This window comes from Augochlora pura, chromosome 7 (genome assembly GCF_028453695.1).
Source record: "Augochlora pura isolate Apur16 chromosome 7, APUR_v2.2.1, whole genome shotgun sequence".
Classification (NCBI taxonomy): domain Eukaryota; kingdom Metazoa; phylum Arthropoda; class Insecta; order Hymenoptera; family Halictidae; genus Augochlora; species Augochlora pura.
Genome location: NC_135778.1, coordinates 32,465,598 through 32,743,477, shown reverse-complemented (window position 1 = coordinate 32,743,477; position 277,880 = coordinate 32,465,598). Strand labels below are relative to the sequence as shown.

General features: G+C 43.8%; 29 protein-coding genes and 1 long non-coding RNA gene across 59 annotated transcripts in view; 15 read left to right on the top strand and 15 right to left on the bottom strand.

Moving 5' to 3' along the window:
- LOC144472230 (uncharacterized) overlaps positions 1-3,789 on the bottom strand; it is a 14,856-nt gene extending 11,067 nt beyond the window's left edge. The window contains exon 1 of the mRNA XM_078185144.1: positions 3,225-3,789. Coding sequence (XP_078041270.1) covers positions 3,225-3,321 — 97 coding nt within the window. The 5' untranslated portion in view covers positions 3,322-3,789. The remainder of the gene's footprint in view (positions 1-3,224) is intronic.
- Positions 3,790-40,320: 36,531 nt separating this feature from the next.
- LOC144472401 (uncharacterized) lies at positions 40,321-77,557 on the top strand. Its single transcript, XM_078185451.1, has 6 exons — positions 40,321-40,754; positions 71,985-72,190; positions 73,459-73,594; positions 74,067-74,206; positions 74,597-74,864; positions 75,408-77,557. The coding sequence occupies exons 1-6, from the start codon at positions 40,709-40,711 to the stop codon at positions 75,473-75,475; spliced, it is 864 nt and encodes a 287-aa protein (XP_078041577.1). The 5' UTR covers positions 40,321-40,708; the 3' UTR covers positions 75,476-77,557.
- On the bottom strand, positions 77,552-78,932 carry LOC144472400 (ribonuclease H2 subunit A). The gene is made up of 2 exons (XM_078185450.1): positions 78,524-78,932; positions 77,552-78,447 (listed from the first exon to the last, which is right to left on the bottom strand). Exons 1-2 carry the CDS (start codon positions 78,671-78,673, stop codon positions 77,602-77,604), a joined length of 996 nt encoding a protein of 331 aa, XP_078041576.1. The 5' UTR covers positions 78,674-78,932; the 3' UTR covers positions 77,552-77,601.
- Positions 78,933-79,228: 296 nt separating this feature from the next.
- Positions 79,229-81,041, top strand: LOC144472403 (ubiquitin-like protein 4A). Of its 3 annotated transcripts, none has more exons than XM_078185454.1 (4): positions 79,229-79,397; positions 79,591-79,779; positions 79,955-80,060; positions 80,199-81,041. In XM_078185454.1, the coding sequence occupies exons 2-4, from the start codon at positions 79,732-79,734 to the stop codon at positions 80,492-80,494; spliced, it is 450 nt and encodes a 149-aa protein (XP_078041580.1). In that variant the 5' UTR covers positions 79,229-79,397; positions 79,591-79,731; the 3' UTR covers positions 80,495-81,041. The 3 variants fall into 3 exon arrangements, with proteins under 3 accessions (XP_078041580.1, XP_078041581.1, XP_078041579.1); XM_078185455.1 differs by having other exon boundaries at positions 79,229-79,590; positions 79,674-79,779; XM_078185453.1 differs by having other exon boundaries at positions 79,229-79,779.
- Positions 80,655-82,444, bottom strand: Gem2 (Gemin 2). The gene is made up of 5 exons (XM_078185452.1): positions 81,919-82,444; positions 81,772-81,856; positions 81,422-81,580; positions 81,065-81,352; positions 80,655-80,815 (listed from the first exon to the last, which is right to left on the bottom strand). The coding sequence occupies exons 1-5, from the start codon at positions 82,023-82,025 to the stop codon at positions 80,723-80,725; spliced, it is 732 nt and encodes a 243-aa protein (XP_078041578.1). The 5' UTR covers positions 82,026-82,444; the 3' UTR covers positions 80,655-80,722.
- Positions 82,445-83,892: 1,448 nt separating this feature from the next.
- Positions 83,893-85,890, top strand: Ost48 (dolichyl-diphosphooligosaccharide--protein glycosyltransferase non-catalytic subunit Ost48). Its single transcript, XM_078186655.1, has 3 exons — positions 83,893-84,130; positions 84,290-84,916; positions 84,988-85,890. Exons 1-3 carry the CDS (start codon positions 83,998-84,000, stop codon positions 85,530-85,532), a joined length of 1,305 nt encoding a protein of 434 aa, XP_078042781.1. The 5' UTR covers positions 83,893-83,997; the 3' UTR covers positions 85,533-85,890.
- Positions 85,891-86,160: 270 nt separating this feature from the next.
- On the top strand, positions 86,161-102,195 carry Vps13d (vacuolar protein sorting 13D). Of its 4 annotated transcripts, none has more exons than XM_078188170.1 (22): positions 86,161-86,681; positions 86,758-86,882; positions 87,015-87,205; positions 87,428-87,662; positions 87,725-87,921; positions 88,002-88,169; positions 88,230-88,467; positions 88,563-95,528; positions 95,587-95,815; positions 95,880-96,123; positions 96,196-96,564; positions 96,619-96,807; positions 96,875-97,198; positions 97,317-97,509; positions 97,588-97,770; positions 97,837-98,067; positions 98,385-98,411; positions 98,797-98,957; positions 99,032-100,201; positions 100,262-100,374; positions 100,436-100,865; positions 100,963-102,195. In XM_078188170.1, exons 2-22 carry the CDS (start codon positions 86,786-86,788, stop codon positions 101,062-101,064), a joined length of 12,057 nt encoding a protein of 4,018 aa, XP_078044296.1. In that variant the 5' UTR covers positions 86,161-86,681; positions 86,758-86,785; the 3' UTR covers positions 101,065-102,195. The 4 variants fall into 4 exon arrangements, with proteins under 4 accessions (XP_078044296.1, XP_078044297.1, XP_078044299.1 ...); XM_078188171.1 differs by having other exon boundaries at positions 86,161-86,882; positions 88,563-95,317; positions 95,378-95,528; XM_078188173.1 differs by lacking the exon at positions 98,385-98,411 and having other exon boundaries at positions 86,161-86,882; positions 88,563-95,317; positions 95,378-95,528; positions 100,963-102,194.
- A 119-nt stretch (positions 102,196-102,314) lies between these two features.
- LOC144473861 (tumor protein p63-regulated gene 1-like protein) lies at positions 102,315-105,018 on the top strand. Of its 4 annotated transcripts, XM_078188177.1 has the most exons (7): positions 102,315-102,637; positions 102,814-103,033; positions 103,104-103,280; positions 103,954-104,061; positions 104,385-104,518; positions 104,587-104,622; positions 104,710-105,018. In XM_078188177.1, the coding sequence occupies exons 1-7, from the start codon at positions 102,523-102,525 to the stop codon at positions 104,772-104,774; spliced, it is 855 nt and encodes a 284-aa protein (XP_078044303.1). In that variant the 5' UTR covers positions 102,315-102,522; the 3' UTR covers positions 104,775-105,018. The 4 variants fall into 4 exon arrangements, with proteins under 4 accessions (XP_078044303.1, XP_078044302.1, XP_078044301.1 ...); XM_078188176.1 differs by having other exon boundaries at positions 102,817-103,033; positions 104,587-105,018; XM_078188175.1 differs by having other exon boundaries at positions 102,318-102,637; positions 104,587-105,018.
- Positions 105,019-105,315: 297 nt separating this feature from the next.
- LOC144473862 (ARL14 effector protein-like) lies at positions 105,316-106,369 on the top strand. 4 transcript variants are annotated; one of them, XM_078188183.1, is made up of 4 exons: positions 105,316-105,677; positions 105,804-105,897; positions 105,976-106,069; positions 106,136-106,369. In XM_078188183.1, the coding sequence occupies exons 1-4, from the start codon at positions 105,594-105,596 to the stop codon at positions 106,218-106,220; spliced, it is 357 nt and encodes a 118-aa protein (XP_078044309.1). In that variant the 5' UTR covers positions 105,316-105,593; the 3' UTR covers positions 106,221-106,369. The 4 variants fall into 4 exon arrangements, with proteins under 4 accessions (XP_078044309.1, XP_078044307.1, XP_078044305.1 ...); XM_078188181.1 differs by having other exon boundaries at positions 105,325-105,451; positions 105,565-105,677; positions 105,804-106,069; XM_078188180.1 differs by having other exon boundaries at positions 105,351-105,409; positions 105,482-105,677; positions 105,804-106,069.
- A 449-nt stretch (positions 106,370-106,818) lies between these two features.
- Positions 106,819-116,821, top strand: LOC144473055 (GTP-binding protein Di-Ras2). Its single transcript, XM_078186603.1, has 4 exons — positions 106,819-107,460; positions 108,939-109,169; positions 110,598-110,816; positions 111,345-116,821. Exons 2-4 carry the CDS (start codon positions 109,032-109,034, stop codon positions 111,576-111,578), a joined length of 591 nt encoding a protein of 196 aa, XP_078042729.1. The 5' UTR covers positions 106,819-107,460; positions 108,939-109,031; the 3' UTR covers positions 111,579-116,821.
- Positions 116,822-117,491: 670 nt separating this feature from the next.
- On the top strand, positions 117,492-120,033 carry LOC144473054 (doublesex- and mab-3-related transcription factor A2). The gene is made up of 3 exons (XM_078186602.1): positions 117,492-117,698; positions 118,779-119,021; positions 119,383-120,033. Exons 1-3 carry the CDS (start codon positions 117,492-117,494, stop codon positions 120,031-120,033), a joined length of 1,101 nt encoding a protein of 366 aa, XP_078042728.1.
- Positions 120,034-121,685: 1,652 nt separating this feature from the next.
- On the bottom strand, positions 121,686-124,243 carry Hyx (cell division cycle 73 hyrax). The gene is made up of 4 exons (XM_078186843.1): positions 124,066-124,243; positions 122,403-123,670; positions 122,190-122,331; positions 121,686-122,119 (listed from the first exon to the last, which is right to left on the bottom strand). Exons 1-4 carry the CDS (start codon positions 124,194-124,196, stop codon positions 122,083-122,085), a joined length of 1,578 nt encoding a protein of 525 aa, XP_078042969.1. The 5' UTR covers positions 124,197-124,243; the 3' UTR covers positions 121,686-122,082.
- A 1,295-nt stretch (positions 124,244-125,538) lies between these two features.
- Positions 125,539-128,760, top strand: Plap (phospholipase A2 activator protein). Its single transcript, XM_078185326.1, has 6 exons — positions 125,539-125,960; positions 126,041-126,910; positions 127,041-127,371; positions 127,469-127,697; positions 127,754-128,172; positions 128,249-128,760. Exons 1-6 carry the CDS (start codon positions 125,824-125,826, stop codon positions 128,564-128,566), a joined length of 2,304 nt encoding a protein of 767 aa, XP_078041452.1. The 5' UTR covers positions 125,539-125,823; the 3' UTR covers positions 128,567-128,760.
- A 164-nt stretch (positions 128,761-128,924) lies between these two features.
- On the bottom strand, positions 128,925-134,845 carry Mkp3 (Mitogen-activated protein kinase phosphatase 3). Its single transcript, XM_078185327.1, has 4 exons — positions 132,620-134,845; positions 132,227-132,412; positions 131,900-132,142; positions 128,925-131,786 (listed from the first exon to the last, which is right to left on the bottom strand). The coding sequence occupies exons 1-4, from the start codon at positions 133,011-133,013 to the stop codon at positions 131,410-131,412; spliced, it is 1,200 nt and encodes a 399-aa protein (XP_078041453.1). The 5' UTR covers positions 133,014-134,845; the 3' UTR covers positions 128,925-131,409.
- Positions 134,846-144,051: 9,206 nt separating this feature from the next.
- On the bottom strand, positions 144,052-152,274 carry LOC144472244 (ATP-binding cassette sub-family G member 8). Its single transcript, XM_078185164.1, has 7 exons — positions 152,029-152,274; positions 147,143-147,267; positions 146,565-147,061; positions 146,195-146,477; positions 145,604-146,109; positions 145,079-145,545; positions 144,052-145,021 (listed from the first exon to the last, which is right to left on the bottom strand). Exons 2-7 carry the CDS (start codon positions 147,253-147,255, stop codon positions 144,425-144,427), a joined length of 2,463 nt encoding a protein of 820 aa, XP_078041290.1. The 5' UTR covers positions 147,256-147,267; positions 152,029-152,274; the 3' UTR covers positions 144,052-144,424.
- Positions 152,275-152,994: 720 nt separating this feature from the next.
- On the top strand, positions 152,995-155,157 carry LOC144472036 (ATP-binding cassette sub-family G member 5). The gene is made up of 5 exons (XM_078184686.1): positions 152,995-153,224; positions 153,284-153,859; positions 153,923-154,145; positions 154,215-154,429; positions 154,487-155,157. Exons 1-5 carry the CDS (start codon positions 153,029-153,031, stop codon positions 155,152-155,154), a joined length of 1,878 nt encoding a protein of 625 aa, XP_078040812.1. The 5' UTR covers positions 152,995-153,028; the 3' UTR covers positions 155,155-155,157.
- On the bottom strand, positions 155,143-157,651 carry Scot (Succinyl-CoA:3-ketoacid CoA transferase). Its single transcript, XM_078184693.1, has 7 exons — positions 157,490-157,651; positions 156,841-157,218; positions 156,341-156,766; positions 156,165-156,273; positions 155,882-156,098; positions 155,611-155,822; positions 155,143-155,514 (listed from the first exon to the last, which is right to left on the bottom strand). Exons 1-7 carry the CDS (start codon positions 157,577-157,579, stop codon positions 155,324-155,326), a joined length of 1,623 nt encoding a protein of 540 aa, XP_078040819.1. The 5' UTR covers positions 157,580-157,651; the 3' UTR covers positions 155,143-155,323.
- Positions 157,652-157,758: 107 nt separating this feature from the next.
- Positions 157,759-160,971, bottom strand: Kermit (PDZ domain-containing protein GIPC-like protein kermit). 5 transcript variants are annotated; one of them, XM_078184696.1, is made up of 6 exons: positions 160,641-160,770; positions 160,540-160,568; positions 159,699-160,035; positions 158,967-159,063; positions 158,524-158,906; positions 157,759-158,446 (listed from the first exon to the last, which is right to left on the bottom strand). In XM_078184696.1, the coding sequence occupies exons 3-6, from the start codon at positions 160,029-160,031 to the stop codon at positions 158,207-158,209; spliced, it is 1,053 nt and encodes a 350-aa protein (XP_078040822.1). In that variant the 5' UTR covers positions 160,032-160,035; positions 160,540-160,568; positions 160,641-160,770; the 3' UTR covers positions 157,759-158,206. The 5 variants fall into 5 exon arrangements, with proteins under 5 accessions (XP_078040822.1, XP_078040820.1, XP_078040821.1 ...); XM_078184694.1 differs by lacking the exon at positions 160,540-160,568 and having other exon boundaries at positions 160,641-160,971; XM_078184695.1 differs by having other exon boundaries at positions 160,540-160,965.
- Arp8 (Actin-related protein 8) lies at positions 159,999-164,007 on the top strand. 5 transcript variants are annotated; one of them, XM_078184689.1, is made up of 6 exons: positions 159,999-160,088; positions 161,990-162,157; positions 162,218-162,709; positions 162,778-163,489; positions 163,557-163,685; positions 163,751-164,007. In XM_078184689.1, the coding sequence occupies exons 2-6, from the start codon at positions 162,032-162,034 to the stop codon at positions 163,921-163,923; spliced, it is 1,632 nt and encodes a 543-aa protein (XP_078040815.1). In that variant the 5' UTR covers positions 159,999-160,088; positions 161,990-162,031; the 3' UTR covers positions 163,924-164,007. The 5 variants fall into 5 exon arrangements, with proteins under 5 accessions (XP_078040815.1, XP_078040816.1, XP_078040813.1 ...); XM_078184690.1 differs by lacking the exon at positions 159,999-160,088 and adding an exon at positions 161,059-161,929 and having other exon boundaries at positions 162,043-162,157; XM_078184687.1 differs by lacking the exon at positions 159,999-160,088 and adding an exon at positions 161,059-161,929.
- LOC144472040 (uncharacterized) lies at positions 163,990-165,421 on the bottom strand. Its single transcript, XM_078184699.1, has 4 exons — positions 164,691-165,421; positions 164,322-164,457; positions 164,206-164,262; positions 163,990-164,142 (listed from the first exon to the last, which is right to left on the bottom strand). Exons 1-4 carry the CDS (start codon positions 165,026-165,028, stop codon positions 163,990-163,992), a joined length of 684 nt encoding a protein of 227 aa, XP_078040825.1. The 5' UTR covers positions 165,029-165,421.
- Positions 165,422-166,150: 729 nt separating this feature from the next.
- On the bottom strand, positions 166,151-188,781 carry Jumu (Forkhead box protein N4 jumeau). Its single transcript, XM_078187520.1, has 4 exons — positions 187,915-188,781; positions 172,553-172,856; positions 171,697-172,389; positions 166,151-170,975 (listed from the first exon to the last, which is right to left on the bottom strand). Exons 2-4 carry the CDS (start codon positions 172,846-172,848, stop codon positions 170,306-170,308), a joined length of 1,659 nt encoding a protein of 552 aa, XP_078043646.1. The 5' UTR covers positions 172,849-172,856; positions 187,915-188,781; the 3' UTR covers positions 166,151-170,305.
- Positions 188,782-188,877: 96 nt separating this feature from the next.
- Positions 188,878-192,427, bottom strand: LOC144473559 (aminoacylase-1). The gene is made up of 5 exons (XM_078187521.1): positions 192,249-192,427; positions 191,309-191,478; positions 190,615-191,118; positions 190,134-190,424; positions 188,878-189,568 (listed from the first exon to the last, which is right to left on the bottom strand). Exons 1-5 carry the CDS (start codon positions 192,343-192,345, stop codon positions 189,425-189,427), a joined length of 1,206 nt encoding a protein of 401 aa, XP_078043647.1. The 5' UTR covers positions 192,346-192,427; the 3' UTR covers positions 188,878-189,424.
- Positions 192,428-193,268: 841 nt separating this feature from the next.
- On the bottom strand, positions 193,269-220,017 carry Upset (SET domain-containing protein upSET). Of its 7 annotated transcripts, none has more exons than XM_078187515.1 (13): positions 219,795-220,017; positions 204,186-206,747; positions 203,749-203,848; positions 203,517-203,670; positions 203,300-203,444; positions 203,176-203,223; positions 201,768-202,431; positions 201,201-201,679; positions 199,651-201,133; positions 198,031-199,536; positions 197,701-197,956; positions 197,491-197,628; positions 193,269-197,433 (listed from the first exon to the last, which is right to left on the bottom strand). In XM_078187515.1, exons 2-13 carry the CDS (start codon positions 206,432-206,434, stop codon positions 196,973-196,975), a joined length of 7,683 nt encoding a protein of 2,560 aa, XP_078043641.1. In that variant the 5' UTR covers positions 206,435-206,747; positions 219,795-220,017; the 3' UTR covers positions 193,269-196,972. The 7 variants fall into 7 exon arrangements, 5 of the variants coding, with proteins under 5 accessions (XP_078043641.1, XP_078043642.1, XP_078043643.1 ...); XM_078187516.1 differs by having other exon boundaries at positions 197,707-197,956; XM_078187517.1 differs by having other exon boundaries at positions 203,758-203,848.
- On the top strand, positions 213,801-216,404 carry LOC144472529 (uncharacterized). The gene is made up of 3 exons (XR_013494430.1): positions 213,801-214,584; positions 214,635-214,805; positions 216,050-216,404. It is a non-coding gene; the product is annotated as an uncharacterized LOC144472529 (long non-coding RNA).
- A 398-nt stretch (positions 220,018-220,415) lies between the features above and the next one.
- On the top strand, positions 220,416-221,606 carry LOC144472389 (protein MANBAL). Of its 3 annotated transcripts, none has more exons than XM_078185432.1 (3): positions 220,416-220,756; positions 221,029-221,201; positions 221,261-221,606. In XM_078185432.1, exons 2-3 carry the CDS (start codon positions 221,031-221,033, stop codon positions 221,357-221,359), a joined length of 270 nt encoding a protein of 89 aa, XP_078041558.1. In that variant the 5' UTR covers positions 220,416-220,756; positions 221,029-221,030; the 3' UTR covers positions 221,360-221,606. The 3 variants fall into 3 exon arrangements, with proteins under 3 accessions (XP_078041558.1, XP_078041556.1, XP_078041557.1); XM_078185431.1 differs by having other exon boundaries at positions 220,418-220,756; positions 220,988-221,201; XM_078185430.1 differs by having other exon boundaries at positions 220,417-221,201.
- Positions 221,607-221,877: 271 nt separating this feature from the next.
- On the top strand, positions 221,878-225,821 carry Omd (integrator complex subunit 5 omd). Of its 2 annotated transcripts, XM_078184776.1 has the most exons (10): positions 221,878-221,922; positions 222,049-222,423; positions 222,482-222,611; positions 222,671-223,886; positions 223,955-224,202; positions 224,265-224,470; positions 224,533-224,679; positions 224,807-224,947; positions 225,009-225,269; positions 225,342-225,821. In XM_078184776.1, the coding sequence occupies exons 2-10, from the start codon at positions 222,202-222,204 to the stop codon at positions 225,561-225,563; spliced, it is 2,793 nt and encodes a 930-aa protein (XP_078040902.1). In that variant the 5' UTR covers positions 221,878-221,922; positions 222,049-222,201; the 3' UTR covers positions 225,564-225,821. The 2 variants fall into 2 exon arrangements, with proteins under 2 accessions (XP_078040902.1, XP_078040901.1); XM_078184775.1 differs by having other exon boundaries at positions 221,892-222,423.
- A 636-nt stretch (positions 225,822-226,457) lies between these two features.
- Positions 226,458-229,386, bottom strand: Sec61alpha (SEC61 translocon subunit alpha). Its single transcript, XM_078184778.1, has 8 exons — positions 229,227-229,386; positions 228,951-229,018; positions 228,793-228,858; positions 228,503-228,713; positions 228,053-228,310; positions 227,812-227,978; positions 227,344-227,733; positions 226,458-227,243 (listed from the first exon to the last, which is right to left on the bottom strand). The coding sequence occupies exons 1-8, from the start codon at positions 229,231-229,233 to the stop codon at positions 226,980-226,982; spliced, it is 1,431 nt and encodes a 476-aa protein (XP_078040904.1). The 5' UTR covers positions 229,234-229,386; the 3' UTR covers positions 226,458-226,979.
- Positions 229,387-231,196: 1,810 nt separating this feature from the next.
- On the top strand, positions 231,197-234,613 carry LOC144472078 (protein obstructor-E). The gene is made up of 5 exons (XM_078184779.1): positions 231,197-231,305; positions 233,184-233,444; positions 233,523-233,717; positions 233,999-234,194; positions 234,272-234,613. The coding sequence occupies exons 1-5, from the start codon at positions 231,245-231,247 to the stop codon at positions 234,324-234,326; spliced, it is 768 nt and encodes a 255-aa protein (XP_078040905.1). The 5' UTR covers positions 231,197-231,244; the 3' UTR covers positions 234,327-234,613.
- Positions 234,577-264,227, bottom strand: LOC144472076 (secretin receptor). Its single transcript, XM_078184777.1, has 13 exons — positions 262,990-264,227; positions 248,786-248,841; positions 245,497-245,599; positions 240,266-240,372; positions 239,568-239,726; positions 238,436-238,530; positions 237,872-238,203; positions 237,678-237,808; positions 237,525-237,610; positions 237,322-237,460; positions 236,993-237,254; positions 236,534-236,697; positions 234,577-236,474 (listed from the first exon to the last, which is right to left on the bottom strand). Exons 2-13 carry the CDS (start codon positions 248,795-248,797, stop codon positions 236,349-236,351), a joined length of 1,716 nt encoding a protein of 571 aa, XP_078040903.1. The 5' UTR covers positions 248,798-248,841; positions 262,990-264,227; the 3' UTR covers positions 234,577-236,348.
- A 3,728-nt stretch (positions 264,228-267,955) lies between these two features.
- LOC144473003 (uncharacterized) lies at positions 267,956-275,035 on the bottom strand. Of its 2 annotated transcripts, XM_078186519.1 has the most exons (6): positions 274,800-275,035; positions 272,531-272,596; positions 270,400-270,465; positions 270,168-270,330; positions 269,523-269,874; positions 267,956-269,220 (listed from the first exon to the last, which is right to left on the bottom strand). In XM_078186519.1, the coding sequence occupies exons 1-6, from the start codon at positions 274,921-274,923 to the stop codon at positions 269,038-269,040; spliced, it is 954 nt and encodes a 317-aa protein (XP_078042645.1). In that variant the 5' UTR covers positions 274,924-275,035; the 3' UTR covers positions 267,956-269,037. The 2 variants fall into 2 exon arrangements, with proteins under 2 accessions (XP_078042645.1, XP_078042647.1); XM_078186521.1 differs by lacking the exon at positions 272,531-272,596.
- Positions 275,036-277,880: the final 2,845 nt, after the last annotated feature.

The following is a 277,880-nucleotide window of genomic DNA, read 5'->3' as shown; positions in this document are numbered from 1 at the left end:
AAAACGATAACTCGTTAACGCAAGTACCGTAATTGGTACAACTTCCCAATAGAGTCTCTTCGCGACTCTGCACAAATCAGTCTGCCGGACTAGATCGCAATGACTTCGTGGCCGAGCATAAGAGGTTTTCCTTCCGCTCGCAGGCTATAATCTTCGTGCTAATCACCTGATGGCAAGCCGGCTGTTTGTTCGTCGTGTTTATCTCAGACATAATTGTCCGATTCGGATGTAGGTCAGACCTAATCTAGCGCTGATCATTCAATCTCGGCGTAATATTAGCCCTAGGATCACTTGCGGCCAGCAGTTGTTTAAGTTAAAAGGGCTCCGGATGACTTGGCAGACCTAGCGTTGGGAGATAAGCACTTAGGGGAGCGGGAACTGTGACCCCAGCGTTAATGTAGATACCAGATTCTAAAAACTATTAGAGATGCTATGTGGTTGCTCGGAACAAGGTCTTCCAAAGCCTAGATCAGGAAAGACCCAGCTTCGATGGGGGTCGTCATCGGTGCGGCTAATAGCAATGATATTCGCGGTAGCAGGTCCAGGACCAATAATCCTCGCGACGGACACTGTTCTAATAATCCTAGAGGTGTCAGCCCTAGGTCTACAACATGTACAGCCTATCTCAGACATTGTCACCGTCTCAAAACCAAGCGAACCTCCATAATTCACCCTCGATTTGTAACCCACGCAGACATCTAGCGCTTCAACAGCAGCGCGATCGGGATCCAAGCAAAGGGTTTCGAATTCGAGCAGGATCGAACCCCGGCTCGCAGGATTGCTTTCAGACCCAGCGCTGATCATCTAGCCGTGGCCCAACAGTGTAATCGTGAGCTACTCGGAAAAATTGATGGAATCGTTGGAACGGTTGAGGCCGTGGAGAGCTTTATTCACGGCTCGTAATCGATCTACTTTCACGGTGGGATCCTCGAGAACTTCCGCGTCCCGGGAATCCTATTTCTGTCCCCCCAACGGAGGTCGGGTCCTATCTAAATGTCCGTTGGTTACCGCACTACCCGGCGTCCTCGAAGCCAGACGGGAACTTTCGTCGACCTTCCGCCTCTTTTCGACGAGCCGACCGCTCGCCGAGCGCGATATCCTGATATTTTAATTTCCTTCGCGTCCCTCGGGCGACCGGCTCGCCCCTTGTTGAACGCCGGCCGATGAAAGCGGCCTGACAGCGAGAACGTCCCGGCAAAAACCGACGGAAATCGTTTTCCCTTTGTCCTGACGGCTGGCCCCGTCCTCGACGATCGTATCGTCGACACGATAGCGATCCTTATTATCGGGGGACCGGCTCTTCAGCAGTCCGGAGACGCGTCCTCTTGCTGGCAGGAGTTCTCAGGACTTGTCCCGGAATAGGTCGAATCATTTCTCCAAGGTGGAAAAGGTATTGCGACTGTTTCGAAACCGAGCTTCGACGTAACTCCGAACTACGGTCGATTGCGCGGTCGAACTTTGACCGTGTCCCTTAATGCGGACCGAACTTAAGATCCATGCCTTAACCCTCTGACAGGGATCCGGAATTAGAAACATTCCATCTAAACTTTAATTTCATCGTATATGGCAATTAACTATTCATAATAAAGCTATTGAAAGGATCGATTTTAATGTCGATGAAGAGGGTTTTGATGATATAGAAAATGAAAGTGAATCGTAAGGACTTGAACGGATCTTAGCCGCGGCTGCCATAAATGCTGAAAAAAGACCGCCGCGCAATGATTGAACCCCTAACTTAGAGCTCTAGTCTTTAACGCAGACTTAACTTTCTATTTCTACCTGGTGACTGAGACCCAGGGGATCGCGTCTAGTTCGACCCGCGAGCATGCAATCCGAACTGCGATTCTGTGCGCTCGGACTTGTTTCAGGTATAGGTCGGAGCGCCAGGTGTACCAGGAAGAGAGCAGGTGTATTGTCGACGGTAATATCGATCGGACGTGTTCGATGGATAGACAAGAGTCCGGAGATCAGATACGCGGAACAAACGACCGGCTGTCAGGTCGGGCCCGAGGTGGATTGCATCAGTCTTCGAACTAATTTCCTCGTGGAAGAAGGAGTATGGCGGCTGTGTGTACCCCGATGTCTCGGGGCCCGCGGAGAGATTAAGCAAATTACACGGGACCTGGACAGAGATCGATGACGGTGAAATGCCACGACGGGGGCCATTGTCGAACGGGCCGGTCGGCCGCGTAGATCGTGATCGAGCAAACATCCAAACAATACGGGCGACGACGCGCCAAGTCAAGCCGAGCCGCGTGGACGTGCGCGTATATCGTCTCTCTCCCCCCCCCCCCCCCCCCCCCCCCCCCCCTCTGTACATCGGCGCCGGAATATCGCCGAGCGATCGGCACGGCTGCCGTTTCCACGATTATCGCAACAGTGGCCCGTTAATTGTTTATTTGTTGCGTGGCGAGCGCTCAATCGACCGAACAGCCAATACCGATAGAGAGCAGAACTATTGCTCCGGCTATACGAAGTCTCGAAGGAGGGATACCTTGGGGAATGTTCGGGATAAAGCCCGAGATTCGGTTGGAATTTAAGGTGGAACTTGGAATTAAGATCCTTGGCGCCTGAGATCAGAGCGAGCTAAGCTAGAGGCTCAGATGGAGGCTAAGATAGAGCCTGACTTAGTGTCTCGGCTGGAGCATGCTCCGAGACCTCTAGCAGCGCGAGTTAGTGAGCGAGATGGAAACCGAGGAACTGTTTAAACCGGGGCTTTCCTGGCGCCTTGGTTAAGTCTTGATTTGGGGACTCGACCAGTTAGAACGTGCTCTAAGACATCGACAAGTGCCTCGGCTGAATTAACCAATGCTGATACCAGAATCTGGTCATCGACTACAAATTGGACTGGAACGTGAGAGCTTGCACTTAACCTAGAGTCCAAGGGTTGTACCTTAATACAGATACTAGACCAAGGTCGAAACCTTGGTTTCATCGAACTCGAGTCTAATCGAGACCTAGACCAAGCAGCCTAGTCCTCGACGGATTCCTAGAATGCGTCGGTTCGCCAGGACTGGCAGCGTCAAAGGAAGCGAGGTGCAATCACCGAGGCCTGGAATTCGCGAGCACCATCTACCAGGAGGTCGGAGGATCGAGGAACAACTGGCGAAAGAGGACGTTCGCGCACCACTCGCGGGCCGCCGTCAGTCGAAACTGTTTACGATTCTCTAAATGCTGGACCTTCGAGCACCGAAGGCGGCCTGTAAATCGGTTGGTAGACCCACCTGAGTGCAGCATGAGCACGTAGAGTGCCGCCAGCCTGGACAACAGGGTCCTGTGTATCGTCCGGAGCTGCGTCATCCTCGCTGATCCTTCGGCCATCCACCATGGACGACGGGTGACGGAGTATCTCTCCCACGGGGGTATCCTGTTCGCAGCGTTGAACGGTGTCACTGGTCAACCATGGTGTGTTCTGACGAGCTAGCGGAGCTACGGTAGCACACTGTTCACGCACACGATGAGGAACGTGGGATCGATCTATCTATCTCTCTCTCTCTCTCTCTCTCGCTCGCTCTCTCTCTTTCTCTCTCTTTATGTCCGTCTGTGTTCCCGAGGACCCCTCCCCCGCGGAGACAAGGGCAGTGTGACGGACTGCGAAAACTGCGAGGGTGGTTCGGACGCACTGACAACCGAGGAAAGGACGACCCGCGCGGACGGCGACCTTCGAGGTGGTCAGCAGGTGTCGTCACCACGGCACATCGTTATCCACGTTCCTTCGGGTTGCACTAATTGAAAATCTATACCGGGCCAGGGAAGCGGTGGCCGCTACTGCGGCACACACCAGCCGGAACAAGAGGCGCCGGTGTGTTGCTGCTGATAGTGTAGTTGCTGGTGTAGCTAGTGCTGCTGCTGCTGCTGCCGCGGCTGCTGCTGCTGCTACCACTGATGCTACGTTGTTCGTCGTGGTGGTAGAGCACCGATGGTGGTGGTAGCCTGCGGTAGAGGGGAATGGCAACGGCGGGAGAAGGGTGGAGGAGCAGCCGGGAGCATAGTGGCAGCGACGAGGACCGCGCCACCAAGGGAAACCGGAGGTCCGAGCAGGACGGAACGATTTCGAGTCGGTTCCTGGGCGACTGCGCCGTTCTCCAAGTCGATGATCGCTGCAAAATTCTCCATCTCGCTCCCTGCCCCTGCGCGGCGAACCTCTTTTCGATGCGTTGCCTGACTGCCGGCTTGCTACTTCGCTCGCTCGTTCCCTCGCTGCCCCCTCTCCACCCCCCACACCTCCCCCACCCCCCTCCCCAGAACCCCTATTGTACGTGTGGCCCTATGCGCGTGTAGGCGCTAACGAAATTGGGGGAAATACGCTACGCTCCCGCCACGACCTCCTACTCTTAGGATACCGGGAAGAGACGCTCTTCCGCCAGGAATTATGCGGATTTTTCCGACGAGACCGCCGTGTTTCCTTTCGGTTTCGACCGGCATCAACCCTCCCTGCATAACAATCCTGGAACGTGCTGCTTGTTCCTAGCTTTGTCTGCTCCCTGCTTCGCGAGAGCTGGCACTTACAGGCGCCAATTGCAAACAGCCTTATGCCGCTTTATTGCTTGACTTGGCCGATGTCGGCATTACTTCGCGCCCGGACGTAGCCTCGGCTATAACTACGAAAACGAGCCAGCCTAGCCTCGGAATTATCTCAGGACCCAATTTTGGATTTAGATCTAATTTGGGGCTCTGGTCTAGTTTCGATGCAAACCTAATTTTGACAATATGTCCCGGCTTGCACCCAGAGCTAGTTTAATTTTAATTTTGACCTCGAACCTAGCTGAGACCCTAACTTTAAATGCAGCTTTGACCTTGACTGCTGACATAACATAGAAGCACACCTAATACTAGATTCTCTCCTTTTTATTACGCTACTGATCTCCCGGCTGGCTTATTAGCATACAAATAACATACAAATATTTACATAGAATTGCATGCAAATAAGATGCGGAGAAAATGAAGAAGAAAGAAAGGAAAAAAGAAAAAGAAGAATAAGAATGGGGATTTAACTTTGAATTCAGATATTGCTTAGACTAAAATCTAACTGTCAATGGTGTCCTAACTTGGACCGAAACCCATCTGGCAATAATGACCTGGTTAGCCGTATCCCCTAAGTTAACCCTAATCACTACCAAGTTTGTTAGTCCCAGAGGTAATTCTGGCCCCCGTAAGTGAGATTGTGGGCCAGGCGAGGCTCAGGTTAAGTCCATAATCTGGCCTATACCAATCAGTCGAATTGGAGCGTATTTGATTTCAGTAATATTTGAGATCCTATCATGCAGCGGGTAATCCTATTTTCCGAGCTTTCAAGTTTGCTGGCGAGTCGATCGATAGATCGAGCCGGCCGAAATCGCTGGGGAATATTGGTGGGAATGGTGTCACCGAGTCGCTACGGAATCCCAAGTTCTTCCGAAACCGTCGCGGATAAGCGCGTTACGCGATAGGCCGGGAGAACCGGCTGTCTACGGAATCCGTGGACCGGCGAATCCCGGATAAGTGCCGACATTATAACCAGGCGCATAACAGATATTCGATCATGCTGCGCAGAAACTGCCACATCCCGACCCCGATTCGTCATACCACCAAAAAGTCGTCTGTTACAGTCTCTGCGGCTGAGAACTGATCTATCCTTAAATTTATTCCGATAAAACGGGTCGAACTGCAGATCCGAGTCGTCGCACAGTGTTTAACACGTTGACGCCGACGTGCATCACCGGTGGGTCACACGTGTCAGACCCGTGGGCTGCGTACATTTGTTTATTTTGTTTGCATTTCACAAAATAGATACTACAAAATAGGTTAATGTTATTTTATCTGAACATTATAAACAGATACTCAATAGTAAAAACATAGAAATTCAATATTATAAACTTAACATAAATATTTAATTTTTGTAAATTTCGGGCGCCGACTCGCAGAGAAAATCGTGAATATCGGCGTCGGCGTCAACGTGTTAAGGGCATGGTGAACTATACTCGTGAGATTTTGCAATTTATGAATACACGATAGTGGTAATTATTTTTTTTAATCTTTTAATTATCTGTTGAACGTTCTTCGTTTCCAAATCTTTACTTTTACGAGTTTCGGTGGAAAATAAACTGGATTTTACCGAGCAAGGATGACGCTTGTGAGATCTAGAAAAGGTAGAACGTTTGACTGGCTGGTTTCCTCAGGGTCGACGATCGTATCGACTGGTTGTCGAAGGGAATGGGATTCCCGCAGGTCCGAGAGTAGAAAAAGGATTTCCCGAAGGTTTCTAATCCTAGCTGCCGCTTCCTGGATCGCGGGCAAGCTTCCCAAGCTCCCTTCTAATTGCTGACTGTCCAACGTCGATTCTCAATAAACTCTGCACCCCGCCTTTCGCCTTCGCCGCCGCGTTGATGTTCTTCGATTTTCGAAAAAAAAGTCCGCCGCATCCGACTCTGGTTGGAAATCTCGAGAAATAGCCGATACGGAAATACGGTACTCGTTCATCAGTCGTCCACATGGCGTGCGATTATAATCGTCGATGGCTCGTCAAGGTGACATTGCTGCGGCCAACTATAGTTGACCGTCGTATCGAGGGGGTTCACTTTATTCCCGAGGAATTCTTCTCGCGCTAATGAATTTATCGATCCTACCTAGCCGTCCGGCACACCGGCACGCACACACACACACACACGCAAAAGCCGGACGCAGACGGGGACGTAGCACGGCACCAAAATTCGCGACGATTAATCGATACACGCGACCCGACCACGTGGAGCGTCGGATTCCCACACGTGAAACGTTACTTGTCCCTACCGAATGGTTATCCGAGACACGTGACTTCGTGCCGACATTTACAGACCGGGTCCACAGGTTGTGCAACAGTGCATCTCGGAACCGCAGTGTGTCCCGTCGCCGTTAACCGATTCCGCATCGCGTTTCTTGCGCTTACGATCGTCCCCGTGCAAGACGATTCATGGTTCACCGCGGGACATTGCTTTGGGAATTTTTCTCGGCAAGACCGGAGAGGCGAAACAATCGAATGAAATTTTCGCCAGTTGTTCTTCCATGTATATACCATCTCCCGATAATTTTTTCACGTCGCCACTATGTGATTCCTCGTCGTCGTTGTTGCATAGAGAACCGTCCCCGTACTAAGCGTATTTTCGGTTCAATACGCAAGTACGTGATACGGAATTTTTCTTGACAAAATCAGAAATGATATCTCGATGGCACTATGCAGTCGGAATCCGAAATGTCGGATTTTTAAGCGAGTACATAAAACTGCATATCTTTTTTCAAAAGCTATTGATTTAATCAAAATGTGCCCCATTTGTTTCAATACACTTTTCCCAACGCGAGTTTAATTCATAGATGTCTGTCTTCAAGAAATTCTGATTTTTCCGATCAATAAACTATAGTATGGAATTTTTCAGACTGTCTCCATTTACATACTGTTTAGCCCATAAAAACTACGCATACGTCGTACAAAACAATTGCGAAATTAAATGAAGTAAAATATACAATTTTATAAAATATAGATCTTACGCCAACCGTCTTTCACTATTTTAAACATTCAGGACAGTTTTTACGGGCTAAATAGTATATAGTATTCATACAGGCTCAATAGTATTTAGTATTCATATGCACCAACCTAACAAAATGCACTTTATCGCATAAGATAGAAATACTATAAGCCAGAAGATTTATTTCAGATTTCCAGTGGAAGTGGCTTCGAGCGCAAAGGGTTAATAGTCCCTAACGTCCGAGAGGTAAAGGGGAAGTTACGAAAATGCGGTAAAATGCAAGCGCGTGATTATGGTTGTAACTAGTCTCAATTTGGAATCATACAAGGCAGAGCTGCTCAACATGCTTCGCGGTGGGCAATGGGACAGCCACGCGCCGAGGGCGAAGCTACTGGCAACGTCTTATCGGAGAGCAGACGTCAGAGAAGAAAAACTCAAATGTTTACGTTTTTCATGCTAGTGTTCATTCTATTTCTCTTAATCCCGATATTATTTATGACAGTTCGCTGTCACTTTCTTCAGTCGGACAACGTGTAGTTACTAGCGAAGAGTTCCGCGAATACTTGAGGGACGTTGCTCGCGAAAGAAATTGGCAACACTGTCCTAAAACTGCTCAAAATCTGCCCGAGTTTTTGCGGGCTAAATAGTATATAAATAAAGACACTCTGAAATATTCCATATCAGAGTTTATTAATTCTACCGATCAAAATTTGTTTAAGACAGGTATTTCTGTATTGATATCTTGTTGAAAAGGGTGTAGTAAAGCAAACGGGGTATATTTTGTTGAAATCAACAGCTTTTGAAAAAATATATACAGTTTTATATCTTTACGTAAACATCCGACATTTTATATGCACCAACCTAATATGTACTGCGTTCAGTAGATTATTTACGTCGATACCACCAAAATTGCTATTATGGGTGAAATACGTGTCCGCGAGTCGCTAGAATCTCGTGAGGACAAGCCGTTTTTTTTTTCATTCAAAGGAAACGAAGGAAGCGTAATTTTAGGGTGCGCCCAGCGGGGTTGACACCCCTCGGAACGCGTGACATTTGATCTTCCGACGGTCCTGAATGTCGGGAAAAAATTCATTTACCGCTCGAAAATAATCCCTCTCTCGGTTTCCGCAAGCGTTTGATAATTGCACTCGAATTTTTAATTAGCCCGGTTATCAGCTTAATTACGGGGATCGGATAATCCGGGAAGAACTTTCATCCCCGATCTCTCCAGCCCTTTGCGACCTCCCTGCGACGACCATGGCGAGATGGAGGTCGAAATAGAACCGCCGAAGCAGCGGTTTGTGGCTCGACGAATTCGAGCCTGCGGGATTCGGGTCGACTTCCGATGCGGATCGACCGGAAACGAACTCAAAACAATTCTGACTATCGTGGCATGACCCTTTTTAATTTTGCTGGACATCGTTTATCGATTCCTGGCCTCACCTGTGCAGGCTGGCTGCACTGGGTGGATGAATGGTTTTTCCACTCGGAGCCGTGAATGCAATTGTCTCTAAAAAATATTAATAAACGAACGGACGAGGTTATGCTATTTCGTTCGCAATTCGAACACCGTAACCCATGAAAATCTACAGATTCCTTGGGTATTCCCTCGTAAACCCCATAAAGGGGATGAAACGGCCCCCCGAAAATAACAGCCAGACCTCAGGAAGCAACGATGAATCTACAACACGCGACAGGATAATCGTAAAGATCCGTGGAAATGGTTCCAGGTCCCACAACCCCCACATTTAACCGTCCCACCCCCTGCAGCACCATTTGGAAAATCGTCGGAGTGATTTCAAGAGGTGGTGGCGGTAGTTCCCACCGTGCCACTTGTTGCAAAAATGATAACGGCCCGGAAGTCGTTTCAGTAATCGTTAAGGAGGAGGCGACCTTTCCAAAATTCTACCTCGAAAAAATCTCTCTCCTTGCTCCAATCAATAGCTATACGCGTCAACGTTACACCCCAAAATCTTCGCCGCAATCCGTTTCGCATTATCCCCCCAAAAATTGCCAAAGTTCACCCCCCTCGAGGCTGGCACCCCTTCGAGCCTGGAATCGGTTCTTCGTCGGAATTGACCGGATAAAAAATCGAGTCTACGGTAATGGAATTCGCGAAACGGCTCGCGGAATTCCCCAGCATCCCCTGGGCAGGTTTGCCGTCTTCTACCCTTCCCGCCCCACGGTATCGAACTCTCGAATCGCTGCCTCGATTATCGTCTCTGTTCATTGAATCGTTTATCGATGCACTCCTCTAGCCGACAAAATGTTCTGGAAGCCATTCTGTCAATGGATGACGCCTATTTAGATCCCGACCTTACCTGTGTCCCTCCGACTACCCCCGTTTTCCTGCCCACCACCTTTGAAAACGCCCTATCGCGATCGGTATCGCGTCTGTCCCCGCGGGCAGCTATCAAAATTATTCTCGCAAGATGCCCTATCTGCCGCTGGATATTACACGTTAAGGGCTCTTATCGGACAGATTCATGCTCCGGATGATGCATGCGACGCACATGGACAATAAACTGCCGGAGGGGGGGAAGGGGTTGTTCCATTGTTCAATTATAAATGGGTTTTCCAAAATTTTCTGCGGTTATCGCGCCATTCCTAGTTTTAGTTTATATAAATTTTCTTTAATCTCATGATATTGCTAGATCTCGCTGTACAGGTAATTTAACGATCGTCGTCGATCCTCATTGATTTTTATCGACCGATCTGCGTAGACTGATCATCATCGACCCCACTTTTCCCGACGCTATTTTACCGACTACCCGTCTCTATCGACTGATCTTTACCGACCCATAATTATCGAATGATTTTTATCGATTGATCTACATCGAGCGACATTTACCGACTGATCCAGATCGATTTAGTGCAGAGACGCTACCGCTACCGTCCTTAGACTCCAGGGTGCAGACTCCTCGACCGGCAAGCTGGCAAAAGTAAAATCGTGCATAATTCCGTGGAAACAAAAACACTCGCCGGCGAAAAAGTCGTTAGCGCGCGACTCGTGTAGAGGCAGGAGCCACCGGCGTTGGGGAAGGCTTGTGATAAATAAGGGAGAGATCCGTGGTTGGAGAAAGCAGCACGTTCCATGGGGTAAAAGCTCGCTGTACAGTCGGGCCACGTACGGTGTCGCGACTCGCTGCGAATAAGCGGCCACCAGACGCAGAATGGTGTTCGAGGCTGTGGAAAATCATGCAACTGGTTCCCCAAAAAATAATTACATTGGCGCCCGCTGGTTCCTCATTTTTGCGATAGGCCACCGATAAAGGGGTCCCTTTTCTCGACGCGTTCTGGGTGTATAGGGGATTACCGAGGCGTCCAAGAAGCGACGGCGGAGCACAAAGCAATCGTGTCCCAGTATTTCCCCGGAGCGTAGGGTCTCCGAAGCGTCTCGGGGCGTACGGGGCGCTAAACTACGATGTCCCAATTCGTCGGCGACAATGGCCGTCACTCATAACGTCGTTTAGGTAACGCGAAAGGGGCCCGAAAGTGGCTACGTGTTCCGAAAACAAGGAGACAGAGAGGGATAGACGGGAACGGGTCGCTGCTGGCCGTCGATGCGCGAATAAATTAGGAAGTGGCTCTAATCCTTCCCGCGGGGATAGGGGGGGGGGGGGGGGACGGCTGTGTTGTCTAGGAGGACCGGACCGCGCAGGGCTTGGGTGTAAAGGGAGCATTCCGGACGGTAAAAGGCGTGAAGAATCCAGTGGAAGAGCCGCGGCGGTATTCCTCTCGACCAGGCTGAATAAACGCCGGCACCAAGACGCATGCGCTTATTTATTAGCGCGACCGAAAATCGATATTCGACCTCCCGCTTCGCGCTCTCCCCCGTTTAATATTTCTTTCGACTCGCTGGTTTTCCTGCGAAAACGCGGCGATACGGCCTCGCTCTCGCCGCGACCGAGATACAGCCTCGGCGACGACCCGCGGTTGCCACGGTCCGGAAGGCTTGTCTCTCCCCCCCCCCCCCCTTTTGTCCGGCCATGGGGACCCCCTCGATTCCCCGCAGGTGGCCAGATCAATCGCCGGAGCGCCTCAAAAGACTCAATAAGGCGCCGTAAGTCTGCCCCGCAAGAGGATCTTCGCTACCGAGCTTGAAATCACTCCAAATCCTGCACAGAATATTCTAGAATTTTCATTTCTTGTTTGTCAAAGGAAATGTTCCATAGAGAGCTCGAGAACGAGCGTGGATCTTGAACGGGCGGCTCTTTCAGGAGCTCCGTAATCGGTAAGAGGACAAGACATCATCCCCCTATCACCGGCCCATTTTTATATCTAATTTTATGTGTAGCCTGGAGCGATAACCCCATTGGTCGGTCGGCCATAAAAAAGGTCTAGCGGTCGGATTTGTGTCGGGGGTGGTGGGAACAGTGATTCGATTTTTTATTTCAGCCTCGTCGGCCAGCCGTCTTCCGGAAGGGAATCAATCCCAGCCACCGTTCCCTTTGCCCGTGATTCATCGAACTTTAATTTCCATCGGTTTCCTCCCCGCGACTCCATTCTTCGTCTTCTCGGCCCAGGGCTCTCGGATAAATACGATCGACGTAAAAATTCTTCCGTCCTCGGAAACATCGGGGAGATATTGATTTATCACGAGTCACTGTTTCGCGGCTGCGATACCGTTATCGGCCGCATCGAGCTGCAAATAGACGTCGGGATATTGATAATTTCGGTGATTTTCAGCGGTTTTGGAAACGACCGGGAAATTGTCCTCCCGTTAATTTGAAGAATTGCCCTGCGTGCACGGACGTGTCGCGATCGCTCGGACAATTCGAATCGATAGCCGGCGACCCCATGATATTCAGGGCTCGCGATTCCCTAAATCCTCCAGCAGCCGGAGACGTGTCATCGTGCCCGGACAAACGGAAAAAACCGTCGATCTGGCGTATGAATTTTTTTCCATAAATATTTATCGGCTCTTATCTGTCCCCCTATTGTCCTTCCGCGGCCTGTAATAAATTAAGGGATAATAAATCGGGGAAACGCTCGGTGCCATCTCGAATTGGGAATGCGAACGATGACAGGGGTCGATACCGGACTTTTCCGTTGTATTTTTTCCCTCGTTTGTTTTTTTATCTTGCCACCAAATCCACCACGTCACCTTGTATATCGAGTTCATGCCCTTACCCGTGCCGAACCCACCACCCCTTCCCTCGCCCTCGGAGTCTCCCGCCGTCCATCACCCGCACGCCCCCCCCCCCCCCCCCCCCACGACTATTTTCTCCCGAGAGTCGTTCCATGAATTCGATCGACGTCGTTCAGAAGATACGCGGCACCCGCGGATAGCGCTGTTCGTATTTTTCCCGGGACACTCTCTTTCTCTCTCTCTCTCTCTCTCTCTCTCTTCCTCTCTCTTTCTGCCGTCGACCTCTTTCGTGGATAGTATCCGACGCGTTCACAGCGAATATCGAGTCCTCTCGACGGGAAGCAATTATCGGATAGCGGCCCGAGGTAACCTGTTCAGACCTGGATTATTTAAGCCTGCAGGAAGCCCCTTCTTTTCTTCGGATTTAGTCTTACAGTGGAGGCTGGCTCGTCCGTCGAAAATTATCGGCCGATAACGGTCTGTGACGGTAGATAACGATCTATAACGGACGGTAAAATCGCTGCTGATGGGTCCGCAATTTTCTGTAATGGTCGATAACGATCTATACTCGGTCGGTAAAGTAAATCCTTTTAGTACTAATACCTTACGGTTTTAATATAGATAATAATATACATAATATGAATGTGGGTAATGATATAGTAAATAGATAATAAAACTGACAATGATTTCTATCGGTCGATAATGATTTCTATCGATGGATCACGATCTCTGGCTGTAGATAACGATTTCTCGCTATTAATGACGATTTCTATCGATCGATAACGATTTCTCACTGTCGATAACGATTTTTTCCTGTTGGCAAAGATTTGTATCGGTCGATAACGATTTCGATCGGTCGCTGGCGACCTGTAGAGTGTGAGCTGGTATTCCCAAGTGAACCAAGCATACCAAGAGATCCGATACAATGGATCTACGCTATCGACCAATCAATATCAGGTTCACACGGGGAAATATCAGGATACAACCGTGTTCCGTGTGTGCATAATGAGTCTCGTCGCGGCCGCGGGCGGTATATTGTTGCAAAGCGATTTTATTCGTTAACGATTCCAGTTTTCACAGTGAATTCTGGTCCTGCCGAGTAGCGGGGATCGATTTATTTCGCGCGGGAGTGGGCTGGAAACGATAAACAGGCGTGCCTGCGACGAAATATGGGAAACCGCGGAATCCGTCGACGATTCGACGCAATTGGCCGTAAATGAAGGGACGGAACGTTGTTCTAATCGCAACGAATCGGCTCCGGCTACATTAACGCCGCATTATCAGCGTCCCGTTACGCCGTTAATGGCGTTCCCCGGCTGCCGAGCAACGCGCCCGTCGCAAAATTTATCCGTCCGCTTTAGTTTTTACTTGACATAATTAAAACATCATTGAATCTTTTATTATTCGTCTCACTTTACCGTCCTCTAACAACCAACGAATTTTAAATTAACGCCGGATAAAAGACCGTAATGCAACGGACGATTCTCGAACACCGTCCACTGCTACAAAATTTCTGCGGCGCTAACAGTTTACTTCGACGAGTTCCGGCGTGCGGCGCTAATGTTTCCATCGGCATTTGCCTGTACATTACTTTTTAAAATGATATTCCTAGAAGTGTGCGCTACTATTACGGTAACGACACTGTAGAGGATACCGCGCGTACGCTGTGGAAAATCTCATCGATGGTGCGAAGGTTTTACAGCGCATCTAGCTAATTAACAATTTTAATACAATAAACGTGAATGATAAATCTTTAATTTATTTTATAACCGTTGATAGAAATGAAAGTTTAAGACCGCCTCTCTATCTTACACTGTGCACGGCGGGCACAGTTATTAAGTCCTATACAGAATAAATGAATATTGTCGAATATATTGCAAGGAAGGATCAACAATTGAAGGATCAATAATTGAGCAGCTAGTGAAGCACTACCGTAAAACCGCCTAAATCACGGCGAATCATTTCCCCGGCAACGTTAAACGAAGGGAAATCGAGCGAGACAGCGGCAAGCGCAGGATTCGGAGGACCGCTGGAGTGCTTCCCTCGATGATCGCCGAGATGCAAGATCGCCGTAGCTCGGCGGAGATTAAAGACGAGGCGGACCGTGAGCATTCTAATTACCGATTTGGCGACCGATCCAGATCGAGCCAGGTCGTCGAGCGGACGGGTTTCCAAGGCTCCGACCGGCAAAGGCGGTCGATAGGCCGCGAACGAATCGCTTAATCCTCGTCGAAAACAGCGACGCGCGTAATTACTCTCGGAGCGGACACAACAACGACAAAGGAGCAGAGCGACGCTTAACTCGGTTAATTACTTCGGAAAAGAGCGGACACCGACCGTGGAGGGGGACCTCGGGAGCAGGGACGTAGGAGGACAGCATAGAAGGCCGAAGGGGGCCGACGGGGGCCGACGGGTGGGGCCGGTCGCAGGGGGGGCAGAGGCCGGTCGAAAATTGCGCTGGAAAAGGGTGTGCGCGAGCGCGAGCGCGATATCTCGTTACGCGCGCCTAATTGCGACGGGTGGGGATCATAAACCTTTCAAGGTTCGCTTTTTTCTTGTCTCCTAAACGAGCGCTGCCCCTGGGCCGTGTTTTTACGCGCGTCAAAACGCGGCCGGCGTCGTTTCAGCCCAGAGGAACACGCGCCTCCGCTTCAACGCCGGTTTTGTGCGCGACGCGCAGCTCGCCGGACACTTTGCACGAGGGCCGAGCTGCAAATTGAATATGTACATAAGCCCGGTGATGAGACGTGTCCACTAGCCTCGTCCTTTGCTCCAGGGATCCGAAATGGTTTTCAGATTTTTTGGGTCTTGTCCAACAACCTCTAAACTGTGACACTTTCGTGGGAGGTTGCCCGCATTGGTTTTGAATAGCTGACGATTAGAAGATATTTCGATTCGTCCGGGAAGTTGTCCAGATCTTTAAAAATATTTCGTTCACTAAGGACGTTAAAAAAATACTTGATTCGATATTTTACTAATACTAATATTAATACTTATCTTACATGAGTGTCATTCCTCTAGCGAAAAAATGGTATGTGCGAAATTCTGAATCAATCAGATAACGACGACGAGCTCCGCAATGCTCGTTAAAGATTAAAAATGTTAATGATTACCTTTCGTTATTAAATATAAGTAAATAGAAATAAATATAAATAGTAAATATGAATAATGTTGAAGGTCTTGGACTAACAATCAACGTCGCAAAGATCTTGAAATTCCGCCACCCCAGAGCGCATTTAGCAAACTAAGCTCGGAGATAGCCCAACGCTCGTGAATAATTTCAAGCGAAACGAGATCGTTAAAATGTTTGAAATTTAAAGAGAGCTCCAAATGTAAGACCGAACGAATTTGTTCTCAATATTTGATCCGAATAGCTAAGGACCACCCCGGTGTCCATGCAAGACCGACCTAACTCGATCCAAAATCCGGTTCTGCGGTATGAACTCGAATTAGTCAGAACAGCTCATCTCTATTGAATCCTCGTGCTAAGAGGTTCAGAAAAATTTCCACCTAAACCGCGACGTAATGCACATTGAATATTTAACCTAACCCAGTTTGCAGCCATCCTTTCCGATTCATAATGGTCACGGCTTTCGAGAAGCTGAACACGTTTAGTATTTTAGAGGCTGTATGTTCACCTGACCCAGACCTAACATACATACCGTATTTTACTTATCGATTGCGTCCACCGCTGTTTCCACGTGCAATTTTTCCTGATAATAACAATAATTATGTGGAGCCTGAATGGGCGTCCGGGTTCGATGAAAATTCTGACCCGGGAGAAAAGGGAAAGTTTCATGGATCGAGGAGAGATCTGATGGCAAACAAGCGCCGATTCGAGTTTACCCTCGAAACGCCGGCGAACAATGGGCCCCTCGGATCGTCGAACAGACCGACAATCGTTCCCTAATTTCGCCGACGGTACAATGCCCGATGTTGGCGAACAAACGTCGTGTCCCGGAACGATTCTTCTAGCGGTTCTGTTAATGAGATCTACGGAATCCCGGACAACGTTAATTGGGGAGGAGAGCCCCGGTGACCCCCATGCCAATTGACTTTCCACGTACCGGAGAGGCCTCCTCTTCTACTTGTGTCCTTATGCTTCGGAATTGGCCAGCTGCCGCCTCTGTCCGGTCCCGGCTCGCTCACAAAAATTCGGCAGATGTTCGCGTTTAGATAATTGACGGCTCGCTGTTCCGTCGGACTCGCCATTACCTTGCTTTTCCTACCGAGAAACAACTAAATTATTCGGTGGACGAATAGCAACGCCGCCAGCTCGGACTGCACCCCCGCCGCGGACGACTTCGCCTTAGTCAGGCTGACCCCCAATCTCTCTCACTCTCTCCCCTCTCTCTCTCTCTCTCTCTCTCTCTCTATCTGATAACTAACCCAGAACTAACCATAGTTAACTGTACTTAAGGTCAAACGTAGAACCGAGACTGATTCGAGAACCTTGCATTTCAAAAGGGTGATGAGTTTGCGAAGTCATCATTCTTTCAGACTTCCCAAATTCATTAGCCTGGAAGAAGTTTGACAAATTTTCTTCGAGAGTAAAAGTAAGGCAACTTTTGTAAAGTGTAATATCCCCTTTCCAAAAGAATCAAAAACTTTGGTCTACGATTTTTTTTAACAAAGTTATCGTAGTTTGTATTGGAAGTGTGACATTGCCATTTTTTACCACTAAATGTTGAGGATAGAGTTGACGATGTTTAAAGCTGTGTAACTTTTCGAGAAAAAATAGTAAGTTAATGAACCTTGAGTTATTTTAACGGTTGAACATTCCTTTTTGACACGAGTACAAAAGCGTTGACACACGACTTGTTATTACCATTCTGCGATATTTTGAATCAATGGCAGGAATTGGTCACTTTTTAACTTGCACCTCGAATGTTTAACAAAGGTTAACGATGTTCAAAGCTCTGCACAATCTTGAAGAAAAATCGTGAGATAATGATTCTTATGCTATTTTAAAGGAGATTACTCCTAACAATGCAATTAAGAATATCGATCCACGATTTTTCGTCACCATTTCACGGAACTTTAAATAAACAATGAAATTGAGCCAATTTTATTCGCTAACCACGACGATATTAAAACTGCAGCAATGCCTTGGAGAAAGATCGCGGCACAATGCACCGGCGCTCATTTTAAAGGGCGGATACCCCTTTTCATAACATCTGCGTTATTTTGTCGTAGGGTTGTCATATCGGTAACACTCGGACGGTAGAAACGGAGCTTCCTCTTTTCAACGGAGTTTCGAGCCGGAAACAATTGCTGTACCATTTTTCTACGGCAAATCCAACTTCGGAAATGAAAAAGCCAAATCGTTCGGCCGGTTTAGATTCTTCGCGGACAGAATACGAAACACGACGAGGAACGGCCGCTAAATAGAGAAAAAAAGTACGCGCCGTTCCCGTTGATCCTGATGAATTTTCAATATTTTTTTCCGCGATGGACAATGCGAAAAAAATCATTTTTTGAACTCGGCAAAGGGCCGGCGTTAAGGGGGAGGGGAGCGGAACGCGTCGGCAGGCTCTGGTAATTACTCAACGCTGGAAGACAAACGAGCGTGGATTTCAATAACGACAGATGCACGGGCCGGACCGGACTAAGCGGATGATGATCGATAGCTCGAAAATCAACCGAGCGAAAAACAGATCCGCGTGACCGTCCGGTTGTTGTTGTTGTTAGCGCTATTCCTACGACAGTCTCTTTCTCGCCACCTCTCTTTCTCTCTCTCTCTCTCTCTCCCTCTCCCTCCCTCTCTGTCTCTTTTTCTCGCCCGGAGAGGGAGGAAACTTTATGCAAATCATCTCGAAGTATACATCAGCACCGTCTCCGCCTGCACACCCCCGCAGCCACCCCGCTATCCGGTGTACTCCACCCCCGCCTCCTGCTCGTTTTACTTTTGCATTTTACGCTTTTACGAACTTCTCCCCGAGATGACCCACTTCGTGTCTTCCTGACGGAAAATGCAGCCGCCTCGACCGGACCTGGACCACCCTCGCGCACCCCCGCCTCCCATCCCCTTGTCTGTCTCTCTGTCTCTCTTCGTCCCTTCCTTTCCACGCTTTATTCTTTATTCTCCTGACTTCATTGTTCAACCAGGTCTCGTTCTCTCTTCCACTTCACCCGGACGTTCCATCGCGGTGTTATCTTGTTGTTGTTGCTATTGTTAATTTGTCAGCGGGGCTCGCTGTGACCGTATGGCTCACTCTTGGGAAGAGCTGAAAGCAGGGCGCGAAAGGAGAACGAATATTTCGTACTGTCAATTCATTATTTCCTGATTTTATTAACGGTGCTTTGAGGTCATCCCTTAATATTTGATCAGGTTATGTATGATTGGAAACGTAGTTGACTACGTTTCTTCCTTAAGGAAGAAAGAGTTGATTATACGATTCAAAAAAGTGATCATGTTATTGTTAAAAAGACCAGATGTCTTGTCTCGTTTTATTATCCTACAACTTTGACGCTACCCTCTTTCTTCTCAACGCAATAAATATTGTGCTTCCTTCTACACGATTAAAAAAGCAACTGAGGAAGAAAGATCTGATTATGTGACGGTAAATTTACTTCTCAATGAACGCATACTTTTAGCGATCATTTCACCGCGAAATTATATGCTAAATAAAAATATTTCAACACTGATACAAATTTAAGCATAAACACAATAAAGATGAATTATTTCTTCCAGTAATATCGATAAGTCGAAAACAGTAATAATATCATTAAATCCTTAATTTTTAAATGCATCGCGATCATACAAAATCTCAGTTCCTGGTCGCAGAGTAGTATGCAGAAGATTAAAGTTAGGTCGGACAACGAAGTCTCGAAGTCGCGGTGAAAAGCGTGGTAGTCGCGTGCGGCTTGGTAACGCTAATAATGATCGTTACGATTCGCGATCGAAATATTTATGCGGGTCAGTGTTGGCCGGCGACGGAAGCCATTGCCGGCGCCCTAAGGGGAGGAGGGGGGGGGGGGGGGGGGGGGGCGGGTAAGGGGGGGGGGGGGGGGGGGGGGGGGGGGGGGGCGGCTCGACGTGAAATGGAGACAGGAGCCGCGGCGCGCGGCGTTTTGTGATTCTATGAGCGCTTTAAAGATCCTTTTAACTGCGGCGCAGTACTTTATACTTCTATTGCCCGTATATGGGCGCAGGTCGATTGAAAACGGTTTCCCCCTTTTTCCTGGCCCCCAGGCACCGCCGGCGCCCCTCGCTTCCCGACGAGCCACGGCCCTCTCAGCCGACACGCTGCTTTTATTTCGTAACCCTCGCTCAGACGTGCATCTCTCGTCGGAGCCCGCATTTCGTACAATTACCCTTGAGGTCCGGTCGTTCCATTTGAAGGACTGGTGTTTCCCGAGTGGTCACCGATGCCAGGGTCGAGGGCGACCCCTCTCTCAGCAAAACGTCAACGATCCGGCGAAAGGAATCGAGGAATCGCGCGTCTTTCTGCGTGGCTTAGGTTGTAATTTTCCTGCAATTTTTTTAATTGTGATTTTTATTATCGACATGTTAATTATCGACGATATTTCTTCCAGATTATGAAAAATCTTCTTGGATAAATGACGCAGTAATATGGATTCCCTTTCATATTAATATAGATATGAAAGCTAAAGACGACAGAAGCGTTAATTCGATAATGTAGTACCGACTTATCTCTTAATGCAAGACTCATCTTGAGAAGAGAATTAAAGATCCCCGAGGCAAGGAATGGAAAGCCGAGACTCGACTGCTAGTAACTCAAGACACTTTATTCGCGGACAACTCGTTAGACTCCTTACCAGGAGACATGACCAAGTACATTATTAAAAAACAAAGTAGGACACGCAAAACTCACGCAACAGTACTTATTTAACATTGAAGAACATCCAGCATGCGACTTATACCAAACTACATTGACTGTGTACCATTTTCAAAATGCTATAAATATTCATCAATCGGGTTTTAATACAACTTGAAACCAACCCTGAAAGATAACATAAAGGATGCATCTTCAACATGGAGTTTCCTACAATATTTGAAACATACGGGATTTTATAACAAACTTTAGACTGTTCAACTATTTAGTTACAGTCGTTGATAACCCTATTATTAATTGATGCGAAATTAAATGGAAAATTAAACAGAAATAAAATTTCTTCTGTCACCTCTAAGTACGATAGAAATAACCATAACGATTATCGTTTGCTATTCCTTCTAGCTTCGGAGCAATGAAGAATGTCACCCCGGATCCAAATGTTCCACACGCTATCTTCTTTCGGGAAAGCGATGCTGTCATGCGAAAATGAGATTAACAATTCCTTCGACATGCTTGGTTAGAGAGATATCGATTTCTAATAGAAGATTCGATGTTCTGAAACGGTCAAATTATATTCCGGAATTTTCTGGCTCTTAATAGTATCGCTGGTTTTCGAGCGACGGTCGTTCGAGAGCCAACCGGATCTGAGAATCGAGGATGAATTATTTTTACATCCTCGGTTAATATTAAACAACTCTAATAATTCTTGTAACATCGCTCTTCCTCGTTTATTCTCGAAGAAAGGAGGTTTCCCTGTTGAAATGACGGAAACGAAATGAATAAATCAATCAATGAAAAATAGAAGTAACTGAAATTTAAAATATTCCGTGGGGTTAACGCAGAGGGAGAGAAACACGTTTCTGGGATTGGTGAATTATTTTCAGCGGCACGTATGCGCGGATGAATATTTTTGAGCATAAGAAGAAGGGGTGAACGATCTGCGAGCGATACGGAAGGCAGCGGGGGAGGTACAGGATCGTGCGCCATTAAAGAGGAACAAAGCGCGCGGCGGCCGATCGATACCGCGATCCTCCGATTGGATCCGAACAACAGGCCCGGTGACATCGCAGTTTTTTCTTCCCCTTTGCGCGCAACACCGTCGCCGTGAAAAAGGAGATCGTACCGAGCCCTCCGCCATCCCCGGACAACCCCTTGCCGCCGGTTCAGTCAGCTCTCTCTCCGGATCGCCTGTTCTCGCGAAGATAGATTTCCTCTTCTTCCGGGCCGTCTCAAACGTAATTACTACTCCTCGGGACTCTATCTTTCTCTCTTTCCGGTTCGCTCATCGGCCAACAGAAATCTTATCCCGCTAACGAGCAAAGCGAAACTCCGGTCGTGCCCCCCCCCCCCCCCCCCCCTTCCCGTTCTCGCCCCGCCACGCGAAACAAAAGGAAACGTTAACAAAAGTTGACGCGAAAGGAGAGCGCGGGAAAAAACGAGGAGGAGGAGGAGCAGAAAGGAAAATGGAAGAAACGGAGGAAGATAAGCACGGTGGCCGGTAGTCGGTCGAGGAATCGAGGGAACCTTCCCAGACGGCTGTGGGAAGCAGTGCAGACGCAAAGCGGGGAGCTGCTGCGATTTTTTGGAATTCTTTTTTTCAGGCGGAACTTTCGGAAATACACTCTTCGGCTACGGGAGAAGAATCGACGATGTTCGGGTTACTCTAACTACGCGAAAAAAATCGGGGGGATCACTTGTCTGGTCTCGTTCCAAAGTTCGAATCCTTCACTTCTGAAATCTCAAAGGGATTTCCCTTCGGGAATTTTTCTACTATTGGCATTCGCGTGTTTTTTCTAAGAACAGTCACCGTTCAGAATTTTTCAATTTTATGGATCTGCAATGGGTTCGAAAAATTTTTCTATCGCATGGAACGATCGTGTTTTCACAGATTGAACCGTCCCCTATCTAACGAGACAAAAAGAATTGCTCCACGATTTTTTGTTGCCATTCTATGGTACTCCGAAGCGTAGGTGTGAAATTGGCATTTCGTAATTGGGTCACTAAACGCTAGGCGAAAAGCTGGCCGCGTTCGAAGCACTGTAACTTCTCGCGAGAAAATCGTAGGACAATGTACCTTAGCTCATTTTAAAGGGTGAGATCTCAGCTTTTAATCTACCTCTGATATTTTATTCCCGCTTCGCTATATCGTTAATTGCAGTATTCACAGTGATTATATCTATATTTTCATTTCTTATATCCAAGGACCTGTGGGAGTGCAAAAAAATTTTTTTATCAACCGAAGTCATAATAATCTTGAACTGTGAAGTTTTCTATTTCCAACTAATTCAAAAACGTCTACCTACGATTCTTTCTTGACTGGGTTGTGGTCATTTTAAACAAAAGTGTACCACCAGCACTGTAAATCGATGCTCAACTAATTCGAATTTCCAAACCCTCTGCTAAGATAAAATCTTGAAAAATTTGGAGCTCCGTAGAAAAAAAATTATACCAAAACGAACCATAGCTCATTATAAAGGGCATGAATTTGCGCTCTCAAGTGGCATAAGTTATTTTACAATAAAACCGTCGTGTCGTTGAATGCCACGATTTTAGTAACGAGGTCCATCTTTTTCCAGCATATTTCAGCTTGACGACCCTCCGGAGAGTGCAACAAATTTTTTTGTCAACCGAAACTACTGCGACTCCAAAGAATTAAGTCTCCTCTTTCCAACGAGCTCCGAAAAACGAACGTACGATATTTCGTTACCGTTTTACCGAAAATTTCAACGAAACTTTTAATTTTCCCGAAAATTTTCATAAACCATAAAACCAAATTTTCATAAAATTTTCATATCCACGTCAATCAAATATTATACATATAACAGCGTATTATCTTTGTGTTCATAGTAGGTTAAGCTGGATCAGAATAATTATAATAATAATAATGAATAGGCTCCCGTCCCGTTCCCCGGTTGCCTCAATCCACAGCGTTTCCGTTTCTCCGGCGTCTCAGGACTTCTTTTTTTCCGAGGGGCTGAGGAAGAACCCTTTTTATGGTGAAGCGGGAAGAGGCTGGGTGATGGCGAGTTTGCCAACACCAGCTTTCTATCATTGATTGATATCGCCGGGAGAGTTTTCTGTGGTTTCTTCAGGGACATTGTTGAATCCTGGGTACGGGGATCGTGGAGCCGGCACGGCAGAGGTGCAGAAGAATTCTTTTGCGACGGTTCTTCGAAACCAGAGGGGTTGAAGGCTGGATTGCTAATGGAGCCGGGATACTTGGATCATCTCGATTCCTTAGATACTGTTTTCTCAAGGGTGAAAACAATGTGGATTTGAACAGTGCGGTCTCCCCTTTCCAACGTGACCAAAAACTGTTGTCTGCGATTTTTTTGTACAACTTGATAACCTTTCAATCATTAATATAAAATGAGTACTTTCTCTGATTATTCGTAAGGCAATTCAAGGCTTCGTCATTCTGTAAAAAACATTCACACGACAATGCAACGAAGCTTGTTTTAAAGAGCGAAGCATCCTCTTTAAAACAGCACCAAGAACACTGTTCTGCGACTTTTTAATATCATTTTATCACTCTTTCAATCACCGATAGATTTATATCACAATTCCTATGCAATGGTAGGAAAGTTATCTGTGTTTAACGTACAAAAAAATATCGTACGGCAATGAACCTGAGCTCATTCTAAAGGACGTAAACTGCCTTTTTAGACACCTGAGTTACTTTTCGAAGAAAAAATTATTCTCATCGGTATTTCGTAAAATTGCATCACGTTGATATTCACTGAACCTTGGCTTCCTGGATCTTGTAGAAAAAATTGCAGAGCGTTAGAAACAATCTTTATACCGCCTTTAATTCTTAACGGTTTAAACCAATTTTTAGCGATAAACGTTTAATTTGATAGACAGGTGCCAGATCATGTTCATCCGAGGAGCTGTATAGCATAATAACTTTTTGGAAACCATCCCTAATTCGGCGAACACTCCGTCAGACACACTCGCCGCAAGTTCACGAATTCAATAACGTTTTAGGACCGCGCGCGGGGCTTGGGGCAGGGCGAAGGGTAGCTCGGGATATTCGATAAAATATTTGTACGAATATCGGAAAGTGTGCGCGCGGGGGTGGTACACCGCGACGATATTTTTCTGCGAGCAGTGGGGGGGGGGGGGGGGGGGGGGGGATAGAGAGGCCAGGGAATCCTGCAGAAGTAGAAGGCAGAAAGTTTTTCGGCTTCGAAAACGAGCGGACGAGAGAGAGAGGTAGAGAGAGAGAGAGAAAGAGAGAGAAAGAAAGAGAGAGAGAGAGAGAGAGTTAGAGAGAGGAAGAGAGAGGAAGCAGTTTCCATCCCCGAAGCGTTCCTCCGCCGAGTTACGGTAAAAATAAGCCACGATACCATCACGTGTTTATTCTGCGGGGGTGGATTATTATCGTGGAATCGCGCCCCGTTTAATTCCGAGCCCCGGAGAAATGTCTACGAGCTTGATCGAGCGGATTAAGCGAGCGGAATTTCAGAAATTTATACATTCGTTCGAACATTTCGCAAAAACCGGCCCCCATCGTTCCGCCGCGACGAACGAAATAAGCCCTCCATTCCCCTCGGTTTATTTAATTCATTAAACGTAATTAGTTAGCCTGATATTTATATGCCGTCGAAATAATCCCGTGAAACTTCCCGCGGATGGACGAATATTTTCGAAAACCGAGGCAGCGATCGAATCGACATATTATCCAGCAGTTATCTCTGATGGAAATTTGAAAACTTTACTAATTTTGAGGCGCTCGGGGGTCGGCCGGTGCTCCTCCCCGCAAGGGCTCGCTTTACCGCGGGTCGGTCACGTAGACAGAAATTTAGAGCGGTTTTGATAGCGGACTCTCGACGCAAGTCTAACTAAGCGGGTCGAAGGGCCACGAGGGGCACGGCCGCACGTGCGACACGTGTAACGTGCAAGGTATTTAAACGCATATGGCCGGCCGCCGGCATAAATATGGAGTTCCGTTAGCGGCCGGAATGCGCGACATACGGCCCTGCCCGCCCGCCGGGATAATGAGCACGCGATCGTTACCGTATCGATGCACGACACGTCCCGCCAGCTGGCCGATACCGTGTTCGCGAATAATCCCCACCGCCGTGCACAATCTCTCGGGGAGACGACATTCGAACCGGTCATTAAGGAGGACAAGGGGTCGCTGGACAGTTGCGATTCTTCGATGCTTGCGCCCCTTTTGATCAGGGGTCAGTTTGGGGCGGCTTAGGGGTTGCTGGTCCTGACCACTTGGTTTCTGCCGTTGAGTCGCATTCTAATCAATTTGATCTGATTTATTTGTTTACTTGCTTATTTGGACGAATTCGACAGGAATCCTTTAATTAAATAAAGAAGTGGAAAGTTTTGAAAGAATCAGTGGACTTGGACTAAGAACAAGTACCGAATAGGGAGACGGATGAATGATTGGAGAAGACTAGTGTGCCGTAAACAAAGTCACAGTTTATTGTTCAGCGATTTATGCAATTAGAGCGACCGTAGATCGCAATGACCGTAGTACGTTGGGGTTCAGGAAGAAAATGATTTCTAAATCGCCGAACACATGTGTGAAAGCGTAGCAGATGCGGAACATCAGGATTGGCAATAAGGTTTGGAACAACTTCAATATTAACATTCTAATTCTGAAAATTTTTAATTTTAGCGATCCGCGATCTTTTACGAGAACCTACCGAGTTTTTGTGCCTTATCACCGGATCGCGGATTTCGCAGATATTCCAATTAAATTTTAATTAATAAATATTTTCGACGAAGTTGTCCCCGCAATCGCAGGGGGTTGGTTTTTAATGTTGGCACAGGTAGCTCGGGCTTTCTCAAGAAACGGTCGCTGTCGGTCGTGATTAGTTGGAGATTGATTCGACAAATGTTTATCGAGCAAACGAGCGAGCTCGATTAATTAGCACGTACGAGCCGGGGGTGGCATTGTTGTCGATGGCGACGTCCACGTGTTGCGCGACGCCACGGCACGCCGGCCCGACGATGCCTCAAGTCGCGCGGAATAAAACGCTAATTATTGCTTAACAATTAGCCGGCAATTAATGCGGTAGCGAAACCGGCCGATTAATTTGCCGAAAGTTCGATAAACAACCCAGCCGGCGCGGCATTTCCGGCGGCTGGCGCGACGTTGATTTTATACAACCACGGCCGCCGCCGCCGCCGCCGCCGCGGCCATCACCGCCGCTGTTCCGTCGATGCCGCCCCTGCTGACACTGTCGCCGGTCTGCCATCCTCCCGAAACGCTCGGTCAGTTCGCCCGGAACGATTCGAACCCGTCCGCCGACAGTTTCCGAGCGACGGGTAATTAGTTTACCGGCAGGCTGAAAAATTCATGGAAATCCCACCGAAATAAACTCCCGAAGCTACCCGGCACCGGCCCCGGCTCCGGATCAGTCTGTGCCGGCTCGCTGAAAATTTTATGGATCACCCCAGTCGGCGAACTTGCAAGCAGTTAACGGGAAGACCAACCACGCTCGACCTACCGTAGCCGAGAGGCCCCCTCGACCCCTGGAAACTCGAGAAGTTCTCGGCTGTGACGAACCGAGACCAAATTACGATTAGCTGGTGTTGAAGGCGTCCAATTGGGGACAATAGAGTCTGCGACTTAATATCCAGGGACTTCTCCCGATATAGGGCATCTCGGTGCGTCGCCCCTTTTCGTTGACAACCGTTTTGATTTATCCGTCGGATAGAACTTTTGGACTCGATTCAATGACTCAGGTAGCTATCGAATTACAGATCTGCTTGTCGGTTACTACGATCTTCTTGTTGAAAACGTATTGACTTTATTTATATTTATTTTTATTTAAATATAAATCATTTTATAATATGTTATAATTATATATTATATTTAATATACAATATCTATTATATTATAATTATAATATTTTAATATATGTGAAATATATTTATATTAATATTAATTAATTGTATTAGTTAAATGATACTATAATCTGTCCGTTGATAAAACATTGATTTTATTCATGCTTATGTTTGCATTTATTCGATAGAAGAAGTTTTGAATACCTGCAGAGAGTTGTGAAGTCAAAAATGCCCATTGAAGGGACAGTGACACTAAAACGGAAGTTACAAGCGACGCCGAAATGCTATGGGAAAATAACTTATACGTTTCGAAAGAGTATTTTTCACCCTTTAAAATTAGGTACGATTGATTCTCGTACGACTTTTTGTCACGAAGTTACAGAATTTTGAATATCATCCTTCAACGATAGACTTAAAAACTGGTCCTTCCGCGTCATGATTTGCGTCGCTGGTGGCACTTTCTTAATTCAAATCATCATAATTTGGTAAAAAAAATTGTAAGACGATGTTTCTGGGCTTGTTAGAAAGAAGAGATTCCACGATTTACAACTACCTTAATTTTGGTCGCCAAAAAAATTTTTTGGTTAGTTCACGCATCTGTTTTGAGAAATGGTAGCAAACGGCTGTGTTCACTAAAAATGCTGCTATTAATGATACAGCATCGTTACAAGAAAACAATTAAGATGTATTAAAAGCTTAGATCTTGCCCTTTAAAATGAGCTATAGTACATAGTCCTACGATTTTTTTCTTACGATGCAACTAATATTTGAATATCATCCTTGGATGATGGATACTCGAAATCCGGCTACTCCGTCGATCTACTTATTGACTTATCAATTCATTGCATTTCTTTTGACCAATTGCCTAATCGATCTCCTTATCGACCCATTGATATATCGATCAATTTATCGATCTATCGATCTACTAATCCACCGAATGATAATTTCGCCGACAATTCCATCGAACGATCATCCAATGGGTCCTAAAAGTCGAGTCTGCCGCCCCGAAGGAGCCGAGCACGGGGGTTCGATTAAAATTTCTCGCAACTCGCAAGGACCGGAGCGAACACCGTCGGGCCGTGACTCAATTAACCGTCCACGAGGAAATTAATCGTCCATTAAGGAAACAAACACCGTCGCACAGGGCCCCGTTACACACACACGGACAGTCTTGTAGGGTAGGTGGGCTACCAATTTCGGTGAGTTTGATCGCGGCCAACGTGTCCGGGCGATCGATCGATTAACGTTACTTCCCCGGTAAGTTTTTTCGAGTTAACCAAGCGCGCGCGCACCCTCGCCGGCCTGACCCACCCCCTGCGTTCTCCACCGGGGTTCTCCACCCCCTCTCACTCTCCCACTCTCACTCTGCTCTCTCCTTGGATCGCCTCGAGTCCGCTTTTCGGCACGAACTTTTCCGCTTAAAATAACTCGCCTTAACTCAATTATCTCTCATTAAGTCCGCCACACGGGTTGGACCCGCTTCTTTCTTTTCATCCGTGCTAACTTCTCGCTGGAAAACCGGACGATAGGTGCACCGAGGGACGGGGGCGGGTGGGGGGGGGGGGGGGGGGCAGCTGCGGCAGAGGGGAGGCTCCACCCACGCCGGGGGTTGCCGTTAAATTAATTCTCCTACGTGGAACCGTGCGCCCGGACGTTTGGCGAAGACCTTTGCCGGCGCGACCAGGAAAATTCGTCCGTTGATCGCATCCAGGCCGACCGGTTAAACACCCCTAGCCTATAGGAAATTCAGTGACGGGGGGGGGGGTGTCTTGAGAAACGACCGGAGCATATGATGTTTGGACCCGCAACTTATGCGGAACTGTTCCGGAAATGGCATCGTTGACTATTTACGAGAGAGAGCCAGGAAGCTGGACGGTCGAACGGTTTGAGAGTCGCTGATCGTGAATTGATTGCCACGCTGGCTGATTTTTTGGACCGCCAGACGGTCGACGCGTGAATGATTCGCCCGCCGTAAAATTTCACGTCGATCACATTTCGGATTTATTCCGGCCGACGCAGCCCGGTTTGAGAACCGCTGCGCCGGGCAAACGCGAACGCAAGATTCGCGAAATTGGCGGATTCGGGGCCCTCTATCAATTCCTGCGGCGGCGAACGGCTATTAATGTTGTCATTCTACGAATCGATACCCGATAAATATTGCATCCGCGTTGTGGACGGTTCGACGAAATAAGAAGGGTGGAAAATGGCGGCGGAGCTCGACGGACAGAGTGACAGGCCCGGGGTTGTTTCAGTTGCTCGATTATGCCCGGGACGGCTGGTAATCACGGTAATAATTAATCTGTCGTTGAATAATTTGTTTAATACGGTCGTGGGGAACTGTTCGCCGTGTGCTGACGTCATACCAATTAATTCCGGCGTTATTCGATTGCCGGCCGGTATTACTGCGAAATGAAACTAATCGGTTGTCCCTTTTTGTTTCGCGCGGGGAGCTAATTTTGCGGGAGTCGCCGTGCAAACGGACTCCGGCTATCGATTTAAACCCGTTCCGGCGGTGGGGGCGATGACCGTGAACGATCATTTCAATTTTTAACCGGTTACAGACTATAGTCGCGGTAGATCCCTGGAGTCTGAATTTTTCTGGTACAGGCTATAGGTATTCCGCTGTCTTCTCGTTGTTACTTAAAGTGTTGCTGTTAACGACACAGCGATGCTACTGCAATAAAACTTTGCTGACTGGAAAGCGCACTCACCCCCCTTTAAAATAAGCTCAGGGCCAACGTTCGACAATTTTATTTACGATGTTATGAATATTTGAAAATCATCCTCCAGCGGTGAACTTGAAAACTGTACCACTGAGTCCGGATGTCATGTATTGGCAGCACGCTTTTCACTTCAAAGACTATAACTCGATAACGAAAAATCGTAGGACGATGATTTGGGGCTCGTTGAAAAGGGGAGACTTTAAACTTTAAAATCGCTTATGTTTAAAGTGATACAAAAATTGCTTGAACTCTCCAGATGACCGTGAAATTAAGGACTGGTAAAAAAAATGACCACTAAAAATGTTGCTGTTAATGATGCAGAAAAGCTAGAATAAAATACCTAAAAATTATTAAAAGCTGAGATTTTGTTGTTCAAAATGAACTGAGATGCATTAACTTGCCACTTTTTTTCAAGAAGTTATAGGATTACGAAGATTACCCTTTAATGACATGCTCGAAACTTTAATCTCTAGACTTTAAATACTAACGGCACACTCCTGATTCAAAGGACCATAACTTGCTTTAAAAAATTCGTGCGACGATGTGTTTGGGCTCATTGGAAAGAGAAAACTCCATTCCATAGAATGTCTGTGAGTACGGTCGTTAAACAAATTTTTGAATCCTGCAGAGAGTCATGAGTTCACGAAATTACCAAAAAATGGCCAGTGTTGGAAAAATCGCGACCGCGAGCGGAACAGCGATGATGTCGCGAAGGAACTTATACAAACGTAAAGTAAATTCTCCACCCTTTGAAACGAGCCAAGGTACACACTCCTACGGTCTCTTTTGCCAATAGCACAAAACCCGGAATCTCAAACACAGGACGTTATGCTCACGTAGTCGCATAAAAATTTACATTACCATTAAAGTCACCGAAATTCAATTTTGCCTGGACCCTAACGGACGCTAACGGTCCATTCGCAGCTTGAAGTACGAGAAACGACCTTGAACCGGCCACACAATTCTGCCCCCAAGCTATAGATCCACGGTGGCCGCATCGAGCCGATTAATTCTCGTCCTCGCGAAGGACAGTGTCCCGAAAGCAGCCCAAGCAGAAGTATCGCGTTATTAAATCCTGAAACAACGCGCGGAGTACACGCGCGTGCACAAGCTCGTCACCATAACAAACATTTATGCGCGATAAAAGGATTAATGCTGTGTGCACACCGGGTCCCGTCGTTTCTTTTCCCCGAGTCCCCTTATTCCTGTTTTCATTTTTATTTTACTCTTGCCCCCGCAGCCCGGCAAAATTCGCTGGGGCTGCGCGTGCACGGCGGGGCGAGAGGGTGGCCCGCGGGGGTGGAAATGGAACGGGTATGCGTGTAAAAGGGTCGCGCGTGCGTCCTTCGTCCTTCGTTCCTTCGTTCCATCGCCCAGCGTAGAACCATCGTCCAAGATTTATCGTATATTATTCCCCGCGATTCCTACCCCCGTTATTTGTCCGGCACTCCGCGGGACGGCCGAATCGGCCACCCTCGATCTTCCCCCGGGAAGTTTATGGGCCACTTAGATCGAAATATTCGCCTCAAAATATTTTTTTCTCCGACTGCCGCGTGGGAGGGGTGACCCGTTCGATTCGAGAAATGAAATAAGGGACGACGGGGGCGGCGAGCCTGATTTGTGCTCCGGATGAAGCCTGCCGCCCTTGCGCCATTTCGACGGACCTGACAGCGGGCGCGGTTACTTTATAATATTGTCGTACATGTAATATTGCTATGTCATTTATAACCGGGAAGGGGGTGATCCTTCCGCTAATTTGACGTGATCGCTTTCGTAGCGAAAATGTTCTCCGCGGCTTCGTTACCGAGTTATTAACGGGGAACGAGGGCCGACTAATTTCCGGTCCAAGATCCTATTACCTTTTCAAATACCGTACAAACACCTATAAATTTTTATTTAATATACCACTTAACATTATTTAAGCTTCATCTAACAAAATTGTATTTACTTTCAGTCAATTGCTGTTTAAAAAAGTGTTAGAGGTCCTATATAAAAAATAACGTAATTTAAGATTTATTAATTTTTCCCTAAATTTCTCTGTATAGAGTCTGCCATGCTCGCACTTCAATTGGTCCTAGTTTTTCGTTAATAACTCTTAACTTAATTGAAATCGTCTCAGAAATTACCATGTGCAATAAAATTTCTGAATTATGTAAATACTGACAGCAGAAAATGTTGAATTGCTACGAAAGGTGTCAGCAGGGTTCAGTCACTGGGCCCTGACCTCGTTGGAAGCTGCGTAGATATTTAAAAAATTCTTCCTAGCACAATTACATCGAGTATCCTTGCGCGGGACACTATCAAACCGGACACGGGCGTTAATTGCCCGCGGGGGCGGCGGGCGGAACCAGCGGAATGGTAATTGCGAAACGCAAACACTTACGTGTCCCGTGAGAAGGGGGCGGTCGGGGGTGGATGTGCCGCATGGCGATTCTTTCGAGGTAATTAGATCGTTGTTCCCCTTTTTTTTCTTCGTGTTTTTCTTCCTGCCTCTAATTCAGCCGCAGGATCTCCGCCCCCCCCCCCCCCCCCATCACCGGCTACGCCGTTATGTTCTCACGTGCATGCGGGCATAAATAATATAACTGCATGGAATGCACTTTACGCGTCGGTTATTTTTCCAGACGGTGGGGGGGGGGGGGGGGGGGCGTAAGAAGGCCCTCCCGGTCCTCTCTGGAAAAGCAAGCCGGCTAATTTCTCTCCCGGATAAATATGCTTCCGCCCGGGCGCAGAATTACGGTAAGTCACCCCCGGATTACGGCCCCGAGCCCCCCCCCCCCAACCCCTCTTACGAATAAGTACAACAGATCTCCCGGCTTTATATTTCCCTCTCCACCCGATTTTATCAGCTGGAGAAAGGGTATAAATGCATAAGATGGACGAATCTGTCCGCCGTCCTAATTGAATTTTCTCGTAAAATAACAAAACGTTTCTAAGTAGCATTGAAGTACGAATCACATTCTAATTAGTTAACCAGCATCACAAAACACATTGAAATAAATTAGTCGCAACGATTAAGTACATGCAAATAAATTAAATAAGAATAATTAAGATTAAATAGATTGAGATTAATTAATATATTTAAATATGATACATTTAAATATAAACGCATAAAAATATAAATGTAGACGTATGATAATTTGAAAAAAAAAATCAGGCCCCTTACTTTTCGGATTTTAAAAAAAAAAAATTGTGAACGAAAGGCTTTGAGAAATATCAAAGCGTTGTGCTCCATTAAATAGACGACTTATACATTTTTGCATAATTTTTCTGCCACGCAGAACAGAAGAAACAGTTCCATCTGTTAATCCGATTTTACCCTGTAACTACCCTAGCGGCGGAGATAGCGACTTGAAACTTGGATGAGATGGTTTCCATTCAGTGGTCTATCGAACGGCACGAATTCTAAGTAAAAATCAATTCGATCATAAATTTCCTTTCCAGCAGCCGGGGACGGGTATGTGGTTCGTCGCAATTCCAATATAAAATCGATACGGAATCGTTGCATCTGTTGTCAGAATTGCTGGCAGTTCTTTCGTCAGAATTTGATACAGCTGGTGCCGGTGTAAAGATCGCCGGAAAACTACCCCCCGGGAGCTAATCAATTCCGGGATCCGTAGAAAAGCGGTGAAGGAGTATCGATGGCGGGTGGCGGGGGTGTACCAGGGGTGGTTAAATCGAGCGGTTAAATAATATTCGCCGCTAATGGAACTTTCTTTCCGTCGGATCGCGACGCGGGGGGATGGGAACTGGTATCCTGGCGCGCAGGCGCGTGTACTACGGAGATCCTGCCACGTTCCACGAGCCCCTAACCGAGACAGAGAGGCATCGGCCGAAGGGGGTGAGGGAAGGACAGAGGGAGCGGGCTACATATCCGACCGAGATTTATCGCGTCAATTCCTCGGTCGCTTTTCAAGCCAAAACAGCGACACATTGTTCCGGCGCGCGTCTCGGCGAGCCGCTGAAAAATCGCTCGCCCCTCGATTCCTGGCTCTAATCAATTTCCAACCCCTTTGAAATCACGCGCCCCACCGCGGTGACAGAATCCCGAATGACAAAAATGTTGGAGATAGACGTCTCCTTCCTTAATAATTCGTGTCGAAATGGATCCCCCAATCTTCATTTTCGGACTGGGGATAACTGTGAGCAAATTTTATTGGCTTTCTCCGTGTGTGTCACTTAAGCGATCGATAAATTACAAGTCAAATTTAGAATGAATGTTATAGGTGACGTTCGAATACAATTAATAATCGCAGAACTAGGCCATACCTGATTTAAAATACTTAATACATTTTTAAAGAACGTGTAAAGATATAATAATTGATGGATAGAAACAGAAACGTTTACTTAACAGAGATAATAACAGAAACATAAAGCAAGATGTTTAATAAATAACGAAACCGTCGTCGGAATAGATAAAAATATTACACAGATTATGAAATGAACCGAATTAATTCAATAATAAAAATATGTTGTCACGTTCGCAAAGTTATTAACTCGTTTTGAAAGTTTTACAGTGCTGAAGTCAAGGGTTTTTCGATTTTACACCACGAATTTTTTAGCTTCCCCCAGTTAATTCGATTCGGCAGACAAATTGGCTGGGAAAATTGTTAGTCATTGATTTTTGGTTAGGCATTGTTTTTTCTGTGGGCTAAGAGGCTCAGGTGGCAAATTCATTTGTTTTCCAGCTTTTTTTCTTCCCCGTTTTCCTCCGACCGCTCCGTTTTTTATTACGCCCGTGAATTTCGGAACGGCCGAATGCCTGCAGCGAGATTTACAGGGAGGTTTACACTTTTATTTTTATTTGCCGATCGTTCACCGACGGCCCGCTACTCTCTATCGCCATATTTAGGGGTCGCACGGTGGGGTTAATTGGATCATGCACCCCCGTCTCGTCGACTTGCTCGGTCATTCTTGCCCGCCGCGAGCGGATAAACGTATTCCTGTCCTTTTAAATGATTTGTGTCGTTGGGAAGCACCGTAATGGATTGTCATTTCGTCCGTTTCTTGCGAAAACAGTCGCGTGTCTCTTTCTTACCCCTTAATCATAAAATGCGTTAATTTAGCGAGACGGATAAATTGGAGTTGCGGCCTTTGTGACTCGATTTTGAACAATAGCGGCGCATTTGTCATTCAAGAGACCGCAACGTTGTGACAAAAAATCGTAGGATTATTTTTCGAGCTCGTTGCAAAGAGGAGACTGCATTCTGTAAAATCGCGTCGATTTTATTCAGTAGAAAAATTTTTTGAACCCTCCGGAGGGACGTGGATTTGGGAAATGGTAAAAAAAATGGACCCTCTTCGTGAAATCTCTACAACAAACGACATATTGATTCTAATATAAAATAAATTATTTGTCTAGAAAGCGCGTTTTCCAACCTTTAAAACGAGCCATTAGTGAATACCCTACGATGACCATTACAGGGATGAAAATAAAATCCCGAACGTCTCAAACCTGAGAAATTACAAAAGTGAAAAACGTTCTCTATTTTCTAGGGAATGAAGTGATCGTTTAAGAGGAAATTCGTGCTCCGGTTATCGTTTCGAGACCTTTCAGCCGAGAAATATTGTTTAATTGATACCCGCGCATGACTAATGCCTGATAATGACACAGGGGGCGGCGGCTCGTTTGCATTTAAAGCGACCGGTATGCGTCAACAGTCGTCGAGGTGTTAAAACCGCGTCAAAAATAAATTCTCGCGACACATAAAAGCCCGGTTGAAAATTGTCTGACCGGTAGAGAACCCTTTCCTCGTCCCCTTACCGAAGGGATGAAAAACGCCGGGAATTACCTGCCCCGTATCTGGCAGAGCAAAATAAAATATTTCCTCTGCGCACGTACGCTGAAACGTACACTGGACAGAGAAGCTATTATTTATCAAACAAACATTAGGGGACCCGTTTTTCAACCGTGCCGGCCCGTTTCTTGCGATTTTCGTTCGAATACCTTTATCTGCGTCCCTGTATTTTTATTTTTTCCAGGCACAGTTGCAACTGTCGGTCATTAAAATCGACAGCCACCCCTTTTACCTTTCTGCATGCCCTCTGTTATTTCAGATTTATTTTTTTATCCTTGCCAATGTTTCTCGTTTGACAGTAATCTCGCGACACTAATTTTTCACTGCGTTTTGAAATTGATTGTTACCACGATATATCGAACGAACTGGACGTTTAGAATACAAGTGAGTTAAACGGATATTTCTATGTGGTAAATTTATAACTATATTACTTAAAACTTTGAAACAGGCTTGAAAATTAATTTTGACACTGATATGTTATATCTGATCGGGTTCCACAGAACGTATAAATGTTTGGAAAAGTAATTAATGTTTAAGTCAAGTACCACGATCGACCGAAATTTTTGAGACCGCGGGCCTGAGTAATCGTGTTAGCATAACCTGTGCAACGGGGATACCATTATTATTATTATTGCTGTTTGCTAACTGACCGGGCCAGATCCGGCAATTTTCAAAGGGGCCATCGGTTAAATAACCATGTCCCCGCGAACGGTAAAGCCGGGGACACGACGGAGTGTTTATCGGCGGTATTTGTGAACGCAGAGCGTTCTGTGATTTCGACGGCGGGTTCGCGACGGGTCCCCGTGTTTTTTCTGCAAACAACCGACTTCTTCGCGTGCACGCCGAGGCGAACACCGGCCGATAGTGCAATCGCGGACCGGTACAACCGGAGCGCAACCCCCCGGCGCGGTCATAATTGCATGCACACGCGACGATAACCACTGCAGCAGCACCAGCACCAGCAACCGGCAGCTTGTTATTGCGGCTCCACGGTTCGACGCTGTTGTTCCGTTTGTTTACGCGCTCGGCTCGGCCCGACCCGGCCCGCACCGGCGCGTCCTTATTTCTGTCGAAACAAAAGTTAACCATTATGCAATAAGCTTGCTATTGTTGACGACACCATCGCGCTATGGTAAAAATTAACAAGGTCGCTGGAAAGCACATCTTTTGCACTTTAAAATGAGCCAAAGTTCATTCCCCTGCGATGTTTTTTAACGAAGTTACAGGACTTCGAAGATCGACAAATATGGCGTTCTGAAATCGGACTACCGATTTCAACCACCATCGACACACTTTCGATTGAACCGGTTGATGATTGGTAGGAAAAATCGTTCAGCAATCGTTTTGTGCTCCTTGTAAAGAGAGGACTTTGCACTTTAAGGTCAGCAGAGCTTTGGTCGTGAATAAAATTTTTTTATCACCGCGCTTTAGCTAGAAGTCGAAAAATGGTCAAAATTAAATATAGTCGTTAAAAGTGCTGTTGTTAACAAAAATGGAATGCTACCAGAGAATATTTTTGATGAATTTAAAGCTGAGATTTCGCTCTTCAAAATAACCTATCGTCCATTTAGCTACGATTTTTTTTTGGCGGGCTTACAATACCTTGACCATGATCGACTTTTCGCCCAGCATTTAGTGACCCCCATTAAAAAAAAGTCGATATCACACTTTCGATTCGTATTGCTACAAAGTGGCAACAAAAAATCGTAGAGCAATGCTTTTGGGCTCGTTGGAAAGGAAATGCTCCGTTCTATGAAAGCAAGGTAATTGCAATAGGTTAAAAAAACGTTCGAACACGCCACAGTTCCTTGAAATCTAACAATGGTCGAAGAAAGCAATTCTTACTAAAAATGCGGCTATAAGCGATACATCCGCGCAATAATAAAATGCTTCAACTGTCTGAAAAGTGCATTTTCCAGCCTTTAAAATGAACCTAGGCTCATATCCCTCCGATTTTTTTCGGCCGTGTTCTATCAGTTCGAATATCAATGTTTTGTTCCGCCGTCGCCCCCACCACACTCTCCACCACATCACCAGCTATTCCCAATAACGTTTGTTTCCATTCCGCCGTAACTGAAATTCCGGAATTTATTTACAAACGCGGCTCGCTCGATTGTCAACATTTCCACGTTCCTTACGGCGTTGCCAGTATTTTTTCGCCGGGAACCCGGATCGTCCGAGATCTATCTCTAAACCAGAATTCCAAACAGCGGAGCATCACGATAGAACGCGAACAATTTCCACGGGGTTGTTTCTCGCATTTCCGACTCCGCGTTTCGAAGAGAGCAAGGCTGCAGAAGGGAGATGGGGGGGGGCGGGCAGAAAAAAGGAAACGGCGAGCAGCAGCAGTCCCGCGAATTAAAATAAGGGAGAGGCACGCGAGGGAGAGACTGTTAACGGTTGGAAACTCGCTAATTTCCTCGTTTTAATTTTTTCCCCGCGCAACGGGAATCTAATTAACTTGCTCGAGTGGCTTTCGCGGGGGCGGCACGGCAGCGTCGCGCGGGCCCGGGGCCCGGGGTGGGTAAACAAAAGGCGGTCACAAATTTTCGTCTCCCGGGACGACGGGACATTCTTGTTTTGCCGCCGCCCCCCGCCCCCTCCGCGAGCCTCGGATGGAGCCGTTCTAAATGCAGAACGGAACGCGATAGTCCCGGAATTGTTCTCCGACGAAAGAAACGTCAACAATTACGACGACGCCAAAGCGGTTCCCAAATTCCCGCGGTCCATTCTGCGGGGAGCACCTGGGATTTCCCGCGACTGAAAAAAAGAAGAACGATAAAATCATTGTGCAGTATCCTCTTTGCAACTGTCGAAAAAGATCTCCGCCGTAACTGACGTAATTCTTTCGCCAACACTGGGAGAATCCCCCTTGGAACCAGCGAAGCGTTATCATTTTGACTGTCGCCTCGTCAATAACCTTAATAATTATCACCGAATTAAAGCATTTCTTTAATCGTTGACTGATTTTTCCACAGCCTCACATATTTTGTACTTTTACACGTTCTATGAATAACACGATACACGATATAATTTTATTATAATCATCATACAATTACCGCGGTAAACGTTTAACTTTATATCTTTGGTCCTTCGTGAGAGGACACCACCGTATTCCTTTCGCTTTTCCGGCGAAAAGGAAACTTAGCAGACGAAATGCTACATAGAAAATTGTGATAGGTTGATTACCGTAACTGTCGCTCGGCAAGAATTGGTCTAGGCTATACATATAGAGAACGCCATATACGGTGTCCCAGTTCCGGGACAAAATTGAGGAGACACGAAAATCTTCAACAATTCACATTTCATTCAGGAACATCCCGAAGAATTCTTACGAAACCAAAAAGAGAATGCGGTACTCACCCCTAACGACACGAGAGATGATTGTTTCCGCGAAGAGGTTGCCGGAAACGGCCAACGGTGCACCCTCTCTTACGGGACACCCTGTAGACCGTCGAAGTGGTCGATTACGGTACCGCCGTTAATTGGCAGCGCTTCTTTATTTACCGCTTTCCCTTTCGATCCTGCGAGAGAGCTGCGAAGAACCCGCTCGACTCGAGTGAATAAACTTCGACCGCTTTGAAGAAATTGCAACGGGAACGCGTGGCAGATTATTGCGCGAAGGAACGGCGAGGGTAGGAGGGAGGGGGGGGGGGGGGAGGGTTGTCCGTTGAGGGGCTATTTTATTCGGTGGGGGGGGGGGGAGGGGGGGGGGGGGGGGGGGGGGGGGGGGGGGGGGGGGGGGGGGGGGCGACGCATTAGTAACGCGTCAAGTGGCACTTGGTCGTAAACGAAGCGGCCGGGGAGACGTCCCCGAGTGTTCATTTAATTCGTCCCGTTTCCGCGGTAATGGCGAAAGCATGCTGGAGAGTAACAGTTCCCAGGCGGGTGTACATCTCTCGACTTACAGGAGCCACTTGGCAACCCCTGGACGGGAACCAGTGTGAATGGTCGTTTATAAGGGGGAGGGGTGTCGGTCACTTAATTCCCGGTCGCGAGCAAAACAAACGAGAAAACCAGCGGCGGGTATCGCTTCCGCGGGAAGCGCGCGGAAGCAGGTAAGCAAACGGCGTCCTCGACCGTTTAATTTAGCTGGGATTAGGGCAGCATTCACCGACACGGGAAACGACACAATACATGCGGTGACCCGCCACCTCGACGTTTGATTCATCCCTGCCGAGCATCATCACGATAAGGGTTGTCCGACCGAATATCCGGCCGGCCCGAGACCCTCTCGCGTGGCCTCCTGTCGCGCCGGACGGCGAAGCTCGCCAATTTTCCGGGCGAATTTCAGTCCGCGGCGGGAGGAGGGGGTTCTGACTCGCGACTACCGCCCCTGGAGCCCCCTCCAGGCAGTCGCCAGCGTCCCCCACACCTCGCGAGCCGAGCTGATCGCGTGGGAAGCCTGCGCGGACGCGGGGTAGCGTCCCGCAGCGTTCGGGCGGCTTCGGGCATCCTCGGCGTATCTCGCAGTGTCTGGTGAGCGGGCGTAGGGGAACGGGGGATCAGAGTGGGAGACCATCGAACGCGGAAGGGGTTGGGGTGCCATGGTGGGGGGCAGAGCCGTGTCGAGCAGGCTGCATTAGCTGGCGTCAGGGCAGCACTCGTACACGCGACCGCTGCGCGGCAAACACGGTTCTGCCAAATGCCTAACCGGCTGAGGTTGTCCCGAAGCGACGCGTGCCTGTCGCGCGATCGTCACGCGTTTCGCAGCTCCTCATGAGAGGGAGAGAGAGAGAGAGGGAGGTCAAGGGGAGTCCCGTAGACGAAACTCGTGCAACCCCGTGAAGGTTGACCGTGTCCTCCGACACCGCAGTCGACGTAGACGAGACGGCCACGTTTTCTTCTGTGACGTGACGATATAGAGAGAAACAGAGAGGGAACGATCAGTGACACCGCTGTCAGTGCACCCCAACCTGTGACAGTGACTCGAATTGTGCGAACTCGGTTCTCAGTTTCCTTTTCCGTTTTTCTGCGTCGTGTGTGACCAATAAGGAGGAACACCATGGATTGGCGACTCGGATTCCTGCTGCTCTGCTTCGTCGTCGAGGGTGAGTCTCCCCGCGACGAATCGGGGCTCGCGTGATCGGGGGAATCGTGGCTTTTTCAACGATGCGACGCGGTGCTGTGTCACTCTATGCGGCAGCACCGATAGGGGAGTAGCGTGCGTCCGGATCTATTAAAAATTCCGCTGCTGCTGCTGCCGCGGTCGCCGCCGCTCACGACGCGGATTCGGCCCGCCCCAACGTTTGTTCGATAACCCAACAGTGCCTCCTCGGACTTTCTTGGACTTCCAGCGGGGCACGTCCTGGAACCGACTCGGTTGCAAATCCAAAAATTGGCGGGTCGGAATTTTATTCGCTGAACAAAACATTTCGGGGATCGGTGGGTGGTGGAGGCGACTTTTCGAAGGGTACCTAACAATGGATAGGCTGATGGTTCTTGAATAAAGGGGTTTCGCGAAGATGATGTTGGTAGGGCACGAGATCTTTAATGATGGATAACGTGACTGATTGATGATTTTCGAAAGGGTAAAGGTGATGGAATTGGTAGGAAAACAAATATTTGATGATGGATTAGGTGGTAAAGGATGGTGAGCTGGTTATAATTTTCTGAAGACTGGTTGAGGATGATGACATTTGAAGGGATGGTTCGGTAAAGGTGATGCTGTTGAAAGGGAAACATATAATTGATGGTGGATAAGGTGGATAAGGGTGACGACGCGGGAACAGTTTTTTGGATGGTCGTTCACGACGGATAGGACGATGAATGTTCTATGGGATGGTTTCGCGAAGACGACTGAAGATTTACGGCCGTGTCGGAGGACAAAATCACTAATGCATAAGATGGTTAAGGATAGTTGGGAATTGTATAAATCCTTGATGGATATACACGGCAGTTTGTGGCCAGTATACTAGACGTTTGACGATGGCTGGCTATTGTAGCCAGTTAAAACGTAATAAAGTTGTTCTGGATGAGTTGCGCGGTTGAGAGTGGTAAAAAATGTATAAAGCGGTTAGGGTTTATTGAAATGGTTAATAATGAACGCGATAGTCATCGACGAGCAAAATAATACATCATAAACGGGGCGAACGAAGGCGGTTAAAAATTAACAAAGCTGTCAAAGATCGTTTCGCGATCTAAATTTGTGGCCACAGCCGGCGTTATCTATCATTAATCATTTCATTTAATAGACAGGATGGCTGCTGGTGGTTAAAAATTTACAGTGCGATCAACCACGATCTGAACATTTAATGCCTAATAACGCGGTCGTGGATGGATAATCGTTAAAAATTGGCAGAATGTCCGCGGCCGATAATCCGTATCTACTGTAGCAGAACCATACAAACAATGCACTATCATAATCACGGCATTCGCAGCTCCATCGTTCGTCATCGGATCGTAAAAATCTCGTTTCCCGCTCGTTCCGCGCACGATGAAACGTTCGAACCGCGGCGTCTCTTATTTTTCTCCAGCCACCTGGAGAAAATCTCTCATCGTATCTCTCTCACCTGTAACTCAAGTGTCCCCGATAAGCCGTTCGGACGCCGACGACTCCAAGCCGCTTTCCACGATCGCACCCCCGCGTTTTCTAGGCGATTTTTAACCGCAAACGCTGGCGATTCGACGCCGAGCAAAATCGAGAACGCAGCGGATTGGCCCCGGGTAGCCGAGCATGTCCGCTCGATCGCTCGAATCCTTTCTCCGGCGTATTCCTTCCGCGTAGCCCGTTCCAGAACTCATTTCGCGATACGGGATAAACAGAGGCCGCCCGTCGGAACGCGAAAGCAGCTCCGAGAGCCCCGGGCTTGCCCCCACCCACCCCCACGTTCGATCCAATTATCGGCGCGCCTCGAGGCGAAAATTCATTTTCTGCTTCTTGATAAAACGTTCGATTATCCGTCACTTGATGAGTCCCGTTTCGGACCGAGTCCCGTGTGTCGTTGCGTAGAATGTCTTCCAATTTTTGGGGAATTTTCAGACCAGCAAAACTGAAGGTATACAGTTCGATGCTTACCCCTGAGCCTTGTTAAGGCGAGTACTCGTTGATTTGCCTATATCAACTTGAGACAATAATTATTTTCAGAATCAATGGCGCAAAAACTCTGAAAGAATTCAGAGTCGTGTGTCTCATCGAGTAATACGTTCTTGAATTCTTTTTAAATTTTCCGCCAAGCCGAACAAAGGATACACAGCTCGATCGGTAATTAGCCCCGTAACTTATCACAATGGTTACTCGTTGAGAGTCCAGCCAATTTGCTCTAATTATTCCCGTAAAGTCTGATGTCACCGTTGAAAGTCATTCCGACTGCATGAAGCACAAAATATAAATTATCGCAGGATCTTTTGTTCGATCCGATCAGCGACGGAGGGCTAGATCGATAGGGGCGAGGGGAGACAACGGCGTGTGCCGAGGCGAACCGCGCTCGTAGAGTCGACCGGAGCTCCCAACGAGCTTCAATTTCCTGATGGAAGTGGATTAATATAATTTGATGGCGCCCTCCTATCCTCCCCGCGCCTCGCCCCCACCCCCCGACAGAGAATTATGCATCTCGCAGCGCGATCTCGTCGCGAAACGCTGCGCCAGCGATGCCCTACGGCTGCCCTGAGCTCGTTGGAAATGTTTGCTCGCGCGATGCAATACTCCGATGACCGGCATGCACCGCGTGACTGCGAGATCTTCTATAATGACCTGTAGATCCGAAACAAGATTTCTCAATTTTCAGTTGTTCTGCCACGTTAATTCGACGCTTGAAAATGTTGTTAAATCGTGATCACAATCTTAGCTGGTCTGCTGAATGGTTTGAACTCCGTTCTTCTAAATTTCTTCTAAGCGTAAATTACTCTTTCTTTCATTCTATCTTGAATTTTAAAACATTCTGCACCTTGGCGAATCTTTGAAACAACTTGTGCAACCGAGATCATTCTACAGGACTCGTGGTCTTTTAAAAAAAATGATGGTTTCCTTCTTCTCTCATTATTTACCCTTTGCCGTACTTTAACAAGTCATCATGGCGGAGATCTCTAACAATAAGCTCTTTGGGTCTGAATATTGTTCCATTCCTTTAAATCAAAATTAAATTCTATTCTCATGTCACCAATATTTAAAGATCAAAGTAGATGCAAATACACAATAAATATAAAGATCTTTTTCTTCTAAGAAATTATTGCGATCGAAAATTGTAATTGTAAAGAAAATAGCGCGGCAAGTGGTGAACCTCGTGCATTACGATTTATTTCACAGCTACGTTGGCTATCCTTCGTTTGTTATCAATAAATTCCTGTGCAAGACAATAATTTTATATTGATGATGGAATAATCTTTACTTCACTTTTTAAATATTAATGGTAGATGGGTAGAATTTAACTTCGGTATGATAGATTAGAACAACGTACGTATTTAATAGGTCACATCCCAAATCTTCATAACGAGTCTGACACGATATTATAGGGCAAAGGGTCAACTATAATTACTAGACTGAGGGTTTTATGCACTTATGACAAAATTTCGTGGATGAAATTTAAAACAATGAACTGATTAAAAATAGAAAATTTTAATTAATTTAATTCGCGTTTATTACAATTGATGAAGGTAATCGAGCTGATTACAGGTAACAAGTATTTAAATAACAGAGAATTCCAATATCGAAAGACCGAATAATCTAGGTTTTACTGTATCTTAGAGCACCCTTTGTTCAAAGGCAATACTTTTGGTACAATCTTAACAATCAATAGGTCCACAACCCCTTCAGGGTAGATCGGCGGGAAATTCAAAGGGACCGAAAAGTTCGTAAACGTCGGTGCAGGTTACAAACCGGTCTTGTCTTCGGACAGTAAGACAGGTGTGCCGGCACGCGCGCCCGATCTATCGAGAGTAAAATAGGGGTGACGGAGAGAGAGGAAGAGGAAGAGGAAGAGGGAGAGGTAGCACGGTGCCATGCCGGTCGACGATAACGATCATAATAATTTAATTTAACACTCGGCGGGAGAAGGAGGTCACAGTCGCATCGATCTTCCCCGGAGAGTCCGCGAGATGCAGCAAGCAAATATTAAAGAGGCGCCCGGCCGCCCCGGACCGCCCCCTTAAACCTTTCCGGCCGCGCGCCCTTCTCGCGGGAGAACGAGGGGTTGTTTCACCGGCAGTTTTTCTCCGTTCGCTTGTGTCCGCAAGCGCCGCGAAACATTGTTCATTAGCGAGGAGGCGTTTCTATTTCTTCTTTTTTTGTCAATATTTTAGGGTCTCATTAAGCAGCGAAAGAGAAGTTTCCACATTATAATTTAAAACTGCGCCGCTTTCAGCCTTTTCTACATTCAGTTTTCGCGTGTCCTATACACCGACCCGTAAAACGAAGAAAACCGCCGGCGTAAAGGGCGCGAATGAAATAATTATGTAAAACGAGGAAAAAAATCGTGTTTATCCACACGGGAGCCGGGAGCTCGCAGACTAGCGAAAGGGGGGAAAAAAAAAGAAAACGAAGAAGAGAATGCGGTCCAATTAACCCCTCCGCGGGACTGCCGGCAAACAGGGGATTTTTGTCACGCTGTAAGAATAGGCGCCGATTTCTCCTCGGGCACCCGGTATACAACGTAAGTACTAGGAACGTTTATCAGCGTCGCGTTTCTCTTTATCTCTTCGCGGCTGGCTCGTTTTACGTAATGCCGGGCGGCTCGGCATAATTCAGTTCGGACGCGGTCAAACGTTTAGTTGCGTTTCATTTATTTATACAATTAACGTGGTTCATTGGTCCGGTCCAGAAGTGCTTCCGGCTGCCCGGCCTCTGTTGCAACGCCGCGAACTCTCCGTACGTATTTTGCAACGGCGCGGTAATATTTGCAGCGACACGATAATAATGATTACACCGCGCAACAACTTTGTACGTATGGAAATGGTCCGGTTTGTTGCCCATCCGGATGAGATATTTTCGATCGAAGGTTGGTGAACGGGGCCCCAGCCCGGTGACACCGATCCGAATGGGCTTTATTCGAGTGTTGGGCCAGCATGCGTTTGTCCCGTGGATATACGTCGATTCGAGAGATGGGGGATATCGATAGGCGACCACTCGTTACCCGACATTATCGTTAATGCGATGCGTGGGAGGGGGTGGGAGGGGGGGGGGGGGGGGGACCGTTGCTCGCGGCTGATGATGGCAGCGAGCCCGTGCACGCTTAATAACCGGTACCGTTGGTTTCATGGATTTTAATGGAATTGCCGCGAGAATAGGATGTATCGTTCCGCTGGATATCTACGGCCGCTTGAACCAGTCGGTTTGATTCGATCCGACGCGATTTGATCCGCAGGGGGGGGGGGGGGGGGAGCATTAAAATGCGTAACACAAGCGTGCACGTATGTACGTGTCAACAATCGTCCGAGTCATTAAGCCATTCAGGCTAAGTGGCCCCCGGCCCTTTTTTCCCTTAATCGAAACGTGTGTCTGCCGCCGTTGCGACAGCGTTTCGCGCCCATCACAATCCCGAGCGGTTTTCGATCAATTGCAAGTAGATTAAGGAACGTTTTTTCGAACGTCGGCTGTCTCGACAATTGTTCACATACACAGGCTTCCGGCGAACACGACAAATTTTTTTATCAGACGGAATTAATTCTTATTTGGAACCGTAGAGTCTCTTCTTTGCAACGTGCTAAGAAACAATGTGATACGATTTCTTCTTACGATTCTGTCGCTTTTCGTATCAGCCATGTTTAACGCGATGAATAAATTCACGATACGCTCTGCGATCAGTTGACGATATTCAAGTTCCCGTAACTTTGTAAAAACTAATTGCAAACGAATCAACCTGAACTCGTTTTAAAGGATTGAAATTTTTGCAAACAAAGCCGAGAGCAATGATTTATGATTTTTTGTTGCTTTTCGTGTGTTTTTTTTCCATATGTCATACGTATTAAATGTTGGGGAAAAAGTTGACGATGTTCAGAATTGAAATCTTACTGAAAAAAAATCGTAGAAATATGTGCTTTAGGTTATTTTAAAGGCCGATGATTTCTCTTTCTAACACGATAAAGAAACCTGATCTGTGATTTTTTTATTGCCATTTTAAAGAATTCTGAATCGTCAAGACGAAAGCCTTCATTTCAAACCCATAATGGGGAACAAGTTGTCGACGTTCAAAGTACTGTAATTTCAACAACAAAAAAGTGGTGGGGGAGAAGCCTGAGCTGATTTTAAAAGGTGTGAAATACTCTATACACGCGCCTAATTTAATTCCCAATCGAAAAATTATTCTTGCCGGTATTTCGAGAAAGGTATGGCTTGGGGAGATTTGTTTGAATAAGAATAGCGTGATTTTTGTTGAATCTCGGGTTCCACAGCGTGAGATGGGGAACGAGAGGGTGAAGGAAGATACAGACGACTTCCAATCAGTGCGCTCGAGTTGCGGGGGACAGATCCCCGAGCAGGATAAACGGGAAACACGCCGGTGTTTCGCGTGCGGTGGAATTAACCGCGCCACGTCGGTCTACACACTCCGCCACCCCCGTCCGCCCCCGCCGATGAACAATTATCTTACGAAGCTCGTGGCTGCGAGAGCTTGTCGGTGCTCGTGAACCTCGTATCGGGAAATGGGTCGCTGGTAATGGCCACGTAAAGTCCTCGTGAAAGTTGCACGCTTGTTTACGGCCACGCCGCACGCATCGTCCCATCAGTTTCGTCCTCGGCCTGCCCGGAGGGGGTGGCGGTGGATCGTCGATGGGAAGCTGGTATCGAAAATCCGTGCCATCAGCCACCGACACAGCTGACAGGAAACCCGATTTCATACGCGCCGCCAATCAATATTTTCAAAGTGTTCATAGAAATCGCGGCTAAAACTAATAATTCTATAAAATCAATTTCGTAGATTGTAAATTTCCGGCTTCAATTTTTCAAGCGGCGAGGGTCGCGTTCACTGTGCCGCAAGGCTTTCCACGATGGGGCTGCAGTCGCTGCAAGGGGTTGGAAACTATGATGGAGGTCCGTCGAAAACCACCCCTGTGAACGGTTACGTAGAGTTTCCGGGTTCATGCTCGGCGTTACAGAATTAGACGTTTGCCGCGTCGGCCGCGATCAGAGGTTCGGGAATTCATTGTTCCGCAATGTACAGGCTGTTCCAAAATGCAAACGAGGGCGCCGTTGGCCGTAGAATTCGTTGCCGGGATGAAATTTTGATGGTTGACAAATGGACGTGACCCACCGGCCATTATTAATAACCCATCACGATTTTTTCCATATGGCGTGACATCTCCTCCCTCACCTGGTGCCTCTATCTAAACACATCGGGTGACGTTTAAAACGATTCTGCCCACGCGTGATCCACTGCACGGGATGGACCAGGGGTTCTCAACCTTCCATCTTGGACGTACCTTTCTGTTAAAAAATCCAAATTTAAATTAATATTAGAAACATCCGATTAATTGTTTAAAAAGTGCGCGTTGATAATATCTCAGTTGAAAAATGTTGAGGAAAGGTTCCCAACAACGAAATAAATCTTTCGAGAGATTAATTGCAACGTGGTTTGAGAGCCACTGGTTTAACGCGAGCCAGGGAACACGTGAAATTTTTCCAGGCCGTCACGGTAGACCGCGGCGGCTGAAACGCACCACCGGCAGATGGTACTCGTCATACATGGGCGTGCCACGCCGCTGGCGGGCCCGCTTTAATCGCCCGAAATCGCCGTTAATTGAAAATGAGTCAATTCACGAGACACCGCGGCCGGCGGATGACGTCGGGACGCCGAAACGATGATGCTCGCCCTTCGACCAAAACGATCGTGCAACATCCGGCGCGTCCCTGCAGGCGGGTCACTTTTTTGTCACGGCTCGCTGTTTCCTAAATTACGGCGGACCAACTATTCTACAGGTTGTTCCATTAATCGCGCGTCTCATAAACGAAGAGGAATGAACACGCTGCTTCTGTAGATAAATTTACCGATATCGAAATTACTCGATAAAAATGGCCAACCGAACCGGTCCTACAGGGCAGTTCATCTTCTCGCGGTCGGGGGGCGACCGAAATAACGACAGCAGACCGGAGAGATAAAAATTTGCCGGTTCGATCCGGCCGCTGAAATATTAGCAATTTTGTTTAATTCACCGGGAATGCGGCGCGCCCGATAAACTCGACAATGTTTTTCAGTATTTTAATTAAGAAAAAATTGCGTTCGGAAGAGTAGAACCGACTGGGTTGCCCGAGAGGTTTTGTTATTACGTGCTGACTAATGGAACTCGTATTTCCCGCCTTCACGCTGACCACCCCCTCCGCCCCTCACCGATCCCCGCAGAGTCACGTTTCGCCGCCACCTCGCAGTTCGGTTTCCTTTTTTATTTAGTTCTGTTTTTACTTTTTAATGAAAATTCATACGCGTCTGGCAGCCCGTGTTCCAGCAATCTGTCCGACGGTTTCCCGCGGATCAATAACCTACTTCTCTGATTAATATATACAGGTGCGCGATCATTCGAATGTTCGTTCCATCGTGGGGCCAACGTCGGCTTGTATACCGGGTGTTCGTTCATCGAAACTTGTTTGCGATTGTTTTCTTTCTTTCTTTTTTTTTTTTTTTAATGGGCAGACGGCTGCGCAGGGTGCATCAAACATATTTAGGTTGACGCGTGGCACGCGCCCGTTTCTCGTCCCGAGTGCATGTTTTCTAAACACTCGGGGGTGGTTTGTGAGCCGTGCGACGATTGAAAAAGACCGTGAACCTTGGACACGTGACGTATGGCAGTAACGGCGGAAATAGAGTCACTTTTTTTCTAGAACCAGCCCCGTATAATTAGATCTGATAACTGCGTGAGTCATATGTGCATATTATGTGAATCACTGGATCTCTGATGTATATTGTCTGATCGTTCGCTTCCTGTAATTACGTCGGGCATAGTAGACGTAAGGACTCGCATCACTGTTAGCTGCAGGTACAGGTGAAACGGTCGACTTTGACATTCAAATTTTACTGAAATTGTAGTGGTTTCGCAGAACAATGTCGCGTCTTTAAAACAAGACCAAGTACACTGATATATCTTTTCATTTTATTATTTTACAGCACTCGGAATGAAAAGTATGAAATAAGGGTTTCGCATCGTCAATCGTCGTTAAATAGTTGATGCAATATTAACGATGTTCAAAGCATTGTAACTTCGTCAAAAAAAAAAATCGGAGGAAAGTCAGCTTGATGTAATTTTATAGTGCAAGGCTTCCTCTTCCCAGCGTGGACAAGAACATTAATCTACGATATTTTGTTACCATTCCGCGACACCTTGAATTAAAAGTGTGAAATCCACATTTTGTTACGAGATTCATGTGCTCGCTAATTGTAAGTAACACTGGAAAAGTTGACAATTTTCAAAATACTGCAACTTCGTCAAAAAGAATCGCGGAACAGCGAATTTTATCTTATTTTCCAAGAGCGAAGTTTTTTCTTTGAAACGAAACCAAGGACGTTAACCTGTAATTCTTTTTATTATTCTATGACACTTTTAATGAAGACCATGTGCACGCTAAATGTTGAGGGAATAATTAACGATATTCACGTTTTCATACATTCTTGAAAAATATCGTAGGATGATGTACCATAGATCAATTTAAAGGGCGAAGATTCTTCTTTTTAACGCAATAAAGAAAATTGACATGCGATTTTTGTTACCATCTTAAGACACTTGAATATGGATAAAATGAATAAAACCATATCTTCGCTATAACCACGCTAATGAGAAAGCTGCTGTCACTCTTTGAAAAAAGGCATCTATTTGTAATCTACAGAGGCAATAATTCTCGATTTCCACATACACCGATCATTCTTCAATTTGAATAATCAGCGAACGGTTGACGATCTCGGCGATTTTGAAGCTGCCGGTTCACCGAGGACAGAGAACTGACAGGCGAAATACAGCCCCGACCTACTTCCCCTTTTCTCGCGGTCGAAGGGGGTCGTTGCCGGAAAGTTTGATTGCGTCTGTTCTTCCGTGAAAGAATTAACGCGAACGACCGGTGTTTTGACGGAGCACGACGGACAGAAACCCGACGCGGACGGGGGATAGAATGGGAATCGTGTTCCTCGGGGTAATATTCCATGATTAGGTCCGCGTGGGAGACAACCCGAATCCCCTGGACTAGCCGCTCTATTATAGAAGATTTCCCCTAGCTCGTTGTTACCGAGTTATTATTTCGTCTAGGGAAACCGCCGCTAATTGGACGGCCCTGGAGACTTCCCCTAGGATCCGCAGCCTCCGGACCACGCGACCTCAGAATCGAACTTGTGTCCTTGTCGGTTTCGTTCCACCGTGGCCGTTCGTTGCTGTCGCGAATTAGCACCGGCACAGAAAATACAACCGGAACGTCTGTTCCGTTCGAACGCGTCGGTAAAATAAATATCGAGTTCTTTCGAAACATTATCCGGTCGAAATATCCGACGAAAAAACCGTCCAATATTCCGAGAGTAATTTAAACAATTTCGCCGAGTATTTAAACGATAAATCTTATTCGTAACTCCCCCGGATAAACGATCGAGGATTATCTTTCATGCGCTGTCGCGAACGAATTTTATTTAGATAAAGAATTTCTGCGACTCGGAACGGGAACGACCAGGGGGTGGTGGGGCTGAGCCGAGAGGGACGAGGGATGGGGGAACGGATCGTGTGTACATAACGCCCGCCCACCGCCCCCCCCCCCCCCCCCCCCCCCCCCCCCCCTCGAGTCCCACCACCTTTCGATCATCGTTTTTGCAGCGTCGACGGGGTTTTAATTATTTTCCCGGATTTAGGAAACGTTCGTTGCGGACGAGAACGCGCGCGCCGCTATTATTTCGCTGGAACAATGACTCCGGCCTGGGCCGTCATCGACGGATCGACTACGATATTATTTTTTGTTTTTACATCCACTCCTCCTACCAACCCTTCGAGGATCGCTCCGGAGAATTATACGCAGTGCGCGCGGAACAATTGGGCCGGATTGGATCGCAGGAAAATCGAGATCGACCGTGGAACCGCTTGCGATTAAAATCGTCTGGGTGTGGGCGGTGATGCTGGAGGGTAGTTCACCGCTTGCACCGCAATTTTCTTTTCCATTTTCGCAGTTTTGTTTCGCCGGAAATCGAATAAACTTCGAGCATTTAAATAATTCAGACGTTTTTGGTTTTTGTCACTGGGGCGGGGACGATAGAGGGCAGTTTACACCTCCGGATTGATTTCGTACAGTGAGAATTATCGTATTAGTGTCTTCATTCGGTTGCCTGACAAAGTCAGAATTCGAACAATTTCCCCGTTTGTCGTTCAAACGATGCGAGGGCAACAGGGCTGTTGATAACAATATTTTATCATTTTATTAAATACAGAAGTAAAACGTTGACGCAAATCTCTGTAGCATATATCACGTAGAATGTTTTAACACGTAACGATTTGAATAGCCTCTCACTTCTCGCGGATCATTCGGCTGTCCGATTGTGTCATCTGAACAAAAATAAACCGACGGGTGGAATTTTCCTTTCAATTTCCGAATTTTCCAAAGAATTTCACGAACTGAGGATACAAACAATTTGAAAATAATCGTACGGGTTTCATTCAGCCCTGCGGACCGGTCCCTTGCGCCGGAATTTCGCTTTCAGCTTCTCAATATCACACGAATCGGCGGCGATTCGAATAATTCCGAAATCGTTTCGGGAAATATTTAACAATTACTGGAATTTCGATGGCGGTGCGAGGGATGAATCAGGGGCGCAGTCGTGCAGAAACGGACAGCGAATATCCGGCGCGCAAATATTTGTCCCGCATATAAAACGTCCGTCCGTTTTAACGCTAATGAGAAAAAGTATATCGCGACGATACGCATCGTCATTGCCGGTCGCGATAACGTCGGCCATTATTCAGGTATTACCGGCGGGAACGTATATCGCCGTGATCCCGACAGGACGTGCTTTTTACACCCGAAACGTATTAAATAAATCAAGGGCCACGCGGAATATCAGTGTTTTTTAATTTAATATTTAGAGCGTCGTCGCGTCCGCGCAATAATGCGAATTTACATCCGACGACGTTGTAACAAAATGGCCGCCACGCTGCTGGGACAGAAGGCAACAAAAGCTGGTGCAGAGTCCCGCTTTACAATTACCGAAATTTTCAGAAATTATGCAAATAGTTAATTGAATAATTGGGTCACAATTTGTATTGATTATTTACACAATATATTAATTAGTATTTACTGCGTTATTAATTTTCTAGGTTATCAATATCGGGCACGTATTCGAATTATACACAATTTCGTTTTGTTTTCGTATCTCATTTAATATTATTATTTTAATCTTGTATATCTAATATTTGTAATTTATAATTATACATGCCATTTATAAATATTAGGTTGATGCATATGAAATGTCGGATGTTTAAGTAAATATACATATAAAACTGTATATCTTTTTTCAAAAGCTGTTGATTTAATCAAAATATACCCCGTTTGCTTTCCTACACCTTTTTCAACGAGATTTCAATACAGAAATACCTGTCTTAAACAAGTTTTGATCGGTAGAATTAATAAACTCTGATATGGAATATTTCAGAGTGTCTTTATTTATATACTATTTATCCCGCAAAAACTCGGGCAGATTTTGAGCAGTTTTAGGACAGTGTTGCCAATTTCTTTCGCGAGCAACGTCCCTCAAGTATTCGCGGAACTCTTCGCTAGTAACTACACGTTGTCCGACTGAAGAAAGTGACAGCGAACTGTCATAAATAATATCGGGATTAAGAGAAATAGAATGAACACTAGCATGAAAAACGTAAACACTTGAGTTTTTCTTCTCTGACGTCAGCTCTCGGATAAGACGTTGCCAGTAGCTTCGCCCTCGGCGCGTGGCTGTCCCATTAGCCACCGCGAAGCATGTTGAGCAGCTCTGCCTTGTATGATTCCAAATTGAGACTAGTCACAACGATAATCACGCGCTTGCATTTTACCGCATTTTCGTAACTTCCCCTCTACCTCTCGGACGTTAGAGACTATTAACCCTTTGCGCTCGAAGCCACTTCCACTGGATATCTGAAATAAATCTTCTGGCTTATAGTATTTCTATCTTATGCGATAAAGTGCATTTTATTAGGTTGGTGCATATGAATACTATATACTATTTAGCCTGTATGAATACTATATACTATTTAACCCGTAAAAACTGCCTGAATGTTTAAAATAGTGAAAATCAGTTGGCGTAAGATCTATATTTTATAAAATTTTATATTTTACTTCATTTAATTTCGCAATTGTTTTGTACGACGTATGCGTAGTTTTTATGGGCTAAACAGTATGTAAATAGAGACAGTCTGAAAAATTCCATACTATAGTTTACTAATGCGAAAAATCAGAATTTCTTGAAGTCAGACATCTATGAATTAAACTCGCGTTGGGAAAAGTGTATTGAAACAAATGGGGCACATTTTGATTAAATCAATAGCTTTTGAAAAAAGATATGCAGTTTTATATACTCGCTTAAAAATCCGATATTTCATATACACCAACCTGATATTACTGAAGAGATAATTTTATTCAATGTCCTGATTTAGAAAATTTAGAAATTTGGCACAGACGGATGTGATCCGAGTCGGAAAAATATGTTTCACCGTTTTCGGGAGCTTCCAGTGCGCGCAGAACAAAATGGTGAGTGTCAGACGTTAAAATTAGTGGCTCGAAGTGCCGGAAATAGCTGGGCACAGTCTGAATCCGGAACATCCTCATCGAAATTCAATGTTGCACCGGAGTCGATGCGGCCAAGGAGGAAAATACGAGTTCGCACGAGAGTCTACGGACGTCGGTTATTAATATTAATGGCGGTCGGGCTGCGAAACGAGACCGCAGTACATAGAAAAACGGGGTTCGCCGAGACCGGCATTCAAATTTGGCGCGTTAAGATCGGCGGATGGAAAGGGCGCTTCCTCCGAGCAGCGATTCCCGAAACAACAATGCCGTACAGCCTGGAGATAAGTTGGCCTAATAGCCGTGGACGTCTTCATTAGAAATTCGCGACTGTTATTAGAGGAATTTATTAACTGGCGGTTTCCATAAACGCGCTATCGGCCCTCGGGGATCTGCAATTACCGGCATTTGCATCGCGGTGGAGCCGGCAGCTGGTCCCGCGAGCCCCGGACCTAATCGCGATCGAACGAGCACGCACGTGCAACGTGCCTTCTCCGCGCCGAAAGACCTCTCTTCTTGTTTCTCTTGTTTCTTTGGTTTCTAAAGTCGACACCCGCGAACGTCACGCACCCGATTTCCGGCCCCGGCGGAAACGGCAACTCCACCGGCCACCGATAACAGGCCCTTGACACGTTGAAAGACATTGTTTTCGTCGTGGTAGGACTGCCGATCGCCCGTTCACACGCATCGATAGCGATGCTAACACGCCACGCGTGTACCGACTCCTCTTTGACATACATTGTGTGCGTCACGGAAAAATTCCTCTGCGTTTCCATTGTCTCTCTGCTGTTCGCTTCTGCACAGAAGCTCCTATGAGAACGCACTTTTTGTTCTATATGACAATTACAGGCAAATTCTGCGCCCTGGGAAATCCTCGCTGATTTACAAATGACCCGTGCTGGGTCTCTCATGACCCCCCGCTGAAAATAGAAATGCAAAGTTTCTCGTTTGCTCGCGTTATTGTGCAACGTCCTTTCGATGTTCGATGCACGGTAGCTCCGGGAAAACAAATCGCACTGCGATGTATGTACTACAGCTCATTCTAAAAGGCGGAGCTTTCGCTTCAAACATGTATAAGTTGTTTTCGCTTGAAACAACCGTTTTTGCTTGTATCCCGAATACTCGCGGGATAAACAGAAATAGACCCCTTACTATCATTTTTCGATTTTACGCATCCGTGACTAGAACAACAAATTTTTCCAGCGAGTAAAACCAACGTGATGTTATAAAATGTAGTTTCCCGCTTCCAACGAGACCAAAAACTATGGTCTGTGATTTTTGTTGGCATTCTATAGCGCTTTGTAGAAAAATTCAGAAATTGGCATTTTTTAACGTGACTAGGCGGTACAATGAACGTTAGTTCAAAAGTTGACTCTGTTCAATGAACTGTAACCTTTCGAGAAAAAAAATCGTGGGACAATATACCTTAACCCATTTTAAAGCTCGAAATCTCAGCTATTAAATTACCTTGGTTAATTTGACGCGAAACTGCTGCATCGTTAACGACCGCTAATTAAGTAAAAACGGTAATTGTGTACCATTTCTCAAATTCGCGGACCTCTGAGATGTTCTAAAAATTTTTCTACGACTAAAACCACCGCGATTTTTAAAAACAAAGCATTCTCTTTCCAACGGGACCTAAACCATCGCGCTACGATTTTTTCTTACCATTTTGTGACACTTCGGAAGAAAACTGTATCGTCAGCGTTCCAACCCATCTCCTGCTACCACAAACACATCTTCCCGGTATGCAAGGGCTGAGCGCTGATAAAGTATTTTCATCCCCTGTTTCAAGGAACGATTGAAGGATGATGGAGGACGGAACGATTAATTTCACCATCACCAGGAACCCCGACGTGGGTACAGTTCTCGTGACTCCGGGTGGAGGGTTATATCGAAATTAATAATCAGATGGTCGAACCGTCTCGTAAATCCCTCGACTCTCTCATTGTCCCTTATTTCGTGCGTCCTCGCGACAATGGCCCGCCCCCGCGGAAAGTTTCGCCGAAGAGAAGATTTAGGAGAGCACACCCGGTACATTCCCCTCGCTTATCATCGCGGAGGCGGCCGTCCCCCGGTCTTCCCCCCCCCCCTTCCCCCCCGACCGCTATATATTTCCCGAACATTTACCTTCAATACTTCCGCTACTTATCGGAAAATATTACGCGACAAAAGGTGAACGCGCGGAGATCGTCTCTTTATCCTTTAATTTCCTCCTGTCGGCCGTCGCCGAGCACTATCGGCCCCGCTCCGCCTCGTTTCCACCGGTTATTATGCCGCGTTTCCACGAGAGACGCCTTTCGAACGCGAAAGCCGCCCAGGGAGCAAGAAGATGGCACGATAAACAGTAATAAACGGCGAAATAAAAATGGCAAGAAAGTCTGACGCTCGGGCGCGTCTCGAAGCGGCGCTACAATCACGGCACTGATGCAGTGCCAATAAGCCCTGGAAACCTTCTTCTCTTCCCTTAAATATTTCTGAAACGGGGCCATTTTTTCCAGCACGTCGCAAACCTTTTTTTCGACATCTAGAATCTTATAAGATAAATTACCGTCATACATCGTTCACATAATCACTTTGAAACCTTTGTTGCGCTCTTGAATATTTTCCGAAAGGGTACCAATTTTTCCTGAACACCGCAATTATTTGTCCTCGCTTCTAATAATTTTTTAAACGAGTTACCAACATTCAACTGTGACCTCCTTTGAACTCTAAAATATTTTTCTAAAGGAGTGCCATTTTTTCCATGGACCTTAAAATTACTTTTCTTGAGCCTTGTCATTTTTAAAATAAATTATAACAATTTCATGTCGATACAGTTGTTCTACGATCAATGAGACATAATCGAATGACCTCGATCGTACGAGTTGTTGCCGAAAGGTCAAATGGTAGAAAAAAATAGTCGCAGAACTGCACTGACCGGAGACCATCCTTAATGTATCGTCAAAAGTCGTTACCGTACTTAGGAAATCGCAGGCCATCATTCTCCATTCGTTGCGGTTAGGCTCGACGGCGTTAATGTGCGACTGAGTGCAGGATGGCAATCAATAGGCCTAATGAACCTGCAGAGGGGCCGGTAATTAACGTCTAACCACCGGATATCTCCTTTCTACTATCGGTATATCAACCCCCTTCTCCTTCCCATTGGCAGTCACAATGATTCCGGCTGATCGAAAACGGTCTTAGATCGATGTTACCATAAACTGACGATCGCTTAGAAAAAGTAAGGCCTCTTTGAGGGCTCCAATAGCCGTGACAAAGAAAACAAGATGGCGGAGACTTGGGAAAAGGGAGCGAAGGCAATTGGTTTTGTACCAGCTGCGCACTTTGCATTCAAAGTGCCGTAAAACGACTACGACAGGTCGTACTCCAAATTTTGTGGGCTCGTTGGAAAGAGGAGACTTCATTCTATAAGATAGGGATGGCTTCATCCCAGAACAAAATTTTTTCGACTCATCGGAAGTCTGCGAAGCTGAGGAATGATAGCAAAATGGACATTTCTCGCCTTTAGGACGATATTTAAGAACACGAAAATTTTTTAAGAGATAATATCTCATACGTCTCCGAAGAGGACTCTTTGCTCTTTGAAATGAGCTGCGATACATCGTCGCGCGATTTTTTTTCGGGAAGTTACAGTACTTTGAACATGACCTACTTTTCGCTTCGAATTTGTAGTTACTCCAGCAAGAAGACCCGATTTCACATATTTTATTCAAACAGCCATAGAACGGCAACGAAAAATCGTAGACGGTTGCTTTTGGTCTCGTTCGAAAGAGAAAACTCTACTCTGTGAAACTAGATTAATTTCATTGGAGAAAGAAATTTTTTGAGCTCTCCATGCAAACTTAAAAAAAATGATAAAGAACCGGATATTTTTAATGATAATCATGGTAACAAGGATACAACAATTTTTTTTCAAGAAAATAACTGCCAAATACTGAAAGAGGAAGCTTTACTCTTTAAAACGGGACTACGTGCGATTTTTTTCCCCGGAAGTTACAACACTTTGGAACGCGATCTACTTTTCGCTTAGCATTTTGTCACTTCATTAAAAAGTACCGATTTCACGCTATCGATTCAAACTACCATGGAACGGTAAGAAAAAATCGCACGTCAAACTTTAAAGGGTCGTTGAAAAGGGTGGCAAGGTCCACCCTTTCAAGCGAGCTGATACAGATTCAGGTGTGATTGTATTTTGTAGAGTTACAGCAGCTCGAATATCGAGACAGTTTTACAGTTCGCAATTCGTGCTGCCCGGACAATAAATTCGAATTGGAACTAGTTCGGGCTAGTTCGGGCCTGGATTTTTACGATGGCGGTCCGGGTCGGAGAGACAGGGTGCTCGTCGCCGGCGACGTCGTCCGCACGCACATTTACACGGGAGCCAATATTTGCACGACAGAGTTGGCATCGGTTTCCTTTGGTCAGAGACCTATCCCGACGCGCGGCGTCGTATTTATCGTGCAAACGAACCACGATCCCGCCGGAACTTCGGTATCAGAGGGCACACGCTATCAGACTGCCAGGTAAACGGGAAGAGGAACTACTTGAACCGGATAAACAAAGCCGAGATAGCCGAGAAAGATACACCTGCGGCTCCGCCGATTGATCGACCGGCAATTTCGCCAGTCCGATCGCTGACCGTTGTTGCCGAGCCCGTAATGGGAAGCTTTGCTTAAAACCCAGCCCCGGACAGGTCTAGTTGATAGATTTTCTTCGTTCAGCGCGACCCCGAAACATCGTTGAAACATCCATCAACAGTGTCCAAAACATCTCGACACCAATTCCTTCGATTACCATATGATTCTGATCTTTTTCTTTTCTATATTTCCGATAATTTGTTATACTTGGCGATAAGCTGCAAGAGGAAAAATCGTTGGCGTAATTCCTAGCGCGTCCATGATGAATGGAACGGTCTGTAGAGGTGGAGGGAGCGACTCCTATCGTAAATAAGTAAACGAGCAAGTTTCAGTCGCGACAGATAACCCCCCCCCCCACCCCCCACCCCCCGCCGCCGCCGCCTTAAATAATCTGGAACGGCGGTACGCTCTGGGAAGCTCGGGAACAAAAGTTCCGGAAGTTGGCCAGTTTAAGGAACTAGTATACCTCAAAAATTTTCCCGTCGGTTTAATTCGATAACGATCCGGCAGCCACGTCGATTCGAGAAATTTGTATATTCCCGACGGAAGATGGTCAAACCCCTCCGAGGCCGTGGAAAATAGACAGAGAGAAAAAAAAGGGGAACGCGATGAACACTCTAGGGAAATTTTTCTAAAACGCCTCGCCTGCCAACAGCAGTTCCTCCTCCTCCTTATCCACCACCCCCCCCCCCCCCCCCCCCCCCCACCACCCCGCTCGGTTCCCTACGAACGATGATCGCAAAAAAAGCGGAGATGTTCGTCTTCTGTGTCTGAAAGATACTCGAACCACCTTTCATCGAGTCCGATGTGAAATATTCTCAGGAACGTTGCGCTGGCCAACTTAATACCCAAAAATCACTGTCGTGGAATTCCCTAATCTCAAGCGAATTTCTCTCGTGGAACACGTCGCTTGAAATAGTAATTTTGCCTGTTGAAAAATTGTGTGAAAAAATAATTTGTCCGGCCGCCATCGGAATATAGATTCAGTGTTGCTAAAAGTCAGCGCGATGCAGTTTTAAAAATTGCTAGTCTCGTACAAAAATTATTACAGGTAGAAATAACATTGTAGTACTTCTATAAATATACTACATTTTATTAAAAAATTCTAGATTCCCTGGACAAATTGTTGGACCAGTTTGCTACAAATTTCCAACCGCGCGGTCCGCAGTATAGAATTTCGGTATCGAATTTGCTGTTATTTCAATTGGCAGGTAGTCGCAAATTGTTTTCCAGGTTGATTGCTCGGTCGTTGGGGTTATGTTGTAAGTCTGCAAACACAGCGAGAGGTTATGAACCCTGGGGATTCCAGCGACTGTGGCGATACGATTGGCGCGAGGGTTCGATCGAGACATGAAATCGATTTCTCGAAGCTTCGAAGATGGGTGGTCTCACCGTCGTCGCCTTTCAGGTATTTAGATCCGGCATGTTCGATAGCTGATGGCTCTTCCATCGAGTTTGCTTTCGCTCGGCAAACAAGGAAATGTTAGCGGTGCTGGCCGATAGGGGGTGGCAGTTCGGGGGGCGGGGAAAAGCGAGGGCAGTCCCTCTCCGGTTCCTTTTTCGTCCACTCGAGCTGAAAAATTTCGTGTTTGCGATTGACAAAAAATTCAGAGAAATAATTATTATCGTTAAAAGTTGCTGGACTCCCGATTCGGGACCTCGTTTTAGTTCGAAACGAATTTTTTTCGATTTCATCGCATCGCCGTGTCGAACTAGTTCCAGCAATTATTTAACAAAATCTCGATTTTAAAAATCTGATTCCTGAATTTCTATCTTTTAATACAATTATCAAATTTTGATTCTTAAATTCCATTTCTAAATTCAATTATTTCATTCTACTTTCAAATTTGTATTTCACACATTCATTTTCTATAATTCAATTTATAAATTGCACATGGAATTCTTTACTTGAGTCATTTGCTCTCCGACGCTTTGTTTAAACAGATGCAGTTTTCTAGGGTGAATTTACACCACGGCAGAGTCAGCGAGGAAAAGCACACGTCGAATATTTTTTCGGGGACCATTTGCCGCGGTACGTAAAAATCGCGGTGACTTCGGCCCCGCCCCCTGGGTCAAGTGTTGATGTGACGGCGTTGCGAAACACAGGCGACGTGGATCGATCGGAAATCGATCGAGACAACGACAGAACGCCGGCGTTACGCGTCCGTTCTGGCCGCGTGCATCCATTCACCAGCAACAATGCCAAATCGCCGGATACGACGCATCCGCAAAACTTATCGCTCGTTCCCCGGAATTTCCTCTCTCTCCTCTCCGTGTCCCGCAGAATTAGGAGGAGGGGGAAGAAGCTATGGAGGTTCCGGCGAGCGGTCGACGAACCTTGTTGCCTGAAAACGCAAGAATTCACGACGAAAATGATCAGACACCGTTCGCCTTACAATTTCTCACTGGATTTGCAGGGAAAATTTCGCTGGGTAAATTCTGACTACGTTATTTGATACAGAACCTCTTCTACGCACAAGCTCGTCTCAGCACTCTGCAGAAGAGTCGATTTCCCGTCGATAGAATAAAACAACAGAGCGTGTAGCTCCCGGTGCACGTATCTATTTACAGTGGCTCCTGCCCGCCCTGGCCCGCCCTCGGCCCGCCCACCATGGCCGGCCGGTTCCGTTTAATCCGGCCGACATCGCTCCATCTCGACTTTTTTTCGACGGCGACGTCGGCACGTCGCAACACCGACCGAAGTGGAGACCCACCGTGGTGCCCGCAATCGGATCGGTAATTAAACCAGGCTCCGTCGGTTTTCCCGGGAACAGAAAGAGAGCGGGAGGGCGGGGGCAGGAGGGACGAGGAGGAGGTAGAGGACCGGGTAGGGAGAGATTTTCCGGCTCGACGCCCGCGAACGGACCGAGGGAAAACAAAAGCCGACGAGAGAGAGACTATTCCATTACACCGTCTGTTTGATCCTGGCCCGGGTCCGTCCGCGCGCTATATCGATCCTTCCTTCCTGCCTCCTCCGACGTCTCGTCCGGATGGATCGTTTTAGTGGCCCGTCACCAACACCTTCCTCCCAGCCGAGATTCCTTCCACAACCCCCGCAACCCTCGTCAACCGTCCCCCGATATCGGACTTCTTTCTTCTTCTTCTCAAGCAGACGATCGTACGTCCAGCTTTTTAAATTTCCCGCGCTTCACGATTTATTGGTCATTCCCCGGAAAGCCAATCCCGACGTTGAAGGAACGATTGGCTGGCTGCAAAGTAGTCGCATAAAACAGGTGCGATACGTCTGGAATGTCCGATCAAATATCGAGCGAACGGTATGCGTTACCGAATTAAAAAGCAAACATATTTAGTATATAATCATATTTATAAATATACATTTAAGGCTTGCACGACTTTATTGTTACAGCAGTTGACGTGTCTTTATTAATATAATATTTTTTCTTTACGAAGAGGTTTGGTCTTGTTCCCTCTATATGGATTATCTTCGGAAGCGTGGTCCCGCTGCTCGTGTTATTCTACAAAGCATGTAAACGATATAAAAATTTGCTTTCGAAAAATAGATCTCGTACATTGGAAAATGAGAACTCTGGTTAACCGAACGGCCGATACGAGCTGATTGAAAGTTGGGTTCAAGCCGCGTTTCCATGCAATTACGTTGCAATTAATTCAGCAAGATCGGCGGGATTGTTTCGAGTTTTAAGCGACAAAGGCACGATTCCACCCGATAAAGGCTCGAAACTATATGGGTCGAGATCAGCCCCCAACCCCCTGGTAACGGGGTGGTTCGATTCGGTCCGATTTAAATGTCAAATTAAACTCGACTCGCGAAACCGTCTTATCGGCTGATCCCTTAAGCAGCCAGTTAAATCTCCTGCATTTCGTATCCGGGCTGCTGGAATTGTTCGTTTGGCAGCCGTTGTTAGCTCTCAATCGTAGCAGTTCGATACGCCCCGCTGTCGCCCTCGCCAGTCGTTCGACTGCTGGCCGAACGGTGAATTAAACCGCGGCGTTCCTCCCCTCGTTCGATTAATCCGCCGGAAATTCCTTCGAACGTGAATAATCATCGCGACGGGTCCGTCTGTCGGCTGTTTTTCCCGTAGCTGTCCAAACGTCAAATTCAAAAGTCCCGCAGTTTCCGCGGACCGTTCCGATTGGCCTTTGTCAACGTGGTTGAACAGCGGGCAAGCAACAGTAGCAATTTAAATTTAAATCCGCGTAATTGGGATTTATTTTGGTGTCACGATAAATAAATAGACCAACATTTTCAAACAGCTCGTTTATTTATCGTTACGGCGGTTGATTTATTAATGCGCCACCATAATCGCAGAACGAAATTTCGCTGTCTTACCGAGATGGGATTAAAAGCCCATTATAACACGTACCTATATGTCTGTATATTTCGCTTCCCTCTCGGGAACTAATTACTCAGTTAAAGAGTTAATTATTACGGCCGAACAGTGCTGCAGCATGCGAAATCGCTGTACGTGGTCTGCTCGTTCTGCAACTCACTTTTCCACCCCGTAAACCAGGTCACCCGTTTCTTTTTATTAATGGAATCATTATCGCGCCATTCGGCCGAACTATCGACTAAAACCTACCGACGTTTCCTTATTTTACCCGATCCGTTGTTGACCCTCGGTGGCTGGTAATTTAAGAATTCTTCCCGCAGCAACCCCCAATTATCCACGGAGAGGGAAGTTTGTAAGGAGAGCAACCCGACGGCTGGTCAATGCAGAGCGCAGCGAACAGGGAGCGGAAACATCGAAATCCCACAGGAGCACGTCTCGCGTGTCAACGACCCTCCACATGTTACGTGTCACCCCGCAACACCCTTTATTACGCGTCACCGTTTAAACGCTCGAAAGCACGCGACGTCTACCCGTTATTACCGCGAAGCGTCTCGGGAACTTTGGGACGTGCCACGGATGAGAAATTGTATCGTCCCTGTCGTCGGCTACGCTCCACGGAAAAATAACCATTCCCCGTCGTCGTGGTTGCTCTTCAACCCCCCCACGAAATTAACTCGGAGTAGCCGCCCGTCCTTAAATTGTTCGTAAACAATTAATTAACCGCTGTCAGACTTTTTTTATCGACTAACTAAGCGCTCCGGGACGTATCCCTACCGCCGAGGCAGGACATCGCTGTTCAGACTGCCTTAAGAGGCGTGGCGTCACTGTACCATCCAACTAGATTTTCCGTGGGCGTGGTATCTCATGGCTGGATAGCCTCGGTGGGCGTTGCTTCGTTGCTCCCAACGTGGATAGACCCAGAAACAAGCTCCGCATGGCACTTTATAGCACCTAGGACTGACCACGGTTGAAATTTTCGCCGAGACCGGGAACCTAATTTACAACGGCCGCTATTAAGTGCTATAATTTGAAAGCAGTCGCACCCGTGCCACCGGCCGAGTAATTTCGATCGTCCGGCTGCTGGAATATTAAGCCCTCCCGGAGCGTTTATTATTCCATGATTTTTATCGCGTTCGAAATGACTCACACGATACTTCCCGCATGGGAAACGAAAAAGAACGTGACTCAGCCTTCGCCGCGCTCGTTTTCTCCGCCCCGGCAATTCGGCTGGAACGATAATGTCGAACGAAAAGCGCCGCTTCCGACGCCTCCGCTGTCATATTAGATTTCTTCCGGATGTCCCCGTCTCCTACGGAGAAATTCTGATCCGCGCTAATTTTCCGAATATGTACACGTTCAACGCCTTGCGAGCTGTTTCCGGGCACCCTCGGTATCGCCGGCTGAAAGAAATATGCGCACAGATACTTTCATGGAAACCGGTTCCATCGGTGTCCGGTAATTGACATTCGGATATGTTCCACGGCGAGGGGTTTATTCGCTGGTGTTGAAGGGATGACGGAGAACCGACGGGGGTGGAGTATCGCGGCAGATTGCATGGTTACTCGACCACGTATAAATATGGAGAACAGTCTTAAGTCGAGCAAAGCCGGGCCGTTCATTCAGTGTGTCCCACTCCAGGACCACCCCCGGTTTTCCGGCGCGGATTTTATATTCCCTTTACGGGGGGTCGATATCGAATCACGTCGCCTATAAATCTACCGGGTATTATTTAATTAAAGCCACGCCTGTGGCTCGCAGTATTTATGCTGCTCTCCCCGGAAAGCACACTTGAACCCTTGGAGGCCTTTTAACCAGTTTTAACCGGGCTTTCAGCTAACGAGAGGGATGATGTGGTTCGATCGAAGCCGGGCTCTATGTCATTCGGATCTCGATGACGTGGAAACGTTGGCGTTGAATTTTTCAAGATCTCGCCATAAACTTTTGAAAATTCTTCTGCGTCGGTAATGTCGAAGATCCGCAGCACGCTAATAATAAATAGACTGCGGATGCTCGTGCGTTCACCTAACCCGCGGAACCCCATGCAATCGTAAAGATGTTGACAAACTTCGTCAAACTTCCTGAGCCCCGTTTTATCTCGCTCGTCGACTCTCTTATTTACGGAGGGGAGCCTAATCCTGCACGGCGTAAAAAGAATAAATTCCGATTCAAATGACCCCGATAATTTTCCTCGAGGGAAGATCATGGTCCCCCATAGGCGGCTGCCAGCTAAAAAGGTCCGGCGCGGCGTCGATTTATAACCCAATTAACGGTCTCTAATTGCGCCGACGAGGAGATCCAACCGGCCCCGGTTGAGCGTCACTGGGACACGGATAGGGGTCGAACGTTATCGATGGGGGAAACCATAAGTCGGATGGAGAAAACGAGAAGCTCCACCGGGACCTTTTTGCCCCCTCGCGTTCGCTTCACGCGCGCCCGAAAAAGAGACGTTTTAATAATGGTGGTAAACGAGTGGGGTCGGAGGTGGGAGGTGTCAGCTTTCCTTCCCGGGCAGCCTCGGTGCTTCTTCTTCCTGCTTCCTGTTCAAGGGACATGCCGTGATTTATGGCTGTTCACGGGGGACCCGTGTCGACCACTTTTCGCGACACTAAATAAACAGGCGGTCGGAGCCGCGATCGTTGCCGCGATCGTGTTGTCGACACTGTTATAAATAATATTTCAACGTCTCGACGACGACGTGACGTGTCGATTCTGACCCAAGCTGAGGCTCGAGGACCAGTAAAAATGATCGGACAATGGTTCCAGAAGCATCGCACGGGACCCGGGAATTTTTTTAGTATTATTCAAAGTCCGAACACCTGAAGAGAAAATTTTTAGAAGCACCGTTGCTTTCTCATGGCATACATTGAACAATATTTCCGAAGCGTGAAAGAATTTCTGGGTATTCTTTGAAGAAACCTAAAGTAAAACCGCAAGGACTACCGTCTGGCAAGTAATTTTTTCCGGCAGACACATGGCACGCAACGTTGACGTAAGTCACAGGTGGAGATCGAATGCTCGCGTTTCACGATGAGCAGAGAGGGGAGACGTCGGTAGGTCTGGTCTGGTTGTCTCTTTGTCATCGGGGTCGGCAGTGTCGCGACCCCTGCCCGGAACCCGACACTCGACACCGTTTGCCCTTTCCAGGGCGGTTCGGTAGCTGATCGCAGATACCGGGCTTCGTTTTATGGTGTACGATTTCCGTAAAGCAACACCGTTCCTTGCCGGAGCCAAATTAACCGAGTGTCCGGAGCGCAGGGAGACGCAAGAAGGGTGGTTTGGCCGGCGCTCACACCTGCGAGATTCCCTTCCTCTCTGTCGTCTCTTTTTCCCGCTGCGGATCTCGGTTTCAAGAGCCCGTCGCGCCTCTACCGCTCTCGCGCCGCCCCCACCGCTCCGGCCCCGCCCATCGGGCCGATCATACCGTTTCCCTTCGGTGGAAAGGGCTTCCCCGATCAGCCAGGGCCGATATCCAATTGTCCACGTGGATCTCCTCGTCCACACGGCTCTCGTTTTCCGCTCGTCTCGATACCCGATGTCTAATCGCTTTAAACGACCCCTACCCGCCCCCCACCGGATTAGCATCTCCTGTCTCGGTATTATCGGTTTAACGGAATTTTCCCTGCAACTGGAAACCGCCGGCGAATTTGTTCGCCGACGGATACACGCGGATATACTCGGGGACGACCGAGCTGGATTACGATTTCACGCGGATCGCGTTGCGAACGGGAAGTTAGACGGCGATTAGGGGCTGGCTTGGTTCGTGCTCTCTCAGTTACGTCCGAATACGTACACTCCGCCGAATTCGGCTGTTCGGTGGCCGCGGTTCTATGGTTTTATCAGCACGCGTTCCGGGTTAGTTTGCGGACGCGGCGCGGGGCAATTTTTGCTGGGGGCCGGGACTGCCGAAGCGTCGCCCACACGTGTACCTCCAGCTGCAGTTATTCCTACCATTATCCTGTTGCCTCTATTAGTTTCAGAACCGGGCCGGCTCCGGAGCTAAATCAACCGAAAGTACGGAGTTCCCTGGGAAAGATAAACAGCGGCAACAAACCGGTTAATAAATCGTGGCGGATTTATTTTCAAACCCGGATTGCGTTTCCGGTTATATTTAACCCCCTGTAACTTCGTGTATTTTCTTGGCGGTGGTGCCGGCGAGTTACGGCAACGGTTTCGTGAACTTTCCGCGGGAATCAAAGCAGACCGCCCTTTGTTTCGCAGTTGAACAGTCGGCCGATTAACAAACGATTCCGCGTCTCATTAACCAATAAACAATCGTCCGGGAACGGAGCACGGCCCGGCTCCTCGCCCCGCCCGTTGGCGCGGTCGCTCCTCCCCCCGGAGGCCACGGAGACGTCGACCGAGCAGGCCGGCCCGACGAGCAACCACAACAACAACAGAACGCTCGATCGGGTCGAGAAGAACGTCATTATTGAAGACGGGAACCGGTGAAAAGTCTCCGACGGTTTATATTCGGGCGCGATCGATAGCCGCGGGGCGGGGACAATGCAAGATCACGGGATCGATCGCGCGGCTGTGCTCGAGGAGCACAATCGCGGCCCCGGTTAAACGGTTAATTAGGAGGAATTCGGGTTTACCAAATCGAGATATCGGGTCCGCGTCTTCTCGTCCCAGCCTGGGAGTATATCGGGGACGGTCGGCGTCGTCGACCTAATTAACAAGCGTTGTCGGGGCTCCTCGGGCGCCGATTCTCCGCGCGGAAAGTTTAAGTACACCCGGCATCGACGATAATAGCGAGCCTCCCCGCTCGACGTTTGCCTCTGTGTATACGTGCTTATTCATCGCCGCGCGGCTGCCAACGACCAACACCGGGACAACCGACGACGACGCCTCGTCTCGTCGTCGAGACGCGTGCACTGACTCACAGAACAAATCACGGAGCAGGGAGTGCGAGAGAGAGGCCCCCTGCGGTGTTCAATATGCATGAGTTATCATTCGTAACGCAACGGGAATGAATCATATATTCGCGATGTTCTCGGGAACGCTCGTTAGCCCACGCCCCGCCCCGCCCCGCGGCTACCAAGCCATGGGCGCGCCCCTACACGCCGCGAACGCACCCATACACGCGCCTGCCGACTTACCGACACCGCGATCGACTTCTTCGGGGCACCGAGGGTCGCTCTTTCACTCAACCCCCGTTCTACCGCCGCGAGACAACCACTTTGCACCCCCGACTACGCGAACAGACTATTTTCTGCTGGTTCTGTGCTCACGGGTTTATATGCGAGCTGATTTCGAAGCGGAAAATGAGGTCTTCTCGATGAAATCCTTGTATATTCGCAAGGGTGGGCGGTCTTTGTTCAGGAGGGGGTGCAGAAAATTGTTGGACGTGCCAGAAAAATTATTTTCTGGATATTCGATGATTCTGGAGGCTCTGGAAGCGTGGGCCAAGGTTTAATACGGTGTATGGACCGCATCTACGTGGTGGACCTCGACTTTCGGAATCAATATTTTTCTCGACTCAACCCTTTTCCGTCTGTACACAGCCGCGACACGTTATCGAGCCCCCTTATCTCCCTTTCATTCTCTCTCGTTCCGTCGTGTCTTGACACTTATCACCGTTTTCCCCACCCCGGCCCTCTCGTCTTCGCATTTTCCCTTTTCACGGGGCCCTCGGCCGGCGCCATTTACATCGGCCATTCAAGCTGGGCCGCGTGCCCCTCTTTCTTATCGTTCACTCCCGGTTTTCTGTGTTCCCTTTAATAACCGGGTGGCTGCGCTATCTTCCTCGGACAACACGAGATTCCTTTTCTTCGACCGCCTTCCTTCGCTCCTCTCGGCCCCGCCCCCCCAACAGCAGACGCTTTCTCGAGCGACAAGCAACCCCTTCGTCGCACCAAAGAACCCACCCCCGTAACAAGCGATTCCCAGGCCGATGGAAAAATATTTGCACGATCCCCGGGGAACGTCCCTAGGGAATTTCGAGGAGGAGGGGCGTGGCTGTAGAAAAATAAATTTTTCTTTTCGACGGGTGATTACTAAATAAAAAATTATGATCTTCTGACGTTATAACGAAGGTACCGTCTGCTGTCGATTAAAATTTGTTTCGAATCGGAATTTCACGACACGGCGGAGCACTTCTTTCCAAAACTTCGCTTTGAATTTCAGAATTGTCAAAAATACTGATCTTGCTATTTTGCTTTTTGCTGCGTATTCTCTATTTTTGTTAGGAGGACAATTTACGGGGGCCGAAAGCAGGGTATTCACTCTTTAAAATGAGCTTGGCTTGACCGTTATATAATTTTTCTTCCAGAAGTTTTGCCGCTTTGAATGTGATCAAATTTTCGTTTAATATGACATGTCGTCGATGTCATACTTCCGATTTGAAATATTGCGAAGGAGCGCTAAAAAATCGGAGATCAATGCTTTTGGTCTCGTTGAAAAGAGGACACTTTACTTTATATGATCGCTATAGTTTCCTGTGAAACAAAAATATTTTGTCTTTTCCAAAGGACATTACATTTCTACAACGATCAAAAATACTGATTTCTAGATTCCGCTTTTTGCCAAACGTGCGAAATTGTTTTTCACAGAATCAAATTAAGTAAATCGAAAGCAGAGTTTTCACCCTTTCAAACGAGCTAAGATAAATCGTCTCATGATATCTTTTCGTAAAGTTACAGTACTTTGAACTTAGTCAAGTTTTCGTCTAACATTAAGTGACATCACCAAGAATACCAGTTTCACATTTCCAAATCAAAGTGCCATAAAATGGTAAAGAAAAATTATAGAACGTCGTTCTTGAGCTCAGTGAAAAGAGGAGATCTCATACTGTAGTTTCAATTGAGAACAAAATTCTTTTATTTTCTCAGAAGTCCACAAAGTTAGACAAATATCCGGAAAGGGCCATTTCTAAAAAATGCCGATTTTATTCATTTTGAAACTTCTCTTTCTGGAGCATCGATTGACGCTCGCCATTATAGCAAAGTACCAGATCACCTGAAGCGAAAAATCGCAACCGATATGCCAGCAGCAACGAATCGTTTAAAACGTGCTCGAAATATTTGCAACACTATCAGTTGTTATAAAAATAGCGAAAAAATTAGGAAGCCTTCTACAAGCGATCTCAAAAGTTTTTCGGAAGCGCGAGAACAAGAGAAGAAGATGGACACGCTAAAGAAAAATCCCCTTCGTCGCACGGATGCACTGGAGGAAGGGTTGTTGCATCGGTCGATGCGGCAGAAGCGGCCGTGCGCCGATAAAAGCGACGCCGGGCGTCCACCCCCATCCAGCCACCCCCTACCCCCCGACCGTTCGCGGAATAATTGGATCAGTTTTTACAGCTGTGAATCACGAGTCACGACAATCGGAGGAACAAGGCTTTTTCTTCTCCCCAGAGGGTTTCCGGGCCACATATCGCGGCCCGGCTGCTCCTGGTGCTTCGTTTCGCTCCCTTATCTTCGAGGAGTGGCATTTTTTCTCCGTTCCGTCGCTCGGCCCTCCTCAGCCCCTTTTTGAATGCGAAAGAGACGGTCACCTATTCTCACACCTCCAGGCGTCCCCCGATGAATCCGTAAACCGAAAATATCGAATTCGAACAGCATTGATAAATTCTGGCATCTCGAGAAAATGGCAGCTTACAGTCTCGCGTGCAAGGATCGATTTACCTAGGTGGCATTGCTCTAAATTAATTATACATATCATGACCATGGTTTTTTCCAGCCGTGCGATTCAGCATGCTTTTAATTACTGCGACATGCTGCGATCTTGTCATTAATCTCACGCGATGATTGCACCTGAAAAGCAGTAAGAATGCAGCGTCGCAAGGTTAAAAGCCGCACAATTCAATAGAATTGTCGCCGAGATGAGCAAACACGCGTGAGAACGGCTTCCGAATGGTATCCGAGCGATTCATCGGCGGGGCGCGATTATCGCTGTCACGGTTCGATTGTTCGTCGCCTGAGAAGGAAAAATAGAAAGAGAGAGAGAGAGAAGGGGTGAGCTTTCCTTCGGAACTCCGAAGTTCTGAGCTGTCTTAACGCGCGCGGAACTGAACTGCATTTCCGGTGGCTGCGCTCGCCGGGAAAAGTATTCTTCGATAACTCTTCCGGCGAGACAGATCCATCCATCATCCCCCTTTCTCGCGATAAGACGAAAGTCTCGTCGATCGTCCCCGCTCGACGTCGATAGTCCCTCGGAAAAGAGTAACAGAAAAGTCCCGTAATAGCCCGCGACCCACCTGGGAATCGATCCTTCCGAAATCTTCCGCCGAAGATGGAGAACGTTAACGGAAACTGCGGAGTTTCTCGGTCTTCAGACGCATACGGCCACTTTACAATTCTCTTTTTTTTTTCGAGAAACGAGGCACTGCGAACCAAAAAACGAGTGGGCATCGTTAAAGTGAATATACTGGTCTATCGGAAAACATTTTTTCTCGTATTTGTACTGATAACGGTGCGATAGAACGCCGAAGTCAATAAACGATGCCAAAGAGCCTCCCGGTATTGAGGTGCATACAGCCACGTCACATTTTTTTCCGAAAAATGGGACAATATGAATAAAAGATCAAGTGTCTGTAGTTAAATTGCATACATTGGACTGTTAAACGACAGTTTTTTCGTTTCCGAATTCGTAGTGAGGGCGACGGAGCGTGAGGTTGAAGTTGATGGTATACGACAGATGATTGACTTGGGGATTTTGTTTGTTTTGGTGATGAAGACATGGACGCGCTGAGGATGCTGGATCTGGTGGTTCCTCAGCACGTGGTCCGTGGCCAAACTATTCGGCTGGAGTGCAACTTCAACCTGGACGGTGAAGTCCTGTACTCGGTGAAGTGGTACAAAGATGGGAACGAGTTCTACCGATTCGTGCCGCAGGACAAGCCGCCAGTACTCGTCTTTCAGCTGCCTGGTGTCACGGCGAACGTAAGAATTACTTCCTATTGATTTTTCTCTCGCCCCCGTGGCCAATGCACTGCAGTCCCTGTCTCCATTTTCTATTTAAAGCTTCTCTCCTTTTATACGCTGACGATCAAAATTAAAGGATCATCGCTGAATCTCGGGTGCACAAATTATTCGGACTAAAACCGTCGTAACTTTGTGAAAAATAAGCTGACAACGATCTAACCGGACTCATTTTAACGGGAAAAATATCTGCTTTTAGCAGCAGCACGATATTGTCCCTTTAAAGGGATTACTTTTTCATTGGGTACCTTTTCGTTAGGAGATTTACCTTCAGCGACAGTGTTCTTATTCAATATGAGATAAAGTAACCAAAAGAAATTGGAGATCAGAACAAATAGGAGAAATTAAAAGGGAGAACACCATTCTTTAAAATGAGACGAGATGTATTATAATACGATCATTTTGCGAGAAGTTATACCACTTTGAATGTGGTCAAGTTTACGGGTAGCGTTCAGTGACCCCCACTAAAAATACCAATTTCACAGTTCCAATTCAAAGTGCCATAAAATGGTAATAAAAAATTGTAGATCGATGTTTTTGAACTCGTTGGACAACAGTGACTTCGCACTACGAAACCACGCTGATTTCATTCGAGAACGAAATTTTTCGATTCGCCCACAGGTCCGCAAATTTGACAAATTTTCGAGAAAGTACAATTGTCGGTTATCGCGCTGATACCAAAAATAAGAAAAAAGAAGCCAGGGGTCGTTCACCTACAATTATTTTTAACGAAGTTAGAGAAGCTCGAATATCGCCAACTATTCAGCCAAGGTTCCATGATCCTCATAAAAAATTTAGTGTTGAAATTGTTGCCGGTCCCAGCGATAGGGATTTTGAGGCAGAAGGGTCAACCTTTCTTTTTCTACTAACTCCGCGCCTTGAACTTTATCGATTCCGGAGAAGGTCCGCTACAAATAGATGAGGTTCTTCGCGTTTTGTTAAATATCGATTAAAATAATAAAGGATTTATGGCGTAGGAGCGGTTTTGTTGAACGGATTCGCTGGTCTGGTTCCCTCATCAAAGAGATGTACAACTTCCATTTAACGGTCACGTTTTCCACCCTAACCACGCCGCAAGTCTCCCAGCCCTCCCCCCTCCCGGCCCCTCTGAGCAGCCACCAATCGACGATGTTCCACGAATCCTCGGGCTCGAACGATTCGGAGAACACCGGCCGGGTTAATTGCTCGGTTAATTGGCCAGGACACGCCTGTTCTTCTTCTTCTTTCAGATTCACAATTCCACCGACAGCTCGGTCGTTCTCTATTCCGTAAACCTAATGAGCACCGGGAGATACAGATGCGAGGTGTCCGCCGAGGCGCCATCTTTCCAAACGGTCTCCGATCACTCGGACATGCTAGTTGTTGGTAAGAACATCGTTATTCCAACATGCCAACTTTTATGTAGCTGTTGCAATTTCTTTAAAAAGTCTTTAAATTACAATAATTATAATGTATGTGTTTCATATTTCTTTATGTTTTATTTAAGCGCAACACTTCTATAAACTATATAATCTAATAAATATCAAACTATATATACTTGTTAACCAATTAGCAACATTTTGTATCGCGACGAGTACACTGGTCAGAAACGTTCAACTGGATTAAATAATAATAAGAAATCTAGATCATTGCCTCTCCCCTCCCTCGTTTTAGACTCCCGTAAGTATGATGAAAATGCTGATAGAGATTCCACGAGTGAAATAATGTCGAAATTTGATAAGGAGTCCAGCGTCGAGAAGTATGACAAAGTATAGATTCGTTTTGAATAGAGAGGCCGGGGGTTAGTACAGGCTCCGGGGCATTTGAAAGGTGCTAACGAGCCTCTGAAAACTTTCAGCCCTGCCGGAAGACGGGCCCGTTATCACCGGAAGACCGGGCAGGCATCGTTATCAGGTCGGCGACGTGGTGCGGTTCAATTGCACTTCGGCGAAGTCCAAACCAGCCGCCATGCTCAGCTGGTTCATCAACGGTGAACCGGTAAGTCATTTACGGGGAATCCCCTATGACTGCGCCCCATTAGAATGCGTGAGAACGACGCCCACAATGACATCACCGTGGAGAACAATCTTATCAACTGAGTTAGATCTACGTAAACACCACCTTGAACCCTGACCTTAACAAGATACCTTTGCTAGCTTTACAAGGAAGAATCTTACTGATTTAACCGCACAAGTTGTCCTTTGGCCCCGAAGGAATTTTATTTCGCTGAAATCGTTGGGCGAAGATTAAATCTTCGAGCACCCCTTCGTGTATTGAAAAGTTCTAATTAAAGTGCTAGGCTATTGACTGGTGTAGCAACCCTCCCCAGCATGAAAACTCCCAGACGATCATGAGAGATGTACAAGGCCGGTTTTTTGGTTGCGTCAGGTCGACCCGCAGTACTTGAAGGGGCCCCACATCACGGAGGTGGATCGCGATGGTCTGGAGACGGCGGTGCTCGGCCTGGAGTTCCGTCTGCGTACGAAGCACTTCAAAAGGGGAGACTTGAAGATCAAATGTCTGGCGACGATAGCGACCGTGTATTGGAAATCGAACGAGCTCAGCATAGAGGGTGAAAGGCCCCTCAAGATGCCGGTAATGGAGAGCAGGGAGACAAGAGCGCAAGGGCACACGCACGCCGAACATATCTTGGGAGGTGGGTGGCCAATTTTCTTCGGGGCGTGCCAAGAAATTTCGCAGCGTTATTCCCCTAATTCCGATTTCTTTTTAAACTTTGCAACATTTCGCATCTGCCTAAGGAGGGGAAAGTTCTTTGATCTAAAGTCTCAAGCGTATTTTGGGAAAAACAGTCGGGGAACTTTTGAACCACCCTGTGTGAGGGCTCAATGGAACCTCTATTACGCCACCCTGTGATCAATGAATCGCGAGGAAGCCGCTCAAACGACTCGTATCAGCGAAATGTCCCTGAAAAAAGCCATGAATTACGTCGCCGGCGATGTCAGGTGCACCCTCAAGGTGCAACCCCTTCCTGACTGCATCGATCCAGCCCCAGAATTTTTTGCCAGCCGGTGCAATCGAATTTCCAAGCCAGCCAATTTTCTTAATAATCTAAACCATACTTAATCCAGAATTCTTTGCCAACCAATTTTACCATCCCCAGGTTCCATTCATATTTATTTTATTTTTTTTTCCTGCAAAAATGATTTTTTAAAATTTCTTTCTTGTTTTGTTTCTTCAGGAAGTGGAAGCAGCACGTTAGCACCCTGTATCCTGACGATGATCGTCAGCCTGTTCGTGCTGCGATAAGGAAAGGAAGCCTGGTGTTGTCACTCGTGCTCATCCCTGATCCTCCACCCCCGCTCCCCAGTCAGGCCTCCGAAGGAAGCTGTACGAAGATCGCTGTGTACTAAATTAACCGTGTTGTTTCTATTTTTTATAAAGAAGCAGTTAGTGGAGTTCGCGGGACGTAAACCAAAGTATATGAGTCTATATACTTAAGTACACACTTAACGTTAGGATGTTAGAACGAAGGGTTGCGTGCAACCGTCGAACCAGGAGTCTGCCACTGTTGCTATTTATGGAAAATTTTTACAGATTGATGTGCACAGATTTTGATAGGGATTTCATAGATTTTTTTAAAATTCATGACAAATTTAACGAAAATGAATTATAAAGAATCTGGTAGCAGCTTTAATTGTAAATTGATTTGTCGACAATTGACTGTTCAGTTTTGTCTCCATTGTTTTCAAAGATTTCGATGAACAGATTTCTGGTACGACTTGAAAAAAAAAATGATTGAGCATGGTTGTTTAAGAGTTTTTATTCAGTCGTTGACACGATGCAGTGGACAGAGTTTAATCACAACCAAAATTTATAAAAATCTATCGTCGTCTGTGTGTCCCCGGGCATGGGAGAGCGTGCGAATTTCACCCTAGTATTTCTTCCACCCTCTTCTTTGTTACTTGCGAAATCAGAATACAGTGAGAGGGGGGAGGAATGAGACTCCGAACGAGTGTGAACGATCCAGCCTCAGTCAGCGAACTTCGAGTCCATTCTGATTGAAATTGCATACTGTTGTCGTTCACGAGAGAATTTTCTATCATTTATTAATGAAAGATCTCTGTTGTTAATATCCAAGCTAAAACCAAATGTTTTATAAAAATGGAAACTTGAAAATATTAAATTATGCTAAAGCTTTTGTTGATGTAACATTGACAAACTTTTAAGATAACGCAAATAAGCTGCATGGGTCAAAATGGACACGACATTCAACATGGGGTATTAATGCTGTCCAACAGACTATGACTTCTTTCGGATTTCTAACTTACAGTAACTATTTCGTAAACCTTTTTTATCTCCCGTTCCAAAAAGATAGGTTTAATTAACTAATCATGCATGATTTTCTGATATTTTTCTATTTATCTCTAAAACCATAGACACAATGGAAAATTTAACTACACTAAGTGATGAAGCGAACAATTTCCTTACAAAATACATTAACGGGATTTACAAGTCTTTTCTTGTTTTCGATACGGAAACGAAATAGCATGGAAAATCGTGCAATGATTAAACGTCGCACGTTTCCTCCAAACAGATTCGTTGTTATTTCTTGAACAAAAAAAAATTTGTATCTTTTATTGACGTTTGCCATAGAAAAATTGTCTACTCTTTCGCACAGTATAGTCAGATTCTTCCCTCACCATCTTACTTTACGAGAAAAATGGAATAGCATGTGGAAACCAACGCATTTTTGGCATTCTTTTCACTTCAATAATTCTTTAGGACTTATCTGGTAACATTAAACTATATCAATCCGTTCAGCCTAGTCCAGAAAAGAATTCCGATTAAAACTTTGCAAGTTAGAAATCCGAGAAGCGTTGAACAGTGCAATCACCACACGTCAGTGTGACTGCGAGGGCGCGCGTGCCCGAATTATTTATAAACATAATTGTACACGAGTGTTTCAATCGTCCGGTCGCCAGAGAACGAAAGCAGACTCAGCCCGGTGAGAATTAAAACAGTTTCTCACGTCGTAGCTTTTATCAATCTAGTCGCTATTAATCGGCAGCAATGATACGTTATATCCTAGAGTTATCTTGAGCCGTATATGAGATAGTATGCATGTGTGTATGTACGAATGTGAGCGATCGTGTAGGCGTGTGTTTCACCAAAGAACATCCGCGCTATAACATTCCTAATTGTTACTTAACTGCCAGCACACATAGGGTGTGTAGAGTTGACGTCGTACTGCCTCGTACTGCCACACTTTGTGTACGGTTTAAGCGTAAGGACGTGCAGTCTGTACATATGTACATAAATCGGATCGACTTTTATCTTTAACTTAACGTTCTGATAATAAACCCGACGAATTCACGTCGACGAACAAGCGACAGTGTGTATTTTCATTTATAATAACCGATCAAAACGTGCCATCAGAACTCGGAGGTCCTGAACAGACACCTCTCGGAGAAAAAGGCATGCCTTTTTCTCTGAGGCTGGCAGGACCTTGCTGGGGATTTTGTAAAGAAGCTAGAGATCTTCTGCTCCCCAGGTGTTGGTGTATCCTCCACTTCCTCCCATTCCACAGACAGAGCTTGAGATTCTAAAATCTTTTCTGCAGTGGACCAGCTGAACCTGACTAAAAGTGGGAACCCAAATACAGGGTCCACATTCTGAGTAAGCCACTTCTTAGTCTCTGGGTCATTCGGGTACCCACTTCCATACTCTGAACTAATATCTCCCTCAAGGAACTGCCATGCTCTGATGGCATGGTCGCGAGAAACCTTGGCACAAATACTGGCTGCACTTACAATAGGGTAGGTGGAGTCAGCCTTCTTTGCTACCACTATCTTCAGACCTGGGAAGATCTGCTCCAATCTGGCCTGGTACTTCTCTGGCTTGCCCACTGTGTCCACATAAATCTCTGTGATCCTAGCTCCTTCCTCTATCACTTTCTTAGCTAATTCAATAGCAGAGACCATGGACACCTCGTTCAGGGAGATTTTACTTCTACGATACATACTGTTGGATATGATGTTAGGTGATATCGTATCCACAGCCCAACCCATGGTCTCCCCATGTTTACAAATTTTGTCGAAAATATCATCCCTCGCCTCTTCCGTCAAACTTTTCGAATCGGCGCATCCTAGGTCTACCAGAAGCTTTTTCTCGGACAGTGGAGCGTAGGCAACCCCGTAAACCATGGGGCCGAGGACCGGTCCGCGACCAGCCTCGTCAATTCCCAACTGGCATGGCTCGTCTTTACAAATTTGCGGGACCTAGGTGGGGGTCATAGTTTAAAGTTTCATATGATAATGGTTAATAGACAATTGTTTACATTGTTTTGATGCATACCTTTGACAAGTGAACCTTGTTGATTCTGTGATCCCAGGCTTTGAAATACGGAGTTAAGTCTCCCCTATTAGTAATTTGATTGTTGTTCAAGGAATCAGCACCATTCTCCTCCGATTTCATTTCGTCCTTATTCTCTTTCGTATCTTCCATGATATTGTCAGTTAACTCACAACAAGAAACGCGAATTGTTGAACACTTAACCTAAAAATGTTTAGACTAACCGCCAAAAATGATGATGCTATCGATAAGTCGTATCGAAGTAAAATGGCACATTTGTCCAAAATAACCGCATATGTTTGGTTTATTTATTTTAAAATTTTATATGTGTTATCGTAATTATATGCAAACTAAAATTAGCATGTTTTATAGTGCAAGTTTTCACATTTAATTGGAGCAAACGTACGTTACATTTCCTGTATTAACAGGGAAGCAATGAAAAATTGTTTATTTGAAAAATAATTATTCATGCAATAGTAGTTCTGTTAGGAAAATTTTAAAGTGCGGCAAGGATATTTATATAGTACAGAAGCAGTTGAAGACGCCCAATATTATCTAATATTAGACATGTAGAAGGAATTAGTAAATTTTATCATAAGCTGAGGAATTGTTGAAATTGAAGACAAAATAAAAAATAAGTTAAAGCTCTATGCTGTGTGAAGTGGCAACATTGTCTGCATGTACGTTCATTTTGTCCAGAATTTCAGACAATTTCGCCACTGTGTGGCGCTGGAAATCGAGCATTAAATATCATAACATGAAAATTAGATTGCATTTTCATTAACTACGAATAGTCGCAGCAGGATTAAATAATCGTCCTAATTGCCATTCGAAAATTTAAAATTGGAACATCGTTTGAAGACTGTTCATCCGAAACGTAATTGAACAATCGATTGGTATAGAAGGGGGGAATCGGGGGACACTTCAATAGCGCTTTACGTATCGATAAACCATCCTCTGTAGACAGACCATCGCGTTTCGACAGCTTTTCTTTGACTGTAGATCTGAGAATGCGTTAGCGTGTGTCCTCCATAGACAGTACATACAGTTGATGACACCGTGTTATACAGGTACTGTGGAAAACTTGGACATAACCTAGAAATAAAATGCTTGGACTGTTAGTCACCTCGTTTACTTGCCGATTCTCTACAAGAATTTGATTCCCACGTTCTCGTGTCGATTACTGCTCGTCATCGCGAGCACATGGCATCATGAAAATTACCGTGAAGAAACTCCACGGAAAAGAATGCGTTGTTGACGTGAGTAACAAACATTTCGATTCGCTTTTATTTACTTCAGTTCGCGGGCGAATTTTTTGTTGTGGTGGTTGTCATTGTTCTATCATTACTTTCTACGATGTTACAAATTTTTCATTATTTTTTATCGATAACGTCACAGGTTTCGTAGTTACCTGCAATTTCATTTAATTTTCAGATTATGCCCTCAGATACAGTGCTCCAGCTGAAACAAAAGATCAGCGATCTCTTGCACATAGAGGTACCGCAACAAAAATTATTGCACACTGGCAAAACCCTAGCTGGTAAGCTAATCTAAACTTAAATCGCAGTACTCGGTCGTCTGAATTTAAATCCGTGCAAGAAGGGCGATCGAACTTGAGTCCTAGAACCCAAATTTATCTCTAAGGACACTAAAATAGTATTTTATACACTCTTTTCAGACACGAATCCTCTGAGCTTTTACCCAGACATTAAAGATGGCAGTAAACTGAACTTATTGGTCATTAAGGCCGAGGAAGGACCTAGCAAAGGGAAGACACCAGCTGGAAAAACAGGCAGGAAAGATTTGAGAGATGAGATCTCCAGAGTACTGAGGCTTTATTACTCGGAGCACGAGACGGAATCTATAGTCAATGAATTAATGAAAGACCTGGAGAACAAAGTGAATAACCTTAGCTACGATGACTTAGAACGATTAGCAACTGCGCTGCTCCAGGACCAAGACATCATAGATTAAGGATACTTCGATTTTCCAACTTTGCTTATTATTTGATTACTGTAATACACTTTATTTAATTAAAACGTTGCATGGTTGTACTCAAAACGAAATAACATTCGATAGCACGATCTTGAGATAGATCGCAGAAATGGTGCACAAGAAGAAACACAATGCTGGATGTATGAAAAAATCGATTTTATTACAACAGACAAGTAGAATCGTAACTGCACTTCAGGAAATGGACTCCTATGGGTCCGCCATATCCAACTGACGAAAATACCTTGCGACTAGGCATATGAATAAATTCAGTGCTCCAATTTCGTGTACTTCCAAGTTTATCTAGAAAAACAAAAACAAAAAAGTAGCAGAAACACATGGAGTTCACGAACAGATCGAGAATTTGCTCGAAGTTCAACGAATCATTTTATACCTTCTTTCAATATCGATTATAAGTTCCACTTAACTTTTATTTGAATTATTTCCCGTGATTATTCGAACGATTACGTAAATGGCAAATTTTATATACTACTATGCAATAAAATTGATTTATTAAAAAATGGAAAAACTGACTGGTCAATTATGTTTTACCGAGTTCGCGCGGATGACCGAACATGTTCTGGCCAGATTACGCAAGCAGGAACACATTTCGGGAGTTAACGGCATCTCCAGAATAGCCAGTAGTGCGTACAACCACTGGCCTAATTTATGGATTATTTCTTTCTTCACTTCCACATAATCTACCAAATACTCCAGGATTTGTTCCACCATTGGTTGATTAAAAGAAAATATTGTATTCAGGGTAGGATCAGTTTCTTTGTGCGCCTCGTAAGTGCCCAAACAAAATTGAATCCAACCTTTTTCATCATCTATACCTGGCTGTAAAAGTAAACACCAAACAGTAACAAAATTGATGGAAAGAAAATTTGATGAACCATTTGTATATACCAAATTAATAGAAGGGGGTTTCCATTTCCGTTTGGACGATTGAATTTCATCTTTCAGTTGACTAATGTATAGCCTCACATTAGAGAAGTCTGAGAATTGATACTGCTGCCAATCTAGAGTTGGTCCTAGGCATGATGGTGCTTCCATACATCCTGATAACTTTTTGTGCTTGTATTATTATCGCACAGATTACTCCTTTAATGTTTGGTACAACTTTACTCTTTGTCTGTATGTTGCTTGCTAAGATCTGTTCGAGTAAAGTGATACCAAACATTCTAGGTATACAATTTATATATTCCACTGATTTGTTGTTAAAACGGAATTTTGAAAAATGGTATCTGTACACTTACAGGTTGAACATTGATAGTTGGCTGTACAAAATGACTTCGATCGATGTTTGCTACCACAACATCCGCACATTGTTGTGCTTCAATTCTATAATGTAAACCAGTGATATCTGATAAATAATCCTACGGTAAAACGACGTAATTACTTACACCACTCTTTTTATATATTCTTCTCCAGAAGCTGGTGGTAGGGATAGATTTATGTCCCCGTCGATGTTGCCAATAAGGAAAGCTGGCTCTTGTAAACAATCAGTCATTTTGCTTTCTTTTTATTCTCGGTTAACCTTATGGCAGAGAACTTGCAAGAAATTTTTCGAAGGATAGGGTAAAATGTAGAATATAACAAAATTTTTCAAATTCGATAACTCGTCAATACTTCAGGGGCAAATATATGTATATGTATACATCGATTAATTATTTATTATTCACCTAAAATTTACTAAAGAAACATTTATTAAAATATCGCACAAATAATAGTAAGTAGAGTCGCTAACTATTTTTAAATTTTGTTGTTTGTTTATACACTCTCAATTAGCTTATCATAAAGTGCGATGTTCCAGTTTTAATTTGAGCTATCGAAAGTTAAAAAATATTAACGTAAAAACATTAAAATATCGTTTTATTATTGTAAACGATGAAGATAATAGTAACGCCTCTCGTGAGAAGATCTTAAAGCTTCCAAGAGGATCCTGTACAGCGCCAAAATCTGCAGTGGTAAAACGCCCAAACTGTTGGGCAACGTGACCGACGCAGGCAACTAATGTCATCGTCGCCACCTGGTACGTATTTTCAGAACTCTTTAGAGGAGACAAGTGCTGATGTCGCCATATAGTATGTTACGTTATCACGTTTCATGAGCGACGCGAACATAGTCACTAGTTTATATTACGACCGCGCTATTAGACTATACGCTTTCAATTAATGACGACAAGAGGGAAGTTCGAATGTAAATACAAATTTATATCGTATATTTATATAGAGATACAGTATCGGCCGAGAGGAATAACTGAGAATATGTAAGGAGATAATGAGAGAGTTCCCACGAAATTCTTCGTTGAGCCTTTTTTTTATCTAGTGAGACTAATCGAGGAATGTAGAGAAAGTCACGTAGCCTCTCGTAAGACCCTCTCCGATTTCACATGAACTAGACGAGTCACAATAGCAAACCCGGATCTCTCAACTACAGGACGTCGTAAATCTTTAGAGAAGGACTTCTCGGAACCCTCTCTGACCTCTCTCTCTCTTACTCAGTCCTCGAGCCGAAATCTTCGCGCGCGGCACACCTCCACAATGTTCGTTTCGGCGGGCTTTTCATCCCTGCGCGCTCGACTCCCGCGCACTCCCACCCGCATGCGCACCGTCGAACCACCAACCATCTTCGAGCTGCACCCGAAAGACGGACCGGCCGACAAATCAACGTCCAGCAAATTCACCAGCGCCCAGCTAATTTTCCTATTGGCTAAAGAAGAAGGGAAGGAAAAGAAGCTGGAAGAAAATGCAGAACTCCACAGAGAACCTCAGATTTAATTCGACAGTCAAAGAAAGTACACCTTAGAGCTCTATAAATAAAGTACCTTTTGCTAAAAGTATTCAAAGTTTGTACCTCTCTCAACAACCTTTCACGAGCAGAGCGGTTCAGCGCTCCACGGGCATCCAAACCATACCGAATTCCCTACATTGAATTAAGACCGTAACAAGTACAAAGTTTTGGAAACTAGTTGAGAATAAACATGGTCATTTTGCCACGGGTGGCGTAGGAGTCATATGTTGACTTTTTATATCTAGTACCATCTAAGAGAACGAAGTAAAAATAACATTGGCGAGAAGTTTGAGAAGGTTGAAAGTAGTTTCCCAAACTTCCTATAAGATGCGCTATTGTCAGTTCCAATAATGGTTAACTAAAAATCAAATTGACATTTTTCAACGTTTGATAGCTCAAATCTAAATTTGAATCTAATTATGTATTTGTATTTGAATTGATTGCGTATTTGACTACTTAGATAAATAGTAAAAAGGGACCTGTAACCAAACTTAACAAACAGAAAATTTCTTCCCCTGTCTTAGTAAGAATTATCTGGTGTTTAAGGCAGATCTATTCTAGGAAGTTTTACTGAAATGTCACTTCCGCCCATAGGCTTTTCCGTTTGGTTACGTGTTTGATATGGTGCCACAACTCTAGAATCGAATAAGCCGGTGTGTCTCGTGGCAAGCGACGAGTACATATGCACGATGAGACTTCTGGATAAATTTTTCTACTTATTCGCGATTGTTGGCCTCGCCAATGCTGGCGGACCAACTCTCGTTCTACTCGATAATTTAGCCATTAAGGAAACACATTCGATATTTTTCAAGACGTTACAGGGTACGTAAACATTCCGGTATTTTCGTTGACAGTCTGTATCGCCATCCCTTTTTCGTTTAAGAATTACAAAAGACATTTTTTTCATTGATGCATAAATATTTTCCCTGTTCTTCATCACATATTCTTAATTCATGAATTAATAGGCAACTTAATTTTCAGATAGTGGATACACGCTGACGTTCAAATTAGCGGACGATGCTAATTTGCAGCTTTCCAAGTACCGAGAGTTCTTGTATGAACACTTAATTATATTTGCTCCAACTGTGGAGGAATTTGGTGGTGCCTTAAGTGTGGAAACCATCACTGACTTCATTGATGGAGGTGGAAATGTTTTGGTTGCGGGTTCCTCCCAATCAGGGGATGCGCTACATGAACTAGCATCAGAGTGTGGTTTTGAGATAGACGAGGAAGGCTCCGCAGTCATAGACCATCTGAACTATGATGTATCAGACAATGGCCACCATACCAAAATAATCGCAGAGCCATCCAACCTGATAGATGCTCCTGTAATTGTTGGAAGCAAGAAAGTGCAACCATTGCTGTATCAGGGCACAGGTCTGATAGCAGACACAGACAACCCCTTAATCCTTCGTTTGCTGACTGCATCCAGTTCAGCCTACTCTTACAACCCACAGAATCCAATAAAGGATTATCCTCATGCAGTTGGCAAAAATACATTGTTAATAGCAGCCCTACAGGCTAGAAATAACGCGCGTGTTGTATTTTCCGGCTCGCTGTATTTCTTCAGCGACGAAGCTTTCACTAGTCCAATTCAGAAAGTTCAAGGTAAGAATAAACTCACACAAACCTTTGGATTAACTATTACAACATTATTTATATACTTATTATGTATGCAGATGGGCAGAAACACGAGAAGTCCAGCAACGAAGCCGTGGCGACCGCTATTGCCAAATGGGTATTCAAGGAAAATGGCGTCATTCGCGTTTCTACAGTACACCATCACAGAGCTGGCGAGGTCCAACCGCCAGCAGCCTATACGATTATGGACGACGTTGTTTATTCCATCGAGGTCCAAAAATTGGCTGCGGACAAATGGGTGCCCTATGAAGCGAACGATTTGCAGTTGGAATTCGTTCGAATCGATCCCTTTGTCCGCATGACGATGAAACCCGTCGGCAATGGGCGCTACGAAGCCAGATTCAAGATCCCCGACGTCTATGGGGTCTACCAATTCAAAGTAGACTATACCCGAATTGGTTTGACCCACTTGTACAGCACTACACAAGTGTCCGTTCGACCTTTGCAACATACACAATACGAACGTTTCATACCTAGCGCATATCCTTACTATGTTAGCGCTTTCTCGATGATGGGAGGTGTATTTTTATTCTCTTTGTTATTCCTACATTACAAGGAGGATACGAAGCCGAAGTCTGAATGAGTACATAAGTCTGCTGTACACAGTGAGAACAGCAAAGTGTTTATTGAGACATTAAAGAAGTGGCGATTGTTTGCACTACATAAGCAAACGCATTCATCTTGGAACTGGTTTCTCTACCAATATTATATTTTGTTACATTGTTAGAAGATTTTTTTAACGATTTGAATACAGAATAAATGAATTTTTCTAAATAATTTCCGCACGGTTTATACGAACGTTCGTAAAGGTCGGATCAAATGTGACCCGGCGAACGATGTTAAATTTAACAGTGTGAAAAAGAATAATGCAGCGTGAGAGCAATGTTTACACATTTGAAAAACCTGTACAGAAAGTTAGGTAACTTTGAATAAATACAATACAGAAATTATGATATTTTGTTTTGTCCCTATCCGTCGGATAATCGACCGCCTAATGATGAGCATAAAAGGCGAATAATCCAAGTTATTTACGATCCATGAAAACGTCGACCATCTGCTGATAAATAAAAATGATATTTAGTTTTAATTTGTTAATCAACTGAAAATTCGAATTCACGTGCATTTGGTGTGCTTAAACTTAAATCACTGAATAATGTATTGTATGTTGTCACAGAGACGTTTCTCATTGGCCGGTAAAAGTACATCATGGTTGCACTTTGTACGAGTTTGTGTCGAACGAGTGCGAAGAAAGAAAAAATAACCACAAATTGTTTCTACGATTGGGCAAATAAGCGAAAGAAATAAATGCTTATTTAACGGTAAAACCGATGATTTTGTGTGCTCATGGGTGTCCCAGAAATCACAAAATTCCTAACGGTTGATCGTCAACGTGGGATTACCTCAACAGTCTAATAATAATACATCGTGTAACTACATAGAATGCAGTTAAATTAAAATTATACGCTGTACAGAAATTAAACAAGAAATAACACTCGGTGATATGAAGTGTCGTGGGTTGAAAAAGTTCCACAGCAATGTCGAAATCGTACGACGAAACTGTCGGTACACGATCGATTGTTTAACATGACTCCCAGTGATACACAAGAAGCTTCGAAGTTTTTTATTTGATGGGAATAGAATTTGGATATGAGAGATGTTACTTTCGCTCCAGGAAAGTTGTATCTGTTCGTCAGTATGATCCATGGGTGCTGTTATTTCGTGAATCGCAAATGTTTGAACGAAATTCGGATCGGATAACCTAAACAGTTTATTTATGCCTATTATTGTATATACGTTCTATTTTGTAGCTGTTAAGGGACGCCCCGAACGTTCAAAATGTTGGAAGGACTCGTTGCGTGGGTGTTGAACAATTACCTCGGGAAATATGTTGAAAACTTGAACACAGATCAACTTAGCATAGCTTTACTGTCGGGTAAGGTTATAATTCCTGGTCTAGCAATAGATCACCCTGGTTGATGTTGATTATTAGTTCATAATTGGCGACACTTTGTTGACAATTAAAAAAATAATAATGTAGCTAACTAAATGCGTATGAATTTTACAGGAGAAGTGGAATTAGAGAATCTTCCCTTGAAAAAGGAAGCTTTGAGACACATTGGGCTACCGATTGAGATAAAAGCAGGTTTCATAGGGAAGGTCAGGGTGCAAGTGCCTGTTCGACAGATCAGGACAGCATCTTGGGTTATAGTTATAGAGCAACTGTACTTAGTGGCTGGACCAATAAGTTTAAATGAGGTAGGTATATAGGGTTTCGAGCTTATGATACACAGATTATCATAATTTTAGATTTATTAAGATTACCTTAATTTAAATTATCATTAGCATTGTTAATTTAAGTACTGACACAATGATAAAAATCATTGAAATAAGATGATTTCAATTTTTATTTAATTTAAGTTCAAATAGTTAACGAATTTTTTATGTTTGGCTAACAAGAGTTCGAATTAAAATTTATAGTTCGATAATGAGGCCGAAGAACAAGCAATTTTAGAGTACAAATTAAGTCGGTTGGATTCGTTGGAAGCAAGATGGAGGGCAGACTCAGACTCTCGCGATCCCGGTTACTATGCTACCAGTTACAGTTCTTGGGTGAATTATGGAACGTCGTTGGTGACAAGTATTATCGAGAATTTACAATTTCACATTAAAGATGTACATATAAGATATGAGGACGGGGTGACGTTGTCAAATGGTAATGACTCTGCTTCGATCTGTCCGAACTTACGTGATCAGTAAAATGGTTTTTGTTTGAAGGTGGCGGAATTGCGCTCGGTATAACGATAGGATCGCTGACTGCACAAAGCTGTGATGCCAGTTGGATACCAGCATCAACTTCATGGAACCTGACCGATGCCTCCTTGAAACTGATGGAGCTCGACAGACTCGCTGTTTATTGGAATCAGTTAAAAACAGACGAGTTTTTCGGCTCCCTCAATCTCGGTGATTTAGCTGTATATATTTATTTTTCTATGAATTGTATAATCGACGAATCGATCAATGGTCTTTTGAGTAATATTTTTCCGCCCGGTAGATTGCTATGAGCGAGTCAAAGAACATAATAAAAAAGTACATATTCTCGCCCGTTAATGCAAAAGCGTATATTAAAAGGGACAGATCAGAACGACCACTGAGATCCACAAACAAGCCAAGAATAGTGGTAGATCTTCATCTTGATGAAGTGCCATTATGTCTCACAGATGTAGGTAATCGAATCCGAGTTCCTATGATTTCAAAGTACAAAGAATTACTCTCATCTTAGGTACAGTACAACCAGGCAGTGAAGTGCATAAGGGGCCTGGAAGACATAGAGCGTCAGAAACAGCAAAGACGCTGTCGTCCATCGGTTAGTATATCTAAAGCGCCTAAGGAATGGTGGAAGTACGCTGCGCGCTGTCATCTTGGCAGAGAAGCTCTCAAACCTAAGCCAACTTGGGAAGATATGCTTCGCAGAGGCAAAGAGAATATTTTATACATCGAGAGCTATACCAAACTATTAGGTAATCGACCGAAAGTAATATAGTTACGAGTTATTTTCGTGGAATAGCATACAAGTCTCTTAGAGCATATTTTTTAAATTATTATTGTCCTTTAGGAACTCCAACAAGTATTTTACCAATGGACATAAAGCAGGTCAAAGAGAAGGTGGAACAAGAGCGCAACTTCGACGAGCTTAGGGTGCTGCGGGAAATAGCAATGTATAGGGTCAGGCCGCCGAAGCCTGCTCAGAGCGTAAAGGAAAACGTGCCTCAAGGTCGTGGCATGCTGGAGCAGTGGTTCCCGCAATGGTGGGGTTGGTACTCGAAAGCGCCTAACACGAACACCCAAACTACGTCCTCAACCTTTGATGGGGAACTTCTGGATGTGCTAGCAGACACCATAGACGACGATACCTTGCTGCGTCGCGACATGGTATTCGGCCAGTTTAATTTTACACTGTCCAAAGGGGCGATATCTCTCTGTACGGTCAAGGCCGAACAAGTGAAAACTGTGATAGAATTGCAATTTGAGCGAGTAAATCTGAACTACGAGTCCAGACCTAGGTCAGGATCTCACAAGTTCACCATCAGCTTGGGGGCACTATACCTGCACGATTATCTCACGGAAAACTCGACTTTCCCTATCCTTGTGCAACCCCAGGTGGTGTCCAGCATAGTCTCCCGTGCGCGTAGCTCCTCAGAGAAACTGACAAATCAATTGCCACAGCATTTGTTTGAGATGACTTATGAGAAACATCCACTGCACATAACCGCCGATCATTCGTTACACGTAAATTCGAGGTCGTTGGATGTTGTGTACAATCCTGCAGTGATTTCTTGGCTTATCGACTTCATGTTCGAGCCTCACAGATCTTCCACGACGCAGAGGATACAGGCGATGAAGCGTAGAACGCACAGACAGCTGATTAAAAACTGGGAGCAGATTCTGGAAGGGGATTTTGTTTATCGATCATCTTGGGACTTGCAGTTTAATATATCTGCGCCCCAGATCCTGCTGGTGGAGAATTTCACAGATTCAAACGCTGCGGTTGTGGTTGTTGACTTTGGCAAGCTTCACTTGACGAACAGTGTGCAGAACGATGAGGTGATCATCAAACCAGGCTCTGGGACCAACAGCGACGATGAGGACGAGAGATTTGAGACACCTTGTTCTACCCCACCTGGTAGTCAGGAGAACGGTTCTGTCCAGGATTTTCAGACTATATCAGAAACAGCTTTACACCAAAAGTTATACGACCATTACTCGATCAACCTAGTCGACTTGCAGATCTTAGTGGGAAAGGTGAAGGACAACTGGAAACATGGTCGCACAAGAGGCATGTCCAGTCTGCACGTTCTAGAGCGTTTCAACATATCCCTGCAAATCGAGAGACGCGTGTTCAACACATCAGATCCTAATTTCCCTTCCGTGACAGTGTCTGGGAATCTGCCGAGATTGGTGGTGCACGTTAACGAACAGAAGGTAGAGGCGATTAGGCTGATGTACAATTTGCTTTCGAACTTCTCAAAATCAACAGGCATTACTCAAACTGGCGTGGTTAACGAGGAGCCTGAGAGTCCCAAAAAGGAGGAGTCAACAGACAAGTCCCTAAGTCACGCGGTGATGGTTCAGTTCATTATCGATCAGATGACCTTCGAGCTGCAGTCAAGAGGTCGCAGTGTCGCGGAATTGCAGGTCTCCGGAGTTAGGGCAGCGTTCAGTAAAAGGACTGCGGATGTTTGTGTTTCTTTATCTGTTCATGGTTTACTTTTGGTTGATGCTCTTCAAGAATTTGGCCCTGACTTCGAGTTGTTAGTTGCCAGCCACAAACACGTCGGGATGGACAGTGTCTCCGGGAGTCTGAGGGATTCTGAACCCACCTCACCAGTTTCACCGGTGTCACCTGGCTCCCCTGACCCTAACGTACCTAGACGCCTAACTTCTCCAATTGCTTTGACCAATGCCCTGTCCAATCTAGCAACTAGATCGAAGAATATGCAGTCCCCAAGGAATAACTCGTTCATCGACTTGGATAAGATGGATTCTGAAGCCTTAATAGTCATAGAACTGACCTTAGTTTACGACGCCTTAGAAAACCTGAGGGTGGCTAACATACAGTTTAACAATCTGGATATCATCGCCAATCAGGAGACGATAGTAGAGTTGATGGGCTTTTTCAGGAGGATATTTCCGTCACAGAAAATGAGGACGGGACACATAGAGAGACAGGAGTCCATGTCGAGTCAGACTATAGACTCCAAAGTGTCCACTAGAACCGAGATAACTTTCGACTTTCATAGGTTAAATGTTCTACTCTTGAGAGCCGTGATGCACGACAACCACCTGGTGGGTCAGAAGATCGCTACAGCAACAATGTGCGATGCCAGGATACAAGCTACTTTGGCAGTGAACGCTTCGATCTCTGGATCCCTTGGGGGTCTGCAGGTCCTGGATCAAACGTCAACTGGCAAACTGCACCAGCGTATAATCAGCGTTGGAAGAGACCCCATCGCAGATCCTCTTCAGCAATCATTAGAACACTTTACCAATCTGTCTGATCAGCCTGAAGCGTTGAGATTCTCAGCAAACCGGTGTACCACACATAACGGACAACAACAGGATGGACCGGTGACGTTAATAGATCTGACGATTCGCGTAGGCAGCGTCTGGTACACTCATGCTCCCCACCTTCTCTCTGAACTACGCTCATGTGCCGATGACTTTAAACAGTATTTGAAAAATTTAGCCCGTCAAATCAGCGCAGCAGCTACAGACATGGCCATCGGCTTGGTCAACGCGGAGGACTGGTCCATTCCGCCACGTAGACGCTTGCCAAGTCTTTCGGTAGACCTAGAACCCTCTGGCAGCGTATCTTTGAAACTGGATATTCTCTTGGACAGTCCTGTGCTAGTAATACCTCGGTCATCCCACAGTTGTCAAGTCTTCGTTGCTCATCTTGGCACAATGTCCATGCAACACGAGCCTCATCTTGATTCTATGGCGAAGCATAAGCTAACTTTAGAGGTGCGGGACATGAACATATACTCCCTTGAAGTGTCGCCGCAGGTCGGCAAAGGCCCTAACAATTTGCCCCAAAGGGCCGAAGAGATATATTCTTGCAAAGAATCCGGGAAGCCAATCTTGCACGACACAGTATTAAAAGTAGTAGTAGAGATAGAGAACACATTAGCACAGACTCCCAGTTTTTTTCTGGACAATGAATTCTCCAATAACCCAGTGGTTCAGGTCCATGGAGTTGTGACTAAGCCTTTAAAGGTCTCCTTATCTAGGGGACAATACGAGCAACTGCTGGACACTATTAACAGGATGTTCTCGATGCCAGTGGCAGTGCCCGTCGTCCAAAAGTCCCATGTGACGAACAAATTGCCAAATTATTCCGACAAGCTGGTGGTATCCATGAAAGTCCTGTTTGAACTGCCTACATTGAGTGTGGAGTTGAAACAAGGCCTTTTGGAACAGCCACTAGTCGAGCTATCGATGAGGGACTTTGTGGCGAAGTATGAGAAGCTACAGAGAAACGAATCCACTATTCAAGTCGCCCTGCGATCGTTGCTCATGGAGGATCTACTGTGTCCTGTTGGCTCCAGACACAGGTGCATGATGCAGTCCTCTGCCCCAACACGTGCTAAGCTTCCAGCAGGTGTCTCGAAATCTTGTCCAGACTTGGCGTTGATCCAACAGTTTAGATGCGAGTTTGGACGGGGTAGCTTACCCGACAGATTAGAAACTGACACCCTGTATGGTGCTATCCCAGCCCATTGGCGCAGAAAACCCGTCTCCTTAGTTGGCACACCTAATACTCCACCTCCCTCACCCGGTGCCGCCACAAGCGAAGAGAATCTCGTCTTGATGAGCATCACTATAACTGAGCCAGACCCTGAACAAGAAGAAAAAGACCAGTTTCAACAGAAAAACATAACCGTGGACTTCAACTGCCTGGATCTCGTGATCAGCGTGGAGTCGTGGATGGTAGTTTTCGACTTCTTCGGATTCGCGGGACCGTCCGTGATAAACCCCAAAGTCACCATGCAAACATCCATAGATGTGGACCAGCTGGAGAAGGCAGGCAGCTTTCCCATACGTTCGGAAACTGATATAGAAGTCAGGTCATTGACTTTGGTGCTCATACAAACTGAAAGGGAAATTGCCAAAGCCAATGTATCCAATGCCAATATGCATATTGTGAAGGTGAATGGGAAGACAATGGTGTTAGGATCTTTGGGTTCCATGTCGCTGCTAGACCTCACGCCTCATGGAAGATTTTACAGGGAAAGGTTCCTGTCTTCTGGTAAAAAGGCTTTGAACTTCCAGTATTCCAGTTACGTGGACTCGGAAAAGCGACCTTATGATGCTCAATTGAAATTAGAAATGTCCGCTGTTCACTATGTACATACACAGAGATTTGTAGCAGAGCTGCAAGCGTTCTTCGCGCACTTTTCTCAGCTCTGGACCATTATGGCGAACCTAAAAGCTGGATTAGGAGCTATCATAGACACCAGCAAACGAAGCATGAGACTCTCTTTGGAGCTTCATGCAGGAGCTCCTGTCATTTTGTTACCAGTAAGTTCCAGGTCTGATGAATTGATACTGTTGGATTTAGGAGAACTCACTGCTCACAATAAGTTCGCGGCTTCTGAGGTGATAGACAAGTGTATGCTGGACATAATGCTGCTGGAGCTAGTTAACATGGATGTTTACGCTGCCAGAAGGATGCCCTGCGATGACCAAAGCGAGAACATGGACAGTTTGGTCGTGGGTGGTTTTCTCATCAAGAAATTGGGTTCGTCGTTACTCACAGAGATGTGCCACTTGAAATTGAGAATAGAAAGAAATCTGGACACTTATATTAGCAGAGATATACCTGATTTAAGTATACATGGAACTCTGTCGACGATGGACTGTGCTTTGGACCCTGCTCAATATATGCTCATTCGAGGACTCTTGTCATACAATATTGGGGAGAATTTGGAGGACTTGAGACAGTTTATGCATGATCTGGACCAGACAGTCAAGTACTCTATGGTTAGCGTGGATAATCGTGAGAAGATTTGGAAGAAGTCCTGCATCACGCTGGAACTGGTCAACGTGACCGTGAAACTACATCCTAATCACAATATCGCCGCTCTAGCCTGCATCAATTTTATAAAATCCCGACTGACCTTGGATTCCCTCAGCGATGGGTCGCAGGATATAGACTTAGTGTCTCAGGAGATCTTGATCACAGACACACGATTCCAGGACGAGCCTTCGAGTATGCAGTCGAACGTCTTCACAGGAATTCTTCAACCCCTGAGGAACGCCAACAACGAGAATCGTGTGCAAGCTGAAGTACATCACAGGAGACGCAAGGCGAACGCAGCGACCACTATTTTAGTGCACAGCATGCGGCTGACGGCTATCTTGGACTGGTGGGAAACCGTGAAGGACTTCCTGATATTGAACTCTCCAGAACCTGCGCCAATCGTTGGCATGGCGCAGTTTTACGCGGAGAACAATCAGGACAATGATAATAACGCTTTAACTACCATACCTCTAGAACTAAAGATCAATATCACGGATTCTGAGCTGGTGATTGTGGAGGATACGTCGGTGGCTGACACCAACGCAGTCATCCTGAAAAGTACAGCAGTTTTATCGTACAGATCAGTGCCGCAAGAAGGAGAGAAGCCTTTGTCCTGCAATCTGTCTCACTGTGAATTGTTCTCTTGCATTCCTGGTCTAGAAGAGGAAACTGCCTTGTCAATCATCGACCCTGTGGGAGCTAGCTTGGACCTGACGCAGGATAAGTGTCTTGAGATACAGCTGCAACCGTTATGCGTCAGGCTGAGCTATCACGACGTAACGATGTTCTCCAGAATGCTCAGTTCTCTACCAAAGCAGACTCTAGTAGCCAAGCAACGCTCAAACGAGGTGCTGACGCCCACAGAGAAACAAGTGCAGAAATTGGCAGGTCTTGGATTTACCGACACAGATTGCAGAGCAGCCTTGGATCTTTGCAACGGGCAACTGGACGATGCAGCCTTATGGCTGACACAAAACGCAATGCCTAATTCCGACATGAATACGAAACAAGAGTTTATTTTTCATACTATCGAGTTGCAGATCTCCTGCGCGAGGATCTGCATTATAGACGACTGCAGGGACGCTGATGTCCCTCTTCTGGAAATGACCTTATCAGATTTCAGTCTGAAGCAAGTCTGCCAAGGGCCTGGTTTAGTGTCCGCTATGTTCAGCATTGATTATTATAACAGAGTCCTCAGCGGATGGGAGCCGTTTGTAGAACCTTGGCAGGCTACTATACAGTGGGAGCAGACCTTGACCAACTCGCTCAGCTCAAAGAGGCTGCAGATGTTCGTGGATTCTCAGAACTCCGTAGACGTTAATGTGACCTCGACGTTGATTGAGCTGATAGAGCTGGTTAAGAATAACTGGATGCAGGACTTCTACTCGACCTCGCTTAAGGACGTCAATCTGAACAAGCTGGTAGTGAACGGGCAAGCTTATCGACGCAGGCAACCCTTTATTCCCTTTGCTTTGAAGAACGAGACAGGCTGTAATCTGTGGTTCAAGACCATCATTGCTACCACGAACGACACCAAGGATGTGGGACCGAATTTTAAACAGAAAAATGTATTCCAAAAGGACGACACTTGGATTGAAGTTGTGCCAGGAGGCACCGTGCCATTTACGTTCGAAGGGAGAGGCAAATTGAGACATCATGCTACACATAGTGTTAGGAGACACCAAATCACAGTGCTTGTAGATGGGTGGACAGCTGTGGAGCCTGTGACGGTTGATCGCGTTGGCATATATTTCAGGCACGCCTATGATAGCAGTACTAATTTACAGGTGAGAGAACGTTTGTCAGGAGAATTTTGTCAGTATGTTAATTACTATAATCACTTTCAGGTACTAATACCTAAAGCTAGAATAGTGTTTGCTGTTGAATTAGAAGGGTCGGCTCGTAAGTTAGTGACAGTTAGATCAGCCTTGCAGATATCAAATAAGTTAGCACACACGGTGGAGATCAAGATGGATAAACAGTTGCACCAGTTTGAATGTATGTCTGCATAATTTTATAAAATCAGTATCAAGTATTAAGATCTGTCTTCTTTCAGATCTATCTCTGATCACACCAGTCACCGATAAAATTTTCCAAGTACCCGCACAGTCTACCATATCGGTGCCGTTGACGCATACCGGTGTGCAAGTGTGTCTGAAACCCCTAAACATGAATAATTTATTCCAGTATTGTACGGAAACGATAGACTGGACAACAGTAAGGAAACCACTGGAAGTTATAGAAAATCGTATTACATGTAGAGCTAATCATAATAATATATTTAGGTAGGTGTCGCTGACGTTGAGGTAGAATGATCTACTGCATTTGTAAATTCATTTGTTCTTGCAGAATGTGTGTGGCTGTTATGCGTAACAATTATCCGCCAGACGTTGGTCATATGCTGCCAGCACACACTATAACTATCATGGCTCCAGTCACACTGAACAATCTATTGCCACACGAAATTTTGTTCAAAGTTGGTGCAGAAAGTAACAGAATACCAGCTGGTAGTAGTGCTGATCTTCACACGGTGAACATTGAAGAACAGTTAGAAATTACGATACAGATTGATGGGTATCCTGGATCAGGAACGGTGGGAAATTTGTCTTTGGTATTATGATATTATCAAAATATTAATAATTCAAGGAAAATATGATTTTTATAGATGATATTGCCACCGAACGCTAATTCCTTCAATGCTCGCCTCAAGCTTGCCGATTTCTCTGGCAGAATACTCTTTTTATACGCAGCTATTAATGTAGAGAAAGGCTCTGCAATACAAATCAGCATAACTTCGCCATATTGGATCCTAAATAAGACTGGCCTGCCCCTAGTGTTTAGACAAGAAGGGGTTGGTGTCGAGGCAGCCGGACAATTCGAGGAGCATGAGAAAGCTAGGATGGTGGCGCCACTGTTGTTCTCCTTCAGCGATGAAGAAGCTAGCAGGACATTGTCAGTTAGGGTTGGCACATCGGTACACCCTCATGGTATACCTCAGTGGTCCCAGCATTTTCATCTGCAACCTGGAATACAGGTTTGTTCAAATCATCAACCAACATGAGACGGTGTGTGATCTTGAATCTTCTAGGTACACAGACTTAGGATATCTTTGCGCGATGGTCGACCGGATATAGTTTACTTAATCAGTGTCGCTACGAGGACTGCAAGAGGAAAATACAGAGCAACGACAGTGGTCACATTGTCACCTAGATACCAGTTGCATAATAAATCGAGCTTCACGTTAGAGTTGGCACAGAAATGCTTTACTACAACAATTGTAGGTCGATTTCTCAACTATCGGTTGCCGTTTGCGCATCTTGAGACTACAGTTTTTTCCCCTTTAGAGTCATCCAGATGCTGAAGCAACCTACATCAGAACTATGCCTGACTGTCACATGCCCTTTCATTGGCCAAGACTCGACAAAGACTTATTGCTATGTGTCCGCATCATAAATGTCAAGGATTGCATGTGGTCTGGTGGTATTAGGCTGGATGATAACTATTCCTTGACGATCAATATCAGAGATATAGCTGGAAGAATGCACTTCCTTCGGGTGGACGTGGTGTTACAAGAGAGCACGTATTTCGTAGTGTTCACCGATGCGGACACCATGCCGCCGCCCATTAGGGTGGACAACTTCTCGGAGGTTCCTTTGGTGGTTAATCAGGTGATTAACGATAATGAATACGCTTCTCACAAATGCATTCCGACATGATTCCTAGGTCCCATTCGCTAAGCCATGTCATCGAATTAATTAGAAATTATTTTCAAGAGTCTTCTTATAGGTCACCGTGCATGACAATCTCCAGTGGACCGTACGACCCCATTCGTCAGTCCCATATGCATTGGATGAACCAATACAATCCGCCGGTTTGGTGTTGACTGCGCCAGGGGGTGTGACTGCCACCTACGATTTGAACATACTTGCTGAAGGGAGGGGATTGACTTACGAGAATTTCATTTACATCGCTTTCACTGGTAATTTTTATTTATTTAGTACAGAAAGTTATAGCGAACGCAGCGGATGGTTATAACTATTATGGCTGTTAACACCAGGAACTTTTAAACCTGACTGTGACCTGGGGACAGGAGAATGTGGGCTGGATCCATTAGATGTGGAGACTCAAAGACTGGTTTTAGAAGCTGGTCCTGGAGGCTGGGTGGCCTTGAGAAGAAAGCAATATGGCGCCAGGTCGCAGTTGTGGAGGATGACCGGCGACGGCCAGTTGCAACATGAAGGTTTGTTATAATTTACGATTGTTAGTGCGTTGCTTTATTATCTCAATTTGATGTTGTATGATTTAGGGTCCAGTCCACCTAGAGACAAACACTCAAAGACACCTGAGACAGTGTTAGTGCTGGACATAGCAGGCACTGCACCACAACCATTCACCTACTGCGCGCTGGCCTTGAGGAAACCAGATTCCAGAAGAAGATCTACGCAGACGTGGCGGTTCACTGACGATGGGAGGCTGTGCTGCGCACACAAAAATATGTGTGTCCAATCGAAAGATGGATTTATGGGACTGCATGAAGGTTTGACACAAGAATTATTCTCTCCTAGACACATTTTCTTAGTGAAGCTTACTCTTACCCCTTCGTCATTACATTGACATGTAAATCTTTCGTCCACGTTCATCGCCATTTGGTTTGGCATCGTTTGATTAAGCTTTCGTGTGTCTTTGTTACATCACCGAGCATTATTACTGCCAAGCAGATTCATTTTCTTTGAGAATACATTGTTGCAAAGGCAACTATTTCAGGATTATGATTTTACGTCCCGTTTTACCCGAGAAAGTATAATTATCCTTCCTCTTAATTGGTAAGGTTTACATTGATAACGAATGTTGCAGGCGGCAGTGTCGCCCGTTGGCAAATGTGTACGTATAGTTTCGGGGTACACTCAGAGTACCGTCAATTTACGTATTATTATATTCAGCTTCAAATTCTGGCTTGCTTCTTTTTTTTATTTCATTAGCGCTACGCGCTCTCATTACTGTTGTCTCTATGCATGAATAATATTTTCTGGAATATCTGGTTTTTCCTCCGTAACGTCGCACAATTTAGAGGTAGGTGAAATGCTTGGGAATAATACCAGCGTTTATATTCCAGCTTTCGTTAGTTGCTAAGCGAGTGTTTGAAATAGAGACGTAACACTATGGAGGGAAAGCTATATTTTAACACTTTGATGTCTTTTAATCAGACATCTAACACCTTCGATTAATTGTTATGCATCTAATTCATAGTGCGTTATTATATTTCTAGGGAGTGAGGCAGTGTTGGGTCCACAAACGCACATTAGCCCTCCGCCGATCGAACAGCGTGTTGGAAGGCAAAAGTTGCGCCCAGGATCTGGTTTCTTGTCCATCAGAGTGACAACTGATGGACCAACGAGGGTGTTGCAAGTACTAGACATCAAGGAAAGGGTACGCGAGTCCTCCAATCTTGGAACGACGAACGACGTCAACTATAAATTATTAAACAAATAAATTTGTTACAGAAGAAGACCTTCGCTTTGTTAGAAGAACGCGACTGGTCGCACATTGCTGTCAGCCACCGGCCCACTCAAATAAATACAAACGCTGAGAACTCGAACTCTAAAGAGTTGGAATTGAAAGTAAACCTCACAGCTGGAATAGGATTGTCAATCGTGTCTAGAAGGCCAGCTGAAGAACTGCTGTTTGCCCGACTGGCTGGCATTACCTGGGAATTTGTGCGAACTCCTGCAAACACCACTCTGGACTTGAGCATAGAGGATATCCAAATAGACAATCAGCTGTTCGAAGCACAATGCACCTCTGTCTTGTATGTTACTCGAGCAGCGCGTGTAGAAAGCGAACACCGTCCAGCGATCCACCTCGTAACCGAGAAGCTGAGGTCCAAAAACCAGAATGCTGAGATCTACAAGCATGTGATTGTCAGCATCAAGCCTCTCTGTATCCACTTAGAAGAGAAACTGATTCTGAAGTTGGCTGCCTTCATAGGAGCAGGACGGTCCGAACTAGAGGTACCAGTAGACGAGAACGACTTCAAGGCACAGAGGTTTATCTCTGAGGTCTCTGCAGCTCATGCGAAACGGTACTACTTTGGTGCGTTGAAGATTGTCCCTAGTCAGGTGAAACTCAGCGTGCTGACTACTACAAAGCTGCCACGTCACCTCCAGGCGATCAAAAGACAGTTGGGCCTGACCTTGATCAAGTTCGAGGACGCTACCATCGAGCTGGAACCCTTCATCAAAAAACACCCGTTTGAGAGCTCACAGTTTTTGGTACATTCCATTGTGAAACACTACAAGGACGATCTGAAGTGGCAGGCTGCGGTGATACTAGGTTCTGTAGACTTCTTAGGCAACCCTCTTGGCTTTGTCAACGACGTCACGGAGGGAGTCTCCGGTCTGATATACGAGGGCAGCGTGAAGACTCTGGTGAAGAACGTGACTCACGGCATCTCCAACTCGGCCGCAAAAGTCACCGAATCCTTGTCCGATGGATTGGGTCGAGTTATCATGGACGAGAGACACGAAGAAGCTAGGCAGAGAATCAGAGCTAATACTGTTGGGAGCAGTGACCATTTGGTAGCAGGATTGAAAGGGTTTGGATTTGGGTTGCTAGGAGGTGTAACTAGCATCTTCAAGCAGACATATGATGGTGCTGCTAATGAAGGATTTCCGGTATGTGGGAATAATTATATCTTAGCGAAGATGTAGTTGAACAATGATAAGTGTTTACAGGGCTTTTTCGCTGGCTTTGGCAAAGGGGTCGTCGGAACCATCACGAAGCCGGTTGTGGGGATGTTGGATCTTGCGACGGAAACTGCAACTGCCGTACGGGAAACCAGTAGAAGGTAAAGACGCAAGGCGTTATTATTAGGTAACATCTGCAACCTTAATTTTTGGTGTTCCCAGTGCTCACCGTACAATACCAACAAGGGACAGACCTCCTCGAGTGTCAAGTGGTCCAGCAGGTTTACTGCCACCCTACAATCGCCAGCAGGCAGAGGGGCAGGAGTTCCTCTACATCATTAACGACCGTGATCACTCCGAACTATTCGTCTCGTACGAGTGTCTACGCAGTGGAACGGAGAACTTGAGAGTGTTGGTCTCCAACGAAAGAGTTCGCGTTATTTCCGGTGGAACTAAGGGAGTAGTGACCGAAGTTAGCTTGGTAGACCTATTGTACTGTCAGCCAACGCAGAAAGTCGAAAGTAATGGCACAACGTTGCACTACATAGAACTTATATCCAGATCAGACTCGACGATAACGATGAACATCGATGGTCCTGAGCCTTTGAGGAGACCAAAAGTACGGTGTGACAATGAGGATGTTGCCAAACGGGTGGGTAGACGTTGATTTTCTTTGGATACAACATGGTATCCAAGACGGTCGAAATTTTTAGAAGGATAGCTACTGAAGCTGAACATTGTTGTTCCAGGTGTCACAGCAAATCAACTACGCTAAGGGGATGCACGAGGAACGCAACCTGACCCTGTCCTCGTCTGATAACATGCTCGACGACGTTCAGTACTACAAGTAATAGCAGACGCTGTTCCTGCGTGCTGTCGTTCATGCATATTTCGCATACTAGTCAGGGTTTGGATTTTGTTTATTATTTCTCTCTTCTTAAATCTCTTTTTCGTTGTGTAACAGTGCATATAATGATGCCTTACTACGCTTAAAACTAAGTTAACAAGACTGATGCAAGGCACCATCGAAATTGCGGTGACGTGTAAAATTTTCGGCAGCGTAATTCGTTTATATTTGTATATATACATATATACATATATCACTCTGGTAAGACGTCACGAAGAAAGGGCGTGAAAACGTTCCATTGTCGCACAGGTAGCACACGTTATACTTTTGATACTATGATAGCAGGATAGAGGAGAGTGAAAGAGATTTTTTTTAATTGATTCAGCGTGTGTACACGTGTACACTTGTATTTTGGTCACATGTGTGGGTACGCGTGTGCACGCGCGCGCGCGCGCGTGTGTGTGTGTGCATAGATAAATACAACTTGTAAAATATAGATGATTAAGGTACACGTATCCACTAAAGTAATCTACTTAAGATGATGTTGCATAAAAAGAGAATTAACGAAAAACCAAAGTTTTTATATAGAATAGGTATTTATTTTCTAATTAACATGTTCGATATTTTGCATACTTTTGGTTCAAACAGATCGTATTTTTTAACGGTGATGAGGGTAGCTGAACAATGTCACTAACACATTAAAAATGTACATTCTATTTCTAACTATGCGTGTAAATCTACTTAAACACTTGTACAAACACGTTAATAGGAACGATCGGATCAGCATTAAGACTTGTTACAAGTTTAATGCATTGTACAGCTTAAACGTAGTATGGTCAGTGGGCGGCAAAAGTGTTTGTCCATTGCAATAACGAAATGTCAACAATCATCTTAATATTGTATTGAAAATGGCGAGCAAACATTTTTCCCACCCCCTGTGTTATATATTTCTAATAACATTGAAATGAATAGTAACCGGTGAACAATATCGCATATAAAATAGTAAGCGTGTTGAAGAAGTGTATAATAATCTATTATTGTATACAACGATTGTCTAGATTTGTTAAATCCCGACCATTTTCACACTGTCAATATAATTTAATAAAGAAATCCTTCTATTTTGTTCGATAAACAAGTGTTTTCTTTTTATTATTCCATACCGTAAATTATCGATGCTTTTGTGCACGTAGTTTTCCCACCTAGAATCGCCGAAGCCCCGCGTTATCAGTCGATAACACGTTATCGCGGGCGTTTTGGTGCGGAGATCATGGCGCCTTGCATGATCACCTGAAATGTCAAGCCGCTGATCGGAGTTCGTCGCGAAACCGCTCTTTATTGTTACGACAAGGTTTGTTGGGAAACAAAACATATCAGCTGTGACGCATCACAGCGGTGACAGCAACGTCACGCGTGGAGTAATTAGCCTGACAAGGTGTACCAGGGAAAATAATAACCTCCAGCGATGGATGAAACATATTTCGACGAAGGGCCAGCGGGAAATTTTGAAACGACCACCCTAGAGATCTCGAAGCATCCAGAGGGAAACGAGCAAAATCATTCAAGTTTGGAAACTAATGGTGAGCGTCTACTTAATTTGCATATTCGATTATCGTAGATGCGGCGCTATATATGTATGTCATTAATGCACTGCGGAGATTCGCGCGTACCTCATTCTATACGAAACAGTTTCATAAAATTTGTTCCGATCATTCCTCAGTTTGTAATTATGAAGTGCATTTTATTTAATCTTTAGAAGATATTAACACTGCAAGGAGAAACTTGGAGAACCAGGGAAATTCTTATAATCAGGTTCCAATAATTAAGGATGTCTCTAACATACCCTTCAAACACATAGACATCCACTCGTTTTTCTCTGATAGAAACGAAGTGGTGGAGAAAGCTCTTAAAGATTGTCAGGATAGCTTGATCAACGAGGAAGAAAAGGATCTAGCTGGTAGTTGGCTCCTTACAGAGTAAGAAACTTTTGCTATGAATTTCGTTGGAGTACTGAGACAATTGTTTAGGAACAACAATTGCTTGCAGAATAAGTTTGTGGGACATTGAGAAGGAAAGACTGGTACTACTCACTAAGAAAGCAATCTATTCAGTAAAATATGATTTTATTTCGTTAAAAATACTAGAATACAATCGAATACCACTGTCACAAATTGATACCCTAGTCTCTGGAGAACTAATCTATCCACCTACATCCCTAGCCCCGTAAGTATCATACGATTTCTCAAGAAAAACGCAGCTTTACAATTCTACAGAGTGTCATAGTGCCCCAAATATCATTGTATCAAACAATTTTTCCGGCTATAGTTGTGCTATTTTAATAGGCACGTGCAATCATAGAAAGAATTTTTCCATACAGTCATCCTGTTTCGAAATTTCAAAGACATCGATATTTTCTAAAATAGGATCTCGCATTTTTTCGTCGATATCATAAAAGATATTTTTTCTATATATTTGTATATCATAAAGAAACAAATTCTACGCTCTCGATAACCATACGATTCTAATCAATTGTTCTCGAGATACTCGTGTATAAAAGCTTGTATTATCCTATCTTTTAGACACGAGTATTTTGAGATAAATTGATCAGAATATGGTTATCGAGTTCGTTGGATCCATCTCTTCATGTTCTATAAAGATATCGAAAAAGTATATGAAATAGCATTACAAAAGAATTCCGATAATATTGAGATTTCGCGAAAGGATGACACTGAAAAAAAATTCATCTCGCGGCCACACGCGCCAATTGAAACAGTGTACTTTGGGCTGCTGAAGATTTTTATTCTTTAATAACAAATTTCTATTCCTTAATAACAAATGAGGCACATATTCAGGTGATATTATGTAATACATTTACCAATAATTTGACGATTTCTAGACGATTAAGTGGATTGGCAGAGGGTGTGTCTTCGATATTTCATTATGCAGTCCGTCAAGAGTGGTCGACACTTACCTCTTGCACCGGTCTTGCACATTTCGAGTCTAGGTATTTGTTACAGGAAGTCGAGAGCCCCTCTTCTTTTAATCAGCAGCTTATTTTTCGCATTATTTACTTTTCTGTTTTGTAGTATTATTAATTTCCTTTATAAAGCACACACATTCCTATTTTGCACTAAACCCGCCTCTCCGTTGCAGCAATTGGTGTTTAACTACGTGTAACTCCTTAAAGAAACATTTACGTTTATGCTTAATTCGGACTAATGCATCAACAAATAATGTAGCACACATTTTTATGTGATTCGGTGTGAGTAGTCGATGACGTAAAATAAACTGCATCTTCGTTTACATCGCTTTAAATTAATTGTCTAGGAATAGGTCAATGTATGGAGTAAGACTGATGTGGAACAAGGGTGATCCGTTGCCATTAACCAAAAAATGGAATCCGTTTGCGAAAAACATACCGTGGCTCACGTATTCTAGTCATCCATTATTTTGGTACAAAGGTAAAGTATTTCGTTCACTACTGATTCGATCAATTTTGTAAAAATTGTGTTGATTCGCTTTTTCGCAGGATCCGAAGCAGAGAAAGCAAAGTTCGACGTCGAAGGTTTGCACTCAACGATACTATCTTTGTTGCCAGTTGAAGCCAAAGTTAAAACTGGCTCCATCATCATAGAAAATTACTTTGGTCTAGGTGCTCTGGTACACAACAGAAACGGATTAGGCTTCTTCAAGATCCGGGGCAAAGTTAGCTTTTAATGGTTACGTTTACCAGAATTCCATATTTTTCTCTTCAAATTTTCCTAAAGACTTCTATTTCGATTCTCAAAGTATATAAATTTCGTCAGTCCACAGTATTCGTACGAGGGAATATTAAATCTCCTTGATGGTATCGTGGTATGTAAACGTAATTTAATTTACCAGTCTATTTCATATTGTTGCAAGACTTCCAAATGATTAAAAAATAAAAAAAGGAACAGTGTATGTTCTTTATTAACGGTGATATTGTAAATCTTCTCTACGTATACATGCGAAATCTAGATGTATATGTATTTTTACTGTACCTGGCTGATAGAAAACTTACGATAAGACTACACATCGTTTTAGAATAATTACTATATCTTCTACGTATCATACCAAATTTTATAGTTCTACACTATAAAAATTGTGATTAATCTTGCTTATATAATAATAAAGCAGAAAGTTCTACCAAAGAAACACAGTTGTTAACTTCCGTCTGTAAGTCCAAAGAAGTTTAGTCTACTTCGATTTAAGTCCAAACTTTAGTTGCTGCTTCCACGCACAGATGGGGATACCAGTGATATAAAGGGTTTGTGGTGGTGGTGGATCCAATCCGAACCCGTTCCATATCATTTCGCGGGATAAAAACAGAGGTTAACTCAACGCAGTTCTGATCTACTTTTTATTGAGATTAGGTGAGAAATTAAATTTTGTTCAATTTAAAGTGACTGCATCAAGTCAACATTCAGCTGGTGACTGCACAATTGGAGATTATGTTTCGCGTCCTTAAGTTTAGAACTTAATTAAGGTTGCACGAAGGATCATCTTGCCAAATAAATGGCTGTGATGGATAGTGGAAATTCCACTTCCGGTGACCACACCTTTGCTAAAAATGTAGATTCAACCTCGAGAGCCGAACGAGTAAGTACCCTCTATGTTCCAGCTTTCATGCATGTTCTATTACTATTGGTAATCATATGAAATAAGAAGACAACTCTTAGTTTAGCCAAACAAAAAAAGCTTTTTCTCCCTTGCACACTATTGCAGAGGATCACCAGAGGATCCAGACAGAGAGCAGTGGACAGTGTGACCAAGAAATTTCTCAGGAACTTTGACCCAGAGCATAGCGAAAGGGAGAAGCGTAAGCTCCATAGAAGACTATACCAGGGTCACAAGAGACATGTATTATATGACGATAATGGGATCTATATTCAAACAGGAGATGATCTTTGTGACTGTATGAACCTGAACTGTGCGGGCTGCCACTTTCCTTGCAGCAAGTGCTCTTCCACCAAGTGTGGTCATGACTGCAGGTCTGTATCACACAACTGCCCCATGGTTAACTGATTTATGTTATTCATTGTTAATAAACTTGCTAGGATCAACCGTAAGTGGACCTATGATTCCATTGAGAATGAAGGCAGTGACATAGTGATAAAGAACCCCCTATTGAAAGAAGCCTGATAGGCTCAAGCAATTTTTAGACTGGCTGTGTGGTTTGAGGACTCTGTTCTTTCAACAACAAACTATATCTCTTAAGTTAAGATCTCTATTAGGCTAGACACGACAGAATGTTGATGCAGCGTGTAAAAAGTAATAAAGTTATACAAGCATTTCTTAGCATTGTTTCCTCGCCGGTCCCCGGAACTCTCTGAAGCACCTCGAGGACCGCTCGAGGGGCCATTGAACTTGCTAATCGGTAGAAGGTAGACGGGTAGGCCGAAGGACGAGTAATTGGAAGAGGTTACTGAAGGGGTCAGGAGGAATCGTCGCGGGCAGAGAAGAAACAACGAAAACCTTTGGAGTCCGTGTGCACCGGCACACACCTAACCGCCTATTGATTTTCCCCGGCACTTTTGCCGTAGTGCGCACCCATCTATCGCGCATACAGGTACACACCCACACGCCGGCCTGTGGGGAGAGCACACGGACACTCGCCACCCTCGGATCGAGTGGGGTGAGCCCCGGTGCGGAGGGCGTGCGCCTCGTTTCCCTTCGAAATCATCGTCAAAGTTCACGCAACCGAGTGCACGGCCAGCGAGTGGTAGGCAGCACCGAGTATGCTGATCCTGTGGTCGGTGAAAATCGAGCGCAACCTCCGTCGATCGATCCGTTAATTAACCATAGTGCGCGCCGATACGTTTAACGACCCACCGGTCTCTGCCTGCCTGCTTGCCTGACAGCGTGTCGTCCACGTTTCCACCGAGAGGCGACCAGGTGTTGTCGTTATCCTGACCGCCCGGCTCGCCGTCGTCCTGCTGACCTGTGAACCCTGGCCAGTGACTCTTGCGCCACGAGATCCAATTGCTTCTGCAAACGGGGTTGTGAACCTTCTGAAGACCTGCCAGGTTTATAGTACACCTGGTGATCAAAGGCTCGAGGAGGACCGGGCACTATGCCAACCTGAAAATAGATCCTGTGTCTTCGACCTCGTGAGCAGCTCGAGAGGACACTTTCCAAGAGACACATACACGCGCATACTTCCGCAGCTGGTGACTGTTAAGAATCATCCTGGGGTCATAGCAGCTTACTGTTTCATTGAGACAAGAGGACCTACAGTCGGCGATTGCTTCGGGACTTTCGCTAATATTTTTCATTGCTGTTGGTGTACGTCGTGGACCAGCTGCTGGTGACGTTCCGGGTAGAGTACCCTTTGTTCCAAGGAGGTGCCGTTGGACGCAAAAAGCAAGGACACAAAGAACAGGTTCGGATACACGCTTTATCGTTCGCAGAGCCTCCGCATCATCGCGGGTCAACGCGATCGTGATCTTATCGCTTGACGAGACTCGTGACGCGTCTACCTTTAACCGTGGTCGTGGTTCCGAATTTCTTGTCAGTGCTGTCTCTCTCTCTCCCTCTTTCTCGCTCCGTCCCTTTCTATCACTGTTATCCTGGTTGTATCTCTTTCGCGCTCTCTCTTTCTCTCGCTGCCGACTATACTGCCTCCACCCATCAGTTTTTTACTTTTCAATGAGCCGTGTCGTTAACCGCGATCTGGTCACCACGTGAAATCTTGCCCTCGGTACCGGTCACCGGGTCAACTCTGACCCCTATCTATAACGAAACGATTTGATGGTAACTTTTTCCGGATCTGCACCGGATGCATTCAAATTACAGAGTGGTTGAAACATCTGCGCTGAAATTGGAAATATTTCTAATGAAATTCTGAAACCGTGTCCGTTTGTCAAACAGTTTCAACGTTATGATTGTTTCCAATTGTTTGCGATAACGGTCGATTTTATTTTTCTTCGGTGATTTTGGCGGTCCGACTCGTCGTGTTAGGCATTGTATCTCGATTCGATGATTTCGGTTGGCATTACAATTGCCACGTGGTTGCCGGCCTCCGCGTCAATACGTTCCATTGAGAAAAGCCCAGAGTACACGCTGATCCGCATCCTCTGTCGAGTACTCGATAATAGCAGTTACTCGAATCTGTATTGCTTCCTCGTTTTGTTTGTTTGCACGCTTTACCCGTCCCTCGCGCCACCCCCTCTATTTCGCCCCTCGCTTTTTCAGTCGGGTTTCCGATCATTTTCGCCTTTGCATCGGCACAGTCACTCCCCTTCTCTCTCTTTCTCTCGCGAGCGTGGGCGATCCGTTGTTCGACTATAACAAGGGGCACTCTTTCTAATATCACTTGTTGAATTTCGGTGTACAGGCCGCTCCACAAGATTTACACAGAACCCAGTTCCGAGATGCTCGCGGAGCTCTCGAAGAAAATTCTTAAACGGTATGAAAATCCAAGAACAAAGTAAACTATTTCAACAACATCTAAACAATTTGAAATCATGTTCCTCAAAGCAGGATGCCGCTCTAGGATCATAATCAAGCAATTTAACTTATTCACAATTTTATTTCGCGAAACCGTCGCTGACGGTACCCGGGTCTACTTCGACCCAACTAATATTTACGATCAGGTGTGCAAGTGATCAAACGAGACGTTAGAGAAATACGTCATGAGGATTAAAAAATCACATGTTTTGTTGAGGAATGAAAAAGGTGATTCATTTTGGAGACTCGAGAATTTTGTTTTTTTTTTTTATAGAAATTCGTGAAATGCCGGGATATGTAATGAGAAGTAAATCAACACCTCTTAGCGGCAACCTTTCGCCTCGTGGCCGCCCACGAGCTGAGCGCGTTATTTGCACGCGTGGTCAGTGTGGGATTGTGTATATGCCGTAGGGGTAGTCCCGCAGTGGTCCGGAGGATCTCGCAGAAGGTGGCCCGAGCAACGGGGGTGCGTTTAGGATCGTGGTGACGACGGCAGATGTCAGGATGCCGGAGCAGAGCAACGATTACCGCGTGGTGGTTTTCGGTGCGGGCGGCGTCGGCAAGAGCTCCCTCGTCCTCCGTTTCGTGAGAGGAACCTTCCGCGAGTCCTACATACCCACCATCGAGGACACTTACAGACAGGTGAGCGAGCCTTCTTTCAACTTTGCTGCAACAAACTATCGTTTCGATGGAACCTCCTCGTGGACCATTCTAGACGCTCTCGGTACGACGTAAAATACAAAGAGGCACTTCCGCAATTTTTTGTAACGTAATATGCGTTGGCGGATACTTTAAATTTGTTACCACGTTGATACTAGAGAATGAACCAGGTGTACTTCAAATGTCAGCTCGGTAGGATTCATTTTAAAAGAGTTATTAAAAATTTGACGAAGTACATACTAATTTCCGGCGTTCGTCCCACGCCAGATATACGGATCCACTATTGGACTTTTTTTTTGCGATGTAACGGCTTCACAGATTATTTTTATTTTTTTACCGTGTTGGCAGGATAGTATGGACCAGTTGTGTGCCAAATTTCAGCTCGGCCGGATTCTATTTTTAGAAGTTACCAACGAATTTGTGCGAAGGCACCGATTTCGTTACATCGAATTCCCACCGAATATGATCTGTAACGTTCGATGTTCGAACGACGATTCTGAGAGGCATTTTCGGCGGGGGGGGGGGGGGGATCGTGTCGGGACGATAATTAACGGAACAAGTAGCGTGGAATTGGATCGGACAGGCGGCGCAAGTAGCACACGATATGTATACAACACCGGTAATAGATTCCGTGGATCAGATAAGCGAGGCTAGCGTGACGCAAACCGTTCTGACATTTCATCGATGATTCACGCATGATGCAAAATGATCGGAGTATTTTCCGCCCGGTGCCTCCCCCTGTTAATCGCCGATCCGTTCATTATCGCGAGCGCGACGAAGGCCGGCCGGATCTTGGCGCACGACATTTTCAGTTTCTTCTAATCCCTCTGTTTGCGGTCGAGATTGTGTGTGCCGGTTCTCGATAAGGAGGGGTCGAACAGTCGATATCGGAGTCATTTAAATACATTTCGCTTGCAAATTGCCCCTCCCCCGCAGGCTTGCATCGATTAAGTCGAGACCCGAGCGGAGATTCGAGTTCGTTGACGGGAAAGAATGTCGATACGCGTTTTACAACGTTGCCACCGAATCGCCGAACTCGAAATCGACCGCTCTCCAGATACGAACATTATTATCATTTCAGTTTGAGGAGTGTTTCGGTTTGTTTGGCTGATCGTATCCTAGAGAAGAAGACTATTTCTGTCTCACTGTTCGACTATATCTAAAAAGATGAAGACTGTTTCTGTTTGTTTGATCGACGTGGGGCGAAGAGTGTGTCTGTCTAGGTGTATCCAACGATGAGAAAGTTTGCACGTTCGATCCTGTATGTAAGAGAAAATTACGAGAGCAGCGTAGAACGATGCTGATCATGTTGCTAATAGATCTATTTGAGTGTCTGACACTGTTCGATGAAGTTTGAGGGACAGGAAAAGGTACCTACCAGGTCACCGTTTCTATGCGGGCTGGTTTCAGGTGATCAGCTGCAACAAGAACATTTGCACGCTTCAAATTACGGACACGACTGGGTCCCACCAGTTCCCAGCGATGCAACGGCTCTCCATAAGCAAGGGTGACGCGTTCATCCTGGTGTACTCGGTCTGCTCGCGGCAAAGCCTCGAAGAGCTACGGCCCATCTGGTCCATCATCAGAGAGCTCAAGGGACAGGATGTGTCGCAAATACCTATAATGTTGGTAAGACCGCCGATATTTTTTCGCCAATACCCGTCTCTGCTATCTCTACGGGCTTTCCTTGACCGAGGCGCATGGCCTTCGTCCTCTAAACCGACCTTTTCCCTACCAATGCCTTTCGACAAACCCGATATCGCAATATCGTGGAATATAATAGGGTTACGGATCCATTTGTATTGCTGTAACTTCGTAAAGAAAAATCGCAAGATGGTCTACCTTACAGCGTTTCGAACAGGAAATTACCCTCCATAAATTTATTCAAACATAATTTGCAAAGAAAATTATGTGGATTCCATAGAATTTGTTGAATTTTCAAAATTTGTCGAAAGAGATCACTTTCGATTTTTGTATCCCGTTTCGTAGTATAACAATTTTCTTTTTAAACTTCGATTAGTGGACGCGAAAGAGTAAGTTTTACAATTTAAAACGAGTCTACGTAGATTGAATTATGATTTTTGTCGCACAGTTGCAGGAGTTTGACTATGGACGATGTGTCGAACATTGACTTCCTTTTCTTGGTTCTGTCGTCAGGTGGGGAACAAATGTGACGAGAGCCCGACGGTGCGCGAGGTGTCGATGAGCGAGGGTGCGGCGGAAGCTGCAAATTGGGGCTGCGGGTTCCTCGAGACCTCCGCAAAGACGAACCACAACGTGAACGCCCTGTTCCGGGACCTGCTGATGCTCGAGAAGAACCGGGCGGTCTCGTTGCAGCCGGTGCAGAGCAACAACGCGATCAGCCTTAAGGAGAAATGCACCGTGATGTAATCGAGCTCGAGGATCATCCTCCTACCCCCCTTTTCAACCCTTCTGCTCCGTCGCGTCGCACAAATATCGAATGTTCCTTCTCTTATTTCATCGACTTCATTTCTCCGATCTTTTCACGCCCCTTGTATTCGATGCATTTTTTCTACGAAGCGTAATCAGTTCGTCAAACAATCCGAGAATCAACTGAAATATTTGTTGGGACCACCCGGTATATAATATCCCGCGGCGATTTCTCTTTCTTTTCCCAGCGGATCTCCCGAATTTTCTCTGCGCGACGGAAGCTCGACGCGGGAGAGCAGAAGAATCGATGACACGGACACAACACATGCACCGTCACATTTACACATATCTATACACAAAAACACACACAAACACGGAGAGACGCGCGCGCGTGAAACGAGAAACGAAGAAAAATTAGAGAAAAAGTTGTTACGAGATTGGTTTTTGTTGAATAGTTGTAAGGTTTTTGTAACGATGCTAATTAGAGTTTATTAATCGTGGATTACACTGGCGCACACCTATGCATACACAGCCCGAGAGGAGGCGTACACACATACGCAACACGGACGGTATACACGCACACGATTAATTTGCTATGTACACGAGTTCATTAGGCACTCGCGTTGACCCAGATTTTTTAGTGCTTTCTCTTTTTTACCCCTAGTTTCTTTTTTCCTCTCCCACCCCTCTTATACTCCACTGTGTCATGCACACGTAGACCGCAAGCGTGTTTTAGTGTTCACGTGGAGATGCTAATTAGAGGAACTCTCTCTTTCTCTCTCTCTCAAAGCTCTCCATGTTTTTCCCAGCGGCGCGGGAAATCTCCCGCTTTGCGTCTCGAGCGCGTCGAGATCGGCCCCGAACAAAGTACAAACGATTCCACGCACGGGATCCAGATCGTTAACGATCGTATTCGCTGAGATTGCACCGACCCGAACGCGCTCGAGACAGTATAGATCACGCCCGGGCACTGTCCCGACTCTATCGGAAGCGAGAGCAACGAAACTGCGCCTATTATGGGCCACATATCGAAGCTCCGCCCACTGGGACAGTTGCCCGTGCCTGAGCCGTAGTGGTACTTGCGGGCCACTTTAAACCGCTGTAACTTCATGAGAAAAAATCGTACGATAGTCTTACCTGGAGTCATTTTATAGAGAAGACTTCCCTCTATAAATCTATCGTGAAAGAAACCTTCGTAGAAATTTATCAGATTCTAGAGCTGTTTGAATTTGTAGAATAAAATTTGAAAAAACAAGCTGAAGTATTTAACTCTGTTTTGTAACATAAATAGGTCTCAGGAACAGATCAATTGGGGGCTGTGAATTCGAAGACTTGATGATTAAAATGGTCCCTAGATTGATTGTTGTACGACACTTTTCACAGAGTTACGGTTGTTCAAAGATCAACGATATTTTGATTCATTAATTTTATGTGGAGAAAAATAAGATTGTATTTGGATTCGTATAACGCACAAGTGCACCCGCATGTGCCATTTTTACGGTCGACCGTCAGCTTGAAGCTTTTCCCGCCACCGGAAGCACGTCGCAAGACAGGTTTCTTGGCATCCGAGCCGCAATTGGCCAGATGCTGCGATACTGGCAGCGACCTCTGCGTAGCGGTTCTCAGCTGAGTTTTAATTGCGAACTTGCCCCCACGGTATTTTAAACGATCGATCGGAGCCCCGAGAGCTAATTTTAACCGCGACACCCTTTCCTTAGCCAGCTCCGGCGAGTTGAGAACGGCGGGCATTTTAATGGACACGCGTGCTGCTTGCACCGTCACGTATCCGCGATCGGATAGCATTTAAGGGACGAATTTTAAATGTCGGACGCGTTCACCGATCGAACACACAAACTCGTACCGTCGATATTAAACTATTCGATTAGAGATCACGCGCCTCACCGTGAAATACGCCACTGTTACTACGATTGTTAACCGTTGTTAACGAACCATCGGACGCGCCGCGGAGCGCCGGTTCGGACAGAGGACACACGGGACATGCGTGTGCTGTTCCGCGCAACGTTGTTGATAACACGAAGGCAGATCGTTCACTATAGCGAATAGATTACGTGCGTGCGTGCGTCGCCGCCGATTCGAGGGCCGGTTTCATCGTCTAGGTCCCCGCCCGGTTCGCTGAATCAGTATAGTAGCCCCTCGTTCGATGCGCCACAAGAAGTGTACAACGGGGAAGCACCGCATTCATGCTACCAGTCGAACCTACTTCACATGGAATTGTATTAGATAGTACAATGAATGAGTTGATCAGTAGCGAGAGATTGTACATAAGGTTTTTGTACGTTCAGCGTTTGTTCGAACCGCTTGTTTGTTTTTGTGTCGAAATCGGTGGGGGAGCTCCCCTCCCTGGACGAGTCAATTTCCCGACAACCTGATGCATGCGAATACACACACGGCACACGTGTACGCTCGCTTGCCAGTGTATGATTGCATGTACATATACGGTGCTCACTGTTACACGTATATTTAGTCGCAAGGTTAAACGGTGAGCCTAGTCAAAGGGACGCCGGAGATCCGACCTTATGAAATCGACCCTCGACAAGCGTGAAAAGAAAGGCCGGCCGAGAAAAAGAGGCGAAGCGATACGAAGTTACTTACTTACACGAAAACACACACACACATACACACGCGTGCAGCATCGATGGAACAGACAGAGCGTCGTCGATCTTGGTAATGTCCTCGTGCTTACGTCTGGAATCGCGGCGCAACTGGACCACGCGATGAACAAATTTTATTCTCCAGTTGCACACCGACTTCCAGACCGAGCAACCGGTAGATCTGTTCCACCGACGCAACGCATCGCACACGCACAGGGTGTGAGTGAGTGAGAGCGTGAGAATGCGAGAGATATTTATCAGTACTCGGACGAGTGAGAAAATTTACCAAAAGAACAAAACAAACAAAAAAAAAGAAGAATTGTATCCTCTGATTTTTTCGGGGCCAATCAGTGTGTGACCAACACATGTGAATCGCGAGCTTCTTCTTCCGCGCGACGGTAGGTCGACTTCCGTTCCTTTCGCGTGTTTTTTCTGCGGGCCTCCGCAATCATTTGTTTACAGACTCGATCCTCGACCAATCGCGCGACACTCGATGCGACACCGCCGCCCCTCGCCCCTCGTTCTCGTAATTTTCGACGATTCTATCCCGACTTTGGTACCCACGCAACTGACAGAAAGGCCGGATGCAAGTGACGGAGAAACAAGAAACCCATCTGCACGCACAAACGATGCATTTCTTTTTTACTCCGCCCGAAATTCTAGCGAAAAAGGGCATGCCTATCTACAACACGCTGTCCGGGACCTTCAACGCGTGCCTAGAAAGGCGAACGCGAGTCCCAAAGCCGTCTCATTAGTCCTCCACTTCCCCCACTTCTAGTCACCCGCTGGTTAACACGCCCAGAGTCGAGGCGCGCTCGGGCGGTAAAGTGAATCTGGAGCTCGACCAGCATCCCAAAACTCGGACTTTCTGTCGATTGCGTGTTTTTAGATACGATTTTCGTGCGTCTCTCTAACCGCTGAGAGATCAGCTTTGTTTCCCCGCGTTCCGGGTGTCGCGGTCCTCGAGCGGTCGATTCGTTCGCGCGAAAACACCGCCGATATCGAAGATATTTGTTCCGTTGCGTGATTGACCGCGCGCATGCGCGGTGGATCGGCGACCGGCAAGCGTGTTTACATCGAGAGCACATTTTTTAATCGCGTTGTGGATAGCCACGGCACGCACGACCACCACGATGGATCTCGATCGACATTACGCCCCCCCCCCCCTCCTCCCTCGACCCTTGTCACCCCCCGCAACCCTAATCATTTGTCCCGCAGCGAATGAACACCGTCCGGTGTCCACAATTTGATATTTCGACGATCGATCGGGGCGACTGGTGCTCGAGGATGAAGCCCGGAGACATTAAAGAAACCAGGAACAAAAACGCTAAAATAGTCGTAGGATCGGTTTTTCGTCGAGGAAATCGACCGGCAAGGAATTCCCATGTACGCGGAATTTCGTTTCTGTAGCGTAGCCACTCTAAAAGAACATTCATGTATTAATCGTCGCTTGACTCTAGCGTCTCGAATAGCCGAGGGATGATCCAGAAAAGCGTGCGGAATCGGTTGGCGTCGGTGGTAGAGATCGATCCAGGATCGAATCACACCGGGAGCAGCCAAGGTCTTTTCTCGAAATTCTACTTATCTGGCGGTAGCGTAGACCCTCCGTATATCGTCCTAGGGAAGAAAATTAGATTTGTCTGTTCTAGAGAATGGAGGAGGAACAACCGGTGATCGATCTCGTCCTCGAGCAGGCAGGTTTCCGGTCGAAAATATACGAAGGTCGTCCGTGCCAAAAATTCCGTTGTCCGTTATATTTATGGAGTTTACTTAGGCTTAAGCTTGTTGTTAAGTGATTGATCGATTTTCGGAAACACCACCAACCATATTAACATCACCACCATTCCTCTGAGCAACGGTCTCGCGAGGGAAAGGGTTTGCGAAACGAACGATCACGAGAGAGAAGAAGAACAAGAAAAAATACAAGATGGAGGAGAGAGAAGCATGCTTTGTTGTCGCACCTCGCGCTTCCTGCGGAAAATCGATGTGTAAAGGGATCTTTTAAGGATTATAGGGACTTTGAAATGCGAGCGTGTCCAGACGCGGGGGTGGGGAAACGAAGAAAGGAGGAGACGCGAGGTGGAGAGCCCTTCGAAGGACCGAGTTCGCCGAATATAATGTAGCGTCGTAGGAAATTTGTAACGTATCTCGAACTTATCAACGAAAAGTACCATATCAGTAACTATATCATACTATCTGCGCGCACACCACCATCCATTGACTCTCAGGTGTCTCTCTCGAACGTGTAAAAAAAAAGAAAGCTCGACTCGGAACTCGGTCAACGAAGGGGTGCGCTCTCGGATCTCTTCCTCCCCCGCTTTTGATCACGATCGTCCACGTAGAGAAACGAAGTGAATCACATATCATGGCTGCTGGTTGGCGCGCGTTCTCCGACGTGCGTTTCTCGTTCGCGCCGCAGCGCGTGCAGAAAACGGCGCCGGAAGTGAACGCGCGCGTTGTTCGAATTATAAACGACGACGGATAGAGCGGAGAACACGAGAATCGAATGACGACCGATTTATTGTTACGACGGCTCGTTCATTATTATCCACTCAGAACAAATCGTTAACCGGCTACGAATCTGTACTCGTGAAAGATAAAACTGCGAAATTATACAATCTTGATTCTTGACCACTGCGGCTGACTTTAATCGTTCACCCACCTTCCGCATCCCACCTGCGAAATAACAATCATCTTTATCGAAATTCGTACATTCGTGGAAAGTCGCGATTTAAAATTCCGCTCGCAACAATATCGATCGGCTCGCGGGAACTGTCGAGACCGGAATCCTTCGACGGAGGAGGCCTAGCGGCGTCCTCCTGGAGGAGTGGCGGGAACCGAAGGCAAACATCGGCGAACCAATGGACGGGAAAGGGTGGTCCGGTGGATGTTTGTCTTGTTGCCGGTCCGGGGGGATGCTGGAGGCACGTAGCTCGAGCCACGGAGCCAATCGTCGAGAAGAATGTTCGAATCACTGTCGGATGGAGACCGAGGAGATTTCTTTCGCCGAGGGAAGAAAGGCTGCCGCTCAGTCGGCCGTCGAGGATCGCGAAAACGATAATCCTCCTTGTCCTCGGCTTAGGGGATCGCGACTCTAATTATTAGCCATCCTAAATCTGATCTTTGTCAAGCTACCGAATAAATTTCGCGAGGTCTAATCCCATCCTACGCGGATGGTGGGCGCAGAGACCTTACTATAGCTATCTAAGTCTGTACCAAAAATTGTCGGAATCCCGTTAGGAAATTGTGGCGATGGCTCCGGAAGTAGCATAAATCGCTGGTACCCAGTTTTCGGAGGAGGATGCTGCGAGGCAAAAGTAGAGGCAAGCCGGAGAACGAGGACGAAGAGGACGGACAAACGAAGCAGAGAAGGCCTAAGTGCGCCAGGTGTCGGAACCACGGGTTGATCTCGTGGCTCAGGGGGCATAAAAGGGAATGCCGGTACCGGGACTGTCTGTGCCCCAAGTGTTCCTTGATCGCGGAGAGACAAAGGGTGATGGCGGCTCAGGTAAGCTCTTTTTTTCTCTTCCGGTTCAATTCTCTCTTTTGGTTCACTTCTCGCTTCCGGTTCATTTCTCCTATCCAATCCCAAGGGCATTCTTACAATCTGTCCCGGTCGATTGTTTACGTTCAGTAACATTTAGGTGAGTTAACGGGAATCAAGCGGCAAGAGGAAGGTCAGCTGAAAGGTCCCCCTCCGATATTTAATCACCCGGCGTTGAATTCATTAACCGGTGAATCGCGTCGATGATTTTTCCATCATCCCTCCCGACGGCTACATCAGCGGCGGGAGGGGAGGTACCGATCCGGTTTCATTCGACGTACTTGTGCCACTCGATCTTGTTTTCTTCCGCGTACCACCGCGACGGGTGCGGGGGAATTAAATCCATTAACGCGCGGTGTTGCGTTTCATTTCTGTTTGCGCGGGCATTATGACACCCGATACCTTGCCCACACTGCTTCCGTCACGGTCGATGAAAACGCTGCGGTTCCCCGCGATCGGAGAACCTCTTGGGTGCAGCGGGTCCTCCGTATAGTCAAAATATTTTGGAGTAACATTTGTGGTTAGCTCTTAAAAGAGTATCTGACATCTCCGTATAGGAGAATCCGTTGAATCATCGTTAAAAGTCCTCTTAACTGGGCTCTGAAAGAGTATTTAGTACCCCCGCGACAAGAACCCACTGAATCCTCTTTCGAAGTCCCCTTGGTAATGTCCTAGAAAGCGAAAAGTGAATCCCAAGTGTCCCTGTCGATACTTCAGCTTTTTTAGACTGTCCTCCCCTCTTGACGATCAAAGCCCAGTCGATCTTCGTCCATTATTCGGTCATAAAATCTAAAAGTGGTCGGACAGGGTCAAGATCGATGATCGCCCCCCCCCCCCCCCCCCCGACAAAGTGAAACGATTCCGTGGGTGGTCCGGCCGGGAATAACGTGCCAAATGGTCCCATATGTATCTCTATTGACGTTTCCCGCTGGGCAAGCACGTGTACATTCAGCGGGATACACGTTTCTAAATCAGAACCGAAACGATGGTGATCGATTTGTTCATATTCCGCTCGAATTGAGTTCTCGTTATTTGCGGGACAAGGTGGCACTGAAGAGGCAACAGGCCGCCGAGGATGCCATTGCCCTGAAAATGGCCAAGGTGGCGACCGGTCAGAAGCTGAACCGGCTGCCGCCGGGCAAGATCTTCGGCATGGCGGTCACCGAGCCTAAGTCGTCGACGGACACCGAGAAACAAGGCCAAGTGTCTCCTAAAGAGGCTCAACAGACACCCGACGAACCGAAGAAGGAAGATTCCCCTAAGGTCCAGGATCAGGAACTTCCCCCGGTAGGTACCACGTTCTTCGGGCACCCATAACGTAAAAAGTTGCATCCGTATTTTAGCTATGACATTTGCATCTACAACTGAAATATTAACGCCGGCACTTCCCTAGTACAGTAAATTCTCTGAAATTATCCCCCAGTTTAGAAACAAAATTTGGAAGAAGAGATACGATTATTCGAGCCTCGGTACTCCTTTTTATAGTCTTGACAATCTCAACAACTGTCAAAGTTAAATAGAAGAATTTACTGTAAAACACCACCCTGGTGTCAACGGGTGCACGGGGTGTCGTTGGCGACTGCAACGTAACGTTTTCTACCAACTTTCTTTACTTGTCCAAAATGTTTCTGCATTACTTGGTCTCCAGCCTGCTGGTGAGAACCTGGCGAAGCTGAAGAGCCTGGTTTTCAGCGGCGGCAAACAAGAAGAGGCGAAAGAGGGTGGTGTTTCGCAGACCTCGGTGGACACATTGGCCCGACTCTTTCCCAACACGAAGCTCTCCGTGCTGCAACTGGTGTTGCAGAGGTGCGGCCAGGACCTGTTGAAGGCGATAGAGTACTTCGCCAGCGACAGCCTTGGCATCGGTTCAACTGCCTATGCTTCAGCTTTCCGACCGCCGAGTCAAAATATCAGTGAAACCCGTCCAGGCGATCCACTGGCCGGTTCCATGTTGGCGCCTATTTATTCGAACCTCTCTAGGAGCCTTTACAGCGACAGTTATTGCGTGCTGAACATCATTCCGGACCAGTTCCCGAAGAGTATCATGGCGGACGCAGCCACCTGCGCCTCGCTGCCCATCAAAGCCGGACAGCACGATCAGGACAGCGTGGCTTTGAACGTCCAGTACAACAGCTACTTCAACGCCGGCCTGCAGCAACAGATCAGGGATCACGTTTATGCCCAGGTCACCGAGCACCTTCCGTCCAGGCCTGGCTTCCTGCATCTACCGCCTATAATGCCCGGCATGCCCGCCTGCGTGCAACCCAACTGCACCCAGTGCACTTACAAGTTTCCGTGAAGCGGACACGAACAGAAATACATGTAACGACCGATATCTATAGACTACGCTAGCGTCATCCGCGGATCTTGAAAATTTCGTTTACGGCTTCTCGTTCTTTGTGAAAACATCGTCGTTCTTTTATTCTTCAACGTTGCTTCGGGGGGGGGGGGGGACTTTTATCCTCTAAATACGACGACGACCAGTCGGTGAAGACTACTCTGTGATTCTTGTTGTAGACAAAACCACCTGAATTATATCTGGAACGACCGCGCACACCTGTTAAGAACTTAACTGTCGGATCGCGGCAGAGACTGGCCGGTAAAATTAGATCTGAACGTAAACAGCGATGGCGCGGACAAATTTCGAGGGAAGAAATCAGTCGGCAGTTTCCCGGTTTACGGCGGATCGATCGTAATGTTCAGCTGTTATTGGCGTTATCATGTGTGAAATATCCACGTGCGCCTAACGAGCATCGCCGCTGATCGAGCGAGCCTATCAACGAGGGGATTTCCGTGATCGGCAGACCTTAATCTTCAAAGTTCAGCGCGCGACCGAGCCGGGACAAGCGGAGCGTGCTCCCGACGCGCATCACTTGCTCCACTGGCGGCCTTCCACTCTCTATCGATTGACCTTTGATCGTCGAGCGTGAAATAAAACCTGTTAGAATAAATCCCGGTGACCGTCAAACTCATGACGACCATCGACGATTTTTATTGCGGCTCAAACTTTGAGCGACCGCCCACGGGAATTATCGATCATCGCGTTACAAAAAAATGCTCTTTCGGACGAATATGTAGAGGGTCGATGGTCAATGGAGTCTTGGTTGACCCCTTCTGCGTATACAAAATATTCGACGGTGTGTGATTGATGGTTTCTTAACAATTTCTGAAAGCAAAAAGAAAATTGGAATGAACAATGTGACAACGCAATTAATATTAATGACTTTCAATTAATGAATTTCTCGACCTCAGAACTTCATATAAAGAGATCTTATAACAGTTTTTAAATAGATTTGAAAGAATTCGAGGATCAACAGCAGTTCGTTTCTTGCCAACTACCCAGTATGTCAGATACTGGGTTGTTCTTGAACTTACAGCTCGTGGCTACAGAAATAGTTTAGTTATATTTGTCCGTAAAAGCTTATGCATTCGAATTTCGAAAAGCGATTCCATTGTTTGTGGAGAGTGATTTAGTAATTTCTGAATGATTTCCCTACCATTAAAAGGGTCAGTGAAAACGTGTAAACATCCGTGGTCTATTTATACGTTATTTACCGATAAATAACGCCGATCTCAAGGATACAGCTTCTTCTTTGCGAGAGCTATATCTCTTTCCTTGGAAAAGCAGCGGGAAAGTTTCGCGGCTATTGCAGTCGCTGAGCTAATAGGGCGGCAGTAATCGAGTTAGGAAGATTCAATTGTCTGTATAAACAGCGAGTGGATATCGCCGAGCAACTGTCGATGCCCGGAAGCGGTATTCCATGGCCAGGAAAAACACGGTCTACCTTGCTTCCCCCCTTGGGAATGCCGCCAATCTGTCGTGTCCGGAATCGCGAGGATCCTGACGCCGTGCCGTGAAATCTAATTCTCTACTAGAACCTGGGGAAATATTTATGTTGATCTTTATTTAGTCGGAAGGTATAAAATGGAAAAACACATCGGATTACACGAATTAGTTGTTCTTTTTTATTTGGTTCTTTCATAAAGGTTCTCAAGTAAGAACTTTTGGTACGTATGCAATATGAATGTACCAAAAATCATTGTAGCTCTCTCCCGTCTCTGTTTCTACGTTATAATTTCAACAATATAACTAGTTCGCTGAACAATAGGCACGTCAGTTCCGCGCTAAAACAAACAATTGTAAATGTGGCGTCACTACGTCGGATAATTAATCTTCGCATACTGTCGATATGCGGCTACACGGGAAGTAGTTTCGTCTTTCTTTCCTTCTTGTTGCGAAAGGGTTATGTACACAGATTCCGATCATTCGTATGTACACATATCGGTTGTTACGAAACGAAAATATTGCGCCTGGAAGTCCTCGTCGTTGCTCACGACGTAATTTAGTTCAGAATCGTAGGTGCGGCTTATTCTTGATCATATGTCTGTAACGATTTATTAAAAGATTTAGAAGGTACTTAATAGATAATAGAGACATCACCAGTTTATACGCACTTGTCCAGATGCTCCCAGAATACCATCAATGCAGCCCTGTCCAAATGCCTTTTCGTTCTACTCAGTTCGATTACAGTCACAGCCCATCTAGCCACGTTTGCATCCAGCCTCATCTCATCGTATTTCAAATGAAACGCGCAGACTATAACAGAAAAAGAAATGTTATTCTACATATCCTGTGCTATAAATCTTGTACTGGTTATGTTAGCATACTTTTTGAGAATATTTCGACAGGATTGCCATCGAAAGGCCAACCCTTGAATTGCCAAGCTGGACCCATTACGAAGACGGCTACCACCCTTTCCCAGTCGGCGTTGGTAAGCTTTTGCGGGTTGTCGACAACCCTGTATGGCACGGTGAGTCCTCCTTCCTTGCGACGTTGCAGAAGAACCTCGTTTTCCCTCTTGGAGCCCTGAGCACGTTTTTCCTCGTTGCTAACGTATTTCAGATCTTGGAGTATATCCTTCGAGTTGTACATTGTTATCAGCGACGTATTCGCGCTAGGAATGATGATGATAGGCGTCCTGCTAGGTCGTTTGTTCTGGGCTGCTTGCTGAGGAGTTAACTTAGCAGCGGAAGTGGGTAGCAAACCGGAACTGGGAGCGGTGGAAGGATTCACAGGTGGTTTTCTGACTGCTGGATTTGTGCCCTCTGTCACGGATTTCAAGGTCATACCGTGGTAAGTACCCATTGTGTCAATTTTAAAACCTTCGGTTTCCTCCTTCTGCCTAATGAATCTTTCCTGATCGTACCGATTGTATACAGCTGGCTGAGGCAGAGGACGCATTGGGGTCGACCTCGGGGTAACCATAGGCGTAGGAGCTGCAGGACCTTTCTGTCTGCCTTCTTCCCGAGCTTTGATGCTCTGGAGTATCGCGAATATATTTTTTGCGAATATCTTCCCGCTGCTCTGCAAGATGGTCGCGCGTGTCCTCCACTGCCTCTCCCTGGAGACTATGTCTTTTGTATCATCTACATCCATCAAAATTACGCGCAAGTCAGACCCCATTCCAATGTCATCATTCTCTTTTATGGTTGTACGTTTTTTGGCTAGACGTTTAGCTTTGATGGCCGCAATCTTTTCGACGGACATCGCCTCTGACAGAGACTTGATGTTATCCACTGTTACAGAGGCTTCCTTCGGAGCATCCAACCTAGCTGCAAGCTGCTCCTTAACTTTCTGTACATGAGTCTCCTCAAAACGTGGCTTTTTCGAGCAACCACTGTCAAGTCCATCTTCTGCTGCTCTTTTCACCTGTGTAGGAATCTCCAAGGGTGCAGATTTATCTATGGCGGCTGATGTAGCTGTTTCTCCATTAAGATAAGCCAGTAAATCTTTTCTGTCAGGTCTGCGCACCACAGGGATGTTCTCTGCAGCTGCCTGACGTACATACACAGGATGTGTGAGTTGTACATGTTTCAATAAAAATAGCAGGCACTCTAGGGTATAATATTCCTTTGGAGTTCCTTCCTTGCCCGATCTGAAAGAAAATGCATGATACAACGTCTGTTTACCTAAATACGTAAATATTTAATTTTAGTTAATCAAGGTCTCATATCCCATAGTTGAAAAAGAAAATATTGCACTGTGCAGGAATGTCACACTGTAATGTTGTTTCCTTCCTATTTGAATTATCAATATATTAATAGTTAACAATATCATGACAGAAATATAATCGCAAACAGATTCATTGAAAAATATTCTCTGAACATCGATAATGGTGTACAGTATGCTAGTAACAGTGATAACTTACCTGCATTTTGTTTATTATGTTTGGTGGCAGAGAAACATCGACGCAAAAGACAGGCCAATGGTAGAACTATGTTAGGTTACACCTGTCTAGATAAGGATTTAATTAATTTCAAGATAACTCACCCGTATGTCAAATAGTTGGTCTTCACATTTTTCGGCCAGGAAAACTCTCCAAAAATAATCTGATTCTCACGTTCTATAATTTCCTTCTTGTTCACGTTATACTGCCTCAATAAACTCAATGGATCCGCCATGATTACACGCTACAGTGCTTCACCATACTGAGCCATTGAGCCAGGGAAGGTAGAAAATATTTTTTTTTACGTTAATAATTCTGAATGCAATAGTGCAACCTCTTGTGGGAAGATTTTGAATCTTCCAAGAATATTCGTACAGCGACGAAGCGCGTAGTGGCAAAACGCCTAAACTGTTGGGCAACGTGACCGACGTAAACGACTAATGTAAATGTTGCCACTTGGTGAGAACATTCGGAACTTTTTGAAACAGGCCAATGTTGGTATCGCCATCTATTTTTAATTCTTGGAAACTAGTTGGTAACAAGCTTGACGATTTTGTCACGGATGGCACCATAGCTACATATCGATTTTCCTCATCTGGTATCATGTAGCAGAGTTGGCGCTGCCCTGAAGTATCCGCAAGGGGCGCTACTGTCAATTACAATGATAATTAACTAAAAATCAAATTTAAATATTTTCCCATTAACATTCTTCAACTTTCGATACCTCAAATTAAAATTGAAAAATTGCACTTCATAATAGGGTAATTGTGACTTCATAATAATTACGATAACATACTGGAAATCTAATAATAACAAACAAGTGTTCTTTACAAAAAATAGTAAAGTTGAAGGATTTTGAAGAATTAATTTCCCAATCATTGACGTATTTTAATGTTTAATAGTTCAATTTAAGGCTGCGCTTTATAATAAAATAATTGTCGTTAGAAAATAATTAAGGTAAAATAGTATAAATTTTAAAATAAGTTGGATTTTCACTCATACTCTGTGGAATTAATTGGCAAAAACGGCAACACTGCATGGACGTAAACCAACACCTTGGAGTCACATCAAACGTTCCGACATGTTTTCGCTTCTGTATGATCCAATGAAATCGTTTAAATAAAATTTACTAGATAAATTTTTGTCCACGATGTGAGGTGAATAATTTTTACACCATGATTTCATAATTGATACCATAATTTTCATAATGACACCATAATTTTTTGATGATATAAGAAATTACTGGACTAGGAAAATTGACATTTTCTTTTTATTTCTTAGTAATGAATAAGTGAAGTTGACCAATGGCAACATCCAAACTAGCTTGCTATCTCTGTCTGTCATATGCTACACCATTGTCTGCCCCTCTTTTGATCTGGCTTAGACTCACCAGCATTGGCTGATTTGGACAATTTTTAACCGCTAATTACTTGAAAGCAAAGATGAAATATCGATTTCTTAATTCATTATTTTCCTTTTATATACCCTGACGATTCATTCCCCAAGTTTTCTTCGTGTTAGAAACACCCTGTATACATGTACCTAGAGGTATTGCCATTACCAACGACGTTTCCCTCCTAATTTTCCATGGAAAATACCATGGTAAATTCGCCCGTTGCAACCTCGGTAGTCGACGTGTTTCTATCGTATGTTTCTTTGAAAATTCTTTCGATTATAGATAAAAATTTGCTTCAAGTTCTATGAACGCTGCCAACAAGTGTCACGCATGCTCGAACGCGTTTTAAATGTCAAAACCAATTGCCATTTGTCTCTCTGCGTTTCCGCATTCTGGTTGGAAAGATTATCACGGTGCATGATTCGCACGAATTCTATACGCGTCTCGTTAGGACACCGAAGTACCGATGGCTCAGCCGTGTTATAAATTAAGGACCTCACTTTTCGGGCACTCGTCCGACGTGAGAGCCGTGGCAACGTTCACGGATGGAACCATTGTTTCCACGTCTCGAGACAAAACGGCCTTTGTATGGAAACCATCTGGGTATTTAACCTGTCAAATGCAAATCTCTTTCTCATGATTCCAGGTCACACGTAAGAAACTAAACACCGTACTTTTTACAGAAACGGTAAAGATTATGTGCACGCAGCGACGTTCAGGGGTCACACGAATTTTGTGAGTTCGGTGTGCGTCCTGAACCCGTCAGAAAAACATCCCACGGGCTTCATAATAACTGGCAGCAACGACAAAACGATATGTGTCTACGTGCCCGATAAAGACCAGCCTATAAACGTCCTCAAAGCCCACCAGAACTCAGTATGCAAATTAAAAGCAGGAGTCAAGGAAGGCACGTTCTTATCAAGTTCCTGGGACTCAAGTGCTAAACTGTGGAATGTTGATGACTTAAGCAAGCCACAGTTGAATTTGGTGGAACATACTGCAGCTATTTGGGGTGTAGCAGATTTATCCAATGGCTGCATCATAACTGGTTCAGCGGATAAATTAATTATAGTATGGACAAGCGATGGCACTGTGCAGCATAAACTGTCTGGACATACCGATTGTGTTCGGGACATCTCTGCAGTAAATGAGAATGAGTTCTTAAGCTGTGGTAACGATGCTACTATTCGTCACTGGAATGCTTCCCTTGGAACTCAGTTAGCAACTTATGAGGCACACACTAATTACATATATGGTGTCATAAGCAGAGAGAATGGTGACAAAGTGTTCACATGTGCAGAAGATAGTACTATCAGAGTGTGGAACAATAGTCAAATAAGTCAGACCATCACATTGCCATCCCAGTCAATATGGAGTATTGATCTGCTGTCCAATGGTGACATAGTTGCTGGTAGCTCTGATGGTATTGTTAGGATATTTTCTTGTGATCCAGAAAGAATTGCTGATCCGAAAACGTTGGAGTCATTCGAGCAGGAGGTGGCTAACAAAACGCTAAATGCTCAGCAAGAGTTAGGGGGACTCAAGATTAAGGAGTAAGAATAAAATTTTCAATTCTAAAAAATTGTTTTTAATTCTAAATAATTTTTAAACAATCCGAGATTTCGTTTGCAGTTAAGATTCCAGTTTAAGACAAAGTAAATTAATTCGTTTGTGCATTATCAGTTTGCCAGACGCGAAAGCGTTACAACAGCCCGGTCAAAGAGATGGCCAAACCAAAATAGTGAACGACGGAGAGGCGGTGAGAGCGTACAGTTGGTCTCAGAGCGAACAAAGATGGATAAGGATCGGCGATGTTATGGGAGCAACGGGTGGCAGTAATGCTACATCCGGGAAACAACTTTATAACGGAATAGAATACGACTACGTTTTTTCTGTAGACATACAAGACGGGGTTCCACCTTTGAAATTGCCTTACAACAATGGTGAAGATCCATGGCACGTTGCTCAAAAATTCCTTCACGATAACGATCTCAGTCAATTATTTTTGGATCAGGTAAATATTCTTAGTCAAAAATATTCTCTGTCAAATATATTTTGCCAGTGATACTGCTTTCATTTCCACTATTTCATTGATTGATCTCCATTTACAGGTTGCCAATTTTATAATAAAGAACTCTCAATCTGCGCCAGGTATGAATACAAGTAGCCAGTATGCTGACCCGTTTACGGGAGGCAATAGATATATACCTAGTTCGGCGATGAGTAATACCGAGCCTTCAAGAACGATGCTCAACTCTTCTAAAACTTCTATCACTTCTTCTTACATCCCCCATACGAAATATTTGAAGATAGAGCAGGCTAATTTACAAACAATTCTAGGTAATTATTTTTATATGATTAATGATAAGAGAAGGCTGATCTCAGACTGTTTGCAGACAAGTTACGGGAACTGAACACCAAGCAAACCGAGGCCGTCAGAATACCCGACGACAAGTTAGACAACTTGGTAAAGCTCGCTAAAGACCAAACCTCCGAACAATTAAAAACCGATGCTTTAAACACCTTAAAATCACTATTGAATTGGCCAGATGATGTGTTGTTCCCTGTCCTCGACATAACAAGACTCGCCGTGCTATCCAAAGAGATCAACGATGTACTTTGTACGGATGAGCTATTGCAGATCACCAAGAAACACATCAAACCCGAGGCGTCTGCCTCCAATCAGATGCTGACATTCCGATTGTTGGCAAATATGTTCATTCATGAAAAGGGGGAAAAACTTTGTCTGAACAGCAAGGACGAGATTCTGGAACTTCTATCGAACTTAAAGTCTCTTGGTAGTAAAAACAATCAGGTATACAAAATTTTATATTGAATTAGCGTACAATTTTAAATGGAAATATGAAATTAATGTTTAAAATAATTTTTAGGTTGCTGTGTCGACTTACATACTGAATTTAACTGTAGCCTTGAACAAGCATAATGACGTATTCGGCAAAGCGCAGTGTTTAAACGCCATGTTTAATATTTTATCTCGGTTGAAGGAACCGGAAGCAGTGTTCAGAACTCTTGTGGGATTAGGCACGCTTTTATATACGGCTTCAGACTCGCCGGACCGCGATAACTTGATCAAAGCAGTTAGACAATCCGAGGTCACGTTAAACATATTGAAAACTATGTCCGAAACAGACGTGTCCACGGACAAGCTGGCTAATTGTTCGAAACAGATAATTGATCTGATCGTTTAAGCATAAGTTATTATAGAAAATTTCTAAAGATACGAACCACGAACACAAGACTCAACTAATTGATATCGTAAATTAACAAATGTATTCATCGACTTGTCGCGTTGAACATGTTTCTTATATTTCTTCCTTCTTTCAGTTTGACAATTGAATCCTTATAATTTCTCATTGCTAATAAAAATACATTTTTGCCATAATCAAGACTACGTTTTTCTTTCTCACATAAAAAAAATCGATGCTCCATAAGAGGAGCCATTGATAATTGTGCACCTAACGTATTTAATGAATAGTCAGTTACACTCGATTCAGGTAAGATAAGTTGTATTTCTAATGAAAATTAATTAAAATATATGTACAACGATGAATATAAAATAATAATTTATGTAATATACATAATATTTGATTAAATCTTTCGAGCATCACGCCCGATAAACATACAACAGACAACAGTGTAATAGTAGAATATTGTTATTACATTAACGTCAAATATATATTTCCTTAGTTGTATATCAATTTTCGCCCTCGCAAATAGTCAAGAGTTCGTTACCGCAACTTTTTTTTTAGTTAATTACATGAAAAATAACATTCACTGTGAGAGTGTGTGTGTATGTGTATATGCAGTGTATGGATGCGATGTAGTGTGTCGATGTGTGTTCGATGTGTGTACACTCATATTAACTTCTTCAATTATGCTCGATGAACAATACATATAGTACATGAAAGATAGTCGTTACAAGTATATCAGGTCAATGTGGCTCATTGTGGGAATGTGAATGCGATTAGCTTCTTCGTTTTTACAAAAATAATTTTAAATATATATCTGAGATCTGTAAGGTAAATAGAAACAGTGCTGATTCGTACAATTCAAAAATTTAGTGTTCAAATTGCTGTACAGCATTCGTAAGTTGCATCCTTTTGTCGACGTACAGGATCAAGGATCGCGGTGCAAAAACAACTCCGTGAAACTTTAAACATCCCTTACCAAACAGAAAGAAGTTGCTTTGAATATTTTGTGGACACTCGTGAGATTTTTAAGACAAAAGAGACAACGACGTTTTTTTACAATTTCTACAGAAATGTCCACAAAATTTCTGAAACCCTTTTTTAATTTGGCAAGTGTGTGCAAACTTTTGTAACCGACTGTAATTGACTAAAAAAGACCCTAATTCCACCGTCAGTGGGCTGCAGATATTTTTGCATTGGTTTTAGAAAGATTGAAAAGACGCAATAAAGTGTGTAGATTATTTTCTAATTACAGTTCTAGGTTTACTTCTTAAACAGGGTCGATGTAGTCTATAAAAATGGAAATTTGCATGAACATCTGCAGTCCAATCGTTGAGCCCCATAGTAAAATTAATTAAATATTTGTTGAAACATGAGTGAAAACATTGAGGACGATTGTATTTGTGCACGACGACCCCGATTTTCATTTTGGAAGTAGAAGAAATTCGGAATGCCCTATAGAAATGCACTGATCCGCATAAGATGTACTCCTTAAATTTATTTAACCGAGATGTTCGCTCGAGAAAACACGTGCGCGCCACTCTGCACATTGTTGCTAGAGCAGCGTGCACCGAGAGAAATACCCTTTTCTCAAGATAAGTCACTTTTGTGTATTGAAAAACTATGTCAAAAATTACGCTTGAGTTTCAAATTACTTTACATATGTGTACATATATGTATATATATATATATACATATATATATATATTTACTTTATCAACTAACTGTTGAGTACGAGACATTCTTCAAATTTTTGTACCTCTGATAACTTAAAAATTAGTGTGTCAAGCAGTGATCTCTTTCTCTCTCTCTCGCTCGCTCTTTCTTTCTCTCTCTCATTTTTTTTAAACGTTTTCATTTTCCATAGTTTCTACATGTGATTGCCTGGGTTTGACGATTTAGAGAAATTACTTGTTTTCTTTTCTGTCTCAATTGAATCCTGTTCACAGTAAGCATCGTCTGCGATTAAACAAACACAGCCTCGTTAATTGAAGGGTTCAGGGAGTAAGTATTAAAAATATAGATTTCGTCTTTTGAGGAGTATAGTGTACGTATAAAAGTGTATTTTCCCTAGAAATGTATGGGGAGAAGGAGGGGTACTGCCGGCTGAAAAAGGTGGGGAACAACGTAGCGCTGACCAACGAACTCAACACGTCTCGGACACTATTACGACCTGCACAGAAAATCTCGGACTTGGAAGCATAATCTCATAACGTACAATCACAACAGCGCGCCTAAGAATAGGCGCGGCTTTCAATTATAAAATACTTTCAGTGATCAACGCTATCCGCGACCAACTTAGACAAAGAAATAGTCACAGAGAACGCTATTTCTCTCTCTTCCTAAGTTACAACACGACCCTGCGTTGCATTAACCCTTTGAGGACATTCTTCAAACGAAAATTCTCAGCCATTTTGTAAGAGAAAGGAAAAACAAAACTAATTTCTAAGACCTAAAATTTTTCTTAAGGGACCGGATCAGAGTCACGAATACTGTTAAAAAGGAAGAACATGAACAGATCCATCCTCAAAGGGTTAGAAAGTGGAAACATTGTACAGCTTTGGAAAAGAAAAAGCCCAGTGACCACTCTCGCAAGCGACGAGAGGAGAATGTTTCGCGAGAAAGTATTTCTGGTAGAAAAATAGCAGAAAGGCTGAGCCGTTTAACAACCACGGTCGTGTCTACATTGTGTGTGTATCTCGACATCGCTTGTCGTTGTCGATACCACGACGCAGAATGTAAATTTCGTTTCCCGTACCCTTCAATTAGGGCTCTTCTTCTACTATGGCATGGGGCGCACTAGGAGGGACCTAAAATTTGTATTGGGTCCCCCCTGGCCCGTCTCATTCGGCCGGCGTGCTCGCCGCCCACCTATCGAATTCTATACCTGAATCGGGACTGAGGCCCAAATCGATTGGGCTGAGAAAACTCGGCGCCGGACAGTTGCACGGACCTCCCGGTCTGCAGGCACCGATGCACCGCTGTTCGTTGCCCCTGTTACGGTCCCCCCTGTCTCTCAACTCCTTTTCGAAGCTGTGTAGTTGCTCCATGAAATGGAAATTCGGCGCAACGTTCGATTTCCGACTACGAACTAAGTTGAAAGCGTCGTTCAGACTGAGGCTGCACTTGTGCATCAGGTAGGCTACGGTGATCGTCACGGACCGTGAGACCCCCGCTAAACAGTGCACTAACACGCCCTTGTCTGAGCTTCGTGCCTCCTCTGAAAGCAAGATAAGTACATTTCTCTTTTACTTATCAAACATTCGGGGAGTTTAGACTTTTTTTAGATTGTAAGGGATATTTATACCATTTTCGCGACTCCTGCGGACTTACCGATGAATTGAATTGCTTGTGGAAAGAAACTAGCTAAGTTCTGGCTCCAATGATCGCTTATGGGTATTTGCATGTATTTTATCGAACCAGCGCTTTCAAATACATTTGGCAAATCTGGGGTTACATTGAGAATGTATTGTATTCTGTGACGTGCTAACGCATCCCTATCCTCGCTGTTGGCTGCATTACCAAGATACAAATGAGGCAAAATTTCAACTGGAAAGTCTTTATCCTCCTCGGGTCCTGTGAAAAACAATAATTTCGTTAGTTCTTTCTGTGTAGCACATAAGAAATTTGTTTGAACAGCTTGTAAATTATCATACTAACCAACAGAATCGCATGTGCTATCACTATCAGAATCTGAGTAAGACCTTGTTGGTGGAGTGGATATTCGAAGGGATCTAAGACCCATCAATTCACCGTCATTGGAGTCCTGACCTGGAGGACATTCCCCTCCAACTTGACTAACTTCACACCATTCAGGATATTTATCTCTGAATGCACTAAAACCACCTGTGAATAGAAGATGAATAGTATTCCTTAATGAGTAGCCCTAGTTCAGGAGTGCTCAGTGAACTATAGCAGGGATATAAGTGCTTCATTGAATAGGTATACCCTTAGCACAAATCAATATTTCATTCACAACTACTTTGGACATCTCAATTGATGGAATACAAAGAAGTGTCACAACCAATACTGAATGTTTCCTTCTGTTCTTACCAATTAAAATAGCTACACATCCTCCGCTGCTTCTCAGTCTCCGCCTCAAGACCTGGATAGTTTCACCCTGATGTCCTGCAGGGTCTGTAGAGTCACCGATTAACACGAATGTTCCTCTATTGTTTTCATCTCCACACAGAAACACTTCAACCCTATTTCTTAGATCTAAGCACCGTATTGTTGACAGTAGGTCAACTTTGCCCGCTGCTAGCCGTCTCAGCATGATACTAGGTATAGCTAAAGGAACCGAACCTCTTATATGGGTCTCAGAGAAATCGGAATGCGCCCTGCAATCGAGGATGAGGAGCTTGCCAGGGCCTTCCTGAGACCTGAGCTCCCTGAAGAGCCATTCTGGGCCCACAAGATCCTCCTCCATAACACTTCCTCCCGGCATGTTGCGGGCTTTAATTCAAATTCCTGATGCTTCTTTGGTCTTCAATTCATTTGAAACACGCCTGCCCCTCTTCTATCCTGACAGAGGAAATCCTCTGGTCCCTGTGACCTCTCTGTCTCCCATCGTATTTTGAAAAGGCTGTGCTCAGGCTTCGCAGTGTTCCAAAGGTCTCCAACTCCCTATGGCACTTTCCAGCAGCATGTTACTGTGTGCTGCTATGAGACCGTCAGGGTGCAGGCACATGATTTTGCTCCATAGACCGTAGACAGACGTACGGTGCTGGGCCAGGAGAGTCATCCGTGTGCTGGGCATTCATCGAATGCAATGAAATGGCACTTGAAATTGCGTGACAGAGCATGTGCGTCCGAGACGTGGTCACGGGCTTGCGTCCACGTTCCACGGCGTCGTTCTCACGTGTTGACCATCACTTCCTGCGGCAGTCGGTCGGCCGCCGCTCTACTCCACCATCTCCACCACCTCCTCCACCGTCGTCGCCCTCCTCTCCTTCTCCGCGGCAAACAGCAGCAGCGGTAGCAGCTCGTCTCGATTATTGATCCTTTTGTAAATAAAGACGACAGGCCCAATTAACGCTAGAGCCGCGGACTGTGACCCGTTCGGTAAACGCATGATCCACGCCGCCGAGCCTCGATCCGATTTATCCCGAGCGGGGCTCCCGGGAACCTCGCGTCTCTCCGCTCCTCGGGATCCTCGGTGGCATTCTGCGTGTGTCCTGGTTGCTGCTGGGGCTTTGGTTGCTCCGAAACTCGCAAACGCGTCGAACTGTCGGGGCAGGCGGCGAAGCGGGGACGTTCCTCCGCGACCTCTCCCGATAAAGGGATGCTGCTGGGGCTCCGATGCTGGACCGAAGCGAACACAAGGTACTCGGCCCGAGAGCAGACCGTCGCCCTCACCTCACGAATCCCTCCAGCATCGCTCGACGCGTCTTCCGTCGGCCGCCGCACCGACTTCCTGTTCTTTTTCTCCCTTTTTTCCGCTCTCCTCGCCGTGGTTCTCTCGTCTCTCCGTCTATCCCTCTCTATCTTCGCGCACCACCGACGACGACGGATTGTGTCTCTCTGGCCACCTTCCGTCTTCCTCTAGCCCATGCCACGACCCTGTCCCGCGATCTCTCTCGCGCTCCTTCGGATCCTCTCGCGACCAGCCCGCCGCAGGCCACACCTTAACTCGACCGTTCTCCCGTACAGAATGGGCAAATGGCGGTCGGGTTGCCGAGCGTAGGGGCGCCCGGACCCGCTGTCGATTGGCCGGGGGTCACGTGGTGTCCCGGCGCCGACCAATCCGCGGCCAGACTGACGTCAGTTCATTGACAAAAGATGTTTTCATTAACAAGGCGTGGGTAGATGGGTCGGGGGGTCGGCGCTGACCGAGTCGTTCGTCGAAACGGGGCGAGAGGGTACAGACGACGGTAAGGGGGACGGCGACGGGCAGAAGGGGGGAGGAGCGACCGTACACTACACGCTCACCGTCTCACGCGTGCGTGGGCGCATATTATTACGAGCCACGCGAGAAAGACAGCGCGCAGCCCCGTCGCCGTCGTCCTCGTCCTCGTCGTTGTGTCGTTCCTCGGCTACGAGAGTCTACGCCGCGTATCGACGTGCACGCACACTCGCCTGCACGTGCTTCTGCCTCACAGGCGCGGCGCGACCGAGCCCGACGCCCCCTGCAACCCGACCACCACGGATGTCTTCGAACCGTGTCTTTGACCGACCTCCTATTTACAATAACGCCCACCGCACACCGGCTTTCGAAACCGTACCCATCCCCCCTCCCCCGATCTATGAACATGAAAACATGAATGAAACTGTGTGAATTGAACCACCTGGGCACCAACCGAGACCCGCTACCTGGCCCGTTCTACGTGAGTCCTCGATTGATTACGCACTGGACTTTGATACCGCTGATTTCTATCTGGATGACCGGAGCTGAAGGGTTTACACGTACGGGAGAAGTACATTTCATGTACATTTTCATTCAACCAATGTTAAAAACCTTTCGCTGCTAAGTTCTAGAGAAGCCGAGAAATGTTACCAGGTAGAGAACAGTATTCAAAATTAAAAATGGCCAAGCCAGCCGTGTATGGAGGGTTGCAGATGCTTTGCAAGCCCGGACGGTAGCGTTCAATAAATGAAACCTAGACTAGAATTAAGGCGGTTCTCGGATAATTTCGAGTGTTTTAGCATAAAACAAATGCGTTGTTTACTCGAAGTAGTGGTAGACGCGTGTGCAATTTATTAAGATAGAAGGAGTCGCGCGCCTTATTAAAAAAATTCCTCGTGTACGGCAGACGAGAGACAGATGATAAGGCTTTAGATGAGAGTGGCCCCTTGAATGTACGTCCCTGACGCCCCCGGCGTGGTGTGTACGTGAAGCCTCACCTCGGATCGAGCAGCCTATCAGACGGCTCTCAGGCGTGGGCTGGCATTCCATTCATTTGGGCTGCTGTCGTTGAAGATTTTCACGTTCGATCACGCGAACAGCGCAGGGCCGCCTGATCGCGCGACCCCTAGAATCGTCGCTCGGGGCGGAGGACAGAGTTAGAGAAGGACGCGGAGAGGAGAGGAGAAGATGAAAAGGGCTGTGTGCCGGTGTCGGTGGTCTTCGCCGTGCCGCACCGAGCCCGTCCGTGCAACCAGATGAATTTCGATTCGATCGCGTGGGAGAGCCGCGTGATAACGCGACTGCGCTACTCGCGCACTGTTACCGTTTCTATTCCGACGAAAATTACATCATTCTGGCTGAAGAAATTTCTCCCGTTCTATCGATTCCATGCGAAAACACCCCAGAGATTCGAAAAGGATCCGTCGCACGGTTCCCGAATGAAAAATCCGAAACGACCGTCTGATTTCTAGCGCATCGCGTCAGACTCCCACCTCGGCGCCACACGATCAATGGCCGTCTACACTTTACGTAAGGTCGTCTCCGTCCCCTCTGTTTTGTCAATGTCTTAACTATTGGAGCGACAACAGCGTCGCAAATCCGTGACTCACGCGCGGTCACGTCGCCGTTCGTTCTCATTGACAAGAGAAAATATCGGATTCATCTACCGTTTACATAAACGCTGAAACGCCTAACCTGCGACTACTCTTTGAATGGAGACACGTGTTCCCGCATGAATCCGCTCCCTGAGAGTCTTCTACGCTTCCGACGGCGCGGTCTCTCAGATGCAGTTGCAGCTACTACTTCTTGAATGGAGGTTACGTGAATCGGACTCTACCTGTAACGGCGACGCGTTAATCAGAAGATTCTCGTCCTATCGGTACTAGCCGATAAGATTGTCGCTGTTTATGCACCCGCGGAAAGCGATAACGCAAATGATAACATACCTTCCAACCAACAGTTTTGATTCGAAACGAAGCTCTTTGTGGGTTTGTAGTAACGAATGTTGCAGGAATAATAGAGCAGTAGAAAATAAAGAAATATAGAAAGTAGAAGAGATGATCCGCCATTTTGTAATTGGCACAACCGAAAGATATTGCTGCGGTTGTCGCAAACGCAATAATAGTACTTTTTAATGATTTTCTCTTGCTGGAATTGTATTCTGTACGCGGCGGGACGTTTGCTATCACTGGAGGCTATTGAATTAGTCGGCAAGTGAAAAATGGCGACCCAAAAGTAGTACGAAAAACGTCACGACGATACAGAGCTCGATGGAATGCGACGCAAAGGAGAAAACGAGGTATTGCGATTCAGGAAAATGCTCGTGCATGAAATTTGTATGATCGGACGACTGCAGCGTGTCAGTTGCATCGATCGGACACCGGCTGTCCGTGAGAAAACCGCTGTGCAGTATGCAGCCCGGCTTGATGCGCACGCTATAGAATCGTGATTGAGTAACGCGTCGGCGACTTCCGACTGCATCACGAAATACGTAATGTCAGTGTTATTAAGTATGCGCACCTGTTAAGGTCATCAACAGGTATCATTTACGTCATCCTTAGCGTACGCATTGGCGGTAGTGTGACCGCCATAAAAATCGACGCCTCGAGCGTGCACAACCAGCTCTGCGGACTTTGATACTCTCGGATCACTATACCTCTGATAAATCGCGAGCCAACAATAGCGTTCGTGTCCTGATCAAGATAGGCTAGTCTGATATCAAAATACCCTGCGCGTTAAGAGTTTTCGAAAATTCTCGATATTCGAACGATTGTCATTTCGTTAATAAAAAACGATCGACAACGAAGCTAATTTATGTGCAAAGCTTAAGGTTTCTGCTTTCAGAAAACATAGTTTATTTTAAAAATAATTTTTTTTCCAAGGTATGACAGGGGGCGAACTAAGGGGCCCTCTCCCAGGCGAAAATGTCACAAATTGAGACTTTTGTAAAATCACTGCAAAATTTTTTTCCGGACTCAAAGTAGCGTGAACCTGAAGCTTAGACTCTCCTCTTTAAAATGAAGTATCAAAATTTGTGCTACAATTTTTGTCCGCTGTTTTATGGACCAGAAACAAGGGGCATGTTCGGAACGAACGACATCTCATGCTGCATTTGACATAACTGCACAGTTGGCGACACGCTCTTCATTCAGCAGTCGTATGATTTTTTTCTACAAAGTTAGAATAGTTCAAAGATCATCTATCTTTCTGCCCAGATTTACTAAGCCTTATCCTAATGCTGGCAATACACTTTTCTTTCAAAGTGTCATAAAACGTCGGGGACAAATCGTAGATCAATTATTTTGATCTCATTGGAAAGCTGAGATTTGAATCTTCAAATATATGTCAGACTCGTTGTGGAAACAAATTTTTTACTCGACCTTTTGGTATGGAAAAATCAGTTTTCTTGGATCTCTAGACTGGAATAGCGACTTTCGACAGAATGGTCAGACACGCGCACTTTATTTAGTTCGCGCGGGTATAATTATGCCTTTATCCAACTCTCTGCTAAATACGTCGGCTGCCCACGCCTCGCACGTGCTAATTCTAGCCGGTCACAGGTAGCGAGCGAGTCCTCTTTATTTTCCGGAAAAAGAGTGCCACCCCGATACGTCAGCGGACCTTTGTTTTATTAGAAACTCGCGTGACCGGCTCGATAGCGAGCAGGTTTTGCCCTGCGCGCGATCGAATTCGATTCGTCATTCAGGGATTCGAACTGCAGCTGCGTCACACTGTTAGCGTAGGCCGTGCCCCTTGGAACTTGTCGCTGGCAGCTCGTTTCGTCATAGAAATACTTTGCCTTCGCAAAGTTATTCTAAACCTAAACACTCCCACTCGCGTCGATGAAAGGTCTCGTTGCGAGGCAAAATTTTCTTAATCGCAACTGCGATATGGTGTTTGAACAGTCTGATAGCATTTGGATGTTCTACATTGCAGATCGAATCGGGAATATTTGGATAGTCAATCCAGGCAGAAAAAGTTTTCCATTTGAAGAGCGGAGCGCGCCAGCAATACTGACCAGCCGCAACAAGCGCTGCTCCCTTCCGTCGTGATACGCCGTACATTACAAATATCTCGCCTGGACCTCCCTCTCGGCTTGATCCGTTCGCCGAGTCGAAAGGAAACATCCGCAGGAAGTGTGTCGATCGTTTCGAGCCGCGTGTACGACCGGATGGTTTCCACGAATCGAAAACAAAACTTGCACACGCTGCGAGTTTATTTGCGTCTGGGTCCTGCAGCCTCTCCGCATCCGACGTTGTCCAAAATCGTTGGCAATTTTTTTTCTGGACCGCAACCAACGCGATTTCAAAGATCGAAGTCTCCTCTTTACAATGATATCACGAAACTTGATTTACAATTTTTGTTCGATGTTTCACGATCTAGAATCAGGAGCGTGTTCGAGCGTATAAAATCGTACGGTGCATTTGATACGAGCTCGTAAGTTGTAGTACGATTATCATTGAAAGCGTGATAAAACGGTAAGAAGAAATCGATGATTTTTTCTTTGGGGCTTGTTAGGAAGCTAAAACTTCAATCTTCAATTCCATATGGACTATATCCACGCAGAAAAAATTTCTAGCCACGTGGACATTTTCGAATTATGGATGTCGAAAGCAGATCCTTCACCCTTCAAAATGAGACCTTGAGCATTACTGTACGATTTCCTTTTGCTAAATAGTGGAGGTTCGAATCTCGACAATTTTCGGATATCCGAATGTGCGAATATTTTTGAAAGCCGCTGCAGAATGAGATTAGAGTGCAATGGAAAGTCGTTGATTTCGAAGGGTTCTAGTCGAGCAGCATCGACGGCAGTGCAAATGTCCCCCAATACGAAACAAGTAGACGCACAACACAGACACACACACACGCGCGCGCGCACATTGGAAAGCGAGTGTGCAACGCACCGGAAGCAATACTCCCCAACACTCGGTTGGGCATTAGTGCACGCGCTCGGCTGCGTGTCGGTGCACGCTGCGGACGCGTGGGCGTGAGCGCGTGCGATTACCACGAAAAGCGGCCCCAGGTTGACAGGAAATGGTTCGAGATAAGATAATGATGTCCCTCGCCTCTCCTGCATCCGGCAGCTTTCTTCGCCGAGCGCGCTCCGCCGACTCCGACCACGGCTCGGACGGCTCCTTTTCCGTGTCGTTCGAGATGCCACGGTGTCCTTAATCCTGAACCCATAGGGGCCGGACTACCCGAAATCCTCGTGGAATTTTTTCGACGAAAGCGAACTACGTCACCTTGTCGAAAATTAACAAACAAATTCAGGTTGCACGGAAATGAATCTGCAGTTGATAAACAATTTTTTTCTAAACAAACAACTATGACGTGTTTACAGACGAGGTTCTGCCCTTTAACATGAACTAAGACTCAACGACCTACGATTATTTTCTCAAGAAGTTACGGTACATTGAATATCGACGAGCTTTCACCCAGCACTTTGTAATCCCATGGATCAAGTTTTCGAGTGCCGACGACACGCTTATTGTTCGAAGTGTCATAAAATAACGAAGACAAATTGCCGAGTACTTTTCATAGTGTCGTTTGAAAGGGGAAACCTTATTATACAAGATGGTGTGGGCTTTGCTCAAAGAAAAAATGTTTCGAACTTCTGTGAGATCTACGAATTTGAACAATTTTCAAAAGATGACTATTCTCACCGAACATACGATTACCGACGTCGCGATATTTCTAAGATAAAATCATTTAGATATCTCGAGAGCGGAATATTCACCCATCCGAACGTGCTCAGGTACATCGTCCTCTGATTTTTTTTCACGAATTTACAGGAGTCGAGTGTCGTAGTTCGGCGATACTCGAATTTCATGGAGTGGTTACAAAACCTGGTAGGCGTGACGGACTTTAGCCGTCCGATACTTAATCGTCCAGATCTCACGGCGATTCGGCACAATTCCTGGCAAGGTCTCCGGGAATGCGTGTACGGGCAGGAAGAATAAAAACAGCATGGGATAACGAGCTGGTGGGTCTCACCGCGTGGGCGCGATCGTATAAAGTTCTTTCGCTTTCTCCCTCCCGGTACCGTTCGCCTCTTCATTGATTATTTTACTCCAGCACCGCTTTCCCACCTACCACCATGTGCCCGTCATCCTGTATTAACGGGTAAAGTATACGTCCTGTGTACAACGGGCGCGCACACTCGCCCGCTCGCAAACACATACCCGCGCGGCCACCTCCGCGTATCGGCGTATTCTTAGATCTCAGCGGAAAAAGGTATTCTCTAACGAGCTAATTAAACGGCCGATCCCCGTTGTGTTGCCATCGAACAGAGACCCATGCGGCACGCTGTTGTCTTTGCACAAACTTCAAACCCGTTCAATCATCCTGTACATCATTGAACGACTCCGTCTCTGCATACACAGTTACCCATTTCCATCATCATCTAATCATTTCATTTCCAAAGGAAACGCGAAGCGACTTGGCAACGCCGCACAATTGGCGATGCTCAACGCTCGGCGCTTCTGACGATGCACAAGATTGTAGGGTGGTGAGTGACTGCTACGCTCGAGCGTCACTGTCAGCGGACGCTGTTGCCGAACCACCGGAAAAACTTCAAGTCTTTGTTGACAATGTTATCGTTGTATAGTCGAAAGGGTGAAGCATTTATCGAACGCCGTGATTCGAAATTAAGTTTAAGGTCATGAAAGGTGAATGGGACCCGGCCGACGAATGATAGTGAATAAAATTAGGTGGAGGACTTTCCGTGTTATGCACGGTGCTCGCCGCGGTACAGTCAGGTATATAATTTATTGAATTGCGTTCTGTGGGAGGCGGTGGAGGGGTGACGGCCTTGAGCGAGCCGCGCACTTTCATCCGCATCAATAGGCGGCCCGGGAGAGAGGGGACAGGGACGACGAAGGGAACGGGATGAAATCCTATAGGCAGCCTCCAGCCACCGTAGAGGCGTTACATGGCCGGAGGAATGTGGGCGCACCAGTTTCGAGAGTCATTCAGAGAAGCGGTCGCCGCCTGTATTCAGATTACTCTCTCGTCGAACGGAGAAGCGCGGGAAACGACACGTCCAATGATCTCGACAATAAATACCATCGATCCGACCCTGTAATCGACGTCTCCAACCTCCGGAACTGGCATCGGACGACTTAGGCACCTCTCACATTGGCTCGATGCGAACTCGTGCACATCGTTGCTCTATTCAAATTAAACAAAAGATGAAATTCATTTTTACTTATCTTTCGCTTCTTACTGTTTACTCAGACAATTCCTCCTCTGCATACGGATTTATATTATTGGGATTTTCAAAATCACCGCTTCCTCCATTATCGAAGATACTACCAGGGTTTGATTACTCGTTGCTGCAGAGTATCAGCGCCGCGCTGTTGAAATAGCGCCGCTGTTTAATTTACACGACCGTTTCCGGCCCGGTTTGTATATTTTCCAAAATCCGCCGCGCTATTCCCGTCCGGCGTGCCCTGCCAGCGATATCCGCTCATGTTCCAAAGTATCAATGAACAGTTTTTCCGTCCAACCGGCTTACGGTCACGATGGAACCGGAAGTGCCTCCCGGGTGGATTATTCTTTCTTCCGGCCCATGAAGCAGCGCCCCAACTTTCGCATTTAGAGGACATCGTTGAGGAATTTATCTGAGAGCTTCTCATCCGTCGTATCCGAAATCCTTCTGATCATCCTGCCACATTGTTATTGTGCCGAGATGTGTGAACGATTTTTAAGGAATTCAAATGGGGGTTGACAGAGGTATTTTCGTCTCGGATCCGTTCTTTCTCGTACTTTTCCCTCGGGGCCGGGAACGGTCGAGTTCCTCCGCGGCGTTCGTTCACCGAATTAGTATAAATTGACGATGAGCAATCGTCGTAAACGCCGGCTTCCGCCGATGAGAGTAATTAACCCCGTCGTCTAGGTCGTGCGCGACTGGGCGCTCGGGATTCCTGGAAAAAGTACACGCAGGGACTCCAATTCCCAAGGAGAGATTCCGAGTTCCGCGCGCATTTCTGATTCCCCATAGAAAAATAACTCGACACCGTGGAAGCGTTCGCCTTCTCTCTTTTTTTTTTACTATCCAGGGAAAATGGAACTTCTGAATTTCGTCGTGGGCGTAATTGGCTTTGCGAGAAATAACGAAAAAGCGTGGCGTAACAATTTTTTCCTCGTAACTTCGTTCTCGAAACGGGAAAACCGTTTCGAAAACTCGTCGAGTTCGAGCGAAAAAAGCTCTTGCAGGTTTTAAACTGGCGTTAGGAAATACATTCGACCTTTTTTTGATAGCTGTCACGATGTTTTCTTGCTTTTTCGGCGTGGAACGGTAAAAACATTTAACCTTTCAATGCCTTTTTGCGATCGTAAAATACGTTTAGGGGAAGAACGCTGCGACGAAAATTCTGTCATCATGGACACCGGTGGGTCTCATGCAGAAACGAGTGGGCGTAATAAGAACACCGATATACATATATGATTTTCATTATCTCATTAGACAATTAAGAGGCGTAATTTCTACTTAAACAAGTCACTGTTTCACATCAGAGCACGCCTGTCCCAGCAACCAACACCCCGCGAATTATAGAACGACGACTTCCGGTGGTTCGATCGATACAAGGCTCCGAGATCGTCGAATTTCATCATTGGATTTATATTTAGACCACTATAAAGCATTACCTTTAATTGAACCGTTCGTATCGTTAAAATCCTACTGCTTGTTTCGAAGAAACATGGATACTTCTATTTGCCACTGACATTTACAATTTCCTTCTAAATATCGCCAAGAAAAAGTTCAAATGTAACCGTCATCGAAATAGGACGTCGTGCTGATCGATTACAACCGGAAATATAAATTTGCTCTACCTTATCGAACGTATTTTTTTTCTCTCGCCGATAAAGCTGTTCATTAAAATGTTCGTATCGCTGAATTTAATTCCTGCGAGTATACGTGACAGGAAAGAAATCGTCTATTTTGTAGATCCGTCTTAGGAAATTGATAGGCCATGATCTTATCAGTGAGCTGTAATCGATGACACGTCGGGCCAGATAAAAAGTGAGGAATGGAATCAACTGGATTAATTGTTTATCAACGTCAGATAAATCTTGAAGTGGTCGTTCGGATCGCCGGCGAATTACCTGGTCTGTTACAAAATTACTTCGGATCTGTTTAATTAGTCAACACGGCCAGTCTATTTCCTACGGCAATTATTTCTTAGAATATGTACCGTGGCGATAACCGGCAGATATATTTACTCTACCAGTGTATCGATTCTGACAGTCAAAAAGTTTCTCCGTCGTTAATAAATAATGAAATCGCTTTTGGAGGAAATTTTCCAGGGAACACGTCATCGATTTTTAATTAATTTTTTCAGCCTAAACCGATGTTTATAAATAGTGAAAGTCAATAAGCAGTAACGATGTCTATCTTCGAAATAGCGATGGATTTGCCGCTGTATTGCTCGATCGTTATCAACAGACACTATAAAAACAATTTGCTGCATCGACGCAGCTAACATTACAGATGGAGCTTGCGAACAAGTTGCACGACGATACCGACCGAGTTCGTGGCTTCATTATAAAAAGGAACAATGGCTCCATGTTCAAAAAGTGCTGTCTGCCCTGTAGCATTTAGTTGAAAATAAGCAACAATGTGGGTAGATGTCTTGGCTTTTATTTCGTAAGAACACTTCTCGTTGATGGTTTGATTATAGCGTGATAAATGCAAATTACTCTACTAGGTTTCGTTGTCGTTGAAGCGATACAATGGCCTGCCGAGTCTCGGAACATTATTGCACGAGTCTACCTTGCGAGTTTCTGAAGCCTGTTCGCTTCAAAAAGTCGCAACAATGTAGACAACAAGATCGGGACCAATGGGCATCGCGCGGTACAAAAGCGCGCGCTCCATTTGTTCCTATTGAACATTATTGCACTCGTCGGATTGAAACTTTGTTAACCAGCTAAAAAAAAGACAGGGATGCCCTTTGAGACTCGGGTCAGTTAGGTTCGGTACAGATGCGTTCGGTCGTTCAACAGTTTTCATTTTATGGCTTGTTTGGCGCGCTTCTAAGTCTCTTAGGAGTGGTATACCTGATACAAAAGAACACTATGATTATCAGTACGCTAACTATGGCTATTCCTATCCCCAACCACAACTCTCCTTGTACATTGAACTTGTCCAAAGCGATCTCATATAATGCTAGAGCACCATCCGGTGGTTCACAGGCAGCCTGAACGATGATGTCCTGTCTCTGGATCTGTTTCGGCTTGCAGTTGGCCAGCTTGCTCATGACTTCGGGTTGATGAAGAGAAGGTAACAACAGAGATAGGGACCATTGCATTGGGCTGATTTTCTGGTACCAGCCTGGCAGATTCTCCAGGTGCAGAGTGACCCCACCCGCTAGAGTCATCTCTCCTATCACTATCCCCGAAAATAACGAAGCTAGGTAGATCCATTTGCAAGTGTGAGCAAACAGGATGCAAATGAAATGCTGCAGAATAAGATACAGCAAGCCGATACTCAGATAGTTCCACAGAGAGATCAAGGTTTCGTCAGGCACCAGGTGGAGCCCAGACATGGCATAGCCAGGTGCTAGGTAGATCAGATAGACTATGCACCAAGACACTGCACCACAAAGCAGCTGGAAAAGAAGATGGAGTTAGTAGCAGAATTCGTGATTACCTTCAATCAGGCTTACCTCTGTCATAATGTAGATAAATCTACCATAGAGACCATCTTTGATATCTCTCTCCACGTTGGGCCTGCAATCCGCCACCTCGCAGATGGCGATCATGCACAGGGGCCAAAAGAATATGCCCAGGCTGGCGTAGTGAAAGCCTACCCTGTCCCTCAGGTACAGATTAGAGTCACCAGCGACGTCCCAGAATATTGCACCGAGTAGAATGCTGAGCGACGCCGAGACCACGATTTTCTTTAGCAGTCTGGTCAGAGTCCAGGGCTGGCTGTAGATCAGTGTCCTCAGCAACAACGCGTAGATCTGCATAAAAATGTTAGGGCTCGAGATAGAAGGCGGTAGTGCGCCTGGTGGTCCAGGATCAGTCAGCGGAGGCAGCCTAGTCCTGGCTAATTCAGCTAGGTGGTCTATCCTCTGAGAGGACTCCAGCATCGCTTCGGCCGATAAATCGTCCAACGTCACCAAGTCCACTGCAAGAAAACATCAGTTTAGAAGCTGCAGATGTCGTCTTGCACTTCCAATACGTACAATAATAGTCAGAAGGGTTCTTGAAAGGGGGGCAAGGAAACTCGGCGAGCGCAAAATATGGCAACATATCCCGCCTGAGACCGGAGTACATGATCCTGCCACCGGAAGTCAACGCCACTCTTGACACCATCGTCAGAATCTCGTAGGTGGGTGGATGTAAAGTTAGAATCACTAGTCTCTGACCTCTATGAGCCCACTGTCTCAGATACTCGACAAGGAAGAACGCGTCGAAGATATCCAAACCGTGCGTGGGTCTATCCAGTGCTAGGACATGCGAGTCCTGTAGCAGGCGGCAGGCTAGTGCTAGTCTCCTAGCCTCCGAAGTTGTCAATGAGTTCACTAGACAGTGTTTCGTTGCCTCCAAGCCCAATTCCTGAAGAATGGCGTCAGCCTCTAGCTTGGACGTGTTTGGGCCGCCCCTCAGCAGCATGTAGAAGCTGAGGGTCTGTTGAGCAGTTAAACCGGGACTCAAACTGCTCTCTGTAGACAGATAGGCGACGCGGGACCTATGAACAAAGATGAATAATCTTCCTTAGTGATCCTTTTTTGTGATAAAGACAAAATTGAGAAAACTATCTTGTCAAGACGTACCTTAAAGATCGGGAGGACACAGATTTCCCATTCAGCAAGATGTCCCCCCGTTTAATTCTCTTGCGGCCTGATATAGTCTCCACTATGTGCTTGCCCTCCTTCTCGGTGGTCGCCATGATGGCTAGGACCTCGGTTGCACCCGCTTCCAAGGTGATTCCCCTTAGAAGCGGCAACCCATCGCTTCCGGAAGCTTCCACGCCCCTCAGCTGAAGATGAGGATGCTGCAGACAGGGTACAGGCCTCAGAGGCATGGAGTAGCCCTCAGGGCCGAGCATACCATGACCTAAACAATAATTTAAATGATTATCCAGTGTAAAAGAAACTACTTCAAGCTACTGCGCCACTTTGACCGGTTCAGCAGTGTATGTACCTCTAGATTCGTGGATCCCGTAACCAGGATCTATGGGTGCTATGCTGTGCCTCCGGTTGTTCCTCGGCCCGCCCTGAAGCAGATTAGCTTCGCTGGCGCTTCTCAGCCTAGCATTCTCTCTGGAAACCGTCAGCTGAGAATGAGCATGTTCCCTCGGCACGGCGTGGACATGCCTGAAGTCGGGGTCGCTTCTGGCAGACCGCATGGCGGAGGTCCCATGACCCGAAGTACCCGCGTGAGACACTCTGCGACCCTCCTCGCTAGAATCGTACCCGCTAGATCCATCCCGGTTACGCGCGCTAGGAGGCAACACCCTCGGCAGTCCAAACTTCAAGTAAGTATAGGAGTTGCTGGCTAAAGGACTCTTGGGCCCGTATCTAGGGTGCCTGAGGATGCTCTGTACCGTCGAGTCACGCAGCTGAAAATTGCCGTAAGGCAGGGGCGACTTCTCCGCGGATCCTAGGGCCGAATCCGTGAAGTCCGAGTTCAGGTTTTGCCTATAAAACAGACAATTTTTATTGGCGCAGTTGGCAGAGATTTACAGTTTCAAGGAGAAGAATCTCTGAGGAATGAGTCACCTGTAAATGGACCAGGCGTGCAGGTCTTCGCTAGCCGGCGGCTCCAATCCCCTCGTGTCCAGGGCCCCAGGCACCGAGTACCTCCGTTCCAGCTCCCACGCCTCTGAACCCATGCTTTCCTGCGTCTGAACAACAGATTTCCATAGGTTTAGCACCGTACGAATTAGGGTTATTTGGCGCTCTCCGGCCAAAGCCCGGGAACACGCGAATATCGGCGTGCCTTTGGAATCGCTGCCGGCCGAAGACTCGAAATTGTTCGCCGTTCGCTAACACTCCCCCTCTGTGCTACGACGGCAACGTGAAAGGAAAATATCCGACTAGAATACTGGCCCGAAACGGGCCCGAGGAGAAAACTCGCCGCAAATTCCTGCCGGCCAATTTTTCCACGCTCGTTAACCACCCGCTCGCAACGCGGAAATTGAATTTTCATCGAACATTTTTTCAACCCTTTACTCAGAATCTATGACAGCCGTTAAATTTGTAAACAGTTATGAATCTCAAATTTTTAGATTCCTGTCCCCCCGTGGAAGTCTAACGGGTTCGCTAACCCCGTGTGACTGAATCCACCTTCCTGCGTACACTTTTTTAAGGCTCTGGCGGAGATCAGTTTCTTCTTCTCCATCCCTGAAGAGCCGAGACCTTCGGCAGTCAACGCGAACAAACAATAGAGAGAGAGAGAGAGAGAGAGAGAGAGAGAGAGAGGGAGGAGAGAGAGAGAGAGAGAGGGAGGAGAGAGTCCGGTCTTTTCATGCAAATACCGAAGCGTCCGATGGTACTTCGTTCTTTTACAACAGAACCCGAAGGTTCCCGTTAGCCGTGTTGACTCACGCTGGTACTTCGACGCGAGATATCCCGGCGTTCTTTGAGCAGGTTCTTGAAAAATATGAACAGCTTGGCAATGCGGGTTCCTCGAAACGATTTATTTAATTGCGACGGGCCTGGATCTATTAACACGTCATTTACATTCTCGGCTTCCTCTTTGCGAGTAGTCTCACGCCTTTTTTGCGCCACTCTTCGTGCTCGATTTGCCAGGGGATGAGTATACTCTTCCCTGCTCATATAGTTAGCGAAGATTAATAGCTTCCTCATTTATTAACATACCTTTATTACCGGCATTCCATATTTCTTTTAAAGTAACCTAAGAATAGTTTCGAACACTGTCCGCAACAGTGGCCACCCTTCTTGACTTTACAATTATTTTTAGATCCCCTAGATCCATAATTCATTTCACCCTGCTCTAACTTTTAAAAAATCAGATCACGCTTCCTTATTATTTGCCAAATATTTCGACGTCTAGTTTCATTTCTATACAACCATTTTCAACGGTCCCGATCGAGCAAATTGACCATTAATTAGAGCCAGCTATGTTCGTGCGACCGAATGGTGCATTGTTGTCTGAACAGGCACCAATTAGTCCCAGAACAGCTGGTTCGCAGGTGCCGTGCGCGAGGACACTGAGAGATCCTGATGACTACAGACAGCTGGGTCTCTCTCGTCCACCATCAGATGATATTTTTATTGATGATAGAGCGTAACGGTACAGTCGAGGATTGCCTGAAATGCTACCTAAGATTCTACGTTATTTGCGCGGCTAATCACTGCTCCTGCAGCCAATACCGCCATTACGGAGGAACTCGGCGGAATTACTACCCGGACAGTGCATTACGAACGGGAATTTTCCTCGAGCAAAACGTAGCAGCACCCGGCATAAGCTGCGCAACATTTTCTACATTTCCCAGAAACGTAATAATTAAACATTATAAATTGAACGAGTTTGGAAATTGCGGGACAAGTTTAAACCACTTCCAACAAAGGTTTCGGAGATAGTATAAAACTGTACCCGCATCTCGAAGCATGTGCGGGTCGACGCCATCTTGGTTCCCCGAGTTACTACCCAAAGAACAAATTCTGATCCGACTTGCAACTGTTGTAGCTGACCCAGAAAATTATCCTTCAACTACCAAGTAGCACCATTGCGTATCAAAGAGCATTCACTGTGCCGGAAAACCTCGAATTGATCTAAAAGATTTGTAGAGCATTCTATTTGCAATCTCTCTAAAAATATTTATGCTGTACACTTTCTAGCGCCTTTTTCTATTTCATATACATGCAACATTGATCTTTTGATATATAAAATGATCTGAACCGTTTCGTAGGGCTGCAGTTACGCCGATGGGTCGGAAGGACGATCGAAATTGGTATAATCTATCGATAGAACGATATCAGCCATTGGTTTTCCGTGGTCTACTGGCTGCAGCGTTAATGGAGGCTCTTTTACGTAACGCGTCACGGTTCTTTTGACCGGTCGATAACTATACTAGGCCTATCCGAGTTAACTGTTCATTTGCATATCCCGTTTACCGGGCGACTCGCGTACCTGGAAACGACTGTACAACAAATTTTTCGTTTTTCCACGACCAACCGACGAAATTTCGCTTCAGCGCGAGGGGCGCTGGAAACGCGCTCGTAAAACATTCCGGTCGCGCTTATGGCTGTTTGCAGAACGCGCGTCCCGTGCTCGGTGAGCCATGCGTGCCACACTGGACGGTGGGAAAATGATATTTAATTGATATCTTTCGTTAATGGCCGGCCACTCACGGTCCGCTGGCTTTCATCGCCGACCATTAGCTGCAGACTCAGCAACACGCTTGCACACACACGTACATAGACACAAAGGAATATATATACGTGGCTATGCAAATTCACTTTTCGACCCGTTCGAGTTTAGACTTTCCCGCTTCGAAAAGCGATAGTTGTGGGCTACGAGGTCGCCGAGCGCGTCAGTCGAACGAAATTCCGCTCCGGGTTTTGTTTTTCTCGTTCCTTTGTTTAGTTGGTGGCGACGCTAAACCCCTCAAGGTCAACGGAGAGCGCGCCATTGGCTGAGACGATCGGCAAATGCTTCCTTCTTGTGTTAAAAATCCTTGCGATCTTTTAAAACTGCGTTAAAAACTATATTCGACTTTTTTTATATCTACTTGTTGGTCATTGCCTTTGGTCTCCATGAATTTTTTGAAGGACTGTTCATAGAGATTGTCACTTTTGGAGATTTTTAGAGTCGACTGCAACAATTTTTAGAGTACCTGAATTTTTTAAAGCACCGTATGCTCTTGTTTCCACCTCCCCTGATCTTTTCAGTTTCTCAAGAACCTGCTCAATTATTTTTAGAGCCCCGGATTTTGTAATACCCTATACTGTATTATATTCACTACTCCAGATGAAGTTACATCCATTGACCATTATTTTTAGTCGCCCTAATCGTACGTCTGTACCTTTTCAAGCACTTTTACGATTACGTTAACATCTCTTGGAAAAAAGACTGGTTCCCGAGAGGGTTAATGGTTAATTGCAAGGGGAGTGGCCGAGGAGGACTCGTTTTTGTCCCGATGATATAATGACGGCGTTTACCAGGTGACCACCATGATAGACGACGTGTTAATAATTCTCGTTAGCCAGCGTGGAACTTGACACGAAGTGCCCGGGAAGGGGACGACACACACTCCGGTTTCGAAATCTCTTCCGGCGGCTGTGGGACTGTCCCACGCACCGATTTCTACGCTCAGCTCTGGATCGTGCGCTCGTGATCCACAGCGTGGATCTTAATGGGGCGATGACCTGGATCTACCGTGTGCATTTCGTGTTTTGCGAACTTATCATACCGCTCGAATCCTTGTGAAATTCTCGACGTTACAATGCGCACGAAAAATAAGTGGAGTAATTGGTACACGAAAAGTGCGGTAATTAGGGATATACAAAAGATTTGAAACGAAGATTCGGCGTGCCACGTGGTGAACAGAGGTAAAGGTACGTCTTGTGCGCGCATCGAAGTCCTCGCGATCATTGTTCAGATGACTCAATCCGATGCCCTCGGGCGTTACAGCGTTTATACTCGGCATGGTGAAAGTGACGAAGGCGAAATTCAAATTGCCCGCGCGAAACGAGCTGTCCAGCGTGCTCCTTGTTCTCCATCGAATTTTTAACAATGGTAGAGGACAATAAAATCTAAAATACCGAAGGACCCCGTTGAAATCCCGAAAGGATTAAATTTTTCAGAAGTGGATGTCGCTGGCGATGACCGGGTCACTTTTAACCTACACCAACATTTTCTTATAGCAGGTGATACACTATCTCTTTCAGAGTGAGAGATTAAATTACACGGATTCCATAGTTTTCGATTATCTCCAATCTTTTCCCATGGTTAGTCTCACCATATCGCGTATGACAAACATCAATGTTACTTTTCTCGCATTTTTCCATTTATCTACTTGCCCAGTGTGAAATAGAGGCCCGTTACCAACGCTATTATAGTTATCTATCTGCCAAGGTTGCAGTCCCTCTCCCAGAAAGAATCATTACTTTTAATAACCGTGTTAGTGCCGGCCCCTAATGAAACAATCTTCACATTAGCTACAAAGAAAATAGTTTGCAACATCGTTTTCATATAACTTTCGTAATCCCTTTGTAACCGGGAACCATGGGTCACGAGTGACCCGAGATTATCTTATCTCGTAATGTGCTATAGGTCACAAGTGACCCGACTCTTTCTTCTCGACTAAAAATCGACTTTGAGAGATCGGGTAAAATTTTGAAAATTTCGGGACGATTCAAGGAGTGGGAGGCCTCATGGGCCTTCGCTTTCACCGGTCCTAGGGCTTTCTCGTTCCGCGAAATCAGGTTCCCAGTCGTTGAACCGGGACCGTGCCGGTTGCTTTATCGGCCGGGACTCTTTTTCTTCGATTTTCCCTAATGGCACGCAGCCGAGGGAAAATCTGCTCGCGTAATCTGTCCAGGAAGCCTCCTTAGCGTCACTTCAGCTCTCTCTCTCTTTCTCTTTTCCGCGTGTTCTTCGAGAGAAATTCAGAGTCTTATTCGCGACAATGACTCACCGGCGGCGTTCACGATGAGCTTTCAACCGAGGCTCGTCGAGTCAAGGTAACGATGCTGGTTCTCCATGATCCGATATCCACCGGTCCTTCTTCGTGATCCTCGACTGTTCTAATCGTGCTTCGTTGTCGAATCAACGCGTCCCAAGCGGTGCACTCGGTTTAACGCCACGGAAACCGACTCTAGCGGACGCATAACTCGGTCTGCGGCTACTGACACCGCGACAGACAACGGATCGGTATGTGCGACGCTTGCTGACTCGCATGGAGCCTTTTCTGAACGCTGCCCTCTCTGACAGACGTGCCTTCCGAGGGCCCGAACCCCCCCTCTCGGCCGGGGCCCCTACCCCGGCAGCGCTACGTCTTTCAAGTTCGCAGTGGCGCACTTATTTGTGCCATGGGCCCCTGCTCATCGCGCGGTTGGTCCCAAAGATCAGTCAATGTCCCACTATCTTAGTCACCATTTTAGAAATTACTACCCAAGTTTGGGTTCTTCTAACTGACACACTACTTTTAGCTGTCGTACAGTACCCAAGTTCAACTTTTAGGAATAAACGTATTTTCAAAAAAGGAACTTAGAGAACAGCAAGTGCATTGAAAGGTGTCGTCTTGTTTCTACAGGTTGCACATTTGATGCCTGCAAATCGAAGTACAAAATGTTTGCAGTACAGATTCATTTAAAAGAGCATTTGTGATGAATCCTTAAAATGCGGAGGTTCCTGCAAACTAGGCACGTCGTTGCGCTACCCGCCGATAGTGTGTACCTTCGATCTCCCACCAATCTCTGCCCAGAGAGGAGACATTCACCTCGCGGAGCCAACTCCCAAGTCCAGGCATCGTTGCCGATGGCTACCTTCTAGCTGCAATGGCTGGCGTGTCGCTACTACGAACACCTAGCTGACTAGTTCATCCCGTGCTCCCTTAGTTTTAAGGATTAAAGTCGTTCGAACGGTGGAGTGAGTTCCTAGTTGACATTCCGTGTGATCAATGTGAATTCAGGAAGATGATACCGTCGGATTGCACCTTGGATATAGGGAACGTATACCACTCGACGGCAGTGGTGATAGAAGGTAGCTGTGTGAGCAAGACGGAGCCGACTGCGGTGCTTAGAGATGTGTCTGCTAGGGTCCACGGTGGAGAAGTCCTGGCCATCTTAGGTTCCAAGGGGTCAGGCAAGAGGGCTCTGCTGGATGTCATTGGTAATAGGCAGAACATGTTTGTAGTGTTGAGCTGCTGAACAACTTCGGGTCTCTTTTAGCCGGGAGAGCAGAGGGGGAGACGAGGGGTAGAGTCACTCTGAACAACAACCTGCTGACACCGGAGCTATTCAGACGTCATGGGGGATACGTAGCTCACAGATGCCACTTGCTGCCCAGTCTGACAGTTCGACAGAGTCTGACCTATGCCATCTGGCTGGCCAACTTAAGCAACAGGGAGGCCAGGGTGAGACAGACACTGGCAGACCTTGCACTCTCCCAGGTTGCCAATAGGTCAGTCAATGATCTGACAAAACCGGAGTACAGGAGGCTCATGCTGGGGGTTCAGCTGGCTAAGGATCCAACACTGTTGCTCCTCGATGAGCCAACATGGGACACAGATCCTCTGAACACCTATCTAATTGTCTCCATGCTCTGGTCCTATGCTACCAGAAGAGGATCGATCGTAGTCCTCACTATGGAGACACCTAGATCAGATGTCCTCCCATTTGTGAGTCGAGTGACCCTGCTGTGTCTGGGTGCTGTGGTCTATTCTGGACCCACTAGGAGCATGCTAGATTACTTCACTTACATTGGATTCCCTTGCCCAGAGTTGGAAAATCCCCTGATGTATTACTGTAAGTATAACTCGAGGAAGAAAGCTAACTAACAAAGAGCAAAACCGAAAATTGAATGTACAGTGTGCCTGTCCACGGTCGACCGCCGATCCAGGGACCGATTCCTAGAGTCTAATCAACAGATATCAGTGCTGGTCGACAAGTTCAAGGCAGAGGGTGTCATCTACATGAAGGAGGCTCCGCAAGTGCCGCCTAATTTGAAGGACACGCCTCTCGGCATCATGCATAAGGGTTTAGGTCGGGGCATCAAGCCTGGCTGCTTCTCCACTCTGCTTGCCCTCTATTTGTGAGCGATCATTTCAACGAGTCTTCATAATACTTCAGTTATCGTCACCATAGGGCATGTATGTTTTAGGAGAGGCATGGCGGCAACATTCGCGTTCAACAAATCGGGTCTGGGACACTTCGCCACTAGGCTACTGTTGCTGCCATTCTCCGTGGCATTGATGAGCATTCTATATTCCCACTCCACGCCGGTCCAGTCTAGAATATTCTTGCAGACTGGTGGCTTGACCTTTAACGTGCTGACTTTGTTCTACGTTGCTGGGATTGCCTCCACAGCTTTACTCTGTGAGTAACTTCGTTAATTAGGTGTGACTAAGTTGATGTTAATAGTAAAGTCTTCAGTTCCAGGATATCGTGCAAGATACTATCAAGAAAAAAGGGAAGGCCTCTACGGTGGCGCCATGTTCCTAACAGCATACGCGTTGCTAAGCTTGCCCCTCAGCTTCCTGTCTTCTATGATCACCATAGGCATCCTAACACCGATCCTAGAACTAGAGTTATCTTCCTGGGCCTATGCGTCCGGGGTATTATGGGCCAGTTATGTGGCAGCCGAACAAGTGACTGTGGCAGTGATGATGGTAGTTGGGAAGCCGGTAACAGGCGCCATTACCGTTTTGTACATGACGTTAGCATCTCTCGTGGTGGCTTCCGGCGCTATCAGGAGCCTGAAGGGTCTGCCATATTGGCTGGCAGCAGTGTCCACGGCATTGCCAGCTAGATACGCCTCCCTGGCTCTGAATCAACTGGCCATCGACATGCCGATGTTTCTGAATCTTCAGTACAACGAAAGCTTCGTCTGTCCTGGGGTACCCGAGCTCTGTAGGTATCCTGACGGAAGGACCTATCTGATAGAACGATTCACCAGGGAAGGCGAGAATATCTCCGAAGTGTTAAACGTCGATCTGAATTTACTGATCTCTCTAGCATTCGCTGTGGGACTCTGCATATTCAACAGTGTTCTGTATCTTCTTCCTCTGCCAGCCAAAGTGAAGGCTAAGTTCCGAGAGTAAGCGCTTTTATTCGATCATTGATTACAAAATTATTTTACACCGTTCTCCAAGCTTAGTTGCCGTTAAGTTATTTATAGTACATTTAAATTAATCTATAGAAAGATCGATCATGTGTGTGTATGTATAATTTTACAATTGTGAACTTGAGAACTTAAGTAAGCTACCGCTGTTACTCGCATTCCTCTGAGTCCACCTGCCTCATCTCTATGAGATCATCAGCCACTGAGAATTCGCATCCCGTGGAGCTAACTATATCGCTCATCTCAACACCAGGCGCGACTTCAATGAGTTTCAGTCCCTCTCCCTTCATCACCTCGAAGACTGCCATGTCAGTGATTATTAGATCCACGCATTGATGTCCTGACATGTCGTAAAACATAGTTTAGTTAATAGTAAGAACATTAAAGGATTTAAAAAAATTAACCTAATTCTCTGCAGCTTTTATGTTTTTCTTACCCGTCAACGGCATTGTACAGTTTTTCAGTATCTTTGGACTTCCATCCCGGGACTTGTGTTCCATAGTGACCACCACCTTAGTTCCTGGCGCTGCTGCTAAATCCATAGCACCTCCCATTCCTTTTACCAATTTCCCTGGAATCATCCAATTCGCCAGATCTCCAGTTTGCGATACTTCCATGGCTCCAAGTATCGTTAAATCAACGTGACCCCTGGAAGAATCGAAACTAGTACTGATCCTTTAATAAACTCGGATATTTTCATTGCTTACCCTCGAATCATGGCAAAGCTTTCTTCACTGCTGAAGTACGACGCACCCGGCATCACTGTAACCGTTTCCTTGCCGGCGTTAATGAGATCTGGATCGACTTCATTTTCATCAGGGTAAGGTCCAAGACCAAGAATACCGTTCTCCGATTGCAGGGTCACTTTTACATTCTTAGGAATATATTTGCAAGCAAGGATCGGTATACCGATTCCCAAGTTTGCTGCAATTTTGTTGTTTGAACTTAAACATATTCGTAACCATGCTTATGTTTCTAGTAGTAGCTTACCATACATTCCATCTTTGAACTCAAGAGCAGCACGCTTTATGATCCTGTCCCTTAATTTGCTGGCTGGTGTTACTTTCTTTGGCTTCGCACTTTCTTTCGTGCGACATTTCTAGTTAGAAAAGGTCTATTAAGTAAATCAAAATTGGTGTCACATAGAGAAATTTATATTCACGAACCTCCACGCGTTTTTCGTAACATGGACCCTTAACTATTCTGTCGACATAAATTCCTGGCAAATGGATATGATCAGGGTCCAGTTCGCCAACGTCTACAATCTCCTCGACCTCGGCAATTGCAACCGTAGCCGCCTTACACATTACCGGATTAAAATTCCTAGCCGATTTTCTAAAAATTAAATTCCCCGCTTTGTCTGCTTTCCATGCTTTTATGAGGGCATAATCTCCAGTGATAGCCGTCTCCATAACATAATGTCTACCATCGAACTCTGCTATACTCCTTGCTTCCCCAGATATTTCTGCATTCCCATCTTTATCGTACTTGACAACAACATTACCCTCCTGGATCAGTGTACCACAAGCTGTAGGAGTATAAAAAGCTGGTATGCCAGCACCTCCAGCACGAATACGCTCAGCCAATGTGCCCTGTTCCAATAAATATCCAATTATTAGGAATCCGTTGTGTTGTCGATTGAATTTCCTTTATATTTAACAATTACCTGAGGAGTTAATTCAACTTCCAGCTTCCCACTAAGGTACTGCTTTTCGAATTCAGGATTTTCACCCACATAAGAAGCTATCATTCTTTTTATCCTGTATTCCCTCAAAAGCAAACCTAAACCAAAGTCCTCGACGCCTGCATTGTTTGAAACGACGGTTAAATCTTTTACACCTTTTTTCAATACAGCTGCTATTAAATTCTCTGGAATTCCACATAATCCGAATCCACCAACTAAAAGTTTGGCGCCGTCCGGCATGTCGCAAATTACTTCGTCGACGCATTTGAAGACTTTTCCGTTCCCACAAGGTGAAATTTTTTTGCATTCTTCTTCCGCTTCGGAAACATTGGTTTTGACGGAAAATTTAACTGCACATACCTACAAATAGAATTAACTATTTAATAAAAATAAATACTACATCTGTTAACATAATTTGCAACATCTTTAAGTTCATATTGAGCTCACTTCAGCACTAAATAGTTTATAGTAGTAAATGATTACTAATAATGCGGCATTTTTACGATTAATTATTTATAAATCAGTTATTATTAAGCACTCTTTTGTCATATGCATGTACCGGGAGGAAGTATAGGTTAAGTTAGGTTATAATAAACAGAATGATTCGTTATTTTTGGAGGAATTTACGTACCTTCGAAAGTTTGAAGTTTTTATAACCGTTTCTTGAACTTTCGCTCAAGCGAAAGAACAAGCAGCTGGCCCTGCTTATAGCAAAAGCCATGTTTGTGTACTACGTCTTATTCCCTGATTTTGAAACTTGTTTGCTAGGTTAAATGTGGCCGATGTCGGTATTATATACATATATGCATACATACATACATACGTATATAGATATAAATAAGTATCGACTGTGCAGATAACGGACTTACGTGAATTATTTACTGTGATTAAGCGAATGATAAAGAACAAGATTGGAGAAAAACATCTTCATTTCAAGGTCTGGAAACACGGAAAATCAATTATCATAAACACAAGAAAACAATTTAAATTAAGTGTTCTCCATATTATTTATTGTCTATTTTCTCATCAATCTTGAGGCTTTTATGCTTCTCTTGCGTTCGTTCTAGTTGTATACTAGGCCTACACGCTAATAAAGTAATAATTTACAATATAATTACTCTGTTAATTATCTCTAATTCTGTGGGTCATAGTTTCCCAATCTCTTTTAGCTTATAGCCCGCTTTTCCGAATTTTACTATTTATCTGAGAATAAGCAGAACGAAATAACTAAAAATTGGAATGTTATCGGCTCTCGGATTTCTTCAGCGTTGGGAAACTATGATTGAGGATCACCGCCGGGCAATTATCAAATGTACAATAAACATGGCCTCCAAATTAGCCGTTTTCATCATCGATGTCTTCCAGCTCTGGCATCGGTAACTGCGCCCCATAGTTCAATCACAAAATCGTCCGTGAATCCGAAATCCTCTAAGTCTGAATTATCTATTGCCTCCGCGAAATCGATGCTGTTAGCCTTGCCTTCAGACAACTCCCAGATTTGTGTTGCTAATTCAGTGTCATATATACCCATGAAGCTCTCCAAAATCACGTTAATTTTGTCGATACCAACTGTCGCTGCATCATCCACCTAGACAAGAAATAATTTTTAAGTACATATCTTGCAATTGATTCATAATACATTTTTTTATAAAAAGAATTAATTACTGCTTCGACAATTTGGGCGCTGCCATCAGCTTTGAATCTCAATGTCTCCTTTCCAGAACCATAGCCCGATTTTTTACCCTTTTTAAGGTCCCCTCGGGGACCAATGCTAGCAAATCCATTTTTCAACGGCTCGACCAACCTCAATGTGAAGGATGAACCTTTCGGTATTTCTTTCAACATTTTTGCCACCTCGAAGTGTCGTTTGCCGATTAAGCTATTTGAGTCGATCTTCTCTATATGATCCCCGACCTCTATCACTTTTATCCTGTCAATTACCGAACCTTCCTTGATGCGTTTAATAAAAGCGTAACCGGCACCATTATCGGTTATGGTGAGCCCTAGAGCATCATCCGATTTCACCAGCTCGATCTCCTTAGGTCTCCCTAAAGCAACAAATCGGTGTTAATATTTAAATAACAATTAACAGAATTAAGTTGACTGACCTTTCTTATGAGCAAATATAAAGTCACCCACGCCTATCTGACTGCCTAACAGTTCAGTCATCTCCAGTTTGTGTGTGTTGAGTGTACAGAAAAGTATCTGAAAGAAGTAAAAGTTATTAGATTCCCATCGAAAGTGAACGCGCGCGTGATAGCACGGTGCCTAGAGAATAGTTGAACACGTTAGACGTAAAATTAAATGGATCAGTATTCTTCTTAATTGTCACGCTAAATTTCTTTAATGAAACTGCCGCGCATGGGCGAACCGCAAGTTTCCCGCGCTTTTTAGCGGCGGCCATGACGGGACCATTAAAACCTTGGCGCATTAATATCGTTTTAGCCTATTTAAATTAAGGGGACGAAAGTTGCGCTACAAGAGCTAATTACTCGACCTCAAGAAATATACTGCTAATTGGTTCAGTTATAAAATCGCTGAATCATTGGCAGTCAACTTTCACTACTAAGCGACGTAACGAGCGGTCCTTATTTAAATGACTCTAACAGCGGTTGGCGTATGAAACGTGTCCGCAACATTTACAACCAGTTATTACGTGTCTCTCTCACAGAGGATGTGTGCTGGCGAGAGGCCGCGGCCCGTAACCGATGTTTCCTGTATCCGGAACAGCTCTTCCCATAAAAAACGCGGCGCTGAAGCGTTCAGCTATGCATGGCCAGACCCAAAATACCATTGCGCCTGACCCAACCAAGGGGCCCGTATGCTCGGTTTCAACTCACTTGTTCCACAGGCAGATCGTAGCATTCCCCTATTTTCTGATAGAGCTCCCGGACATTGCTAAAGCCCGATATCAGTCCAGTGGGACTGCCATGGGCTAGTTGGCAGTGGAAGACCAGGGGAGCTCTCGAGACCCTCGACGACCTACGTTGTTCCTGCGCCTCTGCATTGTTGTTCTTCTGACCACTACGACCCCCATTACCGGCATCCGATGGCGTCTGTTCCCCTTCGGGGCCGTTCTGCTGACTGTAGTTGTTATTGCCGTGATGGCCGCCGCCGTTCAGCTTCTCTGAAGTTGGCGATCTCTGGGCTACACGCCCCTTGAACAACGGCATGTCTCTGCAAAAACATCGGTCTGATTAACATGTACAGTATACACAGCAACTTCTAAGGTGAGAAGCGAATGAGGAAGCGAGGAGAGCAACGGCAACCGAGAGTCTGTGTGTTCATAGGAACGATAACGATAACGGCACGTCTGCAGGCGGTCTTGTGACTTGTGTCAGTACCAGAAACCACAGACCGCCGATATACTGGTTCTTCAGATGACTGGTGTCGTGTTGCAGTTTCTCACAGTTACCAATTTCATCGCGATCGGCAGCTCGATCACCTATCCAACGATCCTTGACTTCTCGGTTTACGTTTCTCTACTTACACATCAACTTATATTTATTTAAGTCTCGAACTTAACAGTCCCACGGAAATGAGAAGATAATAGTCGAGGGATTAATATGCATTAATATTGTTTCCAAACGGTCCCCGCTGAAATCTGGTGCCGCCCACCGGTGACCGGCGCTGTCAATATTAGCAACGATAGGGAACGGGAATGGTTGCGACGTCTCTTACCTGGCCTACGGTTGCACTGGCCAACGTTCCTGTGTCAAAACAACGGTGCTAGTGGCGCGAACAAACGAAAAAGTTGCGGCGATACGTCATATCTGACCTACTGTTCGCAGAAAAATTTCTCGGCTGCCGGGCACAATATGCTGCTTATCGGTTTTATCGTCATCCGTTATTATCGTAGGTCTGATTCAGTGGCCACGCGAGCGTGCCTCCATGGCAGATCGTTGATCCAACATCAGTCTCTGCGGTGCAAACAAGAACGAATGATTCGTTTTCCGTCGTTGTTAACTGGGTTAAACGATCGTTTGGTGTTGCGCGGAGTCGCGTTTCAAGTCGTTCGTTGATTTGTTTAACGAGGCAGACACCCGTTGATCAATGTGTTTTCTACACGATCGAACAGAGGATCGAGAGAGATAGAGAGAGATAGAAAGCGACGAAAACCTCTCGATCGCGATCACAACTCGCAGAAGCGTGTCGTTGCACTGCCGAACGGTTCCCTTTACCATAGAACCCTTCGAACACAACGGTCCCCCTCTCTTTTCCCAGGAAATATTGCTTGCACTTGTATTCCCACTTGTGTAAGCTATAATATGTCTGTAATATTACAATTCTTTATATCGAAAATGTAGGTATAATCGTTGATAACCTGAGTACAAGAATTTAAGGAATATCTACATCGCTAGAGAGTTTTGATTAGGTATAGAAAGCGAGATTACATCATTGTGTTGTTGGTCGATTAATCTGATTAACGTCCAAGAATGATGATGCCATTTCTGAACATCTATAGATTGGGCATATCGATGAATCTGCAGTCTGAGCCTTTCGATTTCTTATCGATGAAAATTGGGCGATCAGCTATTTGGGAGAACGTGATTTGATGACCCTCTGGTGTTGAGTTCTTGAATTATTGCTAAAACGATTTTATCTACGAGTGGAGGAGCCCATATCGTATTTCAAAATTTCCCCAGATTCTTTCCCTCATGAATTTCTAGCCCTTTACTTTTCTAGTCTCCAGTGTCTTATATTTTCTAAATCCCTTGTTTCTTACCTACCCTAGTTTCTAATCCCTCCGTTACTTTACCTAGCATCTAGACCTTTACCTAGTGTTTAGTTTTTTAGTGTGCCTAGTCCTATTTACCGCCTAGGGTAAAAATGCTTGTTCATCAACCAAAAAGTTCAGCGTTTCACAACTAGATGGAGCCACGCGCATATTCCATCATTTATCGTATCCATACTATTTCAGAAAACACGAATAATACATTCATGTATTTATGCACTAATTTCATTTACAATTCGTGAATTTGTTCAATGAAACACATTCATAATCCGTCAATTACATATCAAGGCATCATAATCTTTAATTATGCCAGTTTTTCAAGAGTCATGTGCGGAGGTAATATATTAAGTTAAATGTTAAGTACCAATGTGTGTTTAATGCTTAAGAGTATTTCAGCAAATTCAAGCACAGACAATTGTTATAATTCACCCTGGCTCTATGTACCTCAGAATGGGTAGAGCATCCGACTTGAATCCCTGTACAATATTAAATGCTGTAGCAAGGAGAAGACTACCTGGGGGTTTGGAGTATAAGGACAGTTTACTACCCCTTGCAGTTCCACGAGTAAGCTTTCCCATGGAAGATTGATTAGAAAAATCTGTTAATTCGTTGTGCTTTTAGTAGACAAAAGAATTGACCCAAGCAATGGAAGAGTCACGTCTACAAGTATCTCATACCCTGCAATCTTGTCTCCAATCCGATGGAAGAAGAAGATATGCCACACCGCCACAGCAAATTGCTGCCTTCAACCGTAGATCCAATCCAGAAGTATCTTCTCCATGTAGTGTGGAGTGGATAAAGACAAACAAAGATGTTGTAGTTGGGGATGACATACTGTCTTTGAACCCAGAAGATAACTTCAATGTTCATTTCCCATACAAGAGAGGAGAACTTAATGTTCACTCGGGTCCTGGAGGAAGTCTGAGAGCTGTAATGGCTGATTTAAAAACCATTTGGGAATATGTGCTTACAGATAAAATGGACATCCCTTTAAGAGACCTAAAACACTATAGGGCAGTCCTCATAATTCCAGATATCTATAATAGGCAGTACCTGAAGGAATTAACAACTTTGATGCTCTGTGAGATTGGATTTGGAGCATGCTTTCTCTTGCAGGTTCTTAATTAAACTGTTATCATAATGAAGTTTTTGAATAATACATAACTTAGTTTCTTTTTTTAAAGGATCATGTAGCAGCCACATTCGGCGCAGGTTTAGGCTATGCCTGTGTGGTCGACGTTGGCGATCAAAAAACATCTGTTTCTTGTGTAGAAGACGGAATTTCTCACAGAAACACCAGAGTCCGAATGGATTATGGGGGGGGTGACATAACACAAACATTTTTCTGGTTGCTGCAAAAATGCGCATTTCCGTATAAAACCTGCGACACCTCGAGCAAGCTAGACGCCCTACTTCTGAATCAACTTAAAAAGGACTTTTGCCACGTCGACCTAAATGTATGTGGCTCGCAAGAAAAAACATTCGTCGTTCGTAAACCTAAACAGCAGACAGAAAAGTACACTCTACAAGTGGGCGACGAATGTCTAGTAGCACCACTTAGTTTGTTCCAACCGGAGTTGTTTAAAGTCACTGGAACCCATAATGTGCACATACAAAAAAGATCAATGGGCGATCCAGAGGACCCACACGATGAAAATTATTTAAGAGAGACTAGTAGGAGGGGTATGAAAGAAAGCTTAGAGCAAACCTCTGAATTACAAGAGGAAGCAACAGCACCGACAGCAGTCGGGGAAGAAGAGGTGGTTGTGGATGCCGTGGACTCTGCGCCGATTGCTTTGTCAAATCGTGATTTGGATGCTCCACGAGATTTTGTCGTTGGTCCACAACAACTGTTGGGCCTCGACCATGCTGTGCTGCAAAGCATTGATCGTTGTCGTATGTATTTACCGCTGTAAGAGTGGCTCTTTAATTGAAAAATTAAAACTTTTTTTGTACTTTACAGCTACCGAAGATTTGAAGAGAAAGATGTACAGCTGCGTGCTAGTCGTGGGCTCGGGAATGAAGTTTCAAGGCATTGGTATGTGGCTCCACAATCGAATTTCTCTTCAAATCCCATACATGTATAGAGCTGGTAAGTTTGATATATTTATATGCCAAATTTGTAAGGATTGCTGTTACACGAGAAAATTGTTGCAGAACAATTAGATATAATAACACAGCCGAAAGAAATGGATCCAGGCATGACTGCGTGGAAAGGCGCGGCGATTCTAAGCTGTTTAGAGTCCGCTCAAGAGCTGTGGATTGGTCGTCAAGAATGGGAACACATAGGTGTTAGAGTATTAAGAGAAAGAGCACCGTTTATGTGGTGAAATTTCAAAGTACAAAATTTGTATTTTTATATTTAAGTTTCTATGTCTAAATCCGATGTAGAAAATTTATAACATGTCCATCAATCTGATCTTGTTGCTATCATTCCTATGTTTAATGGCGATGTCCGCTTCGATCAAAAAATTTACGAAATCCAAGACGTCGGGTGTGATGTCGACGTAAACGTCATCTCCTCCTTTTCCGTACGAAATCGTTAGACGCTGGAAATTTATTGATATAAGTTACATGAATGATCTAGCAGTAAAGTATTTTTTTAACTTTACCTCAAGGAACTTCCTGATTTCTTCATTTTCTGGAAACAAGCAGTCGACTACGTCATCCTGCAACATGAAATTAATTAAGACTTTGTAACAAATGTCTGTATATTTCTTTGACTTACTAAATCCTGTTTCACTTCTCGGAATATTTTCTTAGTTACAGCTTCTTCTGCACGATATGTTGTAGCCCCTGCGTACTCAGTCTGGTTTATGTAAACCTCCTCCATGTTCTTTAGCCCTATCTTTTTATCTTGTAAACTGCAACAGATATAAATATTGTTATTAAATAATTCTAAAAACACTGTGGCCCTCAATATTATAAAAAATAGTCTTCAATATTTAAATTATCAATTATATACATATTTTGGTTCTTTAAACAAGTGTCAAAATTTTTATTTGGTTCTGTGCTGGGATAGATCATTTTTCAATTGGGGGCCTACTGAACTAATTTTTTCTACAGAGGGCCTACTGTACATACTCATTTTACAAACTATGTTATGTCCTGCTGGATCTTTGATAAGCACTCTTTCATGCTTTTCTGCTGTCCTAGAGCCTTTGTAATTTCGTTCTTTAAGGAACTAATGACATCCTCTTCTATGTACGACGACTTAGGTAACGGATAATCCTTTGGTTCTTCTCTACCAATTTCAATAGCCAAACTAGAGCACATTTTGGACTGCTTTTTCTGGACTTCGTCTACATCACTGCACTCTTTGAAACTTGACGGATTCAGTGTAGAAGATTTCAACACTAATTTATCTACTTGCCATAATCGTTTCGTTTGCGTATCTTTTAGCATGTCATAGGTATCCGCCAAAGTAAACTCCATTATTAATATATTAAGATATGTAATAAAATATATACAGAACTTCCAATTGTCGAGATATGTACAATGATCACCGATTCTCTTTAAATACGCGGGAAACTCTTAATATAATCCTTAGTGGTTTAAGGTGGCACCTTAATATAATTGTGCCACCTGGTATGTTATCGTAATTATTTTCAAGCTATAATTGCTCAATTAAGAAGTTCAATGTGTTAGTTTTAATTGAACCTACTGAAAGTTAAAAAATATCAAGAAAAATGCATTAAAATTTAATTTCAAGTTAACTATTGCACCGATAACAGCGCCCTGTGTTGGAAGTTTCTTCCAACATCCGTACAGTGCCAAAACACGTAGTGGCAAAACGCCGAAACTTCTCGGAAATTTTGTCGAATTAATTTACTCTGCTAACTTTGCAAAGGCAATACATGACTGCGGCGCCACTCGAAGCAAAACCATCATGTTCGTTCCAAACTAGTTTCCAAAATTTTGTACTAAATGACGAAACCAACACTAATCTCTGTCAAAAAGTTAAAAAAGTTTACACCAGGTGATAAATTAACATTCATCGGCTGCGTCGGTTACGTTGTCCAACAGTTTGGGCGTTTTGCCACTATGGGTCTCGGCGCTGTACGAATATCAAAAGAGGATTACAGAACTTCCCGCAAAGGGCGCTATTATCAATTGCAAGAATGATCAATTAAAAATTAAATTCTAATGCCTTCTCGAGTGATATTTTTTTACTTTTGGTAACGCAAATTAAAGTTAAAAGTTTGAACTTTAAGATAGACTAAATAAGGTTTGTAAGTCATTACGATAACATATGAAAAATATAAAAATAAGTAACGACTACCACGACTACTTATTGTCTGCAAAAAGCAGCGCAAATATTTAAATCGAAGAGTTTTGTCTAAATTAAAATAAAATAATAACTGTAATTATAATTAAAATATGTCAATAATTACTATGGGTACGTCATTATTTGAAAACTTTCCTGAGTTTTATGAGACTAAAAATAAATTGGAAATCATGACAAAGAATTAACTCTCGAACGGTAACTATGAGAGAAATGCCTTGATTATTTTGAATCGATCTTAGAATGTACAAGAATAAGATCGCATTTCCCAACATTTTATTACTGAAACTTCTCATTGCACATATACATTATCATTACAAATTACCACTGCTGCATCTACACGAACATTACATACATTTATAATATCGTATAGAAATATTACAAACAGGTACAAAAACTACTCTACATCCCTTATCATATGTCGTTATTTTACTTAATCGTGGATTACAAATTTACCGTCATTCGTAATAGATTATCGATTAACAGGAAGCTGCTGTATCTATCCAGCTCCAAGTAATTAACCCTTTATTTGCGTAAACAACTTTTTCAATACTTTCTCTTAGAAAAATGGAACGTAGATACATGGTACATATTAATAGAAAAATAAAACAAGACTTCTGAGACAATTGTTGTGCCCAGGTTCTGTCCTCAAAATAAAGGGTAAATCATTAATAGGGCGGAATGCAGATCCAACATTATTGATGGTTCGATTAATTAATTAATTAATTGGGTTGTTGATCATCACAATGGACACTATCTGCGGCTATGTACAGTGTTCGTCTCGTATTTCGGTCAATTAATCCCCCGGTTGCTCGAAAGTGACTTCGGTTTATACAATTTTGCCTTTCACAGCAGCCTAAGGGATTAGTATATAATTTATGTATGTGACGTGAAGTCGATGAAGCAGACTGCGGATTCTTATGTATTTGCAGCAATATGATAACAGAACAAATGTTGATGAATTGAACAATTTTAATTAATTGAAAATAAAATTGTTCACGTTGCGGCGAAGAAATTTATGTCCTGCATGAAAAGTCCGCAGTCCGCCTAATTATTAAATGTAAAGTTAACTTTAACAGTATGAGAGATCTTCGAAAATTGGCAGTGATGTTTTAAGATGCATCGTCCCTTTCGATGGTCGCTTATAAAAGGCAGTGCCAGCGGTTCAGAATTTCGAGAAAACATTGTCGAAAATGAATCAGCATTATCACAACCCAAGGCACTCGATCACACGGTTCATAGTATGAGTACTGAGTCGTATAATGTTCCATACTTTATTCAAATCCTAAGTCTTTACATGTCTGCTATAGAGAGATCATCCAACCGAATAATAAATAAAAAATATACAATTTTCCAGGATAATTAATACTTTGCTTACGTTAACACTTCTAACGTATTGTGAGACTCATGCATTTGTTCACACGCTTCTCAAATAAATTTATTGCAAAATGTCTGAATAGTAATTTGTCGTTTCCTAATATCTCTATTTAAAAGAAAAATAATTATTTCATGAGAACAAATCTGTGAGTCACAATGTTCCACAATCGTATATCGTGCGTTCAATTTGGTTTTCAATGGGGAACAATACTTTTTTCTTTTTGGACATCAATTAGATGCAACGTTGCGAATATCCTAACCGCGAAATACTACTTCAGGATTCTCGCGGTCGCTGAAGAGGTACAGACTATGAAACGACTCTACTCGCTATCAAAATCTCGCAGCACCTGTTCGCTTAAAATGCGTTAAAAAAATACGTCGGTATCGTTAACTATTATTATGGCATTGTTCGAAGGTGTACACGAGTCAAGAGCATTCAAATAAAAAAATAAGCTATATCACGCTTGCACCGAACATACTTTCGTTCGATAGCTTTTCTGAGGGAATCTGAGGTACACTTGCACCCTCACGAGATCAGACGCAATACCAAATTATCAGTTCTTTTTTGCTTCTTTCGTTTTTCTTTTGCTTTTCAAATTGTAAAAATAAAAAATCTTAAACGTCTAGTCATTTATTTTGAGAAATGAAGAAAAAACTAGATTATTTACAGGGACTATACAAAAAAAGAAAAGAACCGTCTTCGCAAATGGGGGGGAAGCTTACAGATTAAACTTAGAAACAGATTCTAAAATATAGATTGGTCCCACGTCTAGATTTCTTTCTTTTTCTGTTTTTTTCTGTGTTCGTTCTGCCTTAAAAAAAAAGGATAACCTTCTGTACACCTTGCTATCGCACCTCTTCCTTTCTCTCTCTCTCACTCTTACGCGAGACGAAGCTACTGTACTTGTAAAACTTGATTCGTACAAAAAGGACTATAATACTATATATATATTGAGTGATGTAATTGGAACTATTTTGACTACTGTCTGAGCAATAATTTTCATGGAGTAGCATTTTCCGCTCTAATTGTTAACTAGGCAATGGTAAAATACGTTTCAATTACATGTTCAACCCGGTATATATAGACAGCGCTGTATTTACAAATCACGGAGACTACTTTCTGAATGCTTCATGTACCTTTTAGAATATGCTGCTGTGTCCCGGTCGACGGCGACACAGAGAAATCATATGGAAAATAACTAAGTGTCGGGTGAGAGGTGGCGCAGACCGGTTTCACCCCAAAAACCGTTTGCGACAAAGACTGACGCATACCCCGTCCGACGGTTATTTACAAATTTTACAGTCTATGAAAAATAGAAACACTGTAGAATTCTCAAACCAAGGCGAAATCCGTCGTCTCGTCGGATTTCCCTCTCGCAATCCTGCGATAACGCATTATTTAAAATCTTCCCGCCGTCAGACTGTGCATTAGTGGCGTGAAATTTGAATTTCCTAATGGAAGATCGAGGGTTCGACCAAAGAACACTGCGAAAATTTTGTTGGATTTCCCTCTGGCCGCTTTGGAGACAGTTTTTATAGTCTGCCAGTAATACACAGTCTGAGAAATTGTACAAAATGAAATTAAAATTAAGTAGACATTCTTTCTTCTCCCCTATTTGAACGAATGACTAAAATTGTGTATGTACATATACATACGAACTTTCGGTTAAGAATAAAAAGATCAGTGGGGGGCGAAAAATAATTACACATTCGATTAGCTCCACGGGTCTAACAAATAAAGGAACGAACTTGACGCCTATGCTTAAATAAAAGCCGAAGGAATAGAAGTATAGAAAAGAAATACAAAGAGAACCGTCGAACTATTTTGGGAGCGGAAAAATCTATCTTTTATGTTCTTAAATCAGGTATGCGATTATTTCTAACCGCCCCCACCACGTTCCGTAATATATATGCTACAACATTTTACAAATTCAAATTGTTTCCTATAGCTGTCATCGTCTTCACCGTTTTTTTTTGTACTCTATATACCTGTGTCCCGTTAATTAATATGCTTCGAAGATTTAAGTAATTCCAACATCATCTGTCGCTTCAGGTATACAAAACGCGGAGAACATTTACAATGAATTCGCTCGCAGTCCAGCAATGCATAAAAAAGTATATAATACATCAGTCTGGCCAGTCCGCTGACCAAAATACTTATTCGACTTAACTCCGTAACGCTAACCGCCTCGCCCTACGCTCCGATTACAATTTTTTCTTTTTCTTTCTACTACCATTACGTGTACTCGTCGTCATTTATTATATATTTTCATAGGTCCTGAAAAATCAATTCGTCAATCGTATAAAAACTCGACAACTATCTATTCCAATTAAAAGTGGGAGGAATAAAGAAAGTTTCACACTGCGATTGTTACCGTCGAGGAAATCAATTGCTATGGCCCTGATTCTTGACACTGTCACGACCTAAACGCAACTCTTTTTATTACCTAAAACTGCTGACCGTAATTAGAAAGCAATGTTTCGTGCGGTCAGCAGGTTTACGTGCTCGTTACAGTGTTCCCTCCGTAACGTCGTGGCTCCATTCCCACCAGTTCATGTCGCAACCGCACGGCGACTAATGAAAATCGAGCCAGATTGGCCTACGCAGCTATTCAACGTATCGCCAAGCTTTATCACACGACGTTACAGAAGGGAAACATTAGTTTGGGGTAAAACGAGTCGCTTAAATAATTATTAGGAGTAGATGAAGAAGGGCTTCCATGTCATTGACTTGTAAATTCACGCAGAAGCTGCTCTTGGTGTAGAAATTGTACTGAACATCGCGAACGTCGGTAGAAAAATAGAAAAAATGTGCAGCCTCGTGGTAAAATAAATTCTATGAATAGAGAAGCTTCTGAATGATCTTGGTAGTCGATCCCTCGGCCACGGGAGTCGTTCTTCTCATCGAATATTGACGTTCTTACAATCAGGACTTACTATCGAAGCACAGATCAAATGTTTTCCTCTTCGGTGGACACATGTCCTGGCTCACTCTACACCTATCGATACATAGAAAACTAGAAATTTTGGAGTCTCAATTGCGTCCAAGTTCAATCTATCTTAAGGAAGGAGCCAGTTCCGGCACCGGCTCGCAACAGCAGGGGTGCTTTTCTCCTGGACGTTGTCACCGGCTGATAGACATAGTTCCCTTGTATTGCTCCCGTTAACGTCTTCTGCCTTTTCGTGCTGGGGCTGAGTTCATATTCGAACGTTTCCTGCTTGGAGATATTCAGCTGCATGTGTAGCGCCTCTTGATTGTCCTCGATGTCAATCTCATCGTACAGGTGCTCCACAATGTCAATATCACAGTCCTGGCTGCTCTCGTCGTAGCTGTCCGTCACCGAGTTCGCTGCTATGTGACTATGAACAGACTCGTCGTACGTCGTGCTCTCTTCGACAGCTTCGTCACCGGAACTCTCTGTCTCTTCAGACATGTCCCCACTGCCTGCATACTTCATCTCACCACGTTCCAGAAGCTCGAGATGGTCCGGATAGATCATTGCCTTCTTAATCGCCAAAGGATCCTTCCTGGACCACTTCTGCACTTCCTCGTCCATCTTCGCAACCTTGGCTGGATTGATCGCCCACAGACAACCCTTCCTTTGATTCCCATTGCCAGCTGGTTTCTCTATCTTCTCAAAACACTTGTTCAAGGACAGGTTATGCCTGACTGAGTTCTTCCAGCCGTTCGGTGCTGTCTTGAAGTACGGGAAGTGTTCACTAAAGAAGATATAAACAGGTTAGCGCGCTCTAAATTAGTAAAAGACAATGTGTGATACAGGTTACTTCGTATAATTTTCATCCATTTTTAATTCACTTTATTGTTGTTTTTTCATGGTTTCATATTTAAAATCATTACTGCTAGATTATTAAGTTACAAAAAACTAAATCGGAAAGCGATAGCGCGACGCAAGTTAAGGGAGAAGGGTAGCTAGTCGGACAAAGGGCACGCGCGTAATTTTCCACAGGGACTGTACCACTCTGCCATGCACCTGGTGCTCCAAGAGCCCCACACAAAATGGCAGCTTCCCCCCATGTAACCTGGGAATAAAGGAAGGGACGACAATACTTTCTCCCCTCGCGGGCTAAACCCGGAGGGCTTCGACCAGCCCTTATCCTTCCGGCCAAATGGTCGAAAATAAACGAATAGGTCGGCAACACGTCGTTTGTCAAATAGGAACCCCATTGTTCGACGGCGTATCAAGAAAATATTAATCATGCTTCAACCCTCTTCCACCCGGACATCTTTCGCGATTGCATTGTTTGTTCCCCATCGTCTAAAAAACTCGCAACTATCTGGCTGTAATTTTGCGCGCATTACAAATATGTGCATCGCCCGTATCAGTAAAACAATTAATCCTGACTTGGAAAATTATCGACCCAAAAATGGATGAAGTATTACCACAGAGTATTTCTGTGCGAGAACATTTAATGCGCTTACCACATAAAGTTATAGATCTCCGAGACTGGCAGAGATCCTGTTTGACTGTTCTTCAATGCCATGGCGATCAAGCAAGAGTACGAGTATGCTGGTTTGGGGTACGGTTTGTCGTCATAGTCAGACAAATCGAACTCTTTCTCCCTCTTGAGAGCGGCGACTGTGGTCGTTGTTGAACCGACGTGCATGTTGTTATTGTATATCTGTTTGCGGACATACTGTTGCGCATGACTGGGACTCTGTAACACTTTAAAGTTCTGCACCCTGATGCTGGAGACTCCGTGCATTTTGTGGGTGGTCTGACTCCTGGCGAACTGAGGGGTAGCCGTTTTCACGGCCGCTATGGAAATCGTTTTCGACTTGGTCGGCGTTACCGGCGCCGATATCTCTTGTTCGTCTTCAGAGTCATCCTCTGTCTCCGTGATGTCGTTCTCGTACTGCTCAGTTTCGGTATCGTTCTCAAGGTCGTTTTCCGGATCGTTGTCGTTATCGTTTTCCGTGCAGCTGTCAGCCTCGTTGTCCATATCCTCTTCGACGTCGATCTTCTCCTCTTTGATCTCTCTCTTCGGCGAGAAAGAGAAGTGCCTCCTAGTGTTGTTAGGAGTTGGACTCCTAACCGCCATGTGCGGCATCACCGAGTTAGGGTTCACCATAATCGAGGCTGCGTCTCCTCCACTGAGATCCAGATTGAAATTACTGAAACAGAAATATCGACAAGGGCACGCTAGATATATCAACGCTGACAATACTTTTGACCCCCAATAACCTTGACCCTTTACATACGTATGTATGCTACGTAGCCAAGGTCACCGGAGAAAGGGTCCTCCTTATTTACCAGGTTTTCGAATGAAATAAACACCTGTTGGAGCTGTTGCTGTTGCCGTTCAACAAGCTAGTGGACCCAAACCATCCACTGAGGTCGTTCTGGCAGCCGATGGGGTCGTCGTCCATCTCCAGGGTGGACATGTCAGTGAAGTTGAAGCCCAACTCCGGGTGGCCACTGATGACGCCCTCGATCTCACATTTAATGTCCACGTCCAGCATCTCCTGGAGCGATAGGCTGTCGGTGCCAAGGTAGTAATCCATTGTGAGCCAAGGGTCCCTCGTCGGCCCCTGATCCAGCCCAGTACTGTGTCTGCTCTCCGTATCCAACATTCACCTGACTGAAACCAAAATTCGCCCGATTAAACTTTCGGAAAATTCGTATATCGGCTATACAGGGTGTCGAAGAAGTCGCACCAAGAAAGAAATGTTACGGCAAGGCATGTGTGGGATTAGAATTTAATAATGTTTGGAATTGAAATTGTTTCTTGCACGCCCACGCGGGCGAATCTCGATGATTTTATTCGTCTTGAGGATGATCCCCACGATCTCCTGTGGCAGAGCCAATAGATACTCGACCGTGTCCGTACGCGTGACCTCGTGAGCTCGCGCGCGCGCTTGTGTACGTGTACACAGAACGGTGCACGAACGTGCAACGAGGGTCTTGAACCCACAACCGGCTTGTGGGTGTGACTGACTCATAGTACTATAGTCGATTTACTATAGGAGCGCGTGGACTCGTAGTATTTCCTCCCTTCCGATCCCCTGCCCCCCTTCGACGCTTGTACCCCCCACCCATGCCGTTCACTTAACTATTCCACCGGTTGCCCCCCTGACCCTCCCATTCCTCTCGTTCATCTTTCCCTCACTCCGTCGGTAGTCTTCCCGCCCCCCACTACCTCCGTAGCGTCTCCTTTTCCCGCCAGCAGCGGTTCGTTCCATTCGTTCCACTGGTTTCATCTCGTTCGCGCTCGTAACCTCGCGCCCACCAAAGAACCATCGTACTCAGTCCCGCTCTTTGATTCTCCATCTACGACGCCATCTTACCGTCCCTTTCCCGCGCGTTTTTATACCCGAACCCCCTTTTTCCACGTCTGTTTCTTCGAACGTTTGATGTCCTGCCCCGGCCTACCCGGCTCCGTGCTCGTCGCCCGATGATTCCGACCGCCTAATGACTACTCCTTCTGCTATCTTTTGTTCCTCGGCCTGACCGTGTTTATTTTGGACGGGGGAGCTTCAGCGAGCAGCCTGATTTCCTTAACCCTGCGCTTAGATACATTTCTAAGCCATTCTCGAGTTCAACAACACTTCCTGGATTTTGTATTTACATTTCAGCAAGTTTGTTACATCGCTACCGCATCGAAGATAGAGGTGTAGGTGAAGTAATCCCCCCCATCCGTGAACAGTGCTATGAATTCAAAGCAAGGAACTGAAATTATGGTCAATCTAAACTTTCCTAATTTACAATTATTTATAATAATAAAATAAAGTGTTTTTGTACAAGAACAGCGGAAAATAAACGTGTTTAGGACAAAGTCGCTAAACTGCAAAGTAAATCATATTTTATATTATGAATCTAGAGTGGGGAGACTATGATGCAATTGCTAGGGTATTTCTAATGAAACCTAGACTTTTCTGGGGACCCCAGGTCAAATTCTAATGGTTTTCCCCAATGGTCCGATCGGGGTCCACGTACCACCGAAGGACCTGTATCATTAAAGCTCTCGATGCTCTCCCCAGCTCGCATCTTATTAACGATCCGGGGTATTATCAATTCCTTTTTTCTCTACGAGCCACCATCTTCGTTCCTGCCTTTCCCCGCCCCCGTCCGAGGCATTCTATACGTGTTTGTCCTTCGTGATTCTTCGTTCCCTCGTTCTCCACAGGTATCCTTTCGCCTGTGGTTTCTCTATCCTTTCCTATCACGGCTTTCGATATTTATTTTCTCCGTCACAAAGAATCCTCGCTCGCCCCCTGGCCTCCTCTCCTCGTCGTTCGTGCAGCCCGCCCCCTCAACTTCCCCAAGCCCCGTACAGCTCCGCTAGGCTCTCCCGCGTGTTTCTGTCTTTGGTGGTTTGACGACTCGTGGAACGGGGAACGGGGAGGGGACATGGACCGAGGCAGCCGTGGCCTACAGCTCGCGTGCACACCGCGCAATGAATGCGCTACAATGTGCCATTACTGTCCTGTGTTACCGAGAAAGGAAAACACCGATTAATAATTGCTTTCCTCCCTCCCGCTGGTAACTTCCGTTCTTCCGCCACCGAGTGATACGCACTAATTGTTTAAATAATTAATTAGTTTTAAGTGTTACCTTCGATTTTTATCTGACGCGAGTATCCTTTTGGCGCGTAACGTATGTCAACAATGAAGTGTGCTAACAGTGTGACGCAACATGGCGGATGGACGCTCACCTCGCGATTTCGAATGTTCATTGTAAATTATATTGTAATGCTTGTCAGAAAACGAGTCAACGAAAAGGTCGAGAAAAGTGGCACGAATTTTCTGATAGGTGTATCGATTGATATTTTCGAACTTAAAGATTAAACTTACACGCTCGAAGTTACTTAACCTCCACGACACCGAAATTTCTGCCGGCGTAATATTATTACTCTATGTTGTTGCTTCCATTTTTCTTCTTGTACAAGATTAAGTGCATTTACTCGTACCGCACTGAAGTTGTCAACAATTTATTAAAAGCAAACATGTTTAAGAAGACAGAAACTCTTGAGAATTACATTACGGTAATTCTTAATGGCGTCACTCGAGTGCTATGGGTTCAAGAAAGAGAAAAGGGAACAAAGCGACTGAAAACTGACCCTGCCTCACGCGTAAGCGTGTGGAGCGGGCTTTACGCGCGCGAGACATTCGAGTCTGCATGCCGGAACGATATTTTTAGGCGTGATGGATCTTCGCGGCTCCGTGGCTGTCGGAGCTATTCGATTGCACTTTTCAACGCCCACGCTCTCTTTCCGGTCGGCTACTTTCCCGAACAAAGTCTCCTGCGAGCCGTGAAAAGGGTCGCGGGAAATAATGCGAGGCGGTTAAGTCCCGGCGTTTAATAAGGAGCGCAAGAACGTCGTGTAAATGCGGCCGTTGCCAGTAATGGACAAGGCACGTTTACACGGAGTCCTCCGTGGAATCCGCGGTCAGATGCAATCGCGTATGCATCGCTCGGCGTGTGCTGCTCGCGATGCATCGTGCCTCGCGAGCTTTTCGTCCCGGCTAACAAACTTCTCCAAGGCTTCTTTTTGCAACGATTACGCGCTGCCGTTCTCGCGGGCTATGGTCAATGTCCCTAGGAAACATCAACGCAGCAATTTCCCGAATTACACCGCAACCGTACCTATCGAGTTTTGTTGTTGCAACTGCTGCGAGTCATTGTGAAAGTGGCAGCAACACTCTCTCCTGGTGAAAAAGTTACAAGGCTGTTACGACACGTTTCCCTATGCAAGAGAGAACTTTACTCGGCGCACACCGCGGCCGTTAATGGAACCAATGATCTTGAATCGGCCGAGTCGAAAGCCGCCGCATGAATCGCAAACCCGCTGCAACCGAGCGCAATTTTCACGGACTGATAATTGCAATGGATGCACGCCGCGATCGAAGCGTAACGACCGTCTCCAATTACCTCGTTCACGTCGTGAAAAGTCTACTACTAAACTTTACGCGGCGATTCCCACGATAATGAATATATCAGTCGGGGCCGATCAGCGGCACGTTATTCTTTTTGAAAACGACCAGGTACTAGCTACCGACAACCGGGAAGCCGTAATTTCCATTGTTACACGAAATACGCCCGTGCTCCGCAGAAAATGTACGCGCTCGCGGAATCAATTGTCCGAGAAAACACTGTACAACAGAGCAAATACTATGTCTCATTGATCGGTGTAATCGGAGCACTGAATGAAGGAGAGATAGCGTATGATTAGCCGCATCTGCATCGGATTCCTCTTAACCGAACGGTTCCCGCATCTGGCAGCTCTAATAATGGCGCCCGAAATCCTGCGCCTCCAGAGATAAATTACGCTCTGAATGGAAATTCTTGACGAGGGGGTAAAAATGAAGAGAGCCAGAGCAGAGAGACGGCGAGAGAGAGAGAGAGAGAGAGAGCATGAAAAAAGGCTAAAAGAACAGAAGGAAGCTCTCGTCGGTGGAGGCAGGAAGGAAAAACAGGCCAGACGTTTGATGCAACCAGACGTCGGGGGTCGTGGGCGCGGCAGACGAGTGTGCATCAAGCGTTTTAGAGGCGATCGCGACGCCAGACTCGAAAACAGACGAAAATAAAGCGGCCAAGGACCCAAGGTTGTTATTCGTCGAGGTCTCGCGGGTGAAAGACCGATTGGTTGACGGAATCGAGATGGTTGCTTCTGATCACTTACCAGCTCCTACATTCTTCCGAAACTGGATCAAATATTTTTGGAGCTCGAAAAAATTATGGATCCCCAACAGTCAATTTCTCCTGTACACGATTTTTTCAAAAAAGTCGTATGAACATTTTTGGAGCGATATAAAAAAAATTATGGGATCTGCAGAAATATTATGGTCGCAGTTTAAGGAACTGGGTCAATCTTCAAACCGCAGCGATCTGTGTCGAACTAGTTTTACTCTTCTGTTTAAGAAGTAATTTATACTAGAATATATACAAATAAAAATATAGACTAGAGATAGTGAAATAAAAATAAATTAGAAAATTCAAATTATCAAACATAAAATGATGTACGTGCTTAAAGGGATCGTTAATATTTTCTGAGGCCTACTTCTTCGTTAGTCAGTAATTGCCGATGCTCGTGAACAAATGTTTTAGGAATTATGCTCTATAAAAGGGGCGAAGAGAGCTTGCCGGGATCGGCGCGTTTCTCGCGACGGCCCTGACCGTTCTTCAATGTCTTCGCGCGAAAACTTGACCGAGGGACACGACGAGCAGACCTTGAAAAAGAATGTCTGCCTGCCCGTAATAATATCGCAGAGTATCGAATGGTCGTTCCACTCGGTTGTTTTCTCTGAGAATGACTCGCCGACCGGCGATCGTCGACGACCCAAAAAGTCCAATTCAATAAACGACCAAAAATCGTATTAATTTGCTAAAAGATGTTCATAAAATCGAGCGAGCGTGGAAACTGTCTTGTAAATATCTTAAATTCAATATACCATTAATATTTATATTTCAATTAAATACTTCAATGCTATCACTTGCGTATTTAGGTGTCTCATTTTGTTTCAGAATTTTAGATATGCTTGGTCGCAGATGAGTTTTGAGTGACTTGGTTTTGTTCTAATTGGAGGCTGGTTGAAATGATAAATTCCGTGATCGCTGCAGGTGGTCATTAGCAGGGAAAGACGGGCCCCGAAAATTGTATCTGGTTCATGCAACAGGATAATCTTTCTCGTTGGCTGGCTCTTCAAGCTCGAGTTCCAAGAAGGGTCCTCGAGCGACAGACGATCCTTAGACCCCGGAGGAGCTGTTCAACCTGAAATCCTTCGCAGGTCATAAAAGGTTCCCCCTAGAGGCATTTTCTGCTCTATTCCACCCTAGTCGAACGTAGCATCACCAAAAGATTTTTGATCCAGGTTTAACTTATCCAACCTGATCTTCATGACTTCTGACGAACCTGCTCCGCCCTTCTACCCAAATAATTCTTCGGGCTCACCTAGCTGCACCTGCAGCAAAAATCATTTTTCACTACCTGCCACAGCCACGTAACGGTCTCTTCTCCCTTATTTCGCCATAGAAATTCCTTCCTCTTTCAAATGGGGATAGCAAGGTACAATATTGTGCAGAAATGTGCGCCGACTTTGTTGAAGCAAAAGTGGTACGAAGGGGGAGAAAATTCAGTCTGGACATAGGCGGAAAACATTTCTTCCTGTTTTGGGACTGGCGCACGTTTTATCGGTCGGTGATCGTCTTGCGGACGTTTCGTCAGGTGTTCACGAGGCTCACAGCTGCGCCCAGCGCGGTGTCTCACGGACACACGCACACACGGTTACGAAAGCCACGGTGAAAGGGAAATCTCGCCGATTGTTGTAACAATACCGGAGTTATCGTGCTCGATTTCAGCAAGCTGTACGCGCCACCTTACGTCGTTAAACCTAGTTGGGCTCCTCTCTTTAACCCTTTAACCGCCAACGATGCCACGCTCACGCCCTGCTGCGACTATTACGCTTATTTGTTGCGCAGTAACATGGTTGTACGATTTTTATCCACGGAGTTGCAACAGTTTAAATATCAACCCACTTTTAATACGAATTTACTGCGCCTTACTTCGAAAGCCGATGGCGCAGTTTCCATTCGAACTGCCATAAAACGGTAATGAAACATCGTAGAGCGAAGTTTCTGGGCTTATTTGAACAACTTAGGCTTCAATTTTCAACTATACGTTGGATTCGGAGAGGAGAACAATTTTTGAAGGTTGCGGTAGAATTTCTTTTTACATTATTACAAATTACCGTCTTTGTATTTTCGCTGGTTTTGCAATTGAAACATTTTTGTTAGTGAAACAACTTAGGGTCGTTAAAAGTAGAGAATGCACACTTTCAAATGAGCTTAGGCACATGGCTCTACGATTTTTCTCCACCTAGTTACGTCAGTTCAAACATGAACCATTTTTTAATCAAGCTGACATGTGTGTTAGTTTAATGCCGGCGGTAGACTTATCATTCATACTACCATAAAGTGGTACTAAAAAACCATTATTTCAAATCTTTCGTCTCGTCACAAAGCTAAGGCTTGCATCTTGAAATTCACATTCTTTTTAATTGAAAACAAAATTATTTGATCTTTGAACAAACGTTTCAATGGTAAAGATCTTTAAACAGCCATTTTCACATCATCGATTGTTCATCAGTGTCAACATTTATTCAACAAATAACATACGAGTAGAATTCCAAAGTAGAATCGTTCGCCTTCAAAATGAGCCTAGATGGATTGTCGCAAGATTTTTTTTCATGCAGTTACAATAATTCGAAGATCGATTCTTTGTTAATCAAGATAACGTTGATAGCATAGTTTTTATTCAAAGTGCATAACACGTAAGAAGAAGCGGTTGGAAAACGATTGTTTATGAAAACGTAGGGAACGACGAAGTCGGGCAATCGTCGGCGCGGCGTGTTCGCGTGCGCGGTTAAAACGCGGAGGGTTTCTTTGTGATCGCAGCCGGAGAACCGGTTTCTGTTGAATCGCGCTGAACACGGCTTATGAAGTGAATCGAACGTGAATCGTGTTCGTCTAATAAATGGACTTTTGTTGGCCGTCCACCGATAACGACGATCTACGAGAGGAGCCTATGCCCGTTCACAGACATCGGTTGACACGATTACGGATGCGTTCGGCCATTCGGTTACGAAAACACGCTGACCGGACAAGCAACACGTGTAATTTATCGTGGCCATTTTACCACTGCCGACTTCGTTCGCTCCTTAGGGAACGAATTATTCCGCGCTGCCACTTCCTTTTCACCATACAATACTACAATCCCCCGATTCAAAATCATATTTCCATTTTTCTACGACAAAATACGGAATTTTTAAAACGTCGCACAGAGATCAAAAAATTTATTTCCCGAATAAAACTACCACGATTTCATAGGGAAAAGTAGAATAGAAAAAAGTAGAGAAAACGCTTACAGAAATTTCGGTCTACGACTTTTCGACGCCATTTTATGGGTCTATGAATGCGACGACTGTTAGATTGGAGTACATACCGAAAAGGGACATGTAGACTATTGTAACTTCGTCTACAAACAAAGGCATAAAATTGAAAATGGTCAGCGTGGACAATTTCGTAAGATGTGTTCCCGAGGTTGAAATATTTATGTCGTGTCTAAAATTATTACGTCCTTGTCACGGTTAAAAAGAACGGAAGAAAAAACCCATAAACTTGCCACGCGACCCGATAATCGAACGCCAAAAAGCCCCATAAATTTATGACGCAGGCGAAAACTTCTCCGCGTTATTATCCTCCTGTAACTCCTCGGCAGCCAGCTGCCGGGATCAGCCGATTTCATTGTGCGGAGGGTCCGTGCCACCCCGCACCCTTTTCCCCCACGGATAATAGAAATTCGACCTACGACTCGAAAGTTTTTAGCTCAGAAAAATTCTAGATCTCAATCTATAGATTCGAAAGACTTTGTCTAAATCTGTTCCATTACCGTGTAGAACAATTACGCAGGTTTTACGGTAAATTTAATAGCTTTCGAAACGGTCAGACCCGTCTATGTCTAAGGGCACAGCTTTACTAAATATTCTTAGAAAGACGGTCTGACCATGGAGCCCCAAGGAAAGTGAAAATTTTCCATGTGGAACGGATATACTCGTCCGGGGTCGGGTTCTTATTCGGACCCAGGTACAGGGTTGGGTCAAACCCGGCTGTCCCTTTCCTCAGAAAATTGCCATTACGGACAGGTAAGAAACGCCTCAGCGGCGGAAGTCTTTCTCGACACGTAGCTACGAATTTTTAACGATCGACCAATTGCTCCGAGTCCGATACTTCCTGCCAATTTATGCCCGTTTACCCTAAAACCCCTCCGTTTATGGCATCGTTCGTTCCGGAACGTAAAGACGAACCATAGAACTTTTGTTCTGGTATCATTTTTGCGAACGCACAATTCGGCAATATTGCTTTATAAAAGCAGCTTCGTTGGGGGAAACAATGTTACAACGTACTGTATTCTACCTGGATTTTATATTCTATCACTTTTCTATTTCAGAGTTAAGAGAAATGCAAAATGTAAACAGTTTTCGGTATTCGAATATTTGTAGAAATCAAAAAATTTCTTTCACGACTAAAAATATAAGGCTTTTGTGTATTGGAGTCTAAGATTTCTAATGACATAAGAAATTTTGTTCTACGATTTTTCAGTGTGATTTTATGGTACTTTGTTAAACTAACGTACGAGTCCCGTTAACTTTCACACTGTGATAGCTAAACCAAAAAAATTGTAGGATAATCTACCTAGGCTCGTTTTAAAGGGTAAGGTCTCTACTTTCGATCCTTCTAAGCTGTTTCATTTGAAAAAATTTTACCATTGAAGAAGAAGCGAAAAAGAAAAATGGTAAAGTTTTACCATTTCTCAAATTCAGCCGTCTCTAGAGAGTCCCAAATCCTTTTTCTCTTAATAAATTTACAATGATTTTAAAGAATAAAGTATCCCCTTTCCATCGGAATGAAGAACTTCGATCTACGACTCTCTGTTGTCATGTTAAAGCTCTTCGAACAAAGTTACGGCGGAATGCAATCTGACCGGGTACAGAAGATACATGTGGTACCGTCGATCACCGGCGACCGGCGCCGGCTCTTCCAGTGTTAAACATCTGGGGGATTAACAATTCTCTGTTTGCGGAGAAGGTAGCGTTACGGTCACGGGCCTGTGATCGTTCCAAGAGACTTCACCGAAGGTTTCGGAGAGGGACGTCGCGCACCGTGTAAAACATGCATACGTCGAACTGCGACCGTTTCACGGTCGTGAAAACACGAGGAGCATCGCGCGACGCATCTTTTCCCATGGTGCCTTACTAGCCACACTTCCTCTCCGAGGGATACACACTTCCGCCGATAATGTTCGCTAACCTGAACTCGTCGACAGAGAGATCGCGGCCATATTTTTTCCTCGGCTGTTGTATGCAAATCGGTATATTCTGTATCTCCTCAACGAAACGTTCGATCGCGTTTCCCTCGCTTTTCTACGAATACCGGCAATTACAAAGCCCCTACACACCCGCTGCAACAATGCGAATGCACTCCCTGGCGAATCATAGTCCCACTCCTAGTGTCACTCTGATTCATTGCCTAAATGCTGCTGTTACGGAATAAAAGATTTGCTTTTGTAACCATTTTTTCGGCTAAATAGACCACAATGAATTTGTAGGGGAAAGTTTCATCTTTCCAACGAGTCCAAAATTTTAAGGCTACGATTTTTTTACGCCCTTCTGCGAGACTTTGAATTTGACGTAGGCCACCATCTTTGAAATAAGTCTGGATACTGACTGAGAAAAGATCGATTTTTAAGCCGTTGTAACTTTGGAGGAAAAAATCGTGGGACAATGCACCTTAGCTCATTTTAAAGAGGGAAACCTATACTTTAAACGCATATATGCTATTTTTGCGGAAAAAATTTTTCCATTGATAAAAGTAGTCAAGACAATGGCCACTTTGAAGAGCTTTAAAAATTAGATGTTTCCGGTATTTGAATAATGTTTTTCATGCTAAGAATTAGCTTTTACTTCTCTACTAACATATATTGATAGGATTTAATATTAAATCTCTCCTAGGTAGGTCCTAGAGTCATTTTTTTCTGAGAAATGGAACGGAAGTTCGAAATGATTTTGGTGAGCTAGCTGTTTATTTCGACTCGCTCAGATTTTCCATTATGCCGGGTAGACGTTGGGTAAATAACGCCGGCATTATGCAAGTGAATCGGCCAGAGATTTCGTTGGGTGAACCCGGAGAGTCTGCACTCCGGATCTCGCGATGGACCAACCGTGTATAGCCGTGCCTCTCCTACCCGCGCTTTTCGCCGAGTATCGATCTGATATCCCAGCCGGCAGTCGACCAATGTTTGCTGCGAGTTGCTGTGAGTGTCCCGCGCCCCGTCGCCTCACCAACAAACACGCGCAGACGCGCGCGCGCACACACACACGGCCAAGGCATCCTGAGGAGAGGGGAACAACTCGGGTCTCGACTGCCGCAAGACCGTTTGAAAATTCAACCGTGTTGTTCTTCCTTCCTGATCCGCTTTATAGACTCGCCTCTGTCCCTAAACACTGCGAAATTAGGCGTTCGCCACTTTGCATTCGCTCTACAGAGATGTCTCGACGTTCCACGAACGTTTACAAGAGAGATTTTTCCAGTTCCGCAATTTTAAGTTGGCTCCACTGCTCGAGGAATTGTATAATCGCGTTAAGCGGTGCTCAACTTAAGCTCGATAGACTGTTTGCAGAGATTCGGTCTGCTAGGCGATCTTCGAACGACTGCAACTTCGTGCACGAAAATGGTACGATGTTCTACTTCAACGCACTGTGAAACTTGAAGAACCAGCTTTGAAATATGTGCACTGTTTTCTCTTTTTAAATGGTTTAATTCTGGGATACGGGTGAAGAAGTGAAGATGGTAACTTTGTTAAGTTTGTTCAATTAGAATGCTTGTACGAAGGTCAAAAAGAATTTTACTCTGGATTGAAACTAATGTAAGTTTTTAGATTGCAGTCCTAGCTTTCCAACGAAATAAAAAATTTTGATCTACGATCTCTCCCTGACATTTTATGAAACTTTGAATGACAAGTCTACCTCCTAGTCTACCTACCAAGCAGACTCGCTATATGTTAAATATGATTTACATTTAAAATATTGGAACTTTGTGAAAAAAATCGTAGAACGACGTACCTTAGCTCATTTTGAAGCGTATACTGTCTAGTTTCAGTTTCCATAAGTCGTTTCAGCGGAAAAAAATTGTACAATACTAAACCAGGTGAAAATATAAAAATGGTAATTTTGACTAACATTATACATTCCAACGTATCTACAGAGTTAACAAAAATTGGTCGGTCAATGAAACTGCAATGAATTTAAAGAATAATGTCTCCCTTTACAACGAGCTAAAAAATGTTAATATAGGACTTCCTGTTGCCGTGTTAACGAATGAATCCATGATTCAAGCGTTTGCTTCAACGAGGGCAGAAATAATTCTTAAGAAATGAGTTGCGGCGCTTGATATATTGTTTAATAATTCTGTGCACGCAAGTGCTACAGTACTGGCAGTTTATTAGCTGCATATTTCATGCGACACGGTGTACGGGACACAGGATGGCAAACGAAGAGAGAGAATCAAACGCGGGAACCTCGAGTACACGTGGACGAGACTCACTGGTAAATTGGCGCGAAAAAATGTCTTCAATGACTCGGTCAACTGTTCTAATTGCTTAACAGTAATTACGACGAATCATCCTCTAATAAAACGAGAGCATATAAGTACTACTCACGACAGAAAAATCAGAAGAGCTACGAAAATTTAAAGCGTCGTCAATAATGATTTACGTTCAGAAATGTTCGACTCAAAATGGCGGTGCAAATCAGAATCGCGGATGATGGAAAACTGGGTGTTTTGATGGTCCCTATTCCCGCCATTTTGCTTTCATCCGGGTAGCCAAGTCCACTACTTGCAAAAATTTCACGTGTTCTGACGTGTACGGCACGCAATCCACGTTCGACAAAGCGCGTTTCTCCGCACAAGAGTACTGCGAGCCACAAGTTGTTGCGTGTCGCCAGGAACAAGATCGATCCTCGATCTCAATTAGATCCGAACGCGATCGCGACTACCGGCACCTTGGGAAATTGAAACGCAAGAGGAGGGACAGGATAATTGCACGCGAAAATTTTTCATTCGATTGATAAACCTGTTCGTATAGTGTCCGAATGATCGTCGATCGGTCTGTGGAACTCCATTAAATAATTAATTAAGTTCAAAGACCGGTTCACGAATTCTGTAAATTTATTGAAAACCGGTTTGCAATAACCGATAATCCGCGAAACGTTTATTCGAACGGTATGGCGACGGGAATAGTGGATTAATGTTGAAACAATGTTGAAACAATGTCAAACGGTCGCGTGTCGTTTGCGCAACTAAATTTCAATCGACGCTGACAGCGGTGCCTCGCGAGAGCGAACTATAAGCGCCGCATGAGAGCGTAATTTACGAACTCTTTCTACGGCCCTCTTTCCACATCTTCCAAAGGCGACTTTCTAACTCGTCCGAGAGAGACACACTCCTCCGGAGCATTCGTTACGGAACAATTGTGCGAATTAAATGCTCGCCTCGAACGATTCCTTGATAAACGAAAAAAAAGACGCGGAGAGAACCGTCGGCAAAGATTCTACAATCCATTGTTGCCGCAAGCCCCCATTGTTATTCCATCTGTCTTTCCCATGCAAATTATTTGAACAAGAATTTTCAGAAAAATGCTGATCCGATTCTAAAGTCACACGACGACATTTAATTTACTTACATTTACTCGAATGAAACTGTACGAATTTCTAAAAATGTTTGTATTATTGTGAGTCCATTTTGCAAGTTGTAAAACGTTAATGAAAAATGTGTGCGACGAACCATCTCTTGTCACAGCAGGACAAGGGTATCCGCTCGAGAAACCAGAACGGGGAACCTCAAAATGTACAATTATTGCGTTTCCTGGAACCCCAACAATCACACCACGAGAAAGAGGAAGAAAAAATACGTGGCACAAAGGGGCCACCGGCCGAATACGGCATCGATTCACACTGAACAGCAATTTTTCTTCGCCGATGAGAGAAAGAAAAAAAAAAATTGAAAACGGAACACGGAATTCAGGATCGTCGGCTTGTTCGGAGTGGCAAATATGTAATTACGCGGGAATGGGCATACGACTGTCCGTTTGTCTGAATCACTTTCGTCCCAACGTGTCATTTTACACAAATCAAACTAATTTAACTTCCGCTTACAATTCGCAAAAGTTTTATTTGCTTCTCGTAACAATTCCGAGTGCTGCGAAAGCGACGAAAATCGGGTACAGAAGATTTAAAAAAAACTTAAAAAAGATTTACTTAATTACAAAACAGTGAAGTTATTCGTTTATTGCTGAAGTTATTGAAGTTATTACGTGAAGAATCACAAAAATGTAGAGAGGTCAACACTAGAAAGAGAGAAAATAAATGTACGTGTGGAAAGGTCTACTTCGAGAAAAATTACGAAAGAAAATTACGAATGCGTAAAAAGGTTTACTTTATAACAAGATAATGAAAGTGTGAAAAGATCTGCTTCGCAGCAAAACAATGAAACCGTAAAATAGTCGAGTTTACCAGAAAATAGTCAAAAATTTTAACAATATCGACTTTGCTACGAGGTAGTAAATAGTTTGAGAACATCAGCGTCGCTTGAAAATAATAAATAAGAAAAAGGTCGACTTGAGAGCTAAGTAGTGGAAGATTTAATAGAAAGTCAACACTGTAACAAAATAAAAATGTACAGTGGAATAATAATATTTTTACGGAGCGAAATTCGTCCGGCTTTGATTTTGCCGGAGCCCGTAAAATATTTCCTGCGGTAGGCATATGGCGAGGGGTAGAGTTCCCAGAAAGTTCCCACGGTCAATAGCTTTCATGGCGGTGATGCTTGAAAGTGCTCGAGGGTCCCTCCCTCCCCTGCCGCTCGTTATTCGCAACATTTTCGAAAAACGTCCTTCTGAGAAGTGTCCTAGCGAACAGGCCTGAAAAACCGATAAATCTTCCGTACGGTTTATGCACGTCGAATCGAAAATTACAAGAACCGTAATCGATCGTAGAATACCTCCTGCGTCCCGCCCTGGGAATCGATAGTACGGTTTCCGTAGATCCTAATCCCCGTTGAAAATGAGCTCCTTTAATTATCTCTTCCTCCTTCTCCACCTGCTTCTCTTCATCCCCCCCCCCCCTCTCTTCGCTATCGATTACCTGCGGCTATTTCGGCCGGGATAATTTCAGACAAAATTCCACAGTAAAATGTAATATGTCAATTGCAGGTACATCCATAAAATTCTGTCCCTTCGCATCCTCCGGTTCCCCATAATTAGCCCTGGCACTTCCCCAATTTTTCTTTGTTGTATTATTTTTCATATAATTGTTTCGCCGTTACACGCGAGATACCGTAAATATTGCAAAAATTGCCCCAGACGCCGCTAAAACAATTCATCTAACCAGTCGTTGATTAACAAAAAGCAACGTCGAAAGCGGTAAATCGTGCAATTTCGATCCGGCATGTAACCGGAAATCGATAGCTATTTATTCGGGCCGGACTCGTCCGACCGAAAACGAAAGCATCCCGCCGGCGAATAATTCATTCGAATGCCTTCATTTTGCGAGAAAAAAATCGAGAATTGGATACGTGTTCGGCGTGGACAGCTTTTCCCGCCGAAAGTCGTGCGATGAATCACTCATTGAGGACTCGATATGTCCGATTGTTTATTTTCGAGTACGTGCTAGGGGAATCGCCGCTTGTCGGTGTCGTCAAACCGACGGAGCGCGGCAAACCCGAAAACAGAAGCTGATATGGAGAGACCGGCAACGCGCAAGGTCCAGAGAAGGAAAGAAAACCGTGGAGGAATCGTCGCAGACTGACGGAGGCGAATGCCAGCCTCATGTAAATAAACAAACCGACGTAAGCGTAGAGCCGCGTACTACCGGCGGGTTAAACGCAGCGCGAGAAAAAGAAGCATCGATGAAAAAAAGATTCGCACGAGCACACGTCCGTTCTCTCTCTCTCTCTCTCTCCCCCCTCAGTACGCTACGCCTTGACACTCGACATCGGTTTCGGACACCGGCGAAGCAGAATGTTTTTTTCCAGGATTTCTCCGGGAGGCTGTCGTGAATCCCGTCCGAGAAATAGTTAACAAGACTTACCGTGTGTTCGACGATCTCCAGAGCACGTCGTCCTCGCTGTGTAACACCACTCTCACACATATATTTACGATGGGAGTATCGCGCGGATTTTTGGCAGCGACCATGCATAAAACGGACACCGACACAGGGCCCCCTTTACGGAACTGAAGTAACGTTGACACACGGCAGGCTCGTGAACAAAGACCACGCACGATTTCAAATCCCTCGCATCGGATTGGGTCGGGGCCGGCACGTGACCAGACTGGCGCCGTTGGATTGGATGGCCGCAGCACGACTCGCGAGGACACTTTGAACGGATCCGCTAAATGCACATGGCCGACAAAGGGATGCTGGCGACGGGATTTTTCTTCGAACGATTTCGGGATAGATCGGCTACGTTTCCGATTCGATTCGAACTCGAGGAGATTGATCGTCGGAAGAACCGACCGGGAAAGGTGTACTAGGACTGCTCGGCGGTGCACGATTGACAGAAACCGACTTGTGTTTTCCCCTAACCTTCCCCACTACCAAAATGGCCGAGCCCGAATTAACCGCGAGAAAATATCACGACTTCGACCGAGATTAATTTCTTTTATCACCGAATCGGTCTCAAAAAATAGCCTGAATTTTTGCGAAACGATTAAGATAGAATTTCGTTTTAACTTTACGATAGGGGAACTTGAATTAATTGTACCGAAGGATCTGCAATATTGGACGAGTCCATCATCGCGTGGAGGGGAGCATGGCAGTCCTATTTAAGAATGAACCATTACGATAATGGCGGGAATGCACACACGCGCGTACAGATTTCGACGGTTTGGCGCGAGAAAATAAAGACACGACAAATCGACCTCTGTAACACTATTTCTTGAACGAAATCGATTGTAAATACGACGAGGAAAACTATTTTCTCTCTGTAATTTGCACGGAACGCGAACTTTCGATACCACCGAGGTCAATAGACGTGTTTTTGTATCTACTTCCTCTTTGGAACTTCTTATATTTTGTTGAACAAAAATATATAATCACCGCGGATTTGATCCTACAGTGGTTCGCATAAAATATATGAGATTTAACAACGAAAACAAATACATGTTAATTTAAGCGTGCGTAGGCTACGATTTAGTATGGCACTTGAATTTCTGCTCCTATTAAAGAATTCTGATCTTTAAAAAAAGAAAAGACAAAAAAGAATACTCATAAATGCTCCTGCTACCTTATTTAGTTCTTCTGGTCCCATCGGTGTCTTGCTTATTTTCTATTCCTTATCCACGCCCTCGTTATTGCACGTGTTTTCGTATCTTCGCAACGATTTTTTTTTTATAAAACTGTATATGTGTAACGATTATAAACTGTGAAGTTCTTACAACATTCTTAAACTCTATCAGAAATAGTCAGTCTGTGACGTTCGACAATGTACTAATTCATTGATTCTTCAGTGAACTTTTACCTTGCATCCCTTATCTGTTATTAATAATATTTCTATCGTTCTGGTATTTGGTTCGCTGAGTCGACTCTACGGCTCGTTCGATTAAACGTTCGCTACCGCTGGTATTATTTTCATGTATATCTCAATGCCTTTCAGGAATATGTCTTTGTTCAAATACTCGTCGTGATCGTGAAGCAGAATTTTTGTATTGTTCATCGGCGAGAAACCAATGGCGGGAATTCCGACCTGCGTAACAAACATAATTATCATTATCTTTATCTAATACTTTTAATATAGACACTATATCTATAATACAATTAAGATAACATATGCATAGTATAGTTAGTATATATAAGCATTACAATTATTATTCTATAACACTGTTTGAAATCATTTTTATGATCCATGATATCAATAACCAAATATACGTCATGTTTGTGAACCAATTGCAAGGAGACTTAACATACTAAACTCTCACGGGTATGATTAGACTGCAGATTGTATTCATTTATAGAAAAATTGATAAATAAAACAGAGTATTGAAGAATTAAAAATACTGAGAGAATTTAAAAATACTGTTGCATTATTTTCATTCTATTAACATTTTAAAAAGAATATATAGTTCTTATTCTAACTTCTGTTCTGTATAATCGATGTAGAAAATTCTTATTTTGTATAAAGCTCAGCAGTCTAATTATGACTTTTTCTAATTTGAACTTTTTACTGGAGACAGATTTGGTTGGATATAAAACAAATCAACAGTGTTATGAATATTTGACAACAGTAATTGAACAATGATTTTGTCCTGTACCTTTCGCACATAGCGACTGTCAGTGCCTCCAGGGAATATTCCCGTCTCTAAAGTGATCCCCAAATCGTCGCAGGCTTTCTTAAAAGCAAGCCAATAAGGATTACTATTGTCCAGCTTTGTGTTGGGGACCTTCGAATTCTTCTGTTCGAACGAATACGTGACACCTTCACCAGCCTCCTTACACCAATTTTTAATCATTGTTTCAAATTCCTCATGATCAACAGAGGGGTCCAGACGGATATCGAAGATGGCGGTCAACGATGGCGGTACCACGTTCGTTTGTATTCCACCCTGAAACAAAATCATTCCCCAACATTAGCAACGATTCACAATCTTTAGATTCGCCAGTCGTTTGAGTGTCTTTGAAGCTATCGAAATACTTACGCCGGGAGATTATCCTGAGCGCACAGACATACAAAAAGAACAAAAATTTCGACATGATGCGATGAGAGTACCCGAGAATCTTTGAGCAAATACATACCTGTAGCTGCGTCAAGTTAATGGTGGTAACGTCACCCAACTGAAATTTCCCAGTATTCAGCTTCTCCTTCTCTTTAGCTCTCAGATCCATGAAGCGGTCGATAATCGTTCTAACTTTCTCTCCAGCTGTGTTATCTAGCAAAAGGGACCCGTGACCAGGTGTGCCGTTGCATTGGACCACCACATGCCAAATAGATCTCTCGCCATAAAACATGTAGAACGCTTCTGTTGGACAGGCTACTCCTTCATCCAACGCGAAGCCGACGTTTAGATCTTTGAAGTCTTGTGTATGCACGAAATCCTTCATTCCGAGGACTCCACCGATCTCTTCGTCCGGCACGAAAGAGATGTGGATCGTTCTTTCGAAACGTTGTTCAGCCAGCTTCAGACGACGTATAGCTTCCAAATATTGTATACCGACGCATTTCATATCCTGGCTGCCCCGGGCGTAGATGTTGCCCTTCTCGTCCATGTGAGCGCTGAATGGCGGATGCGTCCATTTTTCCTGAAAGTATAGTTCCATCAGTGACACCTTCTACGCAGCATTAGTAATAGTTGTCCACAAGGCTTCTTTTGACCTACAAGCTACGGGACCTACTTTGACGACCTTGATGCACTAGGTCTAAGTTGAATGTTTAAATGTATCACAAGATGTTTAATGAGATTTTAGTTCTACTGAATACTAGTCTATTTACCGCAAAAACAGGTACAACATCCATATGACTGTTCAGCAGAATTGATGATTTTGATGGTTCCGTACCTGTCCATGTGATAACTACGATTGGTTTATTCTCATGGACGCTGTACTCTTTAATTGGCAGGTCCAAGGATTTAGCCTGCTTCTGCAGGAACTTAACACAGTCATCTGCAAAAAAGCAATATCAAATTAGAATTTGTGTGTCTTAGCAAATTGGGATCATAAATACTGATAAGTGATATAGAAGCCTGGATTCACGTTGTTATGTTCATATAAAGTGACGTTCTATCTTATCAATTTCGAGGATTAAGGAACCAATCTTATCAGCTGATAATTTATGGAATTGTTTGGAGCTTTCTAGTCATTGTTTTTCCGGGATTTCTTCAATATTTCCCTATCTTATTAATCGATTTGATCGAATGGCAATTCAACAAATTCTCGAGTGTCTAGATACCTGCGGTGACCCACTGTACTGACAATTTAGGTCAGCCACGAGTCCTCGTTTCCCGAACCTACAGCCTCCGAATTTCCTCTTCAAGATCGGTTTAAACAGAGCGGACAGTCGGTTGAATCATGGGGATTCACCGTGGCGAGAGCGAGAGACGTAAATGAAAAAATAGGGAAACAAAAATAGAAATAAAATTTCGCAGACAGGGTGGGGCATGCAATGGCTGGATAGCGTCTTCGACGCTAGCGAATATCCGTCGACGCCGACGTTCACTCAATATTACTAGGCTTCGGCCAGCCTAATTTTCCAATGAAAGCCAGTTATGTACGTGAGATCGGACGTTGTAATTTACTTAACGAGAGGAAACGAGGATCGACACCGTTCTGGTGTACGCGTGCACACGACTTCCCCGCCGCGGTTGAGGACAAATCAGATTTGTCACCGGTTTTCGACACATGTACAATGGTTTCTAGGGGATGTGGATACTCACCGTATTTAATGTTGGGCTGGACTGACGGTATCCTCAGATATTCTCGAAAATTCTCTACAGCTGTTTCGTCCAGCTGAGCCACGGTCGGTGGAGACATCGTGTTACGGAAGCCTGGTGATCGCCGTCTAGGACGCTGCACGTCTCGAATGCGCTCGACTGTCACAGCAGACGCCCAACGACCAAGCCACCTCCACCAATTGCCGATGATTATCGGCGATCACGTGGTCCCCGGAGGATCAATTGAACCAATGCCACGAGAAGGGCGGGATGGAAGACTTCAATTCAAACAAAAACGCGTTAACGTGCTCAGAAATATTAGACGAGATTTGACTCTAATAAAGTCAACTTTGTTTAGATTGCTTATGTATAGAACAGATAAAGTCAATATAGTGTTTACAAACCGAGGGAAATTAACAGGCTGTTGCCGGTGCCCAATCATTTCTGGTAATGAAACCTTTTGCATTTGCTTTCTTAATTTCTGAGGTAGGGTAATTTAGCTGGTGTCAAAATGGGACTCGATTTCTTGGTATGCTTACAAATTTTAACTTATTCGTTCATGTTTTTCGATTATTCTTTTGAAAGCTGACCACTTGTTTTCTTGAATATTTTGTTAGGAATAACAAGATATGTAATCGCAAAGAGACAACAAAATATGTAGTTTAAAAGAAATATGTATTATGTCTTTGATAATAGAAGAAACTGTCTGTAAACGACAATGAGATAATTGAACTTGAATTTTCCGCTAGAAATAGAGCGGTTAGCATTAATGGCATAATAGACATACTGTTGCACTGACCAACAGCATCAATTTAAATGGAGGTCGCCTGGAAGCCTTCGGCGGGCATTTTGGACTTAATAATAACATTTGATTTGAGTAAACTGATAAGATAATTGATGAATGAAAAACTTCATTAATGTAGCGTAATTGGGTAAGAGGATAATATCAGGTTGGTCGAAGATCAAGGCGAAAATAAACTCTAATGAAACGTAATGTAATGCCGTTAAAGAGGAGGAACAGAGAACGTTGAAAGCGTTTAATTTGACGAGATAATTATAAAAAACGTAATAAAACTGAAGATGGGTACAGGCGAGAATAATAGGTACCAGTAAGAGAGCGCACGTGGGAACTTAATTCGTAAAATGTATTCCGATTTATTAAATTTTCATGTATGCCTAAATATGAGCTCTTTACACGTTACGCGATAATATATATACATATAGTATAATACACATACCGTACCGGATCACGTATACACACATTATATTATATATGTATATATTATCAATATAGGAGTTTGATATCGAAGAACTTGTCTGTGTGTGTCTGCTATGTGTGTGGTGTATGAAGTGTATGTATGTTTGTGTAACTGTGTTTCACATACATTAATCGGTAGTACGAATTAAATTATCATACAATATGTAGGATAATGCAACGTGGCTATAACTAGGCACATACATGTAACAGTGAATTGCAAATAAAAAAAATTATGTGTTTTCGATTTTTCCGATACTATTATAAAGACGAGTCTTCCATCTTATATATATAATTATATTCCTAAATATAATTATATATATATATGTACATACAATAATATATATAATCACTATGATCTGTTTCTTTATTTACAACATTTAAACTATTGTACTAACGAGTGTGTTACGTCTTCCATTTTCGGTATTTTATCATTATAATTGTAGTACTTAGCTTTTCATGTTTTTCTTCTCATTAATCATTAATATAACAGAACGCGTTTGTCGCTTATTATCAGAATGTCATTATACAGATACGGTAGAATTGTACAACGAATAATTAATTGCAAGCTGAATGCACATGTGTTTGTCTCTATCTGTTCGCATGTATTTCACCACCTTTCCGCATTTCTCACTCTATGTGTATATTTATGTATATTTGTGTCTGTGTATGTTTACGCGTGTATCCGTATATGTAGCAGCAAAAAGCAATCGTATTACCGGCCCTACTTTTCTTTATCCATATCCAAACATTGTCTCCCGTCTCTCGAACGGTCTCGGAGAGAATTCTCTGTATCCCGAGCGAATATCCGTACTTAAATTTATCTTACAAAAATATTTACAATGTTTCACAGTTTGACCTCATTGATTGGCGGGGCGGCAGAAGCCTGTACATCCTTGTCAACACCGAACCCACCTCACAAACAGCCTGCTCGGAGAGTAACTTACACTAGTATACACGGTTTATTACAAAATATCGGCTAAACTGCCGAATGGAACGCGCAAAACCGGCCCGAATGCGATGTGCAACAACGTTGTATATAAAATTAAACTTAAATAATTATGATTTGTTAGCAACCTCGTTTTGTAAAATTATTATCGTTTCTTTAGAATGCTAAACGCAACTGAAACAATTTGCTTAGCTCTATGTTGCGATCGGGTACGATTTTATGCGCGCCAATCGGTACATACAAACAAACGCCAAATACCAAAAATATCCGTTACACCGCGTACGTCCCGTTTCCTCGAATTTCAGAGTATGTATCGTTCTTTCCAAAGCTGAAAATCGAACGCAAACGGGCCTGGGTCTCTTGCGTTCCCTGAATCGTAGAATCTTACACACAGCTTCTATAAGATTACCATGCAGAGCTGGATTAAAATGGCAGCCTGTTTACCTAGTTCCAAATTCAAGGTAAAATAGAATTTCTGTATCAAGAATTGATAAAGTAAAAATAAAATTGTTTGCCAATTCTCCAGCTCTACATTGTACACTGTCGATCCTTTCCTCGCGCCTTCCTCTCAAATCACAGATCGCTAGACTTTTTATCAAAAGTTCCAGAAATACATATAAAAAGAAAACAAAAAGAGAAAAAAAGGAAAGTGTGAATACTTTTTTACCTCTGATAACTGTGAATCTAGAAATTAATTTGCTGCCTGCCTCTTGATTCAATCGCTCGCTAAATATTTCCAGCTCTGTTATTCAATGTTTAAGTGACTGCAAAAAATTTCGTTGTGACCTTTTAATTGCTATAGCGCCACCGTAGACAAATGCAATTGATAAGACGCCTACTTTGGAAACAAGGGGTCCGCGTTGCAACGGACCAATTACGATTAATCAATGAACGCAGTCGATACATAATATATACACACGAGGAGAATTTAGAATATTAAACTTTGTACACTAATTAAATTACACCGCTGTGTACGTACGCGTTTTACGTAGAGATACGCCATATACAATCTCTCCTTTTTAAAATTTCGCGATCACCGGTTTAAGTAAAAAATAAAAATAAAGAAACGCAAAAAAAACGAGAGGAAAACAACGAATTCACATTACACCGCTATAGAACGCACAATAAATACTTAATTTTCGAAAACAAATAGAAAAATCAATAGAAGAAAAAAAGAAACCGGAAAGCATCCTATATGCAACTCACTTGCCGCATTATTATAATCATTGCTTCCTAAGTAACCCCTTAAACAGTTTTGTACTTGCGAATGAATGTTCAGTTTCAGGACTCGCACGGATCGTCGAATGAAAACCGTCGAAGAACTGACCCCTCGAAAGTTCGAAAATTGTTTAGACATTAGTGGACAACTTTTAGTTTATTGTGTTTCACAGATTATATGAAATTCCGTTAAAATTGGAGGGTGTCGGAACGTGTCTTCGACGATAGCTAGCTATCGATGAACAGAAGAAGAAGCTAGGGGTAAAATAGCAAGATGGACGACGTGTGGACGAGTCTTCGAATGTTTCCAGATGTGTCGAGAGTTTGATTTCGACAATGGAGAGACGAAGAGAGAGAGAAGAAACAAAAAATCGCGCTGTACAGTTTTGTCTTCTAAACAAGTACGGGTCTCTAGCTTGTCCGATTCTAACCTCTCCTCGATTTCTCTGATTCGCGCCCTAGAATTCCTAGCGACCGATCTTTCATCGTGCAAACGACCAGCGTCTTATATCGACGATACCTTCGCTTCTCTTCGTGATACCACGCGAATAACAATGAGAAAAAACTGAAACGAAAATATCGTCGAGATATAGCGCACACTGGCGGTCCAATTAACTATGATTAAATACATTAGCTTTGTATTGTTACATTATGCGTATGATATTTACAGTAGATTCGAATAATGCTCCAGTGTGCATGTTTATCTGTGTGTATGTTTGAGTGTTTCTTGGCGTATATATATAATATATATTTATATAACGTTCAGTATCCGAGCCGACGAATCGTCACGAGGCTCGTCGATCCGGATTACGAGTCCAACTTTCTTATAGTTCCATCAAAAATTGAACTAAACCTATGTATAAACGTTTTGCGAAGGTAGATAGTGCACGATCTTCGCACGCACTTTTGGCCGTTGCGCTTAGATGCCTGATAGAGATTAGCGTATTCAAGGGTGCCGACAGTCGCCTAACAAAATGGCACCCCTATCGGTCTTCGCGGAAATACTTAAACTATCACTTTTTAGGCCACGTGAATCCTAATAGAATTTCCCGCATCCACTGTCGACTTCGTCAGTGGACGTTCTTAGCACCTGGGTGTGAATCGTCGCCAGACCTCCCGCATTTCTATTCGGAAGAGGCCGCGAATTCGTTTAATTCTCTACCCCCTGTCATCATCGGAGGGCGGGACGAGCAGCCGAGGTGAACGCAAAGAAAGAAGGAGAAAGAACAAGAGAATTCTTGTCTAATGGAATCGAACGTTCGGCGCTCGCTATCTACAAGAACGTTACTACGCGCTTTATGCGGGTTAAGACCTGGGTGCTGGATGGTTGTAGAATGGCTTTTGAGGCTGACCAGTGGTTGGGTACATCTGGCTCCCAGGCGGTGGTGGTGTTCCTGTGGAGAATTTGGAGATCGAGACCGCTGTGGTGGTTGGAGGAATGAACTGAGGCGGGTAGGGATTCGATCCTGGCGGCGCTTGGGATGCTTGTGGCACCAGGAACTGCTGTTGCGGCTGCTGTTTGTTGCTCGACGTTTGTGCATTCGCGTACACTGGCTGCGGCGCGTTTTGTGGCACCGTGAAGTTAGTGAACTGGACAGGACAAGGCTTCGCCTGGAACTGGGAGTAGTGAATGCACGCTGATCCAGGTGGAGGAATGTAAGGTTGAGGTGGTAGCTGAGGTACGGGATAGCCGGGGGGAGTATTGGACACGGTAGGATGAGGGGGAGAGGATTTGCGCGCTTTTAGTATCGCCTCTGCTGTCAGACCTACGGAATTGATCGAAATGAGGTGTTTATAATGATATAGAAAACTTAAAAACTTACCATGTTTGCGAGCCCTTTCTTCTTCGTCGTCACTCAGGAACAAACCAAATTCTCGCTTCAATCTCTCAGTGAGGTTTTCCCGTTGACGTTCTACTAGAGTTGGAGCAGCTGACCAACCGATAGTGCCCTCTTCACCTCCTGAAGAAACGGAAAATAGTTAGTGAATGTGTGAATCTTTGGTTTGTATTGTGGTCGAACCTTTGTACTAACCGTTACCTTTCTTCTCCTCCGTCTCAGAATTGTTGAAGAGTGGTAAAGCGGTGAGGCTGGGTAGATCAAGGGAGAGAGAAGGAATTTTGGAGGCCTCCTCGTCGGAACTTAGAGACGAGGTGCCGCTGCTTGCACTGTCTGATCTTCCCCTGGCGCTTCCTTTGTCTGCATTGGGGGTGTCGCTGGGTGATGGTTCAGGATCCGGTGGGGTCCCGGACGACTGTTGTTTGCGTTTCCGGTATTCTGATATGGACAACTAAAATCGATAAATTATTAAGTTACGATGCTGCCCGATAGAGTCGAATATAATAAGGGTGAAATCATTCTAACCTTTCGTTTAACTGGAGGAATCGCGTCGGGCTTAAATGCAGGCGCTGGCATACTATTTGGAACGACAGTTCTGGGGTCCTTTAACCGCTTAACTTCCTTGTGCGGAGCAGCCTCTTCTTCTTTAGCTGGGGGATCCTCGACTGGAGTTTCTAGGGGAGCGGTTCTCGAGGTAGCAGCATCTGGTACATCCACACTTTGCTCTGAGGTCTCAGACTTCAGTTCGGTGAACGTAGTGCTGTTCTCGTCAACAGGTTCCTCTTTGGCCTCTTCTGGCGTTAGGTCATCCAGCTTCGCCTCCAGCAGTTCTCTTAGTGCTGTGGACAGCATAGACTTCTGTTCGCCGTTCTTAGACCCGTCGGAGGACTCTATATCTATGGTGGATTCAATAATGGCTGCTTCGAAATTCAGCTGACTCTTAGAAGCGCTGGCTTCCGCTTTTTTGCGTATGCGTTCGCTCAATGGTGGAATGGAATGGAATATTTTGGGTGGCTCCACAATGGACTCCGTGTCCATGTTGGAGGACGTGGACTCGAATATGGACTCTTCTGAGGAGGCTATGAAAACGGATGGCTGTTCCGTCTTTTGAGATTCTTCCGTCTGCTCAATTTCCTTTGTGTCGTGGTCGACGACGACGTCCTCCTGGTCTGGCTTACTTTCAAATTCCTTGAATAACCTTTCTTCCTGCTCTATACTGAAGGACTTGAACGAAGTCTCGTACTTCATGTCATCGAGATCCTTGTCCTCAGACTCAGAGTCCTCCTTGGAGCTCTCCATCAAACCCTCTATACCGTCCATGCTCTTGTCCTTCTCTGAACTGGTGTCTACCTTTTCTTTGTAGTCGTTCCCATCGTCCCCTGTGATCTTCTTCATTTGAGCTTCAACGTCGAATTCGTCGATGGACATGTTGTCGTCGGACTTAATGCTGTCTTGTTTCCTGTCATCGTCCTCGCACTTCTCGTTCACCATTTCCGTTATAGCGCCTTCAAACTCAAGCCTCATCTCATCCACACGCTGTTTCAAAATGGCGTCTGACTCCATAGTGTCGATCGGGGAACTAAGGTCCTCCATCTCCGTGTCTCCTTCCTCGTTCTGATCCACAATCTCGACCGTGCCCTTTTCAACCTGCAGAATCTCCTCTTTTATAACGTGCTCCTTCTTGATTCTCTCCCTCTGGTAATCCATCTCGGTCTTAATTAATAGGAACTCGTCCTTGATGGCCTTCGAATCCAAGTGTTCCGTAGGTTCGCAGTTTATCTCCTCTTCCTTCGGTTCTACCTTCAACTCTAAGCTCTTTTCCTTTGTCAACGTGTCCATAGGAACGATCTCGATGTTTTCTTCGTTCTTTATGCTCTTCGTATGAAAATTTTGACCCGGTATCTCGATGCACAACTTCTGACGCAGTTTATCCTCAGGTGTTTCTTCTTGTTTAATTGAATCTACGGGCTCTGAATGTCTCTCGTCCGTGTGTTCCATCAGAGGTGACTGAGGATGTTCGATGTAGTCGTCCTGGAACAACAAATAACATCTAGAATTGAACAATGAATCCCTAACACTCGTGCCGTTATTCTAACTTTAGATTATATGATATTAATTTGGACACTTAACGAAAAATGTACGCACCTCTGTCGGACACAGTGACCTAGCATGAGGAGCAGCTTCAGGGTGCAACATGGTAGGCGTTGTAGGCGGAGTATAATTGTCCGATGATAAGCTCTCTCGAGCTATCCTCCTCTTCTTTGGTGGGGCAACCAATTCACTGGCAGGAGGACTTTCTGGTCTACTGTTCGGCGAGTCGCATTCTTCAGAGATGGCTTGTCGCAGCCACCTCTTCTTGGCTGAGCCTGAGGATACAGGACAACCGGTATTCCCAGCAGTCGCTGCTTGCTTACGCTGTGGAGGTGAGTCACAGATTCCAGAAACGGAATTGGCAGCTTGGACTAGAGTAGCTAGACTTTTGGCTGCGTAGCTTTGACTGAGGAACTCGGCTGATGAGTCCGCGGGTAGAGAAAAGTCTGAGGTCCTGCACAGTGGATTGATGTTGTTGGATAGTGGCGTCGATGGCAAGGCTGGTAGCGGTGAGACTTGGGGTAAATTGGCCTGGGGTGGATCAGGCGATTCCTTCAGCCATTCGTTCATCAGGACTTTCTTCGTTTTCGGGAACTTGAAGCCCGGAGCCAGCGGACCAACCGCTGCCGCGACTAGCAAACAAGCCGATGACAGTGGTGTGGGCGGAGTAGAACTTTGAGAACTGCTACTGGCCCCACTGTCACAAGTAGGACTTTTTACAGGTGTTGGTTGCTGTAGAGGTGGAGAGCTGGGCCCGGGAGCATTGGAGTTCGCTAGAGCTAACAGCAGGCCAGCAGCTGTCGGTATTCCTTGATGAGCAGACACTGTGTTCGCATTATCATTCGCATTCTTCGCTGGAGTATGCAGGTGGGAGGAGTAGGGAGCATCCCGGTTCTGCGAGTGGTTCTGACTCGGTAATGGCGGCGATTGCATAGAAGTGCTCTCTTCTCCAGAGGACATATCCGAGTCCGCAGAGTTTAGTCTCGATCTTCGACTACCGGTTTGCGATTGCGACGATGTTCTGGTCCGACCTTTCCTCTTCTTCCGCCTCAATGGCCTCTCAGAGGTTTGTTGTTTTTGTTTCGACGATATCGGCGTCAGCGGCTGATTGTCCTCGTTGTCGCTATGCGTGCTACCGGACTCCTTCCTTTGCGCGTTTCTTGCTTGTACTTCCTGCTTCCTCTGCTCCGCCTTCTCTAACCTCTCAAACGCCTTCATGATTGCCTCCATTTTCCTCTCTTCCCTGGTCATCTTCTTTTTGTCCTTCTTGGTTTCTGGAGGTGTAGCTTGACTCAAGCTTGGGGATGTTTGCGGTTGCTGTATCGGAACTACTGGGGGTTCCTCTTTGGGGGTTTGTCGGGTCACCGTCGCCACCGTGGTGGTAATTGTTCGTCTAGCTGGCGCAGGTGACACCGATGCTGGTGTCGTCACCGGTGGAGGCGTAGGCTGAGCAACGCTGGTACTGGGAGTTGCAGTAGACGAATCACTGTCTTCGCAGACTGTATTCCGTCTGCCCCTCCGTCTTCTTTCGCGACCACTGAAAAGGTTAATAAACATTTTAAGACAATCAAGTTTGAAAACTACAAAATATTTTGAAGACTTACTCGGCATTTTCGACTAGCGCCCCATTACTTCCTCTTCGAGTCATCTGGTTCACCGACGTTATTTGACACTCCCTTGGATTGTTACACGCGCACACGATCGGCACCATCGGCCCGTTCGGGTTAGGCGAGAGCAGCAGATCATGTTGTTCATGTCTGATCGTGATCTCAGCGTTCTTCTCGATCGCGGTGGTGGTCACGATATACAAATGCAACGTTCCTTTCTCTATACAGTGCTTCACTTCCGCGTTCGGTTTACAACTACGCCGCACGAAACGGGCGTCATTCCCGTACGTTCTCGTGTCCACGCACACCTCCGTACCGTCTCGCGGCAACCGATAAAAGAACACGAAAGGGCCCGGCCTCTGTGTGTGTTGTCTACCTTGGGGATGCGACGGCCGATGTTGAGTACTCAACATGTACTTTCCTCTTAATTCAACCACTGGCGTATTGGGTGGTAGATACATCGTTGCCACCAAAAACTATAACAAATGAAATTTTGAAAATTAATAAACTAGAATTATATGTAGCATGAATATATACAAATCTATGTAGAAAGTATCTATTTACTCTAATGTTATTACTGTGGACGTTCAGCCGACATTTCCCAGAGGCGATGACATTCATATTACTTTGCCTAAGATCACTGTGTGTGCCGTTTACTTTGATAGACGATATTCTAGCCCGTAACTCGGGACTATAATGATTCGTGACGGCCTCCTCGTAACGCTCGATCCATTGCCGAAGCGGCGCGACGTTCGAGCTCCACGAGTCCTGTGTTTCCTCTTCTTTATCTTCGAGGCTCATTCGACGTTTTGGTTTACGTTTACCTGGGCCTCGTTTTGTCGCCTCTTTCTTACGTACCGTGCTGGATTGTCTCGGATGTGAGTCTCTCCTTTGTCTTTTCGCCACGTTATTATTGTTATTGTTATTGTTGTTCAGACGTCTTACTTGCGGCGGGGGATCGGATTTCCGCCTGGGTACTTGCTGCGGCTGTTGTTGCTGTGGCAACGTTCGCTTTTTCGGCATCGCATTCACACCAACGTCAGTGTCCGCTGAACTGGTCGACGACGTGTCCGACGACGTGTCCGAGTTCAATAACTCCTCGCGTTTTCGCATCTGCAAGGCACGAGCCCTTTGTCTATCTACGCGTCGCGGGCGACAGATCTCGCAAAGGTATTCATCGGGAATGTTCGAACGATCTATGCCCATGCAATCAACGTGTTGCCACACCCTAGAACATCACATGTCTCCCGTGATCCACAGGGAAACCATTGCAAAACCATCATATACTCAGGCTTGGACAATTCTTGGACATCCGTATTGCGGTAAACCTGCGGTCGTGGCTAACGAAGCTAATCTCTCCGCACGAGCAGATGATGGCAGTACAGTGTCGTGAGAAAAGATTTTAAATACAAATTCATTTATATACGAAATAATGAGTAAAATTGTAGCGTCCCCTCCCACGCACAAGCGAGAGTTTTTCTTCCTAGCAAATGATTAACGTAATTTATGACTAATAAATTTTAGAACTTTTTTCATAAGACAATTGGAGAAGACTCATCGAACTTTTCATCGAGTGGGCCCAGCGCAAATAGCTTGAAGCAAAGTTCCAGGGCGATGTCATGACATACTCATCCTCCTCCAATCACCTCACCGTTCAGAAAAAAAACACGCAAAGGGCTTAAGGACTAAACGGCGAAGCGCAATCAGGTCAATCAGGGTTGTTAAGGAATTTTACCAGTATAAACATAACGTCGAAAAGGACAGCGACGAACAGTCGCAGACCATCTTTAGATTTACATCGCGAAGAGTCATAAAGTATGCACGGTTCGTGAAACTTCTCACGTAGAGTCAGATCAAGAAGCACGCAATAAGTGTTCTTATAGACGCCCCAATCCACAAAATAAAAGATATGTAGTATTTGAATAATGTCCAAGCCTGATGCACACCTAATTGTAGGACCAGAATTACTCACAGACAGCGGTCACAACAGATCATGTATCCATCATCGTGTTCGAAATCACTGCGAATAGAAGACATTTCTGTTAATAAATCTGTTCGTTTCATTTGCATTGCTGAGAAGAATTAATTTTACTCACCATATGCACCTGGTCACACTGTCTTCGTCATCTCCTTCACCCTCCGGTGCAGTCTCAGTCTCCTCACCCTCCGGCTCGACCTCTCTGCCTGCCTCGCTGCTGATAGCACTAGCTGCGTCATCCTCTACATTGCTGCCGGTAACAACTGGAATCCGCCGAGTTTTAAACATCTGTTCTACTATGTCGTGATTATTAGATTGCCGTAATTTGGAAGTACCTTGGCCGTACATGTACGTGTGCTGAGAAGTTGCTGCAGAACTTCCAGCACCGTTGATGGCTTGTTGCTTCGGATGAGGAGGTGGTGTCGGAGGAGAGGGCGACCGTGGCGGAGGAGCCACGTAGTTGTGATCTTGTAAGACAAACTGAAGACACTGTAATGAGAAATTGATCACTCGTATCTAGAAGGTTCACAATTTTTCTACTAACATGTAATTGGGACAGTACAGTACATAGGTTACCTCGTAGGGATGAGGAATCCTCCTTACTGGAGACTTCGGTGCAATTTCTTGATCATCCGCTTCCTCAGATACTCTAGTCTCTGACTCGATCCTGGAATGGAAACAGTTTCGGATAGTTTAAGCACAGATGGTTAATGTATTATTTACAATTTTACAGATATAAAAACTTCTATTAATTCTACGTGATTAATAAAAAATATATTAAATGAAACCCTAATAAGTAAACTGCCCACAATGGATAGAGATAGTTTTACAAGACTGGCACTGTCGGTAACTTAACGTTAACCTGTCGGTAAGTTGACGAATGAATTTCTTCTCAGGCGTCTTCTCTCCGCATAGTGCCATCGAACTAACTTAAATTAAGACACGAAGAGGACCTCTATTGCAATAAATCGCGCACATCCAAACCATCTAAATTGAATACTAACTTGTTTTCTACTTCCTTGCGAGGTTCGGTGCTAGTAACCGGCAGCAAGGTCTTTATCTGACCAGACTGCTGTCGGACCTGCTGAGGAAACTGGGAGGTCATGATGAGTTGTTTCTGTTGAATAGCTTGCTGTTGTATCTTGATCGGCTGATTTTTGTGCATCAGCATATTAGGCGTGACGGATTGCTGCGGTAATAGCGTCTTAATGCTGGTCTTTTGTGGTACCGCAGTACTAGATCCCTGATTTTTCACCGCGGCGACGTTGGTGTTCAAGGAAGTCTTGATGCCGGTCACTTTCTGCTGATGATTCCTCTGTGCTGATTTTTGAGGGGGTATGGTCTTGATACAACCTGGTTGTTTCTGGGTATTTTGTGGCCCTATCACGTTCTGCTGTTGCTGGATTATTTTAACAGGTTGGGTGCTCGCATTCCTATGTAGTGGTTGTTGCACAACATTCTGAGAGGTGTTCGATGACTTCACAGCGTTCACTACTTTTTGAGGCACGTTCTTCAGGTTCCCTTGCTGCATACACTGCCCCTGAGATTTTGGAACACCCACTCTCATCACCATCTGCTGCTGTTGCTGCTGCACCTTAGAGTTCACCACCTGGGTGCGTTGGTTATTTGGCATGGTGGCAATCGCGGTGACCTTCTGATGTACATTCGTGATACTTTGGCTTCTCTGCACCTGTTGACCTGTATTTCCTTGTTGTTGTTTGCCGGTTATCTGTTGTTGCTGTGGCTGGTTGGTCTGCTGGAGAAGTTGCTGCTGTAACTGAGGCGAAGACTGTACGTGGACCTGCTGTGGCTGTGATATCACCTGTTGTTGCTTGCTTACAGTCAGCAAGTTGGAGTTCTGTTGCGGCTGTGATATCACCTGTTGTTGCTGCTTACTTACGTTTAGTATGTTTGAGTTTGGCTGCATCTTCGCAATGTTGGGGACGCTATTGCTCTTAGAGACGTTCGTCAACGGCTGCACTCTATTTGGATTGACTGTCGCCCCCGTCTGAGACTTTTGTTGGCTGACGGACTGAGAAGTCCTTTGCGACTGGACTTGCTGTTGCACATGTTTTTGGACCTGTTCCGGCTGTTGCTGACCTTGCACTTGCCCTAGCACTTGTACCTTCTGTATACCAGCTACAGAATTGCTAGATTTCTGTACATTGTTCACCGTGCCTGTCTGCTGTTGCCTGGGAACGGTCACGTTCTTCTGCTGCTGACCTTGTAATTTCTGCAATCCAGCTTGCTGATTGCCAGCTATCTGTTGGTGCTGTGCTTTGTGGTTCGGATGATTGGCCAGTATCTGGGTCGATACCTTTTGATTATTGTAAACCTGTTGGGCTATCTTCTGCGTGCCAGCGGCATTCCCTTGTGCTTTCTGGAGATTCGTGTTTCCGACGAGCTGCTGGCCCCTCTGTACAGTCGCATTGTTCACCACCTGGTTCACCGTGAACTGGCTCCCCGAGGTTGGTGTCGACACGGCCTGGCCCTTTTGCACCGTCTGAATTCTTGGCAATGAGTTCCTCTGCACGGCGACCGCCTGATTAGCGTTCACCGACTTCACCTTCTGCAGATTAACCGTCTGAGATTGGCCGACGAGATTCTGCGCCTTTACGTGTATCCTCTGGATGTTCGACGTGGCTGTGGTGATGGCCTTCACCACGTTGCTGGTAACAAATTGCTGCTGGGGGACCTGTTGCTGCGTTTTTTGGTGCACGTTCCCCTGCAACCCGGACCCGGCATGTTGCTGTTGCTGCTTCCCCTCGACCACCTGGCCCCTGCCGTGCAGCTGTTTACTCTGCACCGTGGACGCATACTGCAGCGGATAGACGTGGGCCAGCCCGTTACCCGCTGATGTTAGAGACTGCGAGTTCACTGGCACATGGGTGACATGCGTGCCGGCATTCAAGGTTTGATGGCTGGTGGATGGCACCTTCTGCGAGATTACGCGGGTCGACAAGACTTGGGTGGTGTTGGTCTGAGAGCCGGGGATCCTCTGCACCTCTCTGGCAGCTTTTGTTACTGGGTAGGTGACGTTCACCGACTTCACCGTGGTGAAGGATATCACGTGGCCAGCCGGGATCTCCGGCGTCGCCTCCAGACACTGTAGGATCTGAGACTTGCCGGCATCCTCGCCAGCGACCACCACCTGATTAGACGCATCCTTGCTCAGCAGTCCGGTGCTGGCTTGGCTACCGATCTTCTTCTCTACAGGTGTCTCTACCGTGCCCAACTGCAAAACGAAGCTCATGGTGGTCTCAGCAGCCTGCGGAAAGCTGTCGACGCCTTTCGAAGCGACGCCTCCATCGTTCTCGCTCGCATTCGCACGCTCGGCTGGGGACACCGGGGGAGGTGGGCCAGGCCCTGGGGACAATTGCTCCCCACCCCCACCTGTTCCACCCCCCGATAACTTGATCACCGACGGGGTCGACGTTTTGGAGGCCTTTCGATCACGCCAACTGGAAACTCGAGCGAGTTTAGGATCGAACGGCTATCCTCGCCCAGCAGCTTCGCCGTGTACCGCGAGAATTCGATTCCGCTATTTGAGGATCCTGAACCATAGGCTGCAACACACCAACCATGCCAATTAATTCAATTGTTCGCATAAAATAGGCATACTTAGACTACGGGAATGAACATACGGGAATATATGTCTTATTCAAGACACATACTTGAGACTACAGGAAAGGATATTATCTAAATGCAATCATTTACATAATTATTTTGTTCATTTCACTCCATAAGGGAGACGAAGTTGCGGAGGGAACACTTATAATCCATTTAGTCAATCTTTGTTCTTTATTTCTTCGTAAAGAATGGGACTATACGGAGGTAATTTGGTTTGGATGTTATAGCTTTGTAAAATGCAGTACATGATACCAAGGTCCTTCCTAGTGCATAAGAAACGGGGTCATATGCAGTGTTCATTGAAGCAAAATGGACGAATCGTAGGAGAGAATCACGTTGTCTATGTTGCCCAACCTGCAACATGTATTAACTATTCAGCGACTATGGCGTAGCAGTGCAATATATACGCTGCTATTGATCCAGAAGAACGTTTCTTCTTACCGGCTCGAGAAGGCAAACGATTGTTCGACTGTGATCGCAGGACTTTTTGCTAGACATTGATGAAAGTATTTCAAGCATTCGATTGCGTAATCCACGCAGCGAAACCGGTCGAGAAAAATGGCCTCCGATTGGACGAGGAGGACAAGCCCTCCGCTGGAGAACCTGTTGACGAGATAGCATCGATTTTGATGGAGGAGTGTTGATGAGCCTAATTAATTCTCGGCGAAGCTCATGCTTTCAGAGTGACGAGCTGCTACCGTTTGGCCATCTGGATCTGGAGAACGAGACCCTCTGGTTCCGCCACATCAACAGATCTGTGTTGATGTTAACCCTCGGTGGACGGAGCTCGTGTAGACAGACCGAAGCTGAGTAATTTCTGACCCGTGCCAATATCCAGCATAAACAGACTTCAAAGCGTAATTTGTTTTGTGTATTTTATGATTAGGTTTCATAGAGAGAGAAAATGTAGGTTTGTTACAAAAGATTTATAAATTATTATAAGAAAGTTAGGTTCACTGTAGACTCTACAGTGTAGAGCATATCCCACGATCAGCATACGACCACCCCACAACCGACGTTCATCCTACGTACGTCCAAAATTTTTAATACCATAAAAATTACGACCCCTTAAGGGGGTTCGAATACGAAGCTCCCATTCTTGCTATGAAAAAAACAAAATTGCTTCAAGTGTTGAACAATTTCTGGAATAATGGTGAAGACGGCGAGTATTGTCGCACGCGTCGCCTAATCGTGATCGAGTAGTGTCAAGAGCGCACGTGCAGCTGGACTCGCGCCAAGTGTGCCTAAGTATCTCGCCACCTCTTGCCGCGTCGAGCTCCCCTGATCAATTAACGCGATCAATTTCCTCGAGTAAGCCGGATAATTCCGTGCCAATGTAAACAGCTCGACTCAATCTAAAAGCACGCAATACCGGCGGGGTCCGTTATAACCATGAAAGATAGTTATACCGCGGCGGGCGACTACCGGGTCGATCCGGACCCGTCGTCAAATTCGGAAATTCACTTTAGAATATTTTTAGATACGCTTAAATATAACAATGCTATCCGTTTATTTTTATCTGCGGTTATTCGGAGACCGCGCGCGTGTCTAATTCAATTTAGATAGCGCGTCAAACGATGATAAGCGACAATGCGAAAGCTTATTGTATCTATTTATGCGTGCAATATATCAATGTCAGAACGATCCGATATTTATTGCTGATAAACCCAGCGCTGTCCGGCGATGGATCGATTCCAGAACGTCCCATGCATTATTTAATGCATGCGCCGAGCCAGATACGCATCGATTGTTGGTTTTCTTATATCGCGAATTATCTTCACACGGTTGTTCCACGGTTCCGATAATATCTTTAATAAATCGAAAGTAGGTCATTTTGGGGGTAGGTCGTGGAAAATAAAAAGACAAAAGTTCGAAGTCCACCAAGGTTGTAGTACGGCCCTGGGAACTGTCATTTACGTTTCGCAACCTCGGCCGTAACATCTCTGTGCCATCGGAATCGAGATTACACTGCATGCGCATATAACTCAAACAAGCATGACTTTCTCAGAGCAATTTTTCCCCGGAATTTAAACACAATCACGCAGTCAGCACATGTCACGGAGGCGCTTCTGCAAAGTAGCGTCGACAAACATTTTTTTCAATTTATAATTATCCGACGTTCTATGCTAACAAGCATCCGATTATAGCAGAATCCTTCGATCTGGCTATCACTGGAAATGTATTGGTCCCAACGTGTCAGTAATTTACTATCACAAAGATAAGGCCGGTTTATTTAGTCAGCCATGATTAGCCATTTTTACGGTTAACATGTTATCGCGGAAATTTTTAAAACCAATCGTTCTGCCGTTATTTGCGATGTTGTTTCGCCAGAAAATTGCTATAACGACAGCCACGCAAACCAGGGGAGGCCGACGTGTTGGACAACATCCGGCGCGCGATGGTAACGGTAACCATGACCACGTGGCTTTCCATAATTAATACAGCCTTCCGGTGATAATCAACTGTCGCTAGATTCCAGAAAGTTCGCGTCGGCTAAGAAAATTAAAGGGTTTGAAGATTATTCGAGAAAACTAACCACCCCCTCGGTCACTTATCGGTACGCCATGCTGCGACGCGCGCGTCGATAACCATAGAGAAAGGATTGAACAGCCGAGATTTCTCCGGCGAGAAAACCTGTCGGTACGTTCGGGAATCACGATAGCGCGAAGTGATCGGGCTCATCGTAACGACGTTATCGGCACTGTCAAAACGCCAGCGGCGAGATCTCCCTGGTAGGGTCGCGCGAATGAAAGGCCACGCAGCCGTTCGTTAACCGAGGTTATGCACTCGGCCAGTTGCAACGCGCTTCTGGGTTGAAAACTAACCGTACCTCGCCAAAACGAATTTATACCACCCGATGAATCGATGCGTTCATTCATAATACAAAATCGCTGTTACAAATTGATGACTGAAAACGTTGGACCTACCATGCCGTGCCATTTTAAATACCCTAATTCCGTAGACCAGATCAACACAGTAATAGATTTTTGAACTCCACAGAACTGAAATCTCTACGTCGATATAATTATACATTTGTATATTAAGATCTAACTGTGACACAAAAGCTCTGTTGCATTACAAAATGGATATCTCAAGATATTGGTCCTACCGCGGTGAACAAGCGCCATTTTAAACACCCTAATTCTGTAGACTAGATAAAGACCGCGAATACATTTTTCAACTCCACAAAACTGGAATATTTAAGTCCATATCGGTTAAAGTACATAGTAGACTCTTGTTATTTATGCTGACTTTGAATTTTTAATAGATGAGCTATTATCATTCATCTGACTCTTGCCGTAAAAAAAACAGTGAAAGCAGCGTCATATAATTATTTGTTAGTATTATGCAAATATGGATACAAAGAAATAAATGCGATAAAAAGATATCTTAACGATTAAAAGTTTCGTGACTGCAGGAATATTTTTTTTCCTCGAGGTTGAGAACTCTTGTGCAACGAAGTGTATTATTTCAGATGGCGAGAAATCAGGAAAACTGCCAAACGCAAGCGTGGATCCCACGGCAGAAACAAAACTATACACCCGCGACTAAATATAACCTTGTTGCAATGGTTACGTATGGCATCGTTAACCACTCGATAAACGGCGACGATACGTTTTCGCGAAATACGCGTAAATTTTGTTGGGCCGGCGACCCATTGTGTAACCATACTTTCTAGAAGTTACGTCAGCCCCCCTTTTTTTCCTAAATCGCGGAATAATTTACTACTCCCTCGATGTCTCTGGAACAAAGTAGAGCACGGGACATTTTTTTCGGGAGAAAATTCAGTCCGTCGCAGGGACGCTGCGTTTCGGGTCACTCCGTGCAATACATATAATCGAATAGAGTTGCACGAGAAAAGGTCAGAGGTCGAGCCTCGACGCAAGCGCGTCGGTATTTTGTAAAAAGTGGTACACAGTGCAGCTCATCCTCACAAAAAAAATGTGCGGGCGTTTCTGCGCTGACGTCCCTAATCGGTGAGCCAAATTTTCTGAATTCAAGGTCACGCGCGGGTCACAGAGCAGTAGGCCATTGAATTCGTCTTGGCAGCAACCACGATCCTGATCAAAAATACGTAATAGCGTTCTGAAAAATTACGAGGTTCTTGACTTCTCGTTTAATACAGACCGTGGCCAAGTTGGGAGTAGTGAAAATGGCGGATGTTCTCGGACTGTATATTTTTAGAAACAAAGTCCATTGTTTGCATGATTTTATGGATTTGGTGCAGTTTCTAAGGTCCAAGGTAGTTGAGGAATGATTGTCTGTAGCTAAGCAACTGTCGCGACACAGCGCTGAGTCTCGGCCGAAGTTTGCCGCGAATCTGACCCCTCCTCTCCCCTATCGGAACGCTCACGCGAAAATTAACGAGCGACCGCGCGCGGCGAGAGGAGTCCGCGCGTAGTAGAACGCGCGAACGTGCAACGTTGCAGCCTGGTTTGTCGCGTTGGCAGCAATGGGATATCTGACGACCTACTTGGCGTACCTCGACCCTCGCATTGATTCGACGCGAACCAAAATTATTCCCGAACGATTATCGTACAACCCTGTCCTACCTCCCCCCGCCCACACGCGCTGCTTTATCCGAAGCACACCGTCGACACTATCGACAGCCGTTTACCGGTCGATTGCGTGCGTGAAAAATTCGTATTTGCCGCCCACCTGATAACTAGACCCACTTTCAGTCGATCAACAAGTAAACAAAAATGTATCTAGTTCGATGCAGTATTTAGGAGAGCCCAAGGTCCTACGAAATTGATGTGCTACCTTTCAAACTACAGCGCTGTTGTTTATAATTTTGCCAACAGAATAATTCTTTGGTTACAGTCAATTCTTTGGGGCAATACAAGACGAAAATAGAGGATGCAAAAACTTGGAATTTTAGCTGTATTTTAAAATTAAAGATCGGGCTGAACCCGGCATAGTAGCGCGCGAAGTATGACCAGAGCTGCGCGAAAGAAACGAAGACAGAAATTCTGAGCTGCGTCTCGCCTTTTTATTGGTTGACTTAAATTGTTAGTAACTGGAAGATAAAGCCGAAGTCGGAAATTTTTTACTCTTGACTTTCGTTTTATAATATTGAGAAAAATGATCCTGTAAATTTGCAACCACCTGTTGATAAGAATCCTTTATGACGTAGAAAGTTTAATAAGCAATTTGTATATAGAATATTATTTTTAGTCATCTAGCGATGAGAGGATACTGTTTTAAATTGTTAATGTGAATTTTGTTCAGTTGGCGAGCATTGTACGAACCCCTGTGCGACATTTGCCCGTAGCCCGACCTGCTATGAAGGTACAGACAGAGAAGCGACGTTTTCTGTTGGTGCGCAATCTATACCGCGCATACTATTGCTATACTAGCAACCCAATGGTAATGGTAGCGCGGATGTAAACGATCTAACCTTTCGGAAACAAAAAAAAAATACAAAGGTAATGAAATCCCGATCATCATGAAATTGTCGATATTTAAACCGTTTTGATTTTGCAAAAAAAGCATGGTGTGACAGTAAGTCTGGACTTATTTTGAAGATTGAACCTTCCACTTTTAAAATCTATTGTCTAGATTTGAAGACCGAAACCTCTTCTTTTAAACGACTCCTCCAAACTTGATTTACGATATTTTCCGCCATTTTATAGGACCTAAATGTCAGCAAAGTTTCGTCATCCAAAAATCCTCTCGCACATCTGTACATCTTCAAGTGAAAGTGCAGTAAAGCAATTTAATAATAATATGTCATAATTTATAGTGTCGTTTCAAAGAGAAAACTTCGCTCTTCAAATCCATGGTAAACTCAGGCATAAAGCAACTTAGCCTGAGCGTCAACCCAAGCTAAAGTTAGGTGCGCGTCTGGAATTCGTCTATTCTGCCATATTGTAAACTCGACGCTGCGAACCCCTTTCGCGGTAGAATTTCATTTCAGAAAACAGTGACGACGCTTTCCGCTAATACGATCGCTTAAAACCAGTGAATATGTCAAATGCGTTGACCGTCCGTCTCTATTGGTAAACGTAACTGTCGTACAATAGCCTGCAGACGAGGACGGAAAGCCTGGCGCGATGGAAGGGGAGCGACTTAAATGGCGGTACATACACAGAGACGCGGAAATTGCGCGTCAATCTGGGACGTTAGCAGTCCAAATGTTATCCGGCATAAACATGATCGGAACGGACAGCTAAATCTCGACGAATGCGCATCTAACCGCGATCTTATCCAGCGTACGGACAATCAAATTCGAGCGTAACGAACAGCGCACGCGATATCGATTTTTCCATCGCATGCATGTCCAACATTTCCGCACCGGTCACGAAAATCAATAATAAAAAGAACTAGCTGGGAGAGGGAAACCATTTCCATCCAGGAACTCTAGAAAATTCTGTGATCCTCTGTGCTACTATTTTCGAAGCGGACGATTGAGGACTGCTATCCTTGAATCGCATTCTGAAAAAAAGGAAAACTAATGCACCGCGCAGGAGCGGTGTAATTTGGTACAGTCGGTGTTCCCTCTACTATGACCGTAATTACGAAAATAAGGGAAAGAATGGAACTATACCGCCAACACGGTGTCTTTTACCGTCGGGAATACTAACCGTACCTACGACTAGTTCTACGCCGTTGAATAACCGTTCGAACATCTCTCCCTGCTCTCACTCTCCCTCTCTCGCTCTCTTCGCGGAAAGTTTATCTTTTCCTATCGTTGCGTCTCTGTTGCACAACGGTGTGCACGCTTCTCGGATTGGCCGAGGGAGAGCCACGAGCGTACATCATGCAGTAAGCCGTATACAAAGGCCTGATTGCCGGACACTCGGTGAAATATGCCAGTCCCCGCCAATAACCGGTATCTTGCTGTCCTCTATCCACTCTATCGTCTGTCTGCCGCTTGCTCTCTCGCTATCCGGAGGCTGTCCGGGGGGGGGGGGGGGGGGGGGGGGGGGGGGCACGGACAGGGGGCGGGGCGGAGCGAGAAGTGAACGAGAAACGCTGGTGGAAGTGAACCAAGATGCAAGACAATGCCGTGTGCACTCGGCAGAACCCGTGTGAAAGCTTTTCCTACCGACGATGGAATCTGTACGGCCATTTTTCAAATGTGAACCCTAAATTTCGGAGAATATTTTCCAAAGGCCAATTTTTTTTGTTTACCATTGTTCGCTGCGACGCGGCTTTGTGACGGATAGAAGGACCTCGATTCAATTGTAGGAGAGAGATTTGTACGCGCGTTCCTGGAATTACGGTCTATAAAAGGGAGAACAACCACTCGATTTCGCGGAGAGAACGCTCGCGGCCCCGCCCCTCCCACTCCGACCCGCCTACCGAACACGACGGGCCATGCAAATGCGCGGAGGAGCGCCTTTTGCTGTTTTTCGAACTAGATTTCGAGCGTTACCGATACAAACGCTGATAGGCGAGTGCGGGAATGGTACTGAATGAAGATGCAAATGCAAACCCGAATGTAGATAGAGTAGACTCCGCTGTCGGACAGGTTTTGTTCCTGTTCGTCGGCAGCTCCGTGCCGCGGTTCTCTGGATTAGTCACTCAGGAATGCGACCGCGGTTCGAGGGGAGGCTGCGACCGTGCTTAGCCGGTTGGAAGACATTCCATTTTCTCAGATGCGGGGAAAACTTACCGCTCGCATAACCGATTTCTTTGTGCGGACCATCGAAACGATTATATCACTACGACGCCGCGCGTGTTTCATTCGAATTCCGAGAATTTCTTTTGGAAAACGAACACTGCACCCTTTCTAGTAACAGCAGGCTAGGGGATTTTTTTAAGGAGGTATGTCGGGCATTTAATATCGACGAAATAATTGTTACTAGATTTTTTAGGGGTGCGAGAAAAAAATGGAGAAGTCACGCGACAGGTTTGAATAAATCGATGTCAGGAGACGCTCGTTACCCGCAATATTGGAGCGGCGCTGCGTTACGTGGGTGACTCGGAAGAACGGGGAGACGAGGGACCAAGATCCAGCATTGTGCACCTCCGCTATTACACCCAAGGTTACCAAGAAGCGCTCATTTCTTTTTCTCTCCCCCACCCCGTCCCTCGCGCCAACAAATCTCTGTCCCGCTCCGTGTTCGACTCTCTTTCCCTCTTCGGTTCGCATGCGACCAGGCTAAATTTTATTACATTTCATTGCAACGCGGATCCGGTTCTTAACGAATTTTTCTCGGCTTTATGTTAAGGATATCCTTCCTTTTCTTTGGGCTAGAGTTACACAACCTTGTGTCGTAAAAAAAAGATTGAGTGCGGGACACGAGAAACCAGAGTCCGCCCAAGGGTCACCGTCGCGACGCACCCTTGAATTTCGATTGACAAAGATCCGTTCTATCTCGTCGTGTCTCGAAGCGACTAGTTTCGTGGTCGCGCGCCATTTTAAGTTTCCGCACTACGTCGGTTATGCAGTCACGAAGTAGCGTGTGCATCGCGGATACATCGTTCCCATAGTAACCGCGGGCACCATTAATACAGACTGACGTCACCGTGAAGAAATGCATCGGTTACATTGCGGCGCGAATCTTGCAAAATCGTCGCGAATCTCTCGCGGCCGTTTGATTTTCGATCGAAGACACGAGGCGTTGAATTTCGCCCGAGCCAGTCGCTTCTATATTTAACCATTCATAACTAATCCAAACTCGCGTGGAAAACGCGATACCCGATTGGGTAGTCAGCCGCATAGCGCAGCGAGTCAACGCACAGACCACGGTCGAACTACATCTGCAATTTTTCTGCGACCCTGTTTACCATACGTAACCTCCAACCGCGTCTTTCCGGTTGTTGATCAACACCTCTCAAAGACTTCATCACCTGACCGATACCTTCCTAATCTTTAAATCGATAATTTGATATTATACCCTCCCTTTACTAAATCCTCTGTACGTCGAAGCATTCCCGTTCCGAGGTTTTTTCATGGAAAATAGTCTCTCTTCTCTTATTTGGTCAGTTTCAACCGTGCCTTCCCCCCTTAATCGATCAATGCACCGCTTTAGTTGCTCGTTGCCCTGCCCCTGCCCTATCGCGATCCCCTCAACGGTTTCAGCCAACCGGTGTAACTTAATACGAGGTTTTGCACTCGATAAAGGAATGATTAACTCCGAGGTAAATCGATTAATGGAAGCGTAAAATATTCCGAACATTCTAGGAAAAACATTGGGAATATTTGCAATCAACGGTTCGAGTAACATTCGTTTATAAGGTCGTGAAATTTGTAAAAAGCATGGCTAATCGGATCTGCATGCTACAGGTTAACCCCGTTAACATACGGCATTCGATTTGTACGGAGCCAGTGATCGCGAGATAATAAAGTTATCTCTCGATGACACAAATTCGAGGGTACAACAGGACACCGGTGGCCGCCACTTTGCGAGCCAGTTGCAACGGCAGCAGCAGCAGCAGCAGCAGTTCGACCGTGCGTACGCACTGACATCGTTCTATTGGACCTTTCCCGATGACGTCAGTAAAGGTGGCCAATGGTAATGGATACCGCAGGGACTGGATCAGCAACCCGTATAAATCCCAGTGCCTCGGTCCTTTACCAGCTAGATAATAAAACGGACAATGGCAAAGCAATTGCACGATTCGACCCAGTTTCATGCGAAACCCACCAAAATTAAGCCAACCCCCTCCTCAACCCCGAAACCACCCGTCAGGTGTTTCAAAAAGAATAGTCCGAAGCGCCAAATAAACCGAGACTGTTGCTGCAGTTCCTTCTTCCGAAGGACCTAGAAGAAGCAGCTGTTTGAATTTCAAATTTGTCTGGATACAGATTAAAATGAAATTTCGACAGGAATGCTGGTAATAAGCGTTCTGGAAAAAAACGGCATGCCTTTCGATCGTTTTCTTCTGGTCCCCCGTGGATCGGCTGCACGTTCAGCTCTGTGTATGTATGTGTGTGTGTCGCGCGTGCCCGTCACTCCGCGCAAACTTCCCTTGCGGTCGATACGATTTCACCTCGTGCCGACAAATGCTACCAACCAGAGGCGTATCCATCGACCACAGTTTGAGCGTGCGAGCTCTTAACTCTCGAAACATCGTTTCCCAACCTTTTTACAGAATCGACAACATTCTGAACGCGACCAAACATTCTTTTACTGTTTGTTAAACAAACACTGTAACCGCGATTCCCAACCGAGGGATATGACTCCTTTGTTTCTGAACACCAAACGCAAATTGGGATAGAGGATGGGGTCCATACCCTTGTGGGTCAATTTGGACCCGGAGAACGAAAGATTCCTATACTACGATTAACCCCAAATAAGCATTTCCCTCGTATACTTTAGTTGACATTGAAATCCATTCAATAATGTTATCTCCATGGACGCAGAATATGTCAGAAATTGCAGAAGATGGATTTGTTCCTGCGTTTTTGTTTGGAGCGATAGCGAAGATAATGGGCGACGATCGATCGGTATTTGAGAAGAAAAAGATTGGTTGCGGCGCCACTGGTTGCAGCCAACCACCCACGAGCCCCGTATCTGCACCCTCGTCCCCTCCGTGCGGCGTGCAACCAGCCAGATTTGACTTTACAACAAGCACTTCGAGAAACTTTACATGGAAGTGGCTTGATCCGGCCAGCGAAGAGAAACCAACGGATTGCCACTGAAAGATTTATCGATGCCGGAGGATCGAGCTGCGTTTTATGAATCCTCGGTACTGAACCAGTTCTCGAAACAGTATGAGAACCACTGTAATAGATGGATTTACATGTATGACTAAGCGGCCTCTAGATACAAAGATAATCGAGCGGATAAATTAAAACGAGACATCCTGTGCATGCGACGCCACGCATTATTTAAATATTAAGAAGGATGTCCTCGATGGTAAGTCTGGCAGCGTTGCACGGTCATAAGAGGGCAAGATCCGCCATGGATTTGACGATCTAGTCGACGACTGATCCATGGCCATTCTGCATGACACAGCGGATTACGCCGACCGATGCGATTCGATCTCGAATACCCGATAATTAATGTCCAACATGGTCTACTCCCTCAACATTATCGCCGGTGTAATTAGTAACACGATTTCTCATCAATTTCCCCTCGAATGGAGCTCATAATCTGGCATAACGATGTTATCTCCTTATCTCTGGATCGGATTTCAAGAGAGGTTGAGCATTCTTCCGTTTCCGGATAACGGGAACCGGAAGTCTGCATTCCGTTTAAGTTTCACCGTTAGTAGGTTACTACTGTGGATTCCCTCAGGAATTTCTTGCGGTTTGATACCATTGTATCGATGAAAAGAACACGAAGTATAGAGACAGTGTCAGGGGAACCAATAAATTCGGGATCCCGAGGATGCAAGCAAGCTGCTCTCTCGGCCAAGGTACAAGACATGCAGAGAAGGGAATTTAGCTAGGAAAGAGGAACGCGTCGAGGTTTCGCGGAAGAGGGGATGGAAAGAGAAAATAGGAGAGTCACACAAGCTGTATTGGTAGGGATCGCGAAAAGATCAAAAAAAAAAGGAGAACGAGAGGGGCCGGCGAAAGTAAATGCCGGGGAGGGGGGCGACACGGCATGGAGAGAAAGAGAGCGAGAGAAACGACAGGAGCAACAGAGCCCACAATATGGCGGCTCCGAGAGTAAGAAACCAGCGCCGCCTAGCAGATTTTTCTATTCCCGCCCGTAAAATCAGTTTCGACGTATCTAAACTCTCTCTTTCCACCTTTTTTTTCAAACATTCTGCACGTCGAAACGCATACTCTTGTTTTTAACGACACTCCTGACATTCAAAACAATGCCACTGTCAAGATTTCCGATCAATTTCTATGATACATCCCCTACAAACAAGATTTTTAAAACGTAATTCATTATGCGAACTTTTAATACTTATCTTGTAATGCTCCGAAAAGTATTTTATGCCAAGAAAGTACTTGAATTCGAATGCAGGTGTACGAACCGAGTCTGTCTCCTTTAGAGAATGAGCATTTGGTTTTCCTTTTCAACAAGTTATATAGCACATTAGATACATGTTACTGCTTCTTTGGAGATACTTAAAAACATGTTCGCTGGCTTGTTTGAAACAACTTATCGGTATGCCTTATTGTCGGTGGTCAAGATACCTTAATGGCATACAGTGGTTGTAAAGATATTTCAATAAACAAGACAACTGTAAAATGGTAGTTGGTATCTTCATTGCTAAACTGGCAGTGTGAAATGACAGTAGTCATGACCAAGTCTTCTCGTAATTCAAAAACCTCTGCTGTTGACTTTATTGATGCTGTGGTAAGCATAGCTGGTATTTGAATAGTGCACACATGAGTGCAAATAAAATTGAAAGTCACTTGTCTAGCTGAAATGAATATAAATAAAAGTGACACAAGCTGTTCAATCCGACACGTATGGAGAATAATACTAACACCGGCAGGGTTAACTGAGAGAAATTGTGGTAAAAAATGGGGGAAACTTGTCGAGCCTTAGATAAAGAACATTTGAAGGCTGAGTGGATGTTAACAACTATGTAAATTCTCCAGGTAGAGTTGTATGTGTACGATGTGGTTGACCTGTAGTCACTCACCATTTTATCAGCCATTGTTGCCACCATTCAAACACGAAAATTGCACCAACAGATCTGTCTTTTCAAACATCCGTTTTCGTTTCGAGAATCGTCACAACAACGACCTCAAAGTCGACAGAAAAGGAGGAAATCAATTTCCAAACGGCGAGAGATTGATCTTGTTCGAAGCGATCGAAAAAATTTTTTTTGGTTAAGTGAAATATCAGATGAACCCTTGTTACGTTGTTAATGTCAACGAAATTGCCAAGTTCGTCCTTACACAGTAATTAACACTGGTTTTCGATGACAATTCGCCGAGAAAAACATAGGGTAACGAAATCGTTTGAACGTCACAAACGATTCATAATACGGACAGCAACGTATCGTTGCAACTATATTTCCGATGACAGTTCCAGCGAATTCCCTCGTTTATTCGACGAGATCGCTGTACCCCGAACATTCCGTGTCGCGAAAACCCGTGAAAATGTATTGCTTACCTTAATATGACAGGAATACAGAGGCTGACTTTAAACTTGGATGTAAACACAAGCATTTTTCAACGGAACTGACACCAGGGCAGCTTCAGTAACGAACGGCAAAACACTCTTTACATCGCGGACAACGTTATTTCACTGTTCGAGATTTTCCTACGTAATTAAATATCGCGATAAATACGAGAATTCACGATCTCTTCGGAAAACATCCATCGAAAACTAAAGATGGCAGCCATTCTTCTGTACAAAACAAAGGTTCACATCCACGGACTCGCGAGCGATCAAGCCTCGAACCCAGATAGCTTCCGGCGCTGCGGTCGGACCGCCATTTTCAAATATTCGAAAATTTTACCGTCGATTGCACGAAAATTCCTTATTGCAATGAAAATTTCGCTGCTCGTTTATGGACTCTTGATCTTTTACAGTTATCTTGGAATTCTGCAATCTCGTAGGGGAGCGATATGCTAATCAAATGCCTCTTTAATTTTCGACCTGTTAATGAACGTGCCAACGGACAGGTGGCACTTTGGTCGATTTAATAATTTCCGACGCCACCTGACTGGAAATATACGAACCCTTACTCCGTTGCCAACTTCAAGACAGGCGAAATGAGCGCATTATGTTCGGCTGTTTCGTTCGACTTTAAAAAAAACAAGTGGAAAATAAAAAGATCTATGATCGATCGTCAAGGAGCGCGTTTCTCGACGAACCGGTCGAAGACCGATTCGAATCGACCTGATCCCGTTAAATGTCGGTTGCGGGGTCGATAGGTTGATCGAAGTCGACTGACATTTAAATAATTATCGACACACCGGAACGTTGTCGAGAAAGTTGGCAGTATTTGTCGCACTGGTATCGTGCGAAACTTCTACGATCACTGGTTGCTTGGGTTATTGATTTCTACCTGATATGCTTCGAGAAAACAAAAATGTTTTGATTGGTGATTTGTGACTGTTGAACAACAGGTATATCGGTTTTAAGTCTTGGGAATGCCTCTATTGAATTGAAATCAACGACCCCTCTTATCAAAACCGACCGTAAACGTTATGGCTTTGAAAAAATGACATTAAAATATGGGCAAACCGAGATTGTAGAAAAATCATAATCACGAGTTTTAGTCTACTAGTTTTTCATCTAATTCTCTGTAACTACATAAATATTGGAGTCTGCTTCGATGTTTTCTGATTATTTTGTAGATTCCTGGTTTCGTAAATACAGAACAGCCTCCTGTGTTTAGAAATGGCAGAGACTGATCCACAATTAAAACGACTTTTACTTCCGGCTGAAGAAACACTATTTGAACAATTGTTACGATTTGGCCTATATATTGGAGCAGTGTTTCAAGTGATTTGTTTATTGGCCATTGTTGTTTACCAGGCTGGCCCATCTGATGGCATTGCTGCATTGAAGGTAATTATATTAATGTTTTGAGTGTTATTGTTAAGGTGTTAAGGTTTTTTCTATTGTAGGATGATCCAAGTGATGTAGAATGTTCAGAAAACAGTCCTCAGGTTACTCCTAGAAGACCACATAGACCACGAAAGCAAGAGAAGAAGAAAAGACGTTGAGTTGATTTGCTAAATGCATAAACAAAACTTCAGATCCATCTCTGCTTTTAGATGTTAGTTAAAGACTGCTTTTAGATGTTATTTTTATTTATACTATTTCTGCCATGAGGTGGTGTGTGATTTATATTTGACGTTTTATAACTATTTCCAGTAAGACTATACACAATGTTTGACTATTCCCATTGTTCCACAAGTATTTAAAAAATGTTCTCTACAGTACAAATATTAAATAAAAATTGTTCTTGTAAAATTACGGTTCTGCACCATTCTTATTTTTATACATCTTATGCCATCTGTTTAAAAGTCCTGCTTCCATTTGTTCCTTACGTTGCAGACTTTTTTCATAACGTCCCGTAATTCCAGAATCCCAACGAGACATTCGAGAAAAATAAAAATGCCATTTTATTATCGTTCTGATTGATTAAAAGCTTGAGAAATTTCGCGATTGGGTACGTTATAAAATGGCGGGGATGTAAACACTATGTTACGAAGGTCCATCAGTGTGATGTTAAGGAGGAAACATTTTATTTCCTCCAAATTCTGCTGCCATCTACTCAAAACAAGTGAGAGAACGCTTTGAAAAATTTGTAAACGTTGTATATTAAGACACATGTAAACATATTATTTAATTACATCTCTTGAAGTATCTGCGTACTTTAACCGTAAAGAAATTGTAATTATACTCATAGCAAGCACGATAAAATGATTACAAGCATCATGTTGCATCGCAGTAGAAAGCGCGCGATGCTTGAGTCTAACCCCTAAAAAGTTGATGGAAGATGTAATCGCAATTTTTGAGGTAGCATGCGATTTTTTTCGTTGACTGAAAGGAACAAGTAACGATGTACAACTCAACGGGATCGCTTTCGCCGCAAGATATTTTGGCGGAGGTTAGAAAGTTCATTTCCGGAGCGGTTAGGCCGCTTCACAACACAAGTACCCTCGATGTCACTCGAACAGCCTTATCTTTACTTCGAAATGTACCTGCTGCTAGAGACGCGGTGCTTGAATACTTCTGTAACGTGTTTTTCGTTGCAGTTACCAAGCACGTTCGTCAAATCGAAGTAAGTTCGCTAAAAATTTTAGTGAGGTCAGTTTCATCAATTATTCCAATTTTCACAGACAAATCAAACTTTGGCAATATGCGAAGAATCCATTATAGCAGAGATACATTCTGTTTTGAGTGGTTTCATAAATGGGAACCCAGAGGCTTGGGCACCAATTATATCTGCATGGTCTCTAGAACTGCTAGGTATGAGATGATCAAGGTGTTTCAATTTTGAGGCTATGAGTAACCAATTTACATTGCAGGTAAACTGTCCTCCGACTATGCAAAACGTGGCAACCTGCCTAGCAATGCTGGGATCAATGACTTCCTGCAACAATGGATGTCCTGCCGTGCCACTCGTACCCTGATTGACATTACAGCACAATGTCTTCAGTGCCTGATGCATTCTGATACAGAATCTTGTATTAAAGCATTGCTGGACACCAGTGTTTTGCACAGTCCTCACTTTGATTGGGTGGTTGCCCATGTTGGTAGTTGTTTTCCTAACACAGTAATAACCAGAGTATTGTCCTGTGGTTTGAAGGACTTTTGTTCCATGGGCTATGAACACAATGTAAAGAATCCTAAGCTAAACTCGGTTGTCGGAATTTTAGGGCACTTGGCCGGCAGCCATTTTCAGGACATTCGAACGGCGTTATTGGATTTATTCAAATGGAGTATGAGCGAGGAAGTCGCCACGGACGAGGATATGAAAAAGCAGAAGTTAGCCACCGTGCCGTTTCTCTTGAATTTAGCGTCTTTATCTCAGACTCTTCTTAAAGCGATAACAAGCGACGTGTTGCAAACCTTGAAGCCGGAAATCATTCCACGGTTGGCTTTATTTGCTACCGATTGGTGTAAATACTTCGATAACCAACCGGAAGCTCTAATAGACTTGACGGTGCATTTGGTCTTAGGATGCGAACAGGGTGCATCGCAAATCATAAATTTACTATTGAATCTTGCTCTGAACACAACTAGAGTTGGCTACCACAGTGCAAACACGTCGCAGAGTATCAAGAGCGTGTGCAGTGAAATCCTAGAATTGGTGATGCAAGAAATCGACCTTCTCTTGCGAACACATGGGCCCCAGTCTGCGAACATTGCTTTACTGATTTCGATCAAGCAAGAACTGCCAGTAATATTGCCGCTGTTGTTGAATGATAGTCCCCTCCGGGTACAAACAGCCGTCAGATTGTTATGCTTCCTCGGCAGTCAGAGTCCTAACATACTGATATCTGCTGCATCGTACATGTTGACTAAGTCGGTGACAAACTTTCACCTTGCAGCTTTAATACGCCTCGTTTGCAACAACGTCATCCTCTTCCCCTCAAACAAGTCTGAAACAGAGAACATGTTAGCAAGTCATGGTTATTTCACCCAAGTAATAGAGCAAGCGCTCAGAGAAATAAATTACAAGAATGTCTTTGAGAAGCAGGAGAGAAGGCAGCTCTTTCAAAATCTCACTATAATGTTGAAGTAAGTATCCTGTGTATCCTTGGACATGCTGGTCCCTAATATTTAATAATTTTAAAATCTTCATATAGGTGGGAGAGGTCCAACAAGGCGACGATCTTCCGGTCGAAGATGATTACAAACGCTATTAAATCCAATTTACATCAGATCTCATCTCTGTTAACGAAAACGTACGATTTCACACTGGCCAATGATATTGTCAAAATGTTGGATCTGTTTAGTGCGCCTGAAGAAAATAATTTCTTACCAAATGTAGAGCTCACGTTGAAGTTAACCAGAGCTGTGATTCAGTACTTCTTTTTGTGCATCGCCGAAGAAGGTAGGTCGCAAACTATGCAGTCGTTCCAGATAGCTCCTGATTTAAATGATTATTTTCTTTAGACATAATGAACAAACAGCAGGGTATGAAAATGGTTTGTCACCTGCTGAAGAACCTCACCTGCTACTCATCTTGTGCCCGAGTCTTAGCGCTTAGAGAGATCCTAGGACACTCTATTAATGGTGATCCCGCAAAATATTTTGGTGCCAAAGAAAAGTTTGAACCGAAGTTCGAGGAAATGTTGCTTCTGCATCAAAATCACAAACAGGTGCGAAAATAAGGGCTGGACACAGCGATAGAAAAACGAATCTAACGAAATGCTTTGTTCAGGTTACCAGTACTATGCTAGCCCAGAAACATTCATCGGTGTTCCACGCTGGAGTGATTGGCCACGGGCCTAGAAAGCCACCACCTGAAAACACGATCGATAAAGAAATTATAGCTCTGAATAAAATGCTGCTGATGGACGTGATTAAGGTACCTGATTTGAAAATGCAATGGTTGAACGGCAGGGTTGGGCAAATTTTGTCGTCGTTGAAAATTTAATAAATTGAATGACTTTGCCTAACTCTGCCAAGTGCTTCTGAGAATCTGAATGTTGCAGGCTTGTTGCAGCACCAAGGATTCGGAACGGTATCCTGTTAATCTTGACGCTTTGACCATGGTCAGTCTACTGTTGGTAGAATTAGTATCCCCGGACGTGATGTACAATGGGTTACCGTGGCCTGATGAAGAATTTACAAAAGTAATTAATCTTCAACCGCTTCAGTATTTTTAAAAATTGATTGCATTATTTCCTTGGCTAGGTGACTATAGAGAGGGACTTGCAAATTCGGAGGACGTTTAGGGATGTGCCACTATTGTGGACGTTGTTAAAGCTGACAGCTTGGTATAGACCAGCACTGGCATACTGTTCGGTTTTATTAAGGGGTATCGCTGCAACCGTGATGGCTATCTGGAATACTAGTGAAGGTGTCTCGCTGGTCAGTGTCATGGCACTAGGACAACTGCTACCACCGCCATTGGCTAGCATAAGGGACATTCTACCTGTTTTAGAACCACATCAGGTTTGTCATTTTGTAAGGTCTATCTAAAAATAATTTTTAGTTGATATTATTAATATCTTTTGTACAATTTAGATAAATACGATCATGAAGGAGTGCGTGTGGGCTTACATGCGCGAGAATGTTCCATCTCCAGCATTATTCACTCGCAGTGAGGGAGCAAACATTGCTTGGAGAGATACAGATACGTCCATGCCCAATATTCGGTTCACGGAGACGCTTCGTTTAGTTTTGTTGGCAAATATTCACACGATGGGTCCGCTTTACGCCACTCTGTTTTATAGTGATAATAAATAACTGAACAACTAAGACCCGAACCGATCTGTACATACAATACTGTGAATAGATTTGTCAAAAACTATTTGTATCATACAATAGTAGTATTTTATTTTAAATCCCATGATGATACGATATATTTAATATCATCCATGTAGCATTCCATTAAAAAATTCAAGGCCACCTTCATTTCTCAAAAAATATTGCAAGCACGAAAAATTAACATACGTCATTATATTGTTTACAAAATACAATGCCATTTTGTCCAAAAACGCTTCGTAATAAGTACTTGAACACCCTGTATATCCAGACTCAAGTTCGGATACTCGGGTAATAAGAGTCTTGCCTTTGGAGTCACATTGAACACCGTTTGGGACACATTGTTTTTAATAACAATACTAAATACAAAATAAAGGGCACCATTCGTATGGTATATAAAATAAGAAATTCCATTTTTTCTTGTTTGTTGTACAACTAAGTAATATACAGTTTATAGGACGCCGTATAAATATTATGCAGTATGCTTACAATTAGAGACCTTTGCATGCTCGCATCGTACAGTGTATTTTTCGCCGCTTTTGGAGCAGAGGAACAGATAACAGTGAAAACAGAAACCTTTTTTTGCTCTAACAGCACATTCTCCTAAATACATATGAGAAAGCAATTAATTTAATGGAATTTTTTTAATCGATACTGGGATGATGGTACGATTGAACACTTGTTTGAACATGTTCCACGAATATACCCTAGGTGGGTGTTTCGTCCTCGCGAAATGATTACATAGATTATGGTTTTCAACCACTCGAATCTCGCCCTTTGGAAGAAGAAGATAGATAGAGAGAGTAAAGATGGAGATGGAAAGAGAGTTTTTAGCGTGATTTCATTCGACCACTCGGAGTATAGAACACTATTAAAAATGTTGAAAATATTTAATTACTTTCTTCCTATGTACATCGCTCGTCGTGTAACAGACATTACATCCTTCCTTGAGAATCCCGGACGTCGAAGCCCGGTATTTACATTCGAGCATTTTTCATATATGTTGAACGCGAAGTAAATACGTTCCGTCAACATGCGTCTTGCGTTGATGTTATCCGGTTAAAACTTTTTTATATGAAAGAGCATGAAACGATAATTAAATATTTCTCTAGTATATGACGATCGTATGCGAGAAGAAAAAGAAAAATAAATTGTTTTAAGGAGAAGTCTATCACATAATGTTCATATATGTGTGTAATGCGATTATGTTTCCTTTTTGTTTTGCTGTGCGGTTCGATACAAAATGAAGACCGTCCCGTTCTCCAGTCCCGCCAGACGTGATCAACAGGCGTCGACGTCGCCTCGCGTTTCGGGCTTGCGTTACAATAAATTATTATTATTTCAGTTCTTCGGAATTAAAAAAAGTTCACTTTTAAAGTCTATGCAGGAGAATTCGAATTAAAATAGAAGTGTGCTCATGCCACCCATTTCACTTTGCTCCTTTACGAAGATTTCGAAGTATTGGTATATGATAGTCACGGCTAACAGAATACCGGTGCCGGAGCCAATTGCGCCCAAGAAATCGGCCAACACCGACAGAGCACCGATACACAAGCCGCCGAAGGCTGCAGCGGTTGGGATATATCTGTTTAGTTCGTGGATCATGGAGTTGTCTCTGTGCCCCCTCATCACCATCTGTTGCTCTTTCAGTTGCTTGGCAATCTGCAGAAAATTTTTTAGTTTAATACATTATTTAACAATCAAGGAATTAAACCTCATACGTTCTCCTCAGAAACATGGGCTCTGAATTTTTGATACGTACGTCTTTGGCTGAACTGCCAGAGAAGTCGATCCACGTTTTTGAGAAGAAAGCGCAAGACCCGAGCATGAAGAAGATGTAGAGGACGGCGTGTATCGGATCTTGAAGTATGTGGCCCACAGACTCCGGCGGTGATAAATAGTAACATAATCCTCCAACAGGATAGGATCTAGCCGGCCCTCCACCGCCAACGTCTGACCACACTCCCAGAAGATTCACGATGATGTTACCTTGGAACTTGACGGCTAACATTTGCGAGATAACGTACAAATTCGATACCAATGCGGACTGAAGAATAATCGGGATGTTGCTAGTGTAGAACAGTTTAATGGGATAGCTACTGTACTGGCCTCTATATCTCGCAGATTTGATTGGCAAATCAACACGGAAGCCCTGAAACACAGTTATCGTTATCATCCAAACTGTCGAGTATCTGAATCGGAAAATTTTTTATCGGAAAGTGTTAATTACCTGGAAGTATATAACAATTGCGAACACCAAAATGGTGGCGAGCAAGTTCATCAGGTTGGGAAGATTCTGCCTGTAAAAAGCCTCACGAAGGGCACGAACTTTGTCTTGTCTTGTAGCCAACAAATGGAATAATGCAATCACTGCACCCTCGAATTCCGTGCCACGTCCTAAAGTATTTATTAAACGAATTAATTGATAAAATTTAATATTATTGTAACAGGTATATGATAGAGAGACATACCAGTGTTAACAGTAGTAGGAGAGAATGCTTTCCAAACGATCGTCTCACAAATATTGGTTGCAATAAACAACGAGATTCCACTGCCTAATCCATATCCTTTTTGAAGCAGTTCATCCAACAATAATACTATTAATCCAGCAACGAATAATTGTATAATGATTAGTAAACAAACTCCGGCTCCAATTACAGTAGGGTCACCATACATTCCTGTCATTACATAGACAATAGCTTGACCAATGGTGATCACCATACCAAATACTGTAAACATAAGTTCAAATAATAAAAGTTAAAGTTAAGTATCTTAGTATTTAAGTACTAAAATTTAATGGTAAATATCAAAGTCCTTAAATATTCAAATGAAAAGCTAAATATCTGGATTTAGATTTATCACAAATACAACCTTGAATTAAAATATTCTAGTACAAATTTTAAAGAATAAAATGGACTCACATTTTTGTGCCCCATTGAAAAGAGCCCTATCCTTTATGGTATCACCAACATCAATAATTTTGGCACCACCCAAGATCTGCATGATCAATCCAGATGTAACAATGGGTGAGATACCTAATTCCATAAGAGTACCTCTATTGGATGCAAGTATCACACGGATCCAATAGAATGGATCCGCACTGTCTGAAGACATGATACCAAACAGTGGGATCTGGAAACAAAAAGACATGAATACATTGGAAAAGATAAAAAATAGGGCAGCGTCTGTGTTCTTTGGATTGGACTCTTACCTGACAGCATACCAAGAAAATAAACAATGTGATTGCTGTCCATAACACCTTCTCCCGGAACTGGATCTATGAAACAGATGGCAAACGATATAGAAAAATGCGTTCGATAATAGCAAGATCGTGTGGACAAAACGAAAGTGGATCAACCGTTAACTTACTTTTCGTCGTGGCTTCTCTATTTCCGGGAGTATGCTGCAAAATGGTTTTATCACCTCTAAAAATTTGACTGAAAAGCAAAAAATCCGAGGATGAATTAGCAATCCTTTAATGATGCTGTTGAGCTTAATACGTAAACCGAATAGGTTTCGACGACGCGTACAATATGTGTTGGGAAAAACGGGAAATCGTGAGGTTACGGGGGCTATCGCGGCGTGTTAACGAGAATGAAAATAGCGCTTTTCTATATTTCTGACTGGAACGCTATATCTACTTACATCCCATTTTGAATCCGAGGTTCTAACCGGACAGTACTCTACGAAACGGTCCTCTCCGATGATGTTCGGGATCAACACAAGACGCTAGGATACTCGACTCAATCTAAAACACGAGTAAACCTGGCCGCGTATGCCCGACTGGCAAATCGTAGTGAGTCGTGGCTCCCTTCGTCGGACACGTATCAATATGCTATTGTCACGTGACCTGATGATGTTGGCCGGCACGGGAAACAACTTCCACGTAAAGTCAGTAGATGACGCCCACCTGTCGCGATTATAGCGACATCTTTGTTAAAAGTGTGACTTTCCAGGCTGACATTATAAAAAGAAGCCCTAAAACGGAGAAAGCAGAAGGTGGAAAGGAACGAGTATACGTTCTCGAATTTTTCTATAAATCTAGATGGATCAATTATAAAACATGGATTTTTAGCTTCAATTTAAGTTCCTGAAGAGTGAAAAATCTTATTGAAGAAGTACTTTAAATCGATTTTAAATTTAAATCTAGTGAAAATATCTAGCAATTTTTTGATTTGATCTTCAATTTCTCTACATATATAAATCAACTAATCAGAAAGAGCAAATTTCCAGTTTTAATTTGGTCTACCACAACTTAAAAACTGTCGAGAGAGAGCATTGGAATATTATTTTTAATTGGATCTTAAATATTTTTATAGTGTGATAGCAGCGCTTCCAATGGGAACATTTTGAAGTTCAGTTCGACGATTTGTGCAACGCTGATATACGTAGTGGCAAAATTCCAAAACTGTTAGCCAACTACTGACTTGTTTTAACCGCTGGTCACGTTGCTTACCATTTTCAGCGTTTTACCATTGCACGGAATGTCGCAGTTTGAACAGTTTTGGTAGAAGATGACGATGGCAACATCTAGCGAAAAAAGTTGGAAACATTAGATGTCAAACGATGATGTAGCGCTACTGCATGCTGTGACGCTACTCGGACGTTTAAATTACATAAATAAAAAATAAATAAATAATATTGTAATGTTATCCTGTGAAAATTGTTAATATTTCAGTAACCCGAATTAAAGCTAGAAAAATGTATTTTACAACAGTAGCTTTATAATTTTATCCCAAATTCAATTTCTTATTTTATTTAACTGTTAATAACTACTTCTATCCTCTTATTATTAAACTGAAAAGTAAATGATGAATTAATTAATTTCAAGGTATATTTCGATAAATTTCCGCTTTTTTCTTACATGAATTTTTAGAGCCTGACGCAGTCCTCGTATTTATTTACAAGCACGACTGATTCTTCTTGGAAGAAAGGAGAAACGTAGAGAAAATGGTAAAGAGAGGCAGAATTTGCGCAATATCGAACGAAAGTTCCGCGATTAGACGAGAAACAGGTCTGTGGCAACATAGGCCCAAAGCCTTGACATTTTCTTCGTTTCTTTCTGCGTATCGGACGTTCACGGACCTTTTCATCACAACACTACTGGCCGCAGCAGTATTTCTCTTTTATGGTAAAGGAGCAGAAACCGTAGAAACCCATCCATTCAGCTGCCACCCTTCCCGCCATTTTGGAGAACTAGTCTACCGCGACAGACATGCCGTTTTTGCCTTCACTCATAGAAAATAAAAATATCCAAACATCTACTCCCCACCAAAACTCAACAATATAATCAGAGAAACGAATTTTGTCAATTTTTAACGAAGATCCAGGATCTAGATCAATCTGGTTGAAAAATCCATTTAAATTCATTGGATTATAGAAGGTGCAACAACTGAGTCCCTTCGGTCATTACCTATAGTCATTCTTCGAATCCCCATATTTGTCACAGGCAAACACAGACGGAAATAGACTTGTGAAAGGGGGCCCCAAAAAAACGAGGAGTCAGAGGATCGAGAGACCACGGACGAGAAAATTGCGACGAGCATCGTCGTTCTCCTCTCCTCTCCGCCCCGTCTGACGATGGCCGGAGATGATAAAAGCTCGTGAGGAAGAATCACTTGGACGTAGTGTCTGTTTTGAGAGCGGGAAGGCAGCAGCTCGAAATGGCCTCGAAGACGATCGTTCATCTGGCGATTGCCTGCGGCGTGCTCGCGGCCGCAACCCGTGAGTAGATCATTCACAAGAATTCTGAGGAGGCCGTGCTCACGATTTACGAAATCAACCTCGCGTGTGAAACAGTGGCGATTGTTGTGTGCTGTGGTTTAGGGTACTTCTGTCCCCTTCTATAGGTGGCTACTTCGTTAGGAGGAGAGGGGTCTACTAACATTTTAGGGGATGGAGCTGACGCTCTTGATGTTTCACTAATTTACGGGATCGGTGAGAGATCCTACTAGCTTTTAACGGTATGAGACGGAGATCCTTGGTGTTTTGGTTATTTCAAAGATAAGTGGTAGGTCCGGCAATTTTCTAGAGTATGGAGTTGAGGGTCTTGGCCTTTTGGAAGTGTATATGATGCGCAGTAGATACTATTAGCTTCTTAGATTATTTGGCAGAGATACTTTTTGGTTACAGATCCTTCCAGAACTGATTCTGTAAAATGATGAGAGAATCTGTTAGATTTTTGGCGTATAGAGATTGGTAATCACTTCTCTAGACGTGTACTTAGTCAGTTTGGTTAGCTATTGTATTTTAATTTTGGAAGCTAAAGAGATTTGCACTTATTACACCATCCACTGATTGAAATTCGACGTGCGTGCAGTGCAGCTGCGATTGAAATATTCAAGCCTATCTGTGATGATGCGTCATTGCATAGACTTAGGGATGCGGTCAGGGAACTTCTCTCTCGAAAGTTCAGACTATCTGATACGCGGGAATCCCGAGATTCGTGATATGCAAATTAAATGGTTAAGAATTTACATTGGCAACATCAACTGTTTCTGCGATGAATATATTTTGTGAATCTTATGGTCTGCGTCCTACACTGAATTTCTATAGACCCATAAAAATTGATAGATTTGTTTGCCTAATCCTTCTGGTTCAGAGATTGATCTAAATCCTTTTCCAGTATTCAATTACCTCCGAAAATAAAAGTCGAATGTGCTCAAAGGATTAGCTTTTCCAGGATTATACCCTGAAGAGCTAGCATAAAAACAGGTGCAAAGTGCTTCAGCTGAATTGATTCTTCCGGGTCCAGTGACAGGCAATTAAAGAAAACACCGGATGGGATCAATCAGGGCAGAATCCTCGAAACTGAGTTTCGTAAGACGACTATGCTAATAGAGACCCGGCTTCGCGGAGGTCGAGTCGCATCGCCGAACTTTCTCCGTAGATTTCAGCTTATGCACGCTCTCGCAGACCGGTTCTCCTGTCTTCAAGGTGTTCGTATTATGCAATCGTCGGTTACGCAATTCAATACACCTGTATTCGAGCTTCGAGATCTTCTTCAGCCAGATTTTTTCCCCTACCTTTCTTCCGAAAACGAATTCCTTCTACAAGGCCCAGATTGATTCTTCAGATACTGTTTGATGGTTGAAGATTGAAGTATATGAAATAAACAGAAATTGAAGTATGAAGTTTACAAACTAATCAGAAAGTGAATAATAATATTGAAATTATACATTTGTATGTTACGTTAAAAATTTTCGTGTACCAATCTGCCGAAGTTACCGAGTAGCATCGCTGACAGTTATTGCACGTTAATCGTGATTAGAATAACTTTTATGGATACTTCCGTGTGCAATAAAGACTATTGCAATCGTAAAACCGAGAGAATCATCTGGTTTCGTAAAGCAGTTGGGAAACAGTGGCATGAAATATCGAGGTGGTTTAATGCTCTCCCATTTGAAATTAAGATCTCCGTAATAGTCTCATCTCTCACTTCCTTGAATTCGGATTGTTATAACATTACGTAAGGAATTCACTATGTTCCCGTGAAATCTCTCCCAGTATACTTGATTTCATATAATTCAAAATAATATTAAAATAAATGCCAGATTAGTTTAAATATTTATTTGTTAAAAAATGCATTGTTTACGATTGCAGCGGCGTCTCACTATCAGCGCTTCACAAGCACAAATAACCAATTGGACCACACCATTGCTGGGAGACAGTCATCAGGTTCCTGCCCAGAGAGAAACGGCCGATTTGCTGTCCCTAACCAGTGCGACGCCTACATAGAATGCATCGACGGTGAACCTGAACAGAAACTCTGCCCCGAGGGTCTCCTTTTCAACCCTGAGGCCAGGTTCAATTATCCCTGCGGTTATCCTATTGACATAGATTGTGGTGGCAGGTCTAATCGCCGTTAGTATGCCCATTATCTATTTATTTACTACCAGCGGTAATGTTCTGAAGAGGAGCAAAGTTGTTTTGGATTTCTAGAACCACCGCAACCAACGGACGACTGTCCCCACCAATACGGCTACTTTAAAGTGGGGGATCACCAAAATTGCGGCCAATTTATGAACTGTGCCGAGGGTAGGGGCTATATCTTCGACTGTCCTGAGGGGTTAGCCTTCAACCCTGAATCTTACCGCTGTGATTGGCCAGACCAGGTGCCTGATTGTGATGCCGAAGGTGTGTTCTATTTTGCTATATGCTAATGTCTTCTGGGGCCTAGAATCTAAGATATCGTCTTCTGTAAACATTTTAAAAGGGTGGAGTTAAATACAATTTTATTTTCAGTGATAATTAAAAGGATTGGTTCCATCTTTTCTAAGCTTTCTAAGCTAATACAAAATTTTCTAATTAATTCTTCAAGGAAAGAGGAGATACACACAATATCATTGAAAATACAATATTTTAAACTCTAAAAAGAATTACAGTTTTTATAAATGGATTTTGATTAACGTCTACAGCGTTCCTCGGTTTCCGTTGCCCGGAAGCGAAAGATCAAGGATTCTTCGGTGGTCCCCAGTTCCACCGTAGTGTGCATGATTGTCAGCATTATTATGTTTGCGTGAACGGTCGTCCGAGATTGCACAATTGTGGAGAAGGCAACGCGTTTAACGAGCTGTACAACACTTGCGACGCTGCGGAGAATGTTACTGGATGGTGAGAGGACGTTCCTAAAAAGATCACTGATTATTTTCTTATGCTAACGTACCTAATTGATTCTTATGTATTTTCAGTGAGCCACCGGAGTCGTCTCTGTTGAATCAGCAACTGCGCAGGCCTCTATTTTAAAAGATACAACAAAATTCCTGACGTTCACTACAAAGAAAAAAATAAAAATTAAATAGCGTCTTAAAATTAGCACTGCCTAGATATTTTATTTGAACACAATATAGCAACTATCTATAGATAACGATGAAATCAAATATTTTTGTTACGATATAAGATAGTGAACGCGCAAGATGCCATAAACAATTGTGTAAATATTTATGTGTAAGTATAGACACACTGTAAAAAGCGTGCACTAATTGTTATTATAAACGTTTATTAGTTTCATAAAGAAATTGTTCAAAACTTTACTTCTTGTTTATTAAAAATTCTAATTCACAGTCCTGAGAAGATAGCACTTCTCGTTATGCAAAATTAAAACTTACGAGAACATCTCGCTTCACGGTATGTTTTTATTACTCATTTTGTACACGTGACTTTGCATAATCCTCGGAGTTCACATCAAATAATTCTCGTGGACACAAAATGTTCTCTTAATCACTATATAGTTTTCGTTTCTCCAACGATCAACCCGAAAATTCATTTAACAATTAATAAATTTCTGAGCAGAGTACGGTTTATCGAAATAAATTAACGATCATAAAATAATTTTTAACTTTCACAAACGAATTGCAAAAATATTCATGGTAAAGACAAAATAAATGTTCATCTCCGGAACACTGTTAATTAATTAATGACAGCGTACTGATCGATTCGCTACTCAAACACAGCGTGGCAGAGTATAAATTAAAATCTGATTCCAATTGCTAATTAGGGAGGATCGCCATGACGATCGTGATATGTATAATTCATACATCCTCTGATAATTAACATGACCAAATAAGACATATATAAAGTGCAAGGCAAACGAAAAAAATTAAATATACTCTCCGGTACGATTATTTTACACTGAAAAATCGACGATTAATATTTATAATAATTTTCGTCTGTAAGGTAATTGACGACAACGTATTTCGTGGATCGCGATCGAACGATCTCCGTGTGCGTTCGACGACGCAGGTAATTACAAAAGTAAAAAATTCTTTTTCTAAACGGTAGAGATCTATGGTTGAACAGAAATTATGGTGTTTAATTATTTCACGGCTACTTGAATTATTGGTTTCAATATCTGGAAAACATTTTTAATTGTTCATGTAATTAAAAGCGCGACGATTCTGTAGGAGATACACACGGAACATTTTTAATCTTTATAATAATCACATCCACACATTCACGTGTATACATAAACGCACACGTGTACACATATAGAAACATCCATCTGTTCGCAATGTACAAGACATGGTGCACGATCCGTAATTAATTATTTTTACAATGGAGAGAACGTTGCTTGGCTAAGCCCTGTTAATCTGGTATAATGAAAAGCGGTTGCAATAGAGGAATCGTGATTGCAATCTAAGTTCGATTAACAGAGCTTGCTGTAGTTCCACTGATGTGTAAATACAATGTGTACAAAAATAAATAATCAATCCTTTCTTGTTAGTGTTTCTTTCTCGTTTTAAGTACCGATTTGTTTGCGCATCACGTTGCAGAGCGAGAGAGTGGATTGCAATAATTATCTACACGGTTGCTCACATAACTGGTCATTCAGTTCTGTATATTACTGGCAATGTTTGAAGACGTTTGAACACGTTTATGGATGCTGTAAAAACTCCTGTGTTCTGAATGATAAATGTTTGAACACTACTATGTGACAACTACTTGGTCAAACTGTAGCCAACAATGTCAAATGTTGGAAAATTTGCTCTTCAATTTAACGATGGTCTTGCGAAGAGCAGTTTATGTCATCGTCTACAGAAAATTATTGAGCTGGTTTAGATTCATAGCTCACTGGTTGATGTCAAACAACTCCAAATTTAGAAAATTCCCCTAGTGAAATAAATATTAATCTTTGAGTAACAGTGGCTGCAACGAATCTCTCAAACCCCCTTTGACGCCGTCAAACAAGCGAAACACCTGTCAGTAGCGTGCAACGACGGTTTCAGCTGATATGCTGAAGGAGCCCGAATGGGCATTGTGTTGAAGGAGTTAGGGTGGCCCATGATGCAGGTTGTGCAGTTCATAGGCTAGATGACAGCATTCTGAGTCGCTCCAGCGGTGTTGGTCTCGAACCCTGTCCGTGTTCATACCTGTACAGGGTGTGACTTCCGACACCTAGAGAAGAAGCAGGCATGGATAACGTATGAACGATTCTTGACAGTACAGATACTCACGTTGGAACAGAAGGATAGCAATGACTGATCCGTGTATTTGCTACAAAGGGGCGATGTGTGTCGAGGTTGTTGGTTTGTACCTCCAGAGAGGGTAGCCTGACCATTTCCAGCGATCTCCAGGTACCCTCTGCTGCTGGCTAGGCTACCACCTCGTGTGCCAATATCTAATACGTTAAAAAATTAATGATTATTGGGTACTTGATGCAGGCGATAGCAATTGGAAGCCAGAGAGCGTGTGCAGAGTTGAGAGAAGGTTGAAAAGAAGAAGTGCCAGGCCAAGAAATTACATGGATGTTGATGAGGAAGTGAACTGTTCGAAGGTCATGACAGAAACTACCTTCGACGTTAGATAACTGATACTTTGGGGATTGAATCCTGTTGCTAGGGTTGTTTCTGTCATGGATCCTGCAGCTGCGTTAGCTAGAGGTAGACCAGAGGATGTCTGGATAGAGAGGACACCTTGTGTACTCGCCATCGAGTGAGTAGAACGTCGAGTGTTCCTGTGAAAGAAACAGAGCCACGGATCCTTCCACCATGGTGGTCTCTTGGATCTCCTACCCAGTTTGGACGCGTTGCAACTGCAGGTGCTACCAGAATGCGTGGATGGTCTGGACATCCATCTGGGTCGCAATCGGGGCCACTTCTGGTTCCTGATTGCTCTGGACAATTCCGTGCGGACCTCCCCGTTGAGAAAACAGTATAACACAGCTACGAAGAAACCCTGGATAGACGAATAAGACATGAAATATTTGTATTAATACTTTGAAACTTGAAGAATTTGTTGATACCTGGAAGGATGCAAACAGCTGGTCGCAGAAGAGCCACACCACTTCTACGGTTTTGTTCGTGCTGTAGGACATGCCCAGGAATACAGTATAGGGGACCCCGAAGAGTGGTACTAGAATTAGAGTGCTCTTTGCCCATCTCCTAAAAGGTACCATGGTTAATAAAGTTAACAGCTTCAAACTGAACTACTTGTAGGTTCATGTACTTGTATCTCTGAGTCTCCTCCGAAACAGTGGATTTCAGCTTCGACAGTAGTACCCTGACAATGTTCACAAAGAGCACAAAGTTGATCTGCGAACAAAAATCGAAGGCATGAAGACCCTGAATATCCCTAATGTCCGATCAGCAGATGTCTCACCAAGACAGACAGCATCGTAGGCACCCGGATTAGCAAGAAGAGGTAAGGTTTCGTGTGAGTGGTCCAGCAGTACCTGTTGTCCAACGTTATCCTCGCCACAATCCAACAGGACACGAATATAGCTGGCAAACCTGAAGGAAAAGTGTCTCAATCATAAAATCATTAAGACGACGACAGTTGAATAAGTGTCTCACCCCATCCAAGACACACGTAGCCAGCTATACTAGAGTTGACATCTGTGAAGAGTGCCAGGAAAACCAAGTTGTGCAGATATAGGCCCTCCATTAGGATCCAGAAGTAGTTGGCGAGGATGAAATACTGCCAGAAGCTGGTGAACGCTTTGCACAGCCAGCTGATGTCCTTTTCGTCCACCAGCCAGAAGGTTCCCCAGTTCTTAATCATCACGTCAGAGGCTAGGGCGATGCCGGAGACGAACAGCATGTCCTTCATCAGCGCCATGAATGCCCTCAGCATGAACGAGGCGAAGAGGTGCATGTGGAGCATGTTCCTCGGGCATCTTAATTTCCTACGTCCGATTCGGAATAAACTTGGAGTAGTGATCCGAGGTGTCAGCGATTGGTTAACATTTTGGAAGGTGGATCTTTCATGTACATAAGCCTTGGCTAGTAGATCTTGGACCTTGGACTTGGGCATCAGATTTAGAACTATGGATGTTAGTCTCTGGATTCTTAAAAGGATCTTGGACTGTATTTAAATCAGGGTGCCTCTTAAGGACAGGGTATTAAGCTAATACTTACTTGATCAAAGCCAGGATGAAGAAGGCAACGACCAGGGTGAAAAAGGATACGGTGTAGCCGACGTTGGAAATAGTCCTCACTATGGGAATGGACCTCTGCAATGGAGAAATTATCGGAGTTAAATTGTTTACCGGTCTCCGTACGGAGTGATCGCATAATTACAGTTCCCATGAATTCATGAAGTACAGGCTCGTAGATTCTATGAACATGTAACACAATCATTGAACAACGTCCGTTAATAACAAGATTCACTGTAATGCGTTTCCAATAATGGTTGTCAGTCAGCCAAGTTGCTAACAAGGTTTTACAATTTTTTGACTGGTGTTCTAAACACGTTAGTGAGACTTCTGAGAAAAGATTGTTGGTAACAAGGATCAAGGGATGACCAAAAGAAAGAGAGACAATGGCCAGACAAACATGTGATCGTTGCCAGAAGCTGCTGTCTGTCTTCCACTTAAAACCGTTTGACGTCATTGACATAATTCCCATCGATTTCCATTGACCGCAACAGTTCCACTTTCCTAAGGGAGTCCCATTGCTTTTTCTGTAATCTTCTCCGCGGAATATTTTCATCACTAACGAGTTCCTATCCACGGCCAAGCAAAAATACTTAATAGGACAACCGGGAATTAGAAATGGTACCTCGGAAGGTTTCAGGAGTCTTTGCTATAAAACGTCTGCCGATAATATGACATTAGCAACAATCCTGAAGTTAAAAAAGCATTGTGCCATGTAAAAAAAACATTGATGAACTTTATAACGAAATTAGTATTCAAAACAGCAATATGATCTTTTTAAATACCACTGGGCATCAGCATATTTTTCTCACATTTAGGAAAGTTTTTGATACATCAAAGTTTTCATAATCAAATTGTTCAAATAATTATTTATCAGGACAAGCTTAAATATCATTGAGCATTATTACATCATTATTTAAACTAAAAAGTTCTTCGGCGATTGTCTACATGATTAAGTAATTAAAACGTACTTTGCTAGATCAGAATTTTGCAATGGCACCGAGTCGAGTATGATTTTGTTGGACCCTTCTATTAAGGCTAATGGCATAAACCCTTTGTGGTGGGTGGAACCATACCGAACAGGGTAGAGTTTAATTGTTTGAGCAAGCATTTACCTTAAATAGCGTGTCGTTGTTTTCCTGAGTACCGTTCGTTTCCATCAGAAAGGTTACTAATGGATGCCTATAGCACTGCGTGTAGTTGGTCCAGGTGCCATTGGTGCTATTATTCCAAAACCAGTGGCCATCCTGCATGCACTGTATCGACGCCTTCGCCTGTTGAATCATATTTGGATTTGCATCAAGAGGAAGCTTGCATTAGGTAGAATTTAACGAGACCCTTGCGATACTCCCCTTTAATGGTAAAGGTTTATACGTACACGTTTATACGAAAGTGGAAACGTCTTTAATAACAATTTCGAAAGTAGTTTTGATTTCTTATTTGATCCTGGATTAAACGTACGGTTGAAAGGAAAGATTTTATTTTTACACCTTTTTCAGTTTCCAAGGCAATAAAAGAATATGGTTTCAACCCCTGACTCAAGGGTTGTTTTTACCCTTTCAACGACTGTCGATAAAGAAATATATATCAATAGGAGTAAAATAGAATGTGTGTGCTCTAAAAGTGGTACAAAATGTCCGACGCACCGGTGTAGTTAATAACGTTTTCAACGAAAAGAATCAGATAGCTTGAATTTAAGACACCGGGACGGAGTCTACAAAGCAAATAGCGCCCAAAGGAATTTGAATACTTAACAAGGGGTTGGATTGGTTAAAAGTAAGAACAAGTGTCTAATTTGAATTGTAAATATTACCTGGCCGTCGAAACCGGCAATGTAAGATGGACAGGAGGAAACAGCGAGATCTCCAGGTGCGGTTGATGGCCAGCACAGTATTTCATCCCAGTATTGAGGACACCAGCCTGTTTCAGAAAGATTCTCAAGTTTTTTTCTCGCACGTGGCATACATTTATTAGCCGCGCCCACATAGTTCACTATCTAATCAATATTTCCCTTGCTGCACAGCTCGTCTGTGCTAAAACACGTTTCATTTTTAACGTTAAGTTAATTAGCCTTTTTATTTTTAATTTTGTCTGATGTGCCTCGTGTTACCCTCAGAAACGACGTCGAATAGCAATTTTCGAACGACGCGACTGGTGTAACGATTAGATCAAGCCGTCGAACCCGGGAGTCCATTAATTCGTCGCACAACAATGGGGTGCTCCACCCATTTTGACAGGACTTCGTGAAACTTTAACAACGGCAGTTTCATTGTCATACCCCTTTCTCTCGCGAGAATTGATTTTTTAATCGTCTGTTAAGAGTTGTCGAGTTGTTCCCGTCCTTCAAACACGATTAATTGAAAACAATTTTCTAATAATCAGAAAACTATTTCAACTGCTCAGAAATACCTCTGAAAATCCTATTTTCCTTTTCTCTTCGGAAAATGAATTTTTTATACGTCTGCACTGAGTCACAAATCGTAAAGCTTCGTCAAATAACACCGTCTTCGAAAACAATCTTCTACAATCCAAAAGGTACCTCTAATTTCTTAGAAACGAATCCCAAATAATTCATTAGTGTACCGAAGAAGACCAGTTTCCCGAGTACTTTTGCCGAACGTGAAACACTTCTGCAAAATTCCGAGAAATTTCTGATCCTCGACCGTTTCATAGATCTAATCCGTCGAAGGGGTTCAGGATCGAGGAAGGTCAGGCTTGTCGAGTTAAAGGACCGAGAAACCGCGTCGAATTCTGATTCGGTGGGAGGCCCTGAACGAACCAGAAGTGGGACGCACGTGCCCCAACATCCGCAGCCTTGAGGAACGTAATATCGTTCCACACACACCCCCGGACAACCCCGCCGGTGGTAAAGAGAAAAAGGCAGAGGAACTTGGACTGGGAGCGTGACTGTTATTAACTACTTTCGGAACTGTCCTCGGTTCGATGGAACGGAACGCGCTTCCGGCACGAATTTTTATCGCGATCCGCGGAATTTTCTGTAGCCATCTCGTTTCTGCGAGATTCGGGTAACCTTCGGGGAGACATTCCGGCGAGAAGTTTCGGTCTCCCGCGTGTCCGCGCAAGCAGGTCTCTGTCCAAAGAATTTTTGAATTCTTAAGACGTTTGGAAAAATTATTGCAACTTGGAGAGCCGACTTCGCGAAATTTGTAAGCCCGTAATTCAATCGAATTCTTCCATAAAACTTAATTTAGCACAATGAGGTGATATGAGAAATTTTTGAAGTATTTTTTATACGTTCCTTTCCCTTTTAACCCTTTCGCGCCGAGCGCCGCATATATGCGACATCCACGCGACGACCTGTGGGTACGTGCGCCGCATACATGCGGCATCCAAATTATGTGTATCCAAGTGGCATCCGTAGGCAAAATACAAAAATAATTTTGTATTTTTATAATTTTGTAGGTCCTTTCATATTAAAAATGTAAACATACTTGTTACATTAAAGCAACGATTGTTTTCTTCGGTACAGTTATTTAAAACTAAGAAAAACGTATATACAGAAATCACACGCAATGTGCATATTTCTGGCGCGAGCTTTCGTTCAATGACAGTACTTCGGCGGACGACACTGCCGTAGCGAAAGGGTTAAGTAATGAAGAGCGATTTTTAATAATATACCATATACCACACCGTGTCTCTGTGAATTTGTCCGGCCTGTAATTTCATTTTGTAGTTGTAGACATTCATTTGACGAACTGAAACGTCTCAAAATTTGGTTAAATTTTTCGGGGGCATAGTCATTTTTGAAAACTTGTAACGTGTCTGCAATAACTGATTTTAGAATAATTTCGAACGAGAGTTTCAATGAAGTGGAAGGTGTCGAATTAGACAGAGGTTTAAAGAATACCATGTGCTGAATATTTGGATGACTTTACATGTGAAAATTAACTGTGAGCAGAGTGAATAGAATTGTTCGCAGTTATTTCTGAACTCCAATTAGTCACGCCCGATGAATTTCGCGAGAAAATTGAACTTGCGGAAGCAAGACGACGACAACGGGACGAGGAGGATAATAGTCCTAATGGCGGGTATAGATTGAATTTCATTAAAAGGAGTTACTATCCAGCAGGCATTAACCCCATTACTTTTTAGTGAAGGGTCTAGGGGAAGGTCGACCTGATAGGATATCCACGCTGGAATCGATTTTTCATTAAGCGATTAGTATCGAAATATGCTTCCTGTCAGCGGACACTCAATCATTTAATTGCCCCTCTCGGGTTTTTTTCTTTATTTTTCCGGATGGTCGGCTGTCAACTGTCCTCGTTGCGACCGATGAAATATCGATTCTTCTTAATTAGCCTCCAATCGAATGATAAATAATAAAATGATCAGTATATAAATAACAATATTACCAATCGGAGGAATCAAATAAAACTGAATTAAAGGTCATAGTTAATCCTTAATTGCGATAAGCATTCTATTCATTACTAATATCTTTTTTCTGAGAACAATTGTTGCAATTTTTTATCAATATATAAATAACAAAACTACTGATCAAAGGAAGCAAATTAAATTGAATTGAAAACCATAATTAATCCTTAATTGCGAGCCATCGATAACTAATATGTAATTCAATATAAAATATAATTTAAATGATTCACCAGAGAAGCCAATAATCCATTGTTACAATAATTAATAACAAATAATTAACTTCACCAAAGCCGATAATGACGTTGGTCAACCATGATGAACATAATGAACAAAGGTTTACAAGAACTGCTGACGCTGTTCCCTGGTAAATTAGTTATCCGAGTAATTAAAGTGTGTTAAAGGATGACGGTTTTTCGGTATAGTTATGGGGCTTGTTGGGATATGTTTATGGGGGTCGAACATACATCCTCGGTTACCGGAATAGAAATCCATTAGGGTTGCATGTGCGTCTGGTGAAATCACGTTTAGGCATTTGCATACGCAACCATGCAGTCACTTTGCGGTGCATTTCTCTTTCCCGAGTTATTAGATTTCCCTTCTATTTAGCATGTACAGTTTCTGTGCAGGCTGTGGAACCGATCATAGCCACCGGATTGCCCCCACTCCGCTATGGGCGGGGCCCTCGCTCCGCCCAGTCTACAATAAAAATTCTAACAGAAATTCAAACAGGAAAGACAGGGGTGATTAAGCGGCATGAAAATAGAAAATAGAAATGAATGATCAATAAAAATGAATTCTGGTCACACGGTATTCCTCCTATTTTTTTTGCGGCCCGACCATGGACCCGCCCACACTCTAATAAAAATGCTGATACATACGAACAGAAAAGAAAGAAGGGATTAAGCGGCCTGAGTTTAGAAAACAGAGAAGAACGACTAATGAAAATAAATTCTGGTCACATGACTTTTCTTGCTTCTCTAATAGAGGTGCTAATACCTGTAATTGGGTCGAAGGATTGGTGAAAATAAAAATGTTAATTATCTGATGAAGTGCAAACGAGACAAGGGAGTAAAGGCGAAGTAAATGTAATGTGCCGGAGCTCGCGTGTTCGAGAAACATTTCAATCACGAGACACAACTTTACGGTGTTAACTGTAGATCGTGTGCAACCTGTAGTTTCAATGAGGTACCGTTCAAATATTTGCCGACGAAAGTTGGCTTTCGTAACCAGTAAATGTCAGAGAGTATTCTGAACAGGAAAATTCATCTTACTCTATTTTGTGGCTGGAATTTTTCAAATAAAGATGAATTTTTATTTGATTGACTTCATGATGTTTCCCTTCATTTATTTCAGCTCTTTATTGATTTATTTCTGCTGCTTATTTATTTATTTATTTATTTATTTCCACTCCACACGATCAAAAATATTGACCGTGTTTGGAACGACGTCAAAGGGTTTACGCGCAATATTCATCAACAGTTCTCTCGGTAACAACAGTGCACCGATGATGCTGGTTTTAGCATTCTCGATTTGACCAGGACTAGAACTCAGTGATAGAAATTCAATGGAGTTTCGTGTATTTTTCGGCGTTGCAGCGGTATCATTAATTTCCGGAATCAGCGACCCATATATAATACATCTTGGGAGAGAAAGGAAATTTCACGCTCTTCCGTCGGCTTGCTCCCAGAATAGTTGAGCAGAATCAAATCCTGCGGTAATACCGAGACTACAAGAGAGAAAATACCCTGTGAAATCACCATCATAATCCTGGTTCCGAAGCTTCTGATGAACTGGACGCTTTCAATTTGTTTCCATCCTGTATGTGTGCGTATTGTGATTAATTGTGGAACGGTCTCTGTTGCACACTGTCTGTTTGTTGCGGGTGGAAACCGGATAACATTAAATAGCACAGAGCGAGTCGAGACGCGTTATTGTGTGCGTTTCTCCCTTGTCGTCGCACGAATCCATGGAACATGTATGTAGTAGCGGCGGGAAAAGTATGCGGTGTTGGCTTCGAGGCAAATAAAATCTCTGTGAAATATGTGCGATAGGCGAGCTATATGAAAGATTCAAGAAGAATTCGAAAAACGTAGCTTCCATAGAAAATGCTTTGTCGAAGAATATTACTCTCGAGCATTTTCGGAACTCTAAATTAAGTTAGCGGGTTAAATAAGACTGGTTTTATGGGTCGAATAAAGTTTCCGGGAAAACGAAGTTGAGAAAGAAATATCAAGTTAATGGATCGGCACCGTTTAAAATGTAAAATGGAATGTACCTGGACTGAATGGAAACTGGAAAGCCGGAGAATTTACGGTATGCGGGGTACAACGGAAGGATCGCGTGATGTTCTAAATAAGGGAAACAGCATTAAAGCGAAACCCGGACGCGGGGGACATAAGGTTCCCTTTAATCGGAACTAACATAAAGTCAACATGCTTCCCCCGGCCGAAACTTTACCGCGATATTGTTTGCTGCTAATTGCTGAAACGATCGCTCGGAATTTGGTGAGATTCCAGCAACGAGCGTTGCAGCACGCAGTTTCAATGCGCAACGCAGAAAATATTTCGAAGCCGGGGATGCGAATTCAATATCCTCCGGTTGTATTTTATTTCAGCGAAGCTGTCCAAACATTTTTATTCAAGCACTACTCACCCGGTGTCGAAAAGTTATTCTGATGACACCGCTCCGCCCTTATCTTGAGTATTTTTTTCTGGCTGTTCCAACTGTTCGGCCGCTCGTTCAAATCGATATCCTCCTGGAACGAGAGGTAAAAAGAACGTTAATTTCTGTGTAACCCGGCTCGTTCGTTTCAATTTGTGAACGATTCTGCAAAAAGAACTGGATTTCTTGCGCAACATCTACGACCAGTGCCATTTACACAGATTACTTGTTTCAATTAAAAGTAGTGCATTCGAGAAGCCGTCGAGTATTCATCGGAAATTAAAAAAGTGAGAAATTTTGTCGCCGAAGAATGAATTGGCACGATTTAAGCTTGGATCTCCTTCTTCTGATACATATAAATAAGGCAGAAGTATGCCCGAAGAATTCTAGTTAATTCGCGGTTTCGAGAAACTGAAAAATGTTGCCGAGAGTTTTCGGCTACGTTGGAATCCAACAGAACCTCTTGCATTCGATCACTCCTTGATAGCGAACAGAAAAGCTGCTTGAAGACTGTTTTCGTGGAAATATTACGTTTCTCCTTTCGCGCTGCGTTTTCACATACGCCAGCTGCATATGTGTACATTTAATCCATACAGTAGCAAGACCACTGTGTAGTTACTAGGTCTCAGGAATTTTTAGAAGACTTGTGAGAGTTGCTAGAGAGCCGTAAACAATTCTGAAGTTTTCCAATGAGTCCTATAAGTTAATCAATGGGTCTAACAAATTTGAGAAAACTCTCACGATGTACAAGCAAATTATGACATTCTAACGAATTCTACGAGATCTCAAAAAAGTCAGGATGCCCTAAGAAATCCCAGAGAGTCTCGAAAGACCTTCGGAAATGATGAGAGAACCGTAGGAGATCCAAATGCTTTAACAAAATACCAATAGACGCCATAAAATAGTAATTGGAAACCAAGCTTTTCTCAAGCTCTCTAAAAGTGCTAACTCTTGTCGTCTCTCTTTCAAACGACGCTTGTCAATAGCCCACAATATTTACACCTAACGTGTTGACCGCTCTTAATCTCCTTCCCTCGAAGACCTGCAGGTCAGGTGATAAATTCGCAACTCGATTGAACGCAAACAGAGTCGATATACGAGGAAATTGCAGTCTCAGGATTGGTCGGCTAGAGTTACAGCCAGATGAATTCGCGAACGGTCGTTGATCGACTCAATCACAACCGACAGAGAGTGGCGTGCATTAGCACCGAGGCACTTAAAGGCCGACGTCTGTTCCTGATGAGCGTCGTGAAGATGAAAATACAGGCGCAGGCTCTCCTGTTGTTCCATTTATTCGTCTGACTTCTGGCGCGGTTGGCCCATTTTCTTTCTTTTGATCGTTGATCCCTGATCATGGAAGATTCTACGTGGAGAGTAGTCACTACCAGTCTGTCGATACAGAGAAACAAAAATGAGTTTTTGCGACGCTAGGAGGAGATAGTAACGCTTAAATTAAAACTGTAATTCCTGTCGGTAAAACGATTGTAAATTTTTGTGGACACAAACTGTATCGAAATGCTCGGTTTGCTTCGTGATACGAAGAGCCCTGGATTCTGGAAGAAGGTAGAATTCAGATCCGCAGTATTAGAAAATCCAAGCGTTCAGCGTAGTTTCTCCGTCGGATCCTTTAAACCCTCCACTAAATCGTTTCGAATTGCTAACTACGTCGCAAACCTCGGCTTGCCAAGAGAGTTCACTAAATTAGAAAACAGAAGAATATTGGTGAAAAATCAGACACATTTATGGAAGCACTTGGTTGTTTCTAGTGGGAAAAACAATAACGAAGAACAAAATTTCCGGTTTCGGAACACAGACACAGAACGGAGTGGTTCGAGTAAACTTTACTTAAGTCTCTTCTCGGCACGATTGGAATCGTTCATTCTGCCTTTGACAGAGAAGGATTCGACAAACAGATTGTCCTACGAAAATGAAGGAACTTCGAATATTAATAATTAAAATTCCTTATCCGCGTTTCCAGCAGTTATTTTTGCAACGTTACGTAAATTCCAAGCAGAATCGTATTCGCGGAATTCTAAATTTAGCAGATAAAATGATTAATCGACCCGGGAAAGTGCACGTCGATGGTTTTCATTGGCGCGGTGTGTGGAAAATGCCCACTGTCTGATTTACGCGACCGAGTTTTCCCGGATTACAGAGAATGAAATTTGCTTCACTGGCCAGACAAGAAAAGTCTTGGGCCATTTCGCGGCTAATTCCTGGTGAGCTTCTCCGCTTTTCCACTCCTGTACCTTCCGATTGAAGTTCCACGACGTCTTAAACCATGTCAACGTTTATTGCGGAATGTTGTTTAAACAATTAGGACACCATTTTGCTTTCAATCGATTCAGTATATCGGACGTATAGCGACAAATACGACAAATTTTTATTCAGATAAAAATAAAACTAAACTGTATATGAGATTGCAAATAATTATATACCAATTTTGAGCAATGCTTATAAATAGTCGTTGATGGATTTTTTTAATAAATTGAATATTTTCACAATATCTCAATCGAAACTTGCTTCTGCATGAATAAGATTTTTAATAGAAAATGTCAAAGTGACAAATAAAATGGAATTTTTATTAAAAACTGAGAAGTCACTTTTGAATGTTTTCAGTGCAGGCATCAAATTGTTGTATAGAAAATAATTGCACGTCGCTTCGATGGTATTAACAACTCCATTAAGGAAAAACGTTTATGCAACAATGTCCGCTATCCAGTAAACCGTGCGTGGTGAGTTTTTTCAGAGATTTCTGGCCATCCACGAAGCATAGAGAATGCAGTTTAACAAAATGTATTTGCTGTCGCTACGTATCGAAGAGAAGAGGCACCCGACGAGTGGTCAAAGTGCTTGTTCCCTTCTAGAATCTCGTGTTACCCTTCTGTCCTCTTACTATAGCGAGCACACTGTCAAAAAGACGCGACCAGTGATCTGAAATGCAGTCGATAATTCTTGGTACTGTTTCAGTTGCTTTCAAAGATGAAAATAACAATTTTAAAAATAAAATAAATCGAGCGAAAAAATATTCTCTTGAATTTGAAACGGATTAATTGGAGAACCAGATATTTTTTTAACGGTAGGATAACATTACAATTGCGGTATCATTTAAATTACATCCAAAAAATATGAAGCTCGTATACAGAATTTAATAACCGCCGAATACGAGGTAGACGTCCTATTCTGGAAAAATTCATCCTGAAATGGAGGTTTTAATTCAAAATTCGCAGCACAATACATGCTTTTATTCGTTTTAAAATATACACAGTATAGTACTTACATAGGTGTCCATTTTGTTATCCTGTTCCGAATGGTGCTGGAAGAACCTCCGGTTACCTGGAACAAATCCAATTTCATTAATTAGGATTTCCTAGAGACACTTAACTGGAATCAAATATTTAGCAAGAAAAAAGATAAAACTGATATTTAAAAGTGCTAAACTATCTACGCGAAATTAAATACGACTTTTCTCTATTTATATAGAAATTCTTTCCTGCGATATCCTCTGTACAAGTAGGTAAATATTCGCATAACAATTCAGGAGATGAAGCCAGCACCAGATTGGAAAATGAAAAATTCTTATCTCTACAGCAGAGTTTAAGAAAATGATCATTTCTGCTATTATTATGTTTCTTTTCTCATATGAACTGTATACAGAGTGATAAAGGGGTGGTTCGCGATAGAAATAACAAGAAGATGATCTTAGAAGAGGATCGAGGATAGAATTTACGATAAATACACTGCTTTCTAATATTAATTTTCCACTTCTTCCACTTGAAACAGAAATCAGCTTTTTGAATCAATAGCTGCACTTTAGTCCCAGAATACGTGCCGATTAAACCGTAAAAGGTTAGAGGGGATTGAAAAAATGATAATGAATGAGGGCATAATTAATTCGTATAGAGACCAGTCGGGCCTCAGTTACTGATTGAATGGAACAAACGTGCGAGCGAACCAATAATGCGAAAGTGATGATGAAGGGGTTGAACCGCGACTGTCCACGGGGCTGGGCAGCCTTGTAACTGCTAATATAGGACTAATGAAATGACAAACATGGGCACGGCTCAGATAGCAGACCGTCTTTCCTGTCGTCAATTTGCGAATTCGTGATTCGGACCACTAACCAACACAATAACCAGGAGATACTAATTTGGGAAGGGGGTTGCGACCCTCCCGGAAACCGCACAATCATGCCGAGCAATGTACTCGTCCCTGCAAATTCAATATAAAATAAAAAACATATTTCTTGCTAAAATTGTACATTTCAGACCGCTTAAACAGCATCACCTGATTACTCTAATTAAAGCTTTATACATACTGCAAGAAACGAGGTTTCCATATATCAAAGGTTAAATTACACACCTTTGAAGACTTAAAAATTCCCTGAATATTCCTATCAAAATGTTGTTTCCATTGCATTGTAAAATAACAATTAAAAATCCTTACAATCTCGCATGCTCTCAGAAAATCGATAATCCCCTAATGAATTCTCGCCACTGCTATTTTTGCGGTATCGCCTGCAGTCCTTGTATTTTTAAGGATACCGGATTCTACTCGCCCATGGTTACGCCCACCATCTCCCAGGCTTGCCAAGAAATCGCACAAAGACGCGTCTCAATTTCTACTCGTCATCGAAGTCCCGGTTTCTTTGTCGAAGACCACAATCTTCATCCCTTCGTGGGGTAATCGAAGCGTATCTTCGGCAGCTCGTTAGAGGAGGAACTACACAAAGGGCAGGGCTTCGCAACTGGTGTGTGCAGAGGAGTCGTCGAGCCCCCCCATCGAATTGAGGACGTAGCCCCCTTTCTGCTTGTATGATCGGTTTTGAATCCGGTCCGGGAACTACCTGTGGCCCCCAAACCTTTCTCAGAGAAACGCTCGACCATTTCATTTTGCTGTCTCGGCCATTGCAAGCTACCGGGATATTATCCCCTTGTTTATCGTGGCTTTTGCCCAACGAAATAAGTGTGATTTGCTGCGGAATTAATTAGGGACCGATTTTCCTAGCAAAGCCGAGACAACGAGAAGAGTTTTTCCAAGAATTCACTGGTATCAAACATTATTTCAGTATCCTGATCGTTATTTCTTCGTAACAGCTTTCTGGAAGAGAAAGAATGGTTTAGATTTGTAATAAACGTAGGATGATTTCCATAATAATTCATCATGATTGTATACAGACTTATAAAATCAATACTATTATGTAGTTTGCTAAATTTCCTTCGCCATTTAACGCCATTTTATAAATTCGAACTGATCATCCTCTAAAACCTCTGCAGTGCCCTAACTTCATACGAAATGATAATCACTGTCAGACTAATCTCCATTATAGCATAATGTTGTTGCGTGGGCGTTCGCGTAATCCATTGGATAAATGCTCTTAGAGTACTATCATCAGTTCTACATTCCCTCCACTCTGTAATCCCATAACTCCAAGCTAATCATCCTCTAATAACCGTTATTAATTGAGAATGATTTCTGAAATTCATTGATTTCCCTTCATCACTGTTGTACAAACCGTAATTTATTGAACAATTAGCCCGAGAGTGCTATAATCAAATCTATCATATTCCCTCCATTCTCTAACCGTACAACTTCGAACTAATCATTCTTTAAATTCTCAACCCTGACTCTTAAATAACCTGACGTTATTTAATATCAACCATATTCTGTCTCTCTACTCTGATCCAGCTACTTCTAATCTACACTTTAGCTGATTACCCAAATGCTACCAAATCCATCCCCGCTCTTCAAATCATCCTTTAATCACGGCAACGTTTAAATCTCTGCAATGCTTCATCATGCTAAATCAAGGTAGAGTATCATGAGCATTCATCATCCCTTTAGCTATCTGCAGAGACCGCAACGTCGACACGGGGGCGAGTTTAGCTGCCAGGAGAATAGAGGGATCTGCGAGGAAGGGTGCAGTGTTGCATCGTGGAGTACAACCTTGTGTTCACGCTTGCCCATAACCCATTTCGCGCTTGGAACACGCGACGAAATCCCTCAAGTGTGTCGACGTCGCGGCTTCGGAAATCCAGGGGTTGCGAATCCCCGGATCAACCGAGATTTATTCTTGATTCATTGCAGTTTGTCCGGCCTAGCTTTACGGCTGCCCTTTACGAGCCCCGCAGTCGCATTTTTCTTCCAGATTTGAATCCTATCGACAAAGATGGAAACCTTTTTTCTCTCAGAACGCTGCCTACACGATTGATACTTGCTCATAGGATACCACAGAAGATGTTCCACTTCCTACAAGGAATAGAGTGTACGGTATCGGTAGCTTTACTCCTTCTTCACTGCCCTTTTATTAACGTCTCTCGTGAAAACAAGTCTTGCTCTTGAAATAGCTGTGGTGATTAATTTGTTAACTGACTATAGTCTACAAAGGGTTTATTACGAACATTTCATTATTGATATTGAACTCGAAGAACTTAAATACTGCAAAATAACCAAGATCGGACTTTGCAAAGTGAATTACTAAATAAATAATTAATTGAGCTCTTTGCTGTAACTAATTGACGATATATTTTGTCGCAAAAACGGCAGCGACTGCGAACACGTTAATAATTTATTCCAGAACCCGTGAAAGATAATTAATTCTCCAATTAGTGCAGAGCTCAGTTGCCAAACTCAATCCGGGTTAAATTAAAAGCGACACCGGTTGAACTTACAAGAACTTGTCCTACTCAAGTTTCGATCGCTCAAGTCTCATGTCGTTTGATAATTAACCAACAATTTCGCGCTAACTAATTACCGTTCCCTGGACACCAGTCGGACAACGAATTACTTTGATTGTCGTCTTGTTACATGTGCTGCTGCTACAAACAAATATTACCAAGCGTACAATTATTACCAAGCATTCTCATTGAACAATTTCTGAGTTTAAAAAATTCAGAATGTAACAAATAAGATTACTGAGTGCTGGTAAGAGATATTTTATTGACGTAACGATTAAGTTCGAAGTATTATTGATTACCTGTCTGCTTCATGAATATTTTGCCTCAAGTAAAACGATAATCAAATCGGAAAGGACATTTCCTATCGTTCATCGAAAAATACTTCTACGTTTCCTGCCTTGTGTTCTGTGTGTCACAACCGATATACCGCTTTTGTCTTCCCTTTTACTGACCCCGAATAACAAAGCGTTATTCTCTTTTTATTGCGCCTGTTATTCGTCCGACTCGAACATTGTTCTCAGTTTCCTGTAAACAATTCACGTGGCGGTTTCATTCATAAAATTGTTCCATGCTATTCACAAACTATTTGTACAGTTTGTATTCCAAACGTGCGTAACAAAGTATCAATATGCATGAGTTCGGTATAGAAATTATTTGAAATATGTGAACAGAATGAGTATAGAAATATTCAGAACGTAAACAAATTTTTGTAAAGCCCAGCAGTGATTACAAAAGATCTGTACAAAAGAAGGATTTTTTGAAATTATCCAATGATTATGAATTGGATTAAAGATTTGTATGTAACAGAAATGATGCAACTTTTCGTCGACGCCATCGATCATTGAATCGACTGCAGAGGCGGCTCTGGCTGAACGAAGAAACCTTATATCAAGCTGGATCTCCCATTCAATCGAAGCACCAACAACGAGCAAACGTTAAACTTTGTTCGTAGCAAAGTTTCCGAAAAAGTATCAGCTGGAAGTTTACTTCCGGACGATTGCACGCTTGTTCTCGTTCAGAAAAAGTGTCGCATCTCATCCCTTTCCTTGCTGTGTTTCCGGCTTACCGTTAATTTAGTAGATCAATCGGTTTTACCGACTTTACACTGCGCTATAAACCGTGAAAAACTTGCTGACGTCGGGCAACAAGCACAGACCATTTTTCAAGCGTGCACACCGTGTTTCTTCAGATTGTTTCTAACAAATCCGAACTTTTGACGGAACCATTTATATGAATAAAAACTTCAGATAAGAGTGCGCGGCATACAAAGTGAAACTTTTTCATCGGTTCTGTTTACAAAAAAAAAAAGACGTTGAACGAAATCAAATTCTAGGTGTGCATTCCTTGCTGCTGGTACAATGCTCACTTTGATGCTAAAGAACTTCAAAGGGAATTTTACGAACGAACTTATTTTCCCAAATCTTCGTATTGTGACATTTTGCAAGAGGCTGGTAGAAAGTTTCGCAACAGCTTGTTTAGTCTAGTGTAGAAATTGTCATTCTGTGTGACGATGATGGTCGAAGAGAGAGATTTAAAGAAAAATGGCGGATCGGGTAAGAGCATTCGCTTTAAGGGTGAGCTACTATTTCTCCTGAAGCTCGAACGTGTCAGGGGATAACCCTTTTCTGCCGTTCAACCCCTCATTATCTGTGCACGAGATGAATATCCCGTTACAAGGCATCAATGCGTGGCAATATCTTATCGGCAGTTTAATGAGACGAACAAATCTCGGGTGGTGAGATATCGTGCACGACAGCTTGCACTTTCGTCAATATTATAGTGAAAAAGAAGCCTCCAATGGGTTCGATGACTCTTTATTTTTATCGACTCTAATTTTATCGATCTACTTTTCTATTTTTTCGCTTTTTTCCTATTTTATTCGTGACGCAGTTCAGTGCGATGAAAACGGCGTATGTAACCATTTACTTATCAAATATATCTTCCCTGTATCTGTAGGGGTTGCTAGAGGGTTGATTTAATCCTTCTGAGTGACTGTAACTTTCATATATAGGTGCATTTAATTAACATTAGCAGTGATGAATTTATGAATAGAAGTTGTGATTCCTCACTCGTTGGCCTCATCTCGTAGAGAGTCAGATTGATCTCTGCAGTAGATATTAAACTAGTGACATGACTGATACTGTCATTTTAATTAATTCTCATCCGATGATACCATCTTCTGTAACATTAGATTTCTACATGAAAAGTTAATTAATAACACAGCTGATGAAATCTTGGATAAAATAGCGGTTAATGTTATTAATTAACTTTTCATGTAGAAATTCCTAATTTTTTGGATCGCTGAGTTTATAACGGTTGTAATAAACGTTAACCTCTAACACAGCCGATGAAATCTTGGATAAAATAGCGGTTAATGTTAGAGGTTAACGTTTATTACAACCGTTATAAACTCAGCGATCCAAAAAATTAGGAAACAACAATGCGTAATATGAATGAAAGACACATGTTGTTAATTTTGCTCCATGAGTATAGGGGTTGCAATCTTCACCAGGGAGGTTGATTTAACGTCCCCGGTTTTTCTGCAGGAGTTCCCGCTGGCAAACTGTCCGCGAACTAAGATTTATCACGTGTACTCGATAAAAATGACCTGATAGAAAGTTTCGGAGTTGTCTGCCGGTTATAAATTGTTGTTCGAAGCTGAGGACGTAACAGAGTCTCGTTGTCGCAATTACTCTCTAGTGAAAAGCACCGAAAACTCGGTAAATAACGGTAGAAGAAACCATTTTTTTGTTTGGAAACCACGCCTACGTTGGGAACAGATCTATAACCATCGACAGGAGATCTGAACTGGAACGCTTTTTCGCCTGTATAATTCTCAAAGCACACCGCAGTCGTGCGTTTAATCAAAACTTAATTAAGCCGAGCGATTCTACCAGAAAAATCGCAAGAAATTTGTTCATTTCTCCGCTTCCTAACTTTTAAACCGCTGTCGCCAATAATAATGTCACCATAAAAAATATCTTAGGGGTGAAAATTTTGTACTATTGTAAACAATTCCTGCTACCGATAACGACTTCATTAAACTATTCAAATAAATACCATAGGGGTGAAAAAAATATCCAAAAATTTTAAGACCGAACATTGATGGGGAAACTCGGTGGGTCGGTATGATTTCTTTTCATATCTGTTCCTAAACACATATTGGAACAAGTTTGGCGTAGCCTGCGCTTGTTACGCCGCGTTTGTCCGAAACAACCACCCTTTCTACCGGCTACTCTCGTCCGGTCGGGTCTGCGTTTATTTCTGGAGCCCGAGGGGTTGCTGAACTTTAATCCAGACCGCAATTACGTGTTCTTTTGAGCAGGAAACCGAGCGACGGCGTTAACGTCCGCAATTTTCAGCAACGTGAACCACACGAAATTGGAAAAATTCTTTCGGGTCTTCTCTCATGCATCCGTTGGGACAGCAAAATATTTTTCGAAGTGTCAAGTCGTGGGAACAATGTATTCCACTTCCAATTCCGACTGCAGCCGTTCAAAAAACATTCTCTCGAGTTTCGGATTCCTAGAATTCAGACATCACGTTGTAGTGTTTGTTCGCTTTCGGACATAAATGAAAAATAGGGGAATAGAAGAAAATAATTACCAACACCTAATGAGATCAAATTTCCCGTGGAGTAATTTGCTATCCTGCCCCGGCATCTTGGGAATTAAAAATAGCCAACATAAATAAATAACATATAACCTATTTTTTTCTACATTTATGAAACATAAAAATCCGGCAAAAGGCATACACCACTCATCTATATAAAGTCTAACGTGACACCGTTTTATATTTGATGCTTCAAATCGACAAAGCAAATAAAAAACTATACTCGAGTTTCTGTTTCGCTGATTTACGTTTGTCCATAAAAATCGGAATTTACATAAAATTCCTTCATGAAAAACGAGCTGAATGGCTTTACTGGCTGAATGTTTAACATAACTTCGAAATGCAATATTATTGTAGCCGGAAAATATAATACGACTTTACAAGGATTTTAATTCAATTTTTATTCAGGTTCTAGATTGAAACGAATCCCAATCGAATCGAAATAATTGAAATTCCAAACTTTTGTGAATTCGTACGAACGTCTTCCAATTTCGCGTGGATCGTCATAGAAAGTATTTGAAACGCGGGATTATGAAACGGGATAAAGCACAGCGATATTTAATTATCGTCGACTCTGACGCTATCATTTTCTCTCTGTGAATTTCCTGCCGCTTTCCATTTCCGACCGATAGCAAACAATTCTGGCAGGTGATCGTTGTATTATCAGCTGATATCGGAATTCGTTGTAACGTGGAAACGGTCATCGATTATTAGACATAAAAGATCACTTTGAGCAATAGATAAATCAAACGTGATATCGTTCAATAGAAAAGGGAATGAATGACTAAATTGGTTGAAGATTTCTATCTCCGTCTATTAGCACAGTTGCGCCGATTTAATTATTTCTAGCTTTACATTATGACCGTAATTATTGATTTAAAATAGCAGGAAGTGCTCTTTGATGCGCCATTAAATTTCAAAACGACGTTACCCGGATTTTATTCTGGTAACTATTAATATTACGAACTTATTACGAGTATCGCAGATAATTATATGGCGTTCCGGAGGCAGCCGAGACGAGATTATCTGCTCCTCTTGCAGAAAGTTTTTCAAACGAGAGATCGTAAAGTGTCTGAGCGAGATTAGACGTGCCAGCTTTTATAATCCAACGAAATAGAACGAATGCTGGTGTGAGCGCATCGTAAAATCGATCGTTTGCGGCTTCTATCACCTTTTCTTTTGCCTTCTCGTTTGCTACCAATCCTCCTTCTCATTTTATACGATCGGAACATTTTTTTGGAATTCAATTTTTCCGGCCGATTTTTCTTTGATTTTTCCCTGTCCCCGTTTCTCCGGTATTTTCATTAGTTATATCTGTTTTTTCCAATAGCATGCCACGAATTATTAATAGATCTTTATTAAAGATAATTCAGATGGTTTAATATGTCCTTTTCATTCAATTATTCAATAAGAGATGAGATTAATATTTAAAAAAGATGTGATCTTTAAAACGAATGCGAACCTTTTAACTTCGCAGACGTGGTTCAATATATTTCCTCCCCTGAGAGAATAAATTAATACATGTAAGAGCATCATAAATATTATTTTTCTATTAACCTCGTTAATTAGAGGATGCTTTCATAAACCCAACCCTTCACTCTTTTATATGCATCGTTTCTTTCCATGTTGGGTTCCTACGTGTATCGGTCACGATGTTTGCGTCCAGTTTAATTCAATTAATGGGACGGTAGAAAGTCAGGGTCAAATAGGGGCTGATCGAATGTATAATGAGACAGGGGTTGGTGGTCAGGGGGTAGCAATTACAGGATTCGATTAATATTGACCTGGTGGTAGGACCCGCGGTGGCTTCCCTGATAACGAAATCAGAATCAGAAATGGTGAGAGCGATCATGGGCAGCGATCGTGTGACAACCTGTTAGGGGTTCGAATCCTATTTAAAATTCATTTGTACCACCACCGATAGCCTGACATCCCTCGAAACCTTACATGTACAACCTGAAAATCATTGTCATTGTTAGCAACTTCCTGAACAAATTTTACAAGCCCGATGCTATTTAAACATAAACAAATAAAATCCTGGGATAATTATTTCCGTTTAACTATTTAAAACCTGTTTGAATCGATATATAGCCTGATCTAAACTCATTGCCCTTGTTAGCAAACTTCCTGAACCTTCATGTAAGCAGGAGGATATTGGAATTTAGAAAAATAAATAAAGTGCTGGGATAAGTATCCGCAAAGCAAATAGCAGTGATCCGAGTTGTGGGTCGGCATGAGAGAAATGTCAGATACCTGTCTTCGCCCACGTGAATCCGTTAAAGCGAGAGCATCAAACCACGTAAGGGAGCTGTTTTACAGACAGTCCAACCAACCCCGCGGCGTAAAGTGGTATTCCCAATGATCGATATCCCGCGAGAGGGGCAATAGGACGTGAACGAAGGCGTTCATGCGACAGCGGCATCGGCCGGCTATTAATTGGTTTACTCCGCAATGTGTCATCCCTTAATTAATACCCTCGAGGACCAACAAAGGCGCGTTGTTGTCGACTTAATACGATGAGTCACGTGCGGACAGTTTTATGGCATTGCCAACGAATACACAGACTTCGCAACTTTCCTTTGGATACTACCCCCCCATTCGATCCAATTATCCTTTTTTTCCTGTCAGTCCCTGAAACATCACCTCTTCTTCGCCGAGAAGAATTTCCAAGTTTAATCAGTTGGCTCTTCAAATGATATATAATATTTTTCTTTCTGAAACCACAGGTCTACACACCTTGTTTCGAGAGAAAGATTGTGCTAATCCTATGATTTCTGGCTACACACAAAATATAATTTCCCTTAATAATAAAGAATTGGAGTGAGAAATAGATCCTCAGTAGTTGTAGCTGAAGCTTATACACGGGAACTCTGCTAATCCTGATATTTACATTTGTTATAAGTACTTAGCCAATCCTCTCTTTTTCCGCCAAGAATTTTACGTTGCAAGCTTATCCTTCCTCTTCAAGTAATCTGTAATATTTTTTTTCTCAGACCGCAGGTTTACTCTAATGTAATGCTCCATAATTGTCCCTAACTGCCTAGAAAATATGGATCTCCTCAGTAATCAAGAATTTAAGATGGCCGAAGAATTTATTTGTAACAGTAGTACGAGGTGCATAGGAAATTGTACTAATCCGGAAATTTGCATTTGTTAGAGGACCAATGGATGTGAAATAATTCGCTTCTTTAAACCTGCTCTCGGTTTTCCCGATTTGCATTTAAATGCAGTCGCTAAGCGAATTCATATCAATGATGTTGTATTACTACGATTGTTCATATTCTGTTCGATTTCCAATATTTTCCATGCGATGCAGGATTCCCATAAGTTTCCAAGAAGGAAACAACTATTTCACGAACCATGGGAATCACGTTTCAAATTAACGAAGCAGTTCGACGAACGTTTTGCGCGAGAATTACGAGTAGAGAGCTAGATTCAAATTCGAAAATTCGTTGGTTCATTCGTTTGGCGTCTTCTGCGCGCAAAATATCGATAAACTATTGCGTTTTCAACAGTGCTCCGCTAGAGACAACACCGGTGAACTTTTCAAGGTTATTAAGGATAGAATGTCTGGCCATTGTCGAATCATTTTACTGCAAGCTTTCAGGCGAGAATTATGCGCAGGCGACGGAACTGCGGATCTCTATACAAATATGGATCTCTATGAGTTATTATACCAGTTGGATGACGTGACTGGTAGGCACATATAACTTTCATATTGTACGCGCAAGCAGAGTCCTTGCTTCCCTAGTTTATTAATAGATCCTCTAATTTAGAAATAGTTTCTCTACTTATTAACAGGCCTGGATTGTTTAATCAAGAAATGGCAATGTTGGTGATGGATATACTTGCAATGAACAGAAATTATATAATTGACCGTAGATAATATTTTAGAAAAGAATTAAATTTTTTCTGGGTAGGCATAAATTTCTTACAAATAATTATAATTTTTCAGAAGTGTCTCCTCGTGGATTTTACGTTTCCCACTTAATTAAACGAAGGTTTGCTTTTTTTGTACTCACTTAATAGGTTTAAGCCCTAAGGGGCGGATTGAAACGGTGTGACTAACTAATTGGTTCGTTAAACGTCGACTTTGATCTATTTAAACTAATGCCTCCGCGGAGTAGACGTGGTTTTGAGAGTCCACGAGGTCGGTTAAAATTTCAAGCGCCGTTTTCGTCGACAATTCTAAATTGATGTTCCATAACATTTTAAATAATTCGCCATTTTTGGTGGATCTCGAAGCACGGCTCCGTCGAACTCAACTCCATATCCGCATTGTGACTAGTTCTCTTTGTGACAACAAGAATTTAATTAAAGAGAATCTCCAGAGTCCCTTTGAAACGATTTAAAATACAATACATCTTCCAATATATGAAATAGAAATTTTTAAGAAATCATGGGAACACAATGTCCATTACCTATGAGAGAAGCACCACAGGATTGCTTTTAATTAATAAAAATTCTAGAGATTTCACGGAGACTATTGCCGTGGAACTTCAACCACCTTCGTGTTCTTAATAAAAGCAAACGAGCCTTTATGATAACATCCTTCTACCACCCCTGCCGTCACAGAAACTGAACAAGGATTCATCCGATGGCGTGATTAAAAAGGATTCTATAAAAACCTTTCCCTCTCTGACAGCAATATTTTCTCGTTGGATTTTTACAATGTCCACAATTAGCTTCACCAATTCCTCAACGAGTCTCCTACAATACATATATAGATAGAATTATAATATTGAATGATGTATATGCATAACAATTTAATTACAGAAATTATTAATATATACTATCACATCTTCTGATTCTATTTTTGAATGTCTTTTATCAATGACATTCTTTTCTTAATTATTTCTTTAATTTTATAAATTTTCCAACGAAATTAGCAGAGTACATTGATCAAACTATATAGATTAAGATGTACATAGTAATTTTCCTCTAAATAATTATATTCCACCCAAATGAAATAGTGAAAGTACCTCTACCCGCTTAAGACCTCCCTTAATATTGGTTTCAATGATTCAGCACTTAAATTCTTCATTTTGTGATTGACCCATGTAAGCTAACAGAGTACGAACTATTTATGATTTTTCCATAAAGAATTATTTCCCTTTTAGAAAAAATGTCAAAGTTCCTCCGCTTAAGACGCTCTAATGGGGTTTCTTGTTTCTTTGAAAACACAGTACATCGATGCAAAAGCCTTTGGAAGACTCGCAAATATTAAATCTTCTGTGGCATAACTACACTAACAAGAAATTCTCAGCGTGAAGAGTTCTATCACCCACGGCCGATCAAGTTATTGTATGTACGTGGTTGTTTATTTCAAGAAATACCGCGTGCCAGCGCATTAACATCTGCTGCTCGTTTAGTTAGGCGAAAAAATCCGTCAACGCGGAGAGCCTTTCTGGCCAGCGATTAGACGGGAATGGCCTCACCACCGGCGCGTGTTTATTTATAAAAGTATTAGCGGCACGCGATCCCAAGAGCCGCCAGTTATGATAGCGTTTTATCTCGGGCCTGCCGCGGACGATTCAAGAGGAGCATTAAATCCGCTCGAAACGGTTTAGACGGATTTTCAACGTTGACCTTAATAAACGCCACCGCGACGCCCACCTAGCCGACATTTTCACGAATTTATTTACAAGTCGCCGGATTCTATTTTTTTTATCTTTTCCGCCGAGCATTCGGCTGCGTACCAGTCGCCTTGAGACTTTTTGCGAAGCATAAAAACTGCATTTTCGACGAACGCAATGACCAAATTGTTGCCGGGAATCCAACCGCGCTGTTTCTCGCCAGAAATCTTATTTTTCTCACCGAGTCGTTACTATTAATCATGCTGGGCTGCGGGTCTTTATGCCCCTGCAGCTTCTAGATGCGTTAAAATTGTAAAGAAATTTTAATTTAAAAAATGAAGAGGATTAAGAATTAATTTTTTTCTGTCAACTTAATTTTGCCAAGTAGCTATATAAAAAATTGAGTGTCTACACAGTCTTTTAACAATACTACAGATCTTAAAGAACTGGCAGTTCCTAAATAGCTTTAATTGTACGAAAATTTGTATTAAAAAATGAGTAAGATTTTCTTATTTTATATTTCTTAGTAGTTAACGTAGAAGTTGAGTGCTTATAAAAACTCGCGGCCACCTAATAATATTTTACAGCGCGTCAGCATATTTATAGACCACTTTGCAGAAGCAATGTCGTTTTCGAGTTTTAAAAATTTATAACAGCGTTATCTACTTTCTATTCCTGTAGAGTAGCGTCCATCGCGCTTCAACTGTTATCTCAGGATGATAAATCACAAGAAGAAGACCAGGTCAGGTCTATGAAACTGCGTCCGAGTCGGCAGAGGGGTTTTCCCAGCTGGGAAAAATAAGGTGTGTATCCGTGTCTTTTACCTGGTTGGGTGCTTCTCAGATTGTCTACCCCTTCGGTAACGAATCCCTAAAATGAGACTAGAGTCAATGTCTAAATTAAAAGGTGTCCGGACTTTGTTGGACTCTCTCATCAAATTGTCTACCTTCAAATGGTAAGGCTAACCCAGGTATCTCTCCGTCAACCGAATCTTCCGCTAAATTGATCTTATCTCAAAGAAAAATCAACGGACGAATTTCCCTCGAATTTTATAATACTAAATCTAATACTTTATACATATTTCATAAATTGCTAATGATACACAAATGGAGTGCATCTGGGAATGCACAGTAAATTTCACATAGTTGCGGAAATGGCGGAGTATCCTGAACGGTATGCGATAATGTAAATTTTTAAGCAACTTTGCTTCCATAAAACCATATTGAACGCTCTTCGAGGAAAGCTTCAATCGGCTGTGTATCTCCTGTATCTGATAGATATGTAATTCCTACTTACTTATCTTATGGCTTTCTTTTACTTTATATCTGATAAAGATAGTATACAGATAACTAACTCTTATGTATTATTTATAATGACAGAAGAACAGTAAAAAAAGGAGAGTTCTGCTAATCCATAAAATTACCTTTCCTGCTAAAAAAATTTGCACCATACGTAGGCTGTAAATTAATATATTCTAATACTTTTAAAAAACATATGATTTGCAATCAACGATTTATTTTGGCAAATCTTTCTGAAAGCGAACTCCTGAAACAACTTGGAAGACATATTTTGCATGGACAATTTTAAACCAAATTTAATAAATTTAGGTGAGTACTCACTAGATCCACCTCAAAAGATCCCCATGAAAAAGGAATAGCAGCCCGTGGAGAAACCCAAGATAATCTTCCGTTAGTTGTGCGGCCGTCGCAAAGCTCTCATCAGGTCGGGGTGGAAACCGCTTTCAATATCGTCAATTGATCACCGTTTGTGCGCGTCAGAGCTTTTAAGCATTGAAGACTCGCAGTTTCAAAGAGCATTGAGCCGAAAGAGCGTCGTGACACCTGTTTACACGGTCACAGAGCGCCAGTCGACGTTACGCTCGTAAAGAGACAGTCAGAGGTTTCTGTCGCCTTTGCTTCTTGCCGACTGTTTTCGTCGTATCGTAAACGGACAATTTCTGCGAAAACAGTAACGACTCTACACCCTTGATCGGTCTCTATTTATGCGACAATTTTCCTTGAACGATTTACCAGCCGCTTCAGTAGCTGATCAGCTGGGTGATTATTTGAAATCTGTAGGAGCTCGTGCCTGTTATCAGAGGGATTAGAAACTGCTCCAGGTGTGTTCTGACGAACCAAGGAAAATGTGACGTAATCCCCAGATGGCGATGATCCAAGGGGATTTCAGGAAGTAGTTTGTAAACTAGTAGCTTACAAGCCTTGACTGTTCCTAGCTTCAGGACCTAGTAGAACCTCTAATTAATTGCTCGCTGACAAACAGTGGAGGATGCAGCTATCTGGCCCGGCATCTATACCTTGAATCGTTCGTGTAAACAGTGTTGATCGGGTTCTTATAGTCATTCAAGGTACTCGAAGCTCATTGAACTGGCCACTTTGGCCTTAATAGCCTTCATCAGTTCCTCGCGCCGGTCCAGCACTTCTCACAAACACAACACTCGATACGGCTGCAAGCAGGCTATGTGCAATCAAGATTCTAACTAGTTAAAGAGTCTTAAATTAGCCTCGAAAAGTTTAATTCACCCACTCGAGGAATATTCGTCTCGGTTCACCGTTGATCGCTGTAGAATAAAACTGTCAGGTCTAGCTGGTCTAGCAACACCATAGGGATCTCGGGTAGAATCTGGGTTCACTGATCATCACTTGGTCGTTAGTATCACAGCCACCTGCTGATCCCCAGAATTAATTCAGAGTAAACGACGAGAGAGTTCGTACTGGACGATCTTTAGCCATGATCTGGATTGTGTTAGGACCAGTGATTAACAGCGAGATATGAGATGCAACGCGATATAACCGGGACCTAAGAAGAGACTAGTCTACACGTCCAACTCCGGGCGCCGTTTAAGCGCGACTGCCTTGCTGCGGTGCTCTATATCGCATGATCTCACGCATGTCCGATTTCCGAGTTCACCTGCCCCCACCCCCCCTCTTCTCGCGGCGCCGCGCGCCTCATCCTCTTCCTGCGACGCTTCTCACTCGCCAACTGTTGCTTTCCGCGGATGATCGCGCGGGATGAAAAATATCCGTCACAACAGTGCAATAAAGGATCCGTTGCATCTACATTACTATTCTAACCATTGTTATACATTAAAATGGTTTCTCCTTTGTTATTCAGTTCAAGCAACAAAATTAATACCTTTGTTCACACATACCAATTATTTAGCAACAAAACAATTTTATAAATGGTCCTATTTGTTTCTCAAATCCTACCCTTATTGTTTGAGACTGGTTTGTTTCTTATCGCTGTTTTCCAACGTCTTCACTGCACAATGATGGATCCATGCAACTGCAACACATAAATATTAAGACTGCATGCAATTTTAAACATATTAAAACTAGTTCAAATTTTCTATTACAGCTTTTTGACTGTTGAGAATTTTTTGTGAAATATCTATATACCAACACCGTAGATTTCTAGAATACATTAATTACCATGTCTGAAACGAAAGCGGAGAGATAGAAGACGCGGTTCCGACAGATAGGCAGACGGCTTTGGGATTCATGGCGCAGTAAATGATTTATGAAGCCAACGAAACGAAATATATGAAAGTAATTCTCTGATGTAGAGCTACAGTTTCCAGTAATGAAGTACTGATAGTCGAGATATACACTCTGTCACCAATGATACACGTACCAGTGATTGGTTGAATTTGTCGCGAATGCAGCCAATCAGAATTCTCATCGTATCTCATGATCACCGTAAGAAAACACATATAATGTTACCCGCACGTGAATTTTGCACTAGTCCGAAACATTAATAAAAGTAGGAATCACTTTTTGTAATTGTAGAAAAAATTTCTACCCGATTCTACGATTATTTTCAATAGCGGTTTAGAGAGCTTTCAGATCCTCTACAATTAGGTATCGAACAGTGATAACGAAAGATGATTATTATTGCTGATTGCGCTGGATAAAGGGGGGGCTGAAAGGATACATTAGGGAAATTTACTTTGAACAGATTCGGGCCTCTCGAAACACGAGAGAGCACGTGCAAGTATTTAGTGATCAATGATAACGATATTAACGAGGATCGACGATAACGGTGATAATGGACTCGCGGGCTTTGATTGCTCTTTTTATCGCGAGTGTCACTGCCAGAAGGTCGAGTCTTCCTGCGCTCCACCCTCTACGATTGCAGACATTCCGTTAAAAACATTCGAAAAAAATCATAAAATATCCTAGTGCGTGATCTTGAGCAAGTCGTTGTTCTCGTGCAATTCCTGTGATTTCTGTAAGCTGTCACGCACTTTTTAAATTGCTATTTGCTCGTGTTAGTGCCTCAATCACGCGCGGACATTGTTTGCTCGCGTACCAGGGAGGAAAAAAGAGAAAGAGGAATCATCAGAGAAGTTATGTCGAATAACAAATTCTATTTGCTCGTAGCGTGTTAAGTGGAAGATCAAACGGACTGGATTCGAATAGTCTGTTTCATACGTCAATGAGGTTTATCCGCGAGACTTACAGTAACTGAAAGCCTGCAGCTTTTCGAATTTACGGAGCTAATTCCTGTTGGCCAAACGATGAGCAAACATTTGGCACGCTTTTCAATATCACCATGTCATTTAGTACTTCCTAAAAGATATAGAGACCGTCAATAGAGATATACAGGATGTCCAGAAAGATTCGGACCAACTTATAGTATGTGTTACTGAAATCAACTAAATGAAAAATGTTTATATAAACTTGTGTGAAAAATGCTTTATTGGAAAGATATAATCTTTGAAAATGTATACATACTTCGTGCATAGGTTTATATAAACCTTTTTCATTTATTTCACTTTAGTACAATATAAGATCCCTCCCAGCCTTTCTGGACAATTTGAAGATTTTGATAAATGTAATTTTAAATATTTTCATACCTTTAAGTTGTACAAGAAACAATTCAATATTCTACCAAACATTGGGTCGATTTCAAATCACCAAATCATTTAATTCTTCCTAAAAATATAGAAACTGTTAGATTTTTCCAATGAAGTTATGACTTCGTATAAAAATTTTGAAATTTTTTTATACTTAAAATTAAATATTGTCTTTGTAATGAAATTGCTTGATAGTTTTAATTACGATGATAAATTATCATTAATTAGAAAGTATTTACCCTTTGAAAGGTTAAGTTTCTCATCGGTAAGAGTCCTACATATTTATCGTTAAAAGCTATCGTCGCACCCTTAGCTTGTATATATACAAAGACGACAGTGGCTGATTAATCTAGTAATTGAACCACGCATATATCAGTTCAGCGATAACCATCCACGTAATTCAGTTACCTTACTATGTACATCTCTATCTGTAATCTGTGGCGACATTATCGTCCGCATCGATTGTTATCAATTTGTTTGCTGATAATTGTTCACTGTGTCGAACTGCGCAGTTCCAAGTACCCTATCGCTGCACAGTGCTCTGCAAACCAGATTTCATAGCTATAATGACAAACATCTTCATATAAATTGATTTTCCGAACAACAAATTTGATTACTCTAAACAGTTCTAACTTCATATTATCTACCTGTCTCTTTTTCTCTTTCTCTCTCTTTATACATATATTATATTAATTTTATATTACAGATTGCTGTCAGTCTAACTGATTCTATTGAATCTCTTACAAACCTACACAATATGGCATTTAAAATTTGTATAATACTATTTTAGCAATTGTTGGCGCATCCACAGGTTTCTCTTCATTTTCAAAAATTTTGTAAACAACCTTCTAAATGATTATAAATTTTAGACTGCTAGAAAATGAACAGCAAATTACTTAAAACACAATTAAAAAAGTAAAGCATAACAAAATACACTATAAAATATCGTAGAAACTTGTTTTAACACTAAAAACATTTTTTACTAGGACTTTCACCTGTAGCAAGTATAAAAATTGGAAAATGTACTTTGGTCTCGAAAAACCGCTTTCCGGATTCACTATGATCCGATAAAGCTATCGTAGATCACTAATCTAATACTTGACAAGCAATTTATATATACTATTGTTAATAAATATAACACGTGTAATAAAAGCCAGGATAGAAACAGATAAATATTACGTAAAAATATTACCTTGAATGTAATTTATAATTGATAGCTGAGAATGCAAAAGGTGAGACCATTTGGGAGCATTGGTAAAAATTTGAAATCATGTATCGATTAGTTTACAACAATAATCAATTTTAACTGAATCGATTTAATAAAATCAAGTATTATCAGTATATAATCATGTAGCAAAGTGGTGGTCGAAATAATAATTAAATTCCAACAGCATGCTTGTAAAACTGTATTTAATTCAAGGCCTGGACACTTTCGCTCTCTGCTATGAATTAAACATGGGGCGTGACACCTCGTCCCCTAACGGGGGACCATTGAATCCGTGAGGCAGACAATAATGGTCTCGACGAAACTAAATCCCACTACACAATCCATTTTTACACCTTTCACAGTCTCCATCCAATTCAATTATTCCAAACCATGCATTCTTCATCGAATACTTCACCATAAATTGCTGCATCTTTATCTTGAAACCCTAAAACTAATATTAAATTAACAATGGGATATATCAAGGATAGAAAATGATAAACAATTTATAATAGTTCATATATTTTTAACATACTAAAAAATATTTTGCAAACACCCATCTAAAAGTTGCGCCAAAAGACTGCTCAAGCCTTATTAAGCTCTTTTCTTACACTTATATGTATAAATCTCTGCCTAGTATTCTTCATACTAACTCAATCTATGCTAAAGTGCAACAGTTTTGTTATTAAAAATTTCTTTAAATATATCTAGCGAACGTATATCATCTTAGAATTATCTTGAGAATCCAGTCACTATTTACTTGTCTATCCCTTTCTTATTTTCAGTAAGAGGTCAATGCTCTCAAGACACAGTGCAGATAACTTGCTCATGATCATTGTCCAATCACGAACAATGGTATCGTCGGCTGCGATGATCTTCTCCGAAAAAACCTCTCTTTCTAACTCCATTCTCGTTCGCTGCTAATGCAAGACATTCAGAGAACTTGGAGCTCTCATTTTGCTAGCCGACTTTTCCTGTCGCTAAGTAGCTCTCAGCTGAAACTTGAACACTCCTCTGGCCAGGCGAAACTTTTTACAGTACCCGCGTCTACCTCTGGCAACATTATTCTAACATCGTTTGTCAAAACTCGTTTCTGAGTTGCAACTGAACTACGCCAATACCATTAATTAAACTACCTGACACATCCCGTCCTCCACACCTTGTCACACACACAGCTTTCTGCACGATCTTCTATGTACACACACTACTATATCAAGAACATTCGATTTTTAGATAATGCTGTATCAATACAAATACATTCTATTTGCTAAGAGGGTAGACTCCCTATCTTCTCTGTTGGCAAAGTAAATTAATCTCTATATTCTCTCAGGTTTATCTTTATATTTAAATAAGTGAACCATATACCTCTATTAGTTCCTAGAAAAACAATAACAAATTCCGGCTATCTTATCGAACGCGATATACTTATCGTATTTATTAAATGGTTCTACTGGTAAGCGATACGGAGATAAGGAATCTCTAGCAATTAATAAAAACAATTATTATATAAATCTATGTCGGGGTACTTATTTTTCAGAAAGTTTGCAAATGCTGTTTGAGAAACTGTAGCTAGATTACTATATATTTCTAGAATGTCAATAAGTCCGCGAAATCTCGAATTTCATTCTGTCCCACGAGTACGTTAAATATGTCCCTCATGGTGAGATGATGAATAGTCTCATTAACTCTTCCTGCTATGTAATCCTGGATGCCCGGAAGTATGTCTGGTTTAATAATGTCCACCACCTTCGGCGTAAGCTGCTGGAACACCTGCAGACAAAGGGGCACTAAGTCAATTAACCTGTGCAATATTCGTTTCATCAGAATGAGTTGCGTTCAAAGAAAAAATTTTGCAAAAAATAAATAGTATCCACTTTCAGAATATACAGAATTTACTTTAACTAACTTGGCTTGTTATTTAAATTAAAGAATACATGTTTAATTGTAAAATTAAAAAAAATCAAATTTCTAAAATGTAATTGCTTTTCAGCAAAGCGTTGACAAATTTAATGATCGATTATAATGTAATGGTAGTGAATCAAATGCACTTCTCCCTGACTTAATAAACATGCCTTGCTCATGATTCTCGAAAGCTCTTCGTCCCCCATAAAATTCTCCAACCGGACGTCAAGGGAACTTAGATTAAAATCAAGGTCGAAGGTTTTCAGGTACACGCCCCTGTTATATCCCAATACAGTGTTCACATAAATCTGAAAGTCGTAAACGTCGGCCTTGAATGGGCCATCCCCGAACAGGTTGAGCATGTTCCCGACGATGCCGGATATGTTGTAGAGGCCCTCCACAAGCACATGAGGAATGGTAACGTTGGCGGTGATTGTAGGTCCTAACAGGGAAAGCTTCGCCTTGTTGATCACGAACGTGGAGAGATTGTGCAGTACTAGGTCCTCGATCACCAGAGTCACGCTAAAAAGTTCATATTTCTTAAAAAGTTAAAGATCTTAAATAAATTATTAAAGCATTTAAATTCTTAATTTTTGACAAATTGATATCTAATTGAATCTGCAAAAGTCATAGAGAATATGGTCAAGGATCAAGTTTTCGATAATTCTCTTTTACAAAATAAATGCTTTTAAATAGCCCCATAAAAATTTATCTGTATGGGTTGAGGAGCTGAAAGCCGATTAAGAAAAAAAGGTAAGGTGAATGACCGATGATGATTCGGTGGTCAGTGAACGATAGAAGTATCTCGTACTTACTTCCCTATCTCTGGATTATCAATGTCTATATCAATCTCGTCGAGCTGAAGCGGCTCCAGTGGTGGAATCCCGAGTTCTGGTATACCGTAGCGCATCCGACCGCGAAACTTCTCCAGAAATCTCCTTAGCTTGAACTCGAGCCCCTTGGATGTTGCACTATCGACTGTTTTTTTGCTGATTAGCGCATGTTATAAAAGAGAACGCAGGCTATCATCGTCCCTTAGTTACTTACTAATGCCTGTGGTCGCTCTGGTAGCATTGATTAATAGGTTCCTCGGCTTCTCCACCGCGCTGTTGACTGAAAAAAACAAGATACACTACGTTCAGTAGTTATTCATATTGGAGTTTTCCTAGTCACGTCCGTAATTGCTTCTAGATAAAGCGATGCAGCAAACAACCCGCTAGGGAGCAGACCTGATAAGCCTTGTATAGTTGTAAATTGAACGGGAGTCATGGAGACACTTAATGCACCAAGAATCTTACCGACATTTCTCGAACTGCATTATAGATAAATATCGACTACGTGAAATTAAATATTCAGATTGAACTGAACAAGTATTACTTGAAACATTTTTCTAAATTCTGCACGCATCAGAATCTTTAGTAGTTTGAGTGGTTTTTACTGAGAACGCTTGTTCGGCGGCGAACACCTGATGTGTATTATAATGAGTTAGTTGGGTATTACAATTTTTCCAACGTGCACGGTATTACTGAATTTAGAGACGACTGTGTGGACACATTTCATAATCTCCTCTACAGTTCTAAGCGCAAATCGAATATTTACCATATCTAATAGTTTCGTTAATAATTTCTAATATCTATTTAATTTCACGCCAAGGCTTATCTATTCTAATTAACTGAACCATCTTCTTTATTCAAACTTCATTTTAACTCATTCATAGTATTTAAAATTTTGATACATTTTGCGTTAGGGTTCAAATAATTGAATGAGAACAATATCCTACAAAAATAAAAGAAAGAGTATAACAATATACAGTGGCAGTAACGAAATAAAATATCGTCTATTGCTATTGTATATTAAAAAGTAGTATAAGAAGCGCGTTTATAAGCAGTCAGTGAGAAAGTATCTAAATTAAGAATATCAATAAAAAGTGACGTCGGGCAAGTCCAGCTTGGTGATTAAACATTATTTCGCTAGGAGCTATTCAATAACAATTTTCAATGACCCACTCAGCATCGCCATGCAGGTATTCATTCATACCTAATCTAGAACTACACAAGTGATTAGTCTCATTCGTGAACAGACAAGGACGTTTTTCGAAATGTGTTTGGGGTGATTCCAATATGGCGATGGTATAAAAACTAAAGCCTTGAAGGAGAAGTTTAATTCTACACTTTTTTGCATTATCTAACAGAGAGTCATGCACTCCTCCACTCCTGAAGAAAGAAAAAAGATCTTGAAACGAATACGAACTCATTTCACTCAGGATTCGCAAAGAATCTACATGCGTATAAATGATCAATTTCATCACCAAGCCGAGCCCTTTCTCACAATTGGTTATATGAGATAGCGTATGTGTTAGCGTCATCGCCCGTTAACGAATTGGCGTTAACATGTGCAATCCTGAAGAGTAAAAACGGCCGCCGAGATTGTCTGTCATTCTCGCAATCCTTCGGCCAACTTGGAAAACATAGTTATTCCATCAACAACAAACCTATTAGTGGACCGCGAGTTTTACAATGCAGTGTCGCGATTAGAGAAGCGTTGTCACAAGACTGGAAGATATCTAAAAGCTCTCGCGTGTACCTGAGGCTCTGAAACATGATTCCGTTAAACTGTCTCTCGTTACATCAGACCTCATTGTAATTCGGTTTAATGAATTCTGGGCCAAGGGAACCTCGTGCACGGTTGGTCAACTAGTCTGACGTACTGGGTCATTCCATAAGTAGTTGGCATAAATACGTATCACTCTAGTTGGGCTGTTTTGGTTACCAATCTAATTACTCACACGTAATTATATGTTACATTTACGTAATAAACGGCATTCGTATTTGACGTGTAAAAGTTCTTCGGATAGTCTTATCATTATTCTCCTTTGAATTTTCATATAAAAAAACGACTTTACAAAATGAACAGAAAAAGAATTAAACTTCATTAACAGCCTTGTCAAGTAAAAAATGTTGAAATGAATTAACGCAAATTATTATGATTTAGTTTTAAGAAAATGTGATGAAAGAAAGTCTGCTATTGTGTAATAGTTGTTGGATTGTCGCGCAGCCTTTGTCGCAGAGATGTACAATGCGGTTTTGCGAGCTACTGATGCTTAACAGAAACTATTTTAGCGGAACCATTTCAAAAACCCTTCAGTTTCTAGGCTTGGCACGAACAAACTCTCACATACTGTAATCCGAGGCAGTGTCCGTCACACGATGTATCAGTTCTGTCTGTCGTCGCACGATTCCAGTTACTGCAACAAACGATTAAACCTACAATTTCCTCTGGAATAACAGCCAGCACATGCTGTACCGTTCTGTAATAGAGAATCTATGCTTGTGGCCATCGAAATCCGATCAAGTTTTTCGCAGGAAGTTGGACCATCTAGTGATAGTTCACTCAAAATGCAATAACTGCGGCAAGCCGACAAATGATTAACATAATTATAGAAATCTGAGAAATAATATTGGCATCGCTCGACGAATCGATACACCACATTGGTTGCTAGGAAATTGAGCTTCTTATTACCGTTACAGTGATATTATTCAGAATATGTACATGTATGTGAGATAGAAAACATGTATTACGTGTGCATTTATTGGTTCAAAACTTGTCAATTTCTATTAATTGGAAAGCTTTAAATGCATACGTAACAATAATTTTGCTTAATCCAGGTGTACGTTTTGCTTGTAAAAAATTCATATACATGTTTCATCTGTGCGTGCTTCTCTCGGCACTCTGTCTCAACAGTGTAACCCATTATCTTTAATTCATTCAAATCCTCGCGTTCTTTACATAACCAAATTGGATGCAAACAAATCAAAGCGATTACGATAAACTGTGTGGCATAGAAAATTAACTAAACGATTTGACGGCAATTCTAATTATTTCGAAAACAAATTTAGATAAAAAAGATTAATGAAATTAGAACGGACGAAGATTATCGAAATAGATTGCTTGATCTATAGTTAAAATCTAACGTTAAAAAACTTGTACTTTTACAATAAAGATATTCTAGCGTCAATCTAAATTAATCTTCTAAAATAGCTATTTGTTTGTACCCGACAATTTATATTACCATTTTCGTCACGCACTTTCGCCGGGCAACCGAATTAATTGCCGGCCGCTGACAGTGACCGCGCGAGTAATGCGGAATTGCTTCGCATGATACAGCGAAACCTTCCAAGGAACGCGAACAACAATTTCCTCAGAAAGTCGACTGCAGGGCACATGCGACGCACACGGACAGAGCACATTTTCAGATTCGCGTAACGTGTTCAAAAGGCGTAACAATGCGAGCATAATGAAGCAATTCCTGTTGTGCTTCCGATGAGAGAACCACAGGAACACATACAATCGACTGATACTTCAAGAGATAACAAAAAAATTATTATGTGCGAGTTAACTTTTTGTTTAGGTTCGTGATTCACGCTTCTTTAATACAATCAGTTCATTAATACAATCATTCCGTTGATAAAGTTGATCTGTTTAAAGCGTGACAGCCTTTTGTGAGAGCAGTTATGTAATTTATCTGTGACGATAATCTTTCTTAAACAATCAATGGTTGTACACTTTTAATTTAAATTCTACTCGTTAAGATCTAAGTAATTAAATGACTGGTATTTCTAAGAAGACGTCTTTTCCTGCTCGGAATATTTACATTACGCGTACGAGCAATAAGCTTGCATGTAAAATACAAATTAATATTGTAGAAAAAAAAAGAGACGAACCTTGACTCTACCACGACATATTGGGAATTGTAAGGTGTGTACATGTAAAACGAGAAATATTTCCTCTCTGTTGCTTTTCAGATTCAAATGCAAATCCTTCGTCTTGTACCTCAAGGCTGCGCGCCGCGGAATTAAGAAGTTACAAGTAGCCAATTCAACTTTGTAGAATCGTCAACACTTATTAATACTTGTTGTACAATTTAACATAATTCTCGCTTCATCGATCAAGTGAAGTTAACTCTATTTTGCTTTGAGTTTCACAGGCAATATGACTGGCATTTTACAATGTACAAAATATGTAAATATACTGATCTGAATACAGATTAAATCAGTTCCACACTAAGGAAAATTTTTTACAATCTGTACAAATATCATTATGTTTTCAGATGTTATTTCAATTTTTCTAGACGCATTGCGATATTGTCTTTCTTCACTGCTATCAAAATCAAATAATTCGATCACTCTTGTGTATTTTTCTGTATTATGAGATTTTTGAGATTTCACCTACATGTAACGGTTCTTTTCGTCCTTCATTTTCAATCGTTTAACAATAGAGATTCGATTATACAATTATTTCTCGTGAAGTTTCTTTCAGACTACTAGAGGATTTCTCAAATTTCTTTTTGTCATATTCTTACGAGTTCTGTACAAATTTTAGAAACACATTCATATGAAAGTGGCAATAAATCTAAATGGACGTACAAACAATGGAAACAGGAAACTCACGAAAATTGGTCGCGCTCGTCGCAACATTTCCTAGGATCGCTGGTAGAGGAGGTTCTTCACGCTGTGAATAAACGCATTGTAGGGCCAGAAGGACCACCGCGAAGATGAGCGATTTCAATCTCATTGTGCAGCGGAGATAGGATGGCACCACTTGAAAACGGTCAAACTATCGAGAGGCTCGCACGCAACGACTCTGCCATTCATTCGTTCCGGTCACGAAGAGGCAGGGAAACCGACTGGTAAGATGAAAGAGCAATCGTGCACGCGCTACCGTCACGCACACGTGCATATCAATGTGGTAGTGCCTCGTCTGTGTTTCGGCCTCGTGCGGGTACGGTTGCTCGGCGAAAGTGAGTGTAATAAGGTGGTTTTTATACGCTCTACCCTAACTACGGTCACTGGATCGTAAATCCCCTCCCCCCAAACCTGATGACATTGTAGAATACAGAATTAAAAGGATAACAGTGCGCCGGAGTTGCAATGTTTCGACCCCTTGTGATGGTTTCTTCCAAACGATTTAACTGCTTCCTGATACTAAGGATGGCAGTGCGCCTAAAAAAATTGTATATTACACTATAATTGATAATTTAGAAATATAAATAAAGAGAGAAAAATTATGTTAAGAATTGCGATCTGTGATAAACACTGTCAGAGTATTAAGGCAATTGTATCTTAATAATTGCATGATGTTTAAAATAATTTGAAAATATTACAAAATGAATGACTTATTAATTTTGTAGTAAAATAAAACTGAAATAAATATAACAAAATATTTTATTCCTCTGCTAGTGGCTACGGGTTCTTTCATTACGTCTATACAGTTCGAATTCTCGCAACCAAGTGTCCCAAGATCTCTGCCTCGCCACCCGTCCTCGAATTTCCACTTGGGCCCCCTTTCTTCCAATGTTTAGGCGATCTCACATCAGCGACCAAACGAACGCCGTAGGAATTCCCGGGACCAGCGAACAGAGGATCTTTTTCGAGCTTCGCTTTCATTTGTACGCATGAAATTGTTTCTTGTGACTCATAGCAACAGTTCTATTATTCAATAATTTTCTCAATTTAAACGTTATTGTTGTTAAAATTATTTTGAAATGTAATAAAATTATATCAGTGGTGCCACAGAGTCACCATTCGAGCGCAAAGGGTTAATTGTTTGTAACTAATAAATACATAAACCATATTTAGTAGAGGAAGGTAAGGAAAGTAATTTATTCCCAAAATTGCTATATTGTTTTATACCCTGCAATCTGAATAATTTCGTTTTTTCCTACCCTCTTGCGTCCTATGTATTTCTGTTTGCGTTCGACACCTCTGGAAATCGTACCCAACATAAACAGTAGATGGAAGGCGGCGACGCTTCCACAAGCGGATCGCGGTGTCAATACGAGTAGTAATACGATAAGGCTGGATCGTTGTGAACATTCTATTTTCGGTTCAAAGTTGTGACAGAGATTTGTGACTTGCATTGTTAAAATAAAAGTTTACTTAATGGAGATCTTAATTATTTTTATTTTATGTGTATCTTGAGATTCCTTGAAATCTTCTTAAGATTTTATATCTTGATGGAACGATATTCTTCTGTAATGCATTTGTTCATCTAAAAATTTTACAATGCAGGATCTTAACCCTTTGCACTCGAGTGGTGAGTCTGAGGCACCACTGCTAATTGTTACATCACGTTCCAAAATAATATTTCTATTATAAAAACTTACATTTAAAAAATTATTAAAAGTGTTACTGTTTTTGTATAAGTTACAAGATTCAATTTCCATTGAACATAATCTCTTTACCTTGTAAAATAGAAATGCTACATATCGGAAATGTTACTTTAGAAATACAGTTAAAATGGCTTCGAGTGCAAAGGGTTAATAATAAAAAGAGAGCAGTCAATATATAGGTTGTTACGAGCCGAGGGCCACTGCACACGTGACCGGAGGTAAATAAGTTTGTGCGGATATTTGAAAGGAATGCGTGGACTGGCCGGTGCCTATTTCTCCACCGGGTGGCCACCTGATTGGGTAATGGGGTTTTGGATTACTTTTAATTTTGCCTCGTAACTTCAAAGAAATATTAATAGGTACACCAATCAGGTGGCGACCCGGTGGAGAAATAGGCATTGGCCAGTCCACGCATTCCTTTCAAAATGTCCGCACAAACTCATTTACCTCCGGCCACGTGTGCACCGGCCCTCGGCTCGTAACATCACCTACATGTAACGATTTTTTGCGTCCTTCATTTTCAATCGTTTAACAATAGAAATTCGATTATACAATTATTTCTCGTGAAGTTTCTTGTCATTTTCGTGCTTTTCAGCGTTTGTATGCCAAAAAATGTATTTTAACGAAATTTTAGAATTTTTTAGATAATTTTTGAACAATTGATTGACGCCATGGTGAAGATGATCATCTTCGGAATAGCTCTCCTGTAAACCGCCTAACGTTAAAAAAGACACCATATTAGATCTCTTCTACTGACCGCAAGCTCTGCCCAGCAACAGGTGAGTGGTCCACTAAATAATTAATTTTTTGCATATTAGGGTCAGAATTTGTCGTAAGTGCTAATAAGAATGATTATTAAAGCATTCTTTTTCATTTTTTAGTTTCTTAATTTTTATAACGGTTTCTCGGCAGTATTTCAAAATTAGATCGAAGCCGATTTCTTTTTTCTGGTTTTTTGAAGAATTTTGCAACCTATTTTTGGGAAAATGATTTTTTTTTTATTTAACGATACGGCGATGGTATTTCAATTTTTAAACACTTGTTTAATAAATAATATTTTTTTTATATGCCGTATTTCCGTGAAATCAAAGGGATTGTGTTTTCTCCGCCTTTTCCAGTCATGTTTTTTGATATTTTCATGCAGTTTTCGCGCTTGTTCGCTGAAAAATGTATTTTTTCGGATTTTATAGAAATTTTTGAAAATTTTCGGATGATTGATGGACGTCATGGGGTGGATGACCGTCTTCGGAATAGCTCTCCTTTAAACCGTCTAACTTTAAAAAAAACGCCATATTAGATCTTTTTTACTAGCCGCAAAGCTCTGCCCAGCAACAGGTGAGTGGTTCATTAAATAATTCAT

What these genes read in the sequence shown, in the direction of transcription:
- Gem2 (XM_078185452.1), bottom strand. Translation starts at nt 82,025, where the DNA reads ATGACTGATTGTTTACAAGAGCCAGCTTTCCTTATTGGCAACATCGAC. An exon ending in CAACTATCAATGTTCAACCT is followed by an intron (nt 81,581 to 81,771) that starts GTAAGTGTACAG and finishes AAGCACAAAAAG; the next exon opens with TTATCAGGATGTATGGAAGC. An exon ending in CGGTCATCCGCGCGAACTCG is followed by an intron (nt 80,816 to 81,064) that starts GTAAAACATAAT and finishes TTGTTTTTCTAG; the next exon opens with ATAAACTTGGAAGTACACGA.
- LOC144472244 (XM_078185164.1), bottom strand. Translation starts at nt 147,255, where the DNA reads ATGGGTTCAGAGGCGTGGGAGCTGGAACGGAGGTACTCGGTGCCTGGG. An exon ending in CACGCCTGGTCCATTTACAG is followed by an intron (nt 147,062 to 147,142) that starts GTGACTCATTCC and finishes TCTGTTTTATAG; the next exon opens with GCAAAACCTGAACTCGGACT. An exon ending in TTATCTACATTATGACAGAG is followed by an intron (nt 145,022 to 145,078) that starts GTAAGCCTGATT and finishes CTTCTTTTCCAG; the next exon opens with CTGCTTTGTGGTGCAGTGTC.
- Plap (XM_078185326.1), top strand. Translation starts at nt 125,824, where the DNA reads ATGGCTCAGCCGTGTTATAAATTAAGGACCTCACTTTTCGGGCACTCG. An exon ending in GTCAATTATTTTTGGATCAG is followed by an intron (nt 127,372 to 127,468) that starts GTAAATATTCTT and finishes CTCCATTTACAG; the next exon opens with GTTGCCAATTTTATAATAAA. An exon ending in TAATTTACAAACAATTCTAG is followed by an intron (nt 127,698 to 127,753) that starts GTAATTATTTTT and finishes GACTGTTTGCAG; the next exon opens with ACAAGTTACGGGAACTGAAC.
- Kermit (XM_078184694.1), bottom strand. Translation starts at nt 160,702, where the DNA reads ATGACGATAAAACCGATAAGCAGCATATTGTGCCCGGCAGCCGAGAAA. An exon ending in TATATTTGCTCATAAGAAAG is followed by an intron (nt 158,907 to 158,966) that starts GTCAGTCAACTT and finishes TTGTTGCTTTAG; the next exon opens with GGAGACCTAAGGAGATCGAG. An exon ending in GCGCCCAAATTGTCGAAGCA is followed by an intron (nt 158,447 to 158,523) that starts GTAATTAATTCT and finishes TTTCTTGTCTAG; the next exon opens with GTGGATGATGCAGCGACAGT.
- LOC144472389 (XM_078185432.1), top strand. Translation starts at nt 221,031, where the DNA reads ATGGCAGAGACTGATCCACAATTAAAACGACTTTTACTTCCGGCTGAA. An exon ending in ATGGCATTGCTGCATTGAAG is followed by an intron (nt 221,202 to 221,260) that starts GTAATTATATTA and finishes TTTCTATTGTAG; the next exon opens with GATGATCCAAGTGATGTAGA.
- LOC144472076 (XM_078184777.1), bottom strand. An exon ending in CTACGTGTGTCTTGGATGGG is followed by an intron (nt 237,809 to 237,871) that starts GTGAGACACTTA and finishes CTTTTCCTTCAG; the next exon opens with GTTTGCCAGCTATATTCGTG. An exon ending in CTACGATGCTGTCTGTCTTG is followed by an intron (nt 237,611 to 237,677) that starts GTGAGACATCTG and finishes TTTTGTTCGCAG; the next exon opens with ATCAACTTTGTGCTCTTTGT.
- LOC144472078 (XM_078184779.1), top strand. Translation starts at nt 231,245, where the DNA reads ATGGCCTCGAAGACGATCGTTCATCTGGCGATTGCCTGCGGCGTGCTC. An exon ending in CGTGCTCGCGGCCGCAACCC is followed by an intron (nt 231,306 to 233,183) that starts GTGAGTAGATCA and finishes TTACGATTGCAG; the next exon opens with CGGCGTCTCACTATCAGCGC. An exon ending in TGGTGGCAGGTCTAATCGCC is followed by an intron (nt 233,445 to 233,522) that starts GTTAGTATGCCC and finishes TTGGATTTCTAG; the next exon opens with AACCACCGCAACCAACGGAC.
- Mkp3 (XM_078185327.1), bottom strand. Translation starts at nt 133,013, where the DNA reads ATGCCGGGAGGAAGTGTTATGGAGGAGGATCTTGTGGGCCCAGAATGG. An exon ending in TAGCACATGCGATTCTGTTG is followed by an intron (nt 132,143 to 132,226) that starts GTTAGTATGATA and finishes TGTTTTTCACAG; the next exon opens with GACCCGAGGAGGATAAAGAC. An exon ending in ACAAGCAATTCAATTCATCG is followed by an intron (nt 131,787 to 131,899) that starts GTAAGTCCGCAG and finishes TCTTGCTTTCAG; the next exon opens with AGGAGGCACGAAGCTCAGAC.
- LOC144472040 (XM_078184699.1), bottom strand. Translation starts at nt 165,028, where the DNA reads ATGGAGTTTACTTTGGCGGATACCTATGACATGCTAAAAGATACGCAA. An exon ending in ATCCAGCAGGACATAACATA is followed by an intron (nt 164,458 to 164,690) that starts GTTTGTAAAATG and finishes TATCTGTTGCAG; the next exon opens with TTTACAAGATAAAAAGATAG. An exon ending in AAATCAGGAAGTTCCTTGAG is followed by an intron (nt 164,143 to 164,205) that starts GTAAAGTTAAAA and finishes ATAAATTTCCAG; the next exon opens with CGTCTAACGATTTCGTACGG.
- LOC144472400 (XM_078185450.1), bottom strand. Translation starts at nt 78,673, where the DNA reads ATGGAAGATACGAAAGAGAATAAGGACGAAATGAAATCGGAGGAGAAT. An exon ending in ACAAGGTTCACTTGTCAAAG is followed by an intron (nt 78,448 to 78,523) that starts GTATGCATCAAA and finishes ACCCCCACCTAG; the next exon opens with GTCCCGCAAATTTGTAAAGA.
- Hyx (XM_078186843.1), bottom strand. Translation starts at nt 124,196, where the DNA reads ATGGCGGATCCATTGAGTTTATTGAGGCAGTATAACGTGAACAAGAAG. An exon ending in TGTCGAAATATTCTCAAAAA is followed by an intron (nt 122,332 to 122,402) that starts GTATGCTAACAT and finishes TTTCTGTTATAG; the next exon opens with TCTGCGCGTTTCATTTGAAA. An exon ending in TTCTGGGAGCATCTGGACAA is followed by an intron (nt 122,120 to 122,189) that starts GTGCGTATAAAC and finishes AAATCGTTACAG; the next exon opens with ACATATGATCAAGAATAAGC.
- LOC144472401 (XM_078185451.1), top strand. Translation starts at nt 40,709, where the DNA reads ATGGATTGGCGACTCGGATTCCTGCTGCTCTGCTTCGTCGTCGAGG. An exon ending in GCTCTGCTTCGTCGTCGAGG is followed by an intron (nt 40,755 to 71,984) that starts GTGAGTCTCCCC and finishes TTGGTGATGAAG; the next exon opens with ACATGGACGCGCTGAGGATG. An exon ending in TGCCTGGTGTCACGGCGAAC is followed by an intron (nt 72,191 to 73,458) that starts GTAAGAATTACT and finishes TTCTTCTTTCAG; the next exon opens with ATTCACAATTCCACCGACAG.
- Vps13d (XM_078188170.1), top strand. Translation starts at nt 86,786, where the DNA reads ATGTTGGAAGGACTCGTTGCGTGGGTGTTGAACAATTACCTCGGGAAA. An exon ending in CGGGGTGACGTTGTCAAATG is followed by an intron (nt 87,663 to 87,724) that starts GTAATGACTCTG and finishes TTTTGTTTGAAG; the next exon opens with GTGGCGGAATTGCGCTCGGT. An exon ending in ATTTATGGGACTGCATGAAG is followed by an intron (nt 98,068 to 98,384) that starts GTTTGACACAAG and finishes CGAATGTTGCAG; the next exon opens with GCGGCAGTGTCGCCCGTTGG.
- LOC144473861 (XM_078188175.1), top strand. Translation starts at nt 102,523, where the DNA reads ATGGATGAAACATATTTCGACGAAGGGCCAGCGGGAAATTTTGAAACG. An exon ending in TTCAAGTTTGGAAACTAATG is followed by an intron (nt 102,638 to 102,813) that starts GTGAGCGTCTAC and finishes TTTAATCTTTAG; the next exon opens with AAGATATTAACACTGCAAGG. An exon ending in CTTGCACATTTCGAGTCTAG is followed by an intron (nt 104,062 to 104,384) that starts GTATTTGTTACA and finishes TTAATTGTCTAG; the next exon opens with GAATAGGTCAATGTATGGAG.
- Arp8 (XM_078184687.1), top strand. Translation starts at nt 161,900, where the DNA reads ATGCCAGTTTTTCAAGAGTCATGTGCGGAG. An exon ending in GAGCATGCTTTCTCTTGCAG is followed by an intron (nt 162,710 to 162,777) that starts GTTCTTAATTAA and finishes CTTTTTTTAAAG; the next exon opens with GATCATGTAGCAGCCACATT. An exon ending in CCCATACATGTATAGAGCTG is followed by an intron (nt 163,686 to 163,750) that starts GTAAGTTTGATA and finishes AAATTGTTGCAG; the next exon opens with AACAATTAGATATAATAACA.
- Upset (XM_078187515.1), bottom strand. Translation starts at nt 206,434, where the DNA reads ATGAGCTTCGTTTTGCAGTTGGGCACGGTAGAGACACCTGTAGAGAAG. An exon ending in ATCCCTACGAGGTAACCTAT is followed by an intron (nt 203,671 to 203,748) that starts GTACTGTACTGT and finishes TTCTCATTACAG; the next exon opens with TGTCTTCAGTTTGTCTTACA. An exon ending in AGTGTGACCAGGTGCATATG is followed by an intron (nt 203,224 to 203,299) that starts GTGAGTAAAATT and finishes TTCTATTCGCAG; the next exon opens with TGATTTCGAACACGATGATG.
- LOC144473559 (XM_078187521.1), bottom strand. Translation starts at nt 192,345, where the DNA reads ATGTCTCCACCGACCGTGGCTCAGCTGGACGAAACAGCTGTAGAGAAT. An exon ending in CCAGCCCAACATTAAATACG is followed by an intron (nt 191,479 to 192,248) that starts GTGAGTATCCAC and finishes GCTTTTTTGCAG; the next exon opens with ATGACTGTGTTAAGTTCCTG. An exon ending in ACAGTCGCTATGTGCGAAAG is followed by an intron (nt 189,569 to 190,133) that starts GTACAGGACAAA and finishes TTTGTTACGCAG; the next exon opens with GTCGGAATTCCCGCCATTGG.
- LOC144473054 (XM_078186602.1), top strand. Translation starts at nt 117,492, where the DNA reads ATGCTGCGAGGCAAAAGTAGAGGCAAGCCGGAGAACGAGGACGAAGAG. An exon ending in AAAGGGTGATGGCGGCTCAG is followed by an intron (nt 117,699 to 118,778) that starts GTAAGCTCTTTT and finishes TTGCGGGACAAG; the next exon opens with GTGGCACTGAAGAGGCAACA. An exon ending in AGGATCAGGAACTTCCCCCG is followed by an intron (nt 119,022 to 119,382) that starts GTAGGTACCACG and finishes CTTGGTCTCCAG; the next exon opens with CCTGCTGGTGAGAACCTGGC.
- Ost48 (XM_078186655.1), top strand. Translation starts at nt 83,998, where the DNA reads ATGAGACTTCTGGATAAATTTTTCTACTTATTCGCGATTGTTGGCCTC. An exon ending in ATTTTTCAAGACGTTACAGG is followed by an intron (nt 84,131 to 84,289) that starts GTACGTAAACAT and finishes CTTAATTTTCAG; the next exon opens with ATAGTGGATACACGCTGACG. An exon ending in TCCAATTCAGAAAGTTCAAG is followed by an intron (nt 84,917 to 84,987) that starts GTAAGAATAAAC and finishes TTATGTATGCAG; the next exon opens with ATGGGCAGAAACACGAGAAG.
- Jumu (XM_078187520.1), bottom strand. Translation starts at nt 172,848, where the DNA reads ATGTTGGATACGGAGAGCAGACACAGTACTGGGCTGGATCAGGGGCCG. An exon ending in AACAGCAACAGCTCCAACAG is followed by an intron (nt 172,390 to 172,552) that starts GTGTTTATTTCA and finishes TTTCTGTTTCAG; the next exon opens with TAATTTCAATCTGGATCTCA. An exon ending in GAGATCTATAACTTTATGTG is followed by an intron (nt 170,976 to 171,696) that starts GTAAGCGCATTA and finishes TATCTTCTTTAG; the next exon opens with TGAACACTTCCCGTACTTCA.
- LOC144473055 (XM_078186603.1), top strand. Translation starts at nt 109,032, where the DNA reads ATGCCGGAGCAGAGCAACGATTACCGCGTGGTGGTTTTCGGTGCGGGC. An exon ending in TCGAGGACACTTACAGACAG is followed by an intron (nt 109,170 to 110,597) that starts GTGAGCGAGCCT and finishes GGCTGGTTTCAG; the next exon opens with GTGATCAGCTGCAACAAGAA. An exon ending in CGCAAATACCTATAATGTTG is followed by an intron (nt 110,817 to 111,344) that starts GTAAGACCGCCG and finishes TTCTGTCGTCAG; the next exon opens with GTGGGGAACAAATGTGACGA.
- Scot (XM_078184693.1), bottom strand. Translation starts at nt 157,579, where the DNA reads ATGGCTTTTGCTATAAGCAGGGCCAGCTGCTTGTTCTTTCGCTTGAGC. An exon ending in AAAACTTCAAACTTTCGAAG is followed by an intron (nt 157,219 to 157,489) that starts GTACGTAAATTC and finishes TTCTATTTGTAG; the next exon opens with GTATGTGCAGTTAAATTTTC. An exon ending in GTTACGAAAAACGCGTGGAG is followed by an intron (nt 156,274 to 156,340) that starts GTTCGTGAATAT and finishes TTTTCTAACTAG; the next exon opens with AAATGTCGCACGAAAGAAAG.
- LOC144472036 (XM_078184686.1), top strand. Translation starts at nt 153,029, where the DNA reads ATGATACCGTCGGATTGCACCTTGGATATAGGGAACGTATACCACTCG. An exon ending in ACTCTGCTTGCCCTCTATTT is followed by an intron (nt 154,146 to 154,214) that starts GTGAGCGATCAT and finishes TGTATGTTTTAG; the next exon opens with GAGAGGCATGGCGGCAACAT. An exon ending in TGCCTCCACAGCTTTACTCT is followed by an intron (nt 154,430 to 154,486) that starts GTGAGTAACTTC and finishes TAAAGTCTTCAG; the next exon opens with TTCCAGGATATCGTGCAAGA.
- LOC144472403 (XM_078185454.1), top strand. Translation starts at nt 79,732, where the DNA reads ATGAAAATTACCGTGAAGAAACTCCACGGAAAAGAATGCGTTGTTGAC. An exon ending in GAAAAGAATGCGTTGTTGAC is followed by an intron (nt 79,780 to 79,954) that starts GTGAGTAACAAA and finishes TTTAATTTTCAG; the next exon opens with ATTATGCCCTCAGATACAGT. An exon ending in CACTGGCAAAACCCTAGCTG is followed by an intron (nt 80,061 to 80,198) that starts GTAAGCTAATCT and finishes CACTCTTTTCAG; the next exon opens with ACACGAATCCTCTGAGCTTT.
- LOC144473862 (XM_078188181.1), top strand. Translation starts at nt 105,594, where the DNA reads ATGGCTGTGATGGATAGTGGAAATTCCACTTCCGGTGACCACACCTTT. An exon ending in CAACCTCGAGAGCCGAACGA is followed by an intron (nt 105,678 to 105,803) that starts GTAAGTACCCTC and finishes ACACTATTGCAG; the next exon opens with AGGATCACCAGAGGATCCAG. An exon ending in AAGTGTGGTCATGACTGCAG is followed by an intron (nt 106,070 to 106,135) that starts GTCTGTATCACA and finishes TAAACTTGCTAG; the next exon opens with GATCAACCGTAAGTGGACCT.
- Omd (XM_078184776.1), top strand. Translation starts at nt 222,202, where the DNA reads ATGTACAACTCAACGGGATCGCTTTCGCCGCAAGATATTTTGGCGGAG. An exon ending in AATCTCACTATAATGTTGAA is followed by an intron (nt 223,887 to 223,954) that starts GTAAGTATCCTG and finishes ATCTTCATATAG; the next exon opens with GTGGGAGAGGTCCAACAAGG. An exon ending in TGCTGATGGACGTGATTAAG is followed by an intron (nt 224,680 to 224,806) that starts GTACCTGATTTG and finishes TGAATGTTGCAG; the next exon opens with GCTTGTTGCAGCACCAAGGA.
- Sec61alpha (XM_078184778.1), bottom strand. An exon ending in TTTTCTTGGTATGCTGTCAG is followed by an intron (nt 228,714 to 228,792) that starts GTAAGAGTCCAA and finishes TTTTGTTTCCAG; the next exon opens with ATCCCACTGTTTGGTATCAT. An exon ending in CAATTGTTATATACTTCCAG is followed by an intron (nt 227,734 to 227,811) that starts GTAATTAACACT and finishes ACTGTGTTTCAG; the next exon opens with GGCTTCCGTGTTGATTTGCC.
- LOC144473003 (XM_078186519.1), bottom strand. Translation starts at nt 274,923, where the DNA reads ATGAGATTGAAATCGCTCATCTTCGCGGTGGTCCTTCTGGCCCTACAA. An exon ending in GACGAGCGCGACCAATTTTC is followed by an intron (nt 272,597 to 274,799) that starts GTGAGTTTCCTG and finishes CGTTTGTTGCAG; the next exon opens with TAACTGGAATCGTGCGACGA. An exon ending in CAGAGCGACCACAGGCATTA is followed by an intron (nt 270,331 to 270,399) that starts GTAAGTAACTAA and finishes GCAAAAAAACAG; the next exon opens with TCGATAGTGCAACATCCAAG.